The 273341-nt window shown below is 41.8% G+C and overlaps 1 protein-coding gene across 1 annotated transcript; it reads left to right on the top strand.

The window, feature by feature from the left end:
* Positions 1-29847: 29847 nt before the first annotated feature.
* On the top strand, positions 29848-241167 carry LGR5 (leucine rich repeat containing G protein-coupled receptor 5). The gene is made up of 18 exons (XM_075600238.1): positions 29848-30385; positions 114535-114606; positions 156811-156882; positions 165251-165322; positions 182617-182832; positions 184852-184923; positions 190175-190243; positions 191321-191392; positions 195357-195428; positions 196788-196856; positions 197025-197096; positions 211188-211253; positions 211527-211598; positions 213666-213737; positions 215249-215374; positions 225880-226025; positions 233366-233449; positions 236824-241167. The coding sequence occupies exons 1-18, from the start codon at positions 30171-30173 to the stop codon at positions 237921-237923; spliced, it is 2739 nt and encodes a 912-aa protein (XP_075456353.1). The 5' UTR covers positions 29848-30170; the 3' UTR covers positions 237924-241167.
* The last annotated feature ends 32174 nt before the right edge of the window (positions 241168-273341 follow it).

The following is a 273341-nucleotide window of genomic DNA, read 5'->3' as shown; positions in this document are numbered from 1 at the left end:
TTTCCCACGTTTGCATCCGCAATCTATCATCTGACGGGTCAATTACCTCTCCCATTTGTTGCTCCAGTCATTTGCTACCTATCGAGTGACAATTCCTCCCACATCTCCCTGCCTCCTACATTTGCGCTATTGGACATTTTTTGGTCACATTTCCCTTCTTTTTTATTTTCAAGAGTACTCTTGTTTTTTATTGTCATATATTGTGTTTATTGTGTCTATTGGCATCATTGTGTTTGTTTTAATCTGTTCAGTCACCTAGCCTTCCATGTTTAATTAATATATTTTCCTGTTTTTTATTGCTATACAGGATTGTGACTTTTTTCTTTCTTTTATATATATATATATATATATATAGTGGTAATTTTGTGGGTTTCTTAGAGTTTGCTGGGTATCTGTGTGTTTATTTTTATAGTTTGGCACAAATGCTGTCAATAGTCAATGTAAAATATTTTAAATGCCACCATGATATGTGTGCCCTATATTTAGTGTAGGTGTTTAGCTATCAGTTGCTATACCTCGTTTGGTAATTGTAAATTATCCCTATTACTTCATAGTTGGTCCATAATCTTTAGTTGTTACTTTCTCTTCAAAATGAACCCCATCTATGGGAATCCTATTGAAAATCTATGAGTTCTGTAATTAACAGTAGATAGTATAATCATTCACTTTCTTGCTTTTATGCAAGTGTACTTCACGTTCTTGTATTTATGCAGATTTAAATTGGTATTTCAGAGGTCTCCTATTTTTATGCTTTCCACAGTGATGAGAATAGATGGGATATTTGGGGAATAGGGTACAGAGAGTTGAGAGGTAGTATCTATGTTTAGCTGATAAAGTTGAGTACATTCTGAATTATATGTGTGTCCATATATAGTGTTTTTACCCCATGTAGCATTTTTCCTTTTTTCTTTTGTTTAAATCTAGAAGCAGTAAATGCAGTCTCACAGATGGTAAGTTTCAGGAGGGGAGCCCAGCATGCTGAATCTCTGCTATTATACATGGCTCACTGGCTCTCTCATACCTTGTCAGAAGTGTAGCAATGCACCCAATGTACGTTTCGCTGAAAGATCAGCTTCTCCTGGGATCTAATGTACTTTATGAATATACAACATGCAGCCGCGGCAGCTTTTATTTTAACACTTCTCGGGTTTTTTGCGGTGGCTTTTTCAGAATGCCATGCGCTTCACCGCATTCATGCCACATTCATGCCGGCCGTCACCCGCGGTTCATCTGTTTAATGATAATGGTTCGGATTTAATTGGGTGCAATTCTTCGCGTATCCGCCAGGTGGCAGATATTCATGAATTGTAATGAATTCTAATGTGTACACAACAGTACTGTACATGTGCTTCAGTAATGTGTCGACTTGCAGGTGTTTAAAAAATACCACAGTGGTCCATTGGGAATTGACCTTGGTACTGAAAAAGTTACAATTCTGTATCAATTTAGGCATATCATATTAAAAACTAAATGCACAGTGTCTGGTGTTCTACAGTATTGTTCAGAGTTCCGAGATGAGTACACCGCCGCAGTACGTGTTCAAAAAGCCCGACTTAACGCATGCTTATTTAATATGGTCCACAATTAATGCAGCAGATGATAAGATGGCCACAGTTGGTCAAATGTATCAATATTTTATCGAAAATTATGACTTACCTTCGGTTGATAACCGAAAAAAATATATATTTTTAAAACTTGATTCTCATAATATCCAGAATAGTTATGCAAGCCCATGTCGATAACCGGAAAAAAATTATTTTTTTAAAACTTGAACTTCTCATTGAATGGGAAGTCATACACGCATGCGCAGGAATGTGATGCCACGCTCGGGAAGATTCAAGCCAGAAAGCCATCCATTACAAATGAATGGTGTGGGAGAGGTGTAGCTAAGAAGTTGAAATCCTTGAGCCTTGTGTGTGCGGGGGCGAGGGGGAGAGCGCTGTATGATAGATTATCAGGTCAAAGAAATATTTTCAAAAGGTCATCATAATGTTTAAACGCTGAAATGTGATACTGTAACACGCCTATGCGTTTCAACAATGTTCAAATGAGACATACATGCATGAGCATAAAATAAAAACAGCCTAGTAAAAGTTTTGATTAATAAATAATACATATAGAAATGTGATAATGTTATTTTCGGAAGAGGACGCGACGTTATATTTTTGTAATACTGTACTTCTTTTCCCTAAGGAGCCTCATACAGTACTACTACTGTATACAGTATGAACCCGGAATGTTAATTAATCTCTGCTTCAAATATAAATCTTCCAATTTACAGAACAATTACTGCGTGCGCACACACAGACTTGCAGAAATGTACGGCAGGTTGAATTGCTATTAGACTTTTAAGACAACAGCTTGCGATCGCCCACCTGAGTTTCTAGACAATATTGCAGTATTGCAGACAACGCTAAAAAAGAGAACGCTAACATAACGAAAACCGCTCATAAAAATAAGAAAACAGAGCCCGTCTGGCCGCGGTTATCAGAGCGGCGCGGCTTTGGCTGATTTAGAATAAAGGCTGTCGCAGCTGTACAAGTTTATTAGTCAGATGATTTTACACTATCTCTGGCATGCCAACTTTTATAGGGACACAAAATATGAAGAGAATTGATGACAGGATGCAGAAATGATTACACTGCTTTTAGGTGTATATATATGTACCAACCAACTAATTTTCTTACACTTTCTGTTACTCTATACAATTATTAGAAGTCGCTAATGCAGCAGAGGGACTATAGAAACAAAGTACATTCTCAGATTCCTTTAAAAAAATGCATGTTGTTGGAGCTTAGGCAAGTCATAAAAATTATAGGAGTATGATTACTTTTAAAAGATATGTTCAGCAAGGATACAATAGATACAATTAACACAGCAGGGGTCCCTGGCAGTCCCATTCAGTTTGAATGAGACTGCCAGGGACCCCCGCTGTTAATCCGATGGGCCATTAGTCTGTCTGCAGAAATGTCACTGAAATGTTGCAGCATGTACTCAGCATGTACCCAGCATGTACCTGGCTCTTGTTGGTGATTGCTCCAGATTTGTTTTAGAATACTCGTCGGCACTACAGTATTACAAATTATTTCAAGTAACCAGGCATCTCGCTCTCTCTCACTATCCAGCAAAACACATATTTCAGGGTGTAGAGACTTTGACTTAGTGAACTGCTTGCGAACTTTTAAAAAGTTTGAAAATGTTTGCAAATTTTACGTGTTCGAATGTGTTTGGGTGAAAAGTTTCCAAATCTCTAAACCTGACTTGCACATGAGCTATAAAAAAAAACTATTATATTTTATTTTGTTTCACAATCACAACAATAATGTGCCTGGGAATGATAATATGGGTTCACCCTTGTGGCACACATTCTGATTTGCATTCATTCTTGGCAATTAGTGGGTGAATGCCCTTGCATTTTAACATTTAGTCCCTTGGACACAGAAACCAAGGAATGGCTGACTACTTACAGGCAAACCTAATACAGTATATCATCTAACAAATGGTGGGAGGGATGTGGCACCATACTGCCTGCAAAGAATAACAAGGAGTTAGCAAACAAAACAATGGGTAACAATTAACCAGTTGACAGTGATAGATTTGACACTACCTCCTACTACCCTCCATAGAAACAAGATGTGACATGATGTGCCATAAACAACCAAATCACAAATGCACCATGCCCTATTTTCAGCTGATCATCACAAAGTACCCAACTCACACACACATCTACTTGGAACTGATCTCTTGAATTGCGCGTGCGAAAGTGTTAAAAGTGTAACTTCACTCAAGAAACAGCAATTTACCAAGGAGTTACAACAACATAAAAGCACATTACTGAATAATATGTTTACTAGCTCTGCATGCTGCCAAAGACAGAGGTCATTACACTCTGCTCATATTACTCGACCTCTCTGCAGCATTTGGACCACCCTCTTCTCCTTCACATTCTCCATACTCTTGGTATTCGGAACAAAGCTCTATCCTGGATCTCATCCTACCTCTCCCATCGTACTGTCAGTGTCTCTTCTGCTAACACCTCCTCCTCCTCTATTGATCTCTCTGTGGGGGTACCCCAGGGCTCTGTCCTGGGACCTCTTCTCTTTTCTCTGTATACACTCTCTCTAGGTGACCTAATAACATCTTTTGGGTTTAATTATCACCTCTATGCTGACGACACACTAATATACTTTTCAACACCCGACCTTACACCTGCTATACAGACCAAAGTTTCTGAATGTCTCTCTGCTATATCATCCTGGATGGCCCTCCGCCGCCTTAAACTCAACATGGCTAAAACAGAGCTCCTCATACTTCCTCCCAAACCTGGCCCTACTACCTCCTTCCACATTACTGTTGGAACTACAATCATTCACCCAGTAGCCCAAGCACGCTGCCTAGGGGTCACACTCGACTCCTCTCTCACATTCGCCCCTCACATTCAAAACATTTCTAAAACCTGTCGCTTTTTCCTCCACAATATAACTAAGATACGCCCTTTCCTCTGTTGCTCGACTGCTAAAACTCTGACTCAGGCCCTCATTCTCTCCCGTCTTGATTACTGTAACCTCCTGCTGTCCGGCCTTCCTGCCTCTCACCTGTCTCCCCTACAATCTATCCTAAATGCTGCTGCCAGAATCACTCTACTCTTTCCGAGATCTGTCTCAGCATCTCACCTCCTGAAATCCCTCTCCTGGCTTCCGATCAAATCCCGCATCTCACACTCCATTCTTCTCCTCACTTTGAAAAGCTTTACACTCTTCTGCCCCTCCTTACATCTCAGCCCTAATTTCTCGTTATGCTCCATCCAGACTCTTGCATTCTTCTCAAGGATGTCTTCTTTCTACCCCCTTTGTATCTAAAACCCTCTCCCGCCTTAAACCTTTTTGACTGACTGCCCCACACCTCTGGAATGCCCTTCCCCTCAGTACCCGACTAGCACCCTCTCTATCCACCTTTAAGACCCAACTTAAGACACACTTGCTTAAAGAAGCATATGAATAGCACTGTGGATATTCTGAACACATGATACATAAAGCTTGGCCCCCTGCAGACGCACTTACCAGAACTCCCTCCTACTGTCTCTGTACGTTCTCCCTACCTACCAATTAGACTGTAAGCTCCTCGGGGCACGACTCCTCTTCCTTAATGTCTAAAGCACTTATTCCCATGATCTGTTATTTATATTATCTGTTATTTATTTGATTACCACGTGTATTACTACTGTGAAGCGCTATGTACATTAATGGCGCTATATAAATAAAGACATACAATACAATAAAATGTATCCCCTGAAAACATGTCAAAGCACAATCACAAGCAGCACCAAATATACAATCTATGCTGCTTTTCCTAGGAGCTCATTAGATGACACAAGAAAAATGTGTTGAAGAAATTCCAAAGCTACTGTGCTCAGAAGCAAGCAGGTAAATCCACAGGGCTATATTAGGGCAACTAACTTGACGTTGCCTAAATAGGTAACGTTCCTGATTCTAACAGGTATAATTAAAGCTAAATACATCCAAAGACAATGGCCATTAGTTATCTCATTAGTAGAGCTTCAAATAACATGGCATTAAGCCTGTCTTACCAAAAGGCAGTGTTACTGCCTTGCAGACCCTGAATAGGTGTTTAATTTAAGTTAAAAAAAGAGAAGACAGGAGAGGAAAAGAACCTGGTAAATAACAATATTATAGATAAATGATACCTAACTTACTAACACTTATCCAGACCCTGTAAAAGAACAATTTCAGGGTCTGGATGTAACGCCCCCTTTAGCTTTGACCTAACTAACGTAACGTGTAATCCCTGTATTAACTATAACGGACCTCTGTGGCTATGTGTTAGTGACTCTTTTGCATAACATTAGCACGAATGTCCGTTATAGCAACACATGGGCTTGTTATGGCTGAAAACAGCACTTACCGCAGCGTTACTGAGCTTTGAAGATTCCGGTTAGCACTTAACGAGATGTTAATTTAGGTTACCGTCTCGTTACGTCAATAACGGAGCTCTGCGGATCTACCCCTTAGTATGTCAAGTGCATGGTACTGGAAGTGTAACTCATTTGGTGGCGCTCTACTGTCAAAGAGGTGAAGAATACAAAGAATTCAGTCATAGCCTAATGGGATTTGCTGAGCAGCAGTTAACCTTCATGAATCATTATTACTTATCACCTTTTTTTCTCTCTCTTGTGAGCAAATTAAATAAGGTCAATGAAATGCCAGGATTTTTGAGTCCTCAAATCCAAAATCAATATGCATGCCCAATTGACATGCTCACAATATTCCTAAATGTACTGTAAGTAATCTATGCAATTTGTTGTGGGTTTGGTAGTGGATAAACTGGCAATAGATTAAAAGAAAAATGACATTGCCCACACTGCTGGACACATGCGTGGGATTTAACCCCAGTAAAACATTTTGGTCGAACAATATGTATGTATTTATAGCCTTATTTATATAGCACCATTAATGTAAATAGAGCTTCACAGCAGTAATACACGTGACATAATAATATAAAAGAACAAATAATACAGATGTAGCCATGTCCCCCTTCTGCTTGCGGACCCCTCTCACTGTGCGGCGGTCGGGATTAGATGCGGCCATTCGCGGGGAGGTGTGGGGGCATGTACGCGCTCAGCACGCTCTCCTCAGATGCGGCCGGTTGCCAGGGACGCGTGCGGCCGGTTGCTAGGGCCGCGGTCGGGTTGCGAGGTGCTCCCGGCGGTTCCCGGTGCAGGGCGCCGCCATGACAGTTCCTCGCGCATGCGCAGACTGCCGATGCGACGGGAGGCCCTGGTTAGCTCGCACATGCGCAGTACAAGCGTGCGAGAACGCCACCAATTAGAGGAGGGCTCTAGATAGGGACTACAGGTCCCATGAGCCTTACGGGACCCCACGTGATGCCAGGGAGCCAATAGGACTGTAGCATCTCCCTGGCGAAGGGATTTTAGATACATTTCGCGGGGTTTTGAGCAGCACGTTAGTCAGGACCAGGACAAGCTAGGGGTAGGAAGTGAGTGCAGGGGTCAGTGACCCACTGCATTAGGCCAGCAGCCCCCTAGGTCCCAGTTAGGTCCTGAGCCACTGTGTAGCTTGTTGTGCTATAGGGACAGGCCCTAGATAGGGACACTGCCCCATTAGCTGTTTGCATAGTCAGGGACACAGCGCGGAAGCCGTGCAGCCCTGCGAGGTGGGTTTTGGGCTCAGAACGCCACCAAAGACACTGAGACTACAGTGATATTATCCACGCCGGAATTCACCCAACACGGTGCGGAGGACGACATCGGATCGGGTGGAATCCCTGTCGTAGTCTGCGGAACCCAGGGTGGGAGCCCTGGGCAGGTATCATTCTTCAAGTGCACCAACACTGTACAGCAATGCAAGAAGCACGCCTAAAGGGTGGGGGTATCACTTGGGGACACTTACGTGGAGAGTGGCCAAGGGCCTTGTATAGTGTGATTGGACACGGTGTGGGGATACACGGTGGTGGGAGCGGGGTGTTATGTTATACCTTACCCAAAATGCAACGTTGAATGTTATGTATAGTAGAATATAATTTATGCGCATATATGCAGTAAAGCCTGTCCTGTTTTACAACTGTGTGGTTATCGTGATTGTTTCCTGTGAGGGCCTCCTCCCACTCTGTTGGGATCCCTCCCAGGTGGAGGCGTTGCACCACGAGATTGTTATATGTATGTACCCCAGGCTCCCCGAGTGGAGGCTTAGGCTCCTGAGAGCCACACAGGTATACACAGCAGTAGTAGCGTCTGTATTCACAGGGAATACCCGTTACATTTGGAGGCGCTGCTGAGATAGCCCTGGGGTGCCCTACTCAGTAGTTAACGTAGTATCCTATCAGTCAGCATGTCTGCGCTCACGCCCAAACAGGTGGCCGACTGGGCCGAAAAGCTAGGAGAGCTCCTGCGACACGTAGTCGCCATAGACGGGGTACCTGCCGATGTATCCATGTTTACTGTCTGCAGTGCAGCAAAGACATTACCTGGTCTGGCGGGTGCCCACCTCATCAGCAAGCACTGCAACATTGACCGGCAAGAAAACACCCTATTGCTGGCCACCGAACAAGCTATACCCCCTGATAGAGGCCCACGAGTAGTGTATCTACCAGAGACTTTACCGCAAGGGTGCCCTCTAATTTACCCTGGAACCGTTTCCAGTCACGTAACTTCCCTTACCAGACATGCGGGTTGGGAAGGCAAAGATATGGCCGCCAGTACACCCATCAGATCAGACATATCCCTACCCTGAGTGACTTTCTCTTCTGATGCTAGGCAAGGGGCCACCAGCTGGGCCGGTAGCCCGACAACATCACCGGTCCCTAACCGGTTAGTGAACAGCTTCACCCCAACCCCTAACAGTCAGGGAGCGGGGATCGCAAGTTCCTCAGACAGTGGCGGCTCCATGCTAGGAGTGATATTCCCGCAGCTTGTGGAAGCTATAACTACGTCCGCCCAAGCCCAAAGTTACAGGAAGTTGAAGGAATGGTTCCTGTCCCCGCAGGCGAAGAAAGCATCGAGTCTTGGAAGGAACACACCCTCAAGGTGATCGATGAATGGCCCTGCTCTGAAACGGTCAGACGTCAGAGAATCCTGGAAAGCCTCCGACCCCCAGCAGCCACCATGGTCAGTGCAGAGCGCGACCAAGACCCTGATCTCTCTGCTCATCAGATGGTAGACTTGTTAGTCCAGATCTATGGCAAAGATGAAGAGGAGAGTGAGCTGTGGTTCAAATATTACGGACTCCGACAGAAGGAGAAGGAAGACCTGTCAGACTTCCTTCAACGAATCCAGCTGGTCCTGTGGAAATTGCGAACTCGCGGCCTCATAATAGCCTCAGAGATGGACGAATACCAGCGCAAGCAGTTCCTCCGAGGGGCCATTCCCACACATCACATAGTGATCATGATCAGGTGCTCACTAATGGAGGGGCGTCCCCCTACCTTTATGGATATTTTGGGGATCGTCAAAGGGCATGAAGCCTATACCAAGCTGCATACAGGCACCAAGGTCAAAGATCCCCCTGCGAGTGACACCCCGGGAGTCTCCGCTCGCCGGATCAAGAAACCTGTCAAAGAGAAAGAGGAGCCACCCAAGTCGCCCTCAACGAAAGGCCGGACTTCGGGGAGATCCTCCCCCACTTACCCAAGACGACTGGATCCTAAAGATATCATCTGCTATGGCTGTGGACAGAAAGGCCATTTCTCCAGAGAGTGCCCTGATGGAGTCACCCAAGAAAAGAAAACGCCCAGTAAAGGAGGCTCGGCTAGGTCCATGATCTGTCGGATACAGACCACAGAAGCCAAGACATCCGAGGCCACCCCTGCACCTCCCGAAGCTCCTACTGACCTAAGCCCAGACGATGGAACTCCGGCCGGGGATGGTTACTGTCAGGTAGGCCCCTCTGCCATCGTGCGTGTGGTAGTAGAAGGAGTCTATGCCTCTGCTTTACTGGACACCGGGTCCCAAGTGACCATAATATACCGACAATTCTACGACCAACACCGTAAGCACTGTCCCCTGCGGTCGGCGGAACATATGAAGGTGAAGGGGTTGAGCAATGAAGATTACCCCATCGATGGGATTGTGAGAGTTCAACTGGAGATACTTCAATTGAATACCGGCAAGAAACATCCCATGCATGTGGAGGCAATGGTATGCCCGAAGCCTCAAGAACAGTGTCAGTACCTGGTCATCTTGGGAACAAATACGGATATAGTGCGAGCCGTAATCAGAGCCTACCTGAAAGAGACCAATGAATTGCCAATGGCCAATCCACTCCTTGACCCTGTACTGAGAGAGGAGTGCAACAGAGTATATGCCTTAGAGCGTCACGGGACCTCTACAATCGTCAACGCGGACTGACGACCATTTTACCAGGGGGAGTGCAACGCATGGCCGTCTGGTGCTGTTATCCGGATCGAGATGAGACCGATCATCTGTTCTCTGGAGAGTACCCCTGAGGAAGAGACCCAGAGAGGGTATAGGGTAATACCCGAAGTGAGAGAGTGGATGACCAGAATTCCTCAACGAACCTACATGTATGTTCAAAATATCTCTCCATTTCCGATTAACATTGATGCAGGACAAAGTTTGGGCAGCATATATCCCGTCAGCCCGGTGGAAACAGTGCCCCAGGTGAACGCCGCTGCAGTGGGTGAGCAGTTAGTCAATCTGGGCTTCAACTTCGGAGACTCGACGCTGCTAACTGAGTGGAAGGATCGACTGATGGCCAAGCTGAATGAAAGAAGGACGGTATTTTCCACCAGCGAAATGGATGTGGGCCGCAGTCGCAGCGCCCAACACAGCATTAGGTTGAGTGACGCCACTCCGTTCCGTGAACGCTCTCGTCGCATTGCCCCCAGGGATGTGGACAATGTAAGGAACGTCCTGAAGGAAATGGAGACCGCTGGGATATTGACGGAGTCTCAGAGTCCATATCCATCACCCATAGTGGTGGTAAGGAAGAAGAATGGATCTGTAAGATTGTGCGTCGATTATCGAACTCTGAATAATCGTACAGTACCCGATCAATACAACCTTCCTCGCATTGAAGAAATCCTGAATGCTCTAACCGGGAGCCAATGATTTAGTATGCTCGACTTACGATCCGGGTACTACCAGGTACCTATGAGTGAAGAGGACCAGGAAAAGACTTTGTCTGCTCCCTGGGCTTCTACCAATTTACGCGTATGCCCCAAGGTATATGTGGAGCTTCTGCTACCTTCCAGCGACTGATGGAGAAAACAATTGGGGACATGAACCCTCGGGAGTGTCTTGTCTACCTGGATGACATCATTGTCTTCGGGAAGACCCTGGAAGAGCACGAAGAGAGGCTGTTGAAGGTGATAGACCGCCTTGGAAAAGAAGGATTGAAGTTATCCCTCGACAAGTGTCAGTTTTGTCACACCTCAGTGACCTACGTGGGACACATCGTGTCTGCTCAAGGAATTGCTACCGATCCAGCCAAAGTAGAAGCGGTAGTGAACTGGCCGCGTCCCGAGAATGTCACGGAACTGCGATCATTCCTGGGTTTCTGTGGGTATTACCATCGCTTCGTGGAAGTACTCTAGTCGAGCTAAACCCCTGAACAATCTGTTGAAGATATACCCCGAAGATACCGGAAGGAAGGCCACGTCGGCCCGTCAACAAGAGACGATATGACAATAAAGTCAAGTATCGGGAGCTACATCCTGGGGACACTGTGTTGCTCCGTAATCTGGGAGTCCCCGGAAAACATAAACTGGCGGACCGATGGAGAGACGGCATATATGAGGTAGAGTCACAGATGCCCGGCCTCCTGGTCTATCGCATCAAAGACACTGACGGCCGGCTAAAGGTTTGTCATCGTAATCACCTTCTCCCCATCCCCCAAATGGGAGACGAAGAAGCAGAAATACTGGCCACACCGCTCAACAGTGAGTCCGACTTATCAGAGATGGGTCAAGAGACTGTAAATAACGAAACTCACTCTGAAACCCCTGAAGACCCTATGGAAGGACCCTCTCAAAGGGACTATTCCACGGAAGGGGCATCTCCCGGAGGAGCTACGGGTAAAGGGCCCCGTAGGCCAACGCCTACTAAGGTGGCACCAACAGGCCAGCCTTTGGATCCACAGAGCCTGTGCTTTGTGCCAAACAGAGACTGTTCAGAGACATTTCTCCCCTCAAGGGAAGATGCTGAGCCTCAGGACTGTACTTATTACTCCCCAGAGGGAGTTGCTGAAGAACAGCTCCGTAGGAGCCAAAGAGTAAGGTACCCTCCAAACCGGGTAACCTATGATCAAATTGGGGCACCCCATTATGAGGCTCAGCAGTGGGCTCGCAGCAGAGTGCAGTCCATCATTGTGATGTTCAGTGAAATGTGCAATCTGATTTAGAGCTGATAAGTGTAAGATCACGTTTGGTTGTTGCATTTTTTATTATATAACGATGTTGTGCCGTTTTCATTATATAACTGCTGTATATAGTTATGTACGTTGTGTCCAAAGCGAGGGCGTTGGGGTTTTACCAGGGGGAGGATGTAGCCATGTCCCCCTTCTGCTTGGAGACCCCCCCCCCACCCTCCGGGTACTCACTGTGCGGTGGTCGGGATTAGATGCGGCCGTTCGCGGGGAGGTGTGGGGGCATGAGCCACTGTGTAGCTTGTTGTGCTATAGGGACAGGCCCTAGATAGAGACACTGCCCCCTTAGCTGTTTGCATAGTCAGGGACACAGCGCTGAAGCCGTGCAGCCCTGCGAGGTGGGTTCAGGGCTCAGAACGCCACTTAAGACACTGAGACTACGTGATATTATCCACGCCGGAATTCACCCAACGCGGTGCGGAGGACGACGTCGGATCGGTCGGAATCCCTGTCATAGTCTGCGGAACCCGGGGTGGGTCATTCTTCAAGTGCACCAACACTGTACAGCAACGCAAGAAGCACGCCTAAAGGGTGGGGGTATCACTTGGGTACACTTACGTGGAGAGTGGCCAAGGGCCTTGTATAGTGTGATTGGACACGGTGTGGGGATACACGGTGGTGGGAGCGGGGTGTATGTTATACCTTACCCAAAATGCAACGTTGAATGTTATGTATAGTAGAATATAAGTTATGCGCATATATGCAGTAAAGCCTGTCCTGTTTTACAACTTTGTGGTTACCGTGATTGTTTCCTGTGAGGGCCTCCTCCCACTCCATTGGGATCCCTCCCAGGTGCAGGCGTTGCACCACGAGATTGTTATATGTATGTACCCCAGGCTCCCCGAGCGGAGGCTTAGGCTCCTGAGAGCCACACAGATTACACAGCAGTAGTAGCGTCTGTATTCACAGGGAATACCCGTTACACAAATAACACATAGGGGGTCATGCACTAAGCAGTGATAAGTGCTTTTAAGTGAGATAAAAAGCCATTATAGCGTGATACTGTCTGCTGTGAGATTAACAAAGCAGTGATAAATGTTTTTAAGTGGGAATAAATGCCATTATAGCACGATACTGCACTGTTATCACTGCTTTGTGAATCTCACAACAGGCAGTATCATGCTATAAAGGCAGTTATCTCACTTAAAAGCACTTATCACTGCTTTGTGCATAGCACCCAGAAAACCCACTTATCACGGCTTAGTGCATGACCCCCATAATGTGAAGAAGTGCTTCAGATATAAAATTAACATTAGGAAAGGAGTCCCTGCCCCGAAGAACTTATAATCTAAGTCTGTAGTTTGTAAAATGTAAAAGTGATTAAATACCTATTTTAAATTGTAAACTTTAAATCAATGCATAAATCTTCCAGACGGGGTTATGGAATAAGTATGGCCCAGTGATGGGAGAGTGGAGACTGAAACAGGGATAAAATAGTTTTGGGACAATTGGGGGTTAAAATGTGGAAAATTGAAAAATCTGACAATTTTACTGCAAAGTTCCTGTGAAGCGCATTACATTAATGTTAACATGAGCCAGTAGAAATAGGTTATAGGAGGTACAGAGAGTGTGACAGATTGTGAATCATTCTTTTGTATTGCTTTGGCAGACTTCAAACATTTAAAGTTGTTTATTACTTTACCAAAATATATTAACTGATTCTAACAAAGCTGTCCTAATAATTCAGAGTATAATATGAATTATATAAGAAAAATTCTGCATGAAAAAATATTATTATTATGAACTAAGCAGACAAATTCACGCAATAAAACAATAGATGATTATTTTTTAGCCTTACTGTCATCAAACGCAATTAATCAACTTCAGTTTGTAAAAAAAAAAACTATGAAATTTAGTGCACCAATGAGTAGACCATGAATGTAAAATGAGAAAGGTACATCAATAGACTCTGCACTTTTTCATACACGGTAAATAGGATGATAAATGCTCACCAGTTTAGTAAATACTTTGTGGAGAAATATTGACTTTGCCTTTTACACACTTGATTTAGCTAAGCATTTAGGTACATACATAATACATATGAATCAATAAGGGGAAGTCTCTTTTGTACAAAAATAAACATGGAATTATGTAGATTTATCAAATGTGTCTGTCAATTACTTAACAACTGACCACTATGCTTGTGTAATAGTGTCCTATTGCTTTAAAAAGGTTGGTGGATCTCAGCAGTGCTTCCCGACGTTTTACATAATCAGTGATTACACTTTGTTTATTTCTTAAAAAAATCGTATTATATATATATATATATATATATATATATATATATATATATATATATATATACACAGTGGTCGACAAATCAACCAAAAATCTACTCGCCAAACCCAAAAATCTACTCGCCACCTAGCCCCGCCCCCAGCCTGCTATTAGTCCCGCCCCTAGCCCAGCCCCGACTTTTAAAAAAAGGTGTAATTGCTACTAAGAATTGAGTGTGTGAGTGTGTGACTAGTCGGGTGGGTAAGTGTGTGAGTAGGGTGGTTGAGTGTGTGAGTAGGGTGGGTGAGTGTGTGAGTAGGGGTTGAGTGTGTGAGTAGGGGTGAGTGTGTGAGTAGGGGGTGAGTGTGTGAGTAGGGTGGGAGGGTGAGTAGGGTGGGAGGGTGAGTAGGGTGGGAGGGTGAGTAGGGTGGGAGGGTGAGAGGGTGAGTGTGTGAGTAGGGTGGGAGGGTGAGTAGGGGGAGGGTGAGTAGGGTGGGAGGGTGAGTGGGGTGGGAGGGTGAGTAGGGTGAGTAAGATGGGAGGGTGAGTAGGTGGGAGGGTGAGTAGGTGAGTAGGTGGGAGGCTGAGTAGGTGGAAGGGTGGTTTTGGTGAGTGGGTGGGAGGGTGAGCAGGTGGGAGGGTGAGTAGGTGGGAGGGTGGGAGGGTGGGAGGATGAGTAGGTGGGAGGGTGAGTAGGTGGGATGGTGGGAGGGTTAGTAGGTGGGAGGGTGGGAGGGTGAGTAGATGGGAGGGTGGGAGGGTGAGTAGGTGGGAGGGTGAGTAGGTGGGAGGGTGAGTAGGTGGGAGGGAGAGTGGGAGGGTGAGTAGGTGGGTGGGAGGATGAGTAGGTGGGTGGGAGGGTGAGCAGGTGGGTGGGAGGGTGAGTACGTGGGAGGGTGAGTAGGTTTGAGGAGGGTGAGGAGGGTGAGTAGGTGGGAGGGTGAGGAGGGTGGGGGAGGGTGAGGATGGTACGTAGGTGGAAGGGTGAGGAGGGTGGGGGAGGTGAGGAGGGTGAGTTGTGGGTGTGGGGGGTGAGTGGGTGAGTTGTGGGTGGGTAACTGCAGCGTGTTTTCTCGGCGTTACATCAGCGCAGCCCCCCAGGAACCCCCCAGCGAGGCCTCCCAACCCCCACACAGAGACAAGGCCGCAGCCGCCCCAGGGACATCGTGAGGCCTCCCAGCCCCCACACATGAGACAGGGCCGCCCTGGGCCTCACTGCACCCGGAACATGGGAAGAGCATCAGCTGCGACAATGTCCTGCCTCCCCCCCAGGGCACACCCGTTACCTGGCCTGGGCCCTCCCCATAGTGGGACCTGTGGATGATGGAGGTGGTGAACCTGCGGATGCTCTGACCCAACATGATGGGGCCAGCGGCGGTTGGCCCGATTGTGGTGGGGGACCGGATGGCCCGATTGATGTAGGTGGGGGGGGCGGATGGCCCGATTGATGTAGTTGGGGGGGGGGTGGATGGCCGATTGATGTAGGTGGGGGGGGGGGGCGGATGGCCCAATTGATGTTATGGCCCGATTGAGGTGGGGGGGGCGGTGGATGACCCGATTGAGGTGGGGGAGTGGGGGCGGCGGATGGCCCGATTGAGGTGGGGGGGGCGGATGGCCCGATTGGGGGAGGGGAGGCGGGTGGCCCAATTGGGGGAGGGGAGATGGATGGCCCGATTGGGGGGAGCGGATGGCCCGATGGGGGGATGGAGGGGTGGCAGGTGGTCCGATGGGAGGGGGGGGGGGCGACAGATGGCCCTGCAGGGGCCTGTGGCAGACAGAGGCGCGGAAGGGGCTGGCTGTCGGAAGGGGGAGGAGTGAAAGCGCTGATGAGAGGAGGGAAAGTATTGCTGAGAGGCGGGGGAGGAGGGTAGGCACTGCTTAGAGAGCCAGAGGCGGGGTAATCTCCCTCAACCACATGAACCCGCCTCCGGCATTTTTTTTTTTCTCCAGCGCGAGTGGGGGAAATTTAAAAAAAAACACGTGTGCTGCTTGGGCCAATAGGAGCTCGCCACGGTGTTAAATCCACTCGCCCGGGGCATGCAGATGTATAGGTTTGTCGAACACTGTATATAATATATATATATATAGATATATATATATATTCAAAAACAAATACTCTATATCGTTCCATGGCTAAAGAAATGCTTTTATTTGTGCGAGCTTTCGAGATACTGTACACTGATCGAAACTTCTGACTGACTTCTTTTGTTTTGTTTATATATATATATACTGTATATAATTTTATACTGTATATGATATACTTCATTTTGGTGCTATCAATTTTATTTTGAGATATATCCTGGGAGGATGGAGTTATCCAATTTGGATCCAAGGGTGTATTCAAGTTCAGTATATAATCAGGGTCATGGCAAATTGTCCATTTCTTTTAATAGTTCTTTTTATATATATTTATATTGTATTGGGTTTACAAACATTAAATAACAACATTACAATACAGGAAAAATAACATTAATAAAAATATGATAACCAGAAAACCAGAAAAACATACTTTTGAACAAAATTGTTTTTAGTATTGCTCATCATACTTATAATTTCAAAATTCAACATGTTAACACAAATAATAATACAAAGAAAAAACAGATAATAGCATTTTCAAAGATTAAAATCAAAGCTATTATCACACAGCCTCGAAACAGAATCGGGCATAAGATTCCCGATTTACTACATCCCCCATCAGCAATATACCATCATATTTCCTCAAGAGTGAAATTATCTGTGACCCATTGCAATCAGTCTGAGGGGATCCCAAAAGGTATGCTCAAATGTCTGTATGATTGAATCCCTATCCTATTGCGACATACTGTAGTATCAATAAACTTTTCCCATTTAAAAATTTTTTATCGGTCTTAATTCCTTATTCGTCTCAGCTTCTAATTTGTCCATCATCAATTTATTCAGATAATTGTTTAAAATATCTAAAATGGGGGGGGGGGATTCAGGCTTTAGCCATTTCACCATCACTATTTTCCTTGCTGTAAGCAAGATAATCTCTGCTAGCCTTGTGACATTGTTCCATATTTTCAAACAGCAAGGCTAGGGGCTCTTTTATTGTAGTTACCCCAATAACTTCTTGTATATACTGCAGAACTTTATCCCAAAAATCAGAAATAACCAGACAATTCCACAAACAGTGTTTTAAATCTGCTCTTTCCAGGGAACACTTGGGGCACTTATTTTTAGATTTCTCTATCCTCTTATAATTAATATCAAAAGCATAATAGGCCCTATGCAGTATCTTATATTGCATCTCCCTCCACTCCTCAGAAATTATATTTTTCCTAACCCGAGTTAACCCTTCGAGCAACAGATCAACTCCATCAATTCCTGGGAAATCTTTTTCCCACCTTGTGAACATTTTTTCTTAGATCCTTCCCATAGTCCTTGTCCTTAATCCAATCATATAAATCTGAGATATAATATTTGGTACTATTAGCATCCTTAAAAAAGGCATAAAAACATCTATTTCCAATAGATCTGATTTATAGCTCTCCATACTCTTGCAATAATGCATGTGTCCATTTCTTAATGTGATTTTCCTGAATTGGTAAATTTGTTTCTATTCTATGCAACTGATACTAATCAACTTGTACAGCTGCAACTAGTTATGAATGGACGGTTTAAGGACTCTTGATACCTTGATCTATATATCCCTGATGAAGTCATATGACCAATTACGAAACGCGTTGGGACAGCCTCTTCGTACATGTTCTGTCATCACACTAGTGTCTCCTGGAAGTTTGGCAGAGGTTCCAGTTGCGCTGCCTTGCATTGCATGTTACCAGTTACTGCCTTCCCCCTACAATACACCAAGACCGGTGTAGCTACTGTATACACAGGACTTTCCATCCACAGCCGCAGGGACGTGAGTGGCATCTGTTGCTCATTGCATAGAACACAGTACTTTCCGACCAATACTTCACTGTGAGATTGTATCTCTAAATGTGCAAATACCTGCTTCCCTTGTGAGTGTGCTTACTGTATCTCGAGGCTTTTTTTAATTTTTGTATCAATTACATTTTATCCAGATTTACGCTATGTGGTACGCATTTTCTCTGTGTGTGTGTGTGTGTGTGTGTGTGTGTGTGTGTGTGTGTGTGTGTGTGTGTGTGTGTGTGTGTGTGTGTGTGTGTGTGTGTGTGTGTGTGTGTGTGTGTGTATATGTGTGTACATACCAATCATTTGGTAAGAATCTTTTAATGTTCCTTTAGAACACAGACTGCAAGAAGAAGCAAAGTGAGTCACATGTTCACAAGCAAAATTAGGGGCTACACTATGAGGAACTATTGCATCAATTACATCACGTAAATATTACTTTATATGTATTCATAAAATATTGCTATTATTTTCCTTGTCCAGAAATGTGAACAAAATAATTTTAGTCAAACTTTTAAATATCGAATTTTATGACTCATGTATGTATTGTAATAGAGTTTAAGATGTTTAGTTCATTACATTTGGATGTGCCTCTTGAAGTCTTCATGTATTTCCATGACATTGTTGAAATGCTCAAGAAACACATTACTCAAATGTGAGCAACTTGTGGTAACAAAATTCCTTATTTTCTTACCTTCGTTTTGGTGCTCAGATATTGCAGTGCAACACATCCCTTTGTGAAACTTGAATAAATGTATTGTAAAGTGCTGGGTATATGACTTATTTTATATGAAAATCAAATCATAAAAATGAAGAACTTTCATGTCCACACAAATATCACATATAAATGAGTCTTTATTAAGATAACACTTACTAATAATTAATAGTAATCTCCCCTTCATTCCATTTAATATTTTACATAATGTGCAATTCGTTACCCATGGAGACTGTGATGTCAGCTACAACAGATACTGTATCTTCAAAAGAAGGTTGGACATCTTTTTAGAAAGGAAAGGTATACAGGGATATACCAAATAAGTAAACATGGGAAGGATGTTTATTCAGGGAGTAATCTGATTGCCATCATTTGAAGTCAGGAAGGCATTTATTTTTCCTTCTATGAGATATCATTGGATGATACTGTATGTCACTGTTTTTTTTTTGTTTGCCTTCATCTGGTTCAATATACTGTAAATACAGATATAGGATAAAGTATAGGATAAAGTAGGATAAAGTATTTGTTGTCTAAATTTAGCATAGGTTGAACTAGATGGACTTGTCTTTTTTCAACCTCATCTACTATGTAACTATGTAACTATGTAACACCCCTTCGCAACATACTGTACACAGCATGTAGTACTAAGAAAACATAAAGTTGTTCAAGCACATTGCTGCTGTACAGTAAGTGTTGCTGGCAATGGCAAACATAACGTAGTATTGCGATGCAGTCCCCTCTACCACTGAATGAGTGAAGCAGCAATCGGCTTAAAGCTTAAGTTCAAATTAACAAATGAAAATAAAATAATCATTTAAAAGTAAAATCTTCTCAGTACCACTTTCTCTGTCATGTTAATGTTTGTTTTATAAGTTTATTACAATTAGAAATGTAAGCCCCAAAAACCAGGGGTGAACCAACACAAGTCCTCAAGGGCCAGCACCAGGTCAGGTCATTCTGACGGAGTCCCCTGTGCTGGAGCAGGGATATCCTACACACCTGACGTGTCGGTGGCCCTTGAGCCCTGGAGTTGGCCACCCCTTCCCTAAACCACTTCATGAATATATATACAGTATATGGAAAACAGCCATTAGCATTGCATTTTTAAAATGCCTCTCCAAGCGTCGGTTTTCCAGACGCATTTCTTCCTTCCTAGCCCCCTTAATCTGTGTTGATAAAGATAACTCACAATGTAGTAAATACGAAACACACTGCTGCTCCTTTGAGCTGAAAAGGAAGCTCCTGACTAGTACATTGATTAAAGAACATCATTGCCCACTTTTAGTAAGCAGTCTTCTGCCATAAGATGCTGGCTTTCTCTTTCCATTAACTCCTTCATTGCCATCACCACGTCCACATCGCATGAGATTTGGGATGGTCCTACACTCATCTGGGTCAAAATGGAATAGGACCCCCACCAACCTCTGAGAAATTTGCCACAGTTTTGGACATGTTTTATTGATTCTGGAGGAAGGTGAGTTCCCACTTCAGAGGTCCCATAGTAATACATCACCTTCACTTACAAGAACTTATTGCACTATAATGTGTCTCATGATTTCTTCTACATGTCACATGACAACTGCGCTCCCCTACCTTTGAAAATCGTTCTGCCATAAGTCCCTTCTGGTGTTGGTAGACACCACAGCCCATTGATTTGAATGGTTTATAAGGTTTCTTCAAGCGCTGGAAGGTGTATTATGGTAGAAGACTGCTTAGTAAAAATGTCCCCCTATCGACCACCTGCATTTAGTGCTAGAAATATTCCATCAAAGTGCCAATGGACAAAAAAACAACCATTTGTAAAGAACGTAACAGTCTAATGGCTTCCCTAAATAAATCTGTTCATGCTAATAACAAAGCTTTGGCTGTTCCCCTTTTTATGGAAATGCTATACAAGTTCAATTTAATAGGGGCCTCTGAATGGAGAGGAGTTTATCAATCAAGGGTTTTCTTAACCCTTGTCCCACCCAAGGGCCAATAAAGATACGGGATGGGAAGAGAGGGTGCTCTGGCCAGTGGCATAACTTCACTTTAAGGGGCCCCCGGTGCCACGTCATGACATCGCTGCATCACATGTTGGCACATTGATGGCAGTGTGTCACCATGGGACATCGTGTAGACATGACGATGGACCATCAAATGACGCCACGACATCATGGACATCTGTGTTACCTAAAAGGTGTCAGATTTGGGTAAAAATGCACCAATCACTTAGACATAACCCCATAAAGTTGTCGCTGGTATTAATTAGTTCCGTTAGGTCCTAGAAGTTAACTTTTTTAGCCTGTCTGTACCATGCTGTCAGCGATTCATTAAAGACCTTTATTAGTACTACTATAGCCCTGGACATCGATTTCTTTGCATGGCTGTGCTCCGTTTTTTCCTTCCTTCTTCGGATCACCTGGTCCTAAAAGGGATTGCCCCTTTAAGAGAAAATGCCTTCCAGTGGGGCCATATGAAAATGCCCAGTGTTTTAGAATTACTTTATCAATGTAGGGTATCAGGTGCCACCTGCATTGGCCACTTGAAACTTAAAGCAGCAGTTCTGCCAGGCTGTTTTTTCTTTTTTAACATTTTATTTTCACAACATCGGCACTAGGGGGTCCTCTGGAGCTGAAGCTCGTCATTTTCAGTCTACAGACCCTCGTGCCTTCCAATATATTTATTGGTGCAGTGAAAACGATGCGATTCAGTTCTGGAGAACCCCCAGTTCCAATCCTAAAAAAAAAATACTACATACAAGGATGTCAGGACGGCTGCCTTAAGGATTGATCAACAGAAGACAAACAGCTTAATCATGTAAATGCATCCCACAGATAGGAACCTCGCCTCATCCCCTTGTGGTGTATATCTCTCACCTGCTCATGCACATCCTAATGGTGCTTCTCTACATAGCTGTACTACATTTCACACGTCAAAGAATGCAGGCCACACTCCTGATATCTACTGTATAGACAGCACCTGTGGCATGTTTCACTACTGTAACAAAATGTCTTTTGGATACCTCTACCTCTAAAAAAACAAGTTTGTCCTTCTTAACTCATTGCTGAGCATTGCATTACACTTACTGGCACTTTTGACTTTGAAAGGGTTAATTCAAGGAAAAGGACAAAAGCCCTAACATGGACAAAGGGGAAATCAGCCTTTTGATATTTCAACTGTAATATTTTTTTTTTTCTCTACTGCTGCTTTGTCTTGCGTGATATCCTAATTATATCCCAATATGTGCATTCATTTCAATCTTGTCACTAAATAAAGGGCAGGCATCGGCAGTCATTACATGAGAAAAAAAGTCCATCGTACGATAGAAAAAAAAAAAATTTCTCTACTGCTGCTTTGTCTTGCGTGATATTCTAATTATATCCCAATATGTGCATTCATTTCAATCTTGTCACTAAATAAAGGGCAGGCATCGGCAGTCATTACATGAGAAAAAAAGTCCATCGTACGATAGAAAAAATTCTGCTGAATATAACAACTTTTTCCTTTACATATCCCTATGTGGAGTTGCATCTAAGGTGTGTATTCAGTCATTAATATCTTATAACATTTTTAGGACATTTTTAAAAAGTGTGTATTTTATTTTTAAATGAGCAAATTCTGGCCTCCAAAAAATGTTTCCTCCCCCATTCCCCCTTCCCTAGGTGGAAAGCAGGCAGTCTCCAGAGCAAAAACGCGTTGGTTTCAGCTCCAGGGACCCCTTGCTCCCTGAGATACACACCTAACTTGGGTATGCGGGTAGCAGCTTCACAGGTTTAAATGTCCCAGTCATGTGAGTCAATAGGAAGCCACATGGATGACATCACAGCTTCCTATTGGCCCATGTGATGCAGAACATTTAAACCGCCATTATGATAGACCAAATTGCCCAGCAGGAGCTGCTACCGGCTCTCCCTATGGAGGTAAGTATCTCGGGAGCAGCTCCAAAGAGCTGAAATGAACACAATTCTGCTCCAGAGACTCCCTGCTTCAAACCTAAAAAAATACTGGCGTAAACCCCTGCTTCATTTTATAGTCAATGTAGTTTGTGATACTTTTTAGTGGACCAATATGGAGGATATATTTATAGGGTATAAAGGTTTTGAAACGTTATGTGTTTAAAGCTGCAGACCAAGCAATATCCTATATGTGGTTTGTTTTTTTAAATAAATCAGTTCTGTTATATGAGAAAATACTTTTAGCATTTAAAAAAATCAACTCTAAATTACACTTTTAATGTATTATAATGTAACAAGCATTTTTTTTTTCTATAGCAACCATTTCCAAAGTCACATCCCCTTCCTCTTCTGAAACAGGCATTTGGCACACTCCTTTTTGAGCCCTGCCCTCTCTCTAGCAGTGCACCAATTGTATCTAGGGACTGCCTGGTCACATGCTTTTCCCCACAGAACTTTGCATCTTTGGTCCTCTTCTGCTGCACTGACAGCCATTTAGTGAACCACTGAGCCGAATCTTCGCCGATCGATTACAGGAGAATGTACTGTTGGTCCACTAAACGACATAACAACCATCATCGAATCTACCTTTATCCAGGACCTCTATGGCTGCTAAAACTTTGAATTTAATTTTATATTAATGAATGAATGTACTCAAATGTTATTTTATACTGTTCATGATATACTTTTTTTTAACAATAGTGTCGTTTTGTTTTTTTGCTGTATTGATTTCCTAGATTATTGGCAACAATGTATTTTGTATGCTATTTATTGTTTTATTGGTGTGTTGTATTTTTTTCAGCAAATGACAATTAATATAGTGTCTAAGTAGGTACTGTATAGGAGTGAAATAGAAGTCATGTTTATATAACTGGACTCAACCATAGGAATTCTGTTTTTCATTTATTTAATCAGTTTCCCGCTGCAATACAAACACATTTTCATCTTCAAGATAAAAATACAATTATATTTTAGTTAGTACAAAAGTTTCATTCAACTGATAAAAATGTCTACTTTCTTCTATTGATTTTTGATCTGACACCGTCAATTTACATTCTTTCCACTCTTTCTTTTAAGGGCAATTATTTTTATGTTTACCATCTGTACGTATTATGAAAGATTAGGATAAAATGCTTTGAGTATGAAAATGATTATATTTCTGTACAATACACCCCTCTGGTGGAGTGGAGGGTGGGATAATTACACAGCATGTTATAGACATGAAACAGCAACATTATATATAAGCTCTGTCAAGTAGGACAGAAACAGCAATGGAAGCTGTCAAAAAAGTGTACTGTGAAATGATGCCAGTCAGTACTGATATACAGTAGACAGGATGCTGAAAATTGACCAAAAGATCATTTACATGCATGTCTAGAAGCCAAACGTCCTTTTTTTCCTTGGCCACTCAGAAATCAAATTTAAGGGGTATCAGGAAAATATTTTTTTTTTAAAAGTGTTCTCAATTCTTTGCCTTATTTGGTCAAATAAATACTCTCTCTCTTTTTTTTTAAAATAAAGTCCAGGTTATTTATGTGTTGTGGAACATTTTAGACACACTGGCCGATTCTTTTTACAGCAAATTCTGCAGAAAAAAAATCTAGTCCTTGCCCTTTATAAAGTAAAAATAAGAAAAAGTACAGTGCTTAGGGCTAGATTCACTTAAGTTCATTAAATGGGGAAAAAATGGCCTTATCAGTGTTTAATACAATTGCATTTATCGACCTATTCACTAAAGCCATATCAAAAGCAGAGATGAAAAGGGGCTTTTTACTGCAGTGACGCTGCTATATGTCAGACATATTTTTAACGTGGTATATGCAAATAATCAGTTACCTGCAAATTACTTAATCATATGCTATTCTCTAAACTCCGATATCTGCAAATATTGCCGCTTTTTACCATCCACTCCTGGCTGGCAGGCCTATCCTGCCTACAGTGTATGTGTATATATACATACATATATACGCAAGCAGGGCCACAGACAGATTTCCCGGGGGCCAAGACTAGATTTATGACCGCGCCTCGCCCCTCCCCATCCCCCTGCGGAGTTGCGAGCCACCCATTTCACACCTCACGAGTGCCCTCTTTTTCCCACCCTCTTCCCATGTATTTCTCTCCCCTGCGTCTCACTCTTGCTCCCTCTTTTACTCACATACTCCCTCCCTCTCCCCCTTTCTCTTCTCACTCAATCCCCCCTGCAACTTCCGTGAACATGGCTGCATGGCTTCATTGCCATGACAACGGGACGCTACATGACGTCATTTGACGCCGTGCAGCCATGTTCACGGGAGTTGCAGGGGGAGACACAGGAGTTGCAGGAGAATGCCTGGGAGACGTCACACAACGCCGTCGGTAAGACTTGCTATGGGTAGCCAGGGGCGAATGCATTTTACCCATAGCTTAGCAATAGTTCCCAAAGTCATGCAGTAGCTGCAAAGGCAAACAAGATCTTAGTTTGCATTAAACGGGCAATGGATGGAAGGGAAGTAAACATAATTATGCCCCTTTACAAAGCATTAGTAAGATCACACCTTGAATATGGAGTACAATTTTGGGCACCACTCCTTAGAAAAGACATTCTGGAACTAGAGAGAGTGCAGAGAAGAGCCACCAAATTAATAAAGGGGATGGACAATCTAACTTATGAGAGGCTAGCTAAATTAGATTTATTTACATTAGAAAAGAGGCATCTAAGAGGGGATATGATAACTATATACAAATATATTCGGGGACAGTACAAGGAGCTTTCAAATTAACTATTCATCCCACGGGCAGTATTAAGGACTCGGGGCCATCCCTTAATGTGGAGGAAAGGAGATTTCAACAGCAACAAAGGAAAGGGTTCTTTACAGTAAGGGCAGCTAAAATGTGGAATTCATTACCCATGGAGACTGTGATGGCAGATACAATAAATTTGTTCAAAAAAAGGATGGACATCTTTTTTAGGAAGGAAAGGTATAAAGGGATATACCAAATAAGTATACATGGGAAAAATGTTGATCCAGGGATTAATCCGATTGCCAATTCTTGTAGTCAGGAAGGAATAATTTTTTTCCCTTATGGGATATCATTGGATGAAATAACACTGGAATTTTTTGTTTGCCTTCGTCTGGATCAATAAGTAAGTATAGATATAGGTAAAAATATCTTTTGTCTAAATTTAGCATAGGTTGAACTTGATGGACGTATATGTCTTTTTTCAACCTCATCTACTATGTAACTATGTAACTATGTAAGAATTGGCCAACTCCAGTCCTTAAGAGCCACCAACAGGTATTTGGGATATTCCTGCTTCAGCACAGATGGCTTAATCAGAGGCTCAATCATTCTTACTGAGCCACTGATTGAGCCACATATGCTGAAGCAGGGATATCCTTAAAACCTGACCTTTTGGGGGCCGTTGAGTATTGGACTTGGCCACACCTGGTATACGTCAATAAGAGTACCACCCCGGGGGCCCTTATGACTTACACCATCCATCATTGGCCTGTGCTAGTTTTTTAGGGGCTGTATGCTCCGATGGAGCGCCGATCGTGTACCACACTGATGGAGGGTGAGTCGCCCGGGCCCGCCCCCTTCCTGTCACATCCGGAAAAACGCATCACGTGATCGCTCCAAAGAGATTAATATCTTATTTATGAATTCATTTAAGTTTTGCTTATTTGAAGTCAATATCACGTATGTTAGCACCAGCCGTCTCGAAAGCTTCAATAGACCCTCACTCTTTAACTTAGATGTTTTGTATTAACCCCTTCATATTCACAGGAGCCAGTAATGCATTGGAAGGGCTACCCACTCAGCAAGGGAGCTAATGTCATCTTATGATGACGGATTCATGCAACCAACCACCCCTCCCCCCTCCCCACCCCCCCACTCACTGTCCCCAATTCACTTAGCTCCCTGGACTTCGACTTTTATATTGAACTGAGGAAGGTGCAAAAAGTTTTTTTATGTTTTTTTTAATAAGAACTTGGATTTCCCATGAGTTCATGTTCAGTTTGCGAACAGTTTATCCACATAAACACATAACATTTGCAAAGAACTCCCCATTGGGTCTTCTTAATTCTTGTTGTTTGGAGTTTGTTCCAAAAGTCTTGATGCACTCCCTTCATTTCTCTGATAGTGTCAGCCAGAGAGAGATTTTTTTCTTAACGATTTACGTCCATTTGGCATACACACTAGATGTATAAACTGTATGGACATTTGGAAACATGTTTGCTTTTAAGTTTGGAAAATATGTGCAAGTAGGAATATCCTAAATTTCGTAAGGTTCATTTTCAGACCAAGCTAGTTTGCTCATTGCTGGTTGAGAAGAAGAATTTTTACTGAGCGCTTCTCCAATTATGTGGACTATTTCTTCATATACTGCAGTCTATAGTTAGGATTTCCAATTTAAACATCGAGAAGGAGTGACTCAGTGAGTAAAGACACTGACTGGCACTGAACCTGGTTCAATTCCCAGTGTAAGCTCCTTGTGACCTTGGGCAACTCACCTTTTCTCCTTGTGCCTCAGGCACCAAAAACATAGATTGTAAGATCCACGGGGCAGGGACCTGTGTCTGCAAAATATCTCTGTAAAGCACTACGTAAAACTAGCAGTGCTATACAAGAACAAATTATTATTATTATCTGAAAAAACACAGGCTGATCCAGTTAAAGGCGATAAACACTGGAAATGAAGCATCTTTTCCCTTTAAATTCCACCAATTGTAGCAGCCCAAGGCATCACGGGGAAGTATGGTAACTAAAGAAATGTGTGCAGATAAACACGAAATTCAAATGCAAGTCAATTTTTTTTTTCATTTTTAACAACACAATTTTTTTTTAAGAAAATGAAAAGACCGGAGAACAAAAAAAAACATCGGTTTTATGATACAAACACTGAAAAACGGAATCCCTATCTATAGTTACCAAACTGTTGCAATATTTATGTTGTAAATTACCACATAAACACATCTAAATACCATGCCCAATGGAATATAATACCAATACATTATATTTATACCAAAAAGAAGTGTGTTACAGAGGAAGAATACAACAGAGAGCTACAATATACAAAGACAGAAGATTATAGCACAGTGTTTTTCATCAGGGATTCTAGCAACCCTTGGGACCCTTGGGTATCACTAAAGGGTTCCCTGCAATTTTCAGGTAATTTGACAATTGTACCAAATACAGAAGAATTTGCAATGCATCTGATCTCAGATGCGCTATTAGAGAGGGTTGGGGTTCCTTACAAGGCACCTGATCTCAGATGGGCTATTAGAGAGGGTTGGGGTTCCTTACAATGCATCTGATCTCAGACGCACTATTACAGAGGGTAGGGTTCCTTACAATGAATCTGATCTCAGATGGGCTATTAGAGAGTGTGGGGGTTCCTTACAATGCATCTGATCTCAGATGGGCTATTCGAGCGGGTTGGGGTTCCTTACAATGCATCTGATTTCAGACACACTATTAGAGAGGGTTGGGGTTCCTTACAATGCATCTGATCTCAGACGTGCTATTAGAGAGGGTTGGGTTCCTTACAATGCATCTGATCTCAGATGGGCTATTAGAGCGGGTTGGGGTTCCTTACAATGCATCTGATGTCAGACACACTATTAGAGCGGGTTGGGGTTCCTTACAATGCATCTGATATCAGACGCGCTATTAGAGAGGGTTGGGGTTCCATACAATGCATCTAATCTCAGACATGCTATTAGAGAGGGTAGGGTTTCCTTACAATGCATCTAATCGCAGACACGCTATTAGAGAGGGTTTGGGTTTCTTACAATGCATCTGACCTCAGACGCGCTATTAGAGAGGGTTGGGGTTCCTCACAATGCATCTGATCTCAGACGCGCTATTAGAGAGGGTTGGGTTCCTTACAGTGCATCTGATTTCAGGCACTATTAGAGGGGGTTGGGGTTCCTTACAATGCTTCTGATCTCAGACGCGCTATTAAAGAGGGTTGGGGTTCCTCACAATGCAACTGATCTCAGACGCGCTATTAGAAAGGGTTGGGGTTCCTTACAATGCATCTGATGTCAGACACGCTATTAGAGAGGGTGGGGGTTCCTTACAATGCACCTGATCTCATAAGCGCTATTAGAGAGGGTTGGGTTCCTTACAATGCATCTGATCTCGGACATGCTCTTAGAGAGGGTTGGGGTTCCTTACAATGCATCTGATCTCAGACACTATTAGAGAGGGTTGGGGTTCCTTACAATGCTTCTGATCTCAGTCGCGCTATTAGAGAGGGTTGGGTTCCTTACAATGCATCTGATCTCAGACATGCTCTTAGAGAGGGTTGGGGTTCCTTACAATGCATCTGATCTCAGACAATATTAGAGAGGGTTGGGGTTCCTTACAATGCTTCGGATCTCAGTCGCGCTATTAGACACATAAATAAATAAAATTATAAGCAAGAAAAAGTTGTAATACATGTAAATACTTCCAAATATCCTTCCATTTTCTTTCAAAGTTAGGAAGCAGAGGAGCACACCTCAGTTCAGTAGTGACTTTCATTAAATGCTTTTACCGTATTCTCACATTCCAGTCCATAACTGGGAGCTTTATCCTTTTGTGTGAATTATTTCTTACTTTTTTGTGTGAGCACAATTTGTTCCCCCATTTATTGTTAACCCTGAAAGCTGTGATTCATAAATGGTGTAATATTGACTTTTGTATATTTTTGTAATGCTGAAGTACAGTACTTGTACAAATCTCTCTCTCTATCTCTCTCTCTCTCTCTCTCTCTCACACACACACACACACACACACACACACACACACACACACACACACACACACGCATAGAAACACACACATACATACACAGATACACATACATACACAGATACACATACATATACAGATACACACACACAAATACACACACACACACATATATATATACATACACACACACACACACACACACACACACATACATACACAGATACACATACATACACAGATACACACACACAAATACACACACACACACACCCATATATATACACACACACACACACACACACACACACACACACACACACACACACACACACACACACACACACACACACACACACACACACACACACACACACACACACCTCCCTGTCTCATTCTCTCTGAGTGGCTCTGCTGCCTGCGGTGACGTCACTGGGCGCGCAGTTCAGGCTTTTGAGCTCTTTAAAGCAGCGTGAGATGCACCAGACAGTGAGAGGAGGTAGCGCCAGGCAGAGAGAGACAGGCACCGAGACAGGCACAGAGAGTCAGACAGCAGAGAGAGAGTCAGGCAGCAGAGAGACAGGCAGCAGAGAGAGCCTGCACTGACTGGCACCGGGTTCACCCACACCCTTCCAGCTGCTGCACGTCCCCTGCTCACCTCCAGCCCTATTTCCCACCCTGCAGCAGCCCTCCCCAGGAGGGGCAATGCGTTGCACCTCATCCTGCTAAAGCAGCACCTCCCGCGGGACCCAGGATCTGATCGGCACCATGGACACCTCCCGGACCAGCCTGCTCGTGTGCTCTGTGCTGTGCAGCCTGCAGCTTGTCAGCGCGGCTCGGCCGGGGAAGCAGCAGCAGCAGCAGCACCGCAGCTGCCCGACCCCCTGTCACTGCGAGCAGGACGGCATGCTGCTGAGGGTGGACTGCTCGGACCGGGAGCTCACCACACTGCCCCGCAACATCAGCATCTTCACTGCTTACCTGTAAGTTGCACAATGACCTGGCTCACCTCATCACCCAGGTACTGCCCTGTCCGCATGGAGACCAGGGGCACTCCCAGCATGCACTTGGGTTTAGGGATATTTGGGGGGTATCGGTGACAGGAGATCCTTGTCCCACAGTTTGTGCATCTTGATATCTGGGGACTATCAGAGCTCAGGGATTATTATGGCCACTATCATATACCACTATCGGTGTAATGGTCACAACTTGTTTGCTGTTTCCAGAAGCGAGACCAGGGATCAATATTAACTTTGCAGTTGGGGAAGTGTTAAACAAGTGAATAATTGAGCAGCGATCTTCCTCTCTGTGGTGTACTGTACAGGAGGAGAGATCGATGTATCGATATATCGATATATCAGGGGAGCTATGTTAACCTCATAAAGACTCATTGATAAAGTCCCTGGTAGGCTAAGTGCCTCTTTGGAGTGTCCTTTCCCTTCATATCACTACTTCTCACCGCAACCAAGTGAGAGACCTGTTTGAAGAGCTAGATTTTAACATTACACTTAAGTGCTGGAGAGGTTTCTGCTGTTGTGGGACTGACTGTGTACCAGCTTTTCACATCATCCTGCTACTAGCTGCCCCATCCAGTATAATGATCAAAGGGTAAGAGGTCCATCAGGGTTCAGAGACCAGAAGGGGCTTAATGCCTCATTGAGGATGAATCAGGCTAGGGTAAAAGAAAAAGAAGAAATAAATCAAAGACAATAGACATCTCAATTACATAAATTAAACTAGTTTACCATTACCTACTTTTGCTAAATGTAAACTTCAATCTATGATTTAAACGGTTCGCTTTTAAGGGAACTAACAAGGAATGCGGTGATTAAAGTAAATGTAAGGAACCATCATTGTTTGCTGATATTATTGGATTTGTTGTCGATATTTTTTAATGGACCAATATGTATTCTTCATAGATGAGATATCATGTGCTGAAACCACACACCTTATCTATGAAGAATTCTCATGTTGGTCCATTAATATGTATCACACCATTCTAGATATGTGCAACATTTTCACTGGTGTTCACAACCAGGCAAAATTTACTACATGTTTTTAGTAACATTTTTGGGAAAATCGACAAGCTTTGCACAACAAATTCCCCAAATTCTAAAGGTCAATGTGCAAGGTCTCGTGGCCCTTTATAGCCATTTTCACAACATTCTGGCAAAGTAGGCACAATTCTGAGTACTTTGGACCGTAGCAAACATTTGTCAAAAATGCAAAATGTATGAAAAACAAAGGAAAATTTAAGATGTTTTGCACATTTGTACAACCTACAGCAAATATACACTTCTGCAGGACCAATAAGGCCACTACAACGTTATACTGAAATGTATTCATTTTGTATCTTCTGGGCAGCAACACTGATATCTGTATGTCCCTATAATTTTATATTATTTTGTCTTGTTTTTATGCACAATGCCAATATGCGCTCATTCTCCCAACCGTATAGCCATGTATTTTACAGCGATATTCCTATAGTAACTAGTTAGAAACCCTTGATGGGACCTGTTACTTACTCTCCAACAAATCTAGTGCATTGTGATAAGTTGGGGACATTGAAAAGGACATATTTCTTGGCTACTGTATAAGCAAAATCTGTGTCATCGCATAACTGGATGTTTGACAGAAAACCCAATGCTAGACATGGGTAGGGAAACAATATTTGGCATTGACACCAAAGGCATAATTGTAAATCAAGAGGACACATTTACACAACAGCTGCCCCAGTTTAAGTCAGGGATCACAGACCAGAACCAGGAGCAGCCCCTGTGTAAATCAGGGATCAGTCACTGAGATCAGGAGCAGCCCCTGTGTAAATCAGGGATCAGTCAGTGAGATCAGGAGCAGCCCTTGTGTAAATCAGGGATCACTCACTGGGATTAGAAACATCCCATGCATTAGGGATCTGTCAGATCAATCAGGTTGACACATAAATTAGGAGTACCTACATACTGTAGAGATCATGGGACAAGTTTATGAGCAGCCCTTGTGTAAATAAGGGGTCTGATAAAGAAATAAGGAATATATATGATTATATATGATTTATATTATATCATATATATATATATATATATATATATATATATATATATATATATATATATATATCATATATTATATATATATATATATATATATACCACAATAATTAATAATATATATATATATATATAAATATATATATATATAAAGACTTCTCAAGTGTAATTTTTCAGTGCGTTTCCAACATTCCCAGAATGTTTTGCCTTACATACCTTATGAAAGTCCCACTACTAAGTCAGTGTTAGTTCATTAAAATGTAACAGTAGTGAGCACATTCACGTCTCAGACAGGTCCACAAACCTGCTTTTCCCGTACATTGTACAGTGGAGGGTTTTTGTCACCATAGCTAACTTTGCGCCTGGTACAGTAGTGCCAACTTTCAGTCACTTTGTATCAGTGTACTGTAAAGTGTACTTGGTAGGTGTATTCACTAATATCTTGTGTAAAAAAACAAGTCTATACTATACCACATTTAGACCCAGGAGCAGATAGAGTTGGGCAATATACACCGATATGGTAGTAATATTGTGGGAGATCGATATGGAAAATGTCTGTTACTGTATGGGGATATTCATTTCAGTCAGCCTTGAATGTCGTTGGCATTTTAGGATGAATGGAAGAAGCAGGGCACTGCGGATTTGAACAAAGCTAATTTATTGCCAGTGGCAATACATCCATATTAATCGGAATACCACAGGATACCAGGATACCTCTAGGACCAGGAGCACCAGTAGTTGTGTCATTGTTTATTTTATTTGTATTGGTGTACAGCATTTCCCATTTATGTTGGCATTAGGGACATGCAGTTTAAGTCGCACAAGCTTCAAAGAAGGCGGAGTTGCCAATGTAAAGGGATTTCTGGCACCCCTCTTTCACCTTCCACCCCAAGGAGATCGCTCCGCTTGGGTTTACCCCGTACTTCTTAATCCCATCCCTACCCCTATCTCTAATATTCAGGAATAAGAGGATGTGAGGGTGTTCATTTATTTTAAAATGTGATTAATTCGTCATAACTGTTAACTAATTGGGAAGGTATTTCGTTTTTTATTTTTTAACACTTTGCAAATGTTTTCAAATTAATTTAAACAGTTGATTGGGTATTATTGCCCAACCCTAGGAGCAGATGCTCAAAGAATCATGATTTTTGTATTATTATTATTTTGAATGTATATCGCTATATGATGTTTTTGATGAGATCATACACAACATCTGTAAAAAGTTTAATGAAGGCAGCATAAAAGCTCTGACAATGTGTAAATAATATAGTATCGTCCCTACCTATGGATTTATGAGAAATTTGCACCACCTAAATGAACGGTAAACGATACTCCATCAAAACTTAGGACGGTTGCCATTTAAAGAGGGCACATGAGATGAAGGTGAAGAGCGACCACGCAGCAAATCAAACTTCATGGACCAAAATCAGAGCTGGTGACATTTCAAGAGCACAGTTTTATGTCTCAGAGCTAACAAATCCAATCCAGCAAGTACAGTACATAGATCCTCTGAAGGACACTGAATGAGGACAAATAACACTATGTTACCTAATAATCCTCAAGGCTAATCACATGCATAAAGGAAGACGTTAGCAAAACCAGCATTGTTACGTTGCCTGCATTTTCCAAAACACTGCACATGCGCATTGCGCAAACTTTAAGGTGCGTTATTAAAGCAGCGTTATTAACAGAGATTTTCATGTGTGTTACCAAAAGCTAATGCAAATCTTATTATAATATTAGAAATGTAGCATTTTTACACTTATTAACTTTTTTCACTTCATTATATGGTATATAATGTAATAATGGCTGTATATAAAGTATGTGTGTACAATAATGTGTATGCATACATACCTCAACAATGTTAATTAATATTTCATTTATATTAATGTACAATTAAAATAAATGACGGATGGACAGTAAGGGTTAAATTCCATTGAACAAAAACCAATCCTGTGATGGTATTTGTTTTTCTAATGTTGATCTACAGCGTGAAGTTAAATGATATGCGCCTATAAACACGTTGAGAATGGCAATATGGTCTCTCCTTAGCAGGGTTATTAAAAGTGAGGCAAGAGGAAATCTTGATTAGAGCTGCAAAAAAAGTTTATCTTTACCTTTGGTTTATGGGACAAGGCTTTGAACTGTGGAAGTAATCTTTAACTGGTGCAGGAAAACAAAGAATAAAATGAATTGACTATGCTCTAAGCCTGGTGGGAAATAATAGTAATGTTCAAGAGGTGCAGACCAGTTTAGGAGACTCATCAGTGACTGCCACATAGACTATGGTCCAGATATTCTTTACCGTAAGGCACCTTCTGGCGCTGGAACTGAAGCATGAAGTAGAACAGAGACAGCATGCTTGTTACATGCAATCATTTAGCTGAAATAATTAAAATAGGTATAACTGCATATACCTGTATAGTAGATTTATTTAACTGATTTAACAGTGAATGTATTTATATCCAATATATAGACTCAAATACGTGTGTGTGTGTGTGTGTGTGTGTGTGTGTGTGTGTGTGTGTGTGTGTGTGTGTGTGTGTGTGTGTGTGTGTGTGTTTGTGTGTGTGTTTTTGTGTATGTGTATATATACACACAGTAAGCAATGTCAAAACAGAATGAAAAATGTATCGGTGGTTTATTCAGAAAGCAACGTTTCTTCCTTTAAGAAAGATTGTAATGAGAACCGATTTTTAGAGAAAGGTTCTAAAGAAAACCTGAACGTTGATTTCTGAATAAACCACTTATATTTTGCATACTAGTCACGGAGTGCCTGCTTATTTGTCTGTGTGTGTGTGTGTGTGTATGTATGTGTATATAACAAAGGAGACAAGCGAATGCTCCATAGCATAAGACCACGTTGATGCTGCCTGCTAGCGAGCAAGAGACGGAGCGCCGTGACATCGCGCTCGCTTGCAGTAGGGGCGATTCCTGGCCTGAGCTGTTGCGCACGTGGGAGCATGTCAGGGACGTCGCCGTGATGTCACAGAGCAGGTTAACCCTCATTGGGCGAACCCCTCACGTGACCCGGCTGACGCGCCGCAAATACTAAATGATTTGTCTCGGCAAGCAGCTCTCCAGCCAACTTGCACGATCACATTACCCCAATGTGATTTATCGCGCAGCTCTCTCTCGCGCAAGCACGCAAGCAAGCAGCATCTACCCGGCCTAATACTGTATAACAGTTCAATACTTTAATGAATAACCACAGGGAAATGCTCACTTAAAAGAAGTAAGATTCAAATAAGCAGTGGGTGTGTGATGATAGCAGTACTAATATGTTTTCCTTCATTAGGTATATATAGATATATAGATCCTAAAATCACTGCCATAGACAATGAAGTCACAATTTTACTTCTTTCTGCTCTTAGAAAAAAAAACTGTATTTCTTTTCAACTGGGATATTGTAAATCTGTTTATTAACAATCACATATTGTCCAGCCCATCTTGGCTGTTTGGCAAATTACGGCATCATAATTACTTTCCAGGTAGAAGTAAGGGAGATTGGAGGGGTTGGCCCTTTGCCTGTGGGACAGTAAACTCAGCAGACTGTTTTTTTTCATGCAAGAGATTAGATAAAAGATCGTAAAAACCATTGCAAGTGTTAGACTACTAAATAACTCTTTGCAGAATACACAGAGTGAAGCCTGCACTATTTCATACTCCTCTCGTGTTGTTTCTGAAGTGCTGGTGAGTGCAGCTCTTGTGATCTGAAGTGCAATCAGGCTTTAAAGAAGAGCCTAATCACTGCCTGTGTGCATGTGTGGTCGCTCCTAGCATCCTATTTAAATGTTTGTGTTTGTTTTGATTCTCTAATCCTGCAGATCTGTATCCTTTCCTGAGCATCTCCGAAACCCCCAGATGCACTGACTTGTTGTTTCTGTAGGGATGTTTCATTTCTGCACAGTTTCAACGCGCTCTCTGCAAATAAGGTGCTATGATGTCGGCGAGGGCTGTTTCATTTGTTAAGAGCTAACCAGCAATTGTTTGGGTAAAGATAATACCTCCGTCTGCTAACCTGCGTTTAGATCAAAGCTTTTAAAACCACACAGGTGTCCTCCGTAGACATTCAGTTTTACTGGCAATAGACTGAAATGTGAAAATGTCAAAGTAAGACAATTCTTGCTTCAACACATTTATAAAATTAAAGTCACTACTTTTACTGAAAGTACTGGAAATTATTAAAGTACTTTAAAGATTAAAATACTTTAAAGCGTCCTTGCTCTGTGCAGCATTATAAGATAGATGTGTTAATGTAGCTCTGCTGTAACGTAGCACTGTACAGATATTTTGTTTTCAGCCAGACAATAGCACGTACAAATTAATATTTGGTGCTTGAGGCATATTGAGATAAAGTGACTTCCTGAAACAAGGACTCAAACAGTCTCTCATTCTTCAAAGGCTGTGATGTTGCCATTAGACTACTCCTTTTCCCATTCCTTAAAGCTGCCGTACCGCCAGTCATTTCTTTACATAGTTGGATCCCGGGTCAAATACAGATGAACGATGTTATTTTTTTAGCTGCGGGTATCCCCTGGTTTGCCAGAGTAATATATGGCTGACAAACCTGGCAGGCGCCGCGGGCCAATAGGAAGCTGCAACACCCCCGGTTGCTGCTTCCTTTTGGACGATAGCAGCCGCCATGTTGTTTTCTCCATCAGGGAGCAGTAAAAAAACGGTAATTATATCAAGAACCGATGGGTGCCCAAAGCTGAAAATATTATAACTGAGCTCTGGAGATGTCCTTGGTTTACGTATACCAGGGGTGGACAACTCTAGTCCTCAATGGTCACCAACAGGTCACGTTTTCACGATATCCCTGCTTCAACACAAGTGGCTCAATCAGTGGCTCAGTCAGAATTTATCAGAATGATTGAGCCTGTCCTAATACCGGGCCTGTTGGTGGCCAATGAGGACTGGAGTTGGCCGGCCTTGATGTAGACGTTAGGCGTTTGCCAGCGAATAGCTGGAGCTCCTGGACGGCATTTCTTTCCACTTTTTTTTGTTGGCGCAATCAGCAGAAATGCCTCTTGCATTTCATATTTTAATGAGATTCCTTTTCAAATAGACATTGCTTCTCATACTTATTTCTTACACACAGCACAAGGACGCTGCTCGGGTTCAGTTTGTCCAAAATAATCTGTTTATACTCCCTGGAAAAATGTAACTGTGTGCCTCAGAATTTAGCACCAAACCCAAAATAGAATCAGTCGTCCTGATAGAAATGGAAACTGACAATACAAATACTTGAAAGCACTGTGTGATTTTCGGAGTAATGAAGTGTACAACGCACCCAGGGGCCCATCACTTAACCTCTTCACTGATAAAGCAGAACACAAGCATTGTGTTACCTCTCAATGTTGAAAAGACCAGTAAGACATTACAATACGTTGCTGGCTGTTTCCTAATTGATGGGTAAATGTTGCATTAATTTAAATATGATCTAAAACATTTTTCGTCTACGTTTTCCTTATTTTAGAATAACAACTTGCCTTTCCATTATGGTGTTAGTGTGGAAACATAGTCGGCCATCTTAAACGTGTCCCACACAAAAAGCTTACTGTGTATTTTTTTCCCTCCTAACTGCTTTAGCGTTCCAGATAACATTAGGAAAAGGCCGGAATGTAATATGTTTCTTTGAAAATATACGGGTGAGTATTACAATTCCCCCCCTGACGAAGTGTACGCACGTACATGAAACGTTCTTTGGGATTTTTAACTGACGCCACGACGGTGGCGTCGCGCGTGTGAGAGGCTGTGGATGTCCGAGAAATTATACCAATACCAGGGACAAGGTCGTATGATGTTACCCAGTCTTTTGAATATAGCACTGTTAACACCGTCACACTAAAGGTGTCTATGACCTAGCTATATCTGGTGCTGCCGTGAATGTAGGTTGCAGCGTTTTATGATACAGCTGTAGCCAGGATGGTGCGGTTGAGCACATAGAGTGTCAGCTTTATTGGCAGCAAAAAGCGTGAGCAGTGTTACAACTGTGCACATTGTAATTACTAAGTTATTGATGTGCTGTATTGGAGACATTGGTCGCTATGGGTATGGATACAGTAGCATCTGTTGATGCATTTGTTGACACTGATTTACTAGCAGCGATTTGCAGGCTACTAAAGTATAATGTATACTCATTGATTGATTAAACAGTAGCAGGTTTACTAGCCATTCTGTCGCCTGTTTAACCAGCTACTGTGCATAAACCGGCTAGTTACTTTATTAGCTGCAGCTGAGTTAACTGATCAGTCTGATCAACATTGGCTGCAGGCTGCTGTTTAGCTTTCCATATTGCTATTGATTCAATCTGAGCTATGGTTCACATGACTTTTGTGAGATCACTACATTAGGTATACTCAATACTGGTATTTTTACTAGTCATTGCTTTGTGTTTGCCTCAGTTGCATCTATATTTACTATAGCTAATTAGCTAATCAGTGGACTACAGAGATACTTTATGATCCCATACTCGTAGCTCATTCCTGCTCTGCTAACACTTACCTTATACTAGAGTCTCACGGACAATCCCTCTCTGAGGAGATTTGCTAAGATAGGAATACTGTTCCGTTGGACCATTATAAGGGTTACTTAGACCTATACCTGGCTCAGATCTCTCCACTGGGGACTTTTAAATAACACTGTAAATACCGGTTCACTTAGCGTCGATATTCATGTGAAATAAAACTTTATTGATTTTATTAATTAATCAGTGGTTCATATGAGAATAATTATACTATAATAGATATTCTCTATGTGGCAATATTTATATTCTCTGAGATTACTATATCTCCTACATTATTTATGTACAGTACTTAGAGTGCAAGTTATTGGGACTCATGAGTGAGAATCTTATCTCACAAACTGGTTCGTGTGAGTATTAAAATGTTAAGAGTGAATGCATCGTTAATCTCTTCATTGTCAAACGGTCTAGCAATGCATTGATTTCTTTGGATTATAACATTGGCCAGGTAGAGTTGTTTGAGAGCATTAAAAGAATTTAAGCGCATTAAAGATAAATTCTACTTAGCTTGCACAAAGAAACCATGTAGACTAATGAATAATGGGAACAATGAGATCTGACACCAGGGATATGTGATATAGGTTTAAATTGTGCACAATAGGAAGTCTAAATGTGACAGCTATTGTGTTCTGACCGTACCCTTAGCAGGCTTTTTAGTCTTCCAACCATAAGCATAAATGCCTCTAGCGCTGTTTTTTTTCTCTCTCCTACTACTATCAGTGGTCATAGTAAATTGCATAATCATTTACTTTGTAGTATTTTCATGTACCTATTAAGAGTAAGGAGAGGCTCTGCAGGGTTAATCATCACACTACCAGAGGTACAGATGATTGTTAATGAATGACAGTTAGTTTATTGCTTTGTATAAAACAACTTTTTTTATGCCATAGTGGGACATTTTTCTGCTCGCTCCATGTACTTTGGAGGGTCACATTAATAGCATGCACGTGTCGAACGTTTGAAATGAATGAAATGCATGCTTGGTGACCTTGAGTATTGGAAGGTCACGCTGACCTCTGCACAATATTACATGAAGAAATCACAAATAGATGTGCTATGAAAATGACTCATTTTTAATATTTTGCTGTTTGCTGTCCTTAGGAAAATGTCCCAAAAATGTATTCTTGTGCCATGTAGCATGCAGTAGATCTAGGCTCTTCAACCAGTTTTCCAAAGGGGCCAGGCTGAAAATAAATTAGGAGTAGGAGGGCCAAAAAAGTATCGTAATATAATTTAGGGCATGCATGCAAAATGTTGAAGTACAACCATTTTTAACATACATGTATCATTCATATGTACAATAAGTTTAAGTGTGAAAAAATTGCACTTTTCTGCCCGTGCAACTACAATGTAATTAGAAGAAGCAGACAGGGAAAGGACCACTTCAAGACCCTTTGCCAGTCACCAGTTCAAGAACCCTGCAATAAAGGGGTGGGGGGTTACTGCAAGGTAAGGGGTGGTTACTGCAAAGTAAGGGGGATACTGCAAGGTAAGGGGAGGTTACTGCAAAGTAAGGGGGTTACTGCAAGGTAATGGGGGGGATTGCAAGGTAAGGGAGGGATACTGCAAGGTAAGGGGGGAAACTGCAAGGTAAGGGGTGATACTGCAAGGTAATGGGGGGGGGGTTGCAAGGTAAGGGAGGGTTACTGCAAAGTAAGGGGGTTACTGCAAAGTAATGTAGGGATACTGCAAGGTAAGGGGAGAAGGGGGGGGGGGTACTGCAAGGTAAGGGGGAGTTACTGCAAAGCAAGGGGGGATTACGGGTTACTGCAAGGTAAGGGGGCTACTGCAATTTAAGGGGCTGTTACTGCAATTTAAGGGGCTGTTACTGCACATTAAGGGGTGATACAAGCCCTTTTTTTTGCTCTGTGGTTTAATTTACTAGTTAATGGGCCGCAGGTCCGCCATCAGGAGGGTAAAGCCAGGACTGCTTTCCCGGTCCCAGTGCATCAAGAGGTATTGGACCTTTAAGTAAGCAATAATATAGTTGTATAACATTTACAGTCTGTGAAACAGGCACGTAACAGGGACTTATCCCTGTTTAAATAAAGCAGCCTCAGAGCTCTGAGAATCCAGCAGAGAGATAGTTAATTGCAGCCACTCAATTAACTAATCTCCATCTGTACTAATGAGAGCTCTGTAAAAAGCCTCATGTGAGACACAGAAGAGAGATTCTTTAGGTCACATTTGGGCTGACATAAGGAGATGGAGGACTACAAAGATTTTCCTCAGCACACAAGGTGCTGCAATGAGGAGAGAATCATGAAGCACACAGGACTGTGTGTTGACAGCAAGACATGAGGGGACATGGTGCAGAGCCAGGAGAGCAGAGAGGCCTTCCCCTACAGCTACAACAACAGAAACAGATAAGAGACTTTCTTGTTGGACTGTTGTGTGTATATATATATATATATATATATATATACAGTGGTTGACAAATCACCAAAAAATCTACTCGCCACACAAAAAAATCTACTCGCCACCTAGTACCAAACGTGTGCTGCTTGGGCCAATATTTACTCGCCTGGGGGTTAAATCCACTCGCCCGGGGCGAGCAAATGTATAGGTTTGTCGAACACTGTATATATATATATACATATATATACATATATTTAGAGTGGTAACCAGCTTAGCTATCTACTCAGTTAGAAAGGGCTGGAGTAAAGGTTTGGTTATTCTCCTAAGTGGAGCAGGTTTTTCTTTTATGTTTTGTGTTTACAATGTTTAATGGAACAGGCAATAAAGCCTTATACAGTATTAATTTCACCCTAAAACGGTCTCCATTTGCATACCTCTGCACACATCTCTTACAGCCACCTTATCACTTTAAGTGAGGGTTGTGTTGAAGGGGATGCGAATGTGAGTTCTCTTTGATATCTGTAATCCTTTCCCTGCATTGAAAGACACCGCTTTGCTTTTTATGTAGTGCTTTAGATACAATGCAACGGGGAAATCCATGATGGGTTCCCTGACTAATATTGATGTCTGAACTCGAGTTTCCAAAGCCCCTATTTAGTATATGGTGTAGCTGCTTCCCCTGTGCTCAGAACTAGCCCAATTCAAACGAATGAGACTACAATCTTCTCCAGCATGGGGTAGATGTATTTGCAGCATATTAAATATGGGATTAAGTATTTTATGTAAGCAGAAAGTGTTATTTGTAGTAGGCAAGTCAATCTATATTAAAATGTAGTCTTAGTTACATTTTTATGAAACATGCAGTTGTATTTGAGGCACAAAGGTTCTCCACCCTACTGAGAGCTCTACAAGGGAGGACAAGACAAGTTACCCTAACCCACAGCAGGATTTGGTGACAGTCTCCACCACTCTTAGTGGTGCAGTCCATTTATCAACACATTGTAGCATTTCATTTTATGTTCACATTTTTCAACATCTGCCCTACAAATATATATATATATCTTCAGAGCTGTTATGTCCACCTCTGAGTTACAAATGTCAAATAACTATAAATGTACAATTAATGCTACTTTAGATAGGCGTTAAAGGGCTTATTTGCTTATGTGTAATGCTGCAAAACTGGGGAAAACCAGTGCAAAAATACAACACCAAATTTATCACGGAAAATAAATCCCCAATGAAAGCAATTAGAGTTTTTCCTTTGATAGAACTGGTACAATCCTTTCGCACTGTTTCTGCAGCCATGATGCCTCTGTCATAACCCAAAAGGCTCATAGTTAACTCATGAATTATTACCACTACTGCTGTCTGGACTGACTTAGAAATACAATTCTTATGGGAGCTAATGGAGTATATGATCGAGATCAAGATAAGAGGGAGAAGTAATCTGGGTATAATATGTATAAAATCACATTGTGAGTGGGCATTTTTAAACCTGTACTTTTTTTTTTGTCATTTAATAAAAACGTTGGTGCTGTTAGAAGCGTTTTTGCACTCATCTCTCTGGTACCCGTTTGCCCCAAATTAACTTCCTAACTTTGGACTAGAACCACTAAACAATTGTATAACTATTAGGATTACTGTAATCAATGGGCAACCCCCCTGGCATGCTTAATCTACAATTGAGGTATGAATGTATGTGTGTATGTGTGTATGTGTGTATGTGTGTACAGGCATACCCCACATTAACGTACGCAATGGGACTGGAGCACGTATGTAAAGCGAAAATGTACTTAAAGTCAAGCAGTCCCTTTTTCCCACTTATCGACGCATGTACTGAACTGCAATCGTCATATACGTGCATAACTGATGTAAATAACGCATTTGTAACAGGCTCTATAGTCTCCCCGCTTGTGCACAGCTTCGGTACAGGTAGGGAGCCGGTATTGCTGTTCAGGACGTGCTGACAGGCGCATGCGTGAGCTGCCGTTTGTCTATTGGGCGATATGTCCTTACTCGCGAGTGTACTTAAAATGAGTGTCCTTAAACCGGGGTATGTATGTGTATGTGTGTATGTACTGTGTGTGTGTGTGTGTGTGTATATACATAAATAAATAATAAAGAACTACTGGTAGTGTCTTGACACATCCTGCATTGACTATGTTTGACAGTGTACCTGAGAAGCAAACATTCAGATAGAAGAATGTTAAAATGCCTGCATATAACGTGTGGGATTTTCATGTTGACACTTTGACAGTGAGAAAACATGTAACCCTTTTACTGCTCTGAAATGTATTGCAGGTGCATGCAGTGAAGGAGATGAAACAAGTGTGAACTGACAGCTTTGTTCAAATTGGTTGTGCCCTTGGGGGCCCTATTTATCAAAGTCCACAGACTACAAAACTTGTGCAAAAGGTGATTTAAAATAAAGTTCCAACCATATGAAAGAAAACCCACTGAACGACATTGAAACTAGTGTTGTTGTTTCCATCAGTGGTTCCCCATTTTTGCTGCTAGTAAACTATTTAAAATAACTCCCTATTTGTCATAGCCTGTAAAAAAATGTTGACATTTCTAAGAACTGCTTTTTACTTTAGATGCAAGCCCCAAATAATATATATATCTCATTGTGCTCTCTTTTGGATCTAAATGAAAGCATAACCTTTTTTTTTTTTAACATACCTTACATTATAAACCAAACATTTTAAATAGTAAAGGAGCTGTTACAGATATGAATGCTTTTATTTTATTGCAAAAAAACCCACTATATGCTGCTCTATGGCACCGCACTGCACCTTTAAGAGTTTGTCTGACAAAAGCATCCCCAAATCTGTTTTGGGGCCTGAAGTGCGGAGGACAATTGGCCTGGCATAGGGAGTCTGCAACCAGCTGAGAGCGCGTGCACCAAGCTAACCTCTTCAGTCTACATGCCAGCCGAGATTAGGCCTTCCTGAAGTGTTCCCTTGTTAACCTAGCTTTTATCAAGCCGTCACTTCCCCGCAGTAAGCCTGCCTCTTCATATCCTCACCCTCCTCATGAATGTGATGGATTCAGTTTTATGGGCAGGAGGTTGACGCCTAATAATTTAGGTAAGGGTGAAGCCCCATCTATGACCAAAGTGAGCTAATGGCATGTTTAAGAGGTTAAATATAGTTAAACTGGATCTTCTTTTGAATTCACACAAATATACATATTTTTTTCAATATATATTATACATGTGGAGCGTTTTTACAATCTTTCATCATAAGGCTGCTTGTGTCTACGGGTAAATGATCAATACCCATTGTTTTTCTCATGATCCTTGTTTCTTATAATGATGCCATCATTACTTAAACTGTTAAAGTGTAGCACAATGAATTACATTGAGTTCAACAAGAAAGTTTATTGAAGCATGCATCTCATAGATGTTTCTACGTTAAATATGCTTGCCAGTGCTCTCTTTGGGGCCTATGCACTAAGCATTCATAAAAAAAATCGCCGGGCCATTTAAATCGCCGTTTTTGTGAGCGTTGCTATCACGGTATTCAGAAAGCTCCTCGATTACCTGTCATAGCAAAATTCACAAAACGGGCCAGTAGCCAGTGGCGTGAAGATCGCCGCTCTGAAAAGGCCTTACCCGGTGATTCCTTTCTGCTGAAGAGAGCTGCTCAGAGAGAGCCGCCTCTTCCTGCACAAATATCGCCTGAAATTTATGTTTTTACTAGTGTAGATGAGCAGGGGGTTTCCGCAGCAGAACCGCGTTGATTTTAGGTCCCTGCTTCCCGAGATACAGGCCCCGTTATGGGGTGCCGGTATCTCCTATGCATTTAATTGTCCTGCGTCACGTGACCGTGGGAATAAAATGCATAGGAGATACCAGTACCTCATAATGTTGGCCTGTATCTCGGGAAGCAGGGGGTCCCCGGACCTCAAATCAACAAGGTTCTGTTCCGTAGACCCCTGCTCATCTACACTAGTATTCAAATTTATATTAAAACAGCTGCTACCCACAATAATCATTCAAAACACTAATACCCACCTCCTTTACCCCACATGATTGATACCAGATTGATACCTGAGGTCCCACGGACACCTGCGGGGACCACCTTAGGGCCTACAGACACCTGCGGGGACACCTGAGGGCACCCAGACACCACCTGAGGACCTATGGACAACGGCTGGGCCCACCCAAGGGCCCAGATGCCCGCGGGGACCCGCTGAGGACCCGCGTGGACAACACAAGGGCCCACAGACACCCGCAGGTGTCTGGAGGCCCTAGGGTGGTCCCCGCAGGTGTCCGTGGGACCTCAGGTGGTCCCCGTGGGTGTCTGGGGGCCCTCGGGTGGTCCCCGTGGGTGTCTGGGGTCCTCAGGTGATCCCCACAGGTGCCTGGGGGCCCTCAGGTGGTCCCTGCGGTTGTCCGGGGTTCCTCAGGTGGTCCCTGCTGGCCTGCGGTACCAATCCTGTGTCCCAAATTTTTTTACCAATACATTTAAATAAATACCTTACCCTCCAACAAACACAGTTAGATCCCAACCGATGTTGTCTCGTCGGCTTCTTGAGGTAAAATGAGCCATCAAGGCCTTATATATGGCCTGTGATGTCACATTTTCTGGTCAGATGGTACAGTTCCAATCTGATTGAATGCTGTATCATGTGCCCTCCTCCTTTTTTGTGGTGAAGGATGTGACATCATCTCCAAGGGTGGTATGTCACATCCTTCGAACAATATGGCTATATCACATGGTATTAGAGCCAACAGGATTGAAGACAATCCCATTGGTTGCTGTACCATATGATAGGTTACATTAGTTCAAAAGGATGTGACGTCACTTTAAAGGATTTTGGGAGGCCTCGATAACCTAATCGCGACTACTAGAATTGCATGAGTTTCAGAACCTGCCGATAAGTGGCTTATCGGCGCTCACTCTGCGTTTTTTTTTTTTTTTGAATGCTGACATTTTTGGCGATTCGTTATTTTATTGCCCACTTATCGACGCTTACAGAATCGTAGTAGGCATTTTGGCCAATAAATGCTCGATAAGTGGCTTTTGAACGCTTAGTGCATAGGCTCCTTAATGTTTGTAACAGCAGTAAGCCGTCACGGGTGCACATCCAGTTGGAACCATGTGCAGGGAGGGTTTGTGGTGCTGGTCTTTAGGCAAAAATATAATAGGCTTAATAAAGATCTTAGTGACGGCCAAAACGTCGATCTTCCTGTCCAATAAAGCCTTTTATATTTTTTATTAAAGACCAGTGGTTTACCAGTTACCGGTGCTCTCTAACAGCAGGGCTCCCTGCTATAGTCCTAAATAGAATACTAGAAATTAGAAGGAGTGGGAAAATCAGATTTTCAAAACACAATGAATTTATTGCGCCATAAAGATCCACAACATGCATCCTTACTGTGATGGCTCATCACCGTGAGAAAGACGATATGTTGTGATTGAAACGTTGGATATCTATGGCACAATATGTTAATTTTTGTTTTGAAAATCAGATGTGGCCCACTCTATCTAGTTTAGGAATTACATGGACCAACATTTACTTTTCCCAGGATACAAATAAGGAAAAGTGAAGATGAAATAATCTTTGCAAGATAGCTGAGTTAACTGAGTATATATATTATATATGTGTAACCCTTCTATGGTACCCCACCCGACATGAGATTGGGGGGTAAACTCCTTCTGGTCACTCTGAGTGGTCTGGGTGCTGTGACCTGTTGGCAAACAGGAGGGCTGAGGGCTCCGCAGTGTTGTGGGGAGAACCAGGACAGGGACAGGAGGTGATGTGGGACAGGTTACCTTGCTCTCTCTGGGTGGTGCAGTGCCTCCAGCCAGCAGGGATCCCTGGGGTCTCCAGAGGAGAGACCCCCACTGACACTCCATTCTCCATACACAGGAACAGGGACACACACACACACAGCAGCTTCTTTTCTGTGGATCTTTATTCAGCATAGGTGTGCAGACAGCATACAGCATACAGCATGATATCACAGGCATGGTGTAATCTCTGCCTCTCTGCTCATGGCAGCTTGATTCCCCCCCCCCCCCCCTCCTTACCCAGATGGGGCAAGAGGGGGAGACCTCTTCTTGTCTTCCTACCTCTCTCAGCTCTCTCTCTCTAGACTCCTGATCACTAACTGAATTTGGGAATATGTCTCAATTTGAATATCCTCAGGGAGTGTTTCTAGCTTTGAATCATTACAACTCAAAGCTGGATACCGATTGGCTCACACACACACATTAGGGGGTGTTCCAACCCATATCCACCCTTTGGATTAACACATTCAAATGTTGCTTAGGCCCGCCTCTGAATATTGCTACAATACTTCAGAGCTGAAACTCACAAACAGGCCAACTGAAGGAATTAACCTTTCCACTGCCTGTTCTAACAGAACTGACAGAGGAAAGGCCCAGAATTAGCAATAGCTGCCGAAGGCCAGGCTATATATGTGTCTGTGTGTCCTATGTAGGATTTGTTCTTTAAAACACTGCAACAATGAATAATAAAATATAATGTCTTTTATGGTGTTATAGCAACAGGAAAGATGATCCAGGGCTCCACGGGTTTTTAGCAAAATAATTTATTCATAATACACAACGTTTCGGCCTCACTAAGGCCTTTGTCAAGTGACTGGTAATATATACCCCTCCATATAATTAAAGCAAGTGAGCAGACACACACCCCAACAGCAAACGCTGATCACCCATGTGTGTCCTATGCAGATAATGTCCCTCCTCCATTGGAAACGTGGAAAGCAGCTGCGTTTCATCCGGTGATGATGTCATCATTCCTCATCCATAATGATAGTGCTATGTAGTCTCGCGAGATCCTCGTTGCCGGTGATGTCACAGTGGGCGGTCCTTCTGGTGCTAGTACAGCCATAGCAGCCTCCTCCTATGGGTATCTGGGTTAACCCCCTCAGTGATGGCATCGTGGGCGGTCCTAGATACTCCCTGGAGTTGAAGCTGTCTCCTCCTCTGTCAAATCATCGTGAAGCATAACACACATGCTAATCCAAGCAATAAACAGCCCCTTAAAGTGGTATAAGCACATTGGGGATCTGATGAGGGAGAGGCACGACTGATGTCTGTCAGCTCACAAAGATGGTGCAGCACATGTAAGAAATGGAGGAATTAAGGGTTAAATAATGCATAAAATGGGATTAGTACCCAGTGAAATTAAAACCGTAGTAATACATAGCAATGGAAGGAAACTGCAGAAAGGAACTGCAGAAAAAAGCAGAAATAAGCAGAAATAAGCAGTATGTAGGTAATAAGCCACCAAGAATCAGCTCCTATCTAGGAAGCAGTTTTTATGGTGTTATATACATGACCATTTAAAAGAGGCACACGTATTGTGGGCACTGGTAAGCAGATATTGCTTTGCCTAAAACCCATCAAGCTCCGCAAAATTTTTATAGTCATCTTTACTGGTAAATCCATATTTTATTTATCATAAACCTTTATGTAAATTTGACTTTTTTCTTCAATTGTTTAAAGAATACTGCAACAAATGATCCTATTGAAAGCAGTGGGATGGTATTGCCCTGGTCCAAGACTTTTCTAAATCACCTAATTTCTTTGCCCGTCCTCAAGGCATTTGATCTCTTGATCTATTTACCACTGCCATTTTAGTCCCTTTGCCACTTTAGGGGATTGCAATGAATTTTCTTATGAGCAAATACGTATGATATTCATAGTATCAACTGCCAAACATCTTCCCAGACATGGGCCGCTCTTCAATATGTTGAGAAGATGTTTCTCTGTGCTGTGGAAGAGGTTGGCACCATTCAAATGAGTAGGACCACAATCGGGTCAAGTTTGGGAGACCAAGGTAGTATTAGATTCCGTTCACAGTAAATATTTGTCCTGCTCCTTCAGTTTGCAATGCAGAAGGTAGCAGTGAGGTTTTTTTTTTACAATATGACAAGTGTACAGGGAACTATTTTTAAGTATAGGCGCACACGTAGCAAAATAGTAATTTTCAGTTCAAAAATAAATCCAGAATTCCTATAATTTCTCTCTAAAAATAATCGTCCTCGGTTGACATTGAATGCTTATCCCATTGGTTCTCTCTTTCTTGACATCTCACTTTGTATGTGTCACCATTCACAAACATGAGTAGTGCAACATCTCTGTATTACAGCCGCAGTTCCCTATTATTGTTTTTTTAATGTTACTGACCCAACCTGAATGGACCTCTGGGCATCCACAGTTCCCAAAAGAATTGTCGTTTTTTTCCCTGCCGATGTGTAACACATAAAAATAATAAATATGGCTGTAGGGTGACAAGTAGAAAGTTGCAAAGTTATCTCTGACAATGTTGCAGCTTTCTATTGGCTGCAAGGCCGACTTTGAAGCTGCAAGTACATAAAAACATTGTCAAAGCAGCAACTGCTGCTTTAATAATATAGGCAACTTTCTATAGAGGTACTTTACCTATAGATGTTTTTTTAATTCCAATTAAACATTATTTTGACCATTTGAAGCCTTCATTGTAGTCAGTGCTAAGGAGCTCTTGGATGTCCTGCACATCGCTTTCCTGTCTGAAGATGTTTAACAATTCATGTTATAGCAGTATAGAAAGCCCTTAAAGCAGTGTTTTTTCAACAGAGGTTCCTATTTACCCTTGGGTTCCATCGGCATCCCTAAAGGGTTCCCTGCAATTTACAGATCATTTGAAAATTGTACCAAATATGGAAGAATTTACAATGCATCTGATCTCAGACGCAAAATTAGAGAGAGTTGGGGTTCCTTACAATGCATTTGATCTCAGATGCACTATTAGAGAGGGTTGGGGTTCCTTACAATACATCTGATCTCAGACGCACTATTAGAAAGGGTTGGGGTTCCTTACATTGCATCTGATCTCAGACACGCTATTAAAGAGGGTTGGGGTTCTTTACAATGCATCTGATCTCAGACACGCTATTACAGAGGGTTGGGGTTCCTTACGATACATCTGATCTCAGATAAGCTACTGTATTAGAGGGGGTTGGGGTTCCGCAGAATTTCAAAATTTAATCATAGGGTACCTTAACCAAGAAAAGGTTGCAAACTACTGCCTTAAAGTAACAACCATAATGGGACAATACATATATTTTTCGTGTAAAAGTAATTTGAAAGGAAGGCAGAAACAAGTACTGTAGTATGCCAGTTCATCTGACTGATATTATAATACAAATTTTTTTTTAAAGACACTCAAAGGTTAAAGTACTCTGCCTGTCCTTCATGCCTTTCAAAAGGCAAAATGAAGGTTTCCTGGCCAGATGAGGTCCATACATTTTCCACATATGTTTTTCTCCTAAATAGTAAAATTTCAGCATTGTGTTTGCACTAAATTAGTGAAACATACAGTACCAAAGGGGCCGACAGAAGGAGGTTTTCACACACACTGTCCATATGGTTATTTATTAGACATATGTATTGCAGTCATTTTCAACCTTATCCTTTCTTGTGTCTGGTGTGGGCTAAAAGAAAAATACTTTGATATATACATGCAAACCACCTCGTACCCACAAAACCTCCCCCGATCACCCACATATTGTGCTTCCCAAACAAATAGAGGGGGTGTTGTGGTTTTGGTACAATGTTAAACATGACCAAAGCTACAACTCATGAAGGAATTAGTCCAGAGTTTTTCAGTCTGCCCTAGTGCTGGTCAGGGGATCTGTGGTTCAGCATTTCTGTTCAGTTTGTTTTGAATTTGACCATGCATGGGCCACACGTTGCAACACCCTGATGCAGGAAATGGATTCATGTGAGCTGATAGGGTTCTTTTGTAATTAGACCCTTATAATAATTCCTGTTATTTAGTTGCACAAGTTGTTGCAAAGTAAAAACATGTTTTTAATATAATTTCCCAGTTCGGAACCGTAATATAAAACACAACCTAGAGCCTTTTAGTGCTTGGCAGGAGTTTACAACCTTGCATTGCTACACAGGTTAAAAAGTCAGAACCCTACAAATAACATTTAGGCCCAGATTCAGTAAAGTGTTCTAAGTTTTAGCACGACTTCACTCCTATTAAATGAATCTGGTAGTCAGTCACTCCGGGCCTTGGAGGGATACTTATCAAAATGCCCTGGCTGAAAAACAAGAGCAAAATATATTACAAAAAAAAACCCTTCAACGTTTTCATATTGATATTCTTTCCTTTCATACATTTGGTGCTCATTTGTGCCATCATTTTGCAGTCAGAAGAGTTTGACAAATAACCGAATTGGTTACAATTGTTCTCTGGTCAATTTCCTGCATTTAAACATGTGTGTAAAATTAAGGCGGCATTTAAAAAAAAAAATATTGGATTCATTTTGACGCAACTATTTTGAGACAGTTGGCAAATTCTGCAAGTGTTTGGTGCATTTATGGTGGTACATGCATTGCATCGGTTAGAACTCTGTCAATAAGAATCATACAATGAGCGAGAGCCGAGTGCCGGCATCTCAAATCTACATTTCTCGGAATATTGCCACAACATCCCTTGTCACTCATGATTACAGTGCTGGATAAATCATTGGGTGTTATTAACTTGTCGCTGCCTCATGAATAATCCTGTGGAGCTGGAAAGAAGTAGAAAGCATTTGGGTTTTTTTGTGCCTGAGAAGAAACCATGCAATGAAATAGGCCACTCTCATACACCGGATTTTATAGGAGGACACCAATGAAAAACACACAGGTAGATTGTGCGTGCCTAAGTGGCACAAGCAGTGTCCCTGTTCACTGCAATAGAGAACGCATGAGCGACACGGGTTATGCTGCTCAGCAGACCATGCCAACGGAGTAATCATTTGGGTAACAGGAAACAACAATGACTTTTAATAGGATTGTCAGTGTGCAGTTTCAGCATTTTAAATGTACACATGTTTTTCTTTTAATTTTAATGGTAGACTATTTGGAACAATTAAGAAGCGCTTGGCACTCTTTCTCAAAGATGTCATAGCAGGAATTAGTGGAAGGAATCCTGCAATGAAATCATTGGGAGAAATTTCAACCACAGAATCTGTTTCCAACTGCCTCAACATTAGTACAAATGTGGGGAGGAGCGGCTCAGTGAGTAAAGACACTGACTGGCACTGAGTTTGAAGCAGGGTTCAATTCCCAGTGTCAGCTCCTTGTGACCTTGGGCAAGTCACCTTATCTCCCTGTGCTTCAGGCACCAAAAACATAGATTGTAAGCTCCACAAGGCAGGGACTGTGTCTGTAAAATGTCTCTGTAAAGCACTACATAAAGCTAGCAGTGCTGTACAAGAACATGCTATTATTATTATTAAAACCAATGCAGACTACAGTACATATGTAACATATTTTACATTTAACATCCGCTTCATTTGGTCATACCAAAATATATTTAGAGATCACGGTGCCTTTTTTTTACATTTTTGCTTTCAACACCTTTCCTTTCCCTTTCACACTTCAATTCGTCACATTCTCCCAAAACGTATTTTGTGTCATTATTAAGAGAAACAATTATGTCAACTAATATTTTCCGAGAACTATTTTAAAGTTCCAACCTGCAAGTCTGAACCACTGTACGACATTCTTTTCTCGGTGAGTTACAAGACTCGGTAAAGTAGATAACTTGTATTAACTCATTTCTGCCAGGCCACCTGCAAATTAGTGGTCCCTTTTGGCCGTATGGGGGTTAAGTGCATAAACTTAAAAAATGGGAAGGAGGCTGCAAAATAGCGGAGTGCCTTCAATGTCTTGCAACCCCAATATACTGCTAATTAGCATTGCATCTTTAACATCTCTATTCATTCTCTATTCCATAAAATCACTATTATTTGCATTATTCTATGTTATTTACATTATGCTTAACTATGGTATGAGTGTTACACCTATGAACACTCTGCAAAAGCCCTGTTTCAGTGTCTGGATAGGAGTAACGCCAAGTTTATATAACGTAAATAACGTAATGTTAAGCCGCGCCTTAACTGTAACGGACATTAGTGGATATGTGAGTGGCTCAGTGAGACACTGATTCTGATAACAACAAAACGGAGTTTGACGCAGGGGAACTTTGTTCAAATCCTCGTGTCAGGACCTTGGCCAAGTCATTTTATCTCCCTGTGCCTCAGGCACCGGAAACATAGATTGTAAGGTGATCTGGACAGGGGCTGTGTCTGTATACATCCTATCTACAATAATGCTTATCGTGCATTATACTGTAATTGTGAAGCACTTTGAGTCCCATTGGGAGAAAAAGCGATATATGGAATAAAGTTATTATTATTATGATAACATATTTGAGTGTCATTATCACTAACCACGTTATAATTAATACTATGCTCTTTCCTGAAGAAAACATGGCATAACGTTATGCTATTATCCTTTGAAGATGTGCCGCTAGTGTTAACGTAATAGTACATGTCACGCGATAAGTAACTTCACTGAACTTTTTGGATCTGGGCCTTAGTTTTCTTTGCTGTTGCTGACCCTTTGGGAATTGGCTTAACCACACCCTGACATACGTGATGGTTGTGTAAACCTGTTTATACAGATTAGGGATCTGCATCACATTTTGCTGACTGTTAAATAGTGGAAAAATACTACAATTGAAAACATATTGCCATCGACTGCCATCATATTTCCCCAAATAGGAGGAGAGACATAAACCAGACATATTGCTCGGTTCCCAAGTTGGTGTTAACATGAAATTACAAAAACATGAGTAAACAAGCATAGCGTGTGTGGTCTTTTTCATCTTCCCTGAGAGGTCAGCCTGAGAGTTAACAATGGATCAACAGGTGACATTAGCAAGGACACAGAAGTGGTAGGAGCCAGCTATATTTCCAACTTGTTCAGAGACCCGATAATTTTACAGGAATGTTACATTCATTATCTCTTAAGAAGTAAGGGTCATGTACTGACACTATACTTAAAAATGTCTGTACATTTTTTTTTTTTTATTCAGAATTATTTTTCAAGATGCCAACTTTTATCAGGCGGTAATAATAACAAACACCAACATTTACTCCATGTTAATTATAAACTGCTCCTAATTTCTGAACTGAGACAGGACCGTTTAGTCTACATAAAGCATATCCCCTTAGGTAATTTGCCATTAAGAAGCTGCTGGAGCAAAGAGATGCAGAACTCACCGTTTTGTCTAATGTTCAAGGGAAATAGTTTAGTACTGCAAGTCATGGGCAACATTTATCAAGATGCAAAGCTTTTAGGGATAGATTTGCCAAAATAGCGCGTAGCTGCATTCAGATGTGGCATTATTAAGATAAAGAATTACAGCTATATTTTTTATAATTACTGCTGCATTCACTAAGAATGATCTATTATTAAATGGGTAGCGATATTAGTCTCATTTACATGCACAAAAAATTGCTTTCATTCAATGTTAAACAACCCTGCAATAATGCATAGAAATCAGTGTTATTCGGTGCTAGCTATGCAATTGTGGAGAGATGGAATATACCTGTATCACACTTTTCTACCATAAGGTAATGTAATAGAATTTTTTTCAAAACCTATGGCAAAAAGCCTTTATCTCCTTTGATGCTCGAGGCTATCTTTGGATGTGAGGCTACATTTGGATGTAACGTAAAAGAGGAAAGAAATGGAACTGCACACCTTTCATTCTATGGAATAGTTGGGTGCTCAGCCCTGGCAGGAACTGCTTTTGCATAGATCCAGTAATTCTTCAAACAAGATGGCACACCAGTCTTGTGAAATCAAACTTAATTGTAGCTAATATAGTCAACATTTTGGTGTATTAATACACCTACACGACATCAAAAATAAACACAAGCGGAGGCTTATAGTTGGGAAGAAGCAAATCATTGCAAAACGATTGATCAACTTATCAAAAGTCGAGAACTTCTGCATGAAATTGTATGTGAACAATGATAACACAGGGCACAATCCAGCAGAGGACAAGCGAGAGGAAACTACTAATGATGTACCATGCATCCTTCCAGAGGAAGTGGCAAGAGCAGTAAAATCCATGAAGGCGCCCGGGGAAGATGGAATTACAACTGAAAGCTTGAAAGAAGCTGGGGAAGAAGTAGAAAAAATCCTGGCAAAACTCTCCATGCTGCTTAAAGAACAGGAAAATTCCAGAGCAACGTAGTAATGCCATAGTTATCCTCATCCACAAGAAAGGAGACAAAGAATACCTCAAGAAATACAGACCAATCAGTCTACTTACAATCACTCACAAGATTTCTACGAAGATATTAACTAATCGACTACAACAGACCCTGGACTTTTCCCAGAGAACAAACTGGATTTTGCAGAGCTTACAACACAATGGACCACATTCAAGGCATGCAAGAAGTGATTTCCCAAAGTAATGAATACGATCTACAACTCAGGTTAGGATTCGTAATTTACAAAAAAACATTTGATTTTGTCTACACCTCAGCGCTCCTAGCTGCATTAAGAAGATAATATGTTGAAGACGCGTACATTGATATTATTAGGAACATTTACGAGTGCCACATCAACCATTAGATTACATGAAGATACAAGGGAATCCGGCGCCACAACCCGTGACAGAATCCAGGGCACTTCCGGTTGATTTGAAAAAAACTTTATTCTACTCACAAACGAACAACAGGCTACACCACAGTCTCCCCCTCAACGCGTTTCACGCTCGAATCAGCGCGTCGTCTCCAAGAAACGCATTGAGGGGGAGACTGTGGTGTAGCCTGTTGTTCGTTTGTGAGTGGAATAAAGTTTTTCCAAATCAACCGGAAGTGCCCTGGATTCTGTCACGGGTTGTGGCGCCGGATTCCCTTCTCTCTCCTATGCAGTATACACAGAAGGCTGCACGCCAGGATTTGGAATACAGAGGAGAATAGGACCGAGGTCTGCAAGTGAGCTTCCATAGATAAGGTTTCCTTCCCAAGCTCTGACCTCACTTTTGGCCCATTATAGCTCCCTGTTCCTTTCCTATGTGACTTTTGCTGACACTTATTGTGCTGGACGACGGCCTGAGCGCAGGACAGTTTTCCCTTTTACATGAAGATACAAGCAAGATACGGATCCGCAAAGGAGCATAGCAGGGAGACACCATGTCACCAAAGCTTTTCACAGCTTTTTTCTTGAAGAATTGGTCAAGCCATTAGATTGGGAAGGAAAAGGAAAATCACCTGTGAATATTTGAGTCACCTATGATTTGCAGATGACATTGTTATTTTTGGCATAAGTTCAGAAGACCTCCAGCAACAAATTGAAGAACGCATGGAAGAAAGTAAGAATGTGGGCCTTTGTATGAATTAATCTCAGCAAGATCAAAGGGATGTTCAACAAATGTGTCAAGTCTGCAAAGATTGAAATAAATGGAATACAACTAGAAAATGGGATGGGGACCTTTTCAATGAAACCAATAGGAGAATGAAAATGGGATGGAGAGCATATGGAAGAAACAAGACATATTTAAAGGGAACCTTCAATGGTGCCTTAATTGGAAAGTTTTTGACCAATATATTCTGCCAGTGCTCACGCATGTATGTGAAACTTGGACCCTAAATGCAAAGACAATTCAGCAGCTTCAGAGAATGCAAAGAAGTATGGAGAGATGCATGCTGGGTGTTACCCAAAGAGAGAGCGGAAAAATAAAGAATGGGCTCGAAACAAACAAGTCTGTGACATCACAAGAGTGAAGACATTGAAATGGCAGTGATCCTGACATAATGCAAGAAGAAATTATCATTGTTGGACCTAGATGGTACGTAACTGTATTCCAAGAGAGATTAAAGGACCAACACGACGATCAAAAGTAAGATGGGAGGATGAAATCAGAAAACTTATTGGAACAACGTTTAGAAGAGAGGCTGCAACCGCAGTACATGGAAGATCATTGTGGAAGCCTTCATCCAGCAGTGGATTGACAAGGGCTGAAGATAATGATTGATTGATAGATAGATATACACACACATATACATATATATTTATTTATACACATAACAAAGTGATTTTTTTATTGTAGAAAACATCTTATTTCATTTTGATGACAGTAAAAAAGATATTCTCATTATTTCCTTATTTTGAGTTGGGGAGTCTTGCTACACCTGGACAACTATTTATCAAATGCAAGACAATAAGACAAGAAGCAAAAGTCACATAATTTGTTTATAAATTGACTTGCTTTAAGATGAAGTTAATTACTGTTATTTTTCAAATATTAGGTGTGGTTAAGGAGACTGTGTTTGTTACAAAGAAGACATAGTGACTGAAGTATGCAAGTTAGAGAAACTGGTAGACTTTTGCTTAGACTTTTAATGTCACATTTTCAGTGTGAGCACCATATTTTGCAACTCTCCTTCAATAAAATCCTACCACAATTTCTCAGTAGCAAAAATATAATGAATGGAAGGTTTAAAACTATGATGACATTGAAATTGATGAGAGTCTACCCACTTTCCTATGCGTTGTGTAACCTCACACCTTATTCGATTCTTGCCTTTTATTGCCAGTTTAGGATTGCCTTGTGTCTATCCCAAGCAGTCTTTCATTACTACACTGTACTACGAGACTAGCCTGTCCGTGAAAATCAGGAACAATTATCTTATCCATTACAGGCTGCAGCATGAATGCAATTGACAATAAACACTCCGCGGAAAAAAAATGTAATGGAAAAATCTCTGCAGACGATTCTTTTGTGAGCAATGATAAATATTTCCCCTGACGTTCCATCCAGCATGCTTTCCAATAAACTCTAGGTGAACATTACGGAGGATGAAAGCGTGAGTAATTGCACCTTCCTATCGGAAGGAAAAAAAATCCCATAATAACAAGTTGCATGACAAATACTAACATTGTCAGCCTGAAGTGTTCTAATCAATTCATGATTGCAGCTTTTTTTTTTTTCCTGAGTAAACATTCGCTAAAGGGAGTGTAGATACTTTCTGATAAACATGTTCTAGCAATTTAGCAATGAAAACTTACATCACGCTAAGCAAAAAGTAATAGCTATAATAGTAAAAGTCCAAATAATGGTTGCTAACAATGATATTGATTTTCCAGGAAGTGCTAGTTATGTTTGATTTCTTCACTCCAATTATTGTCCATTTAATGCTTCAGGGCTCACAAGATTTGGAATGATTGCAACATGTTTGATAAATGCACATGTAAAAACCCATTCATTTACCTTCTGTATCTTGTATAACTTGTTTTTGGAATGAGGCTAGCACAGTGATCACCGTTTTACATCAGCTTTCATCACATGGAAAAGTGTTACCTACAAAGTTATTGTACCTGTGTAAAAGGTATTAGTAATTAAAAGCAGGCAATTTAGTATATTTTTAACCAGACTAAATACTTACCTTGACGCCAGTTGCACCAAAACATCAACAGGAAGTCACCATCTCATCATACAGTTCCCAGTAAGCCCGGCAATCGGGGACAAAAGGCTATTGAATTTTATTCACAACTGTTATGTTCACTTCGCGATTTCTATTTGCAAATTTAATCAAGCCAATTTAGGAAGTGGTTAAATGAAATAGAAACCTACATTACACCTTACATGCAACTTCTGTTCCAGTCTTCCAAACGGTGCTGAAATATGGCAGAAGAGTAATTTTAAACATACAGTATCTCTCTTTCATGAAATACATGAAGGTACTTTTGGGCAGATTCATCAAGCACTGGTACGGGTTACTGCACCCTATCTTCTGTTGACTCCCATTGATTTGAATGAATGATTGATGAATCTGCCCCTTTGTTTTATTTGCCTCACTGCCTCCAGCAAACTATATGGTTACATGGAAGCGTACCAAGTAGTTAAGGGGGATTACTTGGCGGATATACGATAATAGTTAGGTATCACTATTAATGTGATGGTTAAAGGTCTCCTTAACCTGGTCCGACTAACATGTCTAAAGTAATTAAAAAATTGAGTTTGTTATATTTACTTCAGGTGATAAATGATGGAATAGTCAAACTCTTTAGGATCTCAATAAAGGCAGCTTGATCAATACATTTGTTCGTTTTGAGAGCTTTAAAGGCCTCGGGTCCACTCATCTACTATTAAATACTTTGTGTGTGTATATATATATATATATATATATATATATATATATATATATATATAGTGGAGATACGATATCTAAAGACCAAAGTCCAAAGAAATCAGGAAACAGCACACTGCAAGGTATGGTAGTGTAAGGTAGTGTATTTTGAAAAAGGCACAGTGCAGTGGAATGGGTCATATTGCTATGAAACATGCACCTTCCCATTTATCTCCTACTGGTGTGCCTACTGTTCCCCAACCTATATATATATATATATATATATATATATATATATATATATATATATATATATATATATACTTCATAACTAACGCTTACATTTCTGTGCATTCCCTCCTATTAACTGATTCACTGCATTGCTTGCTCCTTCAGAAAGAAAAGGGGAAGAGCAAGGTGTTGAAGGCAAGTCTGCTACTGATGGGGTTACACAACTCATTTGGTCCGTTTGTCCTATTTCTTTGTATTTAAATGACATTTTATATGCATGTAATTCCTTAAAATCTTATCAATAACAAGTCACAGAGATTTAGTTCATCGGAGCTGTCCTATGGAGTTATCCTCAGTTATGGAGCCACTGTGCTGAAGCAGGGATGTCCTTAAAACCTGACCTGTTGGTGGCCTTTGAGTACTGGAGTTGGCCACTCCTGGGCTAAAGCAATATCTGCTGACTGACTGTCTGTCTGGCCATGAGAATACAGAATGTTCCATTTCAATTTTCAACAGGGTCTCAAAGTATCCACACAAAAAAAGATTGATTTATAATATGTTAACGCAGTAATATCCAAATAACCCCACTAACTTCAGCTCAGAATAACCCGCCGGTTCCCTACATACTTCCTGGTAAACTTGTCTGCATTACTTCCTGGTTGCTACAGGAAGTTTTAAATGCCATCCAATAGGAAGCCGCAAAAGAAGGGCAGAGAGAACTGGGCTGCCAATAAAGGGAATTAACTCTTTCTTACCTATAAAATGTACCTGAAGATGGGACACGAGGGGTGCTCAAAGCTTGCATTCTTTGTAATATTAGTTAGTCATCACTCTTACCTTACTTTTATTTATTTTTCTTACAAAAGCCCTTTGGGCTATAATTACAGGGAGTTTATTCAGATCTTTAACAGGCTGGCACCTTAACAGAAAATATAATTGTTACCTATATGGTAATTACAACATATTACTTTTGTTACTACATATTACCATATACATAGTAATTTGGTAACCCTGTGTGCAAATCATGTTGCAAAAGTACTGAACTGAAGTTCCATCAAAGCTTCCATCAATGTAACAACATCTGACGAGTTGTACAAGACGGACAGGGTTTTGATTTTCTCTCTCTCTCTTTCGCGTCACTTTTATTCTTCTCCCTGTTATTATTTACATTTCTGACACTTACTCAGAGTGACTTCATTTGTTTTATCGTTTTGCAAACTCTGCAGGTAGCCTCAGATGTCCGTTCCATTTGTTAACATTAAATCAACAAGCAGAGCTTCTTTCAGTATGCCTCTGGCTGGAGTAATAGATTTTGGCACCACTTGTACCTCTAGCAGCACAGACACTCGCTGGGAAAGCTAGCAAGCCTGACTAATTCCCAGCGGTGCTAACTTCATAACTTTAGTTTCTGCTTTCAAGTTTAAAGGTAATCACTTCATGCTGTTACCTTTGGTTGTATGATACTGCACGCGGGGATCAAATATTATTTACGTATCCAGAAAGAAACATATCCTATTAAAAGCATTAATTCAGCAATTATTTCCATCAGATGAACCCTGCCAATGGGACTGAAGTAAGCCATGGTTTTGTATAGCTATTGTAGCTCGGTACAGATGTTATTATTAAATAATTTAGCATTACCTATGTTTTTATATTTGGATAATCCTCACTTGGATGCTTTATAGCTATTATAGCCATAAGTGACCTCTTAAAATGGATGATCCTGTAAAATGTATATTGTTCAGAAAGTCCACATGTGAGGAGTACAAATGTAAATCTCACTCCTGGGAAGATATGAAAAAATATATATATTTTCTGGTGAAATTCCAAATATATTTCTAGCATCTGTTAATATAGCACAGAGCAATGTGTTGGTAGCCCCTCTTATATTAAATTGGTTAAATGTGTAATATGGATTTCCTTTTTTTACATCGTCTATGTATGTGTATAGACAGCAGAGATTATACTTTATGGAAAATGGCAAAAGAAAAAAGGAAAATGTAGTGCTCCCACTGGGTTATGCAAATGAAACAAACTAAGGATGATGTTGAACAGTAGGAGGCATTAGGTTAGGTGAACATGTTATACAGAATATCACAGATGTGGGAGCCTATATACTGTCACATTAACACACGGAAATCTAAAATTGAATTGTGCTTGTTTGCGTCTATGTGCCTAATGTATTATTCTCAATGTGCATGGTAAGCATCAAAGATGGCACAGAAATGGAATGCAATTTGGCATACAGATGTTCATAGTTTGTACTAAAATATTTGTATATGTGCATTCAAATTGTCTGCCAAGTTGAACCTGATGTAAAACCGTAACATTCTGTTTTTATTGTTTGCACATAATTAATATGCTACTGTATGTGTCAACCAAAAATGTATTTGACGCAGCACGGATGTTTGATTATATAGACTTTTATAAATAATATTACACTAATAAGCTAAATTTACTTGCAGTAGCTATACGTTTTTTTTAAATATTCATCATTCTGTTTTAAATTATATCACAGGTATTCACCATGATGCAATGCGTCAAACGTCATTTCAAACAGCAAACGATGTGTCTTATGTATAAATTAATATACTGACTATCATACATACAGTGCATATTTTATGAAGGTTTGTATTACTTTCTATTATTACAATTTTGACAAACAATACAAATTAAAATCGCTTAGTATGTAGGCCCCCTGGAGTTACACTACATTACTGCAAATTAGAAGGAAGTGGGAAAGTAGTTAATTGAATTACTGTGCTATGTAACTACCACAAAGGTTAAAAAAAAGTAGCACAATGTGACGTCTTGTATGGGTTATTTAAATAAATCAGTTCTGTAGTATTAGATAATAGTGAGTGGGTTTTTTTGTTTTGTTTTGTTAATTTTTTCTTATTGCACTCTTAATGCCAATGAGTTTTAAAGCATCCTTTGATTTCTATAGCAGGTTATAGCTCGCCACTCAAGCAGTGCAAGATTTTTGCAACACTTTCCTGTTTGTGATAATTTGTTGCCAATGTTCCCAGCAGTTTGAGCTTTAAACTGTGAGCAATAGATAATGTTACCATAGTAATTTAAGGTTACATTGTAGCTGCTGAGTTACATTGACTGAAGGATTGATTGAAACCGAAAGGCGGCCATTATGTTAGGCACACAATCAGGATTTTTACAGATTTAGAATAGGAGCACCAAACGATTGCCAGCTTAGGTAAGAAGAGAAAAAGACTAATGCTAGACAGCACTCAAATAGTACCAGCTTAGGTAAGGTTGCGGCCAGGGTGAAAACGCGCTCGGGACTGTGCATGTGATGTCACACGCGCTTTTAGCTGCAGCGATTTGCGACCTGGGTAGACGCGACAGGGAGGCGTGTCGGGGCGTGGCCGCGACGTCACTGAGCTGGTTCGCCCTAATAGGGCGTGACGCTGCCGTCGCGCCACAGAATCAAATTTATTTGATTCTTTGCGCAGTCTATGGCTGCGATCATTGCCATAAGGCATTTTGATCGCACCGCGCATGCAATTGGTCAGGTTACGCATGGACGCGGCCTAAGAATGTAGAATTATACATTGTCACATGCTTTACATATAAAAATATGAAGAAAAAAAATGGGAAGTAGCATTGCTTCTTAATGTGATTGCAGCGTTTTGGTAAAGTACAGGTTTTTTTTAACCTTCTCTCTGTACTTGAGGACAAGGCAGGGAAAGGGTTGAAGAAGCAAAGCACTAATACGGAATCAACTGAAATGGACACAATAAACTTTTGGGGGTGGAATAGCCTCCCAGCCAACGCTATGCAATGCGTTACAGATGCCTCTCCAGCACGGCGGAAGTTAATGTCCTTTCTGAGAAACGGTATTCAAAAAAGTTTGAAAGAACAGAGGAGAATAACAAATATTTCCAGCATGCCTGACGGGACTACAAAAACAAAATGGCTGCTGATCAAAGGGTCTTAAACACACGTTACTGCTGTGACAAACAACATTTTTGTCCCTTTATTAGATTCTTTTTTTTCTTCTCCGTCTGAAAACTGCAGAAGGTAGTGTATAGTTTGTGAAAGAAAGCTTGGCAGGGCCGTATTCTTCGATTCCTAATTACCACCTTCAGTCTAAGAAGAAGACTAACAGAAATACCATAAAATGTTGCAGCTGCATTGTTATTCCGCTTGATTGGTTTGTTAAAAGTCGGCAGCTGAAGTAAAAAGCAAAGCTCAATAGATGTTTTGTATTGTGCCCAGGGAAGTGAGAAAAGGCAATGATTGTATTTCCAAATAGGCAGCTGGCAAGGACGTGCTAAATGGAAGATTTACTATTAATTTATAGTAATTGATTATAAATAAAGGTCGGGGTAACCTAGACCACATCCTTTCAGCCACTGCAAACATGCGCTGGGCAGAGTTTTCTGGGAGGAGCAACCCATTTTTTGTGGGATTTTTATGGCAAGAAATGCTGATGGTGCAGGAAACATTTTTCACGTATAAAATTATAATGGTCCCATGTGTCTAGCAGAGCAAAGCAAATCATTATTCTGAAAAGGAACACGTTCACGTACAAAGGTGTAGGAAAATGTTTATTCTTTCCAGCCGTGTGTCTGCACCCCTCACACCATTAAAAGACCCCCAATTTTTTGTTCTTAGGTTTTATTTTATGTTTTTCTTTTTGAGCTCAGAGATGTATGAGGAGATTCTGCAAGCGGTGGCAGACAGTTACTTTTTACCCTGTTTGGTGGGCTTGGGTCAGAGAATAAAGAGAGCATTTAACTCTGTTCAGATAAATCTTACTCACATTCAAAAAATGCAATTAGGGAAATATGTAAATCTAGATGTTTCATCAAATTCTGGCTAAGGGGTTACCAGTTCTTTTCTCGTACAATGACTGAACTAAAGAACTTTAGTGTCTGTGTAAGCACCATTGTCTCAAAGGCAGCGCTTGTTGGAACCAGAGTCCAGCCTGGCCGTGGGAAATACCTACATATCTGACACAAGCCCTGTTTCTGAGAGAAAAGGCGGTGGGACAGAAAAAGTATGGAGATTTTACTGTTGCATTCTAGTCAGCCATGATCTGCGTAATTTGCTTTGATCAGGAAGATAAACTAATTTTCCTATATGCTGGATCAAAGTAATTAGCAATCCAATGCTTTCATGTCAAGTGAAAAGAGTGCAGGAAAGGAGAGCAGGAATTGCAATGGTGGGAGCAAAGTACATGTTTTTCGGCTCATCTGAGACCATTGTTGCTTCGAGATACAACAGGGTCAGAAGAAGCGGTCCCATAAGTAAGGGGCAGTTTCATGAGCTGGCATACAGGGCAAAACCTGATGAATTATGGCCAGGTTCTAAAGCTAGATCTGCTTGATTAAACTATCTTTGTCACACTTTAATGCTGTGTTTTTCTTTTGAGGAATATATTTTTGGTACACAACTCATTGTGACGCTTGCCGAGAATTGTGAGGTCTGCAAAGTACACATGAGGTCAGTGAAGAAGTCTCATGTTACTACTATAAAAAATCACGCCATATGAAGGACCTCTATGTTTACTACAAATGTACTGTATGCTGTGACAAAGACTTCACTCAATGAATTGGCACTTCAGGTGCTGCAGTTTTATTTGGGACTTTTCTAATTACAATCCTTATTTCACATAACACATGAGTGTCAGAAACTGTTTATCACACAGAAAAGTTTTAGAAAGGCCCTGGCCTGTGTTCAGGAATACATTTTCATTTTGTTTGATTACAGCATTCACATGTTAAAAAAAAAATATATATATATATATATATAATCAAAAAATAAATAGATGATACCGTTCTGTGGCTAACGAAATGCTTTTATTTGTGCGAGCTTTCACAGAACGGTATCATCTATTTATTTTTTGATTATTGAAGCTCGGCTAACACGGTACTGATACCTCATATATATATATATATATATATATATATATATATATATATATATATATATATATATATATATATATCAGATATTTACCAGAGGTGAATATGGGAAATGGAGACAGCACACAGCCAGAAGAGTATAAAAAACTGTATTAACATACTATGTTAATACAGTTTTTTATACTCTCCTGGCTGTGTGCTGTCTCCATTTTCTGGATTCACCTCTGGTAAATATCTGCTCCATTTGTGCATATGGGATAAGCATCAGTAGAACACGTTTACAGTGTGCCAAATGCCTCTGCTCTCTCTCTATATATATATACATATATATTTTTATAATGTCTATTAATCCTTTTCTATGTAGCCCCCTTTCCCTGTGACTAAGAAAAACTACCCGTGCTGCCGTTACCTGTGGCTCACAGGAGGCCTAAGCCTCCGCCGCTGGGAGCCTGGGATTGTCTTGTCTATATTTGCATTTTTAATTATGCAATATATATTACAAATACGCTGAGATAGCTAAATATACATTTCCCATATTAATTATAATAACTATTATATGGGTTAAACATACGAGGGGGATGAAATTGGTGTCAGCTTTGAAAATGTTTCTTAGACTGACAGCATGTTATGTCTGTTTATATCATCATTGATGCTTGCAGTGGGGCTCTTTCTAATCTTATTCCCACGGTTTTAAAGATTTTTTAGATAGATATGTGTTTCATGCATTGGTGTTCATACTGGTCACGATAGCTTGTTTTTGATTTGTCTAACCTACTCATAGATTGTGCTATTATCTGTGTTTGCTATTTAATGTATATGGGGCACGGTTTGGTTGCTATGGACGCTTTTGATACACTTGAGTTAGGCGCAATTATCATGCTTCGTATGCTATTGGCTTTTACCTTTTGCGGTGCCGTCAGCCATGCATACGCATAGGTTAAACTTTCCTTAGTAGGGCGGGTTGCCATGACAATCAGGGACGCTGCGAGGTTTGCGCGCTGTACCTGGTTGTATTAAACATGGCATTTGAACTGCGCATACTCAGGAGGCTTTCCCTTACATAACATGGCGAGTTTCCATGACTACAGGGGACGCTATAGTCTGCACATGCGCCCTTTATACAATACGGTGTCTCATAAGTGCCATATGGATCTTCCTGGCTTCCAGTACATGATAAACACAGAGCAGCAGTCTTTTAATTGAGTCCTTAAAGGTAGGCGTTGCCACAATTCTAATTGAGTCTGGGTAAACATTGACTGTCCTATCAGGGCTATCTTTCTAAGTGACATAGTAAGAACATGCATTGCAATTGGCACATTGGGTTTTAGCTACCATTTGATGTGTCATGTGGGGTTTTGAGAAGTGTTCTCATTGGTTGATTGTATGATTTGTGTGGACTGGTGGGGGTATAAGTTGCAGTGGTCTTCATTCTAACACTGTATGACCCTGAGGAAGGTTCCGTTTGTAGGAACCGAAACGTTGACTTTTGTGTTTTAATACACTTTTGCATTTCTACCCGTGTGTGCTGTCTCTCCTTACTGGACCATCATCTGGTAATATACATCTTTTATGATTTTCTGTGGGACAAGCATCTGGATTTCCTAATGTTTATGTGTGTGCCGGCTGCGAATAGATTTTTATATATACATATATACTGTCTATTAATCCTTTTTTATGTAGCCCCCTGTGACTAAGGAAAACTACCCGTGCTGTCGTTACCTGTGGCTCACAGGAGGCCTAAGCCTCTGCCGCTGGGAGCCTGGGGTTGTCTTGTTCCTCTGATTACAGCGCCTCCACCTGGGAGTGATCCTAGCGGAGTAGGATAACCCCTCACAGGAACCAATACAGTCAGTAATTACACACACACAGAGTATATAACAGGAGTCTTTACTGAACACACACAATATAACACTATATATATATATATATATATATATATATATATATATATATATATACTGTACATATATACAAGGTCCCCATAATGCAGCACCCACACCATAAACACAACCCCGTGGAACCCCGCAAAGTACTGAGGTGCCCTGGGCACCTAACCACCCAGTGTCCACAGAGCCACGCCCACCCAAACAGTGTGTGGAGTAGCGCTACCAACTGTGTATGGCCATTGGTGCACGTTGGGTACCTTCCTGGTCTTAGGCCAGACAAGGCTGACTTGGATAGTGGATCCGCCGAACAGCAACGTGGTCCCACGCCACGATCTACTGGATCTTCTCCTGTCCGCAGGTGTCTGCCTCTGGAGGGAGCTCCCGCTGGAGGGTGCCCCTTAATGTCTCTGATACATATGCCTGGGTCTGGTCCCAGACCTCAGATCAAGCACACCGCGTGGCGTCCATCACTGGTGTACTAACACTCTACACAGCTACTGAGGGAAGCGTCCCTATCTATGGGCCTTCCCTGCAGCAGCCAGAACCTGAGGGGAGTCAGGCCTAGCTGGGACCTATGGGGAGATCTGGCCTAGTCCAGTGGAGCACTGCTCCCTGGACACTACCATTTCTTCCTGCGCCCCTGCTCCGACTGGCACCCGGTCCTCTGCATGCCAAATGTATCTTCTTCCCCTTTGTGACCCTCGCAGCCCTATTGGCTGTGCTGGTCCATGTGTTGTACAGCCCCGAGGACTGCTGGGACTCGTAGTCCCATGCGGAGCCTCTCTTATGGCCGCCACACTAACTGTGCCCTGCGCATGTGCATCGGCTCTATTGTGCCTGCGCGACTATACAAGATGGCGGCCCCCGCTTGTCGAGTACACCACGGTAGTTCCGACGACCTGGTCGCCTGCCTGCAACCTTCCCCCCTCCCCGACCAAAGGTAAAAGGGGGACCCGGCTACACTTATAAAACATCCAAATGTATCCTAAGGAAAAATAAGACACCAGATCAAACCATTAGATCCAACAGTGCACTGAAAGGGTTAACAACGAATTTCATCTTGACTGATGTTATTTCTCCTCTTTCATTTGGTAAATGTATGGAGTGTTGTAACGGTTACGTTTATCTAATCGGTGTGTTAAATTACAGTTTGTGAATGTTGTTTTACCCTTCCTTAATTTTAGAAGCCATTCTCTTTCATGCTGCCTTTAATTGTTTGGTGTTCTTGTTATTAAGTTTGGCTGTAACCGGACGTCCACTCGAATACATCTCGTGGTCTGTGAATTATTGCACTAATACTTCTGCATATGAAATACAGATACAGTACATGTGTACATGTATGTGCAACTCGTTTAGTATGTATTTAACATTTGCATTAAATGTTTGATCCCATGAATCTGCAAATTGGAGGACTTGTGTTGACAGCTTGGCAGCAATCTCTCCTCCCCCCCCCCCCCACCCCCACCCCCGAAACCTATGAGCATAACTCCTATAATGCTAGTATCGTGCCCCTTGAACATTCCCTGATCTCTTATGAAAATGAGTTTTAGTGTTAGAAATCATTGTTTTCTTAATCTCTACCTTCTAAGGGTTATCGTGCACTGGGCCATGGGGAGAGCTCCATTTCCCCTCCCGAACACTTCATATTTCAAGTGCTCATATCTCCTGAATCATCAGATGTTAAAAATTAAAACATCCCTTGAAAGGGCACGAGGAGATGTTTTCAATTAAATCTGAAACAAAAAACGGTGATCAGTGCAAACTGACCAAATATGTCAATAACGAAAACACTTGAGGTTTGGCTACTACATGTCTGGCTGACTGCAGTAAGACAATAATCTGCCTATAGTTGAGTTTCAACTACAACTCATTAATTAATGTAAACCTTCTATAGTTGTTCCTAAACGTGTTTAGTGTGAAAGATACTGTAAAGCAGGGTTGGGCAACTCCAATCCTGAAGGGCCACCAACAGGTCAGTCAGGATATCCCTGTTTCAGCACATGTGGCTCAATCAGTGGCTCCATGAGCCACCTGTGCTGAAGCAGGGATATCCTGAAAACCTAACCTGTTGTTGGCCCTTGAGGAGTTGAGTTGCCCAACCCTGCTGTAATGCATTGTTCAAAAATACATTACAGGACCCTGCAATACCAAAACTAGGCATTGACCTTCACTACTAGCAGACATTGAGATATCCATCATCTGCTCAATCCCCTCTGGGCCAAGTGTGTTGCTGGATCTTCCTTTGGCTGCTAGTGATAGATAAATTAAGGCATGATCCTATGGGCACGGGGAACACGCACAGGGTAAAATCCTCTCTGTGACATGTAATGGTTGTGACATTTATGTTATACAGCTTTATCATGGGGGTGCTGTATGAAATACAGGTTTTTGTGTGCATAAAAGACTCATGTTGGACATTATTTAAGGCGATCAAAAGACAGTAATGCTGGAGCCTCCAGTTGTGTATCATTAGCTCAGAGATAGAATCCGGAACTCACAAATTTTCTTCTCACGACAGAAAAAAAAAAAAGACCTTGCACTCCAATCAGTATTTTATTTGGATAAGAAGAAACACACATTTGTCCTTCATAACGATTGAAGTTATCAGTTGAAAATGCCTTTTTTTTTTTTAGCTGATTGCCTTGGATAAAAATGAAATAACAAGACATGACAAATAGAGGGGCCGGTTTGACTAATTCACCAAAGAATGTTGCTTCCAGGCCTTTGTTGCAAAATGTCTTGTTTGCAGCTCTGCCTTAGAGTTGAAATAACAACCCATGAATACCACTGGTGAAATGGCTATGTACACAAGGTGAATGCTAAAGTTTGCCCCTCTGAACGGACCTTTTAATCTAGGCATTATCTTGGCTCTGGTAAAGTGTTCACTGGCCTTGCGTACAGATTAATGGGGAAAGCCCAGGCTCAGAGTCGAGCTATTTGCAGAAACAGTTTTAAAGATTCACTGATGGTTGACAAATGCCATTTCAGCTTTCAATGCCATCAATATGCAATTGAAAAGGTTTTGAAGGGACGTCCACCCACTATAGAGAAAGAAGACTTTGAAAGATCTCTGTGGTAGCCTTCTTTCACCGTCTCCCTTCAGACTACGGGATTCTGAAACGCGTGGCTATGGAGGGAAAAAAAAGGGTTGGGGGTATGGCCCCTTTCAAAGATTTTTTGTGCAGCAGAAAGTGCTAATGTCCTATTGTTCCGTTCTGAAAACTGAATAGAATTGCCCCAGGGAATGCTATGGTCAACTCTTCAAAAGATTTTCTACTAATAGTTTCTTAATATAGAAAATGGAAGTCCCAAATACGAAAATAAAATGCATCCAAATTAAAAGACGGAGGGTATTAACTAGTCTGCTGCTATCTCAGACACATCGCCATTTACTTACTGTAGCCACATTCTGTATATTTTATTTAGTAAAGTCAAACCCCACGGATCTAAATGAGTGGGAGTTCTTTGGGGCCATAAAGATGACAAAGAATATCTGGGACATAACACCTGAGTCGCCCCAAAGGTGTCTCCCTAAGAAGAGAGGCTCCCCCATGTGCCTTCACTGCCCCTATTCACCAAGCAGGCATAGAAGAAGTTAACAGCATGAGGACAAGAGCCACTGCGGACCCCCGGGAGTCCATGAGCCCCATCCCCCTGCATATCTGAATGACTTACTATGTGTTGTCATGCTGCTTTTGTCATTTTCACAAAGAATCTCTGGGACATAAAACTTGAGTTTCTCCAAAAGTGTTAGCCTTTGGCGGCTGCTGAAGGGCAGTCAAAGTGTGTCACCGTTTGCTGCTGTTTGGTAATGTTACAGCTGCTTTATTGCCTCTGAAACTCACCAACCCTCTCATCATCCCCTGTACTCAATGTCTACTTACCCTGCCTATAGATTGTAAGCTCCTTGAGGCAGGGCCTCTTCTAACACATTTAAGGTCTATCCTACATCTTTTAACACCATTTTAATCCTGTCTGTAAATGTTACGTATGCCCATTATCATATCTCTGTCTGTCCGTCAAATGTCTATGAACTGAATGTGTATTACCTTTGTTCATTTAATGCAACCAGTTATTATTATAACTCTGACTTTTCTTGCCTGTCTCTTATGTAACAAAAATAACTGTATTTAATTGTAGCTCTCAAACGACTGTAAAGTATTGCGATCCCCATTAAGTGGAGGCCTGTATTTACGTCAAAAGTAAATGATGATGATGATGATGATGATGATGATGATGATGATGATGATGGATGGATATGTAGGGGAAAATGCTGACTTCTACATTTGAAACGTTGTTAACATGTACTGTATAAGACCATTGATGAGTAAAATATTTTTTGTGGCAAAATGTATTGCATTGGCAGCAAAGTAGGGACATGATGAGGGCATTCTTTATGCTGAACATTACAATGTTCAGTGATATTAACATTAGTTAAACATGCACTGGTATTTAATAATAGCTTAATAATATTATTTAATAATAGCAGTCTTCCTAAAGGAGCATCATTGCATTACATCAGTGTTCTGTTGCCAGTTATTGACGCATACTTTCTATTGAACCATACACTCTACTATGCACCACTGTATCTATGAGTCAGGGGACATGTTTTGCTGTAAAGGGTGTCCATTTGGGAGTTTTAGAACTACAAAGAAAGTGATGACTGATTAGGCACAGGAATGAGGTTGATAAAAGGTACCTGATAGGAAGCCTGTATTTTGTGGATATGAAAATATACTGCTTTGTGTAAACTTTCTATGAGGCTTTCATGTTTTCGACGCTAGATTAAATTGCCTCTGGGGTTTACAGATGCCGAAGATTTGGCTGATGTTTTTTTTCTTTTCTTCAAACTAAAGATAGATGATATTAGGAAATGAAGTTAAAGCGTGTGTGCTTGATCTGCCCAAACTGAACATTTTGATCTATTACTCTGAGTTGTTTATAGTATACAAGAGCCTCCTATTAGCCTGCCTGAAACTGGTGAACTTTACAGTAGAAACACAAAGACTTTTTTGAATGGATTTGCCAACCAAAGATATATGAGAAAAAACTAGTGAAGCAAAAATGCTGGGAGGCAAAATGTACTGAGGCAGGAACACCAGCCTGTCTTGAGGATGATAAATCAAAGTTAATCTAAAATGTTAGGATTTCTTAGATTGGTATTTGGACAGGTGAACATTGGGTATATCATCCTTTAAGGGAATGGCTTTTAAATTCTTATGTAAAAAAAAAAAATTGCCTCTATTTTCATTTTAATTATTGCCACTGTTAGATCATCCAATATTTTCCCACTTATAAAATTATTTAAAGTCATTTTTTTCATAAACAGCTTCAGATAAGGCCGCGTCCATGCTGCCTGCTAGCGAGCGCGGGACCGAGCGCTGTGATGTCACGCTCGCTTGAATTAAGGGCGCTACCTGGCCTGCAGGGTTGCGCCATGAGGGGGTGTGGCGAGGGCTAAACCGCGCACATGACCGGCCCATCGCATGGCAAAAACCAAAAAAATTGTCTCTGCATCCATTGCGCCTACCCACACTCACGTGCATGCCAGTGCGCAGTATGGACGCTCCAAGTCATTTACATTGCTTTGATCGCACGCTAGCGCGCCATCAGCATGAACGAGGCCTTACAGTAATGAGCATTGCTGCTCTTGAATCAGAGGCCCGGATCCACAAAAGGGTGCTAAACCTTAGCACGCCTTTACTTTTGTTCATATGAATGGAAGCTAAGGCGGGCTAAAGCTTAGCACCTTTTTGTGGATCTGGTCCAGAGAGTGTATTATGGTCAAGTGCTCTCACTGTGTTATATAGTAGCTTCACTTTATTTCTTTGCTTTATATGTTAAAATGTAACATGCCTGCACAGAGCTCTGTTGGACATTACAGTAAAACTGTTGGTAACCTTTATTGATAAATCTGGAAATGTACTGTACTAGCATAAACTTTAAGGAAAAGTTTGATTAAAAAAAAACTCTATAATGCACTATGTAAGAGAATGTGTGAAATAAGTAGTTTGCAATGTTTCCCAGTATTTTGATACTGTTTGTTTGCACAGTTGTGGGTATAATGATTCTCCCCATCACACAGACCCTTGCCAGTTTCATTTGGTTTAGTGCAGTGTTTCTCAAACCTTCTCCTTGTGAGCCACGGCCACGCCAGGTTTCTGAGGCAGCCACCTAGCATTCTAATAACTTGCACCAAAAAAAAGTGCATTCCCTGGATGCAAGTGCGTTGGTGGCTGAGGGTTTAGTGCACGTCCCCACTTGTCTTTAATGAATGGAAGTAAAAAGTCCTCTCCTAGCGTAGTGAGTTCTCTACTCAACAACTAAAATTGTTGGCAATAACTTTGTCTACTTTCTGCAGAAATCTTTCAACAGTCGGAAATACATTATCACACCCTCCCACTGTACCAATTTGGCTGGTACAGTACTGTTTTACCACTAGGTGTACCAGTCATCAAGCAGTACCCCTTGTACAAGTTTTCATGGACCCTTTAAATTGTAAAACGCTTTGATACCGCTGGTAGGATGACAGTAGCCAGCCAATGAGGAGGCGGGATTAAAGCGGTTGCTGAGCAGAGGTGCTCAGTCAGTTCTGACATGCGCTGTGAGCGAAGACGTAGAGCCCCCCCCCCAACCAGTGTCACCCTCTGGGGCTTTCCTTATTGAGTGGTGAGGTGAGGAAGCCTGAGCGTGGAGGCTGCAATGTGGTCTGGTGACCTTTCGGCTTTGTCTGGCTGCTCGGGGGGTAAGGTCTCTGACCCTTTTATGGGAGTGTTACTGTGACTATAAATATTTATTTATTCAACTGCTATGTAACTGGTCATACAGTGACCCCTGTGTGATAAGCTCACACTGCCTCCTGGCAGGTTCCTTTCAAATGTGACATGTGACTGTGATGGACATGAGGAGGAAGAAGAGCCTTTAAAAAGTGGGGTAACCATGTTAGATCAGATCGGTTCAGACCTGATTGCTACCAGGTTCGTTCGAGGTCAGCTGAGAGTGAACGTGTGTACGTGATAATAGGAGCTGAGAGCTACAGTTTCAGAGTGGACAAGAGTTCGCGCGCCACCGGAGAGGACCCTCAATGACTACAAAGACACAGTGGTACCAAAACAACATTTTGAAAAACAGGTCTGTAACAGGTTCAGTACAACATGAGCTCCCACGGTGTGATGGCACCACCATAGGCGAATATACTTAAGATTGGGTGGCTACTACACCACTGACTCACCCGTGCAGTGCTTTTGGGGATTGTATTATATTTGTGTACAGTGTGTAGAGATTCTCTGCTGAGGATCACAAGGTGAATGAGCTTAATGAGTGTATAGTAAATTAAGTGAATTACTCATACTGTGTTTGTATTATTTCTGCCATCTCACCATGGGCCTTGTGTGGAGGGGTTACATATATTAATAGTGCCGAGAAAATGTTTGTGAACCCCTTAGAAGTTTCACATACTTCAAACCTAAAATGTTGTTAGATCTTAATCTAAGTCCTAATAATAGATAAAGATAGCCTGATCAAACAAATGACAAAAACATAATACTTTTTCAACATTTATTTATCCACAAATGATTCAACATTCAATATCTATGTGTGAAAAAGTATGTGAACCTTTAGATTCAGTACCTAGTGGCACCCCCATGAGCAGCAATGACTGCAACTAAGCGTTTCCTGTAACTGCTGGTCAGTATCTGACATCGGTTTTGAGGAATTTTGGCCCATTCCTCCTTACAGAACTGCTGCAACTCAGTGCATTTGAGGGCTTTGACAGCTTGCATTCACATTTCGATGGGCTTTAGGTCCGGATTTTGACTAGGCCATTATATAACACATGCCTTGATAAAGTGCTCTGTGTAGCACAAAACATGTGGGTAGGGTAATGCCCTGCCTTTTTTCCTTCCATGACTATTAAACCCTTTTATGGATAATGCACTTTCTTCCTAATTCTCTTTTTTGGATGATTCCGGTTGTGCTCTGCCATTTCTCTCTCCCATTGCATCCTATCTCCAAGGACGGAAGCACACCTTGAAGGCCTGACAGGATCAACATGGACGCTGCAGCAGATTCGTGAGTTTTTCCTGCTTGCTACATAGTCATATTATTCTACTAAGGGATTAGGGTATTGTTTATTGGGGTGATTATTAGCCTTTGGGTTCCTGGACAATTTGAGAGCCATCTATGTTGGTTTACCAACTAGGATACCACACCCAGTACCCTCCCTACAATCAAGATCACATCCCAGACCTCACACAGGATTCATTATCATTATTCCATTATTACTATAGCTGTATACGGTTCTTAGCACCACGCATTATACTTCTATTATATAACACAGAATTTCTTCTTCTGCAGCCATTCTTTTGTAGATCTGCTTATATGTTTATGATCATTGTCTTGCTGCATGACCACTTTCGCTTCAGCTTCAGCTCACGGATGGATGGATGGCCTGACATTCTCCTCTAGAATTTTCTGACACAGTGCAGAATTCCCGATTGTGTCAATGATGTCAAGCCTTCCAGGTCGGGAGGCAGCAAAGCAGCCCCAAACCATCACGCTCACACCACCATGGTTGACAGTTGGGATGAGGTTCTTCTGTTCAATAAAGAATATCAGAGTATGTCATCAGAGAATGAAACAGTAGTGAAACATGTTAGATTTGGATTTACTAAGCTACTGCAGCTCCCTGTGACGCGTGACGTATGGTGAGGATTCCCTTCTGCTGAGGCTATTGGCTGCTGATCCGTGGACATCCGTGTACGAGTGTGAGTAGGCACCACTGTTTGAATATCTCCTCCCAGCACCCCTGACCATGCGCAAGGTACAGGGGAGTAGGAGATGTGCAGTGTCTCCCCTCAACAAAATTGGAGGCGACGGATACAGCAGGCATACAACAGAAGAGGACTGTGGACTCCACATTGCTTGGAATGTGAACAGGATTATTGCTGAAGCGGGGAGCCTACCGCCACACGCTGGGAAGCTATCCAAAAATGCTGTTTTTGATCAATCATACTGGCTGCAAGTGCAATATAGTTCTGACTAAGTCTTTGTAATAAATTTATTGTGCCATGATCTTTTTCTCTTTTGTTTCCATTGCATAGTCTGTATATACTAGAGATCTAGCCTGTCTTGATTAACCTCTGTCATTCCGATAGGAAGAAAACTACAGTACAAGTCATACTCAAATTGTAAGTGCATGAATATTAATTGCAAGAACTTTCAAAAGGGAGTTAATTTTTATGAACACATGGCTATCTTCTTTGATTTTTTGCCTGGACTATCAATAACAAATATACTTGGGTCAACGCGCTGGAGGACATTCTTTCTTCTCTGCTCACATTTGGAGGGACGTGGAACTTTCTCCTGGACTCTGGCAGACTTAAGTATATCTATATTGGACTCATTACCTTCCTTCATTAACACTTTTAAGTTGTATTAACACTGTATTTTGTCATATATATTAGTAGTAGTAGTTTAGTGATTAGCTCTACTTTATCCTTTTTTTCTTCTGTTAGAATGCAGTGTTTGGTTTTCGCCAAACATACGTTTCTCATTGAGGCCAAAAAGTTCTACTTTTTATTCGTCTGCCTAGATAACATTGTTCTAGAAGTCTTGTGAGTCATCTTTGTACTCTTTAGCGAACTTCAGATGGACAGCAATGTTCTTTTTAGAGAGCAGTGGCTTCCTCTATTCCATCCTTCTGTGAACACCATTCTTGTTCAGTCTTTTCCTGATAGTTGTCATGAACACTCACATTAGCCAAGGCGAGAGTGTCCTGCAGATCCTTGGATGTTACTCTGGGGTTCTTTGTGACTTCCTAGATGATTTGCCGGTTTGTTCCTGGAGAGGTTTTGGTTGGACGATAATTCTAGGTAAAGTGACTGTGGTCTTGAACTATCTCCATTTGTAGACTACCTGTCTGACAGTGGATTGGTGGAGCTCTATATCCTTAGAAATTGTTTTGTAACCCTTTTTAGACTGATGAGTAGTCATAACTGCTTTTCTGAGGTCCTCAGGGATTTCTTTTGATCGCGGCATGATGTGTTTCCACACACCTGTATGGTGAAGACCAAACTCACAAAGTCATTATATAGGGTGGGGCCTCCGAAACTCATTCCTGAAGATCTACCTAATTATTTAAATACCTGATTCTAATGATCCCCTTTAATGTAGCTGCTAAAACTAAGGTTTCACTTACTTTGCACATACCCTGACTCTTAATCTTAATCATTATTTGTCTAATTCATACATCATTTTATTTCAAAAGACATGGAATTGGTTAATTTAAACCCTATTGGATATTTAAGAAATTGCTGGTTTTGATTCAAGAAGGTTATAATAGAAAAACTATGGAATTTCCATAATTATCATTGGGGTTCACAAACTTTTTCTTGCCACTGTATATGTGTGTGCATATAATGTATGTATGTATATATATGTAGCCATGTGTAAAATTGGTGTACATATCTCTTTCTCATGCTGGCAGTAAACCTGATAAGTATACAGGATTGCCAGCAACAATCATGGAGGTTTGCCCTCAAACCCTGGTGAGGTGTCATATGTCCCAAACGAAGTGACAACATGCTGTATGTCCACCCTTAGTGACCCAGAGTGTGTCTGTGTTTCTGGAGGTGATATAAGACACAGTACTGCCTAAAGTTAGCTGTTCAGTTGGTGTTCTGACTCTGTTCAGGAGAGTCACGTGGAGGTCTGCAACAGTGTTGCAGTGGTCTGATGCAAGAGCTGTGAGTCTGTGCAGCTCTGAGCAGAGAGACAAAGAAGCTGTTGAATCTCCCTAAGGCCTCGGTCCCGCTGCGCTCGTTGGCGCGGGCGGCCACATGCGAGTTCCCCACCAGCAGGGGAATCCTGCGGAGCCGGTCCCGGTCCCCCCTGGCTGCACAGCTTACTACACGCTGTGGCGCGTCAGCCGCTATGGGACACAAGAAAATGGTGATCCCTAGTGTTGATGCGTCACGTGGTGTGGCTGTGAGCCAATGGGGAGGGGAGGCTTCGGGAGGAGGAGAGGCTTCGGGGAGCGGGGAGGAGTGTGGAGTGAAAGCAGCGTGAGTGCCTGTCTGTGTGTGTGTCTGAGTGCGTGCCTGCCTCTGTCTGTGTGTGTGTGTATGAGTGTGTGAGTGCCTGCCTCTGTCTGTGTGTGTGTGTATGAGTGCGTGAGTGCCTGCCTGTGTGTGTGCGCATGTGTGTGTTTTACTTACCATCAGCAGCTCCAGCCCGAGCCCGTGGAGAGGGGGGGGGGAAAGTAGCGGGTCCCTCTGCTCAAGCCACGCCCCCCCTCCCTGTCAATCCTCCCACTCCCGCCCACCTCCCGCTCCGGCTCCCGCTCCCTACAGACCGCATATCGCGGTCTGTGTATGTCAGCGCACCGCCTGTCTGCAGTGTGGGCGCGCTGACTCTGGGAGCCTTAGCCTTAGGGGAGAGGTGGAAAGCAACTCCATTAGGAGAAGGAGGAACCTTCCAGATGGAGTGCAGCAAAGGAATGAGCGGCTAAGCTGCTAGCTGTGAGGGGCAGCTGGCCCATACTACCAAGCAACAATAAAGATGCCCTGTTCAAAGACAACCCCACTGTGTGAGTCTGGAATTACTCTGCAGAGGAAGGCACCACAGAGGAGTTCCTCATCAGAACCATCCCCATGCGGACGCAGGGATCCTGATGAGGTGGAGGCGCTGCACTGGATATAGGTAGGACTCATGCACACTACCTCAGCTGCCTGTCTGGGTTGACAATCCCCAAACACCATCATGTGGGAGACTCAGGAGTCCTGTTGCCAACAGGTGCACCACCAGACACGACCATGTAATGGGGACTGGTTAGACCACAGGGGCCAATGTGAGATTGGGTGGGTCAGGCCAGGCCAGAAAATCCGTTACATATATATATACTTAATAGACACATATCTTCATCAATGCTATGTTGCGGGGTATGCATTATCATAAACTGTATTGATTCATATTGCCAGCAGGCCCATCATTTTTGGAATATATGGAATCCAAGGACGAGGCACCATTGATGATTGGCTAGTAGGCATAAAAGTTCACAGTATCCTGTTTTGCTACCCAAAAAAGATAATTAAGTTAAATCATATTCATATCCATAATCATGATCTGCAGAGTGATGGCTGATATGATCAAAGAATACGAGACCTCCTTGTTTAGATGATATAGAAAAATGACCAGGGGAATTGCTGCTTTAGAAATCAAATAAGATGTCTGCTAACTTGGGAAAAACTAACAAAGTTTCTTTTCTATCATCATTTGCTCAGAATGTAATATTGATCTAAATCTGAATTCCAACATTATCCAAGACATAGAAAGTGTAGTATTGTGTCAGCTTGGTACAGCAGTTTATCTCTCCTTTGTTCTGATTTATTTACTTTGTGATCCTTTCTTTCTTGTCCCTAATTGTTTGCCTGCTCCCTCTGCTGGAGTCTTGGCTCTACTGAAAGAGAGAAAGAAAGAAAGAAAAAGAAAAGGCATCCTGAAGATTAACCAGTTAGGTAGTGTTTGCTCTGCAAATAGATCATAGTCTGCTCAGGCTACCAGCTCTTTGATGCAAATAATCTTTCATGTTCAAAGGAAGGGTTTTTTTTTTTTTTTTTAAATGGGTTTTACAGAAGGTAACCTGAACAATCCTCTCTTAAGGCAGACAGTTTTACAAGACTTCTCTAAATTATATGCCGTGACTATCAAAGCCTGAGAAACATTTTATAAAAGTAAATGGAATTCAGGAGAGCAGACGACTCATTCCAATGACCTTACAATGGGGCCTATTCTAGTAGTTGCGAGAAGAGCAAATCCGTTTGGAAAAAGAGCCCCTTTCCCTGGGACATGCAGCTCGCCATATTCTAAAAGCTTTGATTGCATGCCCAAACCACGCGAGAAAGGGTTTTTGGTTTTTTTGTAGATGCGTTTTTATTACTGCTGTGCAAATCCGCGCGATAGGGTCACAGTGTCTCAATCTCGCACATTTTGGCGATTTGCCGGTATTCTAGCATCTCTGTTAAATCCAAAACCGGGTGGAGATACTCACAAATTTGATCTCGCCACCTCAAGGCTGACAAAATTGCTCCAATAGATTAGCAATATTAGCTGTTGTAGCTCTGTTGGGCAGGGACTTCTTAATTTAATTATTTTATGTGACAGGGTGAATGAATGTCACCAACCATATACCTGGCAAACCTATGTTTAGGCTTGCAGTGCAGCAGTGACGAGGTTAAGTTTCAGTTGAGAAGGGCTGCTTAATTAGTCTGACCCCAGCTGCATAATCAAGGTGTTTTAAAAACCCCAGGCTGTACACACATGCAGGCTAGCTGGTCAGGAGACAGGACCGAAGTACTGAAGAGATTACTGCTATAAGGTCTGTTTTCAAAGTACATGTGTGATGAACTGTCTGTGTCCTGCATGCTGAAGAGAAGCTGCCTTGTTTTCTATGCTGAAGAGAAGCTATTTTGGTTTTGTCTGCTGAAAATAACTATTTTGTTTTTGTATGCTGAAGAGAAGCTATTTTGTTTTTCTGTGCTGTATGTTTTTAAGGCTCGTTAAATAAGCCTTATCAAGAGAACCTGCCTGTGTGGTTGCATGTACTCTGCAACATATGGTGTGAGAAGTGCTGGGATTTTGAGAGGCCCCTGCAGTGGAAGGGCCACACACACACAAAAATGAGAAAAATGGAAGAATTTTTAAAAGAGTTTCTGTGCAAGCAGACCAGACAGCAGGGACTGTTAATGCAGGAACAGGCCCAACTACAGGCAAAGAGAGATGAAAGACTATTGCAGCAGCAAACCCAGCTCCTAACCCAGCAGCAGGCAGCACAGGAGGAGCGGAAGGCCAGGCTGCTGACCCAATTCCAGGGGTCTGCCAGTCCAGAACTTGCGAACAAACCCCCGGTCCTCCTGAGGAAAATGGCTCCGAACGAGGATCCAGAGGCTTTTCTACTGACATTTGAAAGGGTTGCCGAAGCTCAGGGCTGGTCTGCAGATCGCTGGGCAACTGCTTTGGCCCCGCTACTCATAGGAGAAGCCCAGGCCTCATATCAGGGCCTCCCAGCATATCAGGCAACGGACTACCAATAAGTAAAAGCCGCCATTCTGGATCACTTAGGTCTGACCCCAGAGATCTACCGGCAGCAGTTCCGGAACCTGAAGTACACCGCCAAGATGAGACCCCAGGTCCTCGCTCAGCGGTTATTGGACTTGTGTACTCGCGGGATACAACCCGAGGATCGCACTAAGGAGGCAATACTTGAGCAAGTTGTTATTTAACAATTCCTACAGGTAATACCCCCTTCCGCACGCTCGTGGGTAAAACGCCATGCTGCTGAAACCCCAGCTTTGGCAGTCCGACTCGTTGAGAACTTCCTTGGGGCCGAGGATCAGGCGAGTGCCCTGGACCCGACGGATCTAACTGCACCAGCACTTGCGGACACCCAAAGAGGGAGATTGGAACAACGGGGAAACTACGGCCCCTCCATACGCAACCGCCAAGTGCCACGAAAGGAGCAGTCCTTCCAACAAGGAAGAAGTCAAAACGCCGGGCACCGCCGAGACTCTCATTCCCTTTCTGATGCTGGCTTGTCGCCAAATGAGAGGAACTTCCGAGAACGTCGCCCACAGGACCCACCAGATGCCTTGTCTCCAGTATCCGGTCCAGCGGAGCGCTATCTGCGACACCCTCCTGCGCGGGAACCCTCTCCATGTTCCGCCTGCGGAGAACAAGGCCACCGGCATGTGGACTGTCCACAGATGGATTGTTCCTTCAGCAGGACCGTCGCCTCGGCCTTCACTGGAGAAAATTACAAGCCCTGGCTACTTCCAGCCCAGGTTGGGGATAAAACCGTCCAGGCCCTTGTAGATTTGGGCTCTGGGAAAACTCTGGTCTTCCAGGAACTGTTACCGCCTAACGTGTGTTGTTTTGACTCCCCATGGAGTATAGAATGTATACACGGCGATGTAAGACGTATCCGACGGCCAAAATCCGGCTACAGGTAAAAGGTCAGGAGGCCTACCTCGAAGTAGGAGTCGCTCCTTGGCTCCCTGCCCCCATTGTGCTCGGCCGGGACTGGCCTTTCTTTTCGGACCTAAAGGCTCCAGTCTCTCCCGAGGAGCCTTATTCTATAGCTCAGGAGAAGCCTGGTAAACTGTTCCCCTTCTCGGCAGACCTTTTTCCCAGTTGACACCAAGTTCAAAAGACTCGGAAGCAAAGACGCTCTGACAAATAGGACTGGTTTCAGAAATCTGGGTCTCAAGGTGACCATTCTAGTAGCCAGAAGTCACAAAAAATGGCTGGGAATGGCCAGAGGGAGGGGGATATGGGCCCTGGAGATTTACCAGACCTATACCTCCCTGACTTTTGCCAGAGACAAAGGGAAGACCCAGTCCTTGCTAGACAGTATGATAAAGTGGTGAAAATTGATGAGCAGATATTGAATGCACAGGGGGTGATAGTATTCCCCCATTTTGAATTGTCAAATGATATCCTGTATAGGGTGAATAGGCAGACACAAACAGGGGAGGTCACCAGACAGATATTGATTCCCAAGGCATTTGTTAAATCTGTGTTCACTCTAGCCCATACTGTCCCTTGGGGTGGTCACCTTGGCAGAGATAAAACATTGGACCGTATTTCGTCACGATTCTATTGGCCAGGGATGCATAGTGAAAATTGCTAAGTTATGTGCGGCATGTCCGGAGTGCCATCTAACTAGTCCGAAGGGACAAAAACCAGCCTTTTTGGTTCCTCTACCCTTGGTGTCAGTTCCCTTTGAGAGGATTGAGGTAGACTTGGTAGGACCTCTAGAACCTTCTGCGAAAGGACACAGGTTTATTCTTGTAATAGTTGACTATGCAACAAGATATCCTGAGGCGTTCCCCCTGAGAACAGCAACGGCGAAGCAAGTAGCCAACAACTTGTTGCAGCTGTTCTCACGGGCTGGACTTCCCCAGGTTATGTTGACAGACCAAGGTACAAATGTTATGGCTAAACTGATGCAGGATGTCTTAAAATTACTAGAGGTCAAGTCTGTTCGGACATCGGTCTACCATCCACAGACTGACTGATTGGTGGAAAGATTTAACCGAACTCTAAAAGGGATGCTGAGAAAATTTGTAGATTCAGAGAAGAATTACATTACTGTTGGAACTACGATCATTCACCCAGTCGCCCAAGCACGCTGCCTAGGGGTCACACTCGACTCCTCTCTCACATTCGCCCCTCACATTCAAAACATTTCTAAAACTTGTTGCTTTTTCCTCCGCAATATAACAAAGATACGCCTTTTCCTCTGTTGCTCGACTGCTAGAACTCTGACTCGGGCCCTCATTCTCTCCCGTCTTGATTACTGTAACCTCCTGCTGTCCGGCCTTCCTGCCACTCACCTGTCTCCCCTACAATATATCCTAAACACTGCTGCCAGAATCACTCTACTCTTTCCTGGATCTGTCTCAGCATCTCCCCTCATGAAATCCCTCTCCTGGCTTCCGATCAAATCCCACATCTCACACTCCATTCTTCTCCTCACTTTTAAAGCTTTACACTCTTCTGCCCCTCCTTACATCTCAGCCCTAATTTCTCTTTATGCACCATCCAGACTCTTGCGTTCTTCTCAAGGATGTCTTCTTTCTACCCCCTTTGTATCAAAAGCCCTCTCCCGCCTTTAACCTTTTTCACTGACTGCCCCACACCTCTGGAATGCCCTTCCCCTCAGTACCCGACTAGCACCCTCTCTATCCACCTTTAAAACCCACCTTAAGACACACTTGCTTAAAGAAGCATATGAATAGCACTGTGGATATTCTGAACACATGATACATAAAGCTTGGCCCCCTGCAGACGCCCTTACCAGAACTCCCTCCTACTGTCTCTGTACGTTCTCCCTACCTACCAATTAGACTGTAAGCTCCTCGGGGCAGGGACTCCTCTTCCTTAATGGTTCTTTTATGTCTAAAGCACTTATTCCCATGCTCTGTTATTTATTTGATTACCACATGCATTACTACTGTGAAGCGCTATGTACATTAATGGCGCTATATAAATAAAGACATACAATACAATACAGAAGAGAGCCTGGGATGAACTTCTCCCTTTTCTGCTGTTTGCAGTGCGGGAAGTTCCCAAGGCCTCCACGGGATTCTCTCCATTTGAACTGCTGTATGGCCGCCAACCCTGGGGTATCCTAGACCTCCTAAAGGAGTCCTGGGAGGAACAGCGGTCCCCTTCTAAGAATACCCTGCAATATGTATTGGACCTTAGGAAGTGCCTAGATGTAGTCGGCCATTTTTCTAGGGAGAATCTTAGATCAGTCCAGGACAGTCAGGAGAGACATTACAATCAAAATGCTGTGTGATGTTGTTGTTACCCAGTTGTGAGAGCAAAATCCTAGCCAAATGGCAGGGCCCATTCGAAGTACTCCGCCGCACGGGTGATGTGGATTACGAGATCGCTCAACCAGGGTCCAGGAAGGGTAAACAAATTTACCATGTGAACTTGCTGAAACCCTGGAAGATGCAGCAGTCTCTATTCATCCACCCGGTGGAGGAGGAAACGGACTTGGGTCCTCAGCCCCCACAGGAGAACATCGTGGGTGACGATAAAATCCCAATGGGTAGACAGTTGTCCTCTGAACAAAAAGGGGACTTGTTAGAAATAATTACACAATTCCATGATGTTTTTTCTGATTTTGTCCGGGGTGGGAAGGGAGCGATGATTTCAGGAACACACCAAAACAATGGAAAATAAAAACAATAATAGTGCAGTATATCAATACAATCAGAGTATATTAGATATCTTGGCTCTGTAGAAATTCCTACTTACAACAAGTGGAATATAAACAGGCAATGGTCTAACTCTGTCAGTGTAGGTGAAGTTGTATCTCCAGCAGGGGAATAGATTCAGGATCAGGGAAACTTCAAAACGGAGATCATGCAGGTGTCATATACTCGAACCAGATAGGATGTGGTATGTATGGAAGATAAAAACGGACCAAAGGTATAGATTGCAAAAACACTATTTATCACATGGAAAAGAAAGTTGGAAATGTACTTACAATAAGTACAATAACTCTGTACACATAAGGGTATCGTGAGACAGTAGAGTGCTGATCCTGGTTGGTAAGAGTACTCCCGTCCTCCCACAGCTCCAACCTCTCCGCCGATGGATGGCGTCTGACGTCACTTCCGGTAAACGGGTGACGACATCCGGTTGAAGGCAATGGAGACGGACAGCGGTGGATCGGCAGCAAACTCAGTCGTCTTCACTTCGTGGGCAGCTACAGCAGACTAACTTAGCAAGCTCTACGCGTTTCGCTGTACATAGACAGCTTCCTCAGGAGCTCCTGAGGATGCTGTCTATGTACAGCGAAACGTGTAGAGCTTGCTAAGTTAGTCTGCTGTAGCTGCCCACGAAGTGAAGACGACGACAGAGCTCCTGAGGAAGCTGTCTATGTACAGCGAAACGCGTAGAGCTTGCTAAGTTAGTCTGCTGTAGCTGCCCACGAAGTGAAGACGACTGAGGTTGCTGCCGATCCACCGCTGTCCGTCTCCATTGCCTTCAACCGGATGTCGTCACCCGTTTACCGGAAGTGACGTCAGACGCCATCCATCGGCGGAGAGGTTGGAGCTGTGGGAGGACGGGAGTACTCTTACCAACCAGGATCAGCACTCTACTGTCTCACGATACCCTTATGTGTACAGAGTTATTGTACTTATTGTAAGTACATTTCCAACTTTCTTTTCCATGTGATAAATAGTGTTTTTGCGATCTATACCATTGGTCCGTTTTTATCTTCCATACACACCACATCCTATCTGGATTCGAGTATATGACACCTGCATGATCTCCGTTTTGAAGTTTCCCTGATCCTGAATCTATTCCCCTGCTGGAGATACAACTTCACCTACACTGACAGAGTCAGACCATTGCCCGTTTATATTCCACTTGTTGTAAGTAGGAATTTCTACAGAGCCAAGATATCTAATATGCTCTGATTGTATTGATATACTGCACTATTATTGTTTTTATTTTCCATTTTTTTGGTGTGTTCCTGATATCATCGCTCCCTTCCCACCCCAGACCAAAACTGCTTCTGTAGGGAATCCTTGCATATTCCTTGGAAGTTTGAGAAGTATTTTTTTTGGGTTACACATCATTCTATGTAATATTTTTGTTGCATCTTTTACTTGTGTTGTGGGGATTTTAGCGCCGATTCAAATCACTTGAGTTCACTCTGTTTTTTCTGATTTGCCAGGGCAAACTAATTTAATTTCACATGTGATCGAGACAGCACCTGGGGTAAAAGTATGTTTCCGTCCTTATAGGTTGCCTGAAAGTCGTAGGGCCCTGGTAGAGAAGGAGGTACAAGAAATGTTACACTTAGAAGTGATTGAGGAATCATGCAGTGAGTGGTGTAGTCCACAAGTTATGGTCCCTAAACCCGATGGGAAGGTAAGATTTTGTGTGGACCTCCAAAAGGTCAATGCGGTATCCAAGTTTGACGCATATCCGATGCCAAGGGTGGACGAGTTAATTAACGCCCTTGGTAACGCGGAATATATATCCACGCTGGACTTAACAAAAGGATACTGGCAAATACCTTTAGAGGAAAAGTCCAAGTGCAAAACAGCCTTTGCCACTCCCATGGGTTTATACCAGTTTGTGACAATGCCATTTGGACTGCATGGTGCCCCAGCCACATTTCAGAGACTCATGGATAAAGTGCTGAGACCCCATAGGGCTTATGAAGCAGCCTACCTAGATGACATTGTCTAGTAAACACTGGCGGGCCCATCTAAATAGGCTGAAAGCGGTCCTCAAATCTCTAAGAGAGGCAGGGCTCACAGCCAACCCTAAGAAATGTGCCTTAGGTAAGGCGGAAACCAAATACTTAGGGTATGCAGTGGGAGGTGGAAAAGTAAGGCCACTAGCCAACAAGGTAGTTGCCCTGAAGGAAGTTCCGACCCCCCAAACAAAAATGCAGGTACGCTCTCTGCTGGGTTTAGCAGGGTACTATCGGTGGTTCATCCCCAACTACTAAGAAGTTGCAGCCCCATTAACGGACCTCACAAAAAAGTGTGCCCCTACACAAGTGGTATGGTCAAGGGAGTGTCAGAGAGCCTTTGAGGACATAAAAAGGTGTCTATCAGAGGGTCCCGTCCTTAGAAGCCCAGACTTCAACAGGCCTTTTGTAGTGCAAACCGATGCATCAGAGATAGGGCTAGGGGCAGTGTTGTCACAACAGTTTGAGGGAGTGGAACATCCGATCCTTTTTCTGAGTAGGAAATTGTTCCAGAGGGAAAAAAACTACTCAGTGATGAGAAGAAGTGCCTCGCAGTAAAGTGGGCAATCGAGGCTTTGAGGCATTACCTGGCAGGAGTCCATTTTACTCTGGTGAAGGACCATACTCCATTAAAGTGGTTAAATAGAATGAAGGACTCCAATGCTAGATTGACCAGGTGGTATATGGCCCTCCAACCCTTCTCATTTGAGATTCAGCACATGCCTGGAAAAGAAAATGCAAATGCTGGCTTCTTTTCTAGAGAAGGGGTGGATGATCGGGCTTCAGCCATGCCTGGCCCGAGCCACACACTAACATGGGAGGAATGTGACAGGGTGAATGAACGTCACCAGACATATACCTGGCAAACCTATGTTTAGGCTTGCAGTGCAGCAGTGACAAGATTAAGTTTCAGTTGAGAAGGGCTGCTTAATTAGTCTGACCCCAAAATACTGTGCAGAGAGACCTTGCTCAAACCCCTTGGTGGTAAATGCGTGCTGCCTAGGGAGAATGGCAATGTAAACATAAAGGTGTACCTAGAGGAGATGCAAAAGATCCCTGATGTAGGCGCACTGCAGACCTTTATATAATAATGTGGTCAGAGGTGAAAAAAATGTATATATAAAAACAGTTTATTTATAGAAATTTACTTAAAAACTATTAGAATGTAACAATAATTATCGGCTAAGACCCAGGGTCTTAAGGTTCTTAGCCGATAATTATTGTTACATTCTAATAGTCTAATAGTCTACCCAGTTCATGAGCCTGTCTCAGACCGTTGTTGAGACAATTTATTCCATATACTCTATATGTTACAATCGTGTGTCCACTGTTTGGATATCTCGGAAACCTTCTGAGATATCACGGTGTCTGCAACAGGCAGCAGACCTGCCTTACTAAAGGCAGAGGATACTACACTACCAAACAGGGTGTATCCACTGTGTTCTTTTGAACAATAGGCTTACCATATTTATACCTACTACGGAGCATGCACAGTAAATAAACTTACCACACAGTTCATCCACTTTAGTGTTATACTCAGTTTCACGAGTCTGTCTTGGATCGCGTTTGAAATAACTTATGTATACTTGATATATTAACATCATATGTACTCCTTTGGAAATTTCATGTGACCTCGTGAGATTTCACGGCGTCTGTAGCAGCCAGCAGACCTGCCTCACTTAAGACAGAGGGTACAATACCCCTAAGCAAGCTCCATCCACCGTGTTTCAGCAACAAATGTCACTATATTTGTAACCAACTACGGAGCATGAACAGTAAATAGCCTACCACGTAATTCACCTGCTACAGTGCAGGGAAAACGCCACCACGCATTGCCTGCATATTGAAGCTGTATACTTACACCGGAATTGACATCACTTTCTCAGAGCTCCACTATCTACACTCTTATATTGCAATTATATGTACTCCGTTGGTAATCTCATAGATTTCGTGAAATATCAGTGTGTTTGTAGCAGGCAGCAGATCTGCTTCACTTTAGGCAGAGGGCATTATACCCCTATACAGGCGCTATTTAGTGTGTATTGAGCAATAGCTTCATTATTCTCTACCTACTACGGAAAATGTACAGCTAATAGCCCCCCACGATTTTTACTTACCTTAGTTTACGAAAACATCCTTAATCATTGCTCTCATCCTGAAGTCTGTATACTTATACAGTTATTGAGCTTATGTTCACTACAGTACACTCACCTGGAGACCTACCTTCCTCATAACATAGTTATATTACCCTATAAAGTACCTACCACAAAAATGGCCTTACAGACATAGGATTCATTATATACTTTGGGAGTATCTCTGGTACACACTTGTTCTCATGATACCTCCACAGGAGACTCGCATTTCTATTAAACAGTATACGCAGTTAAACTGTCTTCACAGAGTACACCTTTTGAGCCTACATCTGGCTACTAGATACACTGTGCCTAAGCTCTACTGAACATTGATACAGTGAACATTGATACTGAGTGACTTTAGCTATTAGACGTATACCCTAATAGAGGATATACATCGTTTTTAAGTACATTTCTATAAATAAACTGTTTTTATATATACATTTTTTTCACCTCTGACCACATTGTTATATAAAGGTCTGCAGTGCGCCTACATCAGGGATCTTTTGCACCTCCTTTAGGTACACCTTTATGTTTAGTCTGACCCCAGCTGCATAATCAAGGTGTTTTAAACCCCCCAGGCTGTACACACATGCAGGCTAGCTGGTCAGGAGACAGGACTGAAGTACTGAAGAGATTACTGCTATAAGGTCTGTTTTCAAAGTACATGTGTGATGAACTGTCTGTGTCCTGCATGCTGAAGAGAAGCTGCCTTGTTTTCTATGCTGAAGAGAAGCTATTTTGTTTTTGTCTGCTGAAGAGAAGCTATTTTATTTTTGTATGCTGAAGAGAAACTATTTTGTTTTTGTGTGCTGTATGTTTTTAAGGCTCAATAAATAAGCCTTATCAAGAGAACCCGCGTGTGTGGTTGCATATACTCTGCAACGTTTTACTTACCTTTTTCATGCACGTTTCCTAACTATTCCCTGTACTGTCTAGCTAATTACTGTAAACAATATTGCCCTGGTTGGAGGATTTGAAGGGCCAATGTGACGCTGAGGGCCTATAACCCAGCCAGGTCATTAGTATCCAGTAATGCCCCTTTTTCTTTGTGGATTATTAATATAATAGTTTAAGTGTATGTGTGGCATGATTTTTTCTAACAATAAAAAAAAATGCCTGCTCTGTAGAAGTTACAATGTAATGTTGGTGGCACCAGGAGGCAAATGGAGAGAGAATGAATTGCCCAAGGTCACAAGGAGTGCTGACACAAGGCAATGTCATTGTTTTCAGACTCCTTTACTCACTGAGTCACTTCAGCCCACATACAGTATTATATATATATATATATATATATATATATATATATATATATATATATATATATAAATATAAAACCAGTTGTGTGAAAAAGAAAGTACACCCTCTTTGAATTCTATGGTTTTACATATCAGGACATAATAACAAGCCTTAGCAAGTCTTAAAATTAGGTAAATACAACCTCAGATGAACAACAACACCAAAATGGAGAAGCCATGTGTGAAAAACTAAGTATACCTTATGATTCAATAGCTTGTAGAACCACCTTTAGGAGCAATAACTTGAAGTAATCGTTTTCTGTATGAATTTATCAATCTCTCACATCGTTGTGGAGGAATTTTGGCCCACTCTTCTTTATAATGTTGCTTCAGTTCATTGACGTTTGTGGGCATTTGTTTATGCACAGCTCTCTTAAGGTCCAGCCACAGCCTTTCAATCGGGTTGAGGTCTTGACTTTGACTGGGCCATTGCAACACCTTGATTCTTTTCTTTTTCAGCCATTCTGTTGTAGATTTGCTGGTGTGCGTGGGAGCATGACCCAATTTCGGCCAAGCTCTAGCTGTCGGACAGATGACCTCACATTTGACTCTAGAATACTTTGGTATACAGAGGAGTTCATGGTCGACTCAATGACTGCAAGGTTCCCAGGTCCTGTGGCTACAAAACAAGCCCAAATCATCACCTCTCCACCATCGTGCTTGACAGTTGGTATGAGGTGTTTGTGCTGATATGCTGTGTTTGGTTTTCGCCAAACGTGGCGCTGTGCATTATGGCCAAACATCTCCACTTTGGTCTTGTCTGTCCAAAGGACATTGTTCTAGAAGTCTTGTGGTTTGTTCAGATGCAACTTTGCAAACCTAAGCCGTGCTGCCATGTTCTTTTTAGAGAGAAGAGGTTTTCTTCTGGCAACCCTTCCAACCAAACCATACTTGTTCAGTCTTTTTCTAATTGTACTGTCATGAACTTTAACATTTAACATGCTAACTGAGGCCTGTAGAGTCTGAGATGTAACTCTTGGGTTTTTTGCAATTTCTCTGAGCATTGCACTGTCTGACCTTGGGGTGAATTTGCTGGGATGTCCACTCCTGGGAAGATTGGCAACTGTCTTGAATGTTTTCCACTTTTGAATAATCTTTCTCACTGAAGAATGGTGGACTTTAAATTGTTTGGAATGGCCTTATAACCCTTCCCAGATTGATGGGCAGCAACAATTGCTTCTCTAAGAATATTGCTGATGTCTTTCCTCCTTGGAATATATATATATTTAATAAAAAGCTCTTTACCCCCTTCAGTAATTGGAAAAAATGCCCAGTTTATATAATGTGACTGTGCTGAGTGATCTCCTCAAGTATGTTATATTAGTTTGATAAAAAAAAAGGCACCATCGCGCAATTTATTTTGTATGTTTGCTCGGAATGAACGATTTCAATAGACGTGATACTTTAGAATCTGAGAATGTAATAGAATACGGTGAGATCAGACATGTTTTCCCCGCTACTTATTACCTGTCAAATTGCGCGATTTGACATGTACAATACCGCAGCTACTTCAATAATGTGTTTAAGGGGTAATCCCTCCTAGGAACAAAGTAGACTAATGCCAGTGATATGTTAATTGGGTTACATCTGGGTGATTGATGCCTTTTTTTACCCAAATCTAACACCCAGTATTTTTTATTTAAACGTATTACACAAACATGGTGAGGGGTTTGAATTCCTCCCGCTACTCACTTGTGTCTGATGTCACTGTATGTTCAACAAGTGCTTGTACAGTCAATTTCCTTTAATTTCCCCTCCCCTAATCTTTCTTGGTTCTGTGCGAAGGACAGAGTGGGGTAAGGGTAAAGAAGGCATTTACGTGCAACCACTTGGGATAAAGTAAGTCATTCAAAAGCTGCAGTCCTGGGAGTACTGAGCACCACAACATTTTATGACTAACCTTCAACTTGCATGTTGTTTCTAGGGAAAAGGGTATTTTATGTTAAAGTTGCATCTCCACGTATCACCTGAAACAAACTAATAGCAGTTGAAAAGTTGAATATTTTCCCTGGTTTCCATTTACAATGGATGAAAGGCAGGTGGCTGCCAATCTTGTTTTCTCCACCCCATTAAGTAGGTAATCATCTTAATGGATTTATTCTCTCTGTACAATTTTAAAAGGAGGTTGAGTAGGGGCAGCATTTGAAATCATTAAAACTATATGTTGCTTGAGAAAGGGGTCCAGTTTAAGCTATATTTAGAAGTGGGCAAACTGTGACACCTCCTAAAACACTCATCGATACAATACATTGAGAGATACCAGGGATACCTAGGGAATATGCTAATTTATACATTGGAATGTTATTTGCATATTCAAATTAGGTTGTTTCCCAGTATCTCTGGTGTGTTCACAGGTATCTCTCCATGTGTTGTATAGAGGAGTGTTTGGGGAGGTATATAAGTTAATTGATAATCTATTAAATAGAACCCATGGCTTTGAAGGGGAAAGAGTCCTACATAAAAAAGAAATAAATAAGCACAGTCTTTATTCAAATGCAAATGCTGCTGAAAAATACCTTCACCAGGCAGCGTCCATGTTGTAATCTCAGTTGTGCCGTTTTTGGGTATGTCTGTGTCTGTCTTTGACAAAATTAGGGATTTATGGAGCAAGTGTGAGGAGTTACATTTGCATATTGGTGCTGATCTATGTATTAAGAAATGTGTGGCATGTGTTCCTTTTTTTTATGGTTTTCTCTGTCACCAAATCCCATAACAGTCGAAATTGTAATATAAATGTGTTGCGTTTCACATGCTAATTATTTGATGCAAATGCGTTGACACAGACCAATTTCTTGATACATTGATCCGCATATATTCTTCTATGCCAATTAAGGTCACAATTTCGCTTGTATTTGGCAAATTCGACCAATAATTTTCAATGGAAAAAACCTCTCCGAAAGTTTGAGTGACGTATAGGCAAAGTCCATGGTGAACACGGGCTCTCGGCCGTGCGGGTGTGCGTGACGTCACCCGCGTTTTAGCTCCAGTGATTGATTGCCTTGGTAGACGCGATGGGGAGGCATGTTGGGGTCGTGGATGTCACGGAGCTGGATCGCTCTCATTGGGCGAACAGCTCACGTGACCTGGCCATCGCACCACAGAATCAAATTGATCTGATTCTTCGCGCGCCCCATAGAACTGACGCATGCGCGGCCTGTGGCCGCGATCATTGCCTTAAGGCATTTTGATCATGCAATGCACGCACTCCTCCACGTCGTCTCGGCGACCATGGACGCAGCCTTATTCTCCTGTATTTTAGAATATATTTGTGTTAATATTGTCTACACTGTAAATAGCAGTGTACATCATTGGTGCTCTGTAAAATAAAACCATAATATTTAATTTAGTATTATTTTCCTCTCACCATCTTTAAAAATATTATACGTGACTAAAACATCGCTGTGCTGGTGTAGTGATAAGTAGCTGTGGGCTGCATAAAGATGGAGGAGTGTTATATAGCTAACCTTAAATGAGCATAAGGAAAAAATAGGGTAACCCCAATTATCGAGGCCATTACCAGGCACTATGGAGTGTGTTTAGGAAAGAAGGTTTGACGCCGGTATATAGGTGATGCAGGTAATAAGGCAATATATGGGTATCTCCGATACTAACAAGGGGAGTGGGGTACTGGAAAACCGGTTAGAGGTACAAAGGGGACACCTCCCAAGGGGGCGCCCCCAAGTAAATCACGGCCCGGCTACCAATATATCCTCACCTGTCTGCCCTGTGTATCGCGTGGAGGTCCCTTGAAAGCCGTTCCTGTTTGCGGCTGCAAGCTTGATCCTGGAGGTCCCTTGAAAGCCGTTCCTGTTTGCGGCTGCAAGCTTGATCCTGGAGGCTCTGTGTGCTGGGATTCTGCTTGCTGGCGTCTGCGTGCCCCAACCGGATATGACGTCACAGATGAAAAAAATAGAGATTGCTTCCGAGGTTCACAGCACCTTCACTCAGCCAGTTGTATGAATATAAAAAAGTTTATTAGTAACCAGCAATGTACAACAGCATGAACACTCTTACGCGTTTCGTCCAAGCCAGGACTTTTTCAAAGACTCTTTGAAAAAGTCCTGGCTTGGACGAAACGCGTAAGAGTGTTCATGCTGTTGTACATTGCTGGTTACTAATAAACTTTTTTATATTCATACAACTGGCTGAGTGAAGGTGCTGTGAACCTCGGAAGCAATCTCTATTTTTTTTAAATGAGCATAACGTTTGCTCAGAATATGACATTTCTGTTGCCCCTTGACCTTTGATTACCCTCTACCAGAGAGTCTAATGTGACTAATCGTGTCCAAAGAAATCTACCCTCTATGTTTGAACCTTCTTTTTACAATGAAACATTTCCGCCAATTGTTACAAAGCCAGAATAACCAGCTACATAGGTCGAAACAGCTATCTGTTAGTAGGTTTTACTGGCTATACACTTCTTTAATCCAGGCTGTGCTGAAACGCTGTATATATGGCAGGCATAAATTTATAGGGGTCCATAGTAAGATGCACATGAAGCAAAAGGTGACACAATGCTCATTTGCATGTCATTACTCAGAATCCCTGGCTGCAGTGGAAGCACTGTATGCTAAGAGATAATGATAAAAAGCAGGGTTGCAGACCTGTCTCAGACATGTGAATGTACTCACGAGTGGTGTTTTTATTTAATGTACACTGTACGGTGGACAGTTTGTCACTTTTTTTACTCACCGTAACTTATATATTGTGGGGCTAATAATTAGAAGTTTGCGTTAGAAGTCATGTTCTTAGTACTAGAGGCAAAATAAATCCCTGCTCCAAGAACTTGCTTAGTCTAATTTCACAGTTCATGGTATTTTAATCACATGGAATAATTGGCCTAAGGTTACACACACTTGTCTCTGGATATCAAAAGATGGCTTCCCACTTCAGTGTCCAGTGTCTTCATCCCACGACTTTTGATTTTCTTCCCCTGAAAAACTTAACAAATCTGGGTGTTTCAACATACCTGCGTAGCCACTGGTCTTGTACATCTTTTCAATTCTGACAGCACAATTGACTTGTCTATCCAATAATAGTAGACATGTTGCCTGAAGCATTGGCAAACCTTTGATGCTTGAAAGATCAATTGGGCATACTGCAGCTACACTTGTCATGTCTCTAGATGCTAAAGGGTTAATTGTGTTCTTTAATGTGTTTAATCTCCATTCAATAGTGATTAAAGACGATGACTGCAAATATTCAAATCGCATATGTTTCAGAGGGGAATGATTTTAAAAACGACTGACTCATTTTTTAGATACTTGAACAACATCAGACATGACATGGAAAGAGAAAATATATCCTGAAATGTACAGTATATTGGGTTTAACATTGGGAGCTTCCACCAAGCTTGAATAAAGGATGTCCCAGGACATATTTGAAAACGAGAGGTAACTCTCAATATATTTCTCCTGGTCAAATAGTATTTTTCTAAATACAATAAAAAGGTGATGACTTATCTAGTTATTGTTGTCTTGAATAATAATACATTTGCAAACCGATTTATTAGGCACATATATTCTGCTTTTATGGAGACATAAAAAAAATAGTATTGAATACTTCATTCAATCCACAATTAATTAATATTTTGAATTTGTTTTGCATTTGCTTGAAAATTATTTGCACTGACTGTGATAAAGGCTAATCTCTAAGGAATTGTTCCTTTAGCAGACTCCTTTGTTTAGCCTTCAATCCTTATTTAAACTGTACAACATATAACGTCATTTTTGACTCTCAAAGATGAGAACAGGGTGTCTTTCTTATCTCCATGTTTTTTTCAAATGAAAGTGCTTCCTTTTATTTGAAGGCATCAAAACCAGAGTTAAGAGACAGATCAGTTCTCATAGAAAGAAGAAAACAGGAAACTAATATTGTCTTTTGTAGCAGAAATGTCATCATGGGACAAATGTCCACTCTTTTGAATATGGCTGTTTTGGGTCCATATTAGATTTCACTAATGAAGGATGAGTGAAACTGATCTTATTTAGCTGTCCATTTCTAGCTAATGAGATTGGAGTGATAGGATGTATGCATTCACTCTGTTATTGTCTGTGTTGCAGCCCAAGGCTACTTATCTTACAAAGACTTACAGAAAAATAGCCATTAGCACATCCTCTTTAGTTAATGGGATATCGAGGGAACACATCCTCAGTATCCCAATAATTGTCTTGCGGTTGCTTTGGTAATTTATATTCACAATAACTATTGTTGTTTTGTTAGCAGTAAGAAATATGAACCGGCTGTATTATTGATGTAAATATATATTATTGTAATTAAACATTGCATATACATACCCAATAAACTTGCTGAAATACTTAGGGACTCTAAATAATTTGGTAGGAAAAGTGGTTACAAAGCAGGTAATTGAAACCATTAAGAAATGTAACTGGGAGCATACTGTTAACAATCTAATTTTTCAAATAGGTATTTGCAATACATATGCAAAGGTATTTATTGTTTCAAATTCGTTTTTGTAATATTTTAAACTATATTTCAATCTCCAAGTACTATTGAAAGTAAAAAGGAAATTATTTTATTTCATTATATCTTAGGCTGAGTCCATAGAAGGCACGTCTGTGCTGAGCCGTGCGGACGCTCCGCGCTGAGCCCCGGCATCCTCCATGAGGATGTCTTTAGAGGGGGCTCACGTGAGCGTCCGCAGGCGTGCTGAGGCGCTGGATTTTTCAGCCGACAGCCAAACTGTTTTTCAGAGCGCTGTCGGCTGAAAACATCCAATCAGCGAGGAGCAGCGTCAACGTCATGGCGCCATGACGTCGTTGACGTCGGTGCGTCGCGGGCGATTGGCCCAGCGACGTCACTGCCCCGCCTCCCTCAGTCTCCCCCCGCCTCCCGATCACGCCTTCTGGCTCGCCTGCATGGGCATGAAATCGCGCAGATTTCAGCAGGCGAGCCTCAGCGTCAGCGCTCCTCAGCCCTGCTACCCCCTCTATGGCCCCAGCCTTAACTATAAAATCCGATTTAGATGTTGGATAATGTTGTTTAGAAATTGACGTTACCTCTCCGTTTTCATCCCAATCACATCCTCCAACCATTTTCAGTTCGAGAGAAGTCATTCTGCGGGACCTCTTAAATATGGCCTTCTTTTTTTCCAAAAGAAATGTGCTGAAGGGATGAGCAAAACATTTTGCTCCTTTCTCAGTTCACTCCAAATTTTATATATTTATGGCTGGCGAAAAAGTCCCAAAGATTGGAAACTTTCCAAAAACCCAGCAAGTGCAAACCATTTCCGTCAGAAACCAATGTTGACCCTGGAGTTTGTGCTAATTCTTGAAAATAAAGCCTTTTCACAAACGTTCTGCAGCTCCGTGGACCACCTAAAAATTAAAGTGAACTTTTGCAAAGCATTTCACATATCTTTGCTGATACCCCCACCCCAAATCACTGCAACTTTGGTATTACTGACGCATTACTACCTGTATAATTTTGTATGCATAATTCTATTTCAATAGCGCCAACATTGTACACAGCGCTTTACAAAATGACAATACAAGGTAAATAAACTACAAACAATGGCGATAAAGTGACAGGTTAAATTGCAACATACGGTTAAGCTAGACTCTGCCCCAATAAGCTTACAATTTAAGTGGTATGTTGGGTGCCTTCCAGACACAGTAGGCGTATAAGTGTACTATTAAAAGTGCAGTCAGGTAAGTCAAGGCATCTGGAGTTCGTAGTAGAGGCATAGAAAATTGAATGAGCAGCTACTTGGATATTCCATAGGTATGGATAGATTCGTGACAAAAAGGTTTAAGACAGGAGAGGGCTGTAGATGTAAAAGGTGCAAAGATGAGACAACCTTAGGTTGAGCGTAACAGGTGTGTAGGGGTGTAACAGACGATCAGAGTTGAGATACATGGAGGTGCAGAGGAGTGTGGAGCCTTAAAAGAAAGGAAGGTAATGTTGTAGTTTATATGGAAGCTAATAGGAGGTCAGCAGAGTGTTTAGGAGCTCGGAAGCAGATACAATCCTAGAAGAGCAGGAGATGATTTGGCAGCAGCATTTTTAATTGATTATAAGGGATACAGGTGGGAGGCAGGGAGGCCAGATAAAAGGATGTTCCAGTAATCATTACGGGAGAGAACAAGGACATGCATTAGTGTTTTAGTGGTAGTGGAACATAGGAAGGGGTCTGATTTAAATAATTTGAATATGATCCCTTTATCTCCTAATCAGTATGGCCCATAAAAGCAGCATTTTTTGTAATGCAGTATATATTTTTTATTGTGTGGTATTTCTTGGAATTAGAAAAAGTATTTAAACATGTATTAATGCAGCTGTCTGCACAGTTATCTGTTTTTTATTTTATTTATTTATTTTATTTTTGCTAACTTGAACGGAAAATGTGTCTTCCTTGATATTTTAGTACTTGATATATTAGTAACATTTTTGCATCACATTTTCCACCAGGAGATGTTGAAGAGTGCTAATCTTCATGTGTGTGTTTCTTCTCAACTATTTCTGTATGATTATATTTGGTGCTAAAACGCGTCCAGTAATAATTACCATTGAGTTACCTCCCCCCCCCCATTGTGTACAAAGTATGGAAGGGCATGCTTTTAGCAGGGGTACAGTAAAGCAAATGTTTCAGCAAAGTCCGTTTTTCTGAAATAGGAATGACGGTAACAGATATTGCGCTAAAGCTGAAGGAAGCTTTAAGTTTGGATGTTATTAATTTACAAGAATTCCATTTTTGTATATCATCAACCCAACACTCCCTATTTTTATCACATCCCAAAAATACACAAATGTTTAGTTAATCCCCCAGGTAGACCCATTATTGCAGGTATAGACACCATCACTTCACATTTATCAGAATACATAGATTATTATTTACAGGATTTAGTTCAAACTACTCCAGCATATTTGAAAGACACTTTGGGTTTAGTTCAAAATTACCCTTGGTCTGATGATTATCTCCTGGTCACATTGGACGTGCAGGTTCTGTACACTTCTATTAAACACTCAGACGGCATAAATGCAATATCATATTATTTTAACACAACTTCACTTTCACTAGAGCACGATTTTTATTTACAGTTATGGGGAACTGCTATGGGACCACTTTTGCACCAGGTTTGGCTCATTTATTTATGGCACATTGGGAGCACCATAACATCTGGAACAACAATATAGTGGCGCATAAATGCAAATTATGGTGCCGCTATACAGATGATGTTATTTTAATTTGGTAAGGGGATGCAAATTCACTGGAGGAATTTATTATTTGGTTAAACACTATAATGAACATAATATTAAATTCACTCACACTGTTAGTAACCAATCAGTTACTTTTTTAGATCTACTAATTTTTCACGAATAGGAGCATTTGCACACCTGCACTTATTTTAAGGAGGTTGACACCTCTGTCCCAGGAGTAACCACCACACCAGGTTGATTCAAACCATTCCATATGGACAATTCTTAAGATTGAAAAGGAACAACTCTCAGAATCATAGTTTTGTCAAGCAGGCGGAAGATCTCAGGGCTAAGTTCTTACAAAGGGGTTATGACCACAAGGTGGTGGAGACTGCCTTGGAAAGAACTCATAAGATAGATAGAGATATTTTACTAAAAAGAAAAACTAACAGTAAAAAAGATCATATAAATAAAGACTATCAAAATTATAATAATTCATTGTTTATTACCAAATATAATCCAATGCACTATAAAATACAAAAAGCTTGAACAAAGCATTGGAACATCATCAGAGAAGATCCGATATTGGGTAGTGCGTTAGATAGTAAACCAAAAATATGCTTCAGAAAATCTTTGTCCCTCAAGAACATTTTAAGTCCAAGCATAAGAATTGAGAGTAGATACAGCCCTTTCCCCTGATGAAGCTTGATGAATAAGCAAAACTAGTAGGGTCTGCTAGGTGGCGCTGTACTTTTTTAACTCAGAGGTTTCCAGCAAGCTGTTTCTTGTTGGCATACAGTCAGAGATGACGCTGTAGACGTCAGTCGCAAGTCAATGTTGGGAGCAAGAACCCGGAAGGAATTAGAGGATCACGCCGCAGGGAGCCCTGCTATTGCAGGCGACGGCAGTGACCGGCAGTCTAGACCGGTAACCCCTGATGAGCGACTAACCAGGAAGGACGACCGGACATCATAATGTGACCCCTATGAGAACGGAATCCACGTGTGTGTGTCACGGATTTGGGAATTGATGAACCAGTGTCCTTACCGTGGTGCTTACTTACCTGTTTATTCCTCTGATGCTGCACTTCAATTACCTTACTTGTAAGTAAGAATAGGGGCTTGTGGCCTAATACATTTACCTTTCAAACTTAGTTAAAGAGCTGTGTTTGTCTTCTTTTCGTTTGTTCACTTCAATATGTGTTAAACAAACACAGTCCAGATTAGTACTCAGAGCGCTCAACGTTTAACTTTCACATGTTTTTCACCAGTTTGCAGAGTCTGCTCAGGTGAGATAAAGCGTCACAGCACAAAGTGTGTGTTCAGGAAAGTGTATGTTCACTTCGGGTTGTGATTCCTTTTCAAGGTGTGTCCCCATGTAGAACCAAATTGATGTAATGGCAGTGAAATGTTTCATGGGTTTAAATGTTTCATGTAAAAGGTTTTAAATAGAGTAGAGTAATGTCTGTGACAAAATCATACGTGTGTCTGTAAAAGTTCCTATGTGCTGTGAACCACGCACTACAGTGTAATTGGGAAGTGCTTTGAGTCCCATTTGGAGAAAAGAGCAGTATGAAATAAAGTTATTAAGTGTTAAGTATTACAAAGTACGTTTTGAAATACTTTAGCTCAGTGCACTTATCATTCTCGCTTTTCCTAACAAGCCTTATTCAGACACGGGGCATCCATAAATCTAATCTCCGTATCTCAGCAGCAGAGCAAACAAGATTGAAATCATCCCCATAAATCCCAGCAAAAAACAGAAAATGTTCATGCTCATGTAAAATACCTATGACTGCTTGATTTCTTTTTTTTAAAGATGTAAATTACTTTGTTTTAACCAATCATTGCCATTAGCTCCCTTTTGGCCCAAAGTGCTAGTCTAATGTGGCACTGCGCCCTTAACGAACGAACACAATAGTTCTAAATAGATACAATTGTACATACATTTCTTCTTCAGTTCTAACTGCGGGTGGCATATTTAAAAAAATGGTTTGTTTAATTTATACAATAATCCAGCAGTGCTATGTACAGTATTAAAGAATATAACGTTTCACTAGTGTTGAAGGGCCATTGATCTTGTGTGTGTGTGTGTATATATGTATATATATACATGGATAAGCTAAGCTGCAGTTTCAGTAAACAGGTTTCAAGCGCCACTTAAAGCCGCAGTCCTGTTTGATTGTTTTAATGTATCAGAACTGGAAGGTCCCCGGGAGCTGATCTGTGATCCCCTGAACGCTGGTCCTCGAGATATTGGTGTCTTTATGGCCCCGCAGGATTACCAGTAGAAAGTTGCAACATCTCCAGATTTCATTGAAACTTTATATTAGCTGCCAGGTCAGGGGTGATCCAGCCGGCCATATTATGTGTGGACCACTGCTTTAAAGCCCATTTGCTGCTAGAAATGCTTTGCAATGCATTGCTGGCCCATCTGGCAGTGAAGGAGTTACAGAACAAATGCGGTTTTGTTCACAGGCCAAAATGTGATGGCATTGGATAGCCTGCTGCTTATTTATAACCACTGCTTATTATATTCAAAGCCACTGCTACACTTTTTTTGTTTTTAGGTGCAAAGTCTTTTTTATCACTATTATAATATATCAGTAGTGCCAGGGCTATTTTTATACGCGAACTCACATGAACTGAGTTCCATCACCATTTCTAAATTTCATTATGAAATGATTACGAATAGGGCTGAAATATTGTCTGCGAGGAGGCTCCAAGCTTTGTAAGTCACATTTCCCTATGTGAAGCCGAGTAATTTATTGTAGTATAGTAGCTTAGTTATAAATTAACTTTAATTTGTTTTGGGTTCTGTCACCTTTTTTTCTACGAAAACTTCACCAAGTATTCCTATTCCATGATGTATTTTGTGCTCAAAGGTGTTGCTTAAAAAAAACCACACAATTTTCCTTCATTACCTACAGTATTAAGAAACATGTTTTTATGATGCCTGCTGATGTTACTGGCATCTGTATCATATAATTTACATGGAGAGATTTTCCTTTAAAAAACAATGGCAAAATCTGTCATGCAGGGAAGCCAGCCTAGTTGTTAAAGCAGTGCGTTGTACTGGAGCCCATGAGAGACCTGAAGTTACTGCTTATGTTATAAGGCAAACACCATGGGGAACATTCCAATAAACAAGTAAAGGACTGAAATCTTGTTTCATGGAAGCATGCCTGACCCAGAAATTGAATTCTGCATATTGACTAGTGGTTTCCGTTGCCAGGAACTACTGTGGAAGCCCATCAGGAAGTGTGCTCCAGAGCAATATCCCATTACACTCTTATTTTATGGTTCATTTCACTTATTTAATGCAACCCAAGAACCTGCGAAAAGGAGCATGGTAACAGTGGAAATATGTTTATTGTGCTATTGAGTCTATATGAATACTTTTTATTGGGCACAAGAAGCAAAAGTACAAACTATAAAGGTACCCAGTAAACTCAATATCCCACGTGCACATGAACATGTATATAATTTTACAATCCCAATAATGAATAGGTTTCCATTTTTACTAGTGTAGGCAAAAAAAAAAAAAATTAAACCCTTTTACTGCTAGTGAGAGAACTGCACAGTTTTTGCATCTTTCTCTTTAGAATCAAACTTATTTTAGAGCTTGGTGTGCAGGTACTTTTTTGAATTCCAAACCAATTCGACCATTATTGAAATATTCATTTAACGTTCGTTTAATAAAAAATATCTTTTTTTTTCTGACAATGTAATTAAAGGTGTATTCACCCTTATTCATGTTAAAACATTTATTTGTAGATACTGTGCTTTTCACACCTGCACTGTAGTAATTACATTGCTGCACTAAAAGTAGGTTTAACCCAGGCGGTGCTGAAAAGCTGTGTAATACGGCAGGCATAAGCTTATAGGGGTCCATATTAACATGGATTTGAAGTAAAAGGTGACACTGCACTCATTTGCATGTTATTTCCCAGAATACCTGGCTGCAGTGGAAGCACTGTATGCTAAGAGATCATGGTGAAAAGCAGGGCTGCAGACCTGTCTGAGACATCTGAATGTGCTTACGAGTGGTATTTTTATTAACATTTCTAGAATAATTCCAGTTAAAAAAAAATATATATATATATATTTTTTTTAAGTGGTTTTTTTAATCATACTTTCCTTTGTTCGCTATAATCCTTCTCAATATTTTAGTATATAACCTCACTGCTGGTTTGTGTAAATGTTTAGCAAGCAGGAGAAGTGAATGATATGGTAGTGTTACGCAGGAGAAGGGAATGATATGGCAGTGTTACGCAGGAGAAGGGAATGATATGGCAGTGTTACGCAGGAGAAGGGAATGATATGGCAGTGTTACACAGGAGAAGGGAATGATATGGCAGCGTTACGCAGGAGAAGTGAATGATATGGTAGTGTTACGCAGGAGAAATGAATGATATGGCAGTGTTACGCAGGAGAAGGGAATGATATGGCAGTGTTACGCAGGAGAAGAGAATGCTATGGTAGTGTTACGCAGGAGAAGTGAATGATATGGCAGTGTTACGCAGGAGAAGGGAATGATATGGCAGTGTTACGCAGGAGAAGTGAATGATATGGCAGTGTTACGTAGGAGAAGTGAATGATATGGCAGTGTTACGTAGGAGAAGTGAATGATGGCAGTGTTATGCAGGAGAAGTGAATGATATGGCAGTGTTACGCAGGAGAAGTGAATGATATGGCAGTGTTACGCAGGAGAGGGGAATGATATGGCAGTGTTACGTAGGAGAAGAGAATGATATGGCAGTGTTACGCAGGAGAAGGGAATGATATGGCAGTGTTACGTAGGAGAGGGGAATGATATGGCAGTGTTACGCAGGAGAAGTGAATGATATGGTAGTGTTACGCAGGAGAAGTGAATGATATGGCAGTGTTACGCAGGAGAAGTGAATGATATGGCAGTGTTACGCAGGAGAAGTGAATGATATCGCAGTGTTACGCAGGAGAAGTGAATGATATGGCAGTGTTACGCAGGAGAAGTGAATGATATGGCAGCGTTACGCAGGAGAAGGGAATGATATGGTAGTGTTACGTAGGAGAAGGGAATGATATGGCAGCGTTACGCAGGAGAAATGAATGATATGGCAGTGTTACGCAGGAGAAATGAATGATATGGTAGTGTTACGCAGGAGAAGGGAATGATATGGCAGTGTTACGCAGGAGAAATGAATGATATGGCAGTGTTACGCAGGAGAAGTGAATGATATGGCAGTGTTACGCAGGAGAAATGAATGATATGGTAGTGTTACGCAGGAGAAGGGAATGATATGGCAGTGTTACGCAGGAGAAGTGAATGATATGGCAGTGTTACGCAGGAGAAGTGAATGATATGGCAGTGTTACGCAGGAGAGGGGAATGATATGGCAGTGTTACGCAGGAGAAGGGAATGATATCGCAGTGTTACGCAGGAGAAATGAATGATATGGTAGTGTTACGCAGGAGAAATGAATGATATGGCAGCGTTACGCAGGAGAAGTGAATGATATGGCAGTGTTACGCAGGAGAAGAGAATGCTATGGTAGTGTTACGCAGGAGAAGTGAATGATATGGCAGTGTTACGCAGGAGAAGTGAATGATATGGCAGTGTTACGCAGGAGAAATGAATGATATGGTAGTGTTACGCAGGAGAAGTGAATGATATGGTAGTGTTACGCAGGAGAAATGAATGATATGGCAGTGTTACGCAGGAGAAGGGAATGATATGGCAGTGTTACGCAGGAGAAGGGAATGATATGGTAGCGTTACGTAGGAGAAGGGAATGATATGGCAGCGTTACGCAGGAGAAATGAATGATATGGCAGTGTTACGCAGGAGAAATGAATGATATGGCAGTGTTACGTAGGAGAAGGGAATGATATGGCAGTGTTACGCAGGAGAAGGGAATGATATGGTAGTGTTACGTAGGAGAAGTGAATGATATGGCAGTGTTACGCAGGAGAAGTGAATGATATGGCAGTGTTACGTAGGAGAAGGGATTGATAACGCAGTGTTACGCAGGAGAAGTGAATGATATGGCAGTGTTACGCAGGAGAAGGGAATGATATGGCAGTGTTACGCAGGAGAAGTGAATGATATGGCAGTGTTACGTAGGAGAGGGGAATGATATGGCAGTGTTACGCAGGAGAAGTGAATGATATTGTAGTGTTACGTAGGAGAAGTGAATGATATGGCAGTGTTACGTAGGAGAAGGGAATGATATGGCAGTGTTACGCAGGAGAAGGGAATGATATGGTAGTGTTACGTAGGAGAAGTGAATGATATGGCAGTGTTACGCAGGAGAAGTGAATGATATGGCAGTGTTACGTAGGAGAAGGGATTGATAACGCAGTGTTACGCAGGAGAAGTGAATGATATGGCAGTGTTACGCAGGAGAAGGGAATGATATGGCAGTGTTACGCAGGAGAAGTGAATGATATGGCAGTGTTACGTAGGAGAGGGGAATGATATGGCAGTGTTACGCAGGAGAAGTGAATGATATGGTAGTGTTACGCAGGAGAAGTGAATGATATGGCAGTGTTACGCAGGAGAAGTGAATGATATGGCAGTGTTACGTAGGAGAAGTGAATGATATGGCAGTGTTACGCAGGAGAAGTGAATGATATGGCAGTGTTACGCAGGAGAAGTGAATGATATGGCAGTGTTACGCAGGAGAAGGGAATGATATGGCAGTGTTACGCAGGAGAAGTGAATGATATGGCAGTGTTACGCAGGAGAAGGGAATGATATGGCAGTGTTACGCAGGAGAAGTGAATGATATGGCAGTGTTACGCAGGAGAAGTGAATGATATCGCAGTGTTACGCAGGAGAAATGAATGATATGGCAGTGTTACGCAGGAGAAGTGAATGATATCGCAGTGTTACGCAGGAGAAGTGAATGATATGGTAGTGTTACGCAGGAGAAGTGAATGATATGGTAGTGTTACGCAGGAGAAGTGAATGATATGGCAGTGTTACGTAGGAGAGGGGAATGATATGGCAGTGTTACGTAGGAGAAGTGAATGATATGGCAGTGTTACGCAGGAGAAGGGAATGATATGGCAGTGTTACGCAGGAGAAGGGAATGATATGGCAGTGTTACGCAGGAGAAGTGAATGATATGGTAGTGTTACGCAGGAGAAGGGAATGATATGGCAGTGTTACGCAGGAGAAGTGAATGATATGGCAGTGTTACGCAGGAGAAGTGAATGATATGGCAGTGTTACGCAGGAGAAGTGAATGATATGGCAGTGTTACGCAGGAGAAGTGAATGATATCGCAGTGTTACGCAGGAGAAATGAATGATATGGCAGTGTTACGCAGGAGAAGTGAATGATATGGCAGTGTTACGCAGGAGAAGTGAATGATATGGCAGTGTTACGCAGGAGAAGTGAATGATATGGCAGTGTTACGCAGGAGAAGGGAATGATATGGCAGCGTTACGCAGGAGAAGTGAATGATATGGCAGCGTTACGCAGGAGAAGGGAATGATATGGTAGTGTTATGCAGGAGAAGTGAATGATATGGCAGTGTTACACAGGAGAAGTGAATGATATGGCAGTGTTACGCAGGAGAAGTGAATGATATGGCAGTGTTACGCAGGAGAAGTGAATGATATGGCAGTGTTACACAGGAGAAGTGAATGATATGGCAGTGTTACGTAGGAGAGGGGAATGATATGGCAGTGTTACGCAGGAGAAGTGAATGATATGGTAGTGTTACGCAGGAGAAGTGAATGATATGGTAGCGTTACGCAGGAGAAGTGAATGATATGGCAGTGTTACGCAGGAGAAGTGAATGATATGGCAGTGTTACGCAGGAGAAGTGAATGATATGGTAGCGTTACGCAGGAGAAATGAATGATATGGCAGCGTTACGCAGGAGAAGGGAATGATATGGTAGTGTTACGTAGGAGAAGGGAATGATATGGCAGTGTTACGCAGGAGAAGTGAATGATATGGCAGTGTTACGCAGGAGAAGGGAATGATATGGCAGTGTTACGCAGGAGAAGGGAATGATATGGCAGTGTTACGCAGGAGAAGTGAATGATATGGCAGTGTTACGCAGGAGAAGGGAATGATATGGCAGTGTTACGCAGGAGAAGTGAATGATATGGCAGTGTTACGCAGGAGAAGTGAATGATATGGCAGTGTTACGCAGGAGAAGTGAATGATATGGCAGTGTTACGCAGGAGAAGTGAATGATATGGCAGTGTTACGCAGGAGAAGTGAATGATATCGCAGTGTTACGCAGGAGAAATGAATGATATGGCAGTGTTACGCAGGAGAAGTGAATGATATCGCAGTGTTACGCAGGAGAAATGAATGATATGGCAGTGTTACGCAGGAGAAGTGAATGATATCGCAGTGTTACGCAGGAGAAGGGAATGATATGGCAGTGTTACGCAGGAGAAGTGAATGATATGGCAGTGTTACGCAGGAGAAGGGAATGATATGGCAGTGTTACGCAGGAGAAGTGAATGATATGGCAGTGTTACGCAGGAGAAGTGAATGATATCGCAGTGTTACGCAGGAGAAATGAATGATATGGCAGTGTTACGCAGGAGAAGTGAATGATATCGCAGTGTTACGCAGGAGAAGTGAATGATATGGTAGTGTTACGCAGGAGAAGTGAATGATATGGTAGTGTTACGCAGGAGAAGTGAATGATATGGTAGTGTTACGCAGGAGAAGTGAATGATATGGTAGTGTTACGCAGGAGAAGGGAATGATATGGCAGTGTTACGTAGGAGAGGGGAATGATATGGCAGTGTTACGTAGGAGAAGTGAATGATATGGCAGTGTTACGCAGGAGAAGGGAATGATATGGCAGTGTTACGCAGGAGAAGGGAATGATATGGCAGTGTTACGCAGGAGAAGTGAATGATATGGTAGTGTTACGCAGGAGAAGGGAATGATATGGCAGTGTTACGCAGGAGAAGTGAATGATATGGCAGTGTTACGCAGGAGAAGTGAATGATATGGCAGTGTTACGCAGGAGAAGTGAATGATATGGTAGTGTTACGCAGGAGAAGTGAATGATATGGCAGTGTTACGCAGGAGAAGTGAATGATATGGCAGTGTTACGCAGGAGAAGTGAATGATATGGCAGTGTTACGCAGGAGAAGTGAATGATATGGCAGTGTTACGCAGGAGAAATGAATGATATGGCAGTGTTACGCAGGAGAAGTGAATGATATGGCAGTGTTACGCAGGAGAAGTGAATGATATGGCAGTGTTACGCAGGAGAAGTGAATGATATGGCAGTGTTACGCAGGAGAAATGAATGATATGGCAGTGTTACGCAGGAGAAGTGAATGATATCGCAGTGTTACGCAGGAGAAGTGAATGATATGGCAGTGTTACGCAGGAGAAGTGAATGATATGGCAGTGTTACGCAGGAGAAGGGAATGATATGGCAGTGTTACGCAGGAGAAGTGAATGATATGGCAGCGTTACGCAGGAGAAGGGAATGATATGGTAGTGTTACGCAGGAGAAGTGAATGATATGGCAGTGTTACGCAGGAGAAGTGAATGATATGGCAGTGTTACACAGGAGAAGTGAATGATATGGCAGTGTTACGCAGGAGAAGTGAATGATATGGCAGTGTTACACAGGAGAAGTGAATGATATGGCAGTGTTACCCAGGAGAAGTGAATGATATGGCAACGTTACGCAGGAGAAGTGAATGATATGGCAGCGTTACGCAGGAGAAGGGAATGATATGGCAGTGTTACGCAGGAGAAATGAATGATATGGCAGTGTTACGCAGGAGAAATGAATGATATGGTAGTGTTACGCAGGAGAAGTGAATGATATGGCAGTGTTACGCAGGAGAAGTGAATGATATGGTAGTGTTACGCAGGAGAAGGGGAATTATATGGTAGTGTTACGCAGGAGAAGTGAATGATATGGCAGTGTTACGCAGGAGAAGGGAATGATATGGCAGTGTTACGCAGGAGAAGTGAATGATATGGCAGTGTTACGCAGGAGAAGGGAATGATATGGCAGTGTTACGCAGGAGAAGGGAATGATATGGCAGTGTTACGCAGGAGAAGGGAATGATATGGCAGTGTTACGCAGGAGAAGTGAATGATATGGCAGTGTTACGCAGGAGAAATGAATGATATGGCAGTGTTACGCAGGAGAAGTGAATGATATGGTAGTGTTACGCAGGAGAAGGGAATGATATGGCAGTGTTACGCAGGAGAAGTGAATGATATGGCAGTGTTACGCAGGAGAAGTGAATGATATGGCAGTGTTACGCAGGAGAAGTGAATGATATGGCAGCGTTACGCAGGAGAAGGGAATGATATGGTAGTGTTACGTAGGAGAAGTGAATGATATGGTAGTGTTACGCAGGAGAAGTGAATGATATGGTAGTGTTACGCAGGAGAAATGAATGATATGGTAGTGTTACGCAGGAGAAATGAATGATATGGTAGTGTTACGCAGGAGAAGTGAATGATATGGTAGTGTTACGCAGGAGAAGTGAATGATATGGCAGTGTTACGCAGGAGAGGGGAATGATATGGTAGTGTTACGCAGGAGAAATGAATGATATGGTAGTGTTACGTAGGAGAAGTGAATGATATGGTAGTGTTACGCAGGAGAAATGAATGATATGGTAGTGTTACGCAGGAGAAATGAATGATATGGCAGTGTTACGCAGGAGAAATGAATGATATGGCAGTGTTACGCAGGAGAAGTGAATGATATCGCAGTGTTACGCAGGAGAAGTGAATGATATGGCAGTGTTACGCAGGAGAAGTGAATGATATGGCAGTGTTACACAGGAGAAGGGAATGATATGGCAGTGTTACGCAGGAGAAGTGAATGATATGGCAGTGTTACACAGGAGAAGGGAATGATATGGTAGTGTTACGCAGGAGAAGGGAATGATATGGCAGTGTTACGCAGGAGAAGGGAATGATATGGCAGTGTTACGTAGGAGAAGTGAATGATATGGCAGTGTTACGTAGGAGAAGGGAATGATATGGCAGTGTTACGCAGGAGAAGTGAATGATATGGCAGTGTTACACAGGAGAAGGGAATGATATGGTAGTGTTACGCAGGAGAAGTGAATGATATGGCAGTGTTACGCAGGAGAAGGGAATGATATGGCAGTGTTACGCAGGAGAAGTGAATGATATGGCAGTGTTACACAGGAGAAGGGAATGATATGGTAGTGTTACGCAGGAGAAGGGAATGATATGGCAGTGTTACGCAGGAGAAGGGAATGATATGGCAGTGTTACGTAGGAGAAGTGAATGATATGGCAGTGTTACGTAGGAGAAGGGAATGATATGGCAGTGTTACGCAGGAGAAGGGAATGATATGGCAGTGTTACGCAGGAGAAGGGAATGATATGGCAGTGTTACGCAGGAGAGGGGAATGATATGGCAGCGTTACGCAGGAGAAGTGAATAATATGGCAGTGTTACGCAGGAGAGGGGAATGATATGGCAGTGTTACGCAGGAGAAGGGAATGATATGGCAGTGTTACGCAGGAGAAGGGAATGATATGGCAGTGTTACGTAGGAGAAGTGAATGATATGGCAGTGTTACGTAGGAGAAGGGAATGATATGGCAGTGTTACGCAGGAGAAGGGAATGATATGGCAGTGTTACGCAGGAGAGGGGAATGATATGGCAGCGTTACGCAGGAGAAGTGAATGATATGGCAGTGTTACGCAGGAGAGGGGAATGATATGGCAGCGTTACGCAGGAGAAGTGAATGATATGGCGGTGTTACGTAGGAGAAGGGAATTATATGGTAGTGTTACGCAGGAGAAGTGAATGATATGGCAGTGTTACGCAGGAGAAGGGAATGATATGGCAGTGTTACGCAGGAGAAATGAATGATATGGCAGTGTTACGCAGGAGAAGTGAATGATATGGCAGTGTTACGTAGGAGAAGTGAATGATATGGCAGTGTTACGCAGGAGAAGGGAATGATATGGCAGGGTTACACAGAAGAAGGGAATGATATGGCAGTGTTACGTAGGAGAAGTGAATGATATGGCAGTGTTACGTAGGAGAAGTGAATGATATGGCAGTGTTACGCAGGGAATCCGGACCTACTGAATGAACAATTATTCATTGTTTATTTGGAAAGTGCCAGCATATTCTGCAGTGGGGGTACAGAGTAACATCAATTACATAAACAGTATGACATGCACATATACAAATAAGGACAAACAAGCACAAACAGATGAACCACCTGATTTGAGGCGGATCCAAATCCGCCCCCAAAAATTGCCCATCTCTAGTAATAGCAGGGAGAGAGGCGGATATCGTGGGCAGAATGTAGGGAGCATTTTTGGATATATTTGGGGATAAGGGCTAAGATGTAAGGGAGGGAGGGACAGCGTCGCTGAGAGTGTTGTAATTCAGAGCTAGGGTTTGAAATGTAATTCTAGAGGATATGTGAAGGCAGTGTAGGGATTTGCATAGTGGAGTGGTGAGTAAGGTCCCTTTTCCCTGTAAATGAGTTTGGCAGCAGAACATTTTGATGGATTGCAGTTGGGACAGGAAGAAGAGGCGAATGCAAACTAAGAGAAGGTTGCAGTAGTCAAGGCGGGACAGGATAAGTGAATGAATTAGGATTTTAGTTGCATCATGAGGAAGAAAATGGCATATCCTAGCAATATTTCGGAATTGGAGGTAGCAGGACTTTGTGAAGGCTTGAATGTGAGGAATGAAAGAGAAGGTATAGTCAATATTCAACCCTAGGCAACGGGTTTGATGTGTTGATGAGATTGTGGTATTCTTGACAGTGGTAGGGAGAAAGATTATTAATTCTATTTTAGACATGTTAAGCGCCAGGTAACGGTGGGACATCCAGGAGGAGATTGCAGATAGAGGAGAGGTAGATTTGGGTGTCATCAGCATAGAGATGATACTAAATGCTAAAAGATTGTATTAGTTCACCAAGAGAAGAGGCATAGAGTCAAAAGAGCAGAGGGCCAAGGACAGAGCCTTGTGGAACTCTGACAGAAGAGAGAGTGAAGAGGAGGAGACACCAAAGAAGGAAACACTAAAAGAGCGGTTTGATAGGTAGGACTGGAAACAGAATGCCACCTGACCTTCACCAGTTACAGTCATGTGATCTCTCCAGAAGCTAGCATATGACTGATTGGTACCCGAGTGCAGGAAAATGGAACTTGAGAGTGCCCCACTTCCCTTTTGATCAGCTTGCCGCCCCCTTAAAGCGGTCAGCCCATCAAAACCTGGAACACAACGAGTCCCTATGACTTACCTGATATATTATGAGGGTACTGTCGGGCCTGCCTACATAATTTATAGTGCCCAGCACACAGTACTGACCTGGGACACCCAGTTGTTGAGTGAAGGGGAGTTCAGTTGGGTTAGATTCTTATGGAATGCCACAAGTGGGAGAGAGCTCGGACCCTGTAGAGTGGATGGAGATTTGGCAATCAGTGGGGAGCTGGCCCACCAAGACGCTGGGACATTTGTGAAAGTTAAGCCAAACTTCCTCTATAGGCCAGGTGGGTCCCCCAAATTCGCTGGGCGGAGGACTCCGGTTGAAAAGGAGGAATGGCCTCACCCATTGGTTAGCCCTATAACATAGGATAAACTTTTAGTATGCCAATCAAACAACCATTGGCTGAAAATTTATATGCAAGTCAATGGCAGTTCTCGGTCAGTTGTACTGCAATCAAAGGCTTCTGAGCTTATTGAATAAGAGCTTTAGAGAGGTGGTAGCAGTTAATGCACAAACCAACTTTTCAGACATCATATGCTTAGCATATTTTGTTTATTTGGAAGAAATGGAAAAAACTTTTTTTAGCATGCGAATTTAGCAGAGTAAACCTTCAATATATAACTTAATTTTGCAGTCACACCAGTTTTCTTTCAATCTACCTTTCTTTCCTTTTTCAAAATATGTTTAACAAAAGTCATTTTTACTCTCTCCATCTTGATTAAACTACATCCTCCGATCCTCTTAATGGCCATCATTGTGATTTCCTAAGAACTGCTTTACAGCTTTGCAGCGGAATACCTAACAAGCTCCTAACATTCTTTCCTTTATGTGTTATACAGTATGTTCCGTGATATCTGGGAAAGTCATCAGAGACAGGAAGGTATATAACTTGCCTAATCAGAACTAGGCTCTGTGCCCTAAAATTACATTTCTATTAAGAATATCTTAATCTATTCAAAAGTTACCAGAAGTTTGACATGGTGTTATGGCTGAGTACATTCACATGATTGCAATGATGAAGTCTATTTTTAAGTGGGATAGCACAATAGGTACTGTATTTTGTGAATGGAGTTCCAACTGGGCTCAAATCTTCTACACATGTAACACCTTCTGAACACTAAATAATTTCCTGCAGAATATCACAGAATAGATTTTGTTTTATAAGGGCTAGTCAGGAGCGTGGACCGAATAGTTGCAGAATTCAAAAGTAATTCCAAAGTAGCAGAAATCAGGACTAATTTAAAGTATGAAATAGCTCTAAGTCATTATTGTATATTTCCTATTTGTGAGTGTTCTTGAAAACAGGATTTGAAATAATGATTATAATTGAATGAATCTGCTTTTCAGTGAGTGAGATTTGACAGGTATAATAAGGGAGGCTTAGCAAAAAAGATATTTGCATAGGTTTATAAAAGTGAATGCATATCTCCTGTATACCCACCATGCTGGGAGAGTTTTCAAAGAAATTAAAGATAAGTGCTTTCGCACCTTTCCAGTTTCTCAAGGATCTAAAAATACATGCCACGATGCTATGATAGTTTATGCACAGTGAGTATAATTTTAAGTTCTTTTTGAAGATATTGAACTTTTAAAATCTTTTAATTGGGCTGCTGGTTATCATTCTTTCTTTATTTTTTTTCCCCCTGCAGGGATCTCAGTATGAACAACATAACTAAGCTGCCCTCCAACGCCCTGCACAATCTCCACCTTCTGGAAGAGCTGTAAGTATCTTTGTAAAGCTGCAGGGCATTCCTGGCCCAGGACTCATTCTTGTGTTTGCGTCTCCTATTTGCTGTGGGAACCTGATAAGACATTGCAGGAAGCTGTCGGCACTGACACGTTTCGCTGGCACGCGAGGAAACATTTAAAAAATGGGTTTCTTGGTATTCTAGAAGGAAAGTGTCTATAAATGACTAACTTCAAGGCTGCAGGTTTTCTAGGAACTCAGTCATGCAAATTATAAGGTTGAAGCACAAGCTGTTTAAGAGAACTGGAAAGCTTCTTGGAAAGCAGGATATTAAAGATTTCAATGCTTGGTTATATTGATTGAAATTGACAGTAAGATTATAATGAAAAATTGTTGTTTGATTTTCATGGTGTCAGTGGGACAATGGAGACCAGCAATATATGACAGCAGTATTTGGACTAATGATTTCACTCTATAAATATATGTAACGGGTTCTCGCCACAAACTGAATTGAACCGCAAGGCCGATGTGGGGATATAGAAACACAGACCTGCAGCCGTGTCCGGAATACAGATTCGTAGTCGTGGGTATCCAGGTCAGGGTAAGAGAAGTAAGGAACGTAGATAAACTCGCCGTGGTCGGAGGTAGGAGAGGGTATGGATTGTTGGGGTCACTAGCCGTGGTCGAATGTAGGAGAGGGTATGAATCGTTGGGGTCACTAGCCGCGGTCGAGGGTTGGAGAGAGACAGTTGGTAGTAGACAGTAGCCAAGGTTCAGGTAAGATACTGCAAGACAAAACAAGGCACAGCAAGGCAAGACAGGACAGGGCACAACAGAGTGCTTGTGACCAGCACAACGTCACATGTAAAGAACTATTATGCTCAGCCGATTTGCAGAGGGAATCGCTGAGCCTATAAAGGAGGAACAGCCAATAAGTGAAGGGCTGCACAGCAGAAGCCAATACTAGAATCAGACCCCTGATTCATTGCTGGGCAGGGTCTGCACAGCAGTTACTGATGAAGCACCAGCTGTACCAAAGTGTGGATCAAACTCGGGGCGGAGCCTGCACCCGAACCTGCTATCTCGGGGACGGACCCTGTGCCCGATACTGATATCACGAGGATGAACCATGCTAATTGTATATAGATGCACACACTTATATATTAGACTTATAAATATTTATGAAACATACAATGATAAACCATTGTATAAACATTATGGCCCACATTTACTAGATTGTCTTTTGACATAGCAGCACTTAACAGACATGGCCTTGTATTTTTATTTTTTTTATTAAAACCCTATCTGAACTTTGAACAATCATATGTTCTACTGTAGAGAAAAAGAGATACAATTATTGGTACCTTGGTTCTCCATTGTATACTTCATTATGAACAGTGCCTCAGGAAAATATTCGGAGCGAGATTTCCATTGCCTGCCTCCTGCTCCCAACCACAGAATCTTCCGTTTATAAAAGAACATGTTGTTCTCAGTCACATAACTGTGCATTTCCTAAATTACTTTAAAACAACTGTAAAAATGTTGAAGAGCTGTAGGTGTTTTAGGGAATGTGTCTGTAAAGAGAACTACTGTTTGTAGCTGTGAAATATATCCACACAAAAGTCTTTGCACAAAAATGTATGTACAGTACTTTCTAAAGAAAAAAGAAGCAACAAATGTTTAAAATAAACCCTTGACTGTAAAAGGGGTTTGCAGTGCATTCCAAAGAAAAGGGGTTACAAAGTTGTTGTTTTTTTGGTTATGGTGATATTTTATCAGTGATTGTCCTCACAATCACTCAATGTAAAAAATCCTTGAGTTGTTCCTCCCCTTTCAATGAATTGAGCGATGATAGCACACGAGGTTGTATAAACATACTATTATAGTTCAAACCCATCACTCTCTGTACGAGTGCTGTGTGATTGTACAACTGTAGAGCTCCGTTTTAGAAAGTGAATCAACAGATGTATCCAATTTATTGAAAATGTAGCACTTGCAGCTCTTCTTTCCAGATATTGCATCAATGATAACATGAAAAATCTAAATATCTGTTTGCATTTAATTTTTTTTTTTAATTTATCGTTTGTTTAATGAAAACAAGGTTTGCTCTGACCGTTTTAAGAATAATGCTACTTTCCTGCAGCTGAATACATTGGCCCTGTTCACTGAACTTCTATATGAATGGGTTAATATGCATATTGTCCAGTATGTTTGTAAAAGTGGATTATTTTTGTGGATTAATTGTAGATTAGTCTGCCACCCACACTGTCCCTCATTGTCAATAACACCACAATCTCCTCAATACCTCAAAGCACGCTGCCTAGGGTTATCTTTGACTGATCTCTCCATTATTCCTCACATTCAGTCCCTCATGAGGACCTTCCATCTCCACCTTTGAAATATAGCCAAAAGACGCCCTTTTCTCACTCTTGATGCAAGTAAAATCCTAATTCATCCACTCATCTTGTCCCGCCTTGACTACTGCAAACTTCTCTTAGTTGGCATTTCCCTTGTCCGCCTATCCCAGGGGTCGGCAACCTGCAGCTCTTTCTGCACCTATATGCAGCTCTCCTCCTTCAGGTTTCCGCACCCCAGCTGCTGCCTCTCTCCCTCACTGTCCTGCCGGGGCTGCGGGGGGGCCCGGTCGATGCTGGTCGGACCTCTTGTTGCTGCCGGGCATCTCCCCAGCTGCTGGCCTACCTCCTGCACTGTCCCATACCGGGCCTCTCTCAAGCCTGTGTGCGCCGGAAGTGTGAACTGCAACTTCCAGTGGGCGCAGATGTCACAGAAAAGTCAGACGTGGGACATTGCAGGAGCAGACCAGCAGCAGGGGAGATGCCTAGTGGCAACAAGAGGCCTGACCAGCACCGGCCGGGGGCCCCCATCCACAGCCACCGGCAGGACAGTGAGGGAGAGATGAAGGCCCAGTGTAAGAGTGTGTGTATGTGTGTATGTATGTATTTTAGGGGGGTAGTGTGTATGTATTTGGGGGGGGGTAGTGTGTGCGTGAGTATTTAGGGGTAGTGTGTGTGTGTGTGTGTGTGTGTGTGTGTGTGTGTGTGTGTGTGTGTGTGTATTAGGGGTTTAGGGGGTAGTGTGTGTGTATTCGGGGGTAGTGTGTGTGAGTACTTGGGGGTGTAGTGTTTTTGTATTTGGGAGGGTAGTGTATGTATGTATTTGGGCGGGTAGTGTGTGTGTATTTGGGGGTAGTGTGTGTGTGTTTATGTATTTGGGGGTTAGTGTGTGCGTGTGTATTTGGGGGGGATAGTGTATGTATTTATTGTGTATTTGAAAATAACAAACTGTTTTGCACAGAAATTAAAAAAAAAAAAAAAAAAAGGGACTTATTATTGGGAGATGAATTTTATTCCCCCACATATTGTTTCCTTTCCCTAATACTGATTGAAGTAAGTTTGTCCTATGTTAATGCTTATACAGTATATAGCATTAGTGTGTGTACAGTATATGTATGTGTTTGTGGGGGTGTAATATTCATGCCTGTGTTGCGGCTCTCTGAATATTTTGGATAAAGACATTTGTTTATAAAACGTCTCTTCTTCCTTGAAAGGATGCAACCCCGTGGCCTATCCCAACTCCAATCCATCTAAAATGTTGCAGCCAGACACATCTATCTCACTGACTGCTCCACTTCTGCTGCACCAGTACTGATATCCCATCAAATTTAAAACCCTATCTCTGACTAACAAAGCTCTCGAGGACGCTGCCCCACTTTTACATCTCAGCCCCAAAAATATATACAGCTCAACCCCGTTATAGCATGATCCGCTACAACGCGAATCCGCATATAACGTGGTCTGAGCATGGCTCCCGATTTGAAATCCGCCTTACCGGCATATAGATCTCTCTCCTCACTTCATAGGGCTGTGTACACGTGCTGCTCTCTCCTAATCTCCATTAAGTGCTCTTCTCTCTGCTCCTCCACGTGCTCGTCTCTCTCGTTGTGTGCTGCGTCGTTTTTTTTCTTCATGTGCTCGTCTCTCTGCTCTTCTCTCCCGTTGTGTGCAGAGCTAGATGCCGGTGAAATTTTAACGCGACCCCGGTTATAACGCGGTCTCGGGGTTGTGGACCCCAAGGACCGCATTATAACGGGGTTCAGCTGTACCTAATGGCTGCCTACATTCTGTCCATGACATCCTCCTCTCCTGCCTTATTACCTCCTCTCACTCCTGCCTTATTACCTCCTCTCACTCCTGCCTGCAAGACTTCTCCTGTGCTGACCCCTCTCTCTTGAATTCCCTACCCCAAACCATCAGATTCTCCCCCAGCTTTTAGATGATTAAAAACGACCTGAAAACTCACCTTTTCAAGGAAGCCTATTTGCCATACCTCTGACATCTATCTCCCTCTCCCCCTTGTTCAGGATCCAGATTATAGTCCTTCCAGTGGCTTAATTAGATTATTTTATTCCTATTATTAACAACCATATCAAATAAGGATACACAATGATTTCTAACATTCAATAATAATAGTGAACATATTCGTGCTAAATCATTTTATATGAAATTGATATATATTTATATTTATTCATGCCATTTCCATCAGCCACGGCTGTGATTTTGTTGCTAAAATATATTAAATTGGTATTGCTGAAATTGACACTAAGCAATATTGCACATGGGGGTGTAGTTAAATATGTGATTTTACAAAATGTTAAGCATGTGGTATATACATAATCATATAGTAGTTGGGATGGAAAAAAATATAGGCGTCTATTGAGTACTAGCTCATGTTGGACTTTGAAACTGGATAAGACACTTATACTATATTAATGTTTCTGTTGATCCACAAAAAGGCAAACTTAAAAATTCAGGGCAATATTTGGAGGGCAAAAAAGAAAATGTTCTGGACCTTAGCTAATCACTTCATGGATCAATACTCTGACTATGTTTGAATCTGTTCTGCATATCCCTACATTCCGTTTCTGTCTAAGAAAATATCCAGTCTCTTCCCCCCCCCCCCCTCTCAGTCTTTTCTTAAACACAGCCATTGTATTTGCCATTACCGTTTCCTTGGGTAGTACATTACATATTTTCACATGCTAAAAATAATATCAGATCCAAAAGTCCCCTGGAAAGGGGCTTAATGATTAGGGGGGTAATTCTATGTAGCCATGCTGTAAAATGGCATACAGTTTTCTCTCATGCTGGCAGTAAGCCTGGTAAGTTACAGGGTTGCCAGCATCAATCATGGAGGTTTGCCCTCACACCCTGGTGAGGTGTCATATGTATTCAAGGGGAGTGGTAACATGCTCTGAGTCCACCGTTAGTGACATAAGAGATGTGCCTGTTCCTGAGGTATATAAGGCACAGCACTGCCCAAAGTTAGTGTGTCAAGGGTGTTCTGCAAGGCTGAGTTCAGAGCAGAAGGCCAAGGTTTCCACTAGTGAGTTAACTAGTGACACAGTTCTAACTCAAGGGCCAGCAGCAGCAAGGCTGGCCGGGCCTACACTGTGTCCAGGGACCTGGCACAAGTGGTGATCTCCCTGAGGGGAGAGGTGATCCAACTCCATTGGGAGGACGGACCTTTGGAAGGGAAAGCACAGACAATGATCGGCTAAGCTGCTAGCTGTGAGGGGCAGCTTGCCCATACCAACTACAATAAAGATGCCCTTGATCAAAGAAACCCCAATGTGTGAGTGTGAAGTTACTCCACAGCGGAAGGCACCATCAAGAAGGAGTTCCTCATCAGAACCATCTCCTTGCGGACGCAGAGATCCTGATGAGGTGGAGGCGCTGCACTGTATGTAGGTAGGACTCTAGCACACTACCTTTGCTGCCTGTCTTGGTTGACATTCCCCATACACCATCATGCGGGAGACTCAGGAGTCCTGTTGCCAACAGGTGCACCACCAGACACAACCATGTAATGGGGACTGGTTAGACCACAGGGGCCAATGTGAGATTGGGTGGGTCAGCCAGACCAGAAAATTTGTTACATCTATATAACCCAAAGTGGCCTTTCAGACCATTTTCGACAAAAAATCCCATTCAAGTCTTATGGGGTTTTCAGACGAAAATGGCCCAACCAACTACTAGGGTACAGTAGATAGAATTACCTCATGAGTGTTGAATCCACAAGCTTGTGGGTTCAGTTCCAACCACATACTCCTGGGTAAATTACTTAATATTCCTTTGATTCAGTTGGTCCACCTTTAATTGGCTAATCCCAATATTTATCATGTCTTTGCGGCCGCCATGCAATACAGAGCATAAAGAATGGGCTACAAGATTTTCATCTCAGGAGGTGGGTACTAATATATATGTAATTGCTTAGAGCTTTGTTGCTAAAATCATTAAGTAAATACAACATATTAATCATTTGATTAGTAGTGTACTTTTGTGTCATCTACTACATTCATTTTACGTGCTGTAGTGGATTTAAAGGGTTTCCCAGTTTCCAGTAATGAGATGGTGAATCAGGACAAGTGATATGGTGTAGATGATCTCATTAAACTGACGCCAATAATGAGTCCGTTCTTACTTTTTTTTAGGCTAAGCCCAACATCCTCTCTATTTGTTTATGACATCCCTAAATCTTTTCTTTGATTGGCTTTTTTTTTTTTGCTCATACAGTATAATAAAGCCATTTAATTATAGGTATGAGTTACTGTGCAGTTTGTACTCCCCTGTTTTAGAACTCACTGACCTGAATGTAAGGCGTTATGATTGCTTTGCTTGCAAACCCATTTTGCCTTGAATAGAGAAAACATGAATCTCGCAGTGACATCTGACAGTGCACAATGCACGTCTGCTGCTTCAGGTGACGATTATAGATATCAACATTACAACGCTCAAGTAACAGAGAAGAGCGGAAGATTGTTTGATGTCAATAAGTTGACTAAACTAAAGTTTTGTTTTTAATAGTTTTCTTCTTTGATATCCCTATGCTTTAAAGACAGCTTTATATTAGTGTCATTTTACACTCTGCATATCTATATTAAAGATGAAGTCCTACACAGTTAGATTTATTTGCACTATCTCTCTACACATATATAAATTGCACGTGTGTGTATATATATATATATATATATATATATATATATATATATATATATATTATTTATATACCTGTATCTATAGTGCCTGTGTACCAATATAAGTATTTGACCTGTTTATGACCTGAGAGTGCTGTCTCCTGATCTCGTGTGTTCACGGTATCGTACTTTTTATACAATTCTTATGGGACAAGCACATGCTTGTATACATCTACTATTGGAGTGCTGACTGCCTCCTTTACCATGTACTGTATATATATTTATATAGAAAGAGAGAGCGCACACTATAAGGCAAGCTTACAAAACACTCAATTGTTGAAATGCATTAAAATACATATAGGGGCAGGGGGGACAAGGGATAGCAGAGAGATACAAAGTCCAAATATAGTCACCATATAGTATGTGAGGAATTACTTCAATCCAAAAAAGTTCCGCAAAACTGTGTTTGAAGACTGATCCAAGTCTCAGATAACATCACCTGTTAGCGTGACGAAACTTGTTGGATCCACGTTAGAGACGTCACAGTGATGTTAGCTGAGACTTGAATCAGTCTTATGTTCAGCTGCTTTCAAAAGTTTTCTTATCTGATGTTTTATACAGCTCACACAGCCACATTGTAGCAATGCATTACTACAGGAACACCTTGCTACATTTACTTACCTCATCAGCAGTGGGTTGTATGGAACCTGAGGCGACAGAGTACAGGACGCATAATTGTTCAGACAGTGGACGTGAGGCTTGTTATCCATCTGCTTTCATTATACGCTACTCTGTGGAACTTACGAGCCCGTGTTGTTTTCAAGCTTTCTCCCTGAACAAGCTTGTGAGTGATCTGAGTGGAGTAGACGCTGGCATTTGCACCATCAATACAGCATATTATCCTCGACATTTCCACGTTGTCGTCAAACACAGTTTTGCAGAACTTTTTGGGATTGAAGTCATTCCTCGCATACTGTACAGTATGGTGACCATATCTGGACTTTTTATCCCTCTGCTATCCTTTGTCCTCCCCTTGTACTTTAATGCATTTTAACATTTGAGTGTTTTGCTAGCCATTAATAGTGTGATTAAATTGTTTATCTGTCTCTTGCCTTATAGTGCCTTATAGTGAACGCTCTCTCTTTCCCTCTGTGTATCTCCCTCTCTTGACTGGTTGTCCAATTTGAGAGTTGTCGGGACCTTGTTCCTCTTACCTATTGGAAGACACGTATCCCCATCTATAGGCAATACAACGTTATGTTATTATCCTTACACTTTACACACACACCATCCAATCACTTACTATCTGTTTCACTTTGTATACTTACTTGGCACTTTTCCAAATTATATATAAATATATTTTTTTTTTTCTCGGGACTAACATTAGCCCCAAGTACACATTTCTACTGGACTTACATATCTGGATGCACTGAACTTATTTTTAAGGGTTTTTTCTATCTCGTACTGTTATTATTCTCTGATTGAGACACTGCATAGATTATGAATAGAGAGGCAGCACTGTGTGCTGGGTGATAATAGTGAAAGGCGGGGTTGCAGACCTGTCTAAGACATGCAAATGAGCATACAGTAATATTTCCATTTGCTATACTTTGCTGTGGAGGGTTTTTGTCACTTTTTTTACCCACCATAACTTAACTAAGTACTGTATATATATATATATATATATATATATATATATATATATATATATATATATATACATACCCCGGTTTAAGGACACTCACTTTAAGTACACTCACGAGTAAGTACATATCGCCCAATAGGCAAACGGCAGCTCACGCATGTGCCTGTCAGCACGTTCTGAACAGCAATACCAGCTCCCTACCTGTACCGAAGCTGTGCGCAAGCGGGGAGACTATAGAGCATGTTACAAATGTGTTATTTACATCAGTTATGCACGTATCTGACGATTGCCGTACAGTACATGCATCGATAAGTGTGAAAAAGGTAGTGCTTCACTTTAAGTACATTTTCGCTTTACATACATGCTCCGGTCCCATTGCGTATGTTAATGCGGGGTATGCCTGTGTATGTGTATATATATATATATATATATATATATATATATATATATATATATATATATATATATATATTTCAGGCAAAAGGTGACACATTGTGTGCTCATTTTCATGTTATTTCCCAGAATTCCTTGCTGCAGTGGAAGCACTGTATGCTAGATGATAATGGTGAAAGGCAGGGTTGCAGACCTGTCTAAGACGGGTGCGCAAACTGGGGGGCGCGGGGTGGGAGATTTTTTGGGGGGGGGGGGCACGGGCGGTTGCAGAGGTCCTGCACGCTTCCCCAAGGCATTTAAATTAAATGCCGGGGAATCGCGTGAGGCCTCAGCAACAATATAATTCAGACACTGTGACGCATCTCCATGGCAACGCGGCATCAAATGACGCCGCGGGGTCATGTGACGTGACATCACAGGTGTCATGTGACACCGCGGGTCACGTGACATGATGTCACATGACCCCGGAGCGTCATTTGATGCAACTGCAAGGTAGGAGGGGGGTGGGGGCGGGAGCTCCGGAGCAGGCCAGACAGGAAGACAGGCGAGCGCAGCAGTAAAAGTTTGCGCTCCTCTTGTCATAGACATGTGAATGTGCTCATAAGTTATATTCTTTATTGGCTATATGCTAACGGTGGAGGTTTTTGGTCGCCTTTTTCACCCACCATAACTTAAATAATGTGTGTGTATGTACTCCTTCTCTCCTGCAAATTTCAGTTTTTCCCCTGCAGCGTCTTTCAAAATGGCTACGCAGCGTCATTTGACATTTATATATTATTATACGACACCGTGCAGGAATTGAACCCTTGATCGTCTCATATACCAGTCCACTGCTCTAAGCACTACACCAGAGTGTGGATGGAAGGTTATTCTCTTTAAACAGCCCTATGGTAGTTTGGATGGTGTTTTCTAATTGGGTGATTGACTGCACTGTGCAGTATACTGTATGTTAAGGTTGTTTAAAGAGTTACACTCATCACACCACCCTGTAGCAGTTATAGAATTACACTAGCATATGAAGCATCAGGGGTTCAATTCCGGCATGGTGTATTATATAAAGTATATGAAAACGGCCATGGGATGCCGGGAAGAAGCTGTAGCTGCTGCGGAGCGGCACTGTGTGTGGTCTGGTTGCTGCACTTGTCCTGGTGTGTGCCTTGCTTTGCACTCCTCCTCGTGTTCCTGCCATGCACTGCGTGCAAGGCGGACGGAGCCCCCAGAGGAGGAATCCTGAAACTCATGGCAGGGGGGGGAAAGAACGTCTGTTGGCTGAGGAGGTATTATCTGATGTTGTAGGCTATATTACAGGTTTCGCTACCACTGAGGTTTACTTAGGAACAAGTCCTAATTGCAAAGTGTATAACCTGCAGGCTGGAGGTGCTTTGACAGAACTATTTTGGGCTTGGGAGTAATATAAACGGCGCAGCAATGTGATAGCTATGTGAAGGTGTGGTAATGATACAGAAGTGCTGTTTGTGTTCAGGGATCAATACCAGGAAAGCAGAGAAGCTGTATGTTAGCATTGCGGTGCAGTTTTATTCAGCATAATTGGTGATTTCCTTTTTGATGCTGCGGGCAAAAAAAAATGGAGGGGGCAGGGCTGGGTGGCGAGTAGCTTTTTTTGGTTGACGAGTAGCTTTATGGGTAATTTGTCAAGCCCTGTATGTATAATATATATATATATATATATAAACAAGGAAGAAAAAGAATCCCATCAAAAGCACTCTAGCAACAATTAATAATAATAGAATTTATTCAATGGAAAAACACATAGATTATACAATATTAAAACAGTCCCCTCGGAACCCCAAAAAACAGGAATTCTGGTAAATGCACCAAAAATTTAATTTAGTACATACTATAATGGCACCAGAAAGTGTAAATAACCTGCTCATAAGGACGCGCAGTTGTGTCAGTCTCCTACTTGGAGCTGTTTTAATGTAGTGCCTTAAGTCTCCTGGCTCTATTTATGCAGACGGCATTAGCTTGACAAATACAACAACAGACAGTGAGTCTGCCTCCCTGCTATATACAATACATGATATATACACAATCTGAGCCTCTCTGCTGGGTAACTCTATGTCAATGTTACTATGAGTACCAGCTCAACTATACTGAGGGTTATTGTGGATTGATTGCGCCTGTGTCAGCGTCACCTCTCAAGCATATGCATTCAATATAACCATAGGTGTTCGCTGCTATATATATATATCATTGCAGGATTGCTGTGTCTTTGACCAGTTAAAGGCTCACTGCGTAGGAGACGGTTTCCTACAGTCTGCATACATACTCCAGAGGGGTTAATACCCTGACTTTCAGTATCCACTGTCCTGTCAAACCCAGGAATATTGTATTTGGGTTTGCACAATCATACATTTATTGACATGGTTGCACGCTATTGAATATTTAATTCATTTTTTAAAAACACAGTACACTACGTCTGGTAATATATGTTTTAAGTAAATTTATTAAAAGTTAGATTTTACATTATGTAGGTGTGCAGTTAGTGAATTCTTTAGGGGGCTCATTCATTTTGTGTTCCCCTTCCCCCCTTTTTTGCCTGATTCACTTATCAGTTCACAGTTTGCACCCACATTTACAATTACCATTATTATTATATACTTTTTCACTTTACTCAATTAGTGTGGCCCTGTGATCACTCCCCAATCCTCCCCTTGTTTTCTAACCTGCTCATATAACCCAAGACCGGCAGGTCAAAAAGGAGGGTTAATAAAAATTGGACACTGAATCTATGTATATAAATAGTACCACTCAACAATCAAAATTAGATTGTGTATGAAATAAACACAATACAAGAACCATACAATTGTATTGTGTTTATTTCATACACAATCTAATTTTGGTTGTTGAGTGGTACTATTTATATACAATACATAGATTCAGTGTCCAATTTTTATTAACCCTCCTTTTTGACCGGCCGGTCTTGGGTTATATGAGCAGGTTATTTACACTTTCTGGTGCCATTATAGTATGTACTAAATTCAATTTTTGGTGCATTTACCAGAATTCATGTTTTTTGGGTTCCGAGGGGACTGTTTTAATATTGTATAATCTATGTGTTTTTCCATTGAATAAATTCTATTATTATTAATTGTTGCTAGAGTGCTTTTGATGGGATTCTTTTTCTTCCATTTTTTCATTAACTATTTTGTCCCTAGCATCGTCATTAGGTCATTATTATTATTTATTTGATCTTACTTTTTGATTATAGCAATTTAAGTCATTTAGTCTAGTTAGTTGCAGGCTTATTTGTGTGTATTGTGTGTATATATATATATATATATATATATATATATATATATATATATATATATATATATATATATATATATATATATATATATATATATATATAGGCAATACGATACCGCACGTGGACGAATATCAGAGGCAGCACTCCAAATGAATATCAAAAATCCTGTATTATTCAACAAAACATCATATCAACGTATCGGTCCTCAAACGGGACCTTTGTCATCCCCTTGACAAAGGTCCCGTTGAGGACCGAAACGTGGCTATGATGTTTTGTTGAATAATACAGGATTTTTGATATTCATTTGGAGTGCTGCCTCTGATATTCGTCCACGTGCGGTATCGTATTGCCTATTTATTTGTACAGGATTTGCACCCAATTTTTCTATTCAGACGGAGTGCCTATGGTTCTTTATTACCTGCTATATATATATACTAGCTGAGAGACCCGGCGTTGCCCGGGATGTGAACCGTGAATAATTATGTGTAAATGTTGTATTGTAAAGTTGTAATGTTATGTGAATGTTATGTAATATTTGTTTAAATTGTATTTGTAAAAGAAAAACATTAGAAAGGACATGTATATGAGGGCAATTGTATGTTAATTGTTACGGTTGTAATTTATGAAAATGTAATTGTTGTAAAGGCTTGTTGAAATATGTTTATGTCCATTGTTGAGAGTAGTGTATTTGATGTAATGGTGAAGTGTGTGTTGGTAAAATGGTTTGTAATAAAACATGAGTGCAGTGAATTGAGTGTGTTAGTGTTTTGTTGAGGTCTCATGAGCACCATGCGGTCGCCGTTGTGGAGGTGAGGAGCGGGGGGGGGGTTAATGGTGTCTCATGAGCAGCGGTCGCCGTTGTGGAGGTGAGGAGCGGGTGGGGGGGGGTTAATGGTGTCTCATGAGCACCATGCGGTCGCCGTTGTGGAGGTGAGGAGCGGGTGGGGTGGGTTAATGGTGTCTCATGAGCACCATGCGGTCGCCGTTGTGAAGGTGAGGAGCGGGGGGGGGGGGGTAATGGTGTCTCATGAGCAGCGGTCGCCGTTGTGGAGGTGAGGAGCGGGGGGGGTAATGGTGTCTCATGAGCACCATGCGGTCGCCGTTGTGGAGGTGAGGAGCGGGGGGGGGGGGTTAATGGTGTCTCATGAGCACCATGCGGTCGCCGTTGTGGAGGTGAGGAGCGGGGGGGGGGGTTAATGGTGTCTCATGAGCACCATGCGGTCGCCGTTGTGGGGGGTGGGATGCTGTTTGGGTGGGGGGGTTAATGGTGGTGGGGGTGGGGGGTGTTAATGGTGGTGGTGGGGGGTGGTGTTTAATGGTTTTGTTAAATGGAGGAAAGAGTCTGTACCTGATTGGTATCAGGTGTTCAGGGTTGTCTCTGTTGAGAGTTGTGAAGCTGGTCCCAAAAAAGGTGCAAATGTCTGACAGGTGCAAATGTCTCACAGGTGCAAATGTCTCAGAGCAGTGAGGGTTAGGTGCTGCAATTCCCAAAGCTCAGTGAGGGGTAGGAGAGTGTGTCAGTGGTGTAGCTCAGTGAGGGGTGTCACAGTGTGGCAGTGTTGTTGGCCGCCGACCAATGACAGGTGTGCGGGGGCGGGCATGGTGCAGGGTGCTGGCCGCACACCAATGACAGGTGTGCGGGGGCGGGCATGGTGCGGGGGGCGGTCATGGGCAACCAGTGACAGGTGTGCGGGGGCGGGCATGGTGCGGGGGCGGGCATGGCCTGAGGCGGAGTGACAGGCCAAAGGTGCAATGCCATTGTCCCTAGGGTCACCGAACATCCAGGCAGCATTCAGGCATGCATGCATGCAGGCAGGCATACAGTGCTTTCAATAATATATTATAAGATATATATATATATATATTTCTTTTTCAGAATGATTACATGTAGGCATACTCCACATTAACGTACGCAATGGGTCCAGAGCATATATGTGTAGCGAAAATGTACTTAAAGTGAACCACTACCTTTTTCCCACTTATCGATGCATGTACTGTACTGCAATTGTCATATACGTGCATAACTGATGTAAATAACGCATGTGTAACAGGCTCTAAAGTCTCCCCGCTTGCGCACAGCTTCAGTACAGGTAGGGAGCCGGTATTGCTGTTCAGGACATGCTGACAGGCGCATGCGCGAGCTCCCATTTGCCTATTGAGCGATATGTCCTTACTCGCGAGTGTACTTAAAGTGAGTGTCCTTAATCCAGGGTATGCCTGTACATGCAAATAGTGATGTTTCAGATATTAATATTTATATTATATAATGTTAATGTAATTTTTTCAATGAACATTGCCTTTGCTTCCAAATCTACACTTGAGATTTATAAGACCATCCAACAGTTTACCGTTGTCTCAATAAAAAAATGTGTTAATACATATACAAATATTATATATCCTGCTAGAAAGTATAAATGAGTGTTTTTACTTAATTGCAATTCCAATATAACCTTGGAAGTGGTACTTACCAAAATTATTGCCCCAAAACACTGATTTCATACCTTCCTGGTGCCTACAAACTGCAGTACAATATTGTAGGCTTTCTTGAAATCTTACTCTATTATACCAATGTTGCTAATGGGCCAGAAAATGGGAATACAAGACAAGGACTGGATCACTATCACAGGTTGACCTGGAGTTGTTTAGCAGGTATACCCTAACACCCGAGCAATGCACTGCAGGCCTTTAGGCAACCACGGGGTGTACCTGTTTGTGTGTATGCATCTCAAGTTCAATACAAAATCTGAGTTTCCGGTGTTTAAACAAAGCACGGATGTACTGTCCGATAAGAACGGCGCTGAGAAGAAAGGCTCAGGAAATAGGGAAGGAGTGTTGCTAATAGTAACTGAAACTTTGAAACACTGCCTGCAAAAGTTTGACTAAGTGAATGAGAGTATCTGTGAAGTCCAATGAAGAAAGCCAAAAGAAAATGCTGCCAAAAACAGTTGAGCATTGTTCAAAGGGGACATATCCACTTTCTTTTGAGATATTGAAGAGTTTGTTCTGCTTACACAAAGGTAGGGCACAGTTGGCAAGACTCCAAGTGATTTTGTATTCTTCATTCCTATTGTTCAGTCACTAAAAGCAGGTGCTTTTAAAGAACAAGAGAGAAAATGTGAAAGAAAAAACATGTGCGATGGTTTCTAATAGGTGGGTACCATAGAGAGGATCCTTATACAAACTAGCTTTATTTAAGTTCAAAATAACACCCTTTTTTTTTCTAAATGAAAGGACTCTAAGTGTAAGATTCCTTGTCTAAATTGAGTGCAGGTGCAAAGAGATCTGTTAAAAAGGTGAAGAGAATGACTCCTTCCTAAATTCCCAGTCATGGACAGGCTCTCAAACTTTGTCTCGTTGTGGCTCCCTTTAATGTTAATATTCATTCGGAGGACTACCATACTTACACTTACTGTATATCTATCCATCAACATATTTATACAGTATGTCCATAATACGGGACAATAAAAATCATCCTTTGGTAGTAATAGAATAGAGATGAACAGCAGGAGAAAGCTGCCTAAAGTGAATGTTGAACAGTTTGATGAACCACAACAAAAGTGCTCAGTGCTCACCAGTGGCCAAGTGCCCACAGTGTGAGCATCTCTGCAGTGATGTATTGCTTCTATTACAATGCTCCATGGTGGAGCATTTGATTATTTATATATCCTCCCAAACACAAGGGACTACTTGTGAGGTTAGGTATGTACAGGTGCTGATAGGGGGCATCTGTTTGACATTATGTTTGCATTTGTCAAATAGAAAATGTTTGACATAACTTTTAGAGACAAGGCTTAAGAAATTGATGAAAAAAGATATATATATATATATATATATATATATATATAAATATATAATCAAAAAATAAATAGATGATACCGTTCAACATGGTAAGTTAAGACAGAATTAATTAACAGTAGACTTACAGGTATAGTGACTCAGTGGACTTCATTTTTAAGCTACATTTGTACAGACATCTACTGTATACCTGATGAAGAATCTTGAGAGGTTTGAAAACATATCAACTATCTGTTGGTCCAATAAAAGGTATCACAATACATACTCCTCCTACCTCCTCTGTTAGTTTACTGGCAGAAAGGACCAACAGAATTACCCATCCTTGTCTTTTTAATACAGTAAGAAGTAGGATAGGGATGGGGTGCGCAACTCCAGTCCTCAAGCCCCCCAGCGGGCCAGGTTTTCTATATCCCTGCTTCAGAACAGGTGGCTGAATCAGAGGCTCAGTCTTCGATTGAGGGGGGGAGGCCTTGGGGACTGGAGTTGAGCACCCCTGGGATAGGTTATAATGCACGTTCTTCACTGTTAACAGTAAATTAACATGCTTTTCACCATATGGAATTGGCGGTTACAAGAGATACAGATGGACAATCGCAAATAGTTTCCAAAATATGTAATAAAATGATTGCAGCACAATTCATGAGTGCACAAACATATTTTAGTTGTGCATTAGAACATGATATGCCCTCAAAGTTTAATATAGCGTGTCAGTACCCCTATCATAGCGAAGAGAAGCCAGGATCCCATTAAAAACAAATCAAGGGGTTACATTTCTGAATTCTTGTAGAGCTGTTGAATGCTGAGGAATATGTTCCAGATAGTTTCTGGAAGATAAATGTAGCACTTTGGATTCCAGCAGATGACTTCATCTTTTAGGGCCAGTGAACAATGCGCAGATACAATCTTACACTCAGTAGTGATAAGTGTTGCATTTAAAATGTCCACAACCTTATCCAGTTGTAAATTACTTGACCCCATTTTTTCCCCTGGTGATTACTCTTGATTCAATTTGTAATGTAATTATGTAAGGATTATTTTCAAGTGCAACCCCGTGCACCTAAAAAAAGACATCAGAGGAATCTAAAAAGTACACATTTTGTGCACTGGTAAGAGGCATTGAGGATGATTTATTATCGCCGTTCACTACAGAGTATGAAGAACTTTTCAGCAAAGCTAAACTTACCCTTCCTAGATTGTTGTTTTCAGCTAACCACCTGGTGGCATAACCCAGGGCTGTTCATATATTAGACTGGATGTAAACGAATAAAAGTGCATCTAGAGTGCTGCAAAGACCTGTTACTGACAGCAAATCATACAGGAAAAAAATATGTATTATAAAAAGATCACTGGGATCACCTACAAAACAGAGGGAGATAGGCCACCGGATGGGCAAATGAGGGAGCAGCCGGCAATGAATAGAGTGAAGACAAGGGGCATGTGCAAAACATTTGTACATCTTCAGTTTGTTGGCAAACATTACACATTCTTGCTAAATACATTTTGTTTTGCTAAAAATGTCAACATTTGCAAAAAATCTATTTTATGCTTAAACATTTCTTTATCGGAAAATTGCATAAAATTCTCTTACGAAGTGTCACATGTGGGACATGAAACCTTTCGCTGCCAGAGGATCAGTGCAACCAAGTGTCATCGGTCTTCTGGTATTACCACCGCGTAACCTCGATTGTAGTGATGACTTGGACGTGGCCAGGACCCTAGTGACACAAATGTATATGGAGTGCCCTTCACTTCTGTTCAGATCCTCTCCCCTTGAAACCGAGCAAAAGTCATGTGACTGTCCCTGAACATCATGAGGGCCACATGAGTGCTGGAGATTGTGACTTACAGGGAACATCTTAAAGCAGCAGTCCAAGCTTTTTATTTCATTTGTTCCCCATTTAATATGTGCATCAATGCAATCCACACAATGATACTGTAAGTAATTAGCTAAGTTGCCGATCGAGCCATTCTCCTGTGATCCATCGGCAAAGATTCGGCTCGGGGTTCACTAAATGGCTGTCAGTGCAGCGGAAGAGGACCAAAGATGCCAAGTTCTGTGGGGACGATCATGTGACCGGGCAGTCACTAGATAAAATTGGTGCACTGCTAAAGAGAAGGCAGGGCTCTAAAAGTTGTGTGACAGAGCCTGTTTCAAAAGAGGAAGTGGATGTGACTTTGTAAATGGTTCATGAAGGGGGCCGTGCACACCAATGAAAAATGCAATCAAATTAGTGCAAAAAGATCATTTTAATGACTGAACACAGTCATATACCATCCAACATTTCGGTGCCTAGCAACTTCATCAGGCACCGAAACATTGGATGGTATATGACTGTGTTCAGTCATTAAAATTATCTTTTTGCACTCATTTGATTGCATCTTTATTGGTGTGCACGGCCCCCTTCATGAATCATATGCTGTTACCCTGACAAGGTCTTTTTTGCCTGTAGCACCCATTTTTGCTTTGTGTTCTATCATTTGTCCCCATTGATTTGGGGCATCCCAAGTTGCATAGGTCCTGATCTTTTTGTGTTTAGCTATTTCCTACTACAGTACTTTGTAAATGGTCTCATAGCACAGAGCTGATTTATTTAAAATACACACACATGTAGGATTGGCATGTGCTCAAGGTGAAGGATATTTGTGATTGGTTTGACATTTGACCATAAACAATTTGCTATGAAACATTTAGTGAAACAATGTGCTACTTTCTTAAAAAAAATGGCCAAAAATGTGGCACCTTTCTTAAATACATTTCTAAGCATGAGCACATCACTGAGAAACATGCTTGTATCATTTAGCAGCATTTTTCAGTGAAACACAGTCACATTTTTTAATTAATATTGTTGCTGGATGTATGGGAATTGGTCATTGTTGTAGGTCTGGTGAAACTCTGCAGACTGGGCATACTGTATATGATTTTCTAGTTACTTGAAAGAGCTTCCATGGTCTGTATAGATAGACAGAGTGCAGACTCAATTGTTTTAACATCAGTGGCTGCTTGGACTTTCTCTGTAGATTCACAATTTTTATGTTAAAAAGTCTCCTTTTCTTCAGTCCTTGGTCTCTGTCCGTAGTTGGTGTGCATTATTACAGGGGTGCGCAAACTTTTCTGTTTGTGCCCCCCTGTCTGCTCTCCACCCTTGCTCGTGCCCCTCTCCTTACCTGCACTCTGGCATCAGCGGCGTCATATGACATGATGCCGCATTGTAATGGCGACACGTCGCTGAAGAGCCGGCTGAGAGCAGGTTAGAGAAGTTACAGAGGCCTCATGCCTCCCCCAGCTTTTAATTTGAAGGCCTAGGGAAGAGCGCAGGGCCTCTGTAACCGGCGCGCCCCCCCACCCCCCCTACAAAATCTCGCGCACCCCTGCATTATTATATGGTACTGCATGCAGTGGTTAGTAGAAATGATCATTAAGTGGCACGCTATTACAGTACTTCTATCCATTCTTGGAACACAGGGATTAGCAAGAGGGACAGTAAAATCGCACATTTCTTCTTTGATTTAGATTTTTTTCATTCTGAGCTGGTAAAAAAAAAAACATACGATACCAATTTGTTTTAAGATTTAGAACAATCATAACATATATATATATTTGGGTTCTGTGCATGAGCTTTGCTTTCTGCGTGCCTCAATAAGGCATACTACACATCACGCAGCAGGCAGCTAGCCAGGGACACATCGTAAATTCTTTCATCATCAGACAGCGTTTTGTGATAATGCAAGGCAGGGCCTCCACAGCTTATTTTTAAACAGACAAGACACACTAAAAATCCATAGCTGGGAGAACAAAACAGTCATTGTGAAATAAAACACCCTCTCATAAAAGTAAATGGTAACCTTTGTATTCATGCAGTATATATACTAATTGGCATGGGCTGAAGTTGCAGATGCACAGACAGATACATTCACAGCACTGAAGAGCTACTTTAGCGGTGCATCAATGCAGGATTTTAGTTGCATGTTTTGAAAAAGGAAACCATAACAAGTCCTTTGTTATCAATAACTAGAATTTAAAAAAATATGTTATTCTGAAGAATCAGCAGTGATGTAATTTTTATATGTATGACATACTCTCCAAAAAAATCGATTTAACAGGTACTGTTGGTTTCTGTGTAGTGTACCTATTGAATGTCAGATGCAATACCCATTGTGTAGTACTATTCATGTCACTGTGTGGGGCTAGCACCCATTATCTCTCTCCTGCTACCATGGGTTAAAACTCAGAACCCTAAGTTCATTAGAGCAACCGGGAGCCTGATGTCATATTCTGCATGTAAAAAAAAATAAGGTACATCTTATAAATGTTGATCAGCAGGTTAACTGGAATCACATTATATAAATAGAGAGAGAGAGATACATACAGACACACAGACACAGTATACATAAATTACATATGCTTAATTGGTGAACTGAGCGTTGCATGTAGTAAATATTACAGTTGAAAATATATTAATCAAAAAAGATCCAACAAAGAAAACGGATTCCTATGTAGCTGCACTTTTGCCTTTAAAAGTCAAATTTTTACATTGAATTTAGAGTTAGTTGTCAACTCAAATTTATTAAATAACATAAAAGTATAATTACGGCTAAGAGAATTAAAAAAAAAGTGTAATTACAGGTTTACTTGATTGGAAGGACCTACTAGATACAGTACCTACTATATACTGTATCTACTTTGTTGACAGATGAAGAAAGTCTATGTATTTTCATGTGCCACATTTTGGAGTGTGTGTCATGCCACCATGCTACTTCTGGTTCTAGGCCACATTGGAACACCAAGAGCTAATGGGAATAATTGAATGTGCTCCAAACAGGAGTGTCTGAGGAAGTCGTTATTTTGTTATCACGATACTTGCCGTCCAGTTTCTAGTTGTTGTTGTTTAAGAAACAAAAACATCACTCAGGATTATTCAAATATGTGAAAAAACTGTAGACATGGATCTTTTAAACCAGAAACAGATACAAAAAATCCTCAGAGTTCATCAAGGATGCATTTATCTGAAGTAAAATCTGAAGTACGGTACACGCTTGTTTTGAATATTGATTTAACAGGGATCATAATTTTTATTAGTTGGAACTAAACACTCAGACTTTATATAACGTGATTGTTAATGCTAAATTAAAACATCTGTTTCAGAAGTAACCTCAGTCACTAAAGGGTTAATGTTCCCGGTTTTGTTAATATTTTAATAAATGTATCACTTTTAAACATCTGTACAGAACTCCTGAAGTTTCCAACTCAGCAAGCAATGCTTTTCATGTGTTTCAAATTACATGGTTAATGAGATTCAGTGCCAGCATCCTGAATGCAGGAAACTTTGCAAGTCAAATAATGATTCAGAACTCAGGTTTCTACCTGGCAATCTCTGAGGTGGCTGAGTAGGCCAGGGTTTGACATTTTGGTGGTTCATGTAAAGTCCTCAACTGGGTACAGAGAAGCCAAACATAAAGTTTTCTTGAAGTGGCAGATGTAATGGAATCAGATTTGGTTAATAACCAAATAAAGGTCATGTTACTTTAGAATGTGTGTCTATTGAGGGTATTTAGAGAAGTATAGCCAATTTTGTAGCATTTGGAATGCTTATTTGTGGAAGATTCTATACTTTAAGATGGGAAGCACCAACAAAAACATTTTAGGGCATAAAAAAAAGAAAGTTAAAGCATACATAAAAGTAAACTTTCTTTTATTTATTTCCCTGTTCCCATTAGAAATCCTCATCTCAAATCATTTTAAAAAGGGGTTACCCCCTTCTCTGTCAGTCTTTGCAATGCAATGCAGGACCCTCAGAGACACTGCTGGGCTTTGCTTTCTGGTTTGATGCTGGCTTTGCATTGAACGTGAAATTTGGCTCTGCTGGGCCATGTAGGACAAATCTGGCAAAGGTCCTATACCAGCCCTCAGATTGTAGAACTGCAGAGCTCATGTGGACGTCACTTCAGGTTCCCGGTGTGCGTGCGGATGTTGAGTGAATCGTGGGGAAACTACGTATGCGTTGAAGTTTGTGATATTGCAATTGGGATATCGATCAGACCAGAAGGAGAACCTTCTTAGCTGATACAGTTGATAAGCGATCTTAACATATCTCTCTTGTAAGGGCAATATGTTTGGTTATATAAATAGTGAACTTTTATCCCAGAACTTCGCTATGGTGGTTTTTTGTGCTTCTGTTTTTTAGATTATTCCCTCAGATTACAAGCCTTCCGATCTCTGAAGTGCTGGGAATGAAAAAGAAAGGATACCTCTTTGCAATATTAGAACATTCTGAGACAGCTTCAACAGTTAAAAAGGGAATTTTAATTGTTAGTAGATCTCACTGCACCTTTAAATTAGTATAAAATAAATATAACTTTGTATTGTGTTATCACATAATGATTTAAAAAATCCATAATGATTTAAATAGTAATGCACTTGAGGAAGAAATCATTTTCCACTTAAAGTACGTACTGTATTGAAGGAGCATTAAAAACCATACAAAATCCTACTTTTATTAGTTAGCCATTTTAAAGCTCATTATATTCAACCTAGCAATGTAAATCTCAACGTGTTTCTCCGGGTACACTGGTTTCATCAGGAGTGGTGGTACATGATTCCGCTGCTTCTAAATTCAAGTACACAATGTCCTGACATTATATATTGTAGTAAATAGTTTTTGCCATTAGATACATTTTGTATTTGACATTGGATACCTTATGCTATTGGTTACATAGTAATCAGTTCCTGATTGATACCACACTGCTATAGCTTGCGACTACCAATAGAAAGATGAGAGAGGGTATTTAGAAGCAGTGGAATCATGCACCACCCCTCCTGATGAAACCAGTGGACCCGGAGAAAAACGTTCAGTGGAAGACAGAGGATCACTAGGCGGGACGCTGAATGCCGTGCTGCCTACTTGCCCGCCTGCTGATCATCCGGGGACCTTCACCTGGAAGCGCGGGAGTCGAGACAAGCAACGCGAGCCCAGCCGAGGAGGAGAGTGGGGAGAACGTCCACACATCCCAGCCGGTCACGCTGCATTATTTGTACTAAATGTGCAATTTTATCTGACACCATATGGGTGTATCTTATCTTTTATTATCTATAGATAAAAACATTTTTATCAGTCCACACTTTGGTTCTTCACCTTATTTCACAAAGGTTGTGCATACCTGTGGACCCAAGAAATACAGACAGACGTCTTACAGACACCTCATTTGCTACTGATTATGGATATGCACAAACGATTTGGGAATTTGTGAGTACACACCCTGTTGGATTTTGACAAACAAGAAAATACACTTTATTCACAGACATATTTTGTTTTGTCTTTTTGTGATTTCATATACCTGCGCTCACCAAACATCTGGACTATTAAATTGACTTTAGTATGACTTGATTGACTTTAGTTGTTCTTTTTTTTTTTTGACTGGTGTGCTTGACTTTAATTTCTCTATATATGATTGTTCTATCTCCAACCGGGATAGCTTAGTTTGTCGTACCCATATCTATCTTTTATACTACATACTGCTGATACTGGATTGTATTTGTGCTATGTACTAGTCACGTTGTGAGCAACTTCAACTCAAAAGTGAAAAGGAATGCATCTTTAAAGCTGTAAGTGTGTACTTATGGACTACTAATTTGTAGTATACAAACTTTCAAGACTCATAGAGTTCTTCTTCAGGTATGCCAGTTGTTCAGAATGTCTAAGATTATATACATTATAGAGTTTGATGATTTACCGTTGTGAAAGAATGTACTGTACAGTGTACTTATAATTGTTGTTAGTACTTTTCTAAAAGTGATAAGATAACGCCCACTGTCAGGCATTTGTAGAACAGACATACTGGAGTCAGGTTACGTATAAACTCCAAATTAATTTGATCTGTTCAAGCACATACTGTACATTTCTTTGTATGTTAAGTGATTGAATAGTCATTAAAGATGTGCACTTGATCCCTTGTTTTGGTTTTACTAAAACTCATCACAAAGGTTGGTTTCGGATTATAGGGAAAATGTGAATATGATAAAAAACACATCGTCATATAATCTGGAGCTGTATTTTGTTTCCTATTTAAAATCTACGTTATTTAAAATATATTTAGCAAAAATAATGATAATAAAATAAATAGTTATGGGATTTTTCTATGACCTACATTGTCTGGCAAAGAACAGGACAAGGTAAAAGAAAGACAGCATAAGGCTAGTTTGAAGGGGAAGGTTATTTAAAAAGACCATTTTAAACCAAGTATGTTATGTTGGCTATGGAGAGCGACACTGTGGGACACTATCAGTGCTGACATGTTTGGCTCCAAGGCCACCACGTCACCTTCCTAAACCTCGTTTGCCAATAATATACAACTAGATATATTATTTTCACTGTTTATTGTATGTTAATGTAACGGGTGTTCCCTATGAATACCGCCGCTACTACTTGCTGTGCAACCTGTGTGGCTCTCAGGAGCCTAAGCCTCCGCTTGGGGAACCTGGGGTACATACATATCATACATCTCTAGGTGCAACGCCTCCACCTGGGAGGGATCCCAACGGAGTGGGAGGAGGCCCTCACAGGAAACAACCACACAACGCTACCGAAAATAAAACAGGACGGGCTTTACTGCATAGAAACACACATATCACGTAATAACATCATAACATCATAACAGCATAACCTCATCATGCGCCACGGCGGGCGCTAACCACACTGGGTGTCACGGCGGACACTAACCACACTAGGCGTCACGGCGGACGCTACCACCTCTAGGCGTCACGGCGGACGCTAACCACCCACAATGTAACCCCACCCTGTGTCCAGTAACCCCCACCCAAATGTCTCGTGCTCCCGAAGTCAAATACCACTGTACATGTGTATGTGTGACTGCGCAGCCACTATGTTTGGTGATAGGCCTGGTTGGTGCACGTGAGTTGCAGGTTACCTGCCCGGGCTCCAGCCACGGGTACCGCGATATAAATCCGCACGATCCGACGGGGTCCTCCACACCGCGTGGGTTGAAAGTCCAGCGCGAACAATGTTACTCCTTGTCGCAGGGTCTTTGGTGGTGTCCTGAGCCCAGAACCCACCTCACAGGGCCGCACGGCTTCAACACTGTGTCCCTGTCTATTCAACCAATAATGGGGCAGTGTCCCTATCTAGGGCCTGTCCCTAAGCTCCACAAGCTACTAGATGGCTCAGGACCTAACTGGGACCTTGGGGGCTGCTGGCCTAATGCAGAGGGTCACTGACCCCTGCATCCACCTCTTACCCCTATCTGGTCCGGATCCTGACTGCCTGCGTGGCTGCAGAACCCCGCGAAATGTAGCAATCTCTTCCCAGGCAAATCCCTCAGCCCCATTGGCTCCCCGGCGTCAGGCGCCTCTGCCCCCATGCACCCCGGGGGCTGGCATGCTCATCTCGCGCATGCGCGAGCTATCTGATCCTCCCGCGCTGGGTTCGGGCACTGCGTATGCGCAACAGCCCTAACATGGCGGCGCCCTGCTTCCCGAGCCACCGGGCCGGTAGCAACGCGATCGCGGCCTTAGCGACGGCCCGATCGCGTCCCCGGCAACCGGCCTGCTCGCCGCTCCCGTCCCCAGCTACCAGGGATCTCTCCTTCGCGCGCCGGCCCCCCCTCACTCCCTCGCACACAGCGTCTGCCGAAAGGAAGGAGGGGGTCAGCCATGACAGGGGGGACCTGGCTACATCCTCCCCCTGGTGAGAACTCCAACGTCCTCGCTTGAACCACATAACCTTCCAACAGTGTACAAAAATTATATAATAAAAATGCAGTGTTAAAATACAACTTAACGATTACTCTAAACGAGATTGTACAGTTCAACAAACATATTTATAACTGAGGCTAGCTTGGCTTTAGCTTGCTGCTGAGACTCATAGTGAGGTGCCCCTAATAAATCATAAGCCACTCTAGTGGGAGGGCGTCTCACTCGCTGGCTCCTGCGAGTCTCAGTCTCCATTTCTTCCTCTTGAGACAGACCATCGTAGGCTTGAGGCCTAGACTCTCTGGCAGAGGGTGAACCAGTTTGGGGAAAGTCTCTTTGTAACTGAACATTGTCTCTTTGAGGCACAAAACTCGGAGTGGTAGGATCTAATGATTGGTTACTTGGTGAAAATTCTGATGAAGGTACTTTGTCAGCCAGCCCCTTACTTGTTGCTCCTTCGGGAGGTGCCCACCAGTCTCTGTTGGATGTTCCCTCTAAAGGGTCTTGAATTGTCTCATCTGTGGGCCCTGGATTCTCAATAGACTCTTCAGGCTCACTGTCGTTTGTTACTGTTTCTGTTTCGGGTTCACTTTCTCCCAGTTGGGAGATAGGTAACAAGTGGTTTCGGTGCCAGACTTTTACCCGGCCATTCACGTCACGTATGCGATAAACAGGGAGGCCCGGCATTTGGGACTCTACTAGAAAAGGCCCCTCTCTCCAGCGATCAGCTAACTTGTGCTTGCCTGGAATCCCTAAGTTGCGTAGGAGAACTGCGTCTCCTGGTTGGAGCGCTCTATAGCGTACTTTGTGGTCGTACCGTCTTTTATTATTGGCATTCAGTCGAGCGGTGGCTCTTTCGGCTAACTGATAGGCACGGTGCAGACTGTCCTGGAGTCTCTGCACATATCGATAATGAGCCATGTTGGGTATCCCGTCGGTAGATACCCGTAGGCGGATGTCGATTGGCAGTCTGGCTTCTCTCCCGAACATCATGAAGTATGGGGTGTACCCGGTGGACTCGTGCCTAGTGCAATTGTAGGCATGCACCAAGGCCTCAACATGTTTACTCCATTCTCCTTTTTGGGAATTTTTCAGAGTGCCTAGCATGTCGAGCAATGTCCGATTAAATCTTTCAGGGAGCGCATCTCCCTCTGGGTGGTAGGGAGTAGTCCTGGACTTTTGAATGTTCAACAGTGTTAGCAACTCTTTGATCAGCTTGCTCTCAAAATCCCGTCCCTGGTCAGAGTGCATCCTGCTGGGCAGACCATAATGCACAAAATACTTCTCCCACAGTACTTTAGCCACTGTGGTAGCCTTCTGGTCCTTCGTGGGGAAGGCTTGAGCGTATCGAGTGTAGTGATCTGTCACTACTAGCACATTTCCTATACCCTTTGAATCTGGCTCTATGCACAAAAAGTCCATACAAACTAAATCCATAGGCCCAGCACTTTTGAGATGGCCCATTGGAGCAGCACGGGTGGGAAGGGTCTTCCTATGAATGCACCGTAGACATTTTCTGCAGTGTTGTTCAATTGACTCCCGCATTCTAGGCCAGAAGAACCGGTCTCGCACTAAACCCAAGGTCTTATCCACCCCCAAATGTCCATGATCGTCATGTAGTGATCTTAAAACGAGGCCTTGCATACGCCGAGGTAGAAATAATTGTCGACGATCAGGATGATTGTGGAATTGAACAACCCTATAGAGTAGGCCGTTATTCATCTCAAACTTATCCCATTCTCTCATGAGAAGACTCACATCCTCGCGAGGAGCCCGTTTCACCAGTGAAGAGTCATTTTTGTGTAGGGCCTCTCGGACAGCCTTAGCCGCAGGATCATGTGTCTGTGCTAGTACCAGTTCCTTCACCGTGAAGATAACGTCTTGTGTTAGACCCATGCCATCGGGGTGGCAGTAAGCTTCTGGAAGGGCTTGAGGTCGACACCCTAAAGAATCCACTACTCGTAGCTCGGAGAATGCCACTCGGTCGTTTACAATAGCAGCAGTGGAACACATAGCTCTCATTCCTGGTCCTGGAATTTCTTCCCACGGGCCATCGTCGGCGGTCTCGCCCAGTCCCGATCTCCTAGATAGAGCATCGGCTCCTATATTGAGAGGTCCAGGCTTATATTTCATAGAAAACTGGTAATTGGCAAGGGTGGCCAACCATCTGTGACCGGTCGCATCTAACTTGGCCGTGGTTTGTAAATAGGTCAGCGGATTGTTGTCTGTTCGGACCTCGAAGGTGACCCCATATAGGTAATCATGTAGTTTGTCAGATATGGCCCATTTGAGGGCGAGGAACTCCAATTTGTGAACTGGATAATTCTTTTCACTGGGAGTCAAACTTCTACTTGCATATGCCACAGGACGAAGTCCAGTGGGGTACTTCTGGTGTAGCACAGCTCCCAATCCGTTGAGGCTGGCATCCACGTGCAGAATGTAAGGCTTCTCCGGGTCAGCATAGGCTAGAACGGGAGCCTCTGTTAAACTATTCTTCAGCCTCTTAAATGCTTCTTCACAAGCGGGCGTCCACCGATCCCCGAAGGGGGTCCTGGGGGGGGTCCTCTTCTGCTTGGGTTCCTCTGGATAGACCTTCAGCAAATCGTTCAGCACAGCTGCCTTCTTGGAGTATCCGTCCACGAATCGTCTATAGTATCCACAGAACCCGAGAAATGACCTCAGTTCCATTACATTCTCGGGTCTTGGCCAATTCACCACTGCCTCCACCTTGGCCGGGTCGGTGGCCACTCCGTCTGCAGACACGATATGACCCACATAAGTGACCGATGTTCGACAGAAGCGGCACTTATCCAAGGAGAGCTTCAGGCCTTCTTTCTCTAAGCGATCCAACACTTTCATCAGCCTAGTCTCGTGTTCTTCAAGGGTGGCTCCGAACACAATTATGTCGTCTAGGTAGACCAAACACTCACGCGGACACATATCTCCAATCGTCTTTTCCATAAGCCGTTGGAAAGTGGCTGGAGCGCCACAGATACCTTGGGGCATCCGAGTGAACTGATAAAATCCCAGAGGACAGACGAACGCCGTCTTCTCTTGATCAGAGGGGCTCATCGGAACCTGGTAATACCCAGATCGAAGGTCCAACACGCTAAACCACTGGCTTCCGGACAGTGCGCTGAGAATCTCCTCTATTCGGGGTAGCGTGTATTGGTCAGGCACAGTACGTCTGTTCAATGTTCTGTAGTCCACGCACAATCAAACAGACCCATTCTTCTTTCGTACCACCACAATCGGTGAGGCATAGGGACTCCGAGATCCGGTCACTATGCCGGTAGTTTCCATCTCATTCAGAACACCCCGCACATCCTCCACATCTCTGGGAGCTAAGCGGCGCGACCTTTCCCTAAATGGCGTGTCATCATTCAGACGAATCGTGTGCTGAGCGCTTCTGCTGCATCCCACGTCCATCTCACTAGTAGAGAACACATCTCGTCTCTCTCTCAACTGAGCACGTAGCTTCTCTTTCCATGCTTCCTCCAGAGGAGACTCTCCGAAGTCGAATTGTAGTGCCTCGGCCTCTTCTCCCACACGGGCAGTGTGAACGGTCACTGGGTCGTCTACAGGATCCACAGGATAAATTCTACCCAACCTTTGTCCTACTTCCAGCGGCACGGTATGGAGAGACATGTTCTGGATAGACACGGTAATCTTCCTGGGGACAGTAGATGGCCAATCCCGTACTTCAGGTATCATTCGGTATCCCCACTGATTCTCAGACTCGGGGAGGGTGTCCAGCGAGAAGTATCGGTCGTGTTCGTGCCGACTGGGGTACTTGATCAGCGCTGTCACGTGCCTCACTCCCCCTGGTGGAATCTGCAATAACCCTCGCTCTTGATTAAAGATTTCACCATACTCTTCCTCATACGCCACCCTATAGCATTCTTCCCGCAGGCCAGGGGCTATATTCAGGGATGACAACGGTAGCTCGCCGGCTTCTTGTAGGAATGAGCGAATCACCGACCTCACAATATCTGCATTCGTGCCTAGTATGATGGGGGCACTGGGATGTTCTCGAGCCTCCGGACAGACCAAAGCTTCCACCAGCATGGGATGCGACTTGTTAGTGTTCAACTGCATGATATCCAGCTTGACCGCCACTATTCCGTCTATGGGATAATCATCTTTACTCAGTCCCCATAACTTCATCTTTTCGGCTGACTGCAAGGGAAGATGGCTGAGGTGCTGGTCGTAGAATGGACGGTAGATGATGGTCACTTGTGATCCAGTGTCCAGAAGTGCTGAAGAGTATATCCCCTCCACGACGACTCTTATTACAGCGGTGGGCCCTACTCGGCAGTAAGCATCGGCCGGGGGCGTCTCCTCCGTGGAAGGCCTCCCCGACTCCTCGGCAACATCCTCGGGTACGGTTGATAGGGACGAGATTGCCTTCCGCACGGTCACGGTGTAGGTCTGGGCCTTAGTGGGGTTCGAACAGTTCCTTGCAACATGGCCCTGCTCGCCACAGTTGAAGCAACGGAAGTCTGGGCGGGGACCCGGACCGTCAAGTGACCTGGGAGCGGACCTAGGCACCTCCGGGGTGGCCGTATCCTTACCGCTCTTGCTTCCCTTTGCTTTGGGCACTGTTGCTTCCTTGGTCTCATCCTTGCGAGGGTCTTTGGCCTTCTTGGGCGTATGCAACCTAGTATAGGCCTCGTGACCCTTCACCTCATCCAGTAGGTCTTCTAGAGTAGGGGGGTCCCCCTTCTGTAGCGTGCATCTGATCATTACCACGATATGGTGCGTGGGTATGGCTCCCCGCAGGAATTGAGTGCGCCTATACTCATTTACTTCTGAGGCCTTGATGACTTGGCGGGAACGTAGCTCCCACAAGAGCAATTGGATCCGTTGTATGAACTCGGATAGGTCTTCCCCCTCTTTCTGGCGGAGATTGTAATACTTAGTCCATAACTCACTCACATCATCTTCCTTACCATATGCCCGGGTAAGCGACTCCATCATCTGGTGTGCGGTAACCTCAGTATGCTGATCTTTATACATCTTGATGGTAGTGGACGCAGGCGGGCGCAGGCACTCCATGATTCGTTGTCTTTTCACCTCATCAGGACAGGTCCACTCTTCCAGTACCTGTGAAGCATATTCCTTCCAAACATCAAAAGCCTCTTCACCAGTGGGAGTAGGGTTTACCCCTGAAAAGAGCTTTAACTTGCGGTATGGCTGAGGGGAAGGGGATTCGTGCTTGGGCCTACCCAGTTGTTGGATGGCCTGGGCTAGTAATTGGATTTCTCCCATTCTACTGGGGCTGGAGCTCCGTCTGCTTGAGCGACAATTAGCACAGGATAATACACTGGCCTCATCCCCGCATACACTTTCTGGTGGGGACAGGGACATGCGCATACTAGTCTCTAGCAGGTCTGTACTGGGGCTACAGGGTTCGGGTTTTATCGGCATTTCAGGATATATAACAGGACACCCTGAGCTGAGGGCCCCGTGGAAACGCAAGTTGGATGGGCCTTGCTGTGGCGACAATTCACATCCCCCAGTGATTAATACGGTGCACCATGACCCGTCGGGGTCGGAGCGGCGACCCAAGATTCTGGCATCTTCTAAGCCTGGGTACTGCATTAGGATTAAACATAGTTCATAGGATGAGGCATTGGCGGGAACTTGTCCTACAGCAAGGGTTTGTGAGGGCGGAACTTGCCTTTTTACCGCCCACGTGTACACTTCTTGGCGGGAAGGTAACGTGTAACCTAACGACATTTTTACTGAGTTCGGGCACCCCAGGTCTGAATCTCAGCAGCGCCTCCAAATGTAACGGGTGTTCCCTATGAATACCACCGCTACTACTTGCTGTGCAACATGTGTGGCTCTCAGGAGCCTAAGCCTCCGCTTGGGGAACCTGGGGTACATACATATCATACATCTCTAGGTGCAACGCCTCCACCTGGGAGGGATCCCAACGGAGTGGGAGGAGGCCCTCACAGGAAACAACCACACAACGCTACCGAAAATAAAACAGGACGGGCTTTACTGCATAGAAACACACATATCACGTAATAACATCATAACATCATAACAGCATAACCTCATCATGCGCCACGGCGGGCGCTAACCACACTGGGTGTCACGGCGGACACTAACCACACTAGGCGTCACGGCGGACGCTACCACCTCTAGGCGTCACGGCGGACGCTAACCACCCACAATGTAACCCCACCCTGTGTCCAGTAACCCCCACCCAAATGTCTCGTGCTCCCGAAGTCAAATACCACTGTACATGTGTATGTGTGACTGCGCAGCCACTATGTTTGGTGATAGGCCTGGTTGGTGCACGTGAGTTGCAGGTTACCTGCCCGGGCTCCAGCCACGGGTACCGCGATATAAATCCGCACGATCCGACGGGGTCCTCCACACCGCGTGGGTTGAAAGTCCAGCGCGAACAATGTTACTCCTTGTCGCAGGGTCTTTGGTGGTGTCCTGAGCCCAGAACCCACCTCACAGGGCCGCACGGCTTCAACACTGTGTCCCTGTCTATTCAACCAATAATGGGGCAGTGTCCCTATCTAGGGCCTGTCCCTAAGCTCCACAAGCTACTAGATGGCTCAGGACCTAACTGGGACCTTGGGGGCTGCTGGCCTAATGCAGAGGGTCACTGACCCCTGCATCCACCTCTTACCCCTATCTGGTCCGGATCCTGACTGCCTGCGTGGCTGCAGAACCCCGCGAAATGTAGCAATCTCTTCCCAGGCAAATCCTTCAGCCCCATTGGCTCCCCGGCGTCAGGCGCCTCTGCCCCCATGCACCCCGGGGGCTGGCATGCTCATCTCGCGCATGCGCGAGCTATCTGATCCTCCCGTGCTGGGTTCGGGCACTGCGCATGCGCAACAGCCCTAACATGGCGGCGCCCTGCTTCCCGAGCCACCGGGCCGGTAGCAACGCGATCGCGGCCTTAGCGACGGCCCGATCGCGTCCCCGGCAACCGGCCTGCTCGCCGCTCCCGTCCCCAGCTACCAGGGATCTCTCCTTCGCGCGCCGGCCCCCCCTCACTCCCTCGCACACAGCGTCTGCCGAAAGGAAGGAGGGGGTCAGCCATGACAGGGGGGACCTGGCTACATCAATCTGTTTGTATTTACACTCCCATCCCAACTCCACAAGCTAAATGGTGTGTGTCCTCTGTGAGTAATTATTATTATATTGGTGCCAATCAGCAAAAAAGATTATGACTCATAATCGCGGTCACATCCGCACTAGAATCAACCTCTAACTGTTCCTTTTCAATCTGACTGTAACAGTATTCATGAAACATGCTGCAGTTAATGTTGATGCATGCCAACTTCCCAACTTTTTGTATGCGGTAACCTCTTGTGACATTCACTTACAAACTTGCCATGAGTGCTAAATACTCTTTCATAATACACACTGGAGGGTGGACAGCTTGAGTAAACCATGCCAGTCTATAAGGGGCTCCTGAGAGAGTTTCCTTTTCTTCTCCGTATTTAGTTAGATAGACAGACAGACACAGTATACATAAATTACATATGCTAATTGGTAAACTGAGCGTTGTATGTAGTAAATATTACAGTTGAAAATATATTAATCAAAAAAGATCAAACAAAGAAAACGGATACCTATGTAGCTGCACTTTTGCCTTTAAAAGTCACATTTTTACATTGTATTTAGGATTAGGTGCCAACTCAAATTGAGTAAATAACATAAAAATATAATTATGACTAAGAGAATTTAAAAAAAGTGTAATTACAGGTTTACTTGATTGGAAGGACCTATTATATACCTACTATATACTGTATATACTGTACTTTGTTGACAGATGAAGAAAGTCTATCTATTTTCATGTGCCACATTTTGGAGTGTGTGTCATGTCACCATGCTACTTCTGGTTCTAGGCCACATTGTAACACCAAGAGCTAATGGGAATAATTGAATGTGCTCCAAACAGGAGTGTCTGAGTGTCTATATATATATAATGCAATTTTATTATTTTCCACTCATTAATGTCTGAAGAGAAGATGTCCTTATATGTGGAACCCAATCAAAGGAATAAAGCTCTTGTTTGTACCAATAAAGTTCCCGGCGCCCTTCATTATCACCTTGTAGCATATACACCCAGCCAGCCCGGATGTCAGTACCCTGAGAAGGTAATTAGAGTGCTGAGCACCACTGTAAATAAGACACCTCGATGCAGCACTCTTTTTGAGCTGGGTAAAGGTGGGTGTGGCAGGCCGACCTCGCGGTAGGGTCAGAAAGAGTCCACACAGTGTATTTTGAGGCTTTAACAAACCCTTCAGTGGTTTATGTCCCCACATCCAAAACAAGCTATTCTAGACACAGTGTCCCTTTAAGGCAAAACCAAATAATCAAAACCAAAAGCCTACTCCACTTTAGGGAGGCCAACTAGGCATAACAGCCTAACTATCTGACTGACAACCTAGGCCAGTTCCAGACCAAACACTACAAACTATAGAGTGCAAAATATATTGTCCTTAACTGTGGTGTTGGGAATCCATCCCAGGAGATTCCAGGAAATCCCTCTGGAACTGTGACACCTTCAGACAGGACAGCTCTGCTCCCTCAGCAGGTTGTGGAGGTTCCACTGCAGGGTGGGGGTCCAAGCCGGTCCCAGCAGGCCCTGCATCCAACATACCTGGTGAACCGTACCAACCAGCGTCCTTCCTGGTTGGGGAAAGTTTCTCAGTCCTGGCAGATTACTGACTGCTTTTTAAACCCCTTTGCAATCAGGAGTTCAGACTGAGTTAAACAGGTGCACCTGCATATTGTCTCTCTGGAAGCGTTTAACCTCCATGCTGGAAAGCACACATACTGCACCTCACTTTATATACAGAATCCATGACTCTGTCACAAGGGGTTAGAATTATATTATAAATTTAAATAATAATACATTATTTCTTCATTTGTCAGTCTCTACCCCTCGTTGCCTCTCTTTGCACCTCTCTACCAGCCTCTGAAGTTTGCTGTGTACACACGCCACCCACCCGTCCCCTGTCAACACCAAGAAATAGCAGCAGGGGAGGGGTGACTTTTATACTTTTATACTTAGCAAGGGGGAAATACCGCAAGATTATGCTCGGATCCAGATTGTAGTTGATTTTGGCAATGTGAAGTCTCCTGAAAATCGAATGTAATTTGACGTGATAAAATCTCGCATTATCGCCATATTTATTAAGAATTATCTATGTGCAAAATCTGCACGGTTTTGCATCTCATTTGCATTTTGATTTTTACCTGATTTGCTGTAATACCTTCCAGAAAGGGAAATCTGTCCGAAATGAAATCTTACCTCTGTAGGTCGGCGAAACAAAGCTCAATGAGTACTGCAAAATGCAAATTCATGCGAAGATGGACGTTTTTGCCCAGAAATGCCCTTATCGCAATTGAATGAATGGCCTCTCATGCCATAAAACACACACACATTGTGCTGTGGTGCTATGATCAGTAACCATGCTTAGTGACAAAATCTCACTATAAAATCAAAATGACTCCCTTTTTGTGAATGTACCTGTATGAGGTGCAAGGGAAACAGACGGAATTTACTTACATACTGTAGGCCCATTATAGGAACTTACTTTGGAATTGATGCCGCCAGAACTTCAATACCACAATCAGGTTAATTCGTATTATTAGGAAAACGTATTGTTGGGATGCTGCATTGATTTGGCATGTGTAGCTTGTTGACAATGTCACTGGTAAATTGTTAACATGGCTTTAGTGGTTATGATATCTTGCAGTGTAACATCATGTCATGCGCATACTTGTCTACACAGAGAAATAAATAGTCCCATTGTTCTTGCTTTCGTATACTGTCTAGTATGTCTAAATACTGTACTTTATTGCATTTTATGATACCTTTAGATGAACACGTCTTTGTGTGTTATGGTTTCATGGGGCAATTACATTTAATTTCCTGGGAAGGTAGTTTACTGTGGTAGAAGTTGAAAAGAAATGTTATAGCTTTAGCCACGCTCTTTAGCTCTTTGATCGATAAAAAAGATGCTACTTTGATATACTTACAGTATGTGATATGAGTTTTCTTCCTTAAACTGTTATTATATATATCTGGAAACATACTGGGGCATATGTAAGTGTTGTTGTGTGACTCCAACATTGAGCAGAAAAATAGAGGCTTTGTATCATAGGGTCCTGGCTGAATCAAATTGACTCAAAAAGCAGAATAACATTTCCAAGGAAAAATTGATAACATTGAAAAGCATCCGGGATACTAGATGCTGTAAATGAATTCCTGGACACTATAAGCATAATGTGATTTGTGTAGTACTGTAGCTGCTGACTTCTTAAATGTATTTTAAGAACATCGTCTGCCCAGAGCTTCTTTACATATTTTAAGAATGGTAGGTTGATGGGAAACAGGTTGGTGACTTCTAATCATCAATTAAAACGTTTATCAAGTGGACATCACCAAGGTTGTTGGTGGTGTCAGCAGAACAGTAATTGGGAAGGTGACATGGTCACCACTAGAAAACCATGAACGGAACCAACTATATAGAACCCCAGCTCGCACCCTGCCATCCCACTATAAAAGGCAAGTTATCTAAATGTAACTGTGTTATGTCTAGCAGATACAGATCCCCACAGCTAAACAGAAGGGGAGATGTTGATGAAATCACACAAATAAACTATAAGTAGCCTTTACTTTTTGAGAAATCTAGGAGAATATAGAAAGTTTGCATATCATAGAAACAAAGCATTAGATGGCATTTTTAACTCCCTTTTTAACTTGTATTAGCCTCTACCACCTCTGTTGGGAGGCTATTCCTTGAATCCACCACATTATCCGTGAAGAAGTACCTGCTCACCCTTCCTCAGAGCCTACCACCTTGTAGCTTCAGAGCAGCAGCTCTAGTTTAAGCGCTTTGCCTTCTCTGAATTATGCTGCCCTCCTGTACTGTGTTGAAAACATTGATATATTTGAAAGTTTCAGTATTACACGTCTCTCCCTTGTCTCCCCAAGCTGAACATGTTGAGGTATTTTCCTGATATGTTTTATATTGCAGACCATGCACCATTTCAGTTGCCCTTCTTTTCACAATCTCTAATGTATTTTTGTCCTTATGGAGATATTGTCTCCAAACATGAACACAGCACTGTAGGTGTGATCGTACAGTACCAATGATCCACACATTTGCATCACTATCTCTTTCTGCTGCTAATACATTTTCCAACACATCCCAGCAACCTGCTGGCCTACCCAATCCCTTTGATCTGTAGTGGTTAACATGTTAGTGCTATTAATCTTGTATTCCGCCTTTGGGTTTTTGTTGCCCAAGTGCATGATTTTGCATTTCTTGTGTAATGGTGTTTCCCCCACCCTCTGGCAGATTCTACCATTACTGGTCGTGTGGTGCATGATACCTGCTGGTAACAGGAGGGCTGAGTCGGACGCCGGTGGTTGAGGGGACACAGGACAAGACTTCTGAGGTTCATACCCTACATATCTTTAGCAGTGTAGCACCCCCATCTGCCGTAGGCTCCAGGGAACTGACGGGGATCTCCCATGGTAGAACTGATTACCTCTCCCCACAGTAAGATCACACACCAGGCAGGAGGTATAATAACAGGAATGGTTTATTGTCTCTCTCTGTGCAACACAGTACACGGCAGGGTTCTGGCCAAAGTAGCAACTCTCAGCAACCCACTGAAGGATGGTCCCTGGACCTTCACTACAGGTCAAGGGCACCCACAGCAGTCCCAGCTCTTCCCTGCCCTCTAGCAGAGGCAGAGGTATGGTACTCACTCTCCCCCGGAGGGAAGAGGACCATAGAAGGCCCAATAGTCAAGCACTTGGTCGTGTGACCTGCCTCTCTCAATGGGGTAGAGGCACTACTAAATTTGGGATGGCACTGCCCTTAACTACAGTAAGGAAGATGGCATCAGGTCTGTCCCATGATTGGACATGCCTAGGCCTGATGTCACCGCCTCCCCTTGTCACTCAAGTGCAGCACCAGTGAGTGGGGAAAACCCATATCAACTACTGGCAGCCTGATTTTACAGGACTTGCTCCAAGGACTAGGGCAGGTTAGTGGCCATAGGTGGCATGGCTACATCTGGAATTGAATTCCAGTTACCACTCTCAGAGAAATAAATCAAACATGGGATATAACTCATGCCTCAGGCATATAGTGGGTAATTAATTTTCTCCGTCCTGTTTAAAATGCTAACTCTCTTTATAAAACCAATATCAAAACACATCACAGCACAATGACCTTAATACTTGATAGTTTCCTTCAGTGACTTGCAGCTATGGCTAATGGCCCCCATACGCGTTTTTGTGTTAACGGTGTGTCTTTAACTACATCAATTTACATTCCTGCTACTTGGGCCTTATCCATTTGCATTTATCTACCCAGCTCAGGCCCATATCAATGATATACCTTATTCACTAGGTTGGACTAACTGTTGGGATGGGGTATGAAGGACCACTTGGGGGGAACAGATTGTAGGGTCCCACTATAAGCCTATAATGGACAGTAATGTTATAATATGGCTTACACTTATTTTTACATACACAGGCTCATAAATGTATTTATATTATTATCCCTTATTTATAAAGCGCCAAGATATTCTGCACAGGTTGCATACCAAATAAAAATAAACAAACGCAAAACAATACAGAAGGTAATGAAGGCCCTGCCCGTAAGAGCTTACTATCTAGAGGGAAATACGGGGTAGAGTTCAAAAGATATGAGTGGCTACTCATGTGCCTTAGTATGGAGCTTGTCTAGCACACAGCACACCATTTGGGTTTGTGGATGTTAGGAGGTGTCAGATTGAATGGAGTTTGGTCACATACATACATACATTCATATACACATGCACTCATACATACGGTATATACATACTGTACATGTCGTGATATATACATAGCAAGGTACCTCAGATAGATGCAGAGGAGATTAACTCTCTCTGCTGCTATAGTCACAGACAACCTAGGTTATTCTGTCAGTCTCTGGACAGTCTACTCAAAATTTCAAGAATATCCCAGTCATTCCAGGAGATATGGCATGTCTAGACATTGAGGGCCCAGCTGATTCAAGGAATTCCAGGTTTTCCACAGGTACCCAAAGGGCCAGTATAAGCCAACTCACAGACCTCCATTAGGTGCTTGATTCCCTCCTTTGCTAAACTGCCACTGAATAGATGAAGCTACTCTTAAAAGAAGTCCACTAAGTTTTGGACTGCCTTCTGCCACTAGACTGTTCTAAACCAGAATCGGCAGCTGTCTCACCGAGGTCTTCTGTTTCTTTGCTAAGGTCATTTTAGGTTGAGAAAAACAATATACTTGGTCCAGTTCCAAGTTTGGACTCTTTCACCGAGTGTCGAAACCGCTGGAATTTCACCAGCTGCCCATGTGGCACTAACTTTTTTTTATTCTTATAATCAAACAAAATCAATCTTGAAAATCTAAAATTCAATGAAAGTGATGAAGTGGAGGCTGGTGAAAGTGGTAAAGTATGTGAAGTACTGAAATGCCTCAAGTAGCAATGCAGGCAGCCCCTACACAATTTTCCCACACAGCTTTGACAATGAGCATTAGTACTGACCTACGATACCCCCTGTCAGTCCCGTACAAGACGCTCACTAAGAAGTGGCTGCCGACTGTGCAGAAGTGTCCTGTAACAAAACCGAATGCCTCGTGAAATCATTTTGCCACTTAACAAGGTAGTCAGAGGGGACATTGCTGTGAAAATGCCGTGCTTATTATTTAAAAATTTTTATTACTGCTATTTTTTTCTATTGGTTTATGCTCCACTACTGAGATATCATTCAGATAACATTCCCCTTCAATAAGATACCAAATAATGATATGTACGTTAAAGGACTATTCTTTTGAATTTGTATGTTGTAACCCCTTTGTGATCTTGTTAGTCAAGATGCTATAAAATCTACACTTCACATGAACTTCAAATGTTGGCATTCAATCGTTGGTATTTTTTTCCATAACATAGTAATAACTTTCCAAGGAGTAGAGTAGAGGCCAGCTGCTAGAAAAGGAGGCTGGTTACCAAGAGAGCCGTGGGTAACATGCACGTTATTATGTAACTAATATCTAATTGCTGCATAGGAAGTGGTTATTGAAGCATTAGGGGATAAAGCATATTTTATTGATCGTTACAGTTACATATATAATAATTACATTACCTCTAAGATGAAGTATTGATACCACAATAAATGACCTTGGAATATGCTGGTGCCACTCTAGTAATTAAGAGTAACAGGACATAACACTTCATCACTAACAATACAGAACTTAGATTCTTTATAGTTGTTGTTACAAAGCTGTGAAGTGCTGTTATTTTATGCCCCGTCAGTGAAGCACCTAATCGGGCACTGTATTATATGGGGGTGATTTGATCAAAATCAAATAGTCTCATAAAAAGTATGTTTTTTTATGGTCTATACATGGGAAACATGAATATATATGGCATTGCAAATAGCTACAGCCACAGTAATACTTAATCATAAAGACATTCATTCTGAAATAAAACTTCTGTAAAGTAAAAATGCCATAAGCATGTTATTTGCTTATGAGACTTGTAACATTGAATCTGCAGTGCCAATCTCATTAGCTATAATACATGGTATTTTTACTATTATAAGACATGAAGAGAATACTCAAGTGAGAAATGTACGTTTCTACAAATCCACTTAGGCAGTGCAGCACATAGCGTTCTAAATGAACAACAGAGGCAGTTTCATCTTGCTTTATTGCATGGTGCTATGCTCAAGCTTTGCACAGTGTGCACCTGCTTGCAAATCTAGGAGGTACAAGGGAGGAATTACATGACTCAAATATTATAATAGAATTTAACAAACTGTACTTCAGTGCATCATCTTTCTCCCTTTCATCTGTGTTAAAAAGCCCATCAGTTTTTAGATGGTGTAAACGTTCCTTTAAAACAATCTGTATCAAATCTATTAACACGTTTCTTACATTTGCTGGAACCACAAGCAGAAAATGATGCACTGCATCAAAGCACCCGTTCCTTTGCATTGATAGAGAAACCCCCCCTGAGGCCAATGAGCATAGAAAAGCTTTTACGCCACATTTAAAGCGGCAATCCATGCTTCTTCTTTTTTTACATTTTACCCTCCATTGAAGCCGGGGGTCTCCGGGACCGAACCCCATTCATTTCCGCTCCGGGGACCACCTACTTGCAGAGATACCTACCTCTGCAGTGTAATGGGACGTTTAGCCATGGCCATTTGGCTGAGACCAAAACACCACCGGCGTTCCGCCATGGAACACTTAGCCACAGAACATCATGCCGCAGGATGCTTTGCCGCGATGCCCGGTCCGCCACACGCCCGTTCTGACAAGCCAGGTCTGCCACTCCGACAACTGCATGTTTAAATGTCCCGAGCATGACCGCTACACTGCATAGAAAGGCCGCTGAGACGCGCCATCTTTAAATGTCTAGGCAATGTAGCGGTCTTGCGTGGGACATTTAAACATGCAGTTATTGGAATGGGCAGTGGGGCGCGGCAGACCTGGCTTGTGGGGATGGACGGCGGTCGGGTGCAGGAACAAACATCGCTGCAAAGTGTCTCGTGGCAAAGTGTCACAGTAGCGGAATGCCAGCTGTGTTTTGGTTGCAGCCAAACAGCAGCGGCGAAACATCCTAGATTGCCTCCATAGGATGTACCGGTAGCCGCTCTGCCCGGCTACCAGGGTTCATGTTAAGGCGGCGTTTCAGAGCTCCCGCACCCTGCGGACCAATAGGAAGCTGTAATGTCATCAGGTTCAGCTTCCCATTGGCCCGCGTGATGTGGGAGCTTTAAACTTTAAAGCCCAGATAGCCGAGCAGAGCGGCTACCGAGAGCAACTACGGAGGTAAGTATCTCTGGAAATAGGTTGTACTGTATATGGTTTAGCACTGCTTAGTAAATATGACAATATATGGTGTAAATATATATATATGTATATTTATCTATACATATTTATGTCAAGTTGTCATGGTCCCATATAGGATCCAAGATAATTAAATAGGATATTTTGGGGAAACTAGCTTGAAACGATAGTTATTTCACAATCGAACACCATTTTCAAATGCTAAAAAAATAATGTTGCCTGTTTGGAGCCTAGTGCCTTGGGAGACTCTGCCTGCTCTACCAGTTCATGCTGAATGAAGCACACCTCTTTCTTGGCACACACATTTAAAGGGGTGCATGTTGGCTTTGTACAGTATCAGAATTAACAGGAAGCCTGAAACATTTACATTTTTTTTTATTCAGTTGGTTCTTTTTTTTTTTTAACAAAGCAATAACAAAGCAAGACGTTAAAACAATTATTCCTGGCATGTCTGGTCAGTACTTAGTTATGTTGCATTTAGATGGATCTCGTTTAAATGAGTTCCACATGATGAGAAATGTATTTACTTTTTTTTTTCAACTTTGCAGACGTCTTGCAGGAAATTACTTGACATACATTCCCAAGGGAGCCTTTGCTGGGCTCAGCAGTCTCAAAGTGCTGTAAGTAGACCAAGCATTTGTTGTCTATATGTACGATTACTGTTCTCAACTGCTCCAGGCCACTAATTAAACGAGTGTTGCCAAAAATTGCTTGAACATTTCCACCATCATCTTAGCAATGATTCCTTCCAAACTGCAACACTTGTCATTGTAACTTTTATCAGGGTTATGTTTTTGTAATATACAAATAATGACTATTTAGAATAATAGGGATTTATACTAACATTATATATAATGTTCCTTAAACAAACTATATGATAGTGTAACATAAGATTACATTAAACTGTGAACACCCAAACTATAGCAGTGGTGCCTTCTTTATGGTAATTGTAGGATGAAGTCAGGTGCTTTGATCCTCCCTTCATGAAGGTGTCGAGAAGTTGTGATATATGACACTCAATGTAGCAGAGCTAGAACTTTACACCTATGAATGTGCAATCTAGAACTGGAAGGGGTTGTGTTTGTTGTATAAAACAAGTGCCTACTGTATGTTGTTCACATGCTTGGGTGTGATCTCTAACCAGAGAGAATCCAGCTGTATTGCCATTTCAATTCCTTGCCATGAGACTGTGATTTCTGTTCTTGTTTTCTGTTTAACATCCCAGTGTAGTCTAAGGGCTGGGACCCGCTGCGCCCGTGTGCGCGGGCGGCGGCGTGAGCTCAACTTACCATTCCTGTTTGAACTCACGATCGGGTCCCAGTCCCTCCTCACTTCTAACTTGCTACATGCTGTGACGCGGTAGCCAGCAGGAGACACGAGAGAATGGTGTTCTCTTGCGGCAACGCGTCACATGGTACGCGAAGGGGCCAATCATAGACTGGCTCCCTTCAACGAATGGCAAGCCAGCTATTGTGTGCTTGTGTGTGGAGCTGCTGCAGTGCTGTGAGCCCTGCTTTGTTTTGGACCCCGCCCCCCTCCGTCATGGCCACGCCCCCTCCCGTCATGGCCGCGCCCCCTCACGTCATGGCCGCGCCCCCCCGACCCGTTTGGCCACGCCCCCCCCCCCGCTCCGAGAAAAGCAGCCTGTAGACCGCAGATCGCGGTTTAGCGAGTTGCACGCGCCGCCGGCAAGCAAGCCAGCCGTGCGGACGCGTGCAACGGGACCTCAGCCTAACTCTCAGATATGCTACCTAACCTAACGCTAAGCTAAATGAACGTTACTGTAGGTTAATAGTAACACTTATTCACTAAAGGGAATACGTTAACATTAATAAACATTAACCCAGTGTTACTCCTTAAATTAGCATATGGTTACATTTTTCTAGCCCTTAGGGCTAATGATATGCAAAAGAGACGTCCCCCCCAACATCGCACATCCATATGCCTTTCCAGTTAACACAGGGAATTAACATCAGTTTATACATAAAGGTGTTGGGAAGGGGGATTGACAGCTCTAGGACTAAATTAAGGTGCTACACAGAGGTAAGCGATTGAACAAAACTGCAAAACTGGGGAGAGTCTCTCCAAATACACCTCTTAATTGTGTGCACACTTAAATCGGTGTATATTTAGGAACAGTTTCAACAAAGCGTCTTCTATTAGATCAGAGTAATGAAGACAATTAAAACATAACATTTATTCAGATCAAAAAGTTAAATAAATTGTACACAGAGTGTATAAAATCAAAGGGGGGGAGGGGAGACTGTAATCAATTACAGTCACAGTCACCACCCTGGAACCTGTATACTGACGCTCCTAGGTGAACAATTATACCTTCTCTAAAGACCTACCTCACTCGGACTGTTACCAGCCTCTACTATTACCTACTCTAGGGTCTCTACCACTCTATGGGCCTTATGCAGAGAGGAACGTTATTTACTGTGTAAAAGGCAAGAAAATAGCCACAGAATTGGAGCAAGTTATGGTCGTATGCAGAAAGCTGCGTTACCTAATTTTTCTGATGAGATTCAAAATTGCCAAGTTTTTCTGGCTAGATTGAACTCACTATAATATAGGGCAGAATGGCGAGTTGCAGTGCATCTATGCTACCTGCATACCACCCTATTTTAACATGGCGAATTTACCAATCTCTCCACGTGTTTGGCAATTTTTAAAGTAAAGAAACCTGCTGTGGAGAATTTTATGAATCTCTCCATGTTCTCTGCAGGAGAAGCTTCTCTGGGAAGTATTTTCTCCAAAATATGGTGCTATTTCCCTTCTCTATCCTCTCTGCATAAGCCCTTATATCACTGAAAGACCCACGTAATAGTGGATAGGTTTCCTCCCTGTATATACCAATCCGCCCCCCCCCCTCCCCCACACACACACACACACTTCGATTTTAAACACTATGGGCCTTATTCAGAGAGGGTTGATAAAAAAAATCGCCAGGGAATGTAAAATGACGTTTTTTTGGGTGTTGCTATCTCGGTATTCAGAAAGGCTCGATTACCAGTGATAGCAAAATGCCCAAAATGGGCGAGTTACAGCCAGCGACAGCATCGAGCCTCTGAAAAGGCCTAAACTGGTGATTCATTTCTGCTGCAGAGAGAGCTGCTCTGAGAGAGCCGCCACTCCCAGCGGAAATGTCGGCCGAAAATTATTTATTTAAATATACATTTCTTTAATAATGTAGATGTGTAGGGGGTCTCCGAAGCTGAACCACGTTTGTTTCAGGTCCAGGGACCCCCTGCTTCCCGAGATACAGGACCCTTTATGGGGTGCCGGTATCTCCTATGCAAGGAAATGTCCCGGTCACGTGACGCGGGACATTTCAATGCAGAGGGATACCGGCACCCCATAATGGGGCCTGTATCTTGGGAAGCAGGGGGTCCCTGGACCTGAAACCAACGTGGTTCAGCTCCGGAGACCCCCTGCACATCTACATTATTAAAGAAATGTATATTTAAATAAATATTTAAAAAAACATCAATACACGCCCTCCCCCCTCTGCCGAAACCCATACATTACAGTAATGGGCAAAATAACTATTATCCAGATATGGATAATAGATTTTTTGCCCATTATTAAACACTGCATTAGCATACATAACTAAAGTAAATAAATAAAGTTATACTTACCACAACAGCAGGTCCCTCTGTCCTCCGTTGCCAGAAAGCATATGTAGCCATGCATGTAAAATGGTCTGCAGTTGTCTCCCCTGCTGGCAGTAAACCTGGTAAGTTACAGGGATGTCAGCAGTAATCATGGAGGTTTGCCTTCACACCCTGGTGAGGTGCCCTATGTATGGGTGGGAGTGGCTACATGCTCTGAGTCCACAGTTAGTGACATCAGAGCTGTGACAGTTCCTGAAGTATATAAGGCACAGCACTGCCCAAAATTAGGTTGTTGTTGCTGAGTTGTTGAAGTACGTTGGGAAGGAAGGATCCACTAGTGCAGTAACTAGTGGTCCATTTCTACATCAGACTTTATAAGAGTCACACTGTGTCCAGGGACCTGGCACAGGGGTGATCTCCATACGGGGAGAGGGGATCCCACTCCATTGGGAGGGCGTACCTATCAGAGGGACAGCAAATCAATATGTGCGGCTGAGACAGCTGGCTGGGAAGGGCAGCTTGCCCATACGAGATGAATAAAGATGCCCTGTTCAAAGATACCCCCACTGTGTGAGTGTGAAGTTACTCTCCAGTGGACAACACCATCAAGAAGGAGTTCTTCATCAGGACCATCTCCCTGCGGACGTATAGACCCTGATGAGGTGGAGGCGCTGCACGTGATATAGGTAGGACTCGCACACACTACCTCAGCTGCCTGTCTGGATTGACAATCCCCGAATACCATCATGCGGGAGACTCAGGAGTCCTGTTGCCTACAGGTGCACCACCAGACACGACCATGTAATGGGGGCTGGTTAGACCACACGGGCCAATATGAGATTGGGTGGGTTCAGACGAAAGGGAATACCCGTTACACATATATACAAAATAAATACATTCTAATGGCCCCTAGCCCCTTAATCACCTTAGCGGTTACTAACCGCTATAGTCATTAAGGGGTTAACCCACCTTGACCCGATACAAACCCGGGAGGCCTAAGCACCCACCCCGGACTGTCTATACCCACCCTATATCCATTGAGTAGTATAGTGGTACATCATACCCATATAATAATAATATGGGCATGATAAGCCTCTATAGCACTCAATGGGCACCCTAATCACAAGACAGTAATACACAAGACACACAATAATAAAACGTAACTAAACTCCAAAAAAACACACTTCGCTAAATACAAACAGTAGCCAGCTAATCCAATCAATACAAGCACTAACAACATCAACAATTAATTAATTAAACCATTAACCAATCAAAACAATTAAATCCGAAACCAACTCAAAATGAATAGTAACACTAACAAATCCAAACAATGAATTACTCCAACATTAATTAATTTAAACAGTAAAATAGAAAGAAATTCTAACAATATCTGAACTAACCATAAAACACATTAGCTAACATAATATAACATTAAGTACAAACGAACACCAATCGCAAACCTTTAATTACATTAAGCATGAAAAAACAATCAATCACATCCACATAATAAATGAAATGCAAAAAATCAACAGCAATACCAAGCGACAAATGCCCCCCAAATATTGGCATAATAATGTGTTAATCTGTACCCTAAAGAGGTACAGATTAATATATTATCAGTCAATATGCCTTCCCCAAAAAATCAAAAACACATCCAAAGAATAAACCTGTAAAAAAATACATTTACAAACATTGAATATATTACTTACCATTAGAAGCGGTGGCCCTCCGACTCCCGGGGTAACAGGAAGCTCACGTACCTTGAAGGCCTCCAACAGCATCCGATGCCATCCGCCATGAAGATCCGGCTCAGGTACCCCAATCTTCTTTTTTCTTTCTTTAATCACCTTCTTCTATCTTTATCTGTAACCATTTCTTCATCTTCTTTATCTTCTTTCTTCATCTGTCAATCCAAAATACCCCATGTTAAATCCCAACCGATGTTGTCCCGTCGTCTTCTTGGGCTCAAATGAAGCGTCACGGCCTTAAATATGGCTTGTGACATCACATTTAGCCTCAAAATGGTTAACAGCCACCTGATTGGCTGTTAAAACCATATTCTGACTTGAATTTTTTTTTTTTGACATTACGTCACTTAAAGGGAATGATGCCAGCCAATCAGAATGGCTGTGCTTCATTTGCCTTTTAGATGACGTCACAAAATCCAAGATGGCCGCTGTGTCACAAGGTATTTCAGCCAATCAGAGTGTGGAATTGGTTCCCACAATCTCATTGGCTGAAATACCATGTGACGCCGGCTTCGTGACGTCATCTTAAAGGCAAATGAAGCACAGCCATTCTGATTGGCTGGCATCATTCCCTTTAAGTGACGTCATGTCAAAAAAAAAATTAAAGTCGGAATATGGTTTTAACAGCCAATCAGGTGGCTGTTAACCATTTTGAGGCTAAACGTGACGTCACAAGCCATATTTAAGGCCGTGACGCTTCATTTGAGCCCAAGAAGACGACGGGACAACATCGGTTGGGATTTAACATGGGGTATTTTGGATTGACAGATGAAGAAAGAAGATAAAGAAGATGAAGAAATGGTTACAGATGAAGATAAAAGAAGGTGAGTAAAGAAAGAAAAAAGAAGATTGGGGTACCTGAGCCGGATCTTCATGGCGGATGGCATCGGATGCTGTTGGAGGCCTTCAAGGTACGTGAGCTTCCTGTTACCCCGGGAGTCGGGGGGCCACCGCTTCTAATGGTAAGTAATATATTCAATGTTTGTAAATGTCTCTTTTTACAGGTTTATTCTTTGGATGTGTATTTTGATTTTTTGGGGAAGGCACATTGACTGATAATATATTAATCTGCACCTCTTTAGGGTACAGATTAATACATTATTATGCCAATATTTGGGGGGCATTTGTCGCTTGGTATTGCTGTTGCTTTTTTGCATTTCATTTATTATGTGGATGTGATTGATTGTTTTTTCATGCTTAATGTAATTAAAGGTTTGCGATTGGTGTTCGTTTGTACTTAATGTTATATTATGTTAGCTAATGTGTTTTATGGTTAGTTCAGATATTGTTAGAATTTCTTTCTTTCTATTTTACTGTTTAAATTCATTAATGTTGGAGTAATTCATTGTTTGGATTGGTTAGTGTTACTATTCATTTTGAGTTGGTTTCGGAATTAATTGTTTTGATTGGTTAATGGTTTAATTAATTAATTGTTGATGTTGCTATTGATTGTATTGATTGGATTAGCTGGCTACTGATTTTATTTAGGGATGTGTGATTTTTTTGGAGTTTAGTTACGTTTTATTATTGTGTGTCTTGTGTATTACTGTATTGTGATTAGGGTGCTCATTGAGTGCTATAGAGGTTTATCATGCCCATATTATTATTATATGGGTATGATGTACCACTATACTACTCAATGGGTATAGGGTGGGTATAGTCAGTCAGGGGTGGGTGCTTAGGCCTCATGGGTGGGTGAAGGGGGTATTATCCCTAAGGATGGGTGTTTAGACCTTGCTGTTGGGTAGCGGTTGGGTTAACCCCTTTATTACCTTAGTGTTATTAACCTCTAAGGTAATGAAGGGGTTAACACCCCCCGCAACCCCCCTGCAATGCCTAAACAGCCACTAAGGGCCAAATTCCCCCTTCACCCAACCTCGCTAGCCACAGTATTGTATTGTATGTTTCTTACAGTAAGCTTGGCACGGGTGTTTAATCCCTTCATTTCCTTAGCGGTTAGCCGCTAAGGTAATGAAGTTGCTGTACATGCATGTTTCCTGCCTCGGATGCATGCCAGGGAGGTCCGGAGCTGCTATTAATGGCTATCAGCTCCGGAGACCCCCGACATCAATCCGAGGCAGGAAAGGGGCCTGATTTTTTCTAAATCCTGACACATCGCAGCTCATCGATGCCATCTCCCCACCAATTTACCAAAAAGTTTGTGGTGTATTGGATTTGGGGAGAAGAACGCCTTTTAGGGCTGCGATGGGTTGCGATAGGCCGCGACAGCCGACTCGCGGGTCTCTGAATCGCGCAAATTTATCAACCCTCCGAAAATGGTCGATAAGCGGCTGATCACCGCTCAGTTGACGATTTTCTGTGGTAAAATTTTGCGTCGATACAGGCCGTTATCGAGCACTTATTGAGGCTTTCTGAATACGAGTAGCCATTTTGGTTGATAAGTGCTCGATAAGGGCCTTATCGAGGCTTTCTGAATAAGGCCCTATATGCACAATTTATTTTACTTTTGATTTGAATAAATGTTTTAAATTGTCTTCATTACTCTGGTCTAATAGAAGACTCTTCGTTAAAACTGATCCTAAATATACACTGATGTAAGTGTGCATACAATTAAGAGGTGTCTTTGGAGACTCTCTCCCTGTTTTGCATTTTTATACCTAAAGTTGGTATTATCTCCATCCTGACCCTGAAATATGGGTTTTGGTGGAGACAGAGAGACACTATATATACATATTTCAGGGTCTAAATGGGGATATTGTCAGCTTTAGGTAAGACAGGCGTTGCCTATGCTAATGAGCTATACAACAGCTGTAGTTTTTGCATATATTTGCCTTTGTGGATATGCATTAAACTCAGGGACAAGAGCATCCGCTAATAATTTAGGTAACCTAGCGTTATTTGCTTTGATTTAACTGAGCTTTAGTGTATCTGGCCCATAGTCACACTGGTTAATGATGAAATTATCTAAATTGGGCTGCAACCAGAAGCACAAAATAGCCAATAAATGTATTCTGGGACAATGGCTGTTCTAGAAACAGCAATGATTGGTAGCAACCTACAACACTTTCAGCACAATATAGGTTTGTTTGTTTATCTAAATGCAGCTGAGTAAATATGCTTACATAGTATATTCTTATCTCTACTGTGTGATTGGCAGCAGATTCTGAACACAGTTTGCTAATAAGCAGGTGAGTACCGGTGGTGACCATGCAGCAATCCAATGCTAATGCAGCCTGCTCTAGTTCAACTGGCGTTTTCATCACCCACTAGTCAATATAGTATGTATAGCAGATGATTTGTACAGCACTTTTTAAACATTTAAGAATGGCATCGTTTATCCTTGACATACGGCATTTGACAACAGTGTTAATAGTGTCCTTCAAAGCATAAATAAATGGACTATTTCCTTGTACTACCTTTAGATGTTACATGAGGAATGTTAAGGACCTACCCAAATCAAATGCGTATTACTATATCTGTAGTAGCTCCTATTACCTTGTGAACCTAAACAAAAAATAAATCAGGAGGATTTCTGAATGGAACAGTCTTGTTTGGTTAAGCACTCAGACAATGAAGTGTCGTAATGTCTTCTACTAAAATAGAAATAATCTTTTTTTTTTATCCTTCTGTGTTCTGTCTTCCTCTTGTGGTTTTATGTTTAGAATGCTGCAGAACAACCAGTTGAGACAAGTCCCGAGTGAAGCCCTTCACAACCTGCGCAGTATTCAGTCTCTGTAAGTATAGCATACGCATCATAGCTATTTTAAGATAGTTTTAAATACAGTGCTATAGAAGAGCATGGGTTCTCTGGGAGGAATATTAGAATACCAATCCTTACTGCACTTTATTTAACATGCTTAAAACCCTTAAAACAAGACGCTAGATTTAAGCAACACAGATATGAGGTCCTTTGACTGTCTGCTAGATGTAAATATTACACCTTGGAAGACTGGTACTCCAGGTTGTCATTCCATTGCTTCATAGGGTGGATGTTACATCTATTACTAAGCTTGAATGAGGGAACAAGTTGTACACATGTTTTGCGTATATCATGTACAGGACATGTTAGTGTGAAAGCCGCAGTATTACTCTGCACATGGATATACAGTAACAACAAATCAACTTTGCTTTGAACTTTCTCCAATAACACTGCAAAACAACTTTTTTTTACTGACTTCTTGACATCTGCTTGCTAAGCACTAACTCCTGTTGTTCTACAATATTAAGGGCATTGTGATAACTCAAAGTTAAATGTGGACACCATCCCAATCAACAGGGACACCTATACAACCCTGGGTATGCATTTAAAAAGCACATGTGCATTACAGTAAAACTGTGTTTTTGAAGACCTATTTTTGGCAGTGAAGGTAGAAGATATGTAAAGTAACTTAGGCTGTTTTACAACGGTTCCAAGGGTTTAAAGTAAGGCTTCTATTTCATTTTAGTTTTTTTGCGCTCAACCACATATATTTCAATTAAATGAACTTGTGCATATATTCAGCGCCACCGGCTGCCACGGACAAAAAATGTGGTGATGGCTAAATAGCAAAATTGTTTTGCTTTACTCTCCATTAAATAATTTACCAAACCAGGAAAAGGAAAAAAAATTATTAATTCGGCAGTATGCACAGCCCAATTGATCTATAAAATCCTAACACAAAGCTTTCTGCATGGTAGGCTCTTTCTTGAATTGCTTAGTATATCTAATAGAGATCTTCCCATTCTACAGGTATTCCCTAAATGTCAGGAAGAGATACACTCAGCCAACAAAGCTTTCATTGTTTGTATTTTTTGTATTTGTTGAATAGTCCTTAAGTAAGATACAACCTCTCATTCTTTGTAGCAAACCGTTCTACTAAAAATAGGGGAGAAGAGAACACCCCCAACAGTTACATTGGCAGTGTAAAAAGATTGGTGTCTAGTGACTACATTAAGGGAGAATGACAGTAATCAACAGGAACTTTAAACAGCTGTGAAGCAGACATTAGATGGCATGATAAGTATTAGGACAGAAAAGGCACTATAACCAAAGGACGACAATTGGCAGAAATTATGTCTTTGAGAAAAAGAAAACCAGGATTTCTTTGTTCATGGAAGCTGGGCTGTGCCCTCAGATAAAGGTGTGCAGGGTTTTCGTTTCCTGTTTCATGCTGTCTAGCAATTTTCTGTTCACCAGGTGTCTCTTGCGTTTCTGATTTGCACAAGGAATGCAATTTCGGAAACAGGTTAAACAATTAGGAGGACAGCGGATGGGGTTAAGAGCTTTAAGGCAACAAAGTAACCTTCATAAAGCTTACCCCCAAATGGAATCTTTTGTAAGCATCTGCATTTGAAGTTGGCCATGTTTTGTGCCCATTGTGTAGTATTATATGTGAGGATCAGGTAACTCTCATTTAAAGGCAAGAGCAGCTGTGAAATGGTGAATGCTGATAGTAGTTGTGATTGGAAATCAACTATTATCTTGTCCTTTGTTACCTAAAGAAAATGTGTTATATTGCTCACATTGTGGAAATTTTTTGGGAGGGTCCGGAACTATGGAGCGTTCTACATGATTAATAAAAATCCCTGGGGGCTCGGTGTGACATTTTTCTGTGTGTCGGTGTTGTTTTGATGTTAAGACAAAGCATTCTGTATTTTAACTTTTGGCTGCCTTGTAAAAGTTATAATTGTATGTATATCTTTATTTATATAGCGCCATTAATGTACATAGCGCTTCGCAGCAGTAATACACGTGACAGTCTTATAAATAACACATAATACAAATAACACATAATGGGAAGAAGTGCTTCAGACATAAAAGTGACATTTAGGAATAGGAGTCCCTTCCCCGAAGAGCTTACAATCTAACTGTAATTTAACTTGAAGATAGTGTCAATACGTATATCCAAATAGTTTTTTAGAGAGTATCAATTTAGATGTGCAATGGAGAATTAAAACAATTGGATAATGAGATACGGACAGATGTGGTGACACAGAGCCATTTAACTGGTTTGGTATATTTCCCCTTACATTGTACATACTGTTTTGTTATCTGAAAGATATGGTGTCACCTGCTCATGTACTTTTTCAGCATAGGTGACAATTAAAAAAGATACCCCAACCACAGCACACTTTTACCTGGTACTCCACCGTGAAATGTAATACTAATCCTCTAATATAGTGCTCTGCAATCATGCTTCAGACATTTAGAAACAAAAACCTCTGCAGACATATGCTGTGTAATTCATCAGCAAGTAACATTGCTGGATTTTAAAATGGCAAAAAGAAGACTCAACACATCCAGTAACATTGGTGCAATAGAATAATAATGTTTTCTATTAGCTCATTTCTTTTCATCACAATACCACAAATATTTCTAATTACTTTCTAACTGATAGTAGCTGTTATAAAAAAAATGTGTTTTCACATACCGCTGAATTCAGTAGTCAGTAAATAAGCAGTAACTGAGCTGGTAAAGAAAAAAAGTCATTCTGTGAAACAATGGCGGAAAATGAAGTGAGGCTTCTGGGTAAAGTTTGCATGTAAATTGAGATAGCAACTTCACTACAGAATTGAGATAATAACTTTTGGGTTAATAATAATATTTGTCTTCTTGTCTAGAGCTGACAATGTATTTAGCGCTGTACTAGAATTTTGCACACTCAATGTCCCGGCCCTGAAGGGCTTCAAATGTCATTTTGTTTCCTGAGGTTCAGTTCAGAGAGATTAAGTGACTTGCCCAAGGTTATAAGGAGAGCCAACACTGGGATTCTAAGTAAGTTCAACCGCTTCAAAGGTAGTGTTCTCATCACTAAGCTACTACCTATAGGGTTAATGTTACCTCCTCGCTAAGGAAAAGAACTGTCTGTATAGTGATACTTCCATCTCTGCAAACCAGTGTGGTGCATGAAATGGCAATTTGTACATTTCACATTCCTCCTGTCTTCTCACCTTCACTAATACCCAACAGGAGAGGCGTTTAGTGACTGGTGTTAGGAGGGGATTATAAAACATTATAAGTAGGCCAAGAAGGTCACTGAGTATAGTATTTGCCTTGGTTTAAAAAACAGAAAACATACTAGGCCAAAACATTCAAATAGTGGAACCTATAGAATATGGAACCTATAGAATTACTCTGTGAAGCAATTAGACTTATGCTTAAAAAATTATAATAAAGGGATATATATATATATATATATATACATATATTTATATATGTATATATATATATATATATATATATATATATATATATATATATATATATATATATATATATATACATGTTAATGTGATCTATGGAATCGGGGGCAGTACTTTCTCCCATAATAACTGAAATTGACAGCAGATAAGGACCACTTTGTCCACATATCCTGTCCAATTGCTGCAAAGCCTTAGGCTTGGTCTCCACTGGCTACTGCAGTGCTCGCTATGGCGGGCACTGCGGAGACAAGAGCTGCCCCTCAATGGGGCCGGGCCCACTGCGAGGGGAGGCCAGTACGCGGTGCGTTTTTCCAAGAGACTGGAAAATTGAGATCAGACCTAGCGACTGAGTGCTAGGCCACGCCCCCTGGCGTTTCAGCCAATGAGGACGAACCTGCCGGGTGACGTCATGGCCGCGCCCCCGTCATGCCCCCCCCCCTGTCTTTCCCCCTGCAGCTCACTGTAGACCGGGGAACTCGGCTGCAGGCGCCACCAGCCTGGCAGACGCGCGTGCAACGCAGACAGCGGGGCCGTAGCCTTAGATCACGTGTGATCACTGGCTTTTACTTTCACACTTGTGCTGCCAACGGTAGTTGCCACCTGCGGGGTCAAGTAAATTTTAAGCATTTTGCTGCATATTTGTTACACCGTGATTCCTGTAAGATACTTTCCACATACCTATGAAATCAATTAATCATTTTTTTCTGCACAAGAGAAACTTCTCATCAAGGTCTATATTGAATGTGACCACGATATAACGATGTCATAAATATGAAAATTAATCTACTTTTTTTTGTTTGTGTATTGTCCCAGATTTATTTTACAAACTCCATCCTCTCATTAAAATGAATATTAGATTGAGTTACACCTGGTTACACTGACTCCAGATATGTATAGGTTTACATACAGTATAGTGGGTTTTTTTTATACCGTTGCAGGCACTGATTTAGCAAGACTACAGTATTCACACCTGAAATATTTAGGCTTGAATGCAAAAGGTGGACACGATCATTTTCAAGGCAAAACTACCCTGCGGCATACAAATAGTGCCAATCAAAGTATATATTTTCTGATGGTGCACACCACAAGGAATTTAGAAATGGGTAACATTTTTTTCCCCCAAAACATTGTAGCCAGTAGTCTGTTGAAAACATTGGTATTGGGTTTTTTTCTCTCATAAATTTACACGAACTTCGGATTTTTACATCTTTGGCAAAACAACACATAACCATAGTACAAAAATATCCTTACAGCTCAACCCCATTATAGCGTGACCCGTTGCTTCGTGAATCCGCTTATAACGTGATGCAAGCGTGGCTCCCAATTATCACTTACCAAAACCCAACCAATCATTTACCAGCACCCTACCTCTGTCACTCCGAGGCTTCCCTATGTTGTATAACTCCCATGCCCGACTCTTGCTGATGCTCCTGGAATCCCTCCGGTGCCTGCTCGATTACGACGTTGAATCTCAGCAGCACAGTGAGGATCTCCTTCCGCTCTCTCCAGCGTCCTGCACTTGCCAGGCTGAGGCATCACGTTGTCTCGTAGCAACTGTCCAATCGGGAAGCCACTGGGGGACACGTGCAAAGGTACATGCAGGGAGAGGAGAGAACTGCCAACTGCTGCTGATGCCGGGTCAGTCCTGCGTGGGCGTGCCGCAGCACTGCTGTATCTGGAACAGCTGGGAGAGTTATCCCAGCTCTCCCCCTCCGGCGGCCACAGAACCCTTGAGGGGTGCAATTCTCCTTATAACGCGATCCGCTTATAATGCGATGTGCTTCTTTGGACCCCAAACAGGATTGAGCTGTAGTTGCCAAAACTACACGCCCAAAGAAATATAGACATGGGCAATTTGTCTTTCACCAAAAGAATATATTTTCGGGAATCACCTTTGTACCGCCTAAGGAAGGTGTTGCCTACAAGGCCAATAGAATATATACATTTTGCAAAAACATTTTTAGACCATGATTTCTGTGTCAGTGTTGTTGTGTACCTTAGCAAACCATACAATATATAAAAAGTTTAATCTTAAATTGGTTTTGATCCCATATTTGGTCATGAGATGTCAGTAATATAATGAGTATGCAAGAAATAAGGAATCCCTTTTGAAACTTTGGATAGCCGTATTACATAGCGCATTGCAAAGTTTGTCTAGATTCGCCCTATTTGACACCATCAAAAAAACAGAATGTTGTCTACTGTACTTTTACATTTTCTTTTGCACGCACCACTATTTTCTGATGCAATTAATGTAACTAAACAGTAATACACCCAGACACAACTAATGGTTTCCGGGATGGGTCACTTTAAACTTTCATATAAAGGTAGCTGTTGATTTTTCCCTTTCTATAACGGGTACAATTAAACTTTTTATTCCTTACAAATATGGTGATACCCTTAAATTACGAAGTATACTACCAAAGTTAATCAAGGCTGATTTCATATTGGTAGGTATGCAAATGTGCCTGGGGAGTCTTGTGAAATAGAAGTGTTCAAATACACTGTATATGTAACGTGTTTTTGGAGTTGATTTTCACAACATACCTCAGGAACTATTTGACTCCCACAAATATAGAATTCCCATGATTGACAGGGACTCTACGCTCTACTAATTAAAGTACAAATACAATTGTGTCTATGAGCCATTGTAACTGTGACCCACCCAACACCATATAAATATGATATTTTGTTTTTGTTGTGTATGAATGCAGCACAACCTAGTTAAAGTGTGTGGAAGGAGGGGGGCTCTGGCCTTTCCATTTTTGGGGTTACCCTTATAGTTACAAACTTCTGATCATCACAAAGTGTTATTGAAGAAGCCTCCTTCTTCAGCACATAGCATGTTTAGTACAGTGAGAAGGGATGCAGTCCTTGTGATAATCAGAAATATGGGTTTACTAAAGAAACCCCCAACATCACACAAGAGAGCAATGCCCTCTTGATTTTGGAGGTTTGTGTAACCACAAACATTTAAAACAAACAAAAAATGTAAAATGAAAAAAAAAAAAAACAATAAAATACAATTGAACATGAGATTGAGGGGACTAGCAAATTCATATTCTAAATATTATGGTCAAGGTGTGGGAAATACCACATATACACACAAACACACACATATACATATATACATACACACAAACACACACATAGATACACATATACATACACACACAAACACACACAGATACACACACACATACATATATACACACACACATATAAATATACTGTATACACACACATATATACATACACACACACACACATATATATATATATATATATATATATATATATATATATATATATATATATATATATATATATATATATATATACAGTGGTTGACAAATCACCCAAAAATCTACTTGCCACACAAAAAAATCTACTCGCCACCTAGTACCAAACGTGTGCTGCTTGGGCCAATATTTACTCGCCCGGGGGTTAAATCCACTCGCCCGGGGCGAGCAAATGTATAGGTTTGTCGAACACTGTATATATATATATATATATATATATATATATATATATATATATATATATATATATATATATACACACACACACACACACAGCTTGAACAATTCACTCAATGTGATGAGTTTAAAACTGGAGGGGAGAAGTAGTCCTGAGAAGCCTGTGGCTGCTGAAGAAATGCATTGGAAGCAAATCTGTAAATTACCGCTCTGCTTTCCTGAAGTGGTACCCTGTGCAATACATTTCAGGGCGCGATTTTAGGAAGTCTGACTTTGAATGGCGATGAACAGCTCTGTTTCCAAAGTTGTTCTTCAAAAGGTCCAAGGATAGTGTAGTTTAGATAGATATTCACAGCTCTCCTTCTTTAAATCTTCAAAGCATATTGTAGCTCAATCAGTGCAGCGTCACATAGAAAAATAAGTATACATTTCACAAAAGCATACCCTGTGGCAGTACACAATAAACTGGATTAGGCCCACACGAACCTTCTAATGCGTTGACTAACTGTCTACATACACTGTTACTCTTGGGAGACCGCTAAGGGAGCAAGCAGTCGGCAAGCAGTCGGTATACAAGCACCAAGCTCTTCCTACTACACTGAATCTGTTTACAAGAAAAAATGAGTGCTGTTCTCCAATTCCCTTGTTATAGGTCTATACATATACAATAAATAAAAATAAACAGAGGGTCCCTCCTAATATCATTCTGCAACTCGCTACCCCCATCCCTCCTGGCTTCATTATCCTGGAGACATAGGAGGGCAAGACTGGAACCTCCTGTACATGGAGCAGTGTGTAGGACGTTTTGTATGTATTTTATGTCTCTATTGATATAGCGCCATTAATGTACATAGCGCTTCCCAGCAGTAATATACGTGACAATCATATAAATAACAAATAATACAAATAACACATAAAGGGGAGAAGTGCTTCAGACATAAATGTAACATTTAGGAAAAGGAGTCCCTGCTCCAAAGAGCTTACAAGCTAATTTTCTCCCCATTAGATCTTGCTGATTACTAGAGTAGATAGGGAAGTGGTGGGTGGTAATAAGAGAGGAGCATGAAGAGTTGCAGAGGGTCCCTCCTCCCCCAAACAACCAATGGACTGCAATCCCACCCGCAAACTAGTTGCAGGAATATAGGAGAAGACACTCTGTTTAGTTTATAGGTTGTTTTATTTTTTCTTAAATGGAAATAATTTAAACTGCCCGTTAGCAATCGGGGGTATTTGACGTCTGGAACTGCAGATAGGCTGCAAAGGGGGAGGCAGAATGTCTGTGGTGTACTGAGAACGTCACAGGGGCCCCTGGAGTGATAACATGGTTGTCTATCCTTTCCTACGCATTTGTAATTTCTTTCAATGTATTAGCCTGCTGGGAGAGATATTCCACAACCCTATCAGTGATGAAGTATTTCCCCATGTTCCCCTGAGCCTACCACCATCCAACATCCGTGCATGACTTCTTCCTCTATTATTCCTTTTTTCTCTAAAAAATAGTTACCGCCGACACTTAATTGATATGCTTCATATATTTGACAGTGTTTATCAGATAGCCATGTCCTTCATCTGTTCTTAATTTTTTGAATAAAGCCATGCACCATTATTTCTTCATTCCACTGGAATTCACATCCTCCTCCTGGTCTTTCTAACTTGTCTGTCGGGGTACTGTAGGAAGAAATGATACATTCTCTTTCAGCAGGGTTGCTTCCATTCTAAGTCTATGGAAAATGTGTCTTTGCTGTACTTCAAAGAAGAAACAACAGATTGGCAGTTCACACTACAGGGCCTGACTGGAAAGAGATTCTGACCAGTCCTTGCAAAATACAAGTAAAAGATACAAATTGGAAACTCAACCCCATGAGGAAACCATTGCTATACATTGCAAATAATCTATAGGTATGCTCTCTATGACCAAACCTGGTCAGATTACTCCCATTTGATTTGATGTTTTCTTAAAAACATGGTCACTTTTAAGCTCTCATATACTTTTCCTTTAAATATTAGGTTGTAGCCTTATTTTACCACTGATTCTTATCACAGCTGAATCAGTAATGCTCTACCACATAAGCAGTAACACAATAATATACCCTCGTGTGTCCTTGCATAACCAATGTAAAAAGCGCTTTTACAAAATTAGCTAAATTGGTTCAGCACTTTTCAGCAATTTAATACAGTATGTTGTAAGTCTTCTTAACGCTTAAGGTCAGCCAAAGTCTTGTAAAAGACATTCAGAATGTAGAGATGTTGAGCCAGGAAAGAACCCAGGAAAAGTTGGCTGATTTAGCCAACACCCTACATAAAACTCAAAGCACATAGAATCCATAGATCTACTACAGAGACTGTTGAGGAGAGACTTGTATAGTTATTTACCTAAGTATTATATAGTATGTTGGGTGTGAAACACTTCCTCATTTGTAAAATATTATGTGGCCAGCTAATTAAATCACCATTGGTGTTGAAACCTAGTTAAGATTTGGTGATCTTGACAGAAGACAATAAGAATTTCTGATCTAAATATTGTAATTACCGTGTATTACCAACTGACCCCCCCCCTCCTCCCCTCCTCTCCCCCCCCCTCTCCCCCATAAGACAGTATACCACCAATGCGAGGAGCCTCCTGGGCTACTTGATAAAGCTTTTACAAAGGAATTGCAGACCCACTCCATCTTACATGTACACTATATCAATTGAAGACCTGGCCAAGTGAAAATACCAATCAAAATGGTAATAAACAGATGGTAGAACTCTACAGTAGTAGGACTACTCTGGGATTGTACTGGGAATGTATCGAGATTGCAATTTCAGTACAAAGTATTTTTGTTCAGTTTACAATCAAATAATTTTTAGGAGTTCTATTAAGGTGCAATGAATGTCATATTTATTTGGTGTGGTTCTTGCTTCACCCTGTCATCCTTTGAGTAAAGTACTGTCTGGGCCTCTCCCTGTAAGTATAGGCAATTGATTATATTTGGTTATAAATAAGTTCCTCTGTTTGGTGTGGTCAGTGCTGGGTAGGGTCGTAGTGGGAATCGCATGAGGGTATCCAGTTAGTCCCTTCACCACACTACCCCAGCGTTAAACCTGAGGAATCTGCAACCCCACATATCACACTAGAGTAATTGGGTATTATTGGCATGCATACGATCAACAGGTTTGATTAAAAAACATACATTGGTTTAAATTACCAAGAATCACTTCTTTGTTTGGTTATTCAACCCAGTTGCTGTGTTTCCCATTGGAGAAATGTATGGCAACATGTATATTACTGTAACAAGCACATCCAGTATAGGCATTACTTTGACGACCTTAAAGTTTTCAGGTAAACATATGAGAATAATTAATATACACATATTCATTATGTACACATACAGGCACATGAAACTAACAACTCCTAAACAAAAGACATGATCCATTTCCTCCAATTAAAATAGTCTTTGCCCCAGGGTGGGTCTGATGGAGACATCTAAACATTTCAGACCTGTCCATTCGTTGATAGAACTTTGACTTGTTTGGGTTTATAATCTGCATTTTCATTGCAAACAGTGTCAGATTTTTGACGCCTACATTTTAACTTCTGGCGAGACCTTGTGAGCTTTCTGGTGATGAGCGTGTTAGAAAAGCTGTATAACCAGCTGTGTTTTCTAGAGACACGTGCTTTTTCTCTGAAAGGAGATTTTTTTACTCTTTAACCATTTGATGACTGGAGGTGCTTGAAATCAATGTTCCACTAGCAATGTGTTCAGAGCATCTATTCATTTAACATAAGTATACACAAACCATTGTCTACATCTAATCTTTATATTTTATAGGGCCCGTCCTTTAGGGTTGCATTACCTTATAAGTGTTTATATATATATATTAGAAAAAAGAAAAGGAAAAGCGCCCGATCCTTGTGTAAAATCCAACAACAAAGGTTTAATAACATGAATCACGACAAATGCACACTCACAATTTGTCACTGCATAAAAAGCATTGTATGGGTAAGACCATGCACCAAAATGTAGCCAAATCGCTGTCTGTTTGCTCCGTCACATCACTCCTCACTGCTGCTGGTGTCACCTGGTAGACAGTCCCTCCGGTAACCCAAAACTGCAGCCTGTGGTTCCTGGCAGACTTGATTGGTATTGTGTGCGACTCAGTGAACTCCTTCCCCTTCCTGGCGTCTGGCGTCTGAGCTTCTCCACCACCGTAGTTCAACTAAACCACGTGACCCTACGCGTTTCTTCCTACACATCCCCTGATGAAATCCGCTGTTCCAAAGTAATAGGGCCAGCGTGATTGGAGCAGGGAGAGTGACGCCGAGAGACTGTTTCTAGTGTGAGCCGAACGGAGCATTGGCAGTGAATAACACAGAGGGAAATCTCGCGAGAGCCGTACAAGATCAGATCACCTGATGCGGAAGCACTCGCCGGTGTGAGGAGGTCTGGAAGTCGGCGTTCTATATCACGAGTGTGAGAGACTCGCTAAACACTCTCTACTGCCCGTTTTTAACTCATAGAATGTGAGTTAAATACCTTTGTTTTTTATCCTTAGATGTTTTATTAAAAGGTTTTACACATATGTTTCTCCTTTTATTCCCTACCCATCCTCTTATATGAGATCCACATCAAGGTACAGTCTGCTAAAGCAGACTCAACGCGATTGCTGCAAGGAGCCTTCAGGACAAATCCTTCCTAAGATCCAGGAACCAAGAAACAGACGAACTACAGGAGCTGAGTTTGGGAGTCCCTAAGTGGATTAAAGGCCTTTATTGATCTTACTAGTGTAAGTGCATATCTCACCGATTCCTTATCTGTTTGTATTGATATACTGCCCTATGATTTTTTTCCTCCTTTTCTCTTCTCTTCCCCTGCACATGTGCGCCTAAGTCATTCTTTGCAATATATATATATATATATATACCATAATACTGAGTTAAGTTATGGTGAGTAAAAAAAGTGACAAAAACCCTCCACAGGAAAGCAAATATGCAAATACAACTGTATGCTCATCTGCATGTCTTAGGCAGGTCTGCAACCCCGCCTTTCCCCATCATCACCCAGCATACAGCACTTCCTATATATATGCATGTAGAGGTATCAGTACCGTGTTAGCCGAGCTTCAATAGCTTGTAAGATCGCCGGAAGAAGAGATCAGTGTATCTCGAAAGCTCGCACAAATAAAAGCATTTCGTTAGCCACAGAACGGTATCATCTATTTATTTTTTGATTATATATATATCATACAGAACACCTACAAGCTCAAATTGAACCCCCAAAATACCCACAACATATATATAAGCATATAAGTTTCACAGAGGAGTGCTACTGAGCATGGCAATATATATTTAAAACCAGAGACATAACATAAAACACAGACAAAGCTCAGTGCACATCCAGAAAAACTTATATACGATACAGTGCCTAAATATACATGTATAAATAACTAATAAATAAAATGGTCTTTTAGTTTAACATTTTGGCCAAATTGTTGTAAGCCCTTGAGCCAAACTTCACGGCAGACCACGTTTCAAGGGTCCCTACACTAATATAAATTCTTAATAACCTGTGCATTGCCAGGAAGAATGATTTATAATAAATCTGTCAATATAAGTTGCAAAAGTTCTAAGTCTGATTGAAGCTTTTATTAACCTGTACATTACCAGAAAAAGCACTCTGTAATAGATTTGTCACAATCACACTGCATGCAGGCAAGTTCCCCTGATAGTTCGAGATGCCATGGAGTGAGCTTTTAACCATTTAAATGTGGGAGGGAGTGAGCTTCAATTGGATAGGAGGTTGCCACCCTCCAAAACAGCCAAGACTAGCTGCACAAGAATTATAAAACATACAGAACACCTACAAGCTCAAATTGAACCCCCAAAATACCCACAACATATATATAAGCATATAAGTTTCACAGAGGAGTGCTACTGAGCATGGCAATATATATTTAAAACCAGAGACATAACATAAAACACAGACAAAGCTCAGTGCACATCCAGAAAAACTTATATACGATACAGTGCCTAAATATACATGTATAAATAACTAATAAATAAAATGGTCCCTACACTAATATAAATTCTTAATAACCTGTGCATTGCCAGGAAGAATGATTTATAATAAATCTGTCTATATATATAGATGTAGAGATATCTGTACTGTGTTAGCCAAGCTTAATAATCAAAAACAAATAGTCTATACCGTTCTGTGGCTAATAAAATGCTTTTATTTATGCGAGCTTTCAAGATATAGTGATCTCTTCTTCGGCGATGTTACAATGGATTAAGCCAAAGAAATGGTCCCTGAATGCTTGTGCTTTTAGAGTAAGTGTGTGTGTGTGTGTGTGTGTGTGTGTGTAAATATTAATTTATAAAGCGCCCACAGGGTTTACAGCACATTACAAAATGTGTATGTAGAGGGGGAGTGTATAACAATGGTGTGGGTAGGTGTTACAATGTAAGAGGGTGTTGCATTTCTCTGCATGTGTGTGGCTACTATGTGGTCCCTATTGGTATAAAGGGATAGAATTATATTGTACATTTGTATGTGTAAGAGGCAGGTGTGTGCATTCATACAGCACAGTATTTATAGACATGGGCCTTAGCACTCGTGGGAAGAGAGTTCTCCCGTGTCAGGGTAGTGATTCATGAAGCTGTGGTCTGGGGTTTAGGCCTCTGGTGAATGTCCCAAATAGTTTAATAAATTTGTATTCATGCAACTGTCTCTCTTTCGGTGTTCTGAGATTACCTTTGAGTATGACCACCTTCAGATAGTTCATTTTATGGCCAGAGTCAGAGACAGGTTCGCCAACAGGACTGTCTCTTGTTCCGCGTGTGATGCTGTGGCGATGCAGGTTCATTCTCTTGTTTAGCCCCTGCCCTGTCTCACCTATGTAGTAGCAGCCCCCTGGGCATTTCATGCACATGATGAGGTACACGAGATTGCTGAAGGAACAGGTGAACCTTCCTCTGATTTTGTGCAGGCGAGTCCCCCGGTCTGCAGTGAGCTGCAGGGGGAAAGACAGGGGGGGGTGATGGGGGAGGGACGGCGGCGCGGCCGTGACGTCACCCGGCAGGTTCGCCCTCATTGGCTGAACTGCCGGGGGGCTTGGCCTAGCGTTCCGTCGCACATGGCCAGCTCAATTTTCAGGTATCCCTGAAAAACTCGATGAGCGGCGGCGGCCCACCTCGCAGTGGGCCCGGCCCCATTGAGGGGCCTAACTCAGCAGGTACAATGTATCCTTATATCACTGAGGGAACATTATGTATCGTTTACAGCTCAAACTGCTGGGAATATTGGCAACAAATGATCACAAACAGCACAGTGTTGCAAAGATCTTTCACTGCTTGGGAGGTGAGCTAACACCTCATATAGAAATCAAAGGATGCTTTAAAATACAGGCTGTCCTCGGTTATAAAACGGAATCCGTTCTGGAAGTAGCGTTGTATAGTGAAACCGTTGTAAAGTGAGTCCCATGTTAATCGGTGGCGGTGAGCGATGGATAACGCATTCCGGCGTCGAAAACCGGCCCTCAGGGTTGCATTGTAAAGCGTTTGATATGCCATTCGTTGCAAAGTGAAACATTGGATAACGAGCACTACCTGTATTAAGAGTTAAAATAAAAAGAATTTTAAAAAAAACAGACACCCTTAGCTAATACTACAGAACTGATTTATTTAAAAAAAAAACGTACAATTTCACATGTTTTGCTGCTTTAAACAGTTTATAGATCAACTTTAGCCATATTTAATAATATTAATAATAAAAATATTGAATAGTGTTGCAATGTCACTTTAGTGAGCATCTGATTAATGACTTTTTTTAAAGGGTCAGGTCAGATCTCAGTGGAGCAGGTTATGCATGAATGACACACTCAATTTGCAGTTCAGTTTGTTTTGTCAAATATAAATGCTGTCATTGAGTTTAAACATTTATTCCTAAATCAATGTTTAATCATGTGGTGATTACAGAGAGTTGAAAACAGACATCCTACTGCCCAGTATTATGAATAAATCATTATAAAATAAAAAATAAATAATCATGCAGGGGAACTGGTCCTTTAACTTTTCTAGCACCGGTTTATATCACTGACATCTCTTGCACTGGAGGGACTGTAGCTCAGTCCCCTAGCAGCTTCCATGTACGCAGTGCTCTGCACAATCAGTATATAATGTGAAATACATGTGATGATAAATTAAAGATGTACGCACATCACACGAATAAACAAATGTCGAAAGAAAAAGAAAATTCCTGCCCCCCAAGAGCCGTCGTAAAGTAAGGTTCCTTGTAGCCGTAAAATGCCATCTGACAGTATTTTCATATTATTTTGAAGCCAAATCTTGGTGATTTTTAAATGTATTTCCATTCTTAAAGAATTTATTTGCCTGGATTATTATCCTGCAATTGTATATATGAGTTTATGTGCATTGCTACAATACTACAACATAGGATTTCCTTCTCTCAGCTTCACAGAACCCAGAAAATGGAACTCATATTGCAATGGCCTGATTCCTTGCACCTTTACACCAAAGCAAAATATAGAGATTATTTATTTTACCTGAACTTTTCAACCGTATATACTCTTACAGACCACTTCACCTCTTTAAGTCAATGTGTACTGGTTGTTAATTGTGTTAATGTTAACCATATTTTTTTTTCAAGAGTGTTTTAAAAAGTAACTGATGTAAATCCATCTTTCCAGATTGTTTTGTTCTTTGGTACAGTGTCATAATGAAAACATGGAATAAAAGATCATTTTTAAATTCAGGCAAAATAAAAAATACTATTCTGCAAATGATCAAACACTAAAATGTGAAGGTCCAATGAGTTACCAAATGCTTTTTTGGTTGTGTTGGTTGTTTGTTTGTTTGTTTGTTTGTTTGTTTGTACATAAAAGTCATCAAATAAAATGTGAAAACACTGCAATTGCGCAGTTCAAGAACAACCTATTCCTACACTTCTTATTTGCCAACTCGTGATTGCATTGCTGACAATTACCACTTTCACGCTGCAGTTTTCAGAACAGGCAGATGCTGCAAATTTGGCAAATATTTATGGGTTTGTGAGTTGATTCTTTCCACACTATTAAGAAGTCATTGAAAAAATATTCCATCCTTTAGTACCTGTATCAAACGGAGGAAATTTGTCATGCAGATTTTTTAGGCATACACTGTACTTTAATTTTAGAGATGTACAAACATGTAGGAAACTAAAAGAAAGCCACAATACGTTTTATTATGGTCTGTCAAAGAAAAGGCAGATAAAGTGATTTGTGCAGGATCACAAAGAGGTCTACATATCAACGCAGATAAAAGTGTGTTTTGACACATATGTATAAACAGTTTCTTAAATCTTATGAAGAATGTTAGACTTAAACCACTTCATATTTGGCTGACTTTGTCACAAGCAAAAGTGCATAAAACTTGACACAGAGACGCAGATTGTGATCCATCTTTTATACTGTGTGCACCATCTAACTCCTCCCCAACACCTTCTATTGGCCCTCCCCAAGTCGCAAGCTGGGGCAGGCGGAGCAAATTGGAGCAAAGTACTTTGATACATACTGTAGGTGCAGGATTAAAATGCCCAGTTTTGCTCCAAAATTGTGTTGATACATAAAACCCATAGCGGGTGATCGGATCGAAGGTGTAGAGGCATATTTGTAGCAAAAGTTCCGCAAATGGCATCATTTTCATCTCGCACCAATGTCTTTGTTCCAAGTTTTGGAGAGTGGCAATACGGAGGAATTACCCGACGCACAGATTATAAGGAGCTGTAGCAATCTTTGCAAGTCACTTTTTTTATCTTTTATTTGCATCAAAAAGATCTGTGGGGTCGGAGGTGTCCAAGTTGTCTCGCTAACAATTTGCCTCAAATGTAAGAAATGCTTTCATGCAGAAAATGGAGAAATGCGTCAACTCAAACTTCTACTTGCACTTTTTGTTACGTTGAAACATCTCCCCCATAGAGTTTATGTTTTGTCATGAATTGAGCTCCTAAGTTTGTTGAAAATAAACACCTGACCCACAAAATATCCCCCCCCAGGATAATTTAGGGGTACTTACTAGACACACACATCATAAATGATACAACCTATATGTGTGTCCAGTAACTTCTTTTTACCTTTTGTTCTATACGAGCAAAATACCTTCATACACTGATGCCAAGAAACATGACCTGACAATGTAACATCGCAATAATTTTATGGGATCTTTAGGCAAAGCTCAAAGGGGTTAAGTCAAATTTGATTGAATTGTATATTCACATGAATGCTACAATGTGAAAACATAATAGTTTTGCTCTGCATTCTACCAAATGCCCTTCAATGATTTTACACAATGTATTAATTTTGTTTATTTTTTTTTATTTTTTTTTCATGAGGCGCTTGGATGCAAATCACATCAGTTATGTGCCACCTAACTGTTTCAGTGGTTTGTATTCACTCCGTCATCTTTGGCTGGATGACAACTCTTTGACCGAAATTCCTGTGAGAGCACTTGAAAGTTTGTCTGCTTTGCAGGCCATGACCTTGGCATTGAACAAGATTCATCATATACCAGACCACGCGTTCAGGAACCTGTCAAGTCTGGTAGTTCTGTAAGTTTCCATTGTGTTTGTAATTATGTGTCCATTATTTATATGTGAATGGCATTTTTGTGGTCAGGGTCAGAACTTACCACTTGTTAAACCTCTGCACTCTTAGAGAGGAGCAGTGAGAGTGTTAGAGCTTGATTGGTGAATCATTACCAGTCATATCCTGTACACATGCGCATAATGTTTGCAAGTTATTTACCTGAGGAACGCTTTTATCAACTGTCCTTTTGAAAAAACCTTTGGATTTTATTTTACAAAACCCTAACAATTGGCATGTTAGATGAAAAAGAGATGCTTCAAATGGTGTCATGGTCTTACTTTTCCTGGGTAGATGAGCAAACAATCAAGCTTGGTGAGCAATCTAAAGCAACCTAAATCTAAAACTGAGCAAAGGGGGCAGGAGAACGTTAGAGGGAAGGGTGAAGGGGTGAAGTGGGGGTGGGGGAACCATACAGAGGCGGAGGAGGGGGGTGTTGGGTTAGGAGAGGAGGGTAGAAGAGGAGAAGGGGAAGTGGGGAAGGCGTTAGAGGGGGCCGGGGGATGAGAGGAGGAGCTGGGGGACTTCATGTTGAATTGACAGATACTATTGAAACAGGACTCAGCACAATACAGTGAAAGAGATTGCATTACTTAACAGTCTTAGCATAGCTGTGGTCAGCCGGCCAACAGACACACGGATAAACTCAAAGAGCTGAGGCAGAGATGCAGGGAGGGAAGCCACATGCTGCTTATGCCACATGGTTCGTTCCACTCACAATGCATTGTGGGGCGCAATGTTGCAGACCGTGGCAGTTTTTGACAGATCAATAAGCAGCTGATACGCTTAAATGTTTCGTACCTGGAGAAAAGCAAAACAAGCATTTTTCACAAGAGGCAAACAAGTAAAACAGTTTCTTTAAAGGTGATTAAAGCTTTCTAAAGAAAACAAAGAGCATTGATAAGTGGTTTAACAATGGTTTTGACCAGCTACATAGGACTGTCCCTTTAAACCATCCAAATCGCATCAATTTAGCAGTATATGTTACTTTTGTTTTAAAAACAACAGCTCCTGTCAACTTTCAGGAAATTGTATGCCCAGCAGGAATTTCCATTTCTGGATGGCGGAAATTGTCTACCATGTAAAATATGCCACAGGCAGACATTACAGGGTTCTTTTTTGTTTCTTCTTTCCTTTCGCATATAAATTCCCAAGGTGTGTTGTCGCGATGGGTCGCAAGAGACACATTAGGACATGTGGCTTTTTTTATCTAGACATATTTTTCCCAAATGCCTAAATTTCCTAGCTGTGTTTTTTAACACCAGAATGTAATACTTTGTATTTGGACACCCTAATAATAGAGCTACAATTTTAAAAACAGACACAACCAATTTTCTGTCTTTAGTATTGTAAAAATGCCATATGGATCCTGTCTATTCAATAGTCATAGTATTTGTTTGTCTTGTTTTGACCCCTAGTTCATTCTTAGGTCTAAATATATGTCAGTGAGAAATAACTTTAGCAAATTAAATTGGAATAATTGATTTCCTCTGGCATGAATTATTGGTAAATCCTAGTAATATCTATAATTTCACATTTCAGAGTCTTGCATATACATGTAGAATAGATATTCTGAACGGGTATTACAAATACAAATACTTTGATAGAGCAACATAAATTGGACAATACATATCCTATTACTGCAATTGTGTTCAATTCTTTGTACCACCTTCAGTGGTGGAAGGTCCTACAGTGTATGTGATGTCCCTACCGCACTGAAGAGGTTAAGCAACTGGGTACAAAATATCTAGCGTATCTTTCTGCTTTTGTTCCTTGCCCCCAAAACAGCTGCCAATCTTTTTGAGGGAACACGCTGAAAGGCTGGGGAGCATGCTCTCCAATAAATTCTTTGGCAATGCTTGACTTGTATACAATATGTGCATGCTTGAAAACACGTTTCTTTGGAAGCGTTCATTGAGGAAGTTTGCATAGGTTCACTGTGCGCAGCATGCTTTCCTGACTGTGCTTTTAATGTTCCCCTGCAGCCATCTCCATAACAATAGAATCTACTCCCTGGGAAAGAAATGCTTTGACGGGCTCCACAGTCTGGAGACTTTGTGAGTTGACCTCTTATTTGTTTCGGCCTTTTCAGTGTTTTCATTGATATTCTTGAAAGAATAAAAATAGCTCAAAAGCCAAACATGCTCTTTGGCTTGCCTAATTGCCAAGTGTTTGGTACGATTGTTCATATGATGACTGTATAAAACAAATCCTGTACCGATTAACAATACTCCTGAGTTATGCCTTCTGTATCTCTTTGAACCATTACTCATGCTAAAGTAGACCAATTAGAAGCTCAACAAAAAATCCTGCTTACAAGTATCTACATCTCCACCTAATTGACTCTTCTGCTGTGTTAAATGAAAATAATCTGTTAGGTTTATGCCGTTTTACCTACGAACCCCAATTGGAAAGCCAATATGCATATTTTTGCAACGTTGCCTGACTATTGCTAAATCCGTTGGTTTATGCATCATAACTTTAATGCAGAAATTCCACTAATCAACATATACATACGATATCATCAAGGAACAACTCCTCTGGCATTTGCAACTCTTGTTTTATTATTTATTGTCTTATGTTTAGCAGGTTTTCAAGTTAAAGTGGCAATCCAAGCTGCACTTAAAAAAAAATCTCTTTTTTTTGTTTTAATATAGCCAGCCTTTGATTACCTTTATTGAAAACGAATTACCTAAACTGGTGATCAATTAGTTCTCCCGTGATCAATCAGCAAAGAACCTGCTTCCTAGGGCTCACTAAATGGCCGCCTTTCAGTTTCAATCAATCCTTCAGTCAATGTGACTTAGAAGCTACAATGTATACTTAATACTAAGATAACCTTATTTAAAACTGGTTGAAGGATGATAACAGAGAGTTGTCATAAATGGAACTTTTTCAGTTTAGGCTAAAGTTGTGAGTGGAGTACATCAAGGATTGGTACTGGGACCCCTGTTTTTTAACTTGTTTATTAATGACCTTGACATTGGCATTGAGAGCAAATTCTCTATCTTTGCTGATGACACTAAATTGTGTAACGTAGTAGAATCAGAGCAGGATGTAATTCTCACCAGAAGGACTTGGAGAAACTACAAACTTGGGCAGGTAAATAGCAGATGAGGTTTATTAGGAAAATCCTTGATGGAGAAGGATGTAGGAGTGCTTGTAGACAGCAGGCTTAGGAATAGTGCCCAAAGTTATGCAGAAGCTGCAAAGGCAAACATGATTTTATCTTGCATTAAACGGGCAATGGATGGAAGTGAAGTAAACATAATGATGCCCCTTTATAAAGCATTAGTAAGACGACACCTTGAATATGGAGTACAATTTTGGGCACCACTCCATAGAAGAAAAAACATTATGGAACTAGAGAGAGTGCAGAGAAGAACCACCAAATTAATAAAGGGGATGGACAATCTATTTTATGAGGAGAGGCTTGCTAAATTAAATTTGTTTACATTAGAGAACAGGCGTCTAAAAGTAGATATGATAACTATACACATATTTATTCAGGGACAATACAAGAAGCTTTCAAAATAGCTATTCATCCCAAGGGCAGTACAAACGACTCGGGTCATCCCTTAAAGTTGAAGGAAACAAGATTTCACCAGCAACAAGGGAAAGGGTTCTTTACAGTAAGAGGAGTTAAAATGTGGAATTCATTACCCATGGAGACTGTGATGGCAGATACAATAGATATCTTCAAAAAAAGGTTGGACATATTTTTAGAAAGGAAAGGTATACAGGGACATACAAAATAAGTCAACATGGGAAGGATATTGATCCAGGGAGTAATCTGAGTGCCAATATTTGGTGTCAGGAAGGAATTTATTTCCCCTTATGAGATACCATTAGATGATATTTCACTGGGGGGGGGGTTATTTGTCTTCCTATGGATTGATATACTGTAAATACAAATATAGGATAAAGTATCTGTCATCTAAATTTAGCATAGGTTGAACTGGATGGACGTATGTCACTCATCTACTATGTAACTATTGTTACAGATTGCCGCTCAAACGGCTGGGAATATTGATAATAAATTATCACAAACAGGAGAGTGTTACAAATATCTTGCACTGCAGGGGAAGTGTGTTAAAGCCTGCTATAGCAATCAAATGATGCTCAGTATATTACAACTCATTAAAAATTGCATTAAGAGTTGAATAATAATTTTTAAAAATGCAGTAAGTATTATCTAATAGTACAGAACTGATTTTTTTTTTTAACACGCATGTAGGATATTGCTTGGATTGCATCTGAGCAGCCAAAAACAAGAGCTAAAAAATATGTTTGACGCTGCTGGAACAGATTGAGACATTTAAAGTTACAACATACTGTAGGCCTGCATGTCCATATATGATCTCCTATACAGGCTTTCAACGGGACCTTCCATCCTTACTTAGTTAGAGACTGTGGAAAGGTGAGAGTTTTGGAACATGTGATCCTTAGGGGCCTATTCTATAAACTTTGATAACAAACTCATCGAGGATTTTGAGCAGTTCCCAAACGATTTGGCAAGTTTGCTATTCAGAAAGTTCGGGAAGGGAATTTTCCCAAACGGTAGCGCTCCTGCTCAAACATACCGAGCTGGAGATGAAAAACAGCTCCAGATCGCCATTTTGACCAAATCACCCTATTCTAGTAGCCCCGATAATCTCATTGGAGCTCTGAACTAGCGAGCTTATCACAGATCACATCTCGCCACCACAAGGGTGGCGGGATGGGATTTGCGAGTAGGATTTAGAGAAATTATTATTATTTTTTATTGCATTGGATTGAAGCCGGGAGTCTCCGGAGCTGATATGCATTAATACCAGACAGTCAGGTCACGTGAGCAGTTCACACAATGAGGGCGAACCAGCTCCGTAACGCCCCTAGGCATGCCCCCTACGCCGCATCTACCATGGACGGAAACCGCACCCGCTTCAGGCAGGTGACGTCACAGCCTCCGGACACCTCCGTGCGGGCGCAGGCTGTATGGTCTTAGCCTAAGGATCAATCCATTTCCTTAGCAGTCACTGCTGTTTTAAAGCAGGTAAATTAGAAGTGGATTTTATTTCATGTCTCTTGAAATAATTGTTTTGTCTTTCTCTAACAAGTGGCACCAGTAAGCTTAAAAAGGCTTAAACAAAGTACATATTTTAGTTTTTTGGCAGCACATCCTTACTAGACCGCTTTTCCTTTTTAGAAGGATTATGCACATAGGAAAAGCTCTGACAGGGGTTTTCTAGGCCTGTGACAGATTCTGAAAAGTGATTTCTTTTTAACCACTTTTATAATAACATGGCTGTTACATCCCGAGATGAACCGTAGTCTCCTCCCTGGTATGAAATATAGAGAAGCCATCCAGATAAATGATGATTGCAGGCTATAGGGATAGGCTTGCCTTTAATTTAGGTGCCGAGAATACTCTGCCCATTGTACTACCCAAAGATCACGTGTGGCAGAGATATAAGAACTCAAACGTATTTATATACACCTTATGTTGATCTTTATGCATATGCAAATTACTTTGTATGTATGCAGCTATTTAAAAAAAAACATTATTGCCCCCTCTCCTCCACTCAATGGGCCTTTTGTAATGAGTTTGAAGCTTACATTCAAAATCCTAAGTGTGTTTTTTTAATACTTCATGCTTATTATTAGTATATCAGAGTTGATCCCAAGAGGATCATAAAGGCTCCCTCACAAAAGAGCACTCAATGTTGGAGTACAGTGAGTTGACTAACAATGATCTAACAGGTAAGTACTGTCGATAGGTCAAAATCAGCCTGTCATGACCGGAAAAGCCAGGGAGAAAAATAATAAAGTTTTATTCAAATATATAGATTAAAAACACATAAATCACATTCAAGCATTAAAATAACCCCATAATGAAGTGGCAAGATAAGCAATATAATAATAAGTAAGGATCCTGATGATTTATCAAGTTAATTGCTTTCAGTGGGCGTCTATTGTCCAAATTCAAATATTTCAGATAATCAGGTAAGTATCACTCACAACCTAAATAGATACAATTAAGGCAAGAGAGTATCAAATATGTGAGTATCAAATTCCTGTTACCAACAGGTTTAATATATCCAGCTCTGTAGTGATGGAGATATATCACATAACATAGTATAACTAAGCTAGTAATTCAGGATATGTCTGTGTTCCCACCGTGGAAAAGGTATGCTATTTCTAGGCTCCGCTGTATTGCATATACAAGAGAAAAACATAGTATGTTCTATTCACTCAGTATATCTTATTATCGCGCAATAGGTATAATGTAACCACCAAGGTAAGGCATGCCCTAGTATATCTTAGTGTTGTGCAATAGATAAAATGTAGCCACCACAGTAGGGCATATAACCACAGCGGGTAAACACAGTAGGCTCCGTCGATAATACAAGCCTGGCTGGAAAGTTATCTCTCTGCTGTCTCTGTGATCAGACGCTGCCACTTCTGATGACGTCACCTATGACAGGCTGATTTTGACTTATCGACAGTACTTACCTGTTATACCATTGTTAGTCTACTCACTGTACTCCAACATTGAGTGCTCTTTTGTGAGGGAGCCTTTATGATCCTCTTGGGATCAACTCTGATATACTAGTTATTTTTCCCTCTGAGCACCTGTTGTTTTCACATGATCATATATACATATATGGATGAGCGTTTTTTCTCCCTTTATAGATACTTATTATTAGATAATGCTTATTGCATTTTTTTAATTTATCCCCCCTTCCCCCACTCGTTTTGCCCTTTTTAATGAGTTTTGATGTATTACGCATCCTTAGGTTGTTATAGCGACCATTTACAAAGCACAGCACTTCCTCTTGAAATGGACGGCCATATTGTGAACCCTGGGAAGCAGGATCTTTGCCGATCGATCACGGGAGAACGGATAATTACCTTTTCCTTAAAGCTAAGCAGCTGCTGCATCTATTAAAAAACCCCAAAAATATCTAAAAAGGCAAACTGTTTTGCCACTTGATGTGGAAGGGCAGTATTACAGAGCAGATACAAGTTTGATAACCTAAATCGGTAACAATGCTCAGGCTGGCTTTGAAAAGTCCTGGCAAGTGTGTATTTTCAGAATGATATTTTCTTAGCTAGTAACAGGCTATACAAATTGTAATCAAACAAATTGAAAGTGTATTATTTATAGGTAGCTCACTGATTGAGCCACCTCTACTCAAGCAGGAATATCCCCAATATCCGGCCTGTTGGTTACCCTTGAGGACGAGTTGCTCCCCCCGCCCCCTGCTATACTGGGATAAGGAATTTCTAGATGTCTTTTGCTCATGCTGTTGTTCTTCCTTTTAGAGATTTGAACTACAACAACCTAGAAGAGTTCCCCGCGGCCATCAAAACTCTGAGGAATCTTAAAGAGCTGTAAGTGTAATGCACTTAACGTAGAACATTGCAGGTCAATGGCACTAAACTGTAAGACAACATACAAAAACCTTTTTAAAGACAGTAAGGTTGCAAACCAGCTGAGGCGTCCATAGGACATCATTCTCAAATACTTAAAGCAGCAGCCAGTGTTTCAAAGCATTACTTCCAATTAGATATTACATGTATGTATGTATATATTGATATAGCGCCATTAATGTACATAGCGCTTCACAGTAGTAATACACGTGACAATCATATAAATAACAAATAATACAAATAACAGAACATGGGAATACGTGCTTCAAACATAAAAATTAACATTTAGGAAGAGGAGTCCCTGCTCCGAAGAGCTTACATTCTCCAGTAACACCACAATAGTGCATGCAATACTTAATATAACAGATTATGATAGTTCTTTGGACTATGTAAGGCTTCTTCTACTTAAAGAACTGAGTTAAAAAAAAGTTATTTATTCTAAATGCTGACCCCCCAATTTCTCGGTAACATAAGAATTGAAAGTGGTGGAGTGTGGGAAGAGAGAGTGGGGGGGGGAGAGAGAGTGCGGGGGGGAGAGAGAGTAGGGGGGAGGGAGAAAGAGGGGGGGAGGGAGAGAGAGTAGTGGGGAGAGAGAAAGTTGGGGGGTGAGTTTCTATATCTCCACAAAAACACATCTATACAACAGGAGCGACACCTGTGTACAAAAGTAGCATACCTGGGATATATGCTGATTTGGATATGCAAAGGTTATTTTAATGACTCCTATTAGCATATATCCCATGTATCTCAGGTGGGATACTTCTTGAGCACAGTTGTCTCTCCACATGTTGTTTAATAAAACTGAATGTCCGTGCATTTTATTTTATTTATAATTTAAGTTAGGTGAATGAAATTTTTGGGGACGAATCCCGCCCAACTCTAGCAGTTAATATATAACAGTATGTGAGGTGCTTGAATAGAAGTCAGCGACAGCTTAATCCACTGCCTCAGTGTAGAATGTCCTTGTACTAACTCCCTCACATCTTCATATCTATAGATATTATGCTGTGTAAAATGACGTAACATGTTTTATTTTAGGGGATTTCATAGTAACAACATCAAGACTATTCCTGAACAAGCATTCATTGGCAACCCTTCCCTTATTACAATGTAAGTTAAATACACACATTTCTTCTCAAATCCTTATTTATCATTTACTGAGAAATAGGGGCCCTCTTACTGTACTGAGCCTTTCCAGTGTACTCCTTTAGGTTTCTACACGTGCAAGGTTAAACGTAATTTCCTAATAACAAAGCATTTCTGAAATAAATATCAATTTATGAATGTATGAAACTGTTTTACATACTCAATGCCGCAGCTCTGCTCCAAAGAGTAGCAGTGCGTCTAAACCAGGGCTGGGCGGCTCTAGTCCTCAAGGGCCACCAACAGGTCAGGTTTTCAGGTTGTCCTGCTTCAGCACAGGTGGCTCTTCGACAGAGCCACTGATTGGGCCACCTGTGCTGAAGCAGGGATATCCTGAAAGCTGACCTGTTGGTGGCCCCTGAGGACTGGAGATGCCCACCTATGGTCTAAATACACTTCCCTCTACGTTGATATCTAGAAAATTCATCTAGAAATGAAAGAGTAGGCACATAGGCAACCCACTTTGACAATTGACAATCCTGTATTGGAATATATGTGCGAACCTGACTGATAAATATTGACCTCAAACTCTGGATTAAGGTGTTACAACTCTACGTGGAATCATTCTAACATTCATAGTCTCCACATTGATGGGGTGTAAGAAAGAATCTGATTAGTGAAAAACAAAAATAGGAAATAAAAATGACATATCCCAGCGAGACATAATCACATTAGATACAGGCCTTGGATTATACGTGAATAAAACGGAGACCATTGTTACGGAAAAGTTAAGAGCCATTTAAATAAAAAACAAAATTCGCCTCAGTGTGGCTGTATAATCCCATAACCAAAACCACATTCCACACTGGAATGATTAGACAATTGAGCAAGACATAAAGCAGTCCTCAACGCTGCTAAATCAAAGGAGACAATTGTAATTCAGATGCTGAACAGCACACAATGTTGAAAAGCATAACCCCAAGGGTCAGAACACCCAAAACTGAAGTGAAAACGCGTTAACCCCTTCCATACTCGGCATGCTTGCGACTCTTGGAGAGAGAGAGTAAGAGTATAAACCAGTACATTGCTTTCGCAGAAACCATTTGGTTTGGTTATTTGGTTCCTCCCAAACACCCCCCCCCCCCAAATGTAATTTATTATGTTGCTGAGAAAATATGTTTCACCACACATCATTACTAAGTCTGCCATGGTGACTTTCTGGGGTGCCCCCCCCCCCCCAATGTACTGTGTGACTGCTTAATTACCAACAGAAATGTTCTCCCCCACGTGTGGTTCTCAAGTGATGTTTGTGGGGGGTCTGCAATAATATTAGTGTGTGCGAGGAGGACGGGAGGGTTTCTGTGTCCTCATTAGCTTACACATCACTCCTCTTCTTTGTTCATGTTTTATTTTTACTTGTGCAGATTTCATCTTTTCTTTAGTGATGCAAAGCATTTCCCATTCTGTAGTTAGACACTACAGATATTGGGCCATTTTTACTAAGCAGTCTTCTGCCATAATACACCTCCCGGTGCTGAAAGACACCTTGTAGGCCATTCAAATCAATGAGCTGTAAGGGGTCGTCCATCGCCGGAAGACTGCTTAGTAAACATGGGCCAGAATGTTCCTTAAAAGAAAACGTTGGAGATGTTAAATGGCCACTATCATTCACATATATTAAACAAATATAGGTTGTCACAGTGTGAAAACGAAACGGCATTTTAGTAAAGGAAAGAAACAAAAAAGAAATGGCTTATCACAGCGTACAGTATCAGGATTGTGAGTGTCCAGTTATGCTGAATTTGGCTTTATATTGTAATATGTTTATTTTGCACTAAGATCTTTCATTGGAAGCCCCGAAAACCCATTTCAGTTACATTAAGAAATAGGGTTATTGGGATCAAATATGTAAGCAAGCTACTTTAATCACCATATTTCCTGCTGAAGGTGACATGAGTGATAGGAAATAGTTAATCGAGCCTCCCATATCTTGACATGCCTTAGATCTTTATGCAGAATGGGTCTGCAACCTCCCACATTGGCTGCAATGCATTTGGTGAATTCCATCACCTGAGAGTTATCAAACAGCAGCATTCCTGTCATGCTGCAGCTGTCATTTCTCTCTGCACCCTGTCGTAATAGTACATTCCCCACTTTAGATTTTTTTGCACGTGTTGTTATGTTAAATAGTTTTAGTATTACATAACAACGAAAAATGGAAACACGGATATATTCATGTAACATGTCCAAGAAAGAAAGCACATTGAAACTTTTTGAGGCGGTTTAGAGTACGTTGTCGCCTTCTAGGATTTCTGGAAAAAGTTGTCATGTGGACATGATTGCTATAATGGCGCCTTGGGTCTAATATATATATGTGATCGAGTCAGAAATAGCGTAGAGCCAGCATACACCGTCTAAGCAGAAGTAATTATATTGAAATTAAATCACTGTTTTTGCCTCCGGGGGACATTAATCAGAGATCAGAAACACTGACAATGGTGACTTCAGTATACCTACTCGTTATTAACAGTGGTTTATAGCACTGGTTTCCAACCTTTTTTATATTGTGAAATTCTGTGGAACCCTAACGCCCCCTTCCCTCCCCCCCACCCCGTTTTTACTCATACAACCCCTTTCCCCCATGTTTTTACTCACACACAACCCCACCTTACCCCCTGTTTTTACACATACACAACTCCCCTTCCCCCAAGGTTTTTAGTCACAACACCCTCCCTCCCCCTGTTTTTACACCCAACCTCCTCTTGTCAGTGCCCAGCCAGTGATGCAGGAGGGCCCATCAAGGCAGTCGATACAGAGAGTTGGGTACGACTTCCGGCTGGGCTTAAATTGCACGAAACCCTTTAAGGATGCGGAACCCGCTTGAAAAACACAGGTTTATAGCTTATGACTATACTGTTTATCATACACTGTCCACCACTTCAATCTTTTGCTGAGAGTGCCCTTCATTGACATTTGATCAATACAATACTGTATGTCTACAGGAAAGTGGAGTCAATCCCTACAGGTTATATTATCTTTTATGTCTATTACACAGCCCCTAGGCACTTACATGTGTTGGCCGCCTCCTTGGTGCCGCCCTACATCTTCTTTGGAATCCCAGCGTCAAATGTCGCCACGGACGTCATCAACGTGACTGTGCCCGGCGTCGCATTACCATGGTGACAACCTCACGACATCAGTTGATGTTGGGCATCCGCGTCGTCATTTGACGCTGGGATTCCAAAGGAGAGGGAGGGAGGGAGGGAGCGGCAGCATGGAGGCAGCCGACACATGTAAGTGCATTCCCATTGGGTCCGATAGGCCGGAAAGCATGGCAAATGCATATTGGGGCAGAAATGTTTGCTGCCCCCAAGTTTTGCTGCCTTAGGTGCAGGCTTAATGGGAAATCCACTGGTATAGCATCTCTTATTTTTTGTTCTCTAAACACTTTATCATGCTTACATCACTAGTGTCATAAGAAAAATCTGAAAGCTGCAGGTCACATTCATTTTCTTTCCGTGGAATGAACATAGTGCAATAAAAAGCTGCACAAGTAACTACAGTATGTACTGTATTTCCAAACATTTAAAACATCCTTGTTTTAGAATACAGAAATATAGATAACACATAGATGCCAACTCATTAAAGGCCAACAGTGTGATAATGATTTTTCTTTAGCTCTAACTGTTTTATACACAAGTTGCTAACAGGCCAGAAAATTGGAATACAAAACCAAGACTGAGCAATTATTTATCATAGGTTGAATGTAATGGAATCAGTATTTTCACTCTAAATTATTATGTTAAGATGGATTTTCAAATTATTGGCTGGGATTTTGTTGACTTGCATCATTGGGTCTTGACAATAATTACAGCTGGAGACTCCCAACAACCCCACTCATAATGCATTTTCACAACCAAACACCACCACAAATAATCAACTTTAGGTATGTGCTTGTGTTAACATTGTGTACTTTCATTTTTTTTTACAGTCACTTCTACGACAACCCAATTCAGCTCGTTGGAAGATCTGCATTTCAACACTTGCCTGAGCTCAGAACTCTGTGAGTTTTTCTTTTAGTTTAAACGCAATCATAGAATTGTTCAACATTTCTTATTAATGGCTAACACTTCATTTTACCTCTTCACTGCCACTGCATTTTGAAAGCAATGCAAAACCAGTCTCCTAGAATGAGCTCCCACGAATGTCCAGGATGTCTTTGTGGATGGGAAGTATAGTGGGGTAAAAATCTGTGATTGATGCCTTAAAAAAATTGGGAGCAAACAGATCTTGAGACAAGAAAGCAGAAAGTTAAAGATGTGTGTAAATGTAGATTCAAGTGTAGAAGTTACAAAAAATATTGCACTAAAGGTCATGTGGTCCTTTATACAGTATACTGCCATTTTCATGAAATTATGGTGAAAAGTGGTGAAGTTGGCGCAATTCTGTCTAAATACCATCCAATTTCTGAGGAATATGGCAAAATGATGAGTAATATGAACAGTCACAACATTTTGCACCTTTATCCAGAGTGGTGAGGAATCTCTTCTAAAACTTATTGATAAACTAAAGAATGAAACAGCACCAATTTCAGCTATGCAACAAAATGTTTGTTACGTATAAATACCGGTGCAGATCTAGTACTGAAATATATAACTTTTATAATGAATAGCAATGGTAAGGTTACAAACTAATTAAATTAGCATCTTCAGGGCTGGAGCAACTTTAAAGCAATGTACAGTATTGGATGATTATAAAGCTAAGTTTGAAAATCTCCCCACCTTGCAAACTGGAGCAGAAAATATCAGATTGATCAAAATCCCATTGAAAGTAATAGTTTTTTACTTTAGAAATCTGGTGATGTTTTTTTGCACACTGGCACACTCTAAAAGACAACCACACTGATTATAATTTTTAACTCACTTTCAGTCCTCATTGATGTGTTTATCATACATCCCTTGTTGAAGACACTTTTCGATAATATTTATCACATAGGGTTTTATACATTTAGAACTTGTGCTAACTAAGAAATGTATCCCTATGTCTGCATCGCCCCAAAGGCGGATAGCCTTTGGCGGCAGCCAAAGGGCAGCCAAATGGTGTCAGTCGTTTGTTGCCATTTGTCTGCTCTTGGGTAAACTCTAACACAACACATTGCAGGTTTGTTCTACCTCTTCTAACACAATTTTCACCTTGTCTGTAACTTTTATATACGTCCTTAATCATATATTATCTCCAACTATACATGAAATGTCTGTAAATGTAATGTATTACCACTTATCATTTAATACAACTATGGATCATAACTCTGTGCCCAGGACATACTTGAAAACGAGAGGTAACTTTCAATGTATTACTTCCTGGTAAAACATTTGACAAATAAAATACTCCAGCTAATAAAGGTCTTTGGTTTTGCATTAAGGATTCTCAATGGGGCTTCCCAAATCACAGAGTTTCCTGATCTGACTGGAACCACGAGCCTGGAAAGTTTGTAAGTAATCAAAGAATGTGTAATTCTTTCTCAGACTTTTCTCTATTATAGTGTGTACTAAAAACTGCCATTTATTGGTTATATATATATATATATATATATATATATATATATATATATATAATTGTAAGGACAATATTAAAGAACATACATACTTTATTTTCACAGGACACTTACAGGGGCACAGCTTGCATATCTTCCCAGCGCTGTCTGTGATCAACTGCCCAACCTTCAAGTGCTGTAAGTTTCACTGGAGTTTGGATACAAATATTCTAGCTTGATACAATGGATATAAACACTCTTTTTTGCTGAAATAAATGGGGTTCAGCTCTTGTGACCCCCCCGCTTCAATCCCGTGTAAACAAAAACCCGCTTGGATGGTCTCTTTAAATGGCCATCCAATACGGAGCCACCGCCAACATTGTTGCACCTTCCGATTGGCTAGATATGGAAACCATTTTGTTTCCCCTCCCAGGAGATTTAAAGCTAGTAATTTCACTGGTAAGTATCTCGGAAACTGGGGGGTCCCCAACCTATTAAAAATGCAGTGTAAATAGAAAACTAGTAAGGGAGATTGCTGCTTTAGAGCTACTGGTTAATGGTCCTATTTTATTGGAATTATGTAAGACTTTATTTTTAAAGGAAAAACAAACATTTGCTACCAATAAAAACTTGATTCAATATACAACTAGTTTGGCATGAATTTGACACTTGGTTTGATCCGTTTTACTGTCTGGCAGTGCATGCTTGGAGTACAGGCTTCTTAAGCAGATTTCAGTGCCGAATATCGGTGTGCTTTGGTAAGGAATGTAGCAGTTTGATACATATTGGGATGTCTGTCTGTGACATGGAACCCTGTCCCCCATCTTAACAGGCACACTGCCTCTGTGAGAGAGGAGAGAGTCCTATTTAGTACAGTATGCATTGACCCATATATCTCAAAAATCAGACTATACATCCCAAACCAGTCATTTTTACAACATATGAGAGAGACCTGTGAACACGCCTCTGCAGCCAAACCCATATGTTATCATATACTCTTCTTTGGCAAAATTCATAAATTTTGTTTGAAATGTCAAACTTTTTCTGAAGTTTGAGGGAAACATTGGCAAAGCAAATTTGGACAAGTATGGACATCTCCACCGTCCTATTTCTGTACTATGTGACCTTCTCAATTATTGTTGTAACTATTATGCTGCAGTAAAACTCCTCATGAGTTGATCCAATACTGGTGTCCAGCCTCTGGTTACCCTGATACACTGCCCTACATTAAACTCTAGACCCTGCTATATGCATGCAATCTCTTAACAAACCAGGGGAATCTTTTGATGGAATCTGTCTGTGCTTGTTAAGATACGGTTCACAGGCGTTGAATCTGCCAAGAAATATTGAGAGCAGCTATGAAAGGACATGGCTTGTTCTTTCTTCCCAACAATTAAAAGAATGGAAACTAGTAGAACAGGACACAGCACATCAAGTTGCTCATTTACTGGAGACATATTGTGTAATCAGAGTCCATTGTGTATGAAAATCATTGACTGCTACAGTGCTCTCGCTCACATCAAGTTTAGTTTCTGTGCATTTTCCCATCTTCAACCTTGCTATTCACATCCATTAATTAAAATTTACTTGCGTCAAACTTCCTAGCTGCAGTCACAATGAGAAATCAGACACTGACAACTATACATGACTTGTGTTTGCATCTCTCTGGATCCCCCTAGCTCTGCTGTAGACTTCCATACATTGGTAGTACAACCCTTCAGTGGAGTAGTAGACTCATTCCCCCTTGTCCAACTTTAGCTCTTATTCAGTATGCTGTTAAACAGTTAAATCATGTGCTGGAAAGATTGTACAGGCAGTCCTCGGTTATCCGACACAATGTGTTACTCAAAATGGCGTTGGATAGCGAAACGTTGTAAAGCGAAACACGTTTTCCCATAGGAACACTGTTTAAATGAAGGGTTCCGTTCCTGAAGGCATTTTTAACACTAAAATACACCAAATATTTTATGCAGGCAATAAGATATGCAGCACACACATACATTATATAGTGTATATACTGTATTATATATATAATATAACATAATAAATAATATATTATATAGTATAATATTATATATATTGTCACAAACTGCTTACTCCGGGGCTCCGCCGTTTGTCCGGGACTGTTAGAACACGGTCTTTTAGGGTAGGTTAAATGATGAGGCGTCACGTACTGTTCCTTTAAACAGGCTATGCCTGGTTTATTCAGTCCCAGGCACTGAGACTGCCACAGTGCATACAACAGAAACACATCAAAACAAAAAGCTGCTCACCTGAGCGATAACTTAACTTAGATTTTCCCTAACTCAGGGTGGAAGTGGCTTTTCCACTTCCAACAACAAAACAAGGTACTTTTCAGTTTTAGACAAAAAGGAACAGAAACATTTAACCTGTTTGGGGAGAGGCTTTTTCCCCTCTCTGCTTCCAGTAGCCTTCCTGCCTCCAGGCTCTTGGGGAGAGGGGAGAGAAAACAGGAAATCAGTCTTACATACCTGATTTCTAATTAGCATGACAGGTGACAGAAATAAGGCAGCAGACAAACTCTGTACATAAGAAGGGGGGTCATACCAGCTCTACCTAAGTGTTCACTAATATATGGGGTGGCGGTGCATGGGAAGTGGGGATATATATTTTCAAAATGATCCAGAGGTGATCATAAAAGACATCCCGGTATTGCACTCAGCCTAATATAACTTAAATCACAATATAAGCCATAAAAACATGTAGCACTCGCATCAGGGAGAAAGGTAGTACATGGAATGAAAAAACAATAAAATTTTATTTAAACTCTTCTATAAAAAAGTTAAAAAAGTAGAGCAGTGATCTGCATAGTAGATAGGACTTCAATATGCTTTGCCCATATGTGGCAGGAGGTGTATAAGGTAAGTATTACCTATCTGATTAGACCTCTTGTATATTTATGTCAGGTCCCAAAATCCAATTAATTATGGGAAGGTCTAGAGTAAATACCTATACAATAGGCTGTGATGGCATATATCAGTCCAGTGATCTTAACGGTTATATTTTTAAACAGGTCCTATTGTCATGTTGATGCGCAATAACCTCTATATCAAACAATCCTTAATATGTAGATATAGAGTGTCACAATAACCCTAAACAGTAGAGAAAATATCCCTCTAACTCAGGGTAATGTAGCCGTCAGATCACTGCTCTACTTTTTTAACTTTTTTATAGAATTTTATTGTTTTTTCATTCCATGTACTACCTTTCTCCCTGATGCGAGTGCTACATGTTTTTGTGGCTTATATTGTGATTTAAGTTATATTAGGCTGAGTGCAATACCGGGATGTCTTTTATGATCACCTCTGGATCATTTTGAAAAGCAGACAAACTCTGGTCTGGATCTCTCATCCCTCAGTTCCAGCGCTTGCCAAACTGTGGGATGGAGTGCATGTATTATAAGGCTGCACTCCCAGGCCAAACAGAATAGAAACTGTTCAGTATCCTGGGAGCCCTATATATGGAATTTATTACCATCCCCTGGTTTCTGTCACAATATATATATATATATATATATATATATAAAAAAAAATCTATTCGCAGCCGGCACACACATAAGCATTAGGAAATCCAGATGCTTGTCCCATAGAAAATCATAAAAGATGTATATTAACAGATGACGGTCCAGTAAGGAGAGACAGCACACATGGGTAGAAATGCAAAAGTGTATTAAAACACAAAAACCAACGTTTCGGTTCCTACAATTCCGGTTCCGTTTGTAGGAACCGAAACGTTGGTTTTTGTGTTTTAATACACTTATGCATTTCTACCCGTGTGTGCTGTCTCTCCTTACTGGACCATCATCTGGTAATATACATCTATTATATATATATATATATATATATATATATATATATATATATATATATATATATATATATATATATATATCTTATTATATATTTGTGAAAGCACTGTATGCCTGTCTGCATCTTCCTGTGTCCCTAGGGGAAATCTCATTGGTCCCTTGGGCCGCCCGCCCCCACACCTCTCATTGGCCTGAGGCGGAGTGACGACACACACACACACACACACACACACTCTGTTGCTTGGCCTCATTCTCCCCCATCAGTTGGACCGCAGCTCACCTTACACACCCCCCCCCTCCTCTCCCGGTGCCCCTCCTCTCCCGGTGCCCCTCACTCTCTCCCCCCTCCCCACCTCACCCAAATCCCCACGCTCCGCAACATCCCCAGCCGCACCATCACCCTCACCGTGCGCCGCTCCCGGAGAGGGGAAGCGCGGCCCTCCTGCTCAGCAGCAAACTCCAGGCTCCTCCCCCATCGCTCACAACGAGGAAAAGCGCGGCCCGGGCCTCCTGCACTCCCCCTCACATGCGCCGGCTCCCGGAGAGGGTAAGCGCGGCCCTCCTGCTCAGCAGCAAACTCCAGGCTCCTCCCCCCTCACTCACAACGAGGAATGGAGGGGAAGCGCGGCGCAGCCCGGGCCTCCTGCACTCCCCCTCACGTGCGCGGCTCCCGGACGGAGGGGAAGCGCAGCGCGGGCCCCTCCTCACGTGCACCGGCTCCCAGACGGAGGGGAAGCGTGACGCGGGCCTCCTGCCACTCTTGCCCCCCCCTCCGCCAGCTTCCCGAACTCACCTCCTGCCCCAGCCAGATGCCACGGGGTCAAGGTAAGTCACCCACCGTCTCCCACCCACGTACTGTCACCCAGTCACCTACACACCCACCCAGTCACCCACGCACCCACCCAGTCACTTTCACCCAGTTACCCACTTTCACCCAGTCACCCACTCAGTCACCCACCCACTCAGTCACCCACCCAGTCACCCACCCACTCACTCAGTCACCCACTCACTCAGTCACCCACTCACTCAGTCACCCACCCACCCACTCACTCAGTCACCCACCCACCCACCCACTCACTCAGTCACCCACCCACTCACTCAGTCACCCACACACCCACCCACCCAGTCACCCACACACCCAGTCACCCACACACCCACCCACCCACCCACCCAGTCACCCACACACACACCCACCCAGTCACCCACAGACACACCCACCCAGTCACCCAGTCACTTTCACCCAGTCACCCAGTCACTTTCACCCAATCACCCACTTTCACCCAGTCACCCACTCACTCAGTCACCCACCCACTCACTCACTCAGTCACCCACCCACTCACTCAGTCACCCAACCACTCACTCAGTCACCCACCCACTCACTCAGTCACCCACCCACTCACTCAGTCACCCACCCACTAAGTCACCCACCCACTCAGTCACCCACCCATTCAGTCAGTCACCCATTCAGTCAGTCACCCACCCATTCAATCAGTCACCCACCCATTTAGTCAGTCACCCAGTCACCCGGGGGAAGCCCAACCCTGTCGTCCGCCCCCCCAAAATTACATCCCGGGCAACGCCAGGTCTCTCAGCTAGTATATATATATATATATATATATATATATATATGCTCTTACGACGCTTTGCAACGTTGTGTATGTGTGTAAATATACACACATACACATAAACAACGTTGCAAAGTGTCGTAAGAGCGTTGGATAAGCCATTTTGGCGTTGTAAAAATGAACATAGGTATGCATTGCATAGCGTTGGATAAGCCATTCGTTGTAAAACGAAGCGTTGTAAAACGAGGACTGCCAGTAGTCCCATTCATTTGAATGGCGCTGAACTCTTCTAAAGCGCTTAGGAGCCGCTTCACAGTTTATTGAATAGTGGCTGTTGTGTTAAATGGGTAAATGCACAGTTAAAAACGCACCAACTTCAACTCACTTGGATGGAAGTGATGGTAATTTTAATTACACTACATGAATTCTCAAAATATTGAATAGAGGCCATTGCGCATGAATGCACGTATATCTTATATCTCATTAAGTACTATAGTTACTTCAATTTTCTTCATCCCAAGCAAAATCCTAAGCAATCACTGGCACCATATTCTTAAAACAAAGTCTTTTCCTGATAAATCAGGTGCTGTCTTTTTTAAGTGTTGCAACAGTTTTGCGACAGGGAATAAAATGTTGTTGTTTTTTTTCAATTAATATACAGTATGCAGTGATTTCAAATGTATATATCATCATCTGCATTCCCAAATAGCACTTGTAAGAATCCCAAGTTCAATTCCTACTCTCCAATCCTGAATTTTAGGAAGTAAAAATGATTGTGCGAATGACGTTTTGCTGCCTTTTGAGTTCACAAGCTGCGCACAGGAGGTCAGTCGTTCTGTCAGTTTTTGCAAATACTTTTCACCTCATCTCACTACTGTTAATGCCTTTGCCATTTGTTGTTACAAAAGGTTTCAATATTTTACTCAATAGAAAAATAACATACCAACTCTAGTAAATCTGCATGCTTGTAAATTGAGTCACTTTTCTCTAGTGATTGGAATTAGAAAATAGAGGGTTAGTAATGAGATCAATGCATACATACTGTACAGGGTTAAATCCAAATGGCATTTGATAAGAGTTAGACATGCATGACTAACAATAGGGTCAGAGGCCTAGATGAACTAAGCTCCGTATTTTTGGTATTTTTAGTTAACGTTTGGTTAATCATAACACCTGTGCACTAAAAGAAATAACCTAATGTTAACCCAGTGCTACTCCTAAATAACGTGAGATACCTGGGCAGTATGCTAAAAGGAGTAATTTACCTATTCTATTAGCAAAAAAGTGGGCACACCTCACATAACTGGAAATATGCTAATAGAATATGCAAATTACTTCTTTTAGCATATTTCCCAGGTATCTTAGGGGTGCCCATTTGTTGTGCACAGGTGTTGAATAAAGGTGAGTTTGTGGGGATATATATAGCATTTGGGATTCCAGTAAATCGCTCTCTCTGGCCCTTATTCTGTAAGGTATGATAGACGCAGATGACGTGCTATTGTATGAAAGCCCCATTGACTTTAATGGGTCTTTTCCTGCGCACGACATCTGTGCTTATCACAACTTCAGAATAGGGGCCTCTCTCTCTCATTGCAAAAGCATGTTGTATTCCTTCACTTGGCATTCAGTGTAGTAGCACTGATTACAATTTATTACCAATGTGAACGTTGTAAAAAATTTCCACAAATATACCAAACACTTTGCTTTTTCATAGGGGGGGAGGGACAGGGAAATAATTGTATTTATAGATTTATAGATGTACTGTGTTTTTGTTCTGTACAAGACACTGGAGGATTGATCTTCGTTCCATATTACAAACAAAAAACTAACATTAACTGCAAAAAACTGAACTTCACTGCCCAAAAATGTGAGGGGGGAATCATTAGGGACAGATTACGATTATACTTTCATTTTTTTTATCGTTTTTGCCTACTTTTTTTCCTTCATTTTCTTGAAGTTGACATTAGCTTATTTATTATTACTTATATTGTACTGTAAATCAATCCAGATGTTTCACTCATTCTGTAATTTGTTCATTTGTACCTAGAGTCTGTCCAGTTTTCCCTAGTAGTGACAGATGTGGAATGTAGTCCTTCTATATTTATTTCATTATTTAGTAGGCTCTCTTTGGTAAGGTAGCCTGAGAGCCCTTAAACGTAAAGTCCCAAATTAGTTTTTACTGCTTCATCGTTTAAGAATATTGGATACACCTTTTAAATTTTCAATAACACCGACTGTGATAAGACTTTTTATGACTTTTAATGCACAATGGCATACATAGGGAAGATACATTAGAAAAAGCAATCAGCTTGTTAAAGCAGGAGCATAAAGGTCCATGTAAGGACCAGCATTGATGTTTACGGTATGCTTTAACATATTGATTGCAGTTTTTAATGTGGGTGCATGCAGTATGCGTGCTGTTCTGACATTATCAGCAGTTCTTCACTGGCGTGTTTTCTTTTGTCATTGTGAGTGCTCATACTACACAATATATGCTGATCATAATGAGCAGCCACACTCAGTCTCTGCTCCCTTGTATGGAACAACAGATCCAGAGAGACCGAGTGTGGCTGCTCTTTTGAATTTGGAGATTACTGAGGGGCACACAAGGGAAGTACTGCGTTTATATGCGTGGGAATGGGCAAGAAGAAAGGGCAGTAAGTCCTGACACATTGCCCCCTTCTTATAAGTATTGCTCCTTTTTGCAACTATGCTCTTTTTCTATCAGGCTTTTTTCGCATTTTTTGTACACCCTTTTGCATGATATTAGGTATTAGGTGTGTATCCTATTCACTCATTACTCATGGTGTTTTTTTAATGTATACAGTATATCTCTCTTTTATGTAAGTGAATTATTGTCACCTTCTATTTGCATGTACCGTAAATTCCGGACTATAAGCCGCAACTTTTTCCCCACGCTTTGAACCTCGCGGCTTAAACAATGACGCGGCTAATATATGGATTTTTCCCGCTTTCAAATTTTTTTTTCCAAAAAAACACATTCTGTGATGTGCTCAGTTTTTTGGCGGCATGAAGCTTTCATTAAACCAGGCCTGCACAACACGCGGCCCGCAGGCCGCATGCGGCCCGCCTGTACTCACTGTGCGGCCCGCGGTGGCTTTCTGCTCTCCCCCTCCCTCCCTCCCGAGTCCATTCTCCCGCGCCCCCCCCGCGAGCTCGCTGTCACCATCCCCCGCGAGCCCGTTGTCACCATCCCCTGCGAGCCCGCTCTCCCCCTCGCAGAGTAGCAGCGCGCTCTAGCATTGAGGCACTTCCTGCCTGCTGCTTGCTAGAGAACGTGCGTGCACTCCTGCTTGGACGGCAGAGGTATTTACTGCTTGGACGGCAGAGGTATTTACTGGTTAATGTGAGGTGCTGGGGGGTTAATGTGAGGTGCTGGGGGCTTGATGTGAGGTGCTCAGGGGTTAATTTGAGGTGCTGGGGGGCTTGATGTGTGGTGCAGGGGGGGTTGATGTGTGGTGCAGGGGGAATTGATGTGATGTGCTGGGGGTTAATGTGAGGTGCTGGGGGGTTAATGTGAGGTGCAGGGGGAGTTGATGTGAGGTGCAAGGGGAGAGTGATGGGAGGTGCAGGGGGAGAGTGATGGGAGGTGCAGGGGGGGTTGATGTGAGGTGCTGGGGGCTTGATGTGAGGTGCAGGGGGAGTTGATGTGAGGTGCAGGGGGAGTAGGCACCTGCGGCTTATAGACGTGTGCGGCTTATTTATGTTCAAAATAATATTTTTTTTTAAATTCAGTGGGTGCGGCTTATATTCAGGTGCGCTCAATAGTCTGGAAATTACGGTAATTGTTTGTTACCTTTCATGACTATGACAGTAGTTTTTTTTACCTTGTACTGTATTTGGTTTTCTACTGATATATAAAAATGGACTTATATACAGTGCTTTGTCAGTAGTTGTATTGTTTGTGTGTGGACAGAAAAGAAATCTGCATGAAGTTGGAAGCTGCAGATTGTAAACTCTGCTCAAGCTGAGGAGGGAATCTAATCCAAACAATTGCTAGGGGAGGGTGGTGCTCACAGGGAGTGTACACATAGTGAATATAAAGAGAGAAAGAATCCCTTTAGTGTGGCACTAGAGAGGTTCACCCTAATTAAAACTTACATTTTATTATACCTGATTAAAATAAATTGTTTGGAATAACCACATACAAAAAACAAACATACAATGATATTAAAAGACGGAGAGGTGTGATAGGGTGTTTAGTGGAGGTATAATTATATATAAATACCTCTCTAATTAATACTTAGTGGACCCTATAGTAAGGGTGATCGCTATACTGGATATGTATAGGTATATATCAGACCCCTAGCCAAAAGCAATGGAAGGAGGTAAAGTGCTCTTGCTGCCCACGAACGCAGTCTACGAAGCACTCAGACAGTATATCACACACACCTCACCGATGAGCCGACGTCACGTGGGGCCCCCGATGAAGCCAGTTACGGTGAAACGTACGTAGGGTACGTCTGACGTCACCGTCACGTGACGTCGGCTCATCGGTGAGGTGTGTGTGATATACTGTCTGAGTGCTTCGTAGACTGCGTTCGTGGGCAGCAAGAGCACTCAGACCCTAGGGTTGATCTACTATATATCTACTATATATCTGCAGTGAATGTGGCTGGCCTCATACTAGACCTGTCAAAATAAAGCTTACAACAGTATATTTAATGACACCATGTGCAGTGAGTAGTGGCTGCTTCAACTCAGCCAGCAATATACTCAGTCTCACATCCAACAGCTAAGCATATTCATCTGCCTTTACCTCCTTCCATTGCTTTTGGCTAGGGGTCTGATATATACCTATACATATCCAGTATAGCGATCACCCTTACTATAGGGTCCACTAAGTATTAATTAGAGAGGTATTTATATAAAATTATACCTCCACTAAACACCCTATCACACCTCTCCGTCTTTTAATATCATTGTATGTTTGTTTTTTGTATGTGGTTATTCCAAACAATTTATTTTAATCAGGTATAATAAAATTTAAGTTTTAATTAGGGTGAACCTCTCTAGTGCCACACTAAAGGGATTCTTTCTTTCTTTATATTCATTGTTTGTGTGTGGGTCACATTTATTTAATTACTGTGACTATATTTAGGGTGTACAGTACAAGGACCCTTCGTGTTACCTGCACCTAATTCAGTGTTTAATAGAGTTTTTTTGCCTAGGTGGTGCTGTCGGTTGTTTGTTTGCACTACAATGTGGAATTACTTACTGTCTGGTGTCTCTATCTGATGAGCCCAATGCTTTAGTCAGCCATTGGACAAAGAACTTTCTGTTGATATTGAAATGTTTTATCACATCATCTCAGTCGCCCATACACAAGCACTGACTTGAATTAACACTGGATCGTGTATGGTACCCCGCATTGGAGCTTGTTTTATTTTGTCCTTGATTGAATATTATATCTCCCTCTGGCCCAATGTACAGACTTCTTCATCAGTAATATTAACACCAGTCTTCTTTGGAGGTTATATGGAAAATAGCTGAAGCGCTCAAATGCAGGTATATCTCAAAATGATAATAAGCCAGACCACTGTACCAGGGTACTAACAATTGATATAGTACCTATTGTGTCATATAATGGGTACTATCCTCCTGAAGACAGGTGGTGTGTGGTGCAACCCACTCACCATTTGTCTCATCGGCAGGTTCCCCTGAAAAATATGCAAATACTCATTTCATCCTGGTAGGGCAGGCAGGCAGGCTGTGCAGCTACTCAATGCAATACAGGGAAAAGGGAGACCAAAAAGCGCACCAGCACAAACGGAGCAGGAAGAAACCAGAACAAAAAAATGATTAAAAGGGCACTTTAATGTGGCAAAAGACCCATCCAATGCATTTCGAACGTCGCAGCGTTCTTTTTCAAGGATAAAACACAATGTAATAACATCCATTATATACCCTCTTACCTGTGGGCCATTTCGCGCCAAAAATCAGAACCTGATGACGTCATAACAGAGCGACTCAGTGCCGATCTAAGGGCAAAAGGAAGTACCAAAGGCAGTGTGGCCATTTTGGATGTGGGCAAACATAGGAACACAATAACAAAGCTTTATTGACCATTCCAGCAGAACAAAATACATTGCTGCTAACTGGACAAGCATATTTAAACGAAATAAAGCTATATTAAACTAAACTAATGCTTAATAAAGGGTACTATTATATCAAGGAAAAACATGAACAAGGTGGATTAAAAAACTAGCTGTGTTGCAACTAAGTTATATACAAAAAAAAGTTAAAAATAAAAACCTCTAGACATGATTAAAAAAATGTGCAAGAAAAGTAAATTTAAAGACATATTACACATACATACTGCATAACACAGATTGTGTACCTAAATCATAGGAACCAGGGAAATACAACCATTATAAAATATGAAGTATTATCCACAAGATACATCAAAGAACAATTTAAGCTTACATATTAGCATAATATTTGCATGATAAGGCATAGGTTCAAAGGTTATAATGACAAGAATATAATGTCCAATATAATGACAATTGTCTTATTTAATCTGTATTACCAACTAATTAATACGTCTATCACAAAAATGTTTACAAAAAATGTGTTAGTTGCCAGTCAATGTTCAAGCCCATAGGGAAGCGCGTTTGGAGAGTGAAGATCCAATACGCCTCCCTACGGTCCAGAAGGTTGATATGATCACCTCCTCTAGATTTAGAAATAACTGATTCAATCCCCAAAAAGGAAAAATTATTAATTCCTCCCTGACCACATTCAGTGAAGTGTTTTGAGACTGGATGATTAGTGTCTCTCAATTTTATGAGCCTTAAATGCTCTAACATCCTGACCTTAAGGGCTCTAGTCGTCCTCCCCACATACCTCTTGCCACAACCACATGTTATTAGATAAATCACAAATTGACTTTTACAATTTATAAAACTGTTAATCTTAAATTCCTTATTTGGTAATATATTCACACCATGTGGCGGTGGCAAGGCAAACTGGAAAAAACTTTTGGCAGGCTTCATGTGTTTACATGCACTACAAGAGCCACATTTGAAGGAACCCCTAGTGATAAAAGTTTTTTTGAGACCAGAAGATTTAAGTTCACTTGGTGAAACATGAGATCCAATTGTTCTCGCTCTACGATATACAAAAGTAGGACCAGAATCCACATATTTTTTAAGGACAGGGTCCATGGATAAGACATTCCAATGTTTTGAAATTATAGAGTTTACTTTTCCACTTTGTTTACTAAATTGTGAAATAAAAAGAGGACATTTGTTTTTTAATTCTGTCAGTCCATGTGAGTCCTGTTTAATACCAATTGTCTTAACATTGTTAGCAAGGCGAGAATCTCCAATTGGATGTGTGGGCAACAATGATGCTCTCTCTGTATGTAATGCATTTTCAAATGCAATTGCTAAATGTGATTTGGGGTATCCCCTTTCCAAAAATCTCCTTGTAAGCTCCTCAGACTGAGAAAGGAAACCACTCATAGTGGAACAATTCCTTCTCAGTCTGAGGAACTGTCCCCTTGGTATGGCCTTTATGACATGGGATGGGTGGCAGCTGTCCGCCCTAAGAAAGGTGTTCCTGGCATTTTGCTTCCTATAAACATCCGTTTGGATTTTTTTGTCTATGTCTACAAATAATTGTAGATCCAGAAATTCAATGTGATGGAAATGAAAATTTAATGTAAATCTTAGATTATAAAGATTATTATTAAGATAAGATACAAAAGTGTGAAGTGTAGTGACATCCCCCCTCCAAATAATAATTAGGTCGTCCACAAATCTTTTATAAAAAACAATATTGTGACGAAATAAATTAGTGCTCGAATAAATAAAAAGTGCTTCCCACCATCCCATAAATAAGTTCGCAAAAGAAGGAGCAAAACTTGTACCCATAGCAGTGCCAATAAGTTGCAAATAAAACTTACCATTAAATGTGAAAAAGTTGTGCGTGAGTAAAAAGTGTATGTTTTTTGTGTATGAGTAAAAAGTGTATGTTGTATAACAGAATACAGAGAGGTAACATCAAGTGTTACCCACAGGTAATCATTACCCCATTTAACATTTTTGATCTGATCAAGAAGATCACCAGAGTCCCGTATAAATGAGGGCAATTTCCTAACAAATGGCTGAAGAAAACCATTAACATATCTTGACAGACCATCTCCCAAAGATCCAATACTAGAGACAATGGGACGACCTGGAGGGTCGACCAATGTCTTGTGGATCTTTGGGAGATGGTGGAAGATAGGAATAATGGGATGAGATGGAATAATGAATTTAACCTCGTCCTTCGACAGAACTTCCATAATAACACCTGAGTCAACCAGTTCTACAAGGAACTCCAAGAATTGCGGTGTGGGGTCGGCGGATAGTACACGATAGGACCGGCCATCATCCAGTTGGCGTAATGCCTCCCTGATGTAACCGTCTCTGCCCTGCACCACCACCGCACCCCCCTTGTCCGCACTCTTAATGACCAATGCAGAATTATTTTTCAAAGATTTTAAAGCTAAACGTTCACTTTGATTCAAATTGTCATGATCTATATAGGATAGGGAAAATCCCTGAGCTAGAAGACGAAGGTCTCTTATAACCAGATTTTCAAACATAGTCAGAAATTGACCCTTGACATGAGTGGGGTAGAACACAGAACTCCTTTTTAGGCCTGAATTCCATTCAGAAAATGTAGGAATATTAACATCATCAACCGTTTGTGCTGGTGCGCTTTTTGGTCTCCCTTTTCTTTGGAGGTTACCATGCAAGTTACAACACAAGAAATGTGCAGCCACAGAAGACTATACGAAATCCTTATGGCATACACTTGAAAGGCTTTAATACAAGATAACGTAGAATTGTTTATTTGTATTTAAAACATACTCTCTTGTTTTAGAGACTTGTCATACAATCAGATAAAGGATTTACCAAGCTTCTCTGGGTGTCAGCGACTTCAGAAAATGTAAGTACAGTTTATATGTGCAGGTGTTTTACACACCCACACACATCAATCACTCCCTGCTACTCCGTGTTCCATATCACTCTAGAAATTGAACCTTAACTCCCTCAGTGGTGAATGTCCCTGCAGTGCAACAAAGAGGAGTACATAGTTGCCCACTACAGCACTGTCAGGGTTAAAGATGATGTGATAGTGAAGACATAATTGTTCCGCTTTCTGAAATCCAGAGAATTTTATGCTTTTTGAAATCCACTTATAATCTTTCTGTCTTTTCAGAGATTTGCGTCATAACGAAGTCTATGAAATTAGATCCACCACCTTTCAGCAGCTGGTTGTCCTACGCTCCCTGTGAGTACTTCACAAATGCTTAGGCGTTTGATCTTACCTTATGGCTATATCTCAAATACTGTAATGAAATATGCCAGACACCAGCATAACATCATAGCATTCTGAGAACATATTTGATGCATTTAACGTTAAAACAGCAGATTTATTAAGCATAAAAGGACTAATATACACATTTTTGTTTATCTAGCTGTAACAGTGTTTTGCCCCTCCCCCCAATCACAGATAGGGGCCATTACTGGGTGTGTATGGTGCATACCTGCTGGTAACAAGAGGGCTGTGTCGTCCGCAATGACTTTGGGACACAGGATCAGGCTTCTGAGGTCCATACCCCAGATAATACTTAGCGGTGTAGTGCCTCCATCTGCCGTAGGCTCCAGGAATATATGGAGATGATCTCCCACGATAGAACTTGTACTCTCCCCCCAGTTAGATCACACACCAGGCCGGAGGTATATTGCAAACAGGAACGGTTTATTACTACACACCTTGCAGTAACACAGCTACGCAGCAGTCGTCTGCCGGATACAGTCTCCTTAGATCAACTCTCACTGGAGATGGTCCCTGGACAGGCACTATAGGCCAAGGGCACCCGCAGCCATCCTAACTCTTCCCCACTTCCCTAGCGGAGGCAGAGGTATAATCACACACTCCTCCCCGCAGGGAAGAGCACATGGGTAGGCCCCAATCTCAAGCTCCCTGTTGTGTGACCTGCCTTCCTCAGAGGGAAGGAACAACCTCCAAATTTAGGGCGCCCTTAAGTACAGCCAGAAGGCGGGCACCCCGTTGTCAAAGCTACAACAGGATGTACCACCCCCTGCTGTCACTCAAGTGCAGTACCAAAGGTGAAGGGGAAACCCCCATACCAACTACTGGCAAGCCTGTAAATACAAGGGTTTACTCCCAGCTCATTGGGTAGAATAGTAGCCAGGGGGTACCATTCCTGGCCCTTTTATACTATAAAACTCTGGAGATAGCTTAGTGATTAGACCACTAACATATAGATATGAAATTGTTATACAAAATTAGCAAGAATGAAATCAACTTGTGTTGACAATGGGACTTAACAACCACTTCACCATTTCAAAGCATAAAAGACACACCCGTTCATTAGTAGACTTTAAACAACTTTTAAAATGGTTGTCGTCCTAATCCTGTTTTTGTTAGATTTGGCCCTTCACTAGAAGAACTCCACATTCTGTAGATGTTTGGGGTGGGGGGGGGAACAGTTTACTAATAGGGAGAAGGAGTGGCTCAGTGAGTAAAGACACTGACTGACACTGAGATTGCTGCAGGGGAGCCTGGTTCAATTCCTAGTGTCGGCTCCTTGTGACCTTGGGCAAGTCACTTTATCTCCCTGTGCTTCAGGCACCAAGACATAGATTGTAAGCTCTACGGGGCAGGGACCTGTGCCTGCAAAATGTCTCTGTAAAGCGCTGCGTACAATTAGCAGCGCTATACAAGAACATGTTATTATTATTATTATTATTATTAATACCAATTAATTATCACCATAAAGCCAACCTGTGTATGTGACATTCCAAAAGTGTTCCAGTTATATTCACAGCACTGATAGGCTAGATAGCTAGCAGCCATTATCCCCATCCCCGCCAATGTGGGGATATAGAGATCTTAGGGGCAGGTTCATAAATCACTGGTAGGGGCTAACGCAAATGATCTGACTTGATCTCCTATTCAAGTCCATGGGACTTAACACCGGATCAGGTGCGCTAAACTGTACCGGCGCTTGATGGATCTGCCCATTAATCTCAAATATGTACTATGCTTTCTATATCAACCATACTGAAGATGCTTGATATACAGTAATGTGTTTTTCAGAGAAAACTATTTTGATGGGGAAAAAAACCCTGTGTGCATTCCTAGGTTTGAGTTGTTTATATTTTTACTAATTCAAGTATATGTTATTGGGCTAAACTGGGTCTCTGGTAGGTTATAAAACATATCTGAGTAGTTCATCTCACAGGAGCTTAAGTTACATATGGTATTATAAAATGGGTTAAAAACTGGGAAGCATATAAAGTATTCTGAATTCTTGTTCTCTGTCCACAGGGATTTGGCATGGAATAAAATTGATGTCATCCATCCTAACTCATTTTTATCTTTACCTTCACTTTTCAAACTGTGAGTACTCTTCTTAATATATATTTCTTAATACTATGATGTACACTGGTTGCCTTTCCGAGTATGTATTGATTTTTTTGGCTGGAAGTTGCCTGCCGTGCCTATCCCTGTGACAATACAGCCTGGTCATGTAACGCAATGTCAAGTGTGACGCATTAGGAGTGACGCATTAGGAACTTCATCTCACCATTTCATTCAGCGTGAGAACAATGTAAAGCTGCTGGGAGAGTCTGAGACACAGTCCTTTAGCTCACCCATTGTTTCATTACCCGATTACCCTATTCACATACGCCATTACCCTGCCCACATAAGTCAATATCCTGCCATTGTTTTACTAGACCCCGCACTCGGCAAGACGTTCCCCTCCTCCCTCTACAGGCACTGATCACCTGCTCTGGGGGTGAGGAGGGTTCTCATGCAGATCTCTCACACCTCCAGGTAATGGTGGAGTTGTTTTTACACAAATTTCATTATGTAAAACCATTTTTTGTTAATTAGTGGGAAAGTACTACGTTGTTAGTTTGCATCTTGGAAAATGAACCATGTGTTGAATTTCGATGAGAGTTTCCCAACCTTTTCTTGTTCTGTGCCACATAATAAAATAACATTGTTTTCTTTGCCTCCAACTATTTACGGTTTTGTCAGAGTATCCATCCCCATTCTCATAGCATGGTATTCCGTTTTTCCCTTCAGTTTCACTTAATTACAGTAATTTAGCCCCTTTATTGTCGAGAGGCCTGCAAAGCAATGAGTTACAGGCACCTGTAACAGTACTTTGATGGTCTCAAGGTAGGAAGCCCAGTTCCTCACATCTACTGTATATTGCCCCAAAAAATAAACAAATCTCTTCAAGTTCTAACCACACCAACTAGCCCTCCCAAGAGGCCAGGAATCTCCTCCCCTAATTGGTCCGTTTCTTACTTAACAATCTCTGCCAGGTCTGAGGTAATTTAAACCTCCCTGGCTAACAATCTGTGTCAAATGTATGCCACTTGACAGCAAGTACTGTATCTTGCATTTGACATAACCGCAATGGTTCAGTTCTTCAAAGGAAATGATCTTTTAGTTGATTTATCACACCCATTGTATCCATAGATTCCATGCATACCACGGTGTACATTTCCAGTACTATATCAACAAGAATTATTATAATAAGATAATGCACAGTGGCACAAAATTGGTATTTCTGCTAATAAATAAGTCGCTTATAGACTCTGCGGTCTCTGTATAATAATGTCAATAGTATCCAAGCAAAAAGAATTTGTCTGGAAAACAAAATGTGTTTGTTTTTAGATACTGCTCTGCCAGCTAAGAGATTTGCCTTAAATGTGGTTTTAGTCTGTTTTTTTGGAACTGTTCTCACCCCTTTTCTTTCAAAATGATCTGACTCAGACGTGAATAAATAACATGATTCACTCTGCATTGGGCAGGTTTAGATATTGTAATAACTTAGTTGTACTTGTGTGTCGGTGACTCTGACATGTATGATCTGGTCTTTTCCCTCTCCGCAGTGATCTTTCTTCCAACCACCTGACCTCATTTCCTGTGACTGGACTGCATGGTTTGACTCACCTAAAACTGACAGGAAATTCTGCCCTTCAAGGCTTGATTTCTTCAGAGCATTTTCCAAAGCTCAGGTGAGGATGTGATATGTAGGCCATGTTAGTAGTGCACTGCATATTCCCAAACATTACCACCAATGGTTACACTCCTCCTGCACATTTCGCACGTTCGGCAATACATTTTGCTAAATCAGCAACATTAACAACAGGAGACAAAACTCTCCCGCTCTTTATATCACTCGGCCCAATTAATGCAAATTGGAAATTAATTTTCTGAGACAGACACTTTAGGTGAATATTAGCAAATATTGCCAATTTAGCCCAATGTTAATGGTCAGCAGTTTCATGGACTTCTGCACAATTCTAGAAGCAAGGGGTTTGATTGCTAAGGACACCCGACAGGCTGGCAGACATATGTTTACCCTTTTTCATAAACCCACTTTTCAATAAAATCATTGATGTCAATATCACTTCCTAATTTCACTCAAATTTGTTAGTAAATGAATTCAATGGAGGGTTGTAATCAAGTATTTGCGGCTCTATTCTTTAAAAAGAGTAAGCTTTACTTGTCTGAAAACACATAGCCAACGATTAATGGCTTGTACTGTATAAGAGCACATTTTCTCTGGAACCCAGAACATTAAACAATTGCCTGCAAATACTATGACATAGAAATGCCTTAAAGAGGCAAAATGTTTTATTCTACATGACCCAATGGGTTCTCTGGAGCATAACCACAGCACGCAAAGCTTTGGTGACCCCCCGTTTGCTGAAATATTTCATTTTAAAACGTAAAACGTTTTTTGCCAGTTCTTGCAAGTAAGAACTAAAATGGCTGAGGGGTCACCCAATTGGAATCTGCAGTCATCTCACAGTGATGTCACAGCTGTGTATTGGCCATCAATAGAAGTGAGGCTGACCATATTTGCCATGTTGTTTCTCACAGATTGTAAGGGACAATTTAATCTCATAAACCGGTGTGTCCCCGTTGCTATGGTTCAGCTTTCATGAAAATAATTATCAGGATAGCATGCTTTATATATTTTCTTTGCCCATCCTCAGTTTATCAGAAAAGGGGAAGGGAAACACAAAATGGATGTGCACCCTAAAAGAATTCACTTATATGCACACCAAACTAATGTAAAAATTAACTTTTAATAAATACCTTAAAACATATATTACCAAAGTAATGTGTAATGTGGATTAAAAATATATTAAATCAGAAATATCTGGCATCCATGTCTTTGATTATTGAGTCGTGCTGTCCCAGATGTCCACTTAGTATTAGTGGGATACAAAAGACAGGGGATGCTAGGAGTCAGGGTGTTACCCCCTCTGGAGCAACGATGAGACCCAGTAGTGAGAATATATAGTTGTTCACAGGTAGAGCTTCCTTGCTAGATGGACCAGCACTGCGCACTGCAATAAGGGCTTTGGTGTGTTAAAGTGCAGGTGCCTGGGTAGTAAAGCTAGCACATACAGTGTAATGATGATACAGACACTGCAACATACATCCACCAGACACAGCAGTGCTGGGGTGAATAACACAGAGATAACTGTGAAAGCACCTCACATAGAGTGCAAGGAATTTTGATCACTCCCCATCCCTCTGTTGTTCCCATCCTCAGTTTGTACTAAAGCTTAAGCACCTGTTTTCTGTTGTAAGGTCATTTCATTTGCAATTATCTGACTATTTAACGTAGATAAATCACTATAGTCCCTATACTATACAATGTGATCTTACTCATCAGGTGCTATGACATGGAAAGCCCCATGGAAGTCAGTAGAGCTTCATATGCCGGTTCAATGCTATTGCACTTTATAAAATAAGGGCCAATGTCAGTAGTTTTCAACCTTTTTTTTTGGTTAAGGAACCCAAGAATTTGATTGTGAAATTCTGGAGAACCCCAACCCCCCCCCCCCCCCCGTCTCTCCCCCTTCACACTCTCTTCCTTACGCTCCCTCTCCCCCACACACCCTTTACTCTCCCTTTCACACACTCTTCTATGCACACACGCACTCCTCCTCTCACTTACACACACACGCTTACTCCCCCCCACACACACACACACACATACACACACACTCTCTGTCTTTAAGGGAGCTGACACAGTGCTCTTACCTGATCCTTCCTCTCTCTCCTGTCAGCTGGAAGTTGACGCGACATCTGGCACCACCGGCAGGAGCAGGGAGAGGAAGGATAGCAGTGACCAGGTTGCTGATGATGCTGAGCTCTGGAGCCGGCGGGTCACTGTTATGTGGTGTGCCACCGCGTCGCCGCACCAGGGACACCTGGGACAGTTGTCCCAGCTCTCCCACCCTGGCGACCGTGGAACCCCTGAGGGGTGCTCGCAGAACCCCAGTTGAAAATCACTGACCTATGTAAACATTTCCTAAGAATTTATCGCTTGGCTCTTAGCTCTTAATTTATTCCTACAAAAATGACTCTTCCATAGCTGTTGCTGTTACTTTCATGTACTGTGAGATCCCCAATGAAAACAATATGTGGAAAAGTAATTACACCGATTACCAGTCGCTGCTCTAACGCATTCACTTCTTGAGAACCTTTAACACATTTTGAGAATTAAGATACCTTATTTCCATCACAGCTGGAGGGGGATGTGGCACAACACCGTGCAAGGTTCTCTAGCTGTGCTGGGGCTAAGGTATCTAACTTTTGTGAACTAATACATCATGTAATAAGTGTTTATCTTAATGTATAATTGTATATCTAGCATATTATACAAAAAGGGTAACATGGGAATATTGGAAGAAAAGGGAGACTACAGGCCATATTTACTAAGTGTTGTTAATCTGAAAGGCACCTTATGGCCCCAGGCTCAGTCACTGGATTAACACTGCTTTTATATATGGCCCTATGACTATTTTCATGCCTGTTTTCTTCTGCATACTTATGCACTTATACAATAGAGCATTGAGACCCATATTAACTAATTAGTGCTATTCCATAAGGTGCCTTGCAGCGCTGGAGAACACCTTTTGACCCACTCACTTGAATGGGCTTTAAGATGTCTTGTGGAATAACACAATATGGAATATGGGCGCTGCATGTACACGGTGCAGTGCATGTGGAATAACACAATATGGAATATGGGCGCTGCATGTACATGTGCAGTGCATGTGGAATAACACAATATGGAATATGGGCGCTGCATGTACGAGGTGCAGTGCATGTGGAATAACACACTATGAAATATGGGCGCTGCATGTACGAGGTGCAGTGCATGTGGAATAACACAATATGGAATATGGGCGCTGCATGTACACGGTACAGTGCATGTGGAATAACACAATATGGAATATGGGCGCTGCATGTACACGGTACAGTGCATACTTGAAGTAACTTGAGATATTTGTACTACATTTAAATGCATAAAATCACAATGTTTTCTGCATTTGTGCATTAATACAGTATGAAATTGGAGACAAGCACACCTCTAGAAAGCACTCATTATAATGTGTGATATGATGAAAAAATTAATAAAACTTTATTATCTATAAATTAAAATAAATGAATAAATATATACCTAAACTAAATGATACAACAGTGAATATATCACAGTGGTGACTAAACATGTAAAACAGACCAAAGTGCTCAATACATAAACTGAAACGGAGGAGAAATCCTTAACATTCAATTACTTAATAGTAATGAAATAGCTCATTAATCACAATTGATACAGGATAACCCGTAGGTCCAGCACTAGAAGTAGTTAAAAACCGGTATGTTCTAAACAGGTAGCGTAAGACTGACCATAATAATATTTGCAAATAAATGACGTGTGTATGTTCCTACAAAAAACCTGCAATTGGTACTAAATAGACCAAAATTATGTACCGAGAAATGAAATCAATGTGACAAAGGAACACCAGCTGATGCTGGAGCGCCTTGAGTACTGGGTACAAGATCGCAACAAATAAAAACCTTATTGCTAAATGAACAGATGTATATTAAATACTAATACATAAAGTGCAAAAGAGCCCACAAAATGTGTTGAAATGGCTCTGAGGCACGGATCTGGTCCGTATCCAGTTATAGCCTGCTAAATAGATATTATAATGCACTTAAGGCAAAAATAAGTAGCTCATAACAGTGAAATACATGCAGTGAGGAACAAACAGATCGCAGAAAGATTGGGTGTATCCGCAAGTTAACACCCCCCCCCCCCCCCTATCCTTTATGTGCATTAATACAGACAAGGCACATTACACAGCAAAAAACAGACCTTCATCGCTCTTCAGGATGGTTAACAACTTTTTACATCCTAGTTGTACTACTGTCAAAGCAGTTTCTGAAGAGCGATGTACGGAGTTACGATTCCTCTTTGCCAGAAGGATCTATCGCATCAGAGCCACAATTGCACCATCAGTTATTCAGTTTTCAAATCTTGGCCCTGGTGCAACCCTTGTCATGGATTGCTTTGCTCAAGTCTCCTCCACAGATATCAAGTGGATCACTTGGCGGATAAACTGAATGGGCTGTGATTCTGAGCCATGTCCCTCCTGGTCCTTCAGGAGAGTCATTTGGTCCCATGGTCCCGGTGGTGACAAAGCTGGTAAACCCCTCCCTCCTTGAAGGCATCACCCCACGATTGCTTAAAGGAGTAGGGTTGGATATTTAACAGCTTGCCGACTACCGTCCAATCCCCAATCTTCCGTTCTTGGGGAATGTGTTGTAAAAGGGTTATCTGTCTTCGACACTATTGACCATGGGAAACTGTTGGGATGCCTCAGGAGTCTCGGAGAGATCGGTGGATCCGCTTTGGAGTGGATAACCTTCCTGAAGGAGAGGACCCAGCAGGTGATCATGGGTGACCATGTATCGTCTGTTGGCCAGGCACCGTACGGGGTTCCTCAGAGTTCCGTACTGTCTCCCTTGTTATTTAATGTGTACATGAACGGAATGGAATATTTGATCGCAATCGTTTACCGCAACCAAATGGCTGCAGCTGCAACTCACCCCACTGTCACAACTCATCCCACCACTGGAATCCCCTTTGCCAGCTGCTTATAGGGTACGTTTTATTACTGTTTAGGGGTTAATTTAAGGTGGTTTAGCTCTTAGGGCAGGGGTTAATTTAAGGGGTTTTAGCTGTTCAGATAGGGGGTTATAGGGTAAGGGCTTAGGGTGGGGGATTTTAGGGTAAAGGCTCACAGTAGTGGGTTTTAGGGTAAGAGCTTTGGTTAGGGTGTTTTAGAGTAAGGGCTTTCAGTAGAGAGTTTTAGGGTAAGGGTTTAGGGTATGGGGTTTTAGGGTAAGGCACTTACCTTAGCGGCGAAGTGGCCGGTGGTGGGTTGGTTGCCGCGAAGTGCCAGCGGCCGCGACCAAATGTCCTAGACCATACATGAAACCTCTAGGTGATATTATCCGGACACACAGATTTATGTCTCTTTCACATTAGACCCCAGAGTGTCGGTCACTGCACCGTCTGAATGCCTGTCGGCATGAATCCTCTTAATCCATACAAGACTAAAGTCATGATTGCAGTGTCAGAGCAAAGACTGAGAGCGTGGCAGAGTGGGACCGACACACCACTAATTAATGCTGTTACACCCCACCCTGTGTGGGAGATGCGCAGTCTAAGAGTCCTGTTTGACTCTAGCCTGAACATGCAGACACAGGTTCTGGCTACAGTTAGAACCGGGTTTTATTGCCAAAGATACTCAGAGGATTGCGTTCTCTTCTCTCTATCATTTGTTCATGCCTTTGTAACAACTCGATTGGACTATGGAAATGCCCTTTATACAGGAATGCCTCTTGTGCTGATTAGGAGGCTCCAGCTAGTGCAGAACGCAGCCACTCGTATACTTCGGCATGTTGGCCATTTTGAGCCTATTACACCCGCTCTCCATGAACTGCACTGGCTTCCTGTAACATTCTGTATTAAGTACAAAATTGCCCTTATGACGTATAAAGCAGTGCATGGATTGGGCCCTGAGTACTTGCACCACCGCCTTACTCCCCAATCTGCTAGTATATATTCTCTGAGGTCAGAAGGATCAGCCCAACTGTTCTGCCCAAGAATGTACCATCCAACCTTGGGAGGTCGAGTCTTTTCGAGTGTAGCCCCCAGGATCTGGAAACAAAAAACAACAATACAAACCGGCGCCATAGAGTCCCATATAGGAACGAATATGGAGTCCAAAAAATTACGACAATGTCCAGTTGAGGAGAGTCCAATCTTTAACTTCAGGCTCCACAGCAAGGATTTACATGTGTGAAGCAAGAGAGAGAAGAAGAAAAATCATATTGCAACAATGTTATATATCAAACATACAAGACACACAAGACAGGACAAACATAGAACAATAACAAGTAAGGCTGACAAATAATAAAAGAGTAAATTTAATGAACAACAATAAAAATGCCTAGAGCAGATGACGGATCCGGTGGTAAAACCGGAATCCTACTTACAAGACGTCCAATAAATATAGGCAGGGGTAAACGGTGAGTGTAATCCGGCCGCAGCTTCTGATGGACACGTGGCAATCAGGGGAAACTCCGAACACTTCCTTAGTTCCGCATCAGGATATGCGTCACCATAGGTTGGTCTCTGGTTCTCCTGGTGCCGTCTGCCGCTCCGTTACCGGAAACACGTCACTGGGGGCGGGACAAATGGCCGAAACTCCCTTCTCCTGCTTCTATACTTGGTCACACTCCTGCAGTGCTCTGCTCAATGCAATCACTCTCACAAACTGCCCAACGCGTTTCGTGCGCATGCGCACTTCTTCAGGGTAACTTTTTGTATATTGTTTCCCCAGGATCTGGAACTACTTACCACTGGATGTCCGGAATGCTCCGAGTTTGGCTCACTTTGGAACTCAGTGCAAGACTCACTTTTTTCGTCTAGCTTTTCCCTAATTGTGTTATTCTATATTGTTTACTATGTATTTTTGTGATTTGTTTTAGTTATTTTTTTAACCTGGTGTAAGTGTCCGGCGATGCCCTTTTTGGTGGCAGCGAATTCCGGACCTAGTCCCTGTTTCCCAGAGTGACACTAAATAAAGACATGATGATAATGATGTTACATCTCTTAATGATCCTTTTCTACCAAGCAGCCCACTGTTCTGACCATTGTTTGCTTTTGCTGTTAAAACAACTTCTGTTTAAGTTGTCCATGCTACTCTCACCATTTATATCTATAAATAATGCTAAAACAGAAAATAAAGCATCAGGAGGAAAGGGAGTGCTTGTAAAGCAGAATAATTGTTTCCTGTGTCCATGTATTGCAATGATCTGATTTCACCCATAATTCAGAATTGGAATGCATTGTCAGTGACACATTCCGCCTATGCGTCTGTACATTAAAATAAATAATGGAACATTAAATCAGCGAGTTACTGAAAACATGTAAGAGATAGTGAGGAGATTTATAAGAGTTGGGACAGTAATTACAGCGGCTTCTTAAAGTTCTTCAAAAGAAAACGTTACAAAAAATAACTTCAATTAAAAGGGCAAATAAAAGTCAAAGTAAAAAAAAAAAGGCGAAGGCAGCGCCGTCCATTGTGAAGACAGCAAAAAAAAATATAATCTACGCAAAATGTTGTTCTTTCAAATAAAAGGATATATGAAATGATTACTAAGCTCCTCACAGCTGGAAGGGCAATTGTGGTGCGTTCTACTTTAGAATAAAAAATTGTGAGTAACCGCTTTCTTAACGCTATTCTCAAACACGCAACAAAAAGTCCCTGTGTGCGTGGACACGTTGATTGTTTGGTCGGAGATCCCTTTTTTCAGTTTTGAGATCCCTATAAATTTAAGAAATTCTTTTCTAAAATGTAAGTAACATGAAGTTTTCAATATAACCTTTGGCTGACTGGTAGCTTTTATTTCCATTGTTATAACAGATTGTATGCACACCTGGTTGCAATGTCATTTACTCCTGTAGTATATTAGAAACATCCATGGACCCCTCAAAATTAACAAAATAAATAAAACCTCCAGTGATTAATTGTAAAACATAATTTTTTGGAGACTGTAATCCCCTTTCTATTTAAACACTTGGGGGTCAGTATCAAGAGATGCAAATTATCATTTTAACATTACGTTAAAACTAAGTGCATCATCCATTTATGTGGTGCCATTTATGTAAACGGATGAAGGTGCTTTGGATTACTTGCTCTGCTTGTGTCTGCCGGTACAAAAGGATTTGCTACAGTATGTGCAGCATATTATAATGAAAAGTATCACTATGAGTCTATACATGGTGTAGTTTTGCTTTCTGTTTGCTGGAATTTAATCCTGAAGTCTGAGGTGGCATTAAACACGTGTAAACAATAGCACATATCTATTTAAGACTTTATTGGCTGCAATATTTCAGTTTCTTTCTGTTAAAATTGTTATATTGCGAGGCTGATGTATTGGTGGCTGTGCGTGATACATACAGATGTAGCAGCTGTTATTGCACCTACTAGCTCTGCTCCCGCAGGGGAAATAGTGAATTAGCTTCTCACACACAGCTACAGTACATCAAAATAATAAAATGAGACCTAGGATTAGCAGGAAAAAAATTTCTACCCCGACAATAGCAGGAGGCTTGGCACTCCCCTGCCTCATGGCATACGATAGAGCAGCCCAATTATCCAAAATAATCATTTGGCACTCACATCCTAATTTGAGAAGGTGGGTGGAACTGGAATCTTCTGTTACCAGTCCATTGTCTCTCGACAAAGTAATCTGGCTATCACCACAACATAGAAGACATTTTAGAGAATCACTACCGAGCATATCACATTCATTAAAGATATGGGACACAACCAGACTGAAATTCTCTCTCAATACTGCAAAATCCCAATTGACCCCATTATGGGGCAACCAAGATTTCTTACTTGGCCTCCAAACCAAAGCCTCCACAAGTTGGAGTTGGACAGGAGTCGAGAGAGTAATGGATTTGAATAAGAACAACCCATTACAATTTAATTTTTTCCTTAGGGAGAGAGACATCTCTAGCAAGGAGTTTTTTAGATTCCTACAGCTAAGGGCCTTTAACTCGGGATTCGTCCCGATTGCTCCCCTAACTAAATTTGAAAGTTTATGTATAGGAAGGTCAGAACAACAGAAATTAGCCTCCCAACTTTGTGGTTATTTTACTGATTGCCCTGAAGAAAGGGCTAATAAACTTAAATATATGACCCAAAGGGAAACGGAGGAGTTGGATGGTGAGGACTGCAAGGAAATCTTTGAAGCTACAGCCAATAGCTCTATTTGTACAACAATCAAAGAAAACGCCTATAAAGTTTTAATGGTACCTCACCCCCTTGAAGTTGTCCAAATTTGTATCAGGATTTTCACCGCTGTGTCTGAAGGGTTGTGGGGAAAGGGCCTCTTTCCTGCACTGTGGTGGTCATGCCCGAAGATAGCAAATCTCTCGGGTAGAATTAAACAATGGATACAGAGAATATTACATCTAGATATCCCCTTAGACCCTTGGATGTTCCTACTTAATAGACCCCTACTCGGTCAATCCAGGGCGGAAAATAAACTTCTTGAATGGGGCAAAAGCAACTACTATAGGATAGAGATAGTTTCCCTCTGGATACAGAACGACATACTCACTATAGCTAAAATTAGAAACAAAATCTGGTTCATCTGCCAGATGGAGAAATTGACATGTCTACTAATGACTCTTACTCATATGCCAAATTTCAGAGAGTATGGCAGCCATGGATCGCACACACAGCTATCCCAGGCCTCAACCAGCACACTATCCTCTTATGAGGGCATTTGGGGTGTTGATCCCTGGGGGGCAAATCAAAGACCTATTTGTAACCCTTGCATTAGCGATGAATTGCCCTGGATGAGCTGGCTCTAGCAGTAAATGTTTTATTCTTAAGATGTACCTGTTAGAATTGACACGTAAACACAACTGTATTACAAATGAAGGTGCCCCTCTGGCCCCTCCTCTATTTTTGATTTCCACCCCATTATTATTTCTGTAACTTCCACAATACTATTGTCCTGTTTTGTATGTTTATTTCAGTTAATGTTGTAAATTTTACCAGTAAAAATAATAATAATAATGTCCGCTTTTCCCGCTGGTGCACCAGTGAAATGCACCAGAGGGAGTAGTGACATCTGTATAATAATCACAGGGGCCTTACACACACCCAAAGCTTTGGAAGCCACATAATCCAAAGAGTGACGCGAGAAAGGTTTATCCAGCAAGAAAGTAGCGTTAGTGTAAATATTTTAGTTTTATGCTTAACACCATGTTTTGTTTCTGTTATTTGCTGGCATGTGTTCTGCTGTTATAGCCAGGTAGCTTTTAAAATATACAAAACAAGACTTTGTTGTTCTAGGTTTGCTAAAGAAGTCATGTGAGAGACGTCACAGAAATGGAACAGGGTGTTGTCTGATGTTATCAAACTCTATATCAATGTGTATGAGTGGTCTAACTAGAAGTGGGCTAACCCTCAATTTAACCTAATCTCAGTCTACCCTCATGGCTATAAGTGAAACCTCAGCTCTTCCAATCGATATGCTGGGTTTGTTTGTTTGTTTGTTTGTTTTTTAAATACTTGACCTTCTCTAAAACACATCACTCTGTTGTAATTCACAGGGTTATGGAGATGCCATACGCCTATCAGTGCTGTGCATTTGGGGTTTGTGAAAGTCTCCTCAAACACTCAAGTCAATGGAACAAAGATGAGAACAGCAGTGCTGATGACTTTTATAGGAAAGACACAGGGATGCTGCACCTTCAAGGTAAGATTGATCCTTGTTTTCAACATACAGTAAATAAATACGTCTACTGTACCAGCAGAATAAGAAGGATAGAGAGAAAAGGAGGAAAGCATTTGACAATTTAGAAGGGTGCCTGGCAAGCTACAGTTGCTATTTAAAGATGGGCCTCAGTTCTCAAAAGTGGAAAACATGTGACATTCACATCTGATCCCATCGCCTCAATGTTCTGATATTAACATTATTATTATAATGGATTTATATTATTATTATTACTATGCTTATATGTATGTATGTACAGGCAGTCCTCATTTTACAACACTTCGCTTTACAACGAATGGCTTATCCAAAGCTGTGCAATGCATACCTATGTTCATTTTTACAACGCCAAAACGGCTTTTCCAACGCTCTTACAACGCTTTGCAACGTTGTGTATGTGTATATATATACAATATATATATACACATACACAACGTTGCAAAGCGTCGTAAGAGCGTATATATATATAATATTATACTATATAATATTATACTATATAATATATTATTTATTATGTTATATTATATATATAATACAGTATATACACTATATAATTTGTGTGTGCTGCATATCTTATTGCCTGCATAAAATATTTGGTGTATTTTAGTGTTAAAAATGCCTTCAAGAACGGAACCTTTCATTTAAAACAGTGTTCCTATGGGAAAATGTGTTTTGCTTTACAACGTTTCGCTATCCAACGCCATTTTGAGTAACACATTGTGTCGGATAACCGAGGACTGCCTGTATGTCTTTATTTATATAGCACCAGTAATATATATAGCGCTTCACAGTAGTAATACACATGGCAATCATATAAATAACAAATAATACAAATAACAGAACATGGGAATAGCTTATCAACAGCTGTGATCTAAAGCTGCCTATTGAGACAACGGAGGCTACTAACGTCATGACGGTCATGCGCGGTGACGTCATACGTTATGACGTCATTTGTATCACAGCAACCACTCCCCTGTTCATTATTCTTGTGTCTCTCAGCTGTTCTTTGATGAATTTTGGCGCGAAATTCGATTTCCACACTCCCGGACTCCACTATAAATGCCACAATTTTATATCTGTATCCACCAGTGTAGGTACTATTAGGTTGACTCCACGCTAAGCAATCATAGGTTGGTTTGATCGGTATGCTGTGCTAGTGACGCACGTACAAACATCGGACATTTCAGCTACACATTTAGAGGCTACCATGAGGTACAATTGCCTTATTTAGGCTAAGGGTCATGAGGTGTTAATATTACATACCCACCTCTTTATTTGAAGGACAATACCTATTTAGTAATATACCTTCAGCCCCACCCTTCACTCCCACCATCCTTCATTTTTTATTACACGTATTATATTTTTTTATTTTCATGCATGTAGACTTTATTTTAACCTGATACTTAATAAATGTTATGTTTTTATAGTCCCGGAGTGCATCTATTAATGAGCTTCTAGCTAGAGAGAAAAGGTGACAAACACACCTTTCTTTCTCATTTCTGATAATTCGTCATATTCAGCTCATCTGATGCACCCAATGCCACTCTAGGCATTTGTGGGCGCAATCATATTATATCCTCATTCATATTACTAGTGAGCAGTATATTCTGTTTCTGTTTTCGCACTATAAATACTTGGCTCACTCTCCACAACTCCACTTCCCGAAGAAGACCGTTTGTCGAAACGCGTTGGAGTGGGAGTCTGTGGAGGGGGACCCCTGACTTTTCCCAGTATAGGAGGCCTCTGCAACTCGAATTTTGGCCACATCAATTATACAGATTTTGGTGATGTATCATTATTCAATGTCATTGTGATACATGCTCTTATCCTAGATTCCTTGACTTAATCCTAGGCAACATTGTCTTTATTTGAATCTATGGTTATACCATAGGCATACCTCTACACAGGTCTACAGTTTGTGTTACTATACAGAATAGTGCCTTCTATAGAGCTACCAATTCTTGTGTTCCAATACTTTTTGGCTGTTCATCATATCAGCCATTGGTGATTCTCTTGACCAATTTATGTGCCTTTGTCCTCATGGTATATATGTATTGTCAGTTGTGAGTCCCCCTCCTCTTTTATATTTCTCTCTCCCTGTTTTTATTTGTATATTAATACATTTTGCATTAATAATTATATCCATGGTATGCCCGTGTGCTTTATTATAAGGATACTTTTTTGTTGTGCTATACATTTATTATCCTTGAGCACCACTGCCTAGTGATATTCTATCATATACTTAGGACAGTTTTTGGGCAACGGCTACGAATTGTGTTGATGCGGTATACTTTGTGTTTTTTCCCATATATATATATATATATATATATATATATACACATAAACAACGTTGCAAAGCGTCGTAAGAGCGTATATATATAATATTATACTATATAATATTATATTATACTATATAATGTATTATGTATTATGTTATATTATATATATAATACAGTATATACACTATATAATTTGTGTGTGCTGCATATCTTATTCCTGCATAAAATATTTGGTGTATTTTAGTGTTAAAAATGCCTTCAGGAATGGACCCTTTCATTTAAAACAGTGTTCCTATGGGAAAATATGTTTTGCTTTACAACGTTTCGCTATCCAACGCCATTTTGAGTAACACATTGTGTCGGATAACCGAGGACTGCCTGTATGTCTTTATTTATATAGCACCATTAATATATATAGCGCTTCACAGTAGTAATACACGTGACAATCATATAAATAACAAATAATACAAATAACAGAACATGGTAATAAGTGCTTCAGACATAAAAAATTTACTTTTAGGAAGAGGAGTCCCTGCTCCGAGGAGCTTACAATCTAATTGAATATATCAGAAAAATGAGAACTGTGTGTACATTGAAGGGATGGGACTAGGATACGAGGCACACATCACGCTCATTAACGAAACGTACATACAGTACAGGTAATGGCCTGTATACCTATATTGGTGTCCCATTTCTCTCTCAGCTTTGTCTCAATTGTACTTAAAAATAGGTATTTGGCACCACTGACTTTGGACTACAGGTTCGCCTTGGGCACTTACCGTAAAGAGCTACATGCAGTCTCACAGTGCTTCTTTTACAGTTTGCGCACATTTATGCAAATACCTACCATAATAAACGGTACCCATACAGTGGATCTAATTCCCCACTTTCTATCTTGCATGATAGTTACTACTAATATGGTTGGACTACATCACATATGCCACCATGTACTGTCGGGTTTAATGTTTGAGTGCCACTACCCTCACATCCTATATTCCGTCACACAGAGACACCATGGGGTATATTCGAGTAACTGCGAGTTTGTCCTTGTCAAACCCTGCAGTTTGAAAAGAGCATAAGTAGTGGAATGAAAATGTACACTAGCCATATTTGGTAACAAAAAACACATCTATTACATCCCATCTATTAAAGTTGACATACCGCGTGTTTACACAGTCAATGTCCACGGTTGTACTTTGTTTTCAAGTGGAATTAACAGGGGCAAAAAGGTGGTAGAAACAAACTAAATGTAAATAGTGGAAATATCATGCTTTCAATAAATATTGCTTAAAAGAATTGGAGTTTGTATTATACTTCTCTAAACAAGTTTTTTTCTTTTGTTCCCCTATGTTCCACAACATAAAGTGCTTCATATTTTCACATAACAATAATGCTGCTAAAATAACATTCATATTGAGGCCAAAATTCTGTTTTAAAAAATTCACATTGAAATAGGTGATTTGAGTAATTAGTTATCTCCACCCCTATGGCCCCAAATATGACATTACATTTAAAGAAATTGCTTCCATCACCATTAACATTAAATAATATCTTGTTAACAATATGAATTAAAATAGCAATATATATTTTTTCTTACGTTTAAACGGAGCATGGAATATGTTAATTCTGTGGAAAGAAGGGCTTTGTAGATTCTTCTTAGCTAATCTGCTACCAGCAATATATAATAACGATATGTACATGTACTGTATGCTCAATGTGGGGACAAATAATGGAGCTAAATATATATTTTCGAAACATTATTAGCTACAGAAGTTTTAAAGACGACTAAACAGGGCATCATTACCCAAACAGGCAAAACAATATTTCAGCAAAGTACATCATGAGTTAGTCAGTAGTGTAAAAGGGTGGAAATGAAAATAGAATAGTTAATTAGGCATATTAAATGCATGCTCAGCAGACCTGAAATAAGATGTGTGGCTTGTAATTATTACGTAATTGTAATTATCCATGGAGGCGATCTCGTCACGTAATTGTAATTATCCATGGAGGCGATCTCGTCAGCCTTGAGTTGGCGAGACAAAATCTGCAGGTTATTTGAAGCGGTTTTGCCTTTTTGTGTTAACTAGAATGCCAGTGTTTTCGCAAGAATGGCGAGTTTGCACCATTTTTGTCATAGCGCCTGGATTTACAGAACCAGAATGAAACCATTTCTATTAAAAAAAAGCCTTTCTCGCACGGCTGGACATGCGATAAGTGCTTTCAGAATACGGGAACCTGCATAGTTGAGCGAAAACAGCTCTTGCCGCACAGTACTAGACTAATCCCCTATGGGTTACAAAATATTTCATTTCATGCACATAGATGTACTTTAAGTTGGATGAATCACTTAAGGATCAAATACATTTTCTGTGGGATTTACAATGATTCCTTCAGTGATGCTTTTGCCAACTGTTCCTTAGACGGTATTGTGATCAAAAAAGATCATGATCTATAGGATCATAAATAGGGATCTGGCTTATATGTACAAGAAGTAATTCAAACATTTTGTGACTCACATGAATACGTCTGTATTATCCTGTTTTGCAGCTTCATGTTTTCCTGTATTTTAGGGTGAGAAGATTTCTGTATAGTTTTATCAGCTGCTACTCTAAATCAGTGTTTTTCAACCAGGGTTCCTATGAATCCTCGGCTTCCCCGGGAATCCCCAAAGGGTTACCTGCAATTTTCTGGTAATTTGAAAATTGTATCAAATACAGAAGAATTTACAATGTATCTGATCACAGACGCGTTATTAGAGATGGTTGGGGGTTCCCCAGAATTTCACTTGGGGTTCCTTAACCAAAAAAAGGTAGGAAACCACTGCTCTAAATGCCATAAAACAGACTGAAAAGGAAAGACATTGTAGCCAGTTATACACCTCTTCTTAACGTTATGATAACTGAACAGACCAGGCTTCACAAATTGTGCTCTATGTGATATTTGTATCAGATTTGAACTATTTTTGGGACCAATAAAGCAGCATTTTATAAGCAGCCGTTTGTGACGCCTGATCTGTTCAGTTATCATGATGTTAAGAAGAGGTACAGCCTGTGTGTGTATAACCCTATACCTACTATGATGTCTTCCTTTTCAGTCTGTTTTATGATCTCTTTTGATCTCTTAAGGACGAAACATTATCAAACTTGGTTTAATAAAAACACATGGTTTCTAACAGATGAATTACAATTTGGATACAATCCTTATGCCTTTTAAGCACTTTGTGCTACATTTACAGCAAACCACTATATCGGATACTTGTTGCACAACATGTGGATTACACATTTGATACATTCTTTAGGTATTATGTGCCACAAAGTCGTTGGGTTCTGCTTGAAGTGATTTCCACATATGAACCATCCATTAGCCACTTGATTAACTATAAAGCAAACTACTAGTCTTGATTTTTTACTTTCTATTTTGAGGACCTGGCCACTGTTCTTGTTATGTAACTAGTGTATGGTATCAGTTTCACACACTCTCTCTTTTTACACTTTTGCTTTTCTATTCGCCAACATGAACCGTATGGGGAACTCTGTATTTGACTTTTGGGTTATTGACACTCTGCTACTTAGCAACCATGTTGGCGTGAGTTACTACACTTTTTAACTTTTTTACTTTTTTTTTACTACACTTTTTTTCATGGTGGATTTGGGTATTTAGACATGTCACTCACTAATAGTTAAATTTTGTCTTAAGAAAGGTCCACGAATAACACCAAAACGTTGACCTATTGTTAATAAACACATTTTGATCACCAAGTCAACAAGTGTTGGTTTGCCATTTTTTTTTTTACTTCAACATCATATAAAGCACATTTAATTAGCAGGCAGCAAAACATTATTTCATGTGACATAAGATGTGAACCATCAGAAAACATTGGCAGATATCTGAGGTTCTTCAGCATATGGTCATTCTTAGTGGAGATATCTTGTACAAATTACTATTGTAAATAACATTTTTGAGATAGTATGATTTTGTAGCGGGGCATGGGTGTCACTTGGGTGATATTTTTGAATGATGTACCGCACTCACATTTTGCTTAGTATACAGTAACTATAGTACGTTTCTCATTTTTGCAATAAATCCAGGGGCTTGGAGTTCTGACCTTTCTGGGCCACTTGCCTCTCTATTTATTTCTCAGGCTCGGGTTCTGATGTTTGCTGCATGGGGTGTGATTCAGTATAATTTTTAAGATGTCATACATGTTTACAAACGTATTAATAAAAAAGGAGCTGTGTTTATTAGAGCACAACACTTGTTTGTTCAGATTTCACCTTCTTTGGTAGGATTCCTATGTTTTCTTGTGGTAGTATTTTTTAACACAACATTCTTTGTTGGAATCTGAATCATTAGAAAATGACCAGGTCTTAATCTCAGGACAAATGAATTATATTTTATTTGATAATTACTAACAAAGATTGTCCTTTATTTGCTTTGAGACATACTGTATGAGAAGCTTTATGGATGTATTTATTTTTTAAAATTGTTTTTTTTTTATATGGGCTTTCCACACATTAAACAACATTAAAATACAGAACAAAAACAATAAGATACACAGATAAAAACATACATTTACAAAAAAAATATTTTTAATATTGCTCATCATACTTATAATTTCAAAATTCAACACATTAACACAAATAATAATACAAAGAAAAAACAGATAATAGAATTTTCAAAGATTAAGATCAAAGCTATCACCACACAGCCTCCGAACAGTGGATTTTTTAAAGCCTAAATGGTAACACATATCCAAAATATGACTAGAAAAAACTTCAATATTAGCTATCGTTTCTCAATGTATCAAAAGTCTGGAATAGAATCATGGCAGCTTCCAAAAGGGAGAAACAGCAGAGATTCTAAGGTTTTACAAGACGGAAGAGAAACAGGTCAAAATATCCCATTAGCTGTGAATATTTGCAGGGTTTCATGCAGAATGATTTCATGCTAGTCGATATTGATTAAATGAACTTGAATGCAAGTTGACACTTTATTGGGGTAGACAAAAACTAGCTAAGTAACCTGTGCAAAATGTTTGCCCCTCAGATGACCGTGACTTTGAAGATTTTCTTCTTGACTTTGAAGAAGATGTGAAAGCCCTTCATTCTGTGCAGTGTACACCATCACCAGGTAAAATAATACATATCTTGTATAGAATATGGGCAATATGCAGATTATTTAATTAATATGCCATGTACTGTATATTAAATATGATTTGAGTGTAAATGTTTTATGCGTTGAAATACGTTTTAAATAAATTAGCAGCGCTTCTGTGGCAGTCTTCCAACATGACATCACTAATATACATTGTATTTATGTGTATATATTTTTATATATATATATATATATATATATATATATAATCAAAAAATAAATAGATGATACCGTTCTGTGGCTAACGTTAGCCGTTACCGTTCGTTAGCCACAGAACGGTATCATCTATTTATTTTTTGATTATTGAACTCGGCTTACACGGTACTGATACCTCTACATGTATATATATATATATATATATATATATATCTAGATTAGTGTACTATGTTGGCTAAACAGAGCACACTTAGAAGGTCCCAAATAATGGCGCACTGCAGACCAGAATATTGCTATATTAAGGTCAAAATATGCGACTAAATGTATACAGTACAGTTAAAATAATTTTATTAGTGAACATAATGGTTAAAATAGAAATATAGATCCTAATTTGCAGGAATAGGATATATATAAAATCCCCTAGATTAAATTTGTGTATACATCTAGTAGTTTGTATAAGCAGTCAAACAGAGTCAAAAGTTCAAATACATATGGATATTGTTGATCCTATGAACAATGATAATCACTGTGTGGGGAGAATCATAAAAGTTCCTCCTGTAAACATTGTCCACATGCCATTCTCTAGTAAGTGTACAGTGGGCATATTTTTTATGGAGATACATTTCTCCTATTTGAAGAAAATGCTATTTGGTTACAATGACCCCTTAGTAGATAATCCGTACAGTTATGAACGATACACTGTGCAGTGATATTAATTGGTGGCTGTCGTTGTATACGTACTGTGCTTCTGACTGCTCAGGTCATTAGTTGTATCAATAATGGTGTAGTAAATAAGATCTAGATATCCACCACATATAGTAGATACACAGAAGGATGCCAAAGAATGTTTGGTATATTCTATGCATATATAGTAACCATTATCCCATATTTACTAGTATTCTGGGTCGGTGTAGACCATGGAGATGTTCTGCGCATGTGCGGTGGATTCCGTACTCGTTTTCCTACGTGATGGTAAAGTTGTAGGCTTATAAACATAGGTCGTGTCCCCAAAGGAAATGGGGGTAACGGATATTTGTATTTCACTGTATATAGTTGGCATATGGGAGAGAGTGATATTATCCTAATGGTAATGTGTGTTTATTACATACAAATCCCATATATGCTGCAGTTAAATACTGCCGTTTATCATATGTTGTTTGTACATATTTTTGGAGTCCTCTGAGTCATTTACTTATCAATATGTTAGCTCGTGTCTCTTTGTAGTTGGTATACACAGATCAACTTGTTTCATTGTTTTTAATTGTTTTTTTATTATTTTTACATTTTTACATGGATATACTGTTACCGCAGAGTACGCAGGTTTAACCCCCAGCGAAATGATAGGCAGAACACAAGGCAGAGTTACAAGGCAAACCTCTATGTTAAGCCTCAGGAGTTAAATATGTTCTTGTTGCAGTATGCTGCTGTCAGCAGACTGAGCTACCAGACGCTGTGAGATCACTGTATATCTAGTGTACTTGAGGCATATAAACACATTGTGTACAAATGATATGCTGCTCCGTGATCTATAGATATTTATTATATACCGTGTGTCTCAACAGTATCTGTGTATTTTATATGTGGGAACCGAATCCCATAAAGCGGTGTTGCAGCAGTTCATATTGATCAAGCCATACTGCTGACAGCTGAGAGGTCAGGAACAATGCTGGCTATGTAGCCAGTAAAGTGAGATAGGAGGTAGGACAGGAGGTCCTAAGCTAGTATATACAAATTTCAAATAGTAAGAGCTGTAGCATTTAATGCCACCATGTCGGCTAAGACGTACGTTTCGCTTTGCTCGCGACTTCTTTATTTGGGACCTTCTAAGTGTGCTCTGTTTAGCCAACATAGTACACTAATCTAGATCTATTCTACTCATTCCCAGGTGGCACGCAGCTTCTATTTAGGGGCTTTGAGCGAGGTTTTCCATATTCTCATAATATATATATATATATATATATATATATATATATATATATATATATATATATATATATATATATATATATATATATAATTGCAGGTGACAAGGATTTGACTTGAGTAGACTCCAAAAGTGACGCTAAAGCCATCTAGAGAGAAATTGGTCTCCACATGTAGTGAATTTCACAGATAAGGGAGAGAAATTCAACATGTTGAACTCACCACGGATTCATATGGGAGAGTTTCAGCATAGTGTAAGGAATACACCTCAAAGATCACTAGGTCTCCAAGTTTAAGAGAGAGTGGGAAAAGAGGCAGATGAGATAGGAGGCACTATATGAGACCCACATGGAGAGGCTAGAGAGAAAGTATTTATCTGAACGGAAAATTATGTGAGGGAGGTTGGCATGAGGAGGAACTAATATTAACACTAGGAGAATAGTTGGATTCCTATAACTCCTCTATTATCAGCTGGGAGTAAACTATGTAGGAATAAAGGGGAATCATAGTAAATGGCATCTTCTAATACTGAATAGGAAACAGTTTGTCAATTGGAGAAAAGAGGAGTATGTATGTATATGTTTAGTTATATAGTGCCCATAGTGTACTCAGCGCTTTACATAAGAGACAATACAGTACAGGAAATTAGTACAACAAACCAAATCAGACAATAGGAAAGGAAATCCCTGCCCAGGATAGCTTACAATATTCATAGAAAATGAAATTGTAATATATCAATGCTCTTCATTTTCTATCAACAATAAAGCAGCAAAACTGTTTAAATAATTAGCAGTAACATTATATTAACCTTGTCCAGCTGGTCTCAGCTGTTTTGGAGGTTAGTGGTCCCTCCCTCCCAGGGTTTAAGCTCACCCCTCCCACTTTCCAAGTGAGCAGTTCTCTTTCATGCAGCTGGTTGTGACAGATCCAATGCGATCATTCTTCCTCTAATTATAGATGTAAATTAGAATTTTAATCCGTTAGTTTTGGGACCTGCTAATGGTCATGCTTTGATGTGGCTTGCAGGCTTTTAACACGTTGGCCAAAGGGTTTAACTACTGTAAATGACCCTTTTTCAAGAGATATATAGGTATTTCACTGTGTATTTTTGTCATATTGGATGTAGCTTTGGGCTTCTTTGTTTTTTGTTGTATAACATTGTGCATACATAAACACATTATGTATACTTTATAGTTAAGAATTTCAACTATAATTAATTATGAGGTTCTGTTAATCCTTAATTTTGTTCTTTATCTTTCTTATTATTACAGGGCCCTTCAAACCTTGTGATCATCTGTTTGGAAGTTGGCTTATTCGAATTGGAGTGTGGATCATAGTATTTCTAGCCTTCATTTGCAATGCTTTAGTGATTGCAACAGTCTTCAGACCTCTATCATATGTCCCATCCATAAAGCTTTTGATTGGCCTCATAGCCATTATGAACACACTGATGGGTCTGTCCAGTGGTGTGTTGGCAACTGTTGATGCTTTGACCTTTGGCAGCTTTGCTAAGTATGGAGCTTGGTGGGAGAGTGGAGTGGGTTGTCAAATAACTGGTTTTCTGTCTGTTTTTGCAGCAGAAACCTCAATCTTCCTTCTTACCGTGGCAGCACTTGAGCGAGGGTTTTCTGTAAAATGTACTACAAAGTTTGAAACAAAATCTTCTTTTATAGGTGTAAAACTGTCCATTGTCTTGTGCTTCATTCTGTCACTGGTTATTGCAATCTCACCTTTGCTGAGTGGAAGTGCCTATGGGACCTCTCCATTATGTTTCCCATTGCTCTTTGGGGATCCCACCGCTATGGGTTTTATGGTAGCTTTAGTCCTCTTAAACTCCCTCTGCTTTCTCGTGATGACTGTTGCCTACACAAAACTTTACTGCACTTTAGAAAAGGGAGAACTGGAAAATGTTTGGGACTGCTCTATGGTGAAGCATATAGCTTTGCTGCTGTTCACAAACTGCATTCTGTACTGCCCTGTAGCTTTCTTGTCTTTTTCCTCCTTGTTAAATCTTACCTTCATTAGCCCAGAAGTGATTAAATCAATACTTCTGTTGATTGTCCCACTGCCCGCATGTTTAAATCCTCTCCTTTACATCCTCTTTAATCCACATTTCAAGGAGGACATTGGGAGCCTGAAAAATACAGACATGTTATGGAGCAGATCTAGACACACAAGTTTAGTTTCTATCAACTCCGAGGATGCAGAGAAACAGTCTTGTGATTCAACGCAAGCGCTTGTAACCTTTGCAAGCTCCAGCATATCGTACGACTATCCAACTAGCTCATCGTCATCCTCATCCTCATCATCATCATATCAAATGACTGAAAACTATAAACTTTCATCTGTGGCATTTGTTCCTTGTCACTAAAATTGTGCCAAAACGAACAAATACCTGTTTCCTGAACCACATCGCTAGGAGCAATGAACATAAATTACTCAAAACCAGCAATAAGGAAAAATGGCAATTAAGTTGTCACTTCTTTCAGCCGCAATCATGAGAAATACGTCAACAAAATTGCTGTTATTAGTTACATATTGTTTATCTTAGATATTCAACTCGACAATTTACAATTACTTTTGCAGGCTCAGCTCGTATGTGCTCAATGCTGTTGTTGTTTTTTTTTCTTAACGTAGATGAAAAACTTATCAGCAACGCTAATGAGCATCAATCTTTGACCTGCAGAAAATGTCATAGATGTTATTTTTTTATGAATCGGTACATTTATTGATTTGACAAACAGAGAGTTCCCAAAACATTAACTCCCAAAATACTTAACCTCTTCGCCCTTGGTTAGGTTAAGAAATGTAGTACATCATGGTAAAGGTAACTGAATGAAAGAATGACTATTCACAGCCATAACCAGCAAAGGGCTAAGGGACCTACTCTATATCCACAGAAGCAGTCGATCAGGCAGTTTTCGGCCAAAATTCCCCATTGACTTCAAAACGATCGGCCACTTGTATGGATATAGAATAAGCCCCTAATTGTTTTAGACCCAGTTGAATCCTGCTTTAATTTATTTTGAATTTCCTGGGCGACCTTTCAGAATGAACAAATAGTCAATGGCGTATAATAAAGCCGGGTTCATGGTTATCTTAATCCTGGATCTGTGGAAGCTTTTTGAAGCCTTCAGAGCATGATTCCAGAAACAAGTTTGGATTAAGTGAAGGATCAACAGACCAATGCACATGTATTACTATGTTTATTTAGCGCTATTCTAACTGGGTTCATCTGTGCTACAGTGCTCAATATGAGTTGTTTCTTGTGAGCTAGATACTATTTCAAATGGTTCATATTTGTATCAATAACAGTGAATGTGGCTTTCCTGTCTCTTTCACACAGTCAGAAACACATTGCTCTTTCATACGGTTTGCATATAGGGTAAAACGTTACTGGTCCTAAAATGTTTTCAAGTAGATTTAAAGTCACAGCAAATTTTCTTTTGGAACGGTTTACAGTACACATCACATTTTAGAGAAGGATTTCAACAGTTCCTCTTTATTTGTTTAAGAATTAGCCCATAAAAATAGGAGCGTTGATTTATAATGCTGCTCATTACCATTCACCAATTAATAGTTAACACATGAAGCACCAGACATTGGGAAAGGCAGCCAGGATCCTTTAAGCAATAGCCCAATGTATTGTAGACACTACGATATGTGGTATATGGTATCTATGCACGGCCATTAAAGACGTTATCAAATCCTCCCATCCAGTGGCGGATTTAAAATTTTGCGGCGCATAGGCACTTACCTTTTTGCTGACAGGGCCGCCTCCTCCTGCAGTGCCTTCCCCCTTCTGCAGCGTCGCCATGTGACGTCATGTTGTCATGGCAACACGTCACCATGTGACGTCGGAGGTGCATTTGACACCGCTATGCTACAGAAGGAGGAGGGCGGCGTGAAGGAGAAGGTAGGAGACATTTGACACGTGGGAGGGGAAAAAAAGAGAAAAACTGAAAATGTTGCCGCCCTATCGGATCTAATGGGAAATCCGCCACTGCTCTCATCTGCAAAACGGAGATAATACTGGTGCAAAGGACAAGCATCACGTTTCTAACAAATATATCCGATTGCTTTTAATAAGTTAGATGAATTGGTTGTTTTTGCATCTGTTTTGCAGCCGGTAATCTTTGCTAACCAGTCACTTTCAACACTCTTGCTGCCAGCAGAGCATGCAACACATAGCTCTTCAGACTCCTGTAACTGTAATGATCACATAGAATTACAACTGAAAAATGTAAGGCAGACAGAAAATAAGCATCTAGTCCTCTTTTCTGTCTGGTTTTCTTTTCCTGCTTTCAGAACATTTTTGCAAGCACCATGACACATTTCAGTGTGTGTATATAAGAGGTATCATATACTTCCCATGTATCAGAGCAAAATGCCTTAAACTTTGTGCCTCAGACTTCATTGGAATTTGTCACTACTTCACTGAAAACCAATGCGTTTCCTGGCTACCTGGTGGTGAAGGGGTTAATGTAAATCCTGTGATGTTCCAGCTTACGTACTTAATATACACAATGTTCTAGAGCAGAGCTGTCTAACTGTTGGCCTGCGAGCTGGATGTGGTCTTTCTTGGATGAGTCAAAGTAGGAAATCAACTGGAAGAATGCACAATTAAGTAAGTGAAGGACAAAAAAAGGTCTTGTAAGAATAGAGGGTTAAAGGCAAGAAGAATTATTGTAATAATACTGCAGTTCTCGCTCTTCCTGCAGTATGCCCGTAATGCAGTCCGGTTGCAAAAGATCATCTCACATTGACACTACGAGTAAGGCCTCGTTCAGGGTGCCGGCTTCGGAGGGAGGGCGTGCTTACGTGCGGGCAGCCGTCCGAAACAATGTATTGAAAGTGATTTGTGGTTGTCAGGGTAGCAGCTGCCCTGTCTCCGAAGTACGGAGTTGACGCTGGCTACAGTTTCAATAACAACCCAAGTTGTTTTTTGAAGCTTCAGCAGCGTCACTGGGACCTCGGCAGCCAATTAAATCATTCTTGAGAATGATTTCAAGACAGCAACACCGATCCCTAAGCTGCTGTCTGTTGCCCCGCCTCCTCCCTGCCTCCTCAACTCTTGAAATAGTCTGCTGGGGATGATGTGCACACATCGCCCAGCAGACTGCCGCTCGCACATGCGAACACCCGCCCTCCAACTCCTGCCTCTGGCACCCTGAACGAGGCCTAAGCAGTGTTGCTACTCTGTGACAAGCCTGTTGTAGGACATTGTAAATATGACTTTCAAATAATACTTTTTCACACTGTAAGACCTATCCATATAAATAGATACTACAAGTTTTTATTTTTATAAGCATGTTTGAAATATTGTGATTAGATGTTATAACATGGAAATGAAAAATACATAAGATAATTTTTTTATGAGATTTGTAAATATAGAACTGTATTTATTACTTCAATAAAGATACAATAACATCAGATGGCGTAGGAGGAAACTGGGACAGTTTCAAAATTATATTGGCGTTTTCTGCTCATTCATTTTTACGGAGTTTGTTATCTGTAAATATTGTATATAAAAGTCTAGTGGCTGTATATAGGTGATATGCTTGCTCGCTTTTTTATTGGCATAACAAATATATGCAATTTGTAATAAAATTTGTGATTAAATAAGCAAAGGTTATATGTGCTATTCATTTCCACACTAAACCAGATCACAGCAGTTCACTATTTAGCTCTAAATGGCAATACCACCTACATCTTCTACATTTATTTGTAAAGTAACAAGGACAAGTAGCACTAAAGGAGGAATCGGTGTATTCTGCTGTTCAGAGATAAAGATTGTAAAAACATCATCTCGTTGAATGCAAGTTTAGATTTCTATGTCGCCTATTTAATATGCTGGAGATGAAATGTCTTCAGCACACAAAAATCAGCTCATGTTACTTTATTACAAAGATCAGCATGGAAACAGTGCACAAATTAATGACGGTTCGGACCACAGTGGCCCTGTCTCAAGATCCACTGGCGGAGGCCTTTCTGGCCGCTCTCCTATAGTGAAGTCTATGGTTGGAAAACCAAGGTCATGTCCCTTCACATACTGTATTGCAGCCTTCTTGCATTCCGTCAATCCTCCATGCAGACAAATTGTAGCCAAAATAGACTCCATTTTCCAACCGGTTGCAGTTTTTCTTGATAAACTCCCCAGGCAACTAGTTTTGGTTAGCACACTTTACAAATGGCTAAGGAAATGCAGATTTAGATCAAACATCCAAACTAGTAACATTAGACGTCAATAGCTTATACATATCTATTCCACACACAATGAAGGAATCACAGCTGTTAATTAAGATATAAAGAAGCACTCTTCATACATTACACCAGAATAAGAACTAGTAAAAGATCTACTAACCATTCTATTGTACAAAAATTACTTTCTTTTTTAAGACACTTTTTTTCAACTTATTTTTTATTGGCAGTTTTCAGGTGGGATACAGAAGATAAAATAGGAGCATTAAGGATGTCATACAGCAAAAACCGGACACACACAGTCCGGACCCACAGATACATACGTAGTGAATAGCCAACTTGTTGGGGTCCTCCTTGACATCCCACAATAATTCAACAGCTAAATAATAATGGACACAACATAATGGACACAACAAAACAAGGGGAAAAGAGGGAGGGGGGAGTTAACATCATTTGCAGAGGTGCAAAGTTATTTTTCTTGTATGCAACAGGAAGAGACACTTTTAAGTAGATGCCAGGAAACTGCTATGGCTCCAATGTTGGCCCAAGTTATACCAACATATGAGCCATTTTGGGGAATGTTTTCTTTTTCACTAACACTTTATTAAGGACACATGCACACACCGGCCTACATGTGTTCGACAATGTGTTTATGGTACGCACAGGAGACATGGACACAGTTACAGTTTCATGTACAGACCAATATATAAGATCAATACTATAAGGTGTACAAATCCCAAAGAGCGCATCACACAGGTTTTTTGGGCACTAAAGTATATATGGATGGAGGCTGGTTCCTGTCAGATCTTTACACCAATTCAACTGACCGCAATAATCTGTTACTATTTACTCCCTCCCATGAAGTCAATATATAAGGGTCAATTGCTTAGCCAGTGACCCACATATTTCCAACAGAAGACTAGGAAAATGCTATATTTTATACCACATTGTGGGATAAGCAATTAAACGTAATTGGACAAAGATTCAACACGTAATGAAACGGAGGCAAAACTAAATGCCATCAAAATGTCCAAGTATTCTCAAACTGCAGTTAATAACGGTAATGTCTGGCCAATTTAATTCTCACACTATTGTGTGGTATTATACAAACCTATATGAAGTTGCCCAGAAAGTCCTGCTAGTGTCTGTCACAACGATCAAGCACTCTCTTGAAGTCAAATAAAAATGTAAATACTGAATACCACTTCAACTCTCAACATTATTGCGAATTGTATTGTATTGTATGTCTTTATTTATATAGCGCCATTAGGGTACATAGCGCTTCATAGTAGTAATACATGTGGTAATCAAATAAATAACAGATAATATAAATAACAGATCATGGGAATAAGTGCTTTAGACATAAACATAACATTAAGGAAGAGGAGTCCCTGCCCCGAGGAGCTTACAATCTAATTGGTAGGTAGGGAGAACGTACAGAGACAGTAGGAGGGAGTTCTGGTAAGTGCGTCTGCAGGGGGCCAAGCTTCATGTATCATGTGTTCAGAATATTCACAGTGCTATTCGTATGCTTCTTTAAGCAAGTGTGTCTTAAGGTGGGTCTTAAAGGTGGATAGGGAGGGTGCTAGTCAGGTACTGAGGGGAAGGGCATTCCAGAGGTGTGGGGCAGTCAGTGAAAAAGGTTTAAGGCGGGAGAGGGCTTTAGATACAAAGGGGGTAGAAAGAAGACATCCTTGAGCAGAACGCAAGAATCGGGATGGTGCATAGCGAGAAATTAGGGCTGAGATGTAAGGAGGGGCAGAAGACTGTAAAGCTTTAAAAGTGAGGAGAAGAATGGAGTGTGAGATGCGGGATTTGATCGGAAGCCAGGAGAGGGATTTCATGAGGGGAGATGCTGAGACAGATCTAGGAAAGAGTAGAGTGATTCTGGCAGCAGCATTTAGGATAGATTGTAGGGGAGACAGGTGAGAGGCAGGAAGGCCGGACAGCAGGAGGTTACAGTAATCAAGACGGGAGAGAATGAGGGCCTGAGTCAGAGTTTTAGCAGTCGAGCAACAGAGGAAAGGGCGTATCTTTGTTATATTGCGGAGGAAAAAGCGACAAGTTTTAAATATGTTTTGAATGTGAGGGGCGAATGTGAGAGAGGAGTCGAGTGTGACCCCTAGGCAGCGTGCTTGGGCTACTGGGTGAATGATCGTAGTTCCAACAGTAATGTGGAAGGAGGTAGTAGGGCCAGGTTTGGGAGGAAGTATGAGGAGCTCTGTTTTAGCCATGTTGAGTTTAAGGCGACGGAGGGCCATCCAGGATGATATAGCAGAGAGACATTCAGAAACTTTGGTCTGTATAGCAGGTGTAAGGTCGGGTGTTGAAAAGTATATTTGTGTGTCATCAGCATAGAGGTGATATTTAAACCCAAAAGATGTTATTAGGTCACCTAGAGAGAGTGTGTACAGAGAAAAGAGAAGAGGTCCCAGGACAGAGCCCTGGGGTACCCCCACAGAGAGATCAATAGAGGAGGAGGAGGTGTTAGCAGAAGAGACACTGAAAGTATGATGGGAGAGGTAGGATGAGATCCAGGAGCTTTGTTCCGAATACCAAGAGTATGGAGAATGTGAAGGAGAAGAGGGTGATCCACAGTATCAAATGCTGCAGAGAGGTCGAGTAATATGAGCAGAGTGTAATGACCTCTGTCTTTGGCAGCATGGAGGACGTCAGTTATTTTAGTGAGGGCTGTTTGCGTGGAGTGAGCAGTGCGGAAGCCAGAATGTAGAGGGTCTAGGAGAGAATAGGTGTTGAGAAAATGGAGCAAGCGAGAGAATACAAGATGTTCAAGGAGTTTGGAGGCAAAAGGCAGGAGGGAGACAGGTCGATAGTTAGAAAGACAGGTAGGGTCAAGCTTGCTGTTTTTGAGTAATGGTATGACTGTTGCATGTTTGAAGGAGGATGGAAAGGTTCCAGAGCACAGGGAGGAGTTAAAAATGTGTGTGAGCGTAGGGATTATAGTAGGAGCAAGAGGTTTTAGGAGATGGGAGGGAATGGGGTCAAAAGGGCAAGTGGTAGAGGGAGAAGAGGCGATCAACAGCGACACATCCTCCTCTGAGACAGTGGAAAAAGAGTCAAGGAAGACAGGAGGAGAGTTAGGAAGAGGTGTAGGATGGGAAGAAGAAACAGAGGGGATGTTCTGACGTATGGATTCCACCTTTTCCTTAAAATAGTCAGCAAAGTCCTGAGCGGAGATGGAGGAAGGAGAGGCAGCTGAGGGTGGTTTGAGTAGAGTATCAAAGACAGAGAACAGTCGGTGTGGGTTAGACTTGTGCATGTTGATTAGAGAAGAAAAGTACACTTGTTTAGCTTGTAAGAGGGCAGAGTTGAAACAGGATAGCATAAATTTGTAGTGAAGGAAGTCTGCGAGAGTGTGAGACTTCCTCCAGAGGCGTTCAAGGAACATGCTTGTGTGGGAATTTAGCCAGGGTCTAGGGTTAGAAGGGCGAGTGCGGCAGAGAGAAAGCGGGGCATGTAGATCAAGAGAGGAGGACAAGACAGAGTTGTAGTTCCTGACCAGGTTGTCGGGGTCTGTAGCAGAGCTGAGAGAGGAGAGGGAGGAGCGTAAAGTGGACTCAAAGTCAGGTAAGTGAATAGAGCGCAGGTTTCTGCAGAACCGGGGTGCAGACAGAGGTGGAGAAGGGGAGAAGCGAGATAGAGATAATGAGATGAGGTGATGGTCAGAGAGAGGAAAAGGGGAAATGGAGAAATCGTAGAGAGAGAAGTTCTTAGTGAAAACCAGGTCTAAGTAGTGGCCATCCTTGTGGGTGCTGGCTGCAGTCCACTGTTGAAGGCCAAAAGAAGAGGTTAGAGAAAGAAAGTGGGAAGCCCAAGGGAGAGAGGGGTCATCAATGTGGCAATTGAAGTCCCCAAGGAGAAGAACAGGGGAGTCTGAGGAGAGGAAGAAAGAGAGCCAGGATTCAAAGTGAGAGAGAAAGGCAGAAGGGGGATGAGTAGAGGTAGGTGGGCGATAGATGACCGCCACAAGAACAGGGAGAGGAGAGAAAATCTGGACATTGTGAGCCTTAAAGGAGGGAAAAGCAAGAGAGGGAGGAATAGGAAGGGTTCGGTAACGGCAGAGAGAGGAGAGCAGGAGCCCCACGCCTCCACCCCTGCCATCAGTGCGCGGAGTGTGGGAGAAGGAAAGGCCACCATAGGAGAGGGCAGCTTCCAGTGCAGAGTCAGACTGAGTGAGCCAGGTCTCAGTTACAGCAAATAGGAGCAGAGAGTGAGAGAGAAAGAAGTCATGCACAGAGAGGAACTTGTTAGAAAGGGAGCGAGCATTCCAAAGGGCACAGGAGAAAGGGAGAGAGGAGGGAGGGTGGCAGGGGATGGGTATGAGTTTGGAGAGGTTGACACCAGGAGTATGTATAGGTTGCATTTGGCAGGCGAGGACGAGCGCATGTAGGAATAAGACAGGGACCAGGATTGGGAGAGATATCCCCAGAAGCAAGGAGGAGAAGCATGGATAGAAAGAGAATGTGTGAGAATGATTTGTAGGGGTGTTTTTTAGTGCAGGGGATATAGCTGTGTGGTGTCAGAGGACGCAGGTAAGAAAGGAGTTCATGTGAACAGAGAAGTGGTGAAGGAAGGAGAGATGGAGATATATGAATAGAGTTAGAGACATACTGAGGCTGGTAAAAAGAAGTGCATAATTTGAGAAGAAGTGAAGTCACAGCAAATATAAATGGTAAAGGCAGCATCACAGCAGTAATGATGCAGTCTGGTATTGATGATATCCTCCTTTCCAGCGTAGTTCAAATGCAGGAATCAGGGCCAGATGGGGTGTCCACTTCTTCCTCACTTCTTTTGTCCTTCCTTTTAAACTTCAGTTGTTCAGTAGTCATGCCACTTATAATGGGCCACTTGGATATGGGCTGCAGGCAGACTAGCTGTTCTGACTGGGTTTATATAGGCCTAAAAAGTCACCTGACAGTGTGGTTCTGTCTGCTTAATTAGCACATCTGAGGCACATTAAAACAAATGGTTTTCTACACAGGGTGTTCCCTGCCTAGGTGGCAACACTTAATTTGATTAGGGGTAGACAGAAAACAGCATTCAAATATGGTTTTTACCTAGCATTGGATCACTTGCATATACTATATAATACACACAGCAAAGGCTTCATTGAGTTGAATTGAATTGAAAAGAAATACAACGGCAAAATACTTCCAAAACACTTCCAAAACACTTCCATGTAGCAATAACAATCTCATTCGCAACAAACTGTCCGAAAGTTCAAAACCAAAAAAACCACACACAAAATTCATTATTCTCAAAAGGGCCATGATGTATGAACAGCTATACTGACATCGTGGAAAACCAACCAAAAATACATTGCATGGTGAATAATTCTCACTGCCATTTAAATGTCAAAATTAAATCTCCAGGTTGTACAGTGTTTGTTACTGTGGTTACCAATTTCTTTTCGTTTTAGATATTACATTTCTCGGAAACTTTTCAAGCAAATAGTCTGAAAATTTAGTACAAGTTGCAAAATAATACATTTAATGTTTTGTATCACAAATCTGGTCAATGAGATGTAGCATTTTTTTTGTTATCGCTTCCAAAAACTTTACATTTATTCCAAGATGGGGGTTGCACCGATTTGGTTGGAACTTCTGGAAGATCTAAGTTAGGATGGCAGAAAGTTACCCTCAAGATATCATCACAATTGGCCAAGGCATTTGACCTGTGGAGAGTACTACTTTACTTTCAACTCCAATTCATGGCATATTTTAAAATAAGCCCATGTGGTTTGGCCTTCGTTGGTGAAACCACTAGACAAATAAAAGACAGGATCTGTCAGCATAAGTCTGCTATTAGACACGATAACAGAAGTGGCAGTGCCGGTGCATTTCATACAGGTTGGGCATTGGGTTAGCTAACTTCGGTATCAGGTCATCAACTGTGTCCCACTTGCAGAAAGGGGTGGTGACTGCACCAGATGCCGCAAATAATATGAAGGCTTTTTGGATCCAGAAACTGGATACCATGATCCCCAGGAGTTTTAAAGGAACAATATACTCTAACTCCTTTCCACCGGGAAGCCACTACTGAAGATGTTGCAGCTTCCTATTGGCCTGAGATTTGGTAGCCATTTTCTTTCCCCAGAGAAGAATGAAACCTGGTAACATCAACATTAAGTTTCTTAGGAACCTGGGGGCCCTTTGAGCTGAAAATAGTTGCTCCTTAGTACCCTGTAAAAAAATGGGGACCTAAAAAAGAAATAAAAAATTAAAAAAAAGAGTAGGAGGAACTACTTTAAAAGAGAGTATGACCTATTGGTTTACATGTGATACTCAGAGGTCCTTCAGGGATTGAAACAAAGGCTCAAATCACCTATACCCTGTTTTGTATACATGCACAAATCACTGGTCAAAGCCTCACTCTCTCCCCCTTTCAGAGGCCTCATCTTTCACAGTGTGACCCTCACAGGGATAGCTCATTCTTTCAGTGTGTCGCCCCTACTCTGATGTTCCCAAGGCCACAATTTGTAACTCTTCTCCAGCACCGACAGTTTTGCAGCATATTAAATAAGAACCTATGGTTTTATTCTCAATCAGAGAAAAGGAAAAGAAATGGCAGGATGTTGTGATTAGGAAGTAAAAAACTCATAACAAAATCAACCAAACTGACCAACATCAGTTCAGTTGGCAACGCTGAGTTTAGGGGTTTCCTATTGCAATCTAGCTTAAGCAAAAGTCTGAGACAGTGAGCCTACACTTCGATTTCGTGCTAAACATGGATGGAATCTTAGCAGTGTGCTGTCCTGAAGATTAGCACCTACAAGTAAATGAAGTTACTGCGTTAACCATTATTTGAGAAATTAACACAGATTTAAAGTGTTATTCTGAAGAGATAGCACCTTATTATCCAACAAATTATTAAATTGTTGATTTTTTTTTAGATAAGTGCATTTCACCCCCTTTTTTTAACATTTTAAGCATATTTGATGTGATGCTCTTTAAACCTTGATACTGTACATTTCTGCAGCGAGGCACGGAAATAACTTCCATGTGAGTGCCTGCTGATCTCATCTTCCCTGAACACTCTGCTATTTGATACCAGGACTGCTGCATACATGAGTGCTCTTTGTTAACAGTATGTACTTTAAACCAAACAGACATTTTCACCCTATGCCCAACCCTTTTTATGATGGAAATGTTACTTATTAACCTTGGGAAGGCCTGAATAGCAGGCTTGTGCAAGTCTGAAATAGTTGTGTTGGGTTTTGGAACAATACATCAAATGTGTTTTTTGAAAATTCCCTGTTCCTTAATAAGTATTTAATAGTCAGGCTGTCATTTTTAACACCACTGACATCATTTTCATTTAACATTTTAGCTTGTTGAAGGTCATGTGATGCCGAATTGACCAATGGGATCAGTGGCAGGTTTGTCATTGACAAGTGGTGATGTTCAACAGAAAAAACAAGCATGCACTTGGTAATGGCACACTTTGATGACATCACGCACATCTGGGTGACTGGACACATTGGAGTGGAAAGTTCTGAGGAGTTAACAGAAGAGCTATTTGACAAATGATGATTAGAGTAATTGCTTAATTGCTTCAGGCTTTTTATGGTTTATATAAACATATTGCTGAGACTGGAGTTGATGACTTAAAACAGCAGGCTCCCTCGCCCTAGCATACTCTTGATGTTGAGATAATGTTTTTGAGATGTCTTTCCACTTTCCACAGGGATTCTAGCGTTCCTTTTTCTGTATCATATTGCATTTTACAGATATCCACTTGAATATAATAACAACATTGAAAAATAATTTGTCAACCCTTTCCATAAAGGCAACAGGTCGAGCCTCTAGTCTTGGACTTTGGGAAAGCTGTCGGCGCCCTGACATTACCCAATAACATCATAGCAGAAAATGATATCACTGTCCATTTAGTGACATGTCATCACCAGCCCTGGACCCCACAAAACTACTACACCCTGCTCCCCCCTCCTCCAGGAGTTCCTCTGCTGCCAGGAGCACACGCTCCAAGAATGTTGTGACGTTAAATTAAATATATAAAGTCTGCATAAAACAACCTTACTACAACAAAGGATTCCATATGACATGCATGTTTACCTGCACATCATTATCATTTAATAAACATTTACTTATACTCTTTTGTATATCATATTACAGGGAGGCTTTTTTACCCAACTGACAACACTATTATCGCAGTAGCCCACATACTACACACACCCTTCCTCCAAACCAACCAATTAGATCTTCCACCATATAAACCCAAGACAACCTGTGCCCTATCTGCAAGGCAGGCTTTCTACAGGGTTCATGGGTTTCCTTTAGTTTATAAGCTCTTCAGGGCAGGGACTTCTTTTCCTTAATGTTACTTTTATGTCTAAGCGCTTATTTCCATTATGTGTTATATTATTATTATGTCACGTGTTTTACTGCTGTGAAGCACTATGTACAACATAGATGATGCTATATAAAGATATACATACATACATACATTATGTAACGGTGTTGTAACCCTATGGGAGATTTCCCTGTTACCAGGTGTATGGTGCATGCGACCTGTAGGCGCAGAAGAGGCTGAGGTGTCCGACGATGTTTGTGGAGACTGCAGAACAGACTTCTGGGGTACATGCCGAACATTTACTCCATGGTACTCAGCGCCTCCATCTGCATGAAGGTAATCTCCCACAGTAGAACAGACTCCTCCCTCCCCCCCTCCCGCCTCCCAGAAAGATTACACACCAGGCAGGAGGTATATATAACAGGAATGGTTTTCTCCTTCTGCTCCTAGTGCAGTCTCTTGGTAACTCTGTCCAATGCAGTCACAGCTCTGGTCTCAAACTTCAGATGGTCCCTGGACATTCACTATGGGTCAAGGGCCCCTGCAGCAGTCCTAGCTCTTCCCTGATCCTCTAGCAGATCCAGGGGTATAGGTCATCACTCACTCCCCCGAAGGGAAGTTAACCTGGGCCTGCCAGTGCACGGCAGCCTGGGTGTGATACCTTGTCTCTCTCTATGGTAGAAACCAACTAACAATTTGGAGATGCAACCCCCTTGAGTACAGTAGGTGGAGACTACCAGGTCTGAACCCAGGATTGGGTAGTAGAGAAGAAGAAGCAGGCACACGGTCTTAATAAGCAGTGAAAATGTGCCAAGAAATCCAACGTTTCAGCAGTAACACTGCCTTTCTCAAGGTATAGGCCTACACCTTGAGAAAGGCAGTATTACTGCCGAAACGTTGGATTTCTTGGCACATTAAACCCTTTTCACTGCTGATTAAGACCGTGTGCCTGCTTCTTCTTCTCTACTGGACCCTTTTGGAGACTTCAGGAGCTCCCCAGAACCAGAGCACCGGCAGCTAAGTACCCCACTATCACCTGAAGTCTGAGTGCGTGACAACCCTCTTTCTACCCGGGATTGGGTAGAACACAGACCTGATCCCACCTCCTCCCCTGTCACTCAAGGATTGAGTACTGAGGATACTACTATGATTGTAGTATGTAGAACAGGGCACAGCCCAGCTGTGACAGTGAAGGGGTACCCAGGCCATAAATTATGCCCGGTTGGGTACCCCTGAGCTATATTGGGGAATTGTGAGTGTCAGCTCTTCAACCCAATTGTGGTATATAACTGCTTGTATAATAAAGATGTATGTGATTTTACTGTTCCAGGAGTGCCAACTAGCGGGGATGCGCCAGGCGTGAGATTCAGGGATGATTTTACGGGAAAATGTTGTCAGGGTGTGTTTGGGTAGAAGGGGGCCCATGTTACGGGTTACCCGAAACATGCACTCAGGAATCCCCCCAGATTCCTGAGGACATGAGGAACACAGACCACCGGATAAAATCCCCCCTAAATGCAGTTTGCAGCCCACCGCCAAATCCTCCTGCTTCAGCACAAACCAGAGCAGTACGACCTGAGAGGGAACTGGGTTACATTCCAGGTTCCGGGATACGCCCGAATCCCAGGACCAGGTGAGGGGTTCCGTAACTCTCTCACTAGGGATAAGGTGGAGAGAGTTGAAGGGGTTATATTTTAAGTTAAAGTGTAGAGGGTCGGCTCTGCAGCCAACTGCTGGCTGCAGTCCTGTGAATGTGTATAAATTGTCTATATGTGCCCGGCTAGGAAGAAGAGGGCCATATCACTGTATTAAGAGTTAATGAATACCCACAACTTATAAGGGGTTAATGTATATCTTCACACTCTACACAGGGTCCCTAGGATAAAGGGACACTGTGAAAGTAATGCCCAGGTACCCTGAATCCAGTATAGGGGTTCAAGGGGGTTATTCCAGCTCGGGATAAAGCTGAGAGTTTATAGGGGTGTAAGGAAAATGGGTAAATCAGGTTAGAATAAAACTGTGTAAGTTAGGTTTTTGAAGTAATGACATAGGAAGTCATTTAGTATGGATAAACAATCCATTTGCATAGGAAGCAGGGGGAGCTTCAAAGAGGCAGCAGACACATTTGGGATTCAAAAGTACAGTGAGTCATAACTTAAGTCCAGGACTTCTAAGGCATCACGTGGAAATGACTCCGACATGTCTGGGGAGACCCGGATTTAACAAAAGAACCTAGCATTGTAAGGTGTTACTTGGGGAGGAGGAAAGGTGAACATTTTGGCCTGACAGGTGGCTAGGTGTCAGGGGACAGGAAGACATTAGGTCTCCTGGGAAGTAGGCTTGGCTAGGTATGCTAAGCAGCTGAAGTGCCAAGTTCACACAAGCTCTCATCATACCTTGAAGTTCAGTGCCAGGCTACGAAGAACCTGGCAGAACTCTGCTATAAGTGGGAGGATTGGTTCCCACGCAGTGATTCGCTGCAGACTGTAAAGATGGGACTTGTGAGGTTTTAAAAGTCGGGGCAGCCAGTGAGGAGTTAGTTCCATCATGTAACAAATTCAATTCCATCTTGTAAGAAGTTCCATTAGATTCATCTGAGCTACAGCGTGCGGTGCAAAGGTCATAACATCGTAACTAAGGATTGCACCCTGCTTCAAAAGTTCGTTAGAACTAAGGATTGGCAAACGAATCCTGCAAGGTCAAAACAAAAAGTTTACTTTTGGCAGAGATACAGGGGTTGCCGCTAGCGCCCCTAGCCAAGGACTGTTCCACGGCTCTTTTTGCGCATCAACCCCACGTCTGGGAATTGATGCCTAGAGATTTGATTTCTGAGGATTTCGTTCCGTGGACATTTTATTTTGTTTTGCCCCATCCCAGTAAGTGTTTATTTGTGATAATTTTGTCATTCAAGCTGTGTGTGTTCTTTATGTGAATAAATACAATTTACTTTATCTCATGCTTTATTCAATCAAAGGACCCAGATGGTAACGTGTTAATAAACTTGGTCTCCCGTGACACCAGCTACATTCGAACTTGAGAAAAAAGTGGAGAAAAATCCAAGGCAGACTCCAAAATTTGCAGATCAATTTATTGCAAGCTTCCAAAACACAAGGACTCAATGAACACACCTACGCGTTTCATGCCGAAGCACTTTGTCAAGGTGTACAAGATTCTAAACTATTAGCATTTTTATACCTACCTAGCTTATTCACCGCGCTGCCAAGGATGACGTCATTGGCTTGCGACTACAATTGGAGTCGCGCTGACGCAACGTACAGCCTCATTGGCCCAGCGGATCAGGTGGCATGTTTTTTTTCATAAAACAAACTTTAATCATTAAAACATAAACAACATTAACAAAAAGAATGAAAAATTAAAAAAAAACACAATTAAAATTGGAATATAAACGCTCGTATGCAAATATAAATCAATATATATAATGCAAACCCTTAAGCCACTGATGTTGAAGACCTATATATGAATACGGACAATCTTTAATAGTGACTGTAGACGGACGTTCACAGAGGTACACAATTAGGAGGCTTTATAATGTGAAATTATAATAGGCTTTATTGTGCCTGTTCCTTTTCATCAGGAAAATTATCCAAACACAGGGGGGGGAACAAAGCTTCCATTCACTTGGGAGTATTTCTAGTGAAACACTATGCAATAATTCACATCTCCCTTAGTCAAGCAGTTCTCGCAGCCCCAAAACATATAACATGAAATAAGCAGATATAAGCAGTCTCTTAAGAATAAAAGTCTTATCTGTTTCTTGGAGGGAAAATCTCACTTCCTGGTTCAGTTTCAGGTGTAGTAGTTTTCCCTGTGTCTTGAAAATCAGCTCTGCTGTGCAGAGCTCAAGACCGGTCAGCTCCAGAGATGGGTGTTTTTTTAGTCAGTCTCTCCTGTGAGACTCAAAAACACTGCTCTGTCTCTCCAAAGGTCAGCTCTCAGTCAGAGCTAGGGAGGAGTTACTTCCTGTCTGAACAGACAGGTTTTTGTAAGCAATCTAATCAGGCAGGTGGTGTTTAGTAATTAACTACCACACTGCTAGATTAAAGGCACATTACTGAACAGGGATAAGTCCCCTGTTACATACCTCCCCTGTTTGTGGGAAGCTCGGGCTTACCACGGCCAAAGCCCATCCTTCCACTCTCATTCTAGATATCTCTGTGACTTGAATGAGAGTGGATGGAGGAAGAGAACCCTCTGTCCCGCTGGGATTGGAGCCCTTTCTCCAGTTTATTTTTGTCTCCTCCCGAAGATGCTTGAGATCAGCACTCCTCAGTCGCTCGAGGAGGACTTTTTCCACGTAAAGTCTTTTTATCGCGTGCGCGGTCTTGAGATTTCTGTTGCGTCGGGCACTTCTCTTTTTGTAGACTAAGTGTATGGCAACAGTTGTAGAGCAGTTAGGAATAGCCCTTAGAGTTTTCTGCTCTTGAAGTGGTCTATCTGCAGCTTCTCCACACCACAGAGTCGCCAGTTCAGCTTCTTCAGCTAAGGATTCTTCTGGCTTTGATTCTCCACTCCTACCTCTGTTTTTTGCCTGTTGGGCAGCTGTAGGTTTGGCTAGTGCTTTCTTTGGTGGCTCAAACTTCGTAATTTTGTTTTGAAGTTGCGTGGAGTCCCCAACTCTCACTGTACCCTTGTCCTTATGGGCATTAGTTACTGTAGGATACTGGTGCTTGGGCAGAGCCAATACCTTTTTCCGTATTGGAGGAATCTGTATCAGAGTCTCCTTCATATTCTGGAGCTCTGTAATTTTTGTCGTCAAGGTTGCCGCTGCGTCTGTTTTCTCCTTGGTGTACTGACTCAAGGGAATGGAACAGTCTCTCTGTCTCTCCAGCTCTTGCTCCAGTTTCTGAGCCTTCTCACGCTCCCTCTCATACAGTCACCTGGTATCGAAGCTCTGCTTCCAACGATGCTCTGAAGACATGCAGCGTGGCCTTTAGCTCCTCATACTGCTCTGTGGGGACGTACTGGGTATTCAGACGTTCCTGCAGCGCTTGTACCTCTTTAGCAGCCTGCAGTTTTTCTTCCTGTAGCGTTTGCTGCTTCTCCTCAGCATACTGGAGGTGTGTACGCAGACCTTGCAGTTGGTTCTGCAGTCGGTGCTCTGCGTCAAACTTTTCCTTGACTTCTTCTGTCAACTGAAAATTTTCTTCTTTCAGTTTTAAGTTTTCTCTTTTTAATCTTGAATTTTCTCTTTTTTCAGTCTCTGTATTCTTCACAGAGCAGATCACAGTCATGCCTGGCAATTTTCAGGGCGTCTTCAGGGCTGGTCAAGGGATCGTCACTCACTGGTTCCGGCTCCACTTCCCTGGGATGACTAGCTGAGGGTTCCTCACTGTTAGCACCGGACAGACACTTCTTTGGGGTACACAACTTCTGCCTTGGGCCCTCTGGATATTCGGTTAACCGTGGGACGAATTCTCCATTTTCTCTAGGCTGCAGGGCAACTCGGTCCCCCTTTTCCTCCACAGGATCTGCGGACGTGTCTGTTCCTTCCACGGTAAGTGAAGAACTGCTTTTCTTTTTCTTCATTTTTGATTTGGATGACACCGTCCCTTCAGGGATACTGGGGTCTCCATCTTCATTTGAAGTTTTAGCAGCTTCATTATATACGCCAGGCTTTTCTTGCAGCTGCTTTAGCTGACAGAAATATTTGGTGATCCACTGCTCCCGCTCTGTCTCCTGCTGATCATATTCGTCATCAAAGGGAGCGTTTTTTTCTGTTCGTGCCGAGTTCAGGCACCCCCACCATTCTTGGGGTGTTTTGTGGGTGTGACTCAGTTCGGGTTCCCCATAAGAGATGTCTTCCTCTTTATTGGACTGGAAGGGCCACTCTTCCGTGGGGTAGGGTTCATTACAGGAACGCTGCATCTTGTCCTCCATTTTTAGGCTATCAGGTGTCATTTTCTTCCTGATCTCAGGAGGCGCTATTTCAGCTGTTGCCACTGTATTTGCTAGAACCCCCAATTCTGGTAGTCCTACAGATGGGCATATTTTGCTTGTAGAGGTCGTAGCTCTCACAGGCATCTCTGTAGACTTTTCTTTCTTGGATAATTTTTTTTTTAATATCAGCAGTACTGTGCATGCATTTTCTTTTATCAGGTATACAAGTTGTGCAGTTGCTAGGTAAAAAAGTCTATTTGCTTTACACCATTTTCTTGCAGGGTGCAATCTCCCCGCTTCAGCAACAGAATTTGGTTTTCTGCCTGAGTTAAGTAATTTTCAGTCTCATCTTTGGGTATTATGGCATTCACACTTCACACTTTGGGTGTCTGTTTTTGCTCCCAAGATATATATAGGCAGACTTTTTTACTTGCAGAAAAAAACCATTCTTTGCAGTGGACTATTTCTTTCATTCCCGGCAGGGTGACTCAACACTCAGCAATTGGCTTTGAAAAACCTTTTTCCTTTATAGGGCAATTTTACACTCAGCATTTGTTTGCTAAAAATTCCCCTGCTTCAGCACAGACTTTGTATCAATTTTCACACTTTTCTGCATATACTCCATTCACAGCTGGTAGCCCTACACGGTGTGGCAACCTTTATTTGCAAAATCAGTACCCCTCATGGGTCACCATCCGTATTCACTGCTTCAGCGAAACTTTTGAAAACAACAAACACCTATCCCTTTTCAAGGGCTGACTCACTTCTTGAACCCTGACTATGGCTGGAAGGCAAAACCCCTATTTCAATGACCGTATTACACTTTGTGATAGGCCATTAAAGGTTTACCTGCTTCAGCATTCTCTTGGGATTGGGGAAAAGAGTCCATCCGTGGTTTTTGTAAGTTTCAGTGCAGTGTGGTTTCAGTGGTGTGTCCCTTTAACTCTGCCTCTGCTGCATGAGAGGTTTTTTTTTTTCTTTTTTTTGGTTTTTTTCTAAGTTGCTTGTAGGCAAAAAGCATAAAAAAAAATTTCACATAAAAATCTCCGGTCCTTTTTAACTACAAAGACACCTCTTGTCCCACCTCGGACACCATATGTAGACAGACGTTCACAGAGGTACACAATTAGGAGGCTTTATAATGTGAAATTATAATAGGCTTTATTGTGCCTGTTCCTTTTCATCAGGAAAATTATCCAAACACAGGGGGGGGAACAAAGCTTCCATTCACTTGGGAGTATTTCTAGTGAAACACTATGCAATAATTCACATCTCCCTTAGTCAAGCAGTTCTCGCAGCCCCAAAACATATAACATGATATAAGCAGATATAAGCAGTCTCTTAAGAATAAAAGTCTTATCTGTTTCTTGGAGGGAAAATCTCACTTCCTGGTTCAGCTTCAGGTGTAGTAGTTTTCCCTGTGTCTTGAAAATCAGCTCTGCTGTGCAGAGCTCAAGACCGGTCAGCTCCAGAGATGGGTGTTCTTTTAGTCAGTCTCTCCTGTGAGACTCAAAAACAATGCTCTGTCTCTCCATAGGTCAGCTCTCAGTCAGAGCTAGGGAGGAGTTACTTCCTGTCTGAACAGACAGGTTTTTGTAAGCAATCTAATCAGGCAGGTGGTGTTTAGTAATTAACTACCACACTGCTAGATTAAAGGCACATTACTGAACAGGGATAAGTCCCCTGTTACAGTGACCATACAAATGCATGCTTATACAGTATATGATATCATCATCAAGATGCATATAGTTCAGTGAGATAATCACAACAGGGTCAGGGAATAGTTAGAATCTTGAAGTTCATTTGGAAAATGAACCAGTGTACAGGAACATATAAACAAAGCCATAGTCCCATGCAATTTTTCCTGTTTCTACTGGACATTGATGTATATATTGATTAATGATTGGGTGTATGTCTATGAATCATTAGTTGTGGCTGTCGATTGGACACCACTAGGCACATACCCCTCTCTATCAGCACGTATTATCTGAAGTGAACACCATATCAATATCTGGACACTTATTGGATTTATCTATAAGTTCCTTACAAAGCTATATCTGATTATCTGAGCACCACAATACCTACCACTCAATTGCACTCAAGAGTACTGCCTGAGTGGGGAAAATCCATGATTAGTACTGGTACTGCCTATTCTTATCAGGACTTGCATGCCAGTGAGGGCAGAATGGTAGCCACACCCAGCCATGGCTACACTCTCCCTCTGGTGGAATCCAATGGTCCTTCACTTGGAGTCAAATTTGGTGTACCATCTTCTATTTGATAACTTGAAACATAGTAACATCAAACAGTGTTTATTACAGTATTATGCCTGCAGCCCTTGTTCCCCCATACAGGGAAGGAACTACCATTGCTGCTATTACCTGTCTGGCAACCAGGAGGCCTGAGCCTCGGGTGATTGGGGTTCGTCTCGGCGCAGTGCCTCCACCTGCAAGGGATCCCAACTTGGTGAGATAAGCCCCTTACAGGAACAATACCAATAATACACACACTCAGGTATATAATAACAACCTTTACTGAACACACTATAACAGTACCCTGTACCACACAGTATAATAGGCCCAGCCCCGTACCATCAATGAGTGCCCCCAAAGTACATAGGGTGCTTGGCATCAATACACTGATGTCCTTTTCCCCCAATGTCAGGACCCACCCAAAAGTGTAGGAGATAGCGCTATCCTGTGAAGTGTTGGTGCACTTTGTTGGGTACCTGCCCAGGGCTCCAGAACCCGGGTAATGCAGATTAACAAGGGGATCCGTCTGATCCAACATTGTCGTCGTCCGTGATGGCGTCCACCTCCACGTGGGGTGAATTCCGGCGTGGATAATATCACCATACGGGGTCTCTTACAATGGAGGTGGTCTGGTCCCAGTCCACAGGCCGCAATCACCTTGCGATGTCTTCACTGTGTCCCTGACACGAGACAGTAAATGGCAAAGCATCCCTATCTAAGGGACCTTCCCTGCAGCAACCACAAGCTACTGTGTCAGGCCTAGCTGGGCCTAAGGGGGGATATACTAGGCCTAGTCTCAGAGCCACTGGCTTTGAGACACTACCTGCTTGATCCAGCTCCTTTTCCGACTGGCGTGGCCTCTCCATTAGCGCCAAATGCCTATCTCTGCTGCCCGTGATTCCCTTAGCCCTATTGGCCACCTGGCAACATGTGATCTGCAGCCCAGAGGCTCATGGGAGCTGTAGTTCCCCTGCAGAGCTGTGGGTGTAATGGCCGCCGCTTGCACTATACTGCGCATGCGCAAATTGTACAAAGATGGCCACCGCAACTTGGGAACTCACTGCACATGCGCGATGTCTTCTGCGCATGTGCCCGCAACCAGGATGGCCGCTGCCTGCAGTGCCGAACCACCCCGGAGATCCGGCAGCTCCCTGCACAGCTGCAACCCCCTCCCCCCCCCCAAACGCCACCCGCAGTTCCCAATGAGGCCATCTCAGCAGCCGCCCCCCTTAAGCAGTCCGGAGGTAAGAGGCTGACCTGCCTACATGCACATTATAACAAATCCTGCAAAACACAGTACATTACAGTTAAAAATGAAAAACAATCATATCGCTATCTAGACAGAACCCAGGTCCCTCCCAATGGGGAGAACCTAATTACTCAATTTAATGCGCAGGGTTTGGCTTCCTAACCAGTGCCCCAGTACTATCTGGCACAGTAACTGAAAACACCCTTTTTGGGTGCCGCTCCGACACGTACTCCACCCTATCCAAAAATTATAGGGGCATAGCTTGCTATCAACATCTGCAAAGCTTTTGACTTCTGTTATCCGGACCAGACGACTTAAACGCAGAGAACTGGCGTACAAGTGGGAAGCAATTTTTTTCTCACAGACCTTGTATACGCCGATGACATTTTTTTCTTAGCGGATACAGCCCAAGAGGCCCAATAAACTTTGACCGACAGGCAAGCCAATGCAAAGAAGCTCGGATTATCCATGAATACGGAAAAGACAAAATACATTTTTACTGGTACCCAACAGATTCAATTTCAACTGGACGGCAACCCACTCGTGCGAATGGACTCATTCAAATACATACTGTAGGGTCTATTATTGATAGCCAAAACATAGCAGCTATGAACAACATCAAAAGCTGCATCAGTAGCGACACTGCAGCGTTCGCCTCCTTAACGAAATGCTTCTGGAACCAACTGGACGTGACAAATGTAACAAAAATGCAAATTTTTAATACCTCAATATGCACCATTTTACTGTATGGCTCAGAAACATGGACACAACTCAAAAGCGATATGAACCTACTCAAACGATTCCAACTAAGATGTCTACGTAACATAGTCCATATTACGCTACGAGACCGATGGGAAAAATGAAGATGTACGGTTAGCTGTAAAAACCAATCCACAAATCGACCAGTACATTAAGCGACAAAGACTTAGGTGGTTTGGCCACGTCTGCCGTATGGACATCACCAGATTACCATACCAGTGCCTCAACACCACATGACCCATAGACTTGAAAGTGGACCCAAATGCTCCAAAGAAAACGTGGTCGAACCAGTTGGCGCAAAATCTCAAACCGCTCCACTTCACAGTAGATGAAGCCCAAAAAGCCACCCTAAATCGAAATCAATGGCATGGAATAACTAGAGACGTATTGAACATCCTGACGCAGGCCTCCACAATGCTCCTTACCTTATAAAAGATGAAGCAATGTCGTTTACGGAGTATAATCCAAAAAAAAAATTAAATAATAATCCTATCCATATAAATGGATCTGCCTACTTCCACTTATCCATAAAATAAGCAATTCTGTCTTCATTGTGACAGACAGAGGGTGTACATTGAGGTAATACCTTAGTTATTGGCGCTATTCCTATCAGTAACTCCAAATCAGAGTCAGATGACTCACTAGAGAACCCTTCCCAGATATCATCCTCACCTGAACTAAATTCAAAATCAATATCCCCTTCCCACGGGTCATGGAAATAGAGTTCTGATTTCAGCCGATTTTGAGCACACCTCTCGGCCTCTAGCAGAAATCTTGTGCGATGCATGTAGGGGACATTCCCCTGAAACCCAGGGTGCCACCATGGTAGTGATGTGACTGGAGCTGCTTTAGTGGACTCAGACCCTGAAGTGGATTTGGATGAGAACCCTGAAGTGTCCGATCGCATAGACATTGCATATCCACTGCCCCCCATAGGTTAAACTGTCCACAATATCCTCTTCCTCCCCTATGTCATCCCCAAAGTACCAGTCCAGCCATTCCTGAGAAGGTGTTGCAGGTTTTAGAAGGCTCCAAGCCCGCCGTTTAGGGTTCTTCGAAAAGGAGGGTCTTGATAGCACATGGGAGGTGATAGTAGTCGCAAGGTCTGGGGCAGTAAAGTCTCTCAAGTCTCGGTCAGAGTCCTTGGTCTGATGCCCACCCTGACTGGATACCAGTGCTATACTAACAATATGTGGTTCTGCCACGGGCTGAGGCTTTCACCCCATAATATGGTCCTGGTAACGGGCCTGCTGTTCAGGGGTAAGTGTCTTAATACTCAGAGTCGCGGTCTTTTTGCGTTCCAGGTGTACCCATACATGGTCCATAAAGTGTCTCACCCCAGGGGTAGCTGTAGCAGTACTCACCGGAGCGGGAATCGTCCGTTCCTCGTCTGCCCCAGCGGTCGCCTTCCCGACGACATCATCAGGTTCTGATCTCGCGGGATCCTGATAGAGCACGATGTCCCACACCGGAATTACATTGACATCCGGTCTTTGCGTGGGAGTGTCGTTGTCATCCTCCACATAGGGATCGCTGTCTCCGGGTACCTTCTCGCCGGAAGTCTCCATCGGTCCCTGATGGGAGTAAGGAGGGGGGCTCTCACCGCTCTGCTGACTCTGGAACCCTGGTACTTGCCAATCGGGATGCTGGTTTGCCGAGCAGGCCACTAGGAACCGGCAACCATGGGATGCTCCCCCGCTACTCAGGCCGTACCATTGCTGTCATCGGGACCGGACTGCACCATCGCTCGATGTCACAGGTACCGTTGCCATCTTTGGCAGGATCTGTAGTGGTACACGCTGGCTGGCAAAGCAGCACAGACACCCGACCACTGCTTTAGCTTAATGAATGTAGGGACACCTCCATGGGGGCAGGCACCGGAGCATTGCACCATCATCTAAGGCAATCAACAGGCAGCATTTTAGCTCCTGTGCTACGATCGACTGTGGCTCCACCTCACCCCAGGCAATCACCTTACTCATCCTTCGTCGATTCCGGCTCATGGACCGTCTCTGGCACCATCTCTGGGACCGGGTCTGGAACCATCTTGTGAACCGCTTGTATCATCGGGGTACACTGACCCCCTTGAGCATCTGCTGGGACACACGGGCCCTCTGGAATCTCCATTGCTGAGGTAGTTGGTGTATCATCATGGGCCACCCAGGTATTGGGGTCAGCCACATCTGCTGTAGGCCTTAGCAGCGTTGGCTTGAGATAGTGTTCTCCGCACCGTGGACACATAGCTCCCCAGACATGGTCTCCGCCCGGGAAGTCACACTTGGGGCACAGGCACTTTAGATATCGGGTCCCTTCTACCTTCACTAACAGGAGGCCTCCTGGCAGATGGTAGTGGGGGAACTTACAGCTTGCCATCGTTTGCTTTATGGAATTGCATGGAGGGAGTAGAGCGGGTAGAGTAGCAGCTACTCTCTCTCTGCAGTCGCTGAAGAACTGAGGGTGCAGTCGGCTACATCCAACTCCTCCCTTAGCTGAGATGGTCTTTCGGCATTGCCTGTCACAGTGCCCTCTCCCTCTGGTGGAGATTAGAATAGGGATGTACTGAGAAAGGGCGTGACTCTGGTTCCTCTCTGAGCCAGTCACATTGTTTGGGTGCTGTTCTGGCTTTCACGCCAGACCCTTGCAGAACCTTGCAACAATTGAGCATGCAACTTTTCTGCACGCTGCACACGCGCTCTCCTGGCTTGGTGGGAGATGCCATCTTGACTGACGAACTGGTGTGTTCTCGATCAAAACCACCACCATTTTAAATTCACTGTGATACAGGACCACGTGTCCCACATGATTCCGGCTAGAATCCACTCTCTGTAGTTCCTTACAGCACATGGTTTTACTGTCTACGAAGTGTAGGTATACCCCATGCTAGCAAAGCTCCTTCTGATATGCTGCACTCGGTCACAGTCCATTATTAGCATTCTGTGGTTTTACTGTGTGTCAATTGCTAGTGATATGGTATGGTTCTTCAAGCAGAGAAGTATAGGCACATGAATACGGCAGGCACTTCCCCTAATACACCAACCCGACAGTACCTTACACGCCACCATGGCTGGCCCTGACACCCTAGTCTCCTTCAGGTAATCCCGGCCCCTGGCGACTAGATCCCCTCCAGACGTCCTATGAATCAGGTCACAGGGTGACGTTGAACAGCAATAGCACTCTTATCACACACAGCTCGCCCTGTGGATCAGCATAGGCTGCAGTTCACTTGACATAACACCTAGCCTCACTCTCTTTATAGCACTCATTCTGGAAGCGTATCTGTAAACTTCCATCTTTGTGTCGCTGAAAGCCTGTCCTGTTGCTGCAAATCTCAGCAGTGCCTCCAAATGTAACAGTGTTTCCCCTAACCCTATGGGAGATTCCCCTGTTACCAGGTGTATGTTGCATGCTAACTGTTAGCTCACAAGAAGCTGAGGTGTCCGCCGATGTTTGTGTGGACTGCAGAACAGACTTCGGAGGTACATAACGAACATTTACTCCATGGTACTCAGCGCCTCCATCTGCTTTAGGCTCCAGATGTCTGAAGGTAATCTCCCACAGTAGAACAGACTCCTCTCCCCCGGAAGGATTACACACCAGGCAGGAGGTATATATAACAGGAACTGGTTTATTCTTCTGCTCCCAGTGCAGTATCTTGGTAACTCTGCCCAATGCAGTCACAGCTCTGGTCTCAAACATCAGATGGTCCCTGGACATTCACTATGGGTCAAGGGCCCCCGCAGCAGTCCTAGCTCTTCCCTGATCCTCTAGCAGGACCAGGGGTATAGGTCAACACTCACTCTCCCGAAGGGAAGTTAACCTGGGCCTGCCAGTGCACGGCAGCCTGGGTGTGATACCTTGTCTCTCTCAATGGTAGAGACCAACTAACAATTTGGAGATGCAACCCCTTTGAGTACAGTAGGGGGAGGGTACCAAGTCTGAACCCAGCATTGGGTAGAACACAGACCTGATCCAACCTCCTCCCCTGCCACTCAAGAGTACTGCCTGAGTGGGGAAAACCCATGATTAGTACTGGCACTGCCTGTTCTTACCAAGACTTGCATCCCAGTGAGGGCAGAATGGTAGCCACACCCAGCCATGGCTATACATACATACATACATACATACATACATACATGGCAATACCAAGTCACAGCTCTTTAAATCCCACTGTCTCTTTCATTGGTTGCTCCATAAAGTCTGCCATTCAATCTCACTAATTTAAAGTAGTAGTACAACCTAGAGGCTCAAAAACAAGTTGTTTTTTTTTTAAACCCATAAAGTTACTTTCTTGTAAACAAATAATATGAATCGGGGTTTGTCTGGAACACTTTAATCAAGCCTCGCAGCTACTAGTGTCTATCGCTGTGACTGATGATGGCCTCATAATGACATTGTAAACAAAAGAACAAAGCTAAGCCAGCAATGTTAATGACTATACAATGTCTACTAATCTAAAGATCATTAGTCAAACATCGTAAGACCATTTGTTTACCATAGAAATGTTCAAAGTTAAAATTATTTGAAAAATATTATACTTGTCTGATTTATTTATCTACATTTAACGTATCTAACTTGACACTGTCCTCAGGTCACTTTTGTCCTAGCTCGAACTGCCCTATAAAGGGATGAGCAGTGTATGTATTGTTTTGTCTTTGCTGTTGTAAGTTCATGTTAAAGACTCTTATGGAAATCACGAAGTTTACAATACCTATGTACTGTATATTGGATGAGTTTGCTGAACTAAGAATTTCTGAGTTGCAGTTTCCATCTGCTTCATATTTTAAATTACATGTATTAACTATGTTAGGCTTGCAAGCCTTTAGTACAAACAGCAGCATGGCAAACAATAGGGAATTACAGTCTACTTTGTTTTCTGTTGATATATCTGTATGTTTTAAATAAATGTAACTAGTACTTGAAGAATCAAAGACATTAAAAATGACATAAAATACTACAAATAAGAAAGCCTGTTTGGTGTTTTTTAAGGACACTCTTGGAAAAGGTGCAAAGTAATTACCCTATTTCCCGAATTCTAAGACGCACCTTTTTTTCGATTTTCAAATGTCTGAAATCGGAGTGCGTCTTAGAATCGATGTATTAAAAAAAGCGTCTACAGTTCTAACCCCCTCTTTTCACTTAGCATGTTTCAGGAGAGGTCCTATGTCAGCGGAGGACGAAGTGTGCGGCACGGACAGGAGAGGTCCCACATCTGCAGATGGTTGAAGATGGATAGCGGGCAGATTGCGGTGGCAGGACAGGTCCCAAGTCTGCAGGGGAATGAAGATAAGAAGACAGCGGGTGTGCGGTGGTGGTGGCGGCTAATAGATCATAATAGCAGGAGCAGAGCGGCATAGGGGAACGGCTTGGGAGATACACACTGTAACACTGGAATTTGACCGGTGTCTGACTTCTGGTTTCAGTGTGCACCTCCCAAGTCGTTCCCCTATGCCTCTCTGCTCCTGCTCAGCTCTCCTGCTATTATGATCTCCTGCCGCCGCACCCCACCGCACGCCCGCTGTCTTCTTATCTTCATTCACCTGCAGACTTTGGACCTGTCCTGCTGACGCACACCCACCCGCTGTCCATCTTCAACCATCTGCAGACGTGGGACCTTTCCTGCCGCCACCGCCCGCTTCATCCTCCGCTGAGATGGGACCTCTCCTGAAACATGGTAAGTGAAAAAGTAATTTTCCTCGATTGTAAGAGTCAAATCGATGGTGCGTCTTACAATCGAAGGCGTCTTACAATCGAGGAAATACGGTATATTGAAAATCAGACGTTAAATCCTGTTTAATTTGTAATAGTGATTATGGTGTTTCTGTAATCAGAACATTGAGATAACCACAGATAAAATCAAGAGTTTTGTGGGACATAGATATCAAGGCAAAATTGGTGCAATTCTGGGGCAAAACCTTTGCTCCATATGTATGTATCATGCCACAAAATGCATTTGTTTGCCCCCAAACTACGCCACTTTTGAATTGAAACATATGCTTGTGTGTCTCAAATGAGCTTAACCCCTTCACTTCTCTAAGGGCCGTTAGTGCACTACGTGTTGATAAAAGCTTGTAAACTAAAGCTAATCCCATAATGTAGTAATTACAACTTAAAAGAATTTACAACCTTCAGCAAGCATTGATATAGGCTTTTCCCTTTGACTCAAATGGGGAAACTATTTAAGATAACAAATAGTTAGATTCAGAATATGACTTGAATCCCAGGACTCTCCTAACATACTGTATGTATAGTCATCTTCACCTTTTTTAATTCTAGTGTGAAATATGGATAATATATATAGCGGTGGATGGTCCAGCTATCTCTCTACCTTCCCCTGTCACGTAAGTTCTAATAAGATGTAGGCAGTGACAAACTATCCAATGGGGGTTTACCACTCCTCACGCTGAATTCCTCAGTGACAGGAGTGGAGTTGATACAGGGATCTGTGATAGCCAATGGTGGTGCAGATACTGGGTCCTCTCTCTTTGAGCTGCAGGAAGGAAGTGCCTAAATTATAGCTTGAAGTTCAGCCCCTTAAGAGTGAGACCTGCAGGTTGTTCGAACCTGCCCCTGCATGGGGTCGGACGTGTTGGAAATGTCTCCTCCCAGCCGGGAGTGAGCATGTGCTCAGCCCCTCATGGGCTCAACACATAACCTAATCAAGCTAGGCATCACCATTTCCCGCAGGCCAATACCATCCAGAAGCCAGGGGTCTACCTTACCAACTGGAGCATACGCTGAAATATCAACAGCAGTGGCTGCTGTAATAAAGAACATCCTCATTTGTACTTCTGGCTTCGCTGCAGTCTGTATGGAGGGAGGTAACTGAGAGTAAGGATTGTCATAGCGCGGACCGCCTTCAGCCTTGCTTGAGCCCCCTATGTCTGGAGGCGCTGACACCGAGAAGGAAAGAACCAGAGCGATCACTAAGAGTCTACCCTGTACCCCACACACCATCGTGGGAAACGCATCTCTCCTGTAACACGCAGGTAACAAGCACCACACCAAGACATTGGATGTTGTGATAGGTTAACAAATTGTTCTTTCTTAGTATGGGTTGCCATATGTTGAATAATTACACCATCCTCTGTTTACTTGTTTTTAATGTACCCGCAATCCCCCTGATCTGTGCTGCACATCCCCACCTGTGATTTAGGTTACGGATTTTTCAGGTGTGGGGCGTTTTTTCTCACATACTTTGAGTGCCGATACGTCACGGAGAGAGGGGGGTCTTGTGGGTGTCACGGGAGACTCCAGTGGCAGGTAGGATCTCGGTGGCTGGAACAGCAGGAGCGTAGTATGGGTCACAAGCAGAGGTTTGAGGCAGGCGGCAGATAGCGTAGTCAGGTAACAAGCAGAGGTCGGCAACGAGGGGAGAAGGAACATGTCTGGGAGCAGGGACTGAGACCGGGGAACAAACAGGGACAAGCCAGATTACCAGCAAGGGCCTTTACTATGAACAGAATCAAATACAGGACTGGTACAGGAACAGATCAGGATCAGAGACAGAAGCATGTGCATAGGAGTCTGACTCAAAACAAAGGCAAGGGAACAAACAGGAAGCAGAACTATAAAACAGAGAGAGGAGCAACAAGAAGACAGACAGACAGACAGAGGAACCCAGAGCAAACAGAAAGCAGCAGCACACCCGGTGGACAAGGAAAGAACTATGGCTAGGCAGGAGGTCTAGGAGACCCTGACATTACTCCCCCCTCTCGAGAGCGTTCTCCGGACGATCCTCCAGGCTCTTCCCGGAGGCCTTGATGAAAAGTGGACTCAACGTGACCCACCTCTGGTGGTTTGTCAGCGGGCAGAGGGTACTCCACAGGTACAGACTGAAAAAGTCCATCAGAAAGCAGACAGAGGAATTCAATTCTCTCTCGCAACAGTCGAATGTCAGGATGCATTAACCCAAACGCCAGAGAATCTGTGAGCAGAAAGCTTGACTTTGCAGTGTAGGTCACAGGCTCAGCAGAGGACGCATCAGATATTCGTAGATAAACGGAAGAACGTGCGCTTGTCTTCACAGCGGGAGCAGAGGAGCCAGTAGATCCTCCTGACAACCCTCCAGGTTTAGCAGGGTGTCCCCGATGGAAAGCCGACTCACGATGGCCTTTGGACAACACTCCATGTTTCGCAGGAAAATAGTAATCAGCAACGACTCCGGACAACCCTCCAGGCTCTTCAGGGAAACCTTGATGGAAGGCCAACTTAGTGTGTACGTCACGTGCTGATGGGAAATCTGTGAGAGGTGCATTTATCCTCATCACAGGAGCGTAGGCATCAGCATCAGGTACATTAGGCATAGCAAGGAACTTCACAAGGGATCCATCTAGCGTAATAGCAGGGGCATCGGGAACAGATACATCAGGCTCTTCACATGCATCAGTGGGGACAAATAGTTCACTTTCCGTGGTCTCTTTTTGTGACCAACATATCTCTTTTAGTTTTGGAATCAGGAACTTCCCAATGGGTACATTCAACTCACAGGGGCATGGACATCAGGAACATGGGCCTTAAGAACGGGTGCATCAGACTCTCCATACAAGTCAATGGGGACATTAAGTTCACTCTTCGTGGTCTCTTTTTGTGACTGCCGTTTTGTGGTATCACCTAAATTCTTATTAAGACCAGCTATTTCAGTTTTTAGCTCTTGAAGCTGTCCTTCTGCACTTCTTTTCCAATTCAATGCAGTTGTCAGTTCAGCTTCTTTGGAGTTGAGTCGCGACTCCATATCTCCCAGCTGACTCAGAGTAAAGCTTAAATGTGTTTCATCTTCTTTATTTCTGATCTGCAGCTGCCGGTACTCCTCCCGGACCTTGTCCAGCTCCAGCCGGATCTTATCACGGGCTGTGTGGTCCAATAATTTGCAGGCATCGGCCATTTTGACCTCATAGCACATTGTCAGGCCAGCCACTTGACAGACGGACACCTCCTCTCTCTCCTCCTTTTTGGCAAGCTGTGTCTTGAGCTCAGCGATCTGTGCCTGCAGCGCTGTGAGTTGCTGAGATGTGTGTTCATCTGCTAGCTTTAACTCCTCCATTTTTAGGCATTGCTGCAATTTCCACTCCTCAGCGAGAGACCCCTGGTTGAGTGCATCCTGCAATTCTCTTCTCAGGGCTTTCATCTCTTCACTGTGATCATTTTGAGCTTGCTTCCAAGCATCCCTCATCACATCTTGGAGCTCTGCAAATTCCTTTGCTAGGGTCTCAGCAGCTTGTCTTTTCCATGTCTCTTTCTCGTGGGTGTACTGGCTGGTATGGATGGAGCAGTGTCTGTGCTCCTCTAACTCTTGTTTCAGTTTCTGGACCGCCTTGTGCTCCCTCTCATACAGGGTCACCTGGGCTCTAAGCTCCTCCTCCAGCAAGGCTCTGGTTATGCTCAATGTGGCCTTCAGCTCCTCATGCTTCTGTGGGGACACACTGGGTACTCAAATACTCTTGCAGCATCTTTACTTTGTAGGCAGTCTGGAAACTTTCTTCCTGCAGAACTCGCTGCTTTTCCTCAGCATTCACCCGTTTCTCCTTCGTGTCCTGCAGATGTGTACGCAGTTCTTGCAGCTGACTCTGCAGCATATTTTCTGCTTGTGTGCACTGCTCCAGGGAGACACGTTCTTCTTGCAGCACTCTCTCTGCATTCTGCAATGCTGTCTGCACATCTAACTTTTCCTGGGCCAACTGTTTCTTCTCCTCTCCTAATTCATGGAGTTTCTTATCTCCTTCACTGACTTGGACATAGAGATTCTTGCACTCTCGGGTTACCGTTTCAAAACTGCTATTTAACCCTTCGAAGATCTCTCTCAATGAACATAGTTCTGTGTTGAAGTGGCAACTCTTCTCCTCAGAGGTTTCCAACTGTGTGCCAACTTGAGCCATGAAACTCTGGTACTGGGCATTATCAGCGTAGGCCTTCTCCAGCTTACTTGACAGGATCACCCTGTCCTTCTCCAACTGATCTTTTTCTTTCTCCTGGAGAACACACTTAGCAATTGCTGAGGATAGACAGCTTTGTAGTGCAGCCTTGGCTTCTTGCTCTTTATCTAAATGTCAATGAAGACAATGAATCTCTTTCCATGCAGATTGAAGTGTCTGAGTTAGAGCATCTTTTCTTTAATTAAATACATCTTTCTTTTCTTCCACTATTCATGGGATAAGTCTGTGAGTTAGATCAAAGGAGGTAATGCACTCACATTTTATGCAGTCAAGCAGGCATTTCGGTTACTGAGTTTAACCACACTGATGTTACAGGTTCTCTGTTGACAGGATACTTCCGGCAGTGCAGACCGTCTCCAACGATAGGGTCCGCAGTGTTGTACAGAGTCACCGTTAACAGGATACTCTCAATAGAACAGATATAAACCAAAAATAGTGTGATACTGTATAAGTAGGTATCAATAGAGTGGTAAAGCAGAGTGTGCACTCACATTTTATGTGAAGATATATAGGCTTGTGGTTGTTAAAAGTGACCAACTTATACGGGTGGTTCTGGAATAGCAGGTTAATTTCAAAAAGAGAAAAAGAGAAAGGACGCAGGAAAAAAGGAAAAAAATCTTTATTTTATGATTATGAGTTACAAGAGAGACTAGATCTCCTAGAAAAAAACATTGGAGCCACAAAGAAATCTAAGTTTGCTCGTGACAAAAAGGATTATGCCACGGGCAAAATTAGAAACTGGGGAAGGAGTGATATTTCAAATGACAACAAGAAACAACCCTATGTCCCTCAAAGAAGAGATCCCTCAAGGGAGAATCATCACTCCACTAATTTCAGAGAAAATGACCAAAACAAAACAGGCTATAGTTATAGAATAGATAGAACACCACCGAGATATACCAATAAAAACAGAACACCCAATAGAGAAAACAAAAGGGATAAATCTCCATACAAAGAAAAACATGATAGACATCAACATAAAACACATAGAAGGAGGTCCCCCATCAATAAAAAAAAGTCCGGTGAGAAATAAAGAAATCCCATTAAATACTAAAGAGAGAACATCTAATAAAGAGAAATTAGTATCACCACACAAATCACCAAGAAAACATCAATATAAACAAAACCATAGGGAAGAGGATGGGGAAAGACCATCCACTTCAAGACCACAATATGTATCATCAAAAATACATCAATATAAGCAAAATCATAGAGAAGACGATGGGGAAAGACCATCCACTTCGGGGACTTTTTTAGAACATAGGGGTGTACACCCCACAGAGTCAGAAAGATATCAACATCTAAAACAGCCAAAATTTTGGGAACACACCAATCGATATTCACCTCTGAAAGAAGAATATCTGATAGACACCACAATAAAGAGAAAAAAAGAAAAGCGTAAACTCAGACGAGGAAGAAGAGGAGGAAGGTCTGCAAAAGAGACAAAAATAATAGAAAGCAAAGGGATCTTTAACCTTAGCAAATTACAGCTCTCTCAGGATCAAGTAAAGGTCCTGAACAAAGGACTTAAATTTGCTCCCACAACAGGCCCAAGTGCATTCGATTTATTCATTGATGCCAACAAATATCTTAGGAAATTAACGATAAAACGCCATTTCCTAAAAAGAAAATCTGAAATGCCATGCGTGGCCCGCATTACTAGCATTTCTAATATAGAAGAAGGGTACAAACATACTAATCTGAAAAAGAAATCCACCTTTTATCCCAGCCAAGATAAGTGGAATTTCTCTGATACGTTTTATAATTTGATTACTAAGGATTTTGAAGCACTAACAGAAAACTGCCAAAAGAATAAAACAGGAAAAAATTACTTTTCAGTAAAAGAAAATAATACATTAAAAGATCTATCAAATAATAGTGAGATTGTGATAAAATCGGCTGATAAGGGTGGAGGCACGGTCATTATGGACCGTGCGTACTATCTGGAAGAATCCACACGTCTTTTGAGTGATAGCAACACATATACTAAATTAACAAATAACCCTACGAAAAATATACTTAATGATCTACATGAACTATTAATCACAGCAAGAGATGAAGGTATAATTAGTAATAATGAATTCCCTTTCCTCTACAATAGTACTCCCAAAATCCCTATTTTTTATTTTCTCCCTAAAATTCATAAAGATTTAAAAAAAAAAAAAAACAGGAAGACCCATTATAGCGGGAATTGAGTCCTTGACATCCAATCTGTCCCAATACATAGATATATTTCTACAGCCGTATGTTGTGAACCTACCCTCCTACCTACGTGACACCACACACATTCTGAATATTCTAAAAGAAATGAAATGGGCCGATGAATATATTCTTTGTACAGTTGATGTATCTTCATTATATACGGTTATTAATCACGATCTAGGCTGTGCTGCTGTTGAGCGACTTTTAAAACAAGAAAAAACACTTAAAGAAAACCAGATAGATTTTATCATTAAGAGTATTCGTTTTATCCTTACTAACAATTATTTTCTTTTCGACAAGTCTTTTTACCTCCAGATATGTGGCACCACCATGGGTACAAGGTTTGCGCCTAGCTATGCCAATATTTTTTTGGGAATGTGGGAACAAGATTTCATTTTCCACAATAATCCCTTTGGCGCAAACCTTGTCCTATGGCGGCGCTATATTGATGATATTGTTTTTATTTGGAATGGGACTGAAGAGATATTAAAGTCCTTTTTAAAATATATTAACACAAATGATTTTAATCTTTCTTTTACATCAACTATTAGCAATTTGGAAATTTCTTTTTTAGACCTAACTATATATATTAAAAATAACTGTATTCAGACCAAAACATTTTTTAAAGAAGTTGACAGCAACAATTTTACTTTGACCAGTAGCTGTCACCATAAGTCCTGGTTGAACAATATTCCTACAGACCAACTAAGACGTATCAAGAGAAACTGTTCAGAAACAAGGTTTTATCATGAACAAGCCACTATCTTGTAGAAAACATTCGTTGAAAGGAAGTATAATAACACTCTTTTAAAAAATGCACGGAAAACAGTAGATACTATGGACAGAAGTAGTCTTTTATTAACAAAAGTATATATCAGGTAACCAAAGGGTTAACCACTCAGGCGCTCCAAGAGTCAGTATGATAGCTGTGTCCTGCTGCAAAATAGATAAAGTCATGGCTAATCTCC

Source organism: Ascaphus truei, chromosome 5 (genome assembly GCF_040206685.1).
Source record: "Ascaphus truei isolate aAscTru1 chromosome 5, aAscTru1.hap1, whole genome shotgun sequence".
NCBI classification, from domain to species: domain Eukaryota; kingdom Metazoa; phylum Chordata; class Amphibia; order Anura; family Ascaphidae; genus Ascaphus; species Ascaphus truei.
The sequence above is the reverse complement of the archived record's forward strand: the minus strand, read 5'-3'. Positions and strand labels throughout refer to the sequence as shown.

Coding starts and splice junctions, on each gene's coding strand:
- LGR5 (XM_075600238.1), top strand. CDS start 30,171: ATGGACACCTCCCGGACCAGCCTGCTCGTGTGCTCTGTGCTGTGCAGC. Junction 190,244..191,320: donor CTGAGGAATCTTAAAGAGCT/GTAAGTGTAATG, acceptor GTTTTATTTTAG/GGGATTTCATAGTAACAACA. Junction 226,026..233,365: donor AGGGATGCTGCACCTTCAAG/GTAAGATTGATC, acceptor TTTGCCCCTCAG/ATGACCGTGACTTTGAAGAT.